The sequence below is a fragment of the Trichomycterus rosablanca genome, chromosome 21 (genome assembly GCF_030014385.1).
Source record: "Trichomycterus rosablanca isolate fTriRos1 chromosome 21, fTriRos1.hap1, whole genome shotgun sequence".
NCBI classification, from domain to species: Eukaryota; Metazoa; Chordata; class Actinopteri; order Siluriformes; family Trichomycteridae; genus Trichomycterus; species Trichomycterus rosablanca.
In genome coordinates, this window is record NC_086008.1 from 16719788 (window position 1) to 17008145 (window position 288358).

Sequence of the window (288358 nt, forward strand, 5' to 3'; positions counted from 1 at the left end):
ATTGACATGATCACACATAACCTTCAATTTCAGGAAAAAATAGATAATAGAGGAGCTCAGTATACACCAGATGGCAATTAAAAATGAGCATGCACTCTATCACTGATGCTGCCCAGGGGCTCCATTCAAAACATAGGTTGTGGTATGGTCGTTGGAATTAAATGTACTGGTTCACTAATTTTAGAAACTGCCAACTAGAATTGCTTCTAAAAATAAAGTTAAAGTTTCTAAAGAGAAAAAAAAAAATCCAATGAGCAGCATTTCTGATGGCAAAAATGTCTTATACAGTTGTGGTAATCATTATTACATAATCACATTAGCACCACTAAATATTAAGTACACAGTGAAAAATAACTCCTCTTAGGTGAAACTCCTTGAATATATAAACTCATATATTTGATATAGAAAAGCACAAGCCCATTTCTATTCCCTGTTCCTTGTTTCACAAAGAAAATAAGGCTGTCTGAGAAGACCAGAAATCATATATACACCACGCACAAGTAGTCTAAATGGTACAAGACTATCTTTAAAAACCTTGACATACCATGTTCAGTCTAAATGTTATCAAGAAGTTTGCTACATATGGAAAAATCAAGAACCTTTACAAATGTGGTGGAAAAAGGAAAACTCACGAGAGAACCCTACAAAAGGTGGTTTAAAAATAACCACGTAAAACATCCAAAGAACTTCAGGCTAAGCTGGATCTGAGGTGATGGTTTTAGCCTGTACCACTGCTTAAATAAATGCACTAAAAAGAGCAACTTAACTTTGCAAGAAATTAACAAACCACAGTCCTTCTTGGAAAATGTTCTATGTAAAGATGAAATTGGAACATGGTGTAGAATCCATAAATGTTGGGGGCTACTTTGCTGCCTCTGGACTTTGAACATGTTACAGTAACATTGAAATCAAAGAATTATCCAAGCATTTTAGAGCAAAGGTCTAAAGATCCAAAAGTACACTAGATGGTTAAGATGGAAAAAACAACTGTTTTAAACCCTTGGCTGTCCGGCCTATTTTTGTGCATTTTCCACCTGAAGGACATACCTAGTTTTTAAGGCTTTACATTCAGAAAGTTTTTAAGATAAGACAATTTATAGTTTGTTATATAAAACCCCTTAAAGTATCATAAAAAACAGCTGAAATGCCATGAGGATATTTTACCATGCTCAAATCATGATAAAAACCCCAAAACTTCAGGCAGATCTGAAATGCCTTTACCAACACTTTAAACCTGTGGCAGATGTTTACAATTACCGTATCAAATTTTTAGCTTCTAACTCCTTCTGATCTGTAAGGAGCCCCTTAGGGGTCACTAAGGAAAAAAAATATGTGAATACAAAATCCGTACCCTCAGTTTAGTAAACCGTACGCATGGTTTAGTAATCCGTACCCTCAGTTTAGTAAACCGTACGCACGGTTTAGTAATCCGTACCCTCAGTTTAGTAAACCGTACGCACGGATTTGTAAACTGTACTTAGTTTAAAGTCCGAAGCATTGAAGAGGATAAAGCATCTTTTTACAGCTTAATATACTTAATATACTATACAGATATAATATACAGTGTATCACAAAAGTAAGTACACCCCTCACATTTCTGCAGATATTTAAGTATATCTTTTCATGGGACAACACTGACAAAATGATACTTTGACACAATGAAAAGTAGTCTGTGTGTAGCTTATATAACAGTGTAAATTTATTCTTCCCTCAAAATAACTCAATATACAGCCATTAATGTCTAAACCACCGGCAACAAAAGTGAGTACACCCCTTAGTGAAAGTTCCTGAAGCGTCAATATTTTGTGTGGCCACCATTATTTCCCAGAACTGCCTTAACTCTCCTGGGCATGGAGTTTACCAGAGCTTCACAGGTTGCCACTGGAATGCTTTTCCACTCCTCCATGACGACATCACGGAGCTGGCGGATATTCGAGACTTTGCGCTCCTCCACCTTCCGCTTGAGGATGCCCCAAATATGTTCTATTGGGTTTAGGTCTGGAGACATGCTTGGCCAGTCCATCACCTTTACCCTCAGCCTCTTCAATAAAGCAGTGGTCGTCTTAGAGGTGTATTTGGGGTCATTATCATGCTGGAACACTGCCCTGCGACCCAGTTTCCGGAGGGAGGGGATCATGCTCTGCTTCAGTATTTCACAGTACATATTGGAGTTCATGTGTCCCTCAATGAAATGTAACTCCCCAACACCTGCTGCACTCATGCAGCCCCAGACCATGGCATTCCCACCACCATGCTTGACTGTAGGCATGACACACTTATCTTTGTACTCCTCACCTGATTTCCGCCACACATGCTTGAGACCATCTGAACCAAACAAATTAATCTTGGTCTCATCAGACCATAGGACATGGTTCCAGTAATCCATGTCCTTTGTTGACATGTCTTCAGCAAACTGTTTGCAGGCTTTCTTGTGTAGAGACTTCAGAAGAGGCTTCCTTCTGGGGTGACGGCCATGCAGACCAATTTGATGTAGTGTGCGGCGTATGGTCTGAGCACTGACAGGCTGACCCCCCACCTTTTCAATCTCTGCAGCAATGCTGACAGCACTCCTGCACCTATCTTTCAAAGACAGCAGTTGGATGTGACGCTGAGCACGTGCACTCAGCTTCTTTGGACGACCAACGCGAGGTCTGTTCTGAGTGGACCCTGCTCTTTTAAAACGCTGGATGATCTTGGCCACTGTGCTGCAGCTCAGTTTCAGGGTGTTGGCAATCTTCTTGTAGCCTTGGCCATCTTCATGTAGCGCAACAATTCGTCTTTTAAGATCCTCAGAGAGTTCTTTGCCATGAGGTGCCATGTTGGAACTTTCAGTGACCAGTATAAGAGAGTGTGAGAGCTGTACTACTAAATTGAACACACCTGCTCCCTATGCACACCTGAGACCTAGTAACACTAACGAATCACATGACATTTTGGAGGGAAAATGGCAAGCAGTGCTCAATTTGAACATTTAGGGGTGTAGTCTCTTAGGGGTGTACTCACTTTTGTTGCCGGTGGTTTAGACATTAATGGCTGTATATTGAGTTATTTTGAGGGAAGAATAAATTTACACTGTTATATAAGCTGCACACAGACTACTTTTCATTGTGTCAAAGTGTCATTTTGTCAGTGTTGTCCCATGAAAAGATATACTTCAATATCTGCAGAAATGTGAGGGGTGTACTTACTTTTGTGATACACTGTATATATATATATATATATATATATATATATATATATATATATATATATATATATATTGGCAACAAAAGCACATAACATGGTAAAATTATGCAAATGGATAATTTTAAAATTCCATTAAAACAAGTGGAACTGTTATAGACCAATTTGAAAGGTCTAATAAAATAAGCAAATCAAATTATTATCAAATCACTCCACGTTCTTTAAGAGCATTAACTCTTTTATTAATGGAATACATTTCAGACATTTTTACTGTAGTAATCTGGGGTGATGGGATAGCAAACTTATTAAAAAGTCAAATCAAAATCTTATCAAATGCCACCCCACAATCATAAATAACACGAGTACTCATCTTGTGATTTTGAGACTATTTTACCATAGGAATTTAGAATAATAGGATTGCAAACAAACGTAAAGTGAAATGTACAGTATAAATGAGCCTCATGAAGTCAGTAAGTAGAAGCAGAAGTATTCTTCAAGAGTAAGGGGCTCCGTAGTAAAATTATGCAAATGGTTAATTTTAAAATTCCATTAAAACAAGTCGAATTGCTATAGACCAATTTTAAAGGTCTAATTAAATAAGCAAATCAAATTATTATCAAATCACCCCATCAGACTCTTGAAGAATACTTCTACTTCTACTTACTGACTTTATGAGGCTCATTTATACTGTACATTTCACTTTACGTTTGTTTGCAATCCTATTATTCTAAATTCCTATGGTAAAATAGTCTCAAAATCACAAGATGAGTACTCGTGTTATTTATGATAAATTATTTATTTGCATAATTTGCATAATTTGACCATGTCATGTGCTTTTGTTGCCAATATATATATATATATATATATATATATATATATATATATAATCTAATATACAGTATAGTATATTAAGCTGTAAAAAGATGCTTTATCCTCTTCAATGCTTCGCAACTGTATTACCGTAAAACGGGGTTTAGGCGCACAGTAAAACTTGTAGCGCAGATAGCGTGACCGCGGACGGACTTTAAACTAAGAGTACAGTTTACAAATCCGTGCGTACGGTTTACTAAACTGATGGTACGGATTACTAAACCGTGCGTACGGTTTACTAAACCGAGGGTACGGATTACTTAACCGTGCGTACGGTTGACTAAACCGAGGGTACGGATTACTAAACCGAGGGTACGGTTTACTAAACTGAGGGTACGGATTACTAAACCGTGCGTACGGTTTACTAAACCGAGGGTACGGATTACTAAACCGAGGGTACGGTTTACTAAACTGAGGGTACGGATTACTAAACCGTGCGTACGGTTTACTAAACCGAGGGTACGGATTTTGTCTTCACATATTTATTTTCCTTAGTGACCCCTAAGGGGCTCCGTAGATCTGAAGTTATTGAACCTGGAGTAAAAAGAGTCCATGTTGGTCTCCAAAGGTCTCCAAAACTGTCCGAAAAAAAAAAAAAATTTATACTGCAGACAAAATATGTAGAATTAATTATTTGTACTTTATAGTGTTATTATTTAATACATTTGTGCCTTTTTGGCTCTAAAGCTCTGTCATGTCTATACACATGAAATTTACCCCTCCCCATTTCTTCACATCAGTCTGTGAAAAAGCAAACTGCATCACTGCGTAAAAACAAGTCAGAATCAATTCAGGGAGCTGTGCTCTTATCTGTGGCAAAGCTTCATTTGTTTTGCTTACTCTGTTTCATTGTGGTGTCATGTGTAAACAACTCCATGAATCAGTGCGCATGTGTTTCAGTAATTCAGTCGTGGTTCAGGCCTTGATAAACAGCTTTATAAACCAATCAGAGCTTCCGAATTTAGATATTGGGCAACTATTTCAGTTGTTTCTCTAATCCAAAGCCATATATGCTCATTTTTTGCATTTCTCCAATGTGCATCATTTAGGTGAGCTGGCAATGAAAAACTCTCTCTTTATTGGTTGTAGAGGTATAAGTGACAGATGTTAATAAATAATTAGTTTTAGCCAGAGCCGTAGATAGAGAGAGTTGCGACACTCCTTGATCTCGCCGCTACGCGGTCACGTGGTTCATGTAACCCTCCAATAGTTCCAAACAAACCCGGCGCTGTCATGTTCTCAAATGGGACAGGCAGCAGTAAATGAAATATTAAACGGCAAATAATAAACATTTGTACAATTTCTGGGTATTTTCAACTGCGTTTACATTTACTGCATCTGCTTTAATGTCAATTTGGTATATAAAGTGGAAGATTGATGTTTATAATGACTTGTTAATAGGTCGTTCTTGTTAACACACAGTACATTATAATAGCATACATTACATAATGCGATATCATTAAGTAGTAGAGACAATATACAGTATAGACATTAAAGTTTTTTATGTTTTGTTTTTTGCATAAACTAATCTCCCTTCACTTTCCTGAGGATTCATAATAATAATCATTTTGGCTAAACACTAAGTCATGTGCTGGATTCATAAGGTTTACCTGCACTGAATGAACAGATTGATAAACACATTACCGTACCAAAAACATTATAGTGCAGGTACATGAAAAAGCATTCATTCATCTCTTATTTCATGAGTGATTAATAATTGATTCCTACATGTAATACATTAATGAATTCATTATGAATATGCACTAGTTCATTTTGTCTAATGTAAGTGGTGGACAAGGTACACAAACCATTTAGTTGAGTTAAAGTAGAGATATCCAAGGTAACATATTACTCCAGTAAAAGTAGTAGTAAAAGTAAAAATACTCTTTACCTCCACTAAAGTACTAAACTAAATTTACCTTCAAATGTACTTAAGTATGAAAGTAAAAGTATAATGATTTATTGTGGTTCTAATGTTTTATGATCATTTCTGTAACAAGACTCTTGATTAATCAACTCATTTTAGGTGAAAAGACTCGTGTGTCATTAATTAAGCTTAACTGACTAAGCTAAATTGGGTTATACCTATTAATTAAGATAAACATGTAACATTTAGTGCTGAGCAAATGCTAAACAATAACAGTATTAAGTATATTAATGACATTAAATTCATAATTTTTTTAAAACAAAGCAACATACAGCTAAAAATGTTTGATAAGTAGTGGAAATGAATGGGGCTCTATGGGTTGTTTGGAACTATACAGAGCTCCACAACCCGGAAGCTGCGCAGAAAAAATGTCCCGCCCCCTTTCCAACGGTTCCCTATGGGAGTGTCGCCACTCTGTTCTCTCTACCGCTCTGGTTTTAGCTATTTACCGAGAAAGCCAAGATAATAAATTATCCATCAAAGATGGTTTTTCTTTAGTTAGATGAACAGACACAGCTAAATATGGATATTAATATTCTGGAAATATCCAAGATGGCCACCATGAAGGAAAACATTTTTAAAAAAGTGGATTAAATCCCTAATGGAACAACACACAGATATAGATTTGGTCTCAATTTGAAGAAAAAGAGAAGCTCAGGTAAGCAGCGGTTATGATTTTATGCTGCTCTGTGGTTGATCTGGGTCGCAGTGCTGCTGTTTACCATGCCCTTTCATTTTGCAATGATAGCAAAGCATTATCAAATATTAAACTTTGTGATTTCTTTTGGTGCTTATTTATTTGAAATAAAATGGACAATATAAACGTGATTGTGAGATTCTGCTGGTTTGTTTGATATAAATATTGTCAATGCTAATACAAATACATTCTTGTAATAATACAAAATATAAACACTAATTTGTCAGAATTTATCAGAACTACATTGTGTTAAGATAACTTTATTTACATTGCTAAAAGGGTGGCTAAGTGGGTAGCACTGTCGCCTCACAGCAAGAAGGTGCTGGGTTTGATCCCAAGGTGGGGCAGTCCAGGTCCTTTCTGTGTGGAGTTTGCATGTTCTCCCCGTGTCTGCGTGGGTTTACTCCGGGTGCTCCGGTTTCCTCCCACAGTCCAAAGACATGCAATTGAGGTGAATTGGAGATACTAATTTGTCCATGACTATGTTCGATATAACCTTGTGTGAACTGATGAACCTTGTGTAATGAGTAACTACCGTTCCTGTCATGAATGTAACCAAAGTGTAAAACATGATGTTAAATTCCTAATAAACAAACAAACATTGCTAAAAAGTAGACAGCTTTCAAATGGTACCTTATTTACCAGCAAGGGATATGTTGACAATGTAAAAGTACAGATATTAATTCTTGTTCGTTTTTGGGCCCGAATACTAAACAATCAACCATGCCAATAAAACTGACCACAACTGTTTATTAAATAGGTCAGATAAGAATGGTCAGACTGGTTTGAGCTGACAGGAAGACAGCATCTTAAATAACCATTCTTTACAACTGCAAATGTGAAGAAAATCATCTTTTATGTTGAACTGTAAAACAGGAGGGCAACAACAGTATAAGGCCACACAATGTTCCACTCCTGAGAGCCTAAGATAGATCTGAGTCTACAGTGGGCACAGGCTAACAAATCTCAACTTGTGCTGCAAAGTGCAGATGGTCAAGTCAAAATTTTGCATAAACATCAAACCATGGACCCAACCATCTGTCAACGGTTCAGTCTAGTGGTGGGGGTGTAATTATGTGGGGACACACATTGGGCCCCCTAATACCAATCAAGTATACTTAGAATGACTCAGCCTTTCCTGACCATGTGCAACCCCTAATTGCCACTTTTTATCCATTCTATAATAAGCACATCCTACATGAGTGTACCACGTCACAAAGTACGTCATCTCAAATTTACAATATGGAGCCTTAAATATGGAATATTTAAGGCTGTTTTAAGTGCAAAGCATGTCATACCCAGTATTGATATTGTGTTTTTTAAATTTTAGCTGGTGAGTGTACAGGATATGTATACACTGTGGACAAAGTATTTGGTAGCTAAATTTTTTGACACTTTATTAAAAAAATAAACTTTTTATTTTAAATAATTAATTCATATGAAAATTATTCAAACGTGCTCACAAGTTTGAATCTCAGCTTTGCTACCGTCAGGCCAAGCACCTACAGGTACATACAGGTAATATTTGGCTTATCCAAGGGTGGGATTGCCCGAGAAGATTTTATATTATATTATATTACATATATACACTGCCTGGCCAAAAAAAGGTCACCACCTGGATTTAACTAAGTAAATAGGTAAGAGCCTTCTGCATGGGTGATTATGTTTCAGCTGGCAACAAGTTATTTAAGCCTAACTGATGCAGTGATTAGCTTCTCATTTGTTAAACAACCATGTCGTGGAAAAGATGTTAATCTGTTTCAGAAGGGTCAAATTATTGGCATGCATCAAGCAGAGAAAACATCTAAGGAGATTGCTGAAACTAGAAAAATCGGGTTAAGAACTGTCCAACGCATTATTAAAAAGTGGAAGGACAGTGGGGAAACATCATCTTCGAGGAAGGAATGTGGTCAGAAAAAAATCTTGAATGATCGTGATCGGCAAATCATAGAAAAACTACAGTAGAATATGTAGGGATATGTTTAATAGTGAAAGTAAGAGCATTTCCACACGCACAATGCGAAGGGAACTCAAGGGATTGGGACTAAACAGCTGTGTAGCCTTAAGAAAACCACTTGTCAGTGAGGCTAACTGGCAAAAAAGGCTTCAATTTGCTAGGGAGCATAAAGATTGGACTCTGGAACAATGGAAGAAGGTCATGTGGTCTGATGAGTCCAGATTTACCCTGTTCCAGAGTGATGGGCACATCAGGGTAAGAAGAGAGGCGGCTGAAGTGAACCCCATTAAGAATCTTTGGGATGTGCTGGAGAAGACTTTGCGCAGTGGTCCAAATCTCCCATCATCAATACAAGATCTTGGGGAAAAATTAATGCAACTCTGGACAGAAATAAATGTTGTGACATTGCAGAAGCTTGTGGAAACGATGCCACAGCGAATGCGTGCCGTAATCAAAGCTAAAGGCGGTCCAACGAAATATTAGAGTGTGTGACCTTTTTTTTGGCCAGGCAGTGTATATTATATTATATATGAACTGTTACAATATTTACAAGTGCACTCATTAAGGTCAATAAAGGCAATAGGGGTCTGAATAAGATTTCTACAGTTTGGTTCACTTTTTCGAACAATTTCAAATCTCAGGCTTGACTGTGGACTGCAGGTTTTCCACATAATTTAAGAGGATTTGTTGGGGGTTAGGACTCATAACATGATACTTTAAAATTATGAAACATCCTGCTTAGTCAGCATTGGAAATAGCCGGTTAATAATACACGCATTTGCCTCAGTGCAAATTGTCTCTGGATAAACAGGCGGTGCTGAATTTATCATGCAGAGAGCTGAAGAAAGGCAACAGTAGACCTGTGTTTCAGAAGAGACGAGAAAGTAAATAAAATATATAATTCTTGAAAATACATCAACTATAAATGCTGGAAATGTGGATTAATAATGAATATTTCCAGAGATACCCAGCCTACCAAGGAAACTTTGATGACTCATCAAGAAAGTTAAAATGTCCATATGGACATTGTTTGATGATGCTGACACAGTCTACTGATTTGCCTCCATAACCACCCTTCACAAACTTGATACTCTATCATTCAGCTATTCGATTTGCCACCAGTACCACCTATTAAACACACCATTGCTTTTTGTACTCTGGTTAAATGGTCTTATTTGCATATGTATTATAATGTCCACTGGTTTGTGTTTATTTATACAACAGTTAGTTCCGACCTTACAATCTGATTGATTGAGAAGGGTTCTAACCGTGCTGATATTCGTGATAACAGCACGGCCTTTTCACACCACAACTGTATTACTCCGCTGACGCATTGCTAGTAACGACAAGCTTCATGCACACAAATGCACACGCAGGCAACAGGCTTTTTTCCCGATCGCGTTTTAAATCCGTTATCTAATATACAATCTAGCGCACTGTGTAGGGAACATAAATCAATTGTCTAATATACTGTCTAGTGCACTGTGTAGGGAACATAACCAATTGTCTAATTCACTATCTAGTGCACTGTGTAGGGAACATAACCAATTGTCTAATTCACTATCTAGTGCACTATGTAGGGAACATAAATCCGTGATCTGATACACAATCTAGTGCACTATGTAGGAAACATTAATGTGTTTGTAACGCAAACAGTTAGCTTAATAGCCCAGTTAGCAGCTCATAAAAGTTCTGTTATCACCCATATCCTTTGGTGTGTACGAGAGGGTTTTTTTATTTCTTTTTTTTCCCTTTCCCCATTCTTCTTGTTGTTCTTACCTTCCTGAAATGAGTTTTTGCAACTTGGGATGTCTGCTTTGTAGTGTTAAACTTTATATTCGTTGTGGAACTACTTTTTGGCAGAAGGTATTGTTAATATTAAAGCATATTTATTATGAAATTCAGGGCTTCTTTGATTTATTTTCTTTCTTTCTTTTGTAAAAACTGTTGTATAAAAGCAATAGAACACTTGAGGTCGTGTGTTATCGCGAATAACATCACATCTGTGATGATCTACGGCGACCGAATCACAGCTGTGATGTTATTCACGATAACACACTCCCTCTCGTGTTCTATTGCTTAATTACAAAACTCTTCTTGGTTACTTTCCCCCTTATCTAACTCATTTACTGCAGCTGGTGTCTGTGGCAAAGTATACATTTGGTCAGATATTTTTTTAATTTGCTGCTCTAAATTATTGGAATCCGTTACAAAGAATTTATCTTAAACTAGATAAATTCACTTTAAGCATTTTATCAAAGGCATATTTATAAATGCTTGTGATGTGTTGTATGAGGTTTCTTTTTTCTCCTTCTTTTCTTTTCCCTTTGTCCCAGAAATGCTTAAGGAATAGACAGCTTTAGTAATCTCACTGTTACAAAGACTTGGCAAAAAAAAATAAAAAATCACTGCTAACCAAAAGTGTCACACTTTGAGCCTCTGCCACCCACCTCTCCGGGAGCACACTCACTCAGCCCTGAGCCAGCACCCCCTTTTCCATTGGTTCTCCTAGCCAATTAGCTCCAGCTGCCTCTCATTTTAGTGAGCATAAGAGGGGAGCTGGGGAAAGGCTCAACGAGGGTTATTGTACTTTGATTTTGGTGACGCATTTAGGATTTGCTCCATGTTCCTTGCTCCATGTTCCTTGCTCCATGTTCCTTGCTCCATGTTCCTTGCTCCATGTTCCTTGCTCCATGTTCCTTGCTCCATGTTCCTTGCTCCATGTCCCTGGCCATTGTTTTTCGGTATGTTGTGTTTTTGTCTGTTTAGTCTGTTTAGCCTGTGTTTAGCCTACTTAGCCTTGTATGCCTAGTTTGTTTTGTTAACCTAGTTAGCCCTGTTCACTTTGTTAGCCTAGTTAGCCTTGTTTGCCCTGTTTAGCTTAGTTATTCTAGTTTAGCTGTGTTTAGTTATGTTTAATCTTGTTTAGCCTCGTTTAGTCTTGTTTAGCTGTGTTTCGCCTTGTTTTAGTCTGGTTTGCTCTGTTTGTCCTGTCTTTTCTAGTTTGTCCTGTTGTTATTAATAAACTTTAGTTTTGTTAACATCTCTGCGTGTGTGTCCGCCCCTCTGTCTTGGTTCTAGCCCGGCGTTACAAAAGTAACATAAATGTTCATCTCTTATTTGCTAGAAAACACCTTGATGCCTTCAAACCCTTTGGGATAGAAATTATGTGGCCTGATAAGTCTGGGCTAAAAAATAAATAAATAAAATCACTCCAGTAGTCGAACATGCTGGTAGTAGTGCAACAGTGTGCTTTAGGGCTTGGGTGACTTGCCAGAATTGATATGACCATTAATTCCTCGCTCTAACAGAAAATGTTGAAGGAGCAGTTCTGCTTATCAGTTGGGAATTCTGGGTTATACAACAAAAACAAAATCACTACTAAGCACAAAATCAAGTCTGCTTTTGAATAGCTGAAGTGGTCCAGTCAAAGTCCTGACATTGAAATGATGTGGCAGGACCTCGAACAGGCTTTAAATTTCCCAGTATGGCTGAATTGAAGCAATTCTGCAAAAACATTTAATTTTTTCACAGCAGTGTAAAAGACTGATCTTCAGTAAATGGAAGTGTTTGGCTTACGTTCAAGCGAGCCAGTGATTTTAACATGGATGGTATAAAATTAGCATAAAATTCCAAATAAAAATGCTGTCATTTAGAGCATTTATTTGCAGAAAATGAACCGATTAAATAAGAAAAGGGATGCTGTGATGCTCTGATAATCCCAAGAAAACTAATTCATTTTCATTTTTGGAAAACACAAAACTTTGTAATAATTCAGAAATTAATATTTTGTGATGAGCTTAATTTTCAGTCACAGGTTTCATGTGTTTTGGCATGCTCTCCACCAGTCTTTCACATTGCGGTTGGGTATCTTTATGCCACAACTAGCACAAAAGAATTGGCATTGTTTTATGGCTTGTAACCATCCATCATCTTCTTCAATTCAATTTAATTTATTTATAAAGCACATTTAAAGGCTGAAGCTAACCAAAGTGCTGTACAGCAGAAAACAATAAAAGAAAATACATATAAAACATACATTGTTAGATTAGTAAATATAGAATATACAAAAAATAAAACAGCGGAATATAAGAAACACCTGGTTAACCATCTTCATATGCCAGAGAGAAATGGTAGGTTTTAAGACAAGTTTTAAAAGAATCAGTTGAAGTCTGGGATTTAATACAATGAGGTGATGAATCCGGAAGAGTCTGGGAGCAGTGACTGAGAAAGCACGGTCACCCTTGTGTTTTAAGCAAGACTGAGGTACATTTAGTAAAGATTTGTTTGAAGATCGGAGTTCTTGATCACATTTCACAGATTTTCAATTGGGGTTTAGGTCTGGAGATTTATCTTGTCATGACAGGGTCTTGATATGGTAGTCCTGCATCCACACAACCACCACACCTTGATTGACAGTTGTGTGGCATGGAGCATTGTCCTGCTGGAAAAGCCAATCCTCAGAATTAGGGAATATTGTCACAGCTAAAGAAAGTATGTTTTCTTACCGGATGACCTCATACGTGACTCGATTCAGGCATCCTTCACAAAGATATACAACTCATAGATCTTTACCTATTCTTCACCAGATTTTACAGTGGATGCAAGACATTGTGTCTTGTAGGCCTCTCCAGGTCTCCCTCTAACCATAGACAGTGTTAGAAATTTGTCATACAGAAGTCAGGAAACTGTCTTCAGCAATGAAGTTTTATTAACACATACAGAGGTATGGGCACAGCTTAGTTGACCAACACAATCTCAATAGGCATATTTTTGGGGAGGCTTTTCTACCCTTGGAATGAGGGGAGGATGGAAGAGGAAGAGGAAGAGAAAAATTACAAAGAAGGTCCGGTGAACAAAGATTGGGGAAGTGTTATAGAGACAAAAGGGTGTTGGTTGTTATAGAGGGTCATTTCCCTACCCAAAGTATGGGGAGACAGGATGAGGGGTGATACAGGATTAGGAGATCAAAACAGAAACAGGTGGGGGTGATTGTCATGATAAGACACAGACAAGCGGGAATGAGACAGAAATCACACAAACACAGCAAGAATGACTACAGTTATGAGTCACTATCATATGTTGTACATATTTTCTTTCAACGACCAGATGTTGGGCCATGCTGAAAAATAAACTAATCAAGAAGATGACCTTACTCCAGTCCTCTGTGGTTCAATAGTTATGGTCCCATAGAAACCTCTATGACCTTTATGCAAACCTTAATGAAGAGCTTTTTTTAGCATTGCATGACTTCAACCCTGCCCCTAGAATGTTTCGAACCATTCATTCTATGCACTTTATCCCAGCTGCCATTTACCACCATTATTGTAGGCCACTTGCAGTTGAAGCTGTTTTGCCCTTTGCCAGTCATTAGTTATGTTGTCCCAAGTTTTGCTGCTTTCTTATGACCTGCCATCTTTTGAAATTTTAAAGATGGAAGCAGCTTTCCCTTTGCTGAGAAAGACAAAATTAAATCTTTTCTTTTCCACTCTTTAGTTATTTTCTGTTACGGGATGGTGGACCCAAGAGCAGAGTTCCTGGTATGAGGTGTGGAGATGAACAGACAACGTGTGTGCGCTTTCACAGTTGCGAGTGCTTGAGAACGGTTTGAACCGCCAACCCACTGAACCAAGGAGCAGTGCTTTACTACTGCTCTGCAGGTGGAAAAAGCACTCCAAAAGGTGGTAGTAAAAAAGGTGGGAACAGCAAACAAAGGAGACGCTGAAAATGGCGTACTCAAACAAAGGGAGACAATAGTAAGCAGATAAAGTCGAAAACAAAACTAGCATCAGCCTTGGGGCTGAAAACACTCCTTTAACTAAAACATTTGTGTTCTCAGAACTAAACTTAACAGACAAAGACAGTGAGCCGAGCCCTTTAAGTTCAGCTCACACTTTTCACCCAGGTTTTATTTCTCAGGTAATCTGTCTGCTGGAGTTTGTAACCCTTGATATTATTATTCTTTTTTTATTATTATTTATTTATTTATTTATTTTTGTTTCAGCTTTTCTTTTCTCTCTTTTCTTTTACTTGTTGTTGTAGATTTCTTTTCTTTTCTCTTTTCTCTTTTCTCTTTTCTTTCCTCCTTTTTGCCAGCTACCATACCGTCTGCCCCTCTACAAAGCTGCAGCACTGAGCCATGGTTTGAGTGAGCTTTTTATGCAGAGCCCAGCCAGTGTGTCTAATCAGCCGTGATTATCAGTAATCAGTGCTGGGGCTTTTGGGAAATGAAGTTCTGAGAGCTGCTCCCAGCTGCTCTCTTACTGCGCTGCCCAGGCACCCTGCTGGTGACCGGTGGCGTGGACAGCCCCCTTACAATTTTCTGTTTACATTTACTTTTAAGGTACTGCTAGCACTGCCACCAGAATAGTTATTAGGATTGAAGGATTAGGATTAGGATTGAATTTTATCACTTTACTTAGGACAATAGGAAAAAGACGGTTTGTCTGTGTTGTAATTTAATAGAGATTGGAATGGGAGCTGACTGCCTTACAAATGGAGATGTGGATTTTAGAAAAAACCTGAGAGGTCTATTTTTTCCTAAAATGTGTATTCTGTATGTTATTGTATTGCATAATCTGTGGTAGTAAAACACACAAAAAGCCAGATCTAACCTTCAAGGCATAATTGCATCTCTAAGTACAACATGCTTGATATGATAACATTTTGTGTGGTTTTGAATTAAGAAACTTAATGATCTGGAACAGTGGCATTTGACATCTGAAAAGCAAGGACTAGCGTTTCAAATCTAATCATGGCTCTAACAAGACATAGACAAATAAAAAAAGTGCATTGCGGTCTGTAAAGATGGGTGATTCAACTTCCCTGACCAGTTTGTGAAATATTGCACTCAGACATTTATAGATTTTGAGAATCAAAAGGTTGTCGACTTCAAAGTGATAAGCAAGTTTCAAGTTCAAGTGCTAGAGCCAAAGACATTAAAGTTTGACAGGATACTATCAAAGCACTAGAAGATAATGGAGTAAAAGTTTTTACCATCTCTGCTAATGAACATCCACAAATTGCTAAAAGAAACAAGAATCATTACAACTGTGAAACCTTCACACCCTTTTAATGTAGTAAAAAATTACAACACGGATAGAAAAAGCACTGTTTCTTGAGGCATTGTTAGCCCAAGTAGCCCAGGTTGCCGTCTTGGGCAAGGCCCTCAAGACGCTTTGGATAAAAACATCTGCTAAATGCCATAAATGTAAAATTATGTGCAAGTTACCAAGCACATAGTTATAAATAGACATTGAATAATACATAAGCAAGAAAATTTTTTTTTTAAATGATCTGATTTCTTTATTAATTACATAATAATGTGGTCTGATATTTACATGATATAAGTCAAACAATAAACATACATTTTCGCCTAAACCAGTTTATCACAACCAATTACATTTATTAACGGTTGATAATATAATATCTTATGAAACCTCTTTTAGCATGAATAAAGTTTTCTGTTTCTGCTGATAAGACACACACAAGGTTAATTATTTTTTTAGACCATGCTCGGAATTTTGCAGTGATGTTCAGTGATGTTTTTATTTCATTAAACTAGAAAATGATTTGCCTCTTGTTGACAGAGTTCTTTACAGACTTAGTTTGAATAACTTTCAACACTATTTCATTGACACCTACTAGCAGAAGGGGGAGATTACAGTTTCCTTCACAATTACTGACAGTATTAGTAAAATGGCTTACTAAGAAATTTACCTTTTGGTGAATGAACTTAATTACACATTGAAAAAAAAAAACATAAAATAAAAATTAGAGTAAGATGAGGCTACTTTTACCACCTCTACCACCAACAATCAATCATTGTCGAGTGAACTGTATATAATGCCCTTTAACTTTGCTTTTGAATATGTTTAAGGCATTGGATAATTTCTGGAGTTGCTTTTTTCCTTTCTTTATTATTTAGGAATAAATATTTTAAATATTTTATTTTTGTGTTCACCTTGTGAAAAAGTAACTGCCTACTTTAATTAACAAACTATGAAATAACACTATGAACTAACACTACTTATTCAGTAGTAGATCAAAAAGGTGTCCCTAAACTGTTAATTTACAGCCCCAAATCAGAAAAAATGGGACAGACAGAAAAATGCATTTGTTGCTCTAAAATCTTAAATTACTTTTCTGTATTAATGCTGCCATCACAGAAGTGTAAATTACCTTTGCCAGGGGACTTGTTGCAGATAACAGTTGATCCTTTTCATTTCTGGTCTGGAGCAGACAGCATCCACTTCTTACAAAATAAAATGATGAAATGCAGACACTTTTATCCTAGGCTTAGCTAAACATGACTTTTGTCACTTATTTGGTGACAAAAAAAGCTTTTTGGACATTGTGTAATTATGACTCAAAAGCAATAATCTAAGTCATTGCACTTACGTTTTATAAAATATATAAAAGGTACTAATAGACTTTAAACCATACCATTTGCACCAGAGTTTATGTCAGATTTATTTTGAGTGTTCTGGGTATGTGGCTTGTGCTCATTCTAATTGAAAGTAATGTTGAACAAGGCTGAGTTTACCTAGGTACTGTTTTGCGTTTGGATTTTATGGCTAAAACAAATGTGTTAAGCTTAAATTTTTCTGATTGGGTTCCTTAAAATTATATATTACAGGCATGAATGTAACATCTGTCTCACACTTGCTGATGTAGTGAATCAGATCATTTACATTCATTTTAGTCAGTATGGCATTTGGACCTATTTCAATCAGTGTGAATAAAGTAATGCTGAAACTGCACCTTCTAGTCACGTCTTGATTACTTTTGTGACTGAGTATTTTTCGCAAGTGCTTGATAGGCTGTGATGCATTAACAGCACAGAGATATGGCCAGAGCCATGAAGAGAGAGGCATAAGAAGGTCTGTGTGAGATTTATACAGTGGTATAAGCATTTTTGGTGGCTTGGGAACTTAAACTACTAATAAAACCTCAGGATTTGTAATATACATAGATATTCAAATTTAGAAACATCCCTGCTCTCCTGCCATCCTCCAATGATGGGCTGCATTTCAACTTGCATGTGTTTTAGGTTTTAAGGTGTTGTCCAATTAGCCATATATAAACACAGGAACTGTCCAAAGACATGCAGTCAGGTTGATTGGAGACATAAAATTGTGTGTGTGTGTGTGTGTGTGTGTGTTTGCACCGTGATGAAATGGCGACCTGTCCAAGGTGTTTCCTACTTTTTGACCTGTGAATTGGACCCACCGTGACCCTGAATAGAATAAGGCAGTGGTAAAACTGACAATGAATGACTTAATATTACTTTTGTTTGCATTGGAACAACTCAAAACAAAAAAAGCAGAAGAAAATGGGCAAGCGTAAGGATTTGAGCAAGTTTGACAAGGGCTAAATTGTGATGGCTTGATGACTGGCTCAAAGCCTCTCCAAAAATGCAGCTCTTGTGGGGTGTTTTCGGTCTGCAGTGGTCAGTATCTATCAAAAGTGGTCCAAGGAAGGAACAGTGGTAAACCGTCGACAGGGTCAGGGGTGGCCAAGGCTCATTGATGCACGTGGGGATTGAAGGTTGGGTCGTGTGGTCTGATCCAACAGACAAGCTACTGTAGCTCAAATTGCTGAAGAAGTTAATGCTGGTTCTGATAGAAAGGTGTCAAAATACACAGTGCATCACAGTTTGTTGCGTATGGGGCTGCATAGCCACAGACCTGTCAGGGTGCCCATGCTGACCCCTGTCCACCACTGAAAGCACCAACAATGGGCACGTGAGCATCGGAACTGGACCACGGAGCAATGGAAGAAGGTGGCCTGGTCTGATGAATCATGTTTTCTTTTACATCACGTGGATGGCTGGGTGCGTGTGCGTCGCTTACCTGGGAAACACATGGCACCAGGATGCACTGTGGGAAGAAGGCAAGCCGGCAGAGGCAGTCTGATGCTTTGGGCAATGTTCTGCTGGAAAACCTTGGATCCTGCCATCCATGTGGATGTTACTTTGACATGTACCACCTACCTAAGCATTGTTGCAGACCATGTACACTTTTTCATGGAAACGGTATTCCCTGATGGCTGTGGCCTCTTTCAGCAGGATAATGAGCCCTGCCACAAAGCAAAAATGGTTCAGGAATGGTTTGAGGAGCTCAACAATGAGTTTGAGGTGTTGACTTGGCCTCCAAATTCTCCAGATCTCAATCCAATCAAGCATTTGTGGGATGTGCTGGACAAACAAGATTCATGGAAGGAATAGCAACTTACATGATGTGCCGGATACCACAGCACACCTCCAGGGGTCTAGTGGAGTCCATGCCTCGACAGGTCAGGGCTGTTTTGGCAGCAAAAGGGGGACCAACACAATATTAGGAAGGTGGTCATAATGTTATGCCTCACCGATGTATTTAAAAATTGATCAACATTTGCCAAAGTTATGGGTACAAAGGTGCCTTTTTGACTCATGGTGTATTATTATCATTCTGCCCTAGAAAATATTGTGAACATAGGCTTTAGATACACTGTGACCCTTATCACGGACAAAGTCTTAACAATCTGAGGACCTTTATATGATTACCAACCATGAATATTATCCATTTATTTTTTTGTTAAGCATCAAACTTACCTGTACTATCTTTGACTTGCCACATGACTCATACCACAAAAAGACTGGGTATGGAAGGTATTCATTTTAGATTATCCAAAAATGATTGCTTTGACAGTTCACCCTCAACTGCTATAATAATAATACCTGTGTGGAAGGATTCTAACTGGTGAGCTGCTAATAAAACCATCCTTTAGGCAGGTGCCAAGAGCCTAGCATCGTGTCTTTTATAATACTGTTGGATTTTTCTTTTTCGCAGTACCTGCAGTACATCAAATAGTTTATTATATAACAAATATTAGATGTGTTTATGATTAAATAAAACCCCATTATGTTATAGAAACATTAAAATCTTAATTAGTTCAGACAATAAATTATGGAATTTTTAGCTAATAGCAACCACTTAAACTGTGAATTATTATTATAATTATTATTATTACTACTATCATCATTATTATTGATAGTATTAGCAATTTGTAAAATTAAATGTAAATTAAAGTATTACTACAGGTATAAAGCTTTAATACTATAACTTAATTTTTGGCAACCACTGTAAAATGTAATTATTTTTTAATAATAAGAGTGAATTATTATTATGCAGAAAGTTCGTATCCCACTATAGTGAAAATTCTCTTTTTGGCAGTTTGTGTACAGTTAACAGTACAGCTCACTTTACTGTGGACAATCATTGAAAGCGTCAACCAAGTTCCACAAGCTTTTTATTTGTCATGGTTGAGTAGAGTTTGTTGCTACTGCCCAAAAGCTGCTGCTCCAAATAAGCTAGAAATTTGTCTGAGCATCTATTTAATTTCATGGAAAAATAAGTAAATATATAAATAAATAAACATAGTTAAATAAGAGCTGGTGCAAGTTTTTTTTTTCTTTAGCATGACAGTTAAGTAGGCTTTACATCATTATAGCCTCAGTGACTATGAATAATGTCACATGTTACAGTAGCTTCACAGCAAATCTGCATAGCAAAACAAATGTGTATTTAAAAATGATTTATTTAATGGAACACAATAGTTGCATAAACAGTTAATCCCTAGACTGCCATAAAAACACATACTTCATAGATGTTTCATACATTTACCTTTATTTCACTGTAGACAGTATAAAAACATTTTCTGGCCAGCTTCACTTTATTTGTTAATGTACCTCCATTCCTGCATTTTAAGCCTGCAACACATTCCAAAAAAAGTTGGAATGGTAAACCATTTGTGGCAACCACTTTGTATTGTTGCCATTTCTTGACCACACTTAAATAACATTTTGGTACAGAGAAAACCAAGTGATGAAGTGTTTCAGGTGTTATTTTCTTTCCACAAACAGTATGGGGTTGTTGGATTTTTCCCCAAATTCTTCATTGGTGACAGGTCAGGGCTGCAGACAGGGCAGTCCAGTGCCCGTACCCTCTTCTTCCGCAGCCATGCCTTTGTGATTCATGCAGCATGTGGTTCTGAATGGTCTTGTTGAAAAATGCATGGACGTCCCTGGAAAAGATGACGTCTTGAAGGCAGCATGTTGCTCTGAAATCTCATTGTATTTTCTGCTTTAATGCTGCATCACAGAGGTGTGAATTACCTTTGCCAAGAGCACTGACAATCCCATACCATAACCTTCCCTGTTTTTTTGAAGCTGTTTTATAACAGCCTAAATCTTTAGTCCATTTCTTTAAAAATAGATCTGAAATGCTGAATTTGTCTGACCACAATACACGTTTCCTCTGTGTGATGGTCCATGCCAGATGCCTTTGAGTGCTGAGAACTTGATTACAAGCTATAGAACTTGATTCTGATTATTATAAGGCTTCTTTTTTTGCACAGTAAAGTTCTAAGTGGCATTTGTGAAGAAAATTCTGTATTGTAGTGCTTCACAAAGGTTTGCCAAAGTAATCCCTTGTCCATGTTGTTACAGTATGTGAGCTATTGATGAATGACGGTTCTGGATGCAGTGCTGTCTGTGAAATTGATTAAAATGGGTGTTCAGACTAGGCTTGTGGTTTTGCCCATTATGCCACCAAAATTCCTCCAGATTTCTTGAATTATTTAATGATATTATTTATTATAGAGGGCAAAATATGCAAAGCTTTTTCAATCTTTCTTTGAAGAAATGTAAATATTTCAATTATTTTCTTATGCGTTTGTTAACAAGCTGGAGATCCTTTGCCCCTCTGCCTTTCATAAATATTGCTTTTGTACCAAATCATAATTACAATCACCTGTTTGAAATCTCATCATCATTATTTTTTTTTACCTTATTACTATCCCTAAACTGCCCTGTCACAACATTTTGGAATGTGTTGCAGGAATACAGGGATGGATGTATATTAACAAATTAAATGAATAAAAGATGAAATATCTTGAGTTGATACAGTCTGCAATTAAATAAGTCAATGAAAGAAACACTGTTGTAAAATTTTTTTATTTGCATTTTTCATACTGACCCAGCTTTTTTTATTTTTGTTTATGCATTTTCTCCCCTTTTTCTCCATTTTTAGCGCGTCCAATTGCCCGATTGTGTCATGCTACCAATGCCAATCCCCGCTCTGATTGAGGAGAACAAAGCTAACCCACGCCCCCTCTAACATGTGGGCAGCAGCCGTATGCATTTTGTCACCTACACTTTGACGAGTGAAATGCGGATCAGCACTGTGTATGGAGAGACACACCCTAACAGCACTCTTTTCCCGTTTCTGTGCAGGTGCCATCAATCAGCCAGCAGAGGTCATAATTGCATTAGTTATCTGTTAGTGCCTATCCGGCTTTTAATATCCCACCCCTATCTGAACAACAGGCCAATTGTTGTTCATGTGGCTGCTCAGCCTAGCCGGCAGGCAGAGCTGGGACTCGATGCAATGTATTTGAGATCCCAGCTCTGGTTCCAGCGTGTGTTTTTACCGCTGCGCCACCTGAGCGGCTCTGACCCAGCTTTTTCTGATGGGATTGTATATGAGGCTTATTTTAGACCCAGAGGCTTCAACAGAACATTCACCACCTTCTCTAAAACATGCATCACAGCCTTGTGCTGATTCCTATAGAATAACCACACTGCATCTTCATCACTGACAAGTGGCAAACGTACTGGCAAATTCTAAGAGCCTATGCATCTGGCATCCTAATGGAGCATTCAAGATTTAATTAAGCATCATTGAAACTAAAGCTTAAAATCTCAAAGTTTTTTTGTGTGTATTTGTATTTCAGTGATGCTATGCACTGTAGCAACATTATTTTAGTGTGTTTGCATATTTGTGTTATACAACTTAGTGACAGTCAGATGAGCAGTGTCATTTAGGTAAAAAAAAAGAATAATCACAATATTTAAGAAGTTAAGGAATTTTTATTTTCACCTTAAGTTCAGTAATAGATTTATTATTAACATGTTAGTACCAACAATAGTCTTTAGATTCTTGAATACTGTTATCAGCCTTAGAGGTGAAATGCATGCATCTGCACAGACAAAGAACATGCCAATAAGTCAAAAAAGTATAGTAAGTACAGTAAAAGGCATCCCTCAAAGAAGCATCTAAGAAGATGCCGCTAGCTCTTTCTTTTAGTTATGCTGTAATAATTAGGGATGCCGGAGTCTCATGCTACTCTCTGCAAAACTGAAAAAGTTTTACTCTTAACGATTTCACAATTTAACTACATTTTCTGTTGTTTTACCCCAAGGTGGTTTTGCTGGAAACTTGTTTACCCACCCGAGGTTGAAGACTGCAAGTCGAGACTGCTGTGCCAATAATGCAGCTACTGCTAGATATGACGTAAACTTGGCATGTTTGCATCGAAAATGACAATAACTCACTACGGACTTTATCACAGACTGGACTGAATAATGAAGAATTTTAATTGTTCTTGAACTTTAATTAACTTAAATATTATTTTTTATTTATAACTTTTAGTTCAATTTAATTTTGTGTTTGTATGCTTTGTGTAAACCCTATTTATTTAAAGTATCCTCCAGGCCACCCAAGAAGGATGGGTTCCTGCTGAGTCTGGTTCCTCTTAAGGTTTCTTCATGTATTTTAAGGGAGTTTTGCTTTGCCACTGTCACCCTCGGCTTGCTCAATAGGGGTTTCTGGTCTGTTGGCCCTGGATTCTGTAACGCTGCTTAATAAATTTGACTTGAATTCTCATAAAAGTAAAGATTGTTATAGCTGAAAAATCATGGATGTCCAACAACCTCATGGTCAAATGCTGAGATACTTTTGACCATGTAGTATTTGTAAAATAAAATTACTAATCACTAAGTTACTAATTGAACTGGACCTCAGCTCTGCAGAACAATGAATCTACAGTATCCGCAGGAGAACGTTTGGTTATTTGTTGTACTGATTTAGTGGGTGGTATTTAGGATGGCATCCGAATGAAAAAGATTTAAATTGGCCCCCCTGGTACATGCTGGGTTTCTTCTCTGTGTTTGATCTGCCACACCTGTAATGCATTTTTAAAAGCCTTTGAGCAGTTTAAGTTTAATGCATTCTCAGTGGAATTTAAGTCTAGTGGCAGATTTTGACTGTCCCTGAATTTGTCCCTGAAAATCTTAACAGCTGCTTTGAAAACAGGTTCCTTTCGGCATTGTTGTCTCCTGGCCAAATTAATGTCTTATTTTTTAAAGCTAAAATTAAAACACAACCTCTATAAAAGCTATTTGAAAAATAATATAATGTTAATTGACAGACACTATTTCTATACAGTACTTAGTAGGAAGTCCAGTCTTCTGCACAGTGACACAGTCTTTCAGTTCTTGTCTGAGAATCTTAAGCATTAAAAAATGCTTTCAATTTTGCAGCTTTTGCTTTGCCTTTCTGACCAGATAGTGAGCAGTTGTTCCAGGGAGTTTTGCCGTTTACAGCGTTCAGCAGCCAATTTTATCCAAAGTGACTTACAACCATGATCAGTGTTGTCCAAGCAATTGAAGGTAAGGCTCGAGAGCCAGACAGTGGCAAACTGTCAGGCCATTATTGCAGTACCTTAAGTTACAACAGCTGAGCCACTACCTCTGTTTTATAAATCACATTTTTGATAATGAAAACTAGCTGGAAAATTTTTTATAGTGTTTCCTTGTTTTGTAGATGCCTTCTTATTCAGCTGCTAGGGACGTCAATGGATTTATTGTTATCACTAGGTTTGAAGAGTTAAAATTGAAGATCTGAGTAATGCAGATTTTTTTAACCTGCCTGAGGAATCCTAACTGGGTCAAGAAGTTACTAAATTGAAGTGTTACACGAATACTAAGATTGACCTAAACTTTATAGTTATTCTTTAGGCCACCCAAAGAGGAACGGTCCTGTTGAGTCTGTAGTAATTTTAAGGGTTTTTTTCTTGCCACTGTTGCCCTTTGCTTGCTCATCAGGGCTTTTTGGTCTGTAATTCAAAACGTGCTTTACAATAAATTTGACTTGACTAAAATAGTACAGAGAAAAAATGTTGATAAAAGTTGATGCTGATATTTAAAAAAATTAACGTCTTTTGGCCAGGGAAACTTAAATGATTGCAAATAGCTGTGCGTGTATGAACAATGATATTATGTTATGCTGATATTTTTCATCCATGTGGCTGTGACCTGAATAGTGTTTTTGGGCTTTGTTCAGCAGGCTGCTCACATCTAATTTGCAGTTTTTAGATCTTAAATTTAAATCATATTGAAGACATTGGATTAGATTCTAGTCTGACAGATTAGATTAGATGTCACGTTGCTTTTAAATTTTTTGGTAGACAGCACTTTTTGACTTGATTTAGATCATTTAAGGGGCTAAAATGCAATAATTAGGCAAAATCTGACTGCTTCTAATTGGATGCATTTCTGAATATACATAAATTCTGTTATGACACCTGTAGGATCATGATCAGCTTAAACAATAAATGTGTAAACTACAGAGATGCCACCAGCTTTGCCTAACACACATTAGAAACTATAAACTATCTTTGGGTGTTATAAACTAGAGCACAGTAACGTTACACAGATTCTTTTGGTAAATGCCAAATTTAAAAATTATTACATCCTACATGTTAACATAATACCTTATATTTTACATTTTTACATTTTCAGCATTTAGCAGACGCCTTTATCCAAAGCGACTTACATTGCAGTTACAGTATACAGTTTGAGCAAGTGAGGGTTAAGGGCCTTGCTCAAAGGCCCAACACTGGACCAGTGATCAGAGGGTCGCTGGTTCAAGCCCCACCACTGCCAGGTTGCTGCTGTTGGGCCCTTGAGCAAGGCCCTTAACCCTCAATTGCTCAGACTATATACTGTAACAGTAGTGTAAGTCGCTTTGGATAAAGGCGTCTGCTAAATGCTGAAAATGTAAATGTAAACCAAAGTGGAAACTGTACTTCCAAGCCTCGTCTCTTTTACAGTGTCTCAGGAGGTTTAATACATTTGATTTGTCAAGTAAGATGTTATTGATAGGCTGTTGTTTTTTTATCTCTTAAAATTTAAAAGTTAATTTAGAATGAACTTAATCACTTTCAATTAAGCCTTCTGGATCTGAGACATATACAGATGCCATTTTTAAATCTTCATGAGGCATTCTTTATGTTTTTATGCATTACTACATCACTTTATAACAAATGCTTGTACTTTATTGCAGAATGGCTGCTGAGTGATTGTTTACAGTGACACTGTCCTGAATGTTATAAAAATGAAGATATAGAGGAATTTCAAAACAACTACTGCTGCAAAAGAACAAACAAACAAAATAGTAATTTGTAACAGTATACATTATATGGCATAAGGTATTACCTTAATCTTGTCGGACATGGTTTTCCAAAACTATTTGAACTATTTGAGTACCTGTATGTATCCTCTTCGCAGCCATGCCCTTGTAATGTGTGCAGCATGTGGTCTTGCACTGTTTTGTTGATGTCCCTGAAAAAAACTTCCTGTTTTGAAGGAAGGTATACAACAATTCAGAATTATGTTTATGAGTTTAACTTAATTTAAATAATCCCTTGCCTATGTGGTTACAGTGGGGTCAAAAAGTATTTAGTCAGCCACTGATTGTGCAGGTTCTCCTACTTAGAAAGATGAGAGAGGTCTGTAATTTTCATCATAGGTACACTTCAACTATGAGAGACAAAATGAGAAAAAAAAAATCCAGGAAATCACATTGTAGGATTTTTAAAGAATTTATTTGTAAGTTATGGTGGAAAATAAGTATTTGGTCACCCACAAACAAGCAAGATTTCTGGCTCTCACAGACCTGAAGCTCTTCTGTCCTCCACTCATTACCTGTATTAATGGCACCTGTTTGACCTCGTTATCTGTATAAAAGACACCTGTCCACAGCCTCAAACAGTCAGACTCCAAACTCAACCATGGCCAAGACCAAAGAGCTGTCGAAGGACACCAGGAAGAAAATTGTAGACCTGCACCAGGCTGGGAAGAGTGAATCTACAATAGGCAAGCAGGTTGGTGTGAATAAATCAACTGTGGGAGCAATTGTAAGAAAATGGAAGACATACAAGACCATTGATAATCTCCCTTGGGGTCAAGATCTCATCCCGTGGGGTCAAAATGATCATGAGAACGGTGAGCAAAAATCCCAGAACTACACGGAGGGACCTAATGAATGACCTGCAGAGAGCTGGGACCAAAGTAACAAAGGCTACCATCAGTAACACACTACGCCGAGAGGGACTCAAATCCTGCAGTGCCAGGCGTGTCCCCCTGCTTAAGCCAGTACATGTCCAGGCCCGTCTGAAGTTTGCCAGAGAGCATATGGATGATCCAGAAGAGGATTGGGAGAATATCATGTGGTCAGATGAAACCAAAATGGAACTTTTTGGTAAAAACTCAACTCGTCATGTTTGGAGGAAGAAGAAGAACCCAAGAACACCATACCTACTGTGAAGCATGGGGGTGGAAACATCATGCTTTGGGGCTGTTTTTCTGCAAAGGGGACAGGACGACTGATCCGTGTTAAGGGAAGAATGAACGGGGCCATGTATCGTGAGATTTTAAGCCAAAACCTCCTTCCATCAGTGAGAGCATTGAAGATGGAACGTGGCTGGGTCTTCCAGCATGACAATGATCCCAAACACACCGCTCGGGCAATGAAGGAGTAACTCCGTAAAAAGCATTTCAAGGTCCTAGAGTGGCCTAGCCAGTCTCCAGACCTCAACCCCATAGAAAATTTGTGGAGTCCGTGTTGCCCAGCGACAGCCCCAAAACATCACTGCTCTAGAGGAGATCTGCATGGAGAAATGGGCCAAAATACCAGCTACAGTGTGTGCAAACCTGGTGAAGACTTACAGGAAACGTTTGACTTCTGTCATTGCCAACAAAGGTTATGTTACAAAGTATTGAGTTGAACTTTTGTTATTGACCAAATACTTATTTTCCACCATAATTTACAAATAAATTCTTTAAAAATCCTACAATGTGATTTCCTGGATTATTTTTTCTCATTTTGTCTCTCATAGTTGAAGTGTACCTATGATGAAAATTACAGACCTCTCTCATCTTTCTAAGTAGGAGAACCTGCACAATCAGTGGCTGACTAAATACTTTTTGACCCCACTGTATATCAGCTATTGATGAATGGCGGTTCTTGATACAGTGCCGTCTGAGGTAACAGAGAACACAGATGTTTGAAGGCTTTCACTCTTGCTCTACACACACTAAAATTACTCTTCATTCCTTAAATTATTATTTAATGATATTATGCACTGTAGAGGGAGAAATATGTAAATCCCTTCCAAAGGGTCTTTGAGAAACATTGTTTTTAAACATTTCAATACTTTTTTTTTTACCTCATTACTAGCCCTAAATTGCCCTCATCCCAACTTTTTTTGAAATTAGTTGCAGGGCTGAAATGCAGGAATAGATGTATGTTAACAAATGAAATGAAGGTGACCAGACAAAATGTTTTCTTTTATTTACATTTTCATTACCATCGCAACATTTTCTGATTTGGGGTTGTACTTTTTTCACAGCAATATGTTACTGTTGGACTGTACGTGAAACTGTAGGTAGCCCAAGACATGAGATTACTGTTAGCCATTACAGACCTCATATTTCATGGCAGACTCCAAAGACAAACTGATCAGAAAAAACTGTAGAACTGAAGAGCAGATGATGGATGAATATTCATAATATTCTTTATTATTTGTGCTCCCCAATACAACAAACAGCATCAGTAGTGTACACTTCTGTTACAACTAAAAAAGTACAAATAACTGCATAACAGCATAGAACACTGCATAGAAACTGACATGCTAATCTGAGCATAAATAACATTTAAATGCCCAGGTAGCATTTCTATACAGTAGATCTGTCTGAAGTTCAGGGATTGTCATGGGAAACAAAGACTAATGCGAATACTAAAGTCCTATCATCTGGGGGAATTGACAGCAAGTCGATGTTACAATGAAAATGCTTTAAATGGGTTTAAAAAAAAATCAATTTTAAAACGTTCTATCAATTGATCTACAACATTTCAATGTCTGTCTGGATCTGTGAGGATGACAACATTTTCATGACTCAAAACCACGTAAGCATGGATTTGTTCAGGATTTTGAGGACCATTTTGATGCAGCTATCAGCTGTCGTTTTTCCTACAGTAAACAGCTGGAATACAGCTTTCTCAATAAACTAAAAAGTACTTTTTATTCCTTGGTTTAAATGTTAGTTGCTACTAATGAAGTGTGTTAGTTGATCTAACTTGGGGGAAAAAATTACTGAAAATCCAAGCATTCATCTGCACGTGGTTCTCATGCCCTCGTAAATATGGATTACTAGCTGTAAAAGACTAGGAACTCAATAAATACTCTAAAGTTTTTATTCCTATATACAATAGCTATACAGTAGCACACAAGCAAGCATGTGTGAAGACAGTTTGTACTCCACTGACACCTACATTGAGTTTCCTTGCTATTGCAGTCAGATGCATTGTGGTTGAGACTTAACCTTTGTTTAAATAAATATATTTTTCTTAATCGTTAAGGCTTAAGCAAGAGGCCTCATAAAATATAATTCACCAGAAATCCAGGTTAATTCCAGCTTGGTGTCTTCACAATGCAGTCCATTACACCCTAAGCAATGCACTGTGCATGTGATGGACTCCCACATTGTTTTGACATTTAGCTCTCATGCTGGTATGATATACTTTTATCTTAAGAACAGAATACAGTACAGTACAGGATAACAGGAAAGCAAATCGAGAAGTAGCGCTGACAATATTCTTGGATGAAGTTCCACATAAGAAAATATAAATATATAATTCTGTAAAAGACACAATTTGTATGACAAAACTTGGGTTCTATACTGGCACATTTTTAAATAGTTCTGCTTTCAGTGAGCGTGCTTACATTAATACTTAACCCATATAACTGCAGAAAATCAGACACTGGCAACAATCTGGTTTATATGAACCTCATAATCTGATAATGGGAAACTAGTCTAAAGTTAGTCAGAAGTGTATATTCACTTCTCAGGTACATGTTACTAATTTTACTACTGGCATTTAAACTAGTTTTAGCTGTTCAGTGACTAATTGTACAAACTTTGTCACTTTATTGCAAGTTTTCTGAATTTATGCTGAAAAGCCATTGAAAGGAATTCAAAGGCCATGGCACATTTAGTTCTTGTTAGTGACTACAGTTATCTATAGATGGCTTTTCTTTGCTTAAACATATAGGACTACTTTAACAGCACTTTAAAAAGCAGATGAAACAGCAGATAAAAAGTCACTTTATAATAAGTAAATATGTCCATACAGACAGATGGAATCAATGAATTAAAAGCAACTGAAACCAGCTATATTCACATCAACAATGTGAAATTAGGAGGCCATGCCACATGGTTAAATAACATTACAGCGCTTAACTACTGTAACTACATATTAGCAGGAATGGTATGTTGCTATTAGCAAGACTACATTTTTATTTTTTAAATACAGTTATTGCCCATTGATAAATACTACTTCATTTTTGTACTGTCTTATACATGGTTTTGATAAGAATGTACAAGAATGTTGAAGCATTCTTCAAAAAGACAACCTTCCAGTTCCATTAAAGAATAAAGGAAGTAGGGATTTACTGCAGTCTGCTCTCCAGAACCACCCACAAAGCTTTAATGATTACATTTAGTGACAAACTCTCAGTTTGTATAGCTGAGTAGAGGTTACCTGTGCAGTTGTGTTAACAGTCAATCCTCTTTATGTGCAGTTTTTATTCTTTTGTCATTTTTAGCATCAGTGCATAATTTTACAGATTATTTTTTAGCTAACTCTTGTAAACCATATTTCCAGAAAGTTGGGACACTTTCAACAAATGCACTGAAAATGGAAATCTGTAATTTGTTAAGTCTCTAAAAATTCATGCCTGCTACACATTAAAAACGCTGGGACGAGGGCATGTTCACCACTGGTTCACATCACTATTTCGTTTAATTAGACTTTTTTAATTGTTTGGGAATTAAAGATTTCTCAGACTTAAGGCTCAGAGAACTTGCCAGTATTTTTGCCAAAAATGAATATATGGTTCCCTTTTTGCATACCATCATGGTAGCAGGATGGTTTCTCAAACTATACCACCTGAGTGCTAAATGGTCATGGATATTGAGCAATGGTTTTCGCCCTTTGGCCTTCATGATTTCCCTTGACTCTCTGAATATTTTAATGATGTTATGAACTGTAAATTGTGAAATAGCTACATTCTTTGAAATCTCTTTGAACAGAATTCTCTTACAAAATTTGACACAAAGTGGTGAACCATGACCCATCCTTGCTGTGTTATCCTTGCTGGTTATTAAGCTTGACATATAACAACACTTGCTGTTTGTGCTTTAATAATATTCCCAACCCTGTATATGGCTTATTATGCAGTCTGAAATGAGCACTGCAGTGTTTCTGCACATGTTGAGTTACAGACAATTAAAGGTTAAATGATCTTAGTTCAGTAATAGTTATTTAGCACTTCTACTGTATGCATTTTGCATAACCACTTGAATAATTACAGAACTGCCAAAATCTGTCACTGATCGAAATGAGTATTTATGTAAACACACTCAGTGTAGCCATATTAAAACATACGTTAAACTTATATTATTTTGCACCATTTTAGAAAAAAATAATACTGATGTTCACACAAAGTATTTACATGAACATTCACAAATATTCCTTTTTTTAATACAACATCTGGACCCAGAAAAGTTGGTTTCTAAAGTTCTCTATAACTAGAAGCATTTCCTAATAAGTTCCACTGGCATTTTTATCATAAGCTAATGTGCAAAACCCTTGTAGGTCTAGCTGTTCGACGGGAAATCTTTGGTGTACTTTCCCCAAAAAGCAGCAATATGTAGATGACTAAGGTAATTCTACAATGACCATGACCTACAAAAAGTGAACCAGCACTTTACTTTCTCACTATTTTCTAAACTTCTTACAGGGATGACCTGAATAAAGATAAAGAATAAAGCTACATGTACATCTAAAAAAGGTCCATAAAGAAAAACTAATAAACTTGTTCATCTTTCCACTTTGGAAATGTCTCGGAGACTGTCTGAGTGCTGTGATGCACTGGCAGAATCACGTTGCATGCGAACTCCCAAAGCTGGCAGGTTTCTGTTGCTGGGATTGGTGGCCTGTGCCACACGTTTTGGAGTTTTGCCCTCACCGTTTAAGTTAGGAGGTGCACTGGTGGAGTTTGGCTTGCTTGAGCGACCCGGCTTGTTGGATGTTTGAATATGGTGTTTGAGGGTGCCATTGATGGAAGCTGTGAGGGTCTCAAGAAGCTGTGAGGCTGAGCCAAAGCGCAACTCCTCCCCAACCTCAGCAGCTTCAGTCATGAGAGTAGAGAGAGTGCGCTTACTGCATGATTCACAACACAGCTTACTGTAGCCAGGGATAGAGCAGTACCGAGCGAGGACTTCCATCTGGCAGAATATGGACTTGTCTCCCCTACACGGCTCATCTGTAAAAAAATACAAATGGTACAAATTCTTTATCTCAGTTATTATTGCAAATTAGATCCATCTAGATTTAAATATAATGAACTATATTTTACACAGATTAAAAGGGCACCATTACATTATTAAATCTGACTGGTCAAAGGATTTTTAGAGTAGCACGTCTCTGACGTCAACTGCTCTACAGAGGTACTGGTTGCAAGGTAATTTTCACTTCCATGGCAAATCACAGCAACTTGTTTGCCAAATTCTATTATGAATACTGGTTAGACAACATTAAGCATTGGAGAAAAAATTTGGACTTAAAAAGCAACTGCATCTTATCTGAACAAAACACAGCTCGAAGCTTGAGCAGTGAATTCTTTAGACATGTACAAGAGTTGGTCCCAAAGGCATAGTGTGCACTCCACTGTCTAACAGTGCTCAACAGTACAACTGTCATGTAGCATGCACAAGGCTTTAGGTAACAAGGTTTAGTCTCTCTTAATCAAAGGTTTAACTGGACTGTAAATTTACTGTGTATTCACAACAGTATCTAACTGGATTTTTTGTAATAATTATAAAATTGTGTTAAATAATCATTCCTCACATGTAAATTAACAGTAACATGGCCGATGAACCAATAGCAGTAGATAACTAATTGATTAGCATAATACAGTGGAAGCTGTGGAAATATGCACCATCACACCTGATGATAAAAGGCTTTTTCTCTTTATTTTTCTTCATGATAACACAACTGTTTAAACTGCTCATACTTATTTTGAGTGACAAAACATGTTTTTTTCTCGGTGTGGTTGGGTGAGCCAGATCATTTGGCTCAGCTAAAAGAAAAGACTCTTTTGGGGCACTGTTCACACTCCCATTCTTTCTTATTTTTCACCCTTTTACTGTCACATGGTTCAAACCAACGCTACACTGTTCTTGATGCTATTGTTAGACAGCACTACGACTACACTGTTCTTGATGCTATTGTTAGACAGCACTACGCTGTTCTTGATGCTATTGTTAGACAGCACTACACTGTTCTTGATGCTATTACTACACTGTTCATGATGCTATTGTTAGACAGCACTACACTGTTCTTAATGCTATTGTTAGACAGCACTACGCTGTTCTTGATGCTATTGTTAGACAGCACTACACTGTTCTTGATGCTATTGTTAGTCAGCACTACACTGTTCTTGATGCTATTGTTAGACAGCACTACACTGTTCTTGATGCTATTACTACACTGTTCTTGATGCTATTGTTAGACACCGCTACACTGTTCTTGATGCTATTGTTAGACAGCGCTACACTGTTCTTGATGCTATTGTTAGACAGCGCTACACTGTTCTTGATGCTATTGTTAGACAGCACTACACTGTTCTTGATGCTATTGTTAGACATCACTACACTGTTCTTGATGCTATTGTTAGACAGCACTACACTGTTCTTGATGCTATTACTACACTGTTCTTGATGCTATTGTTAGACAGCACTACACTGTTCTTGATGCTATTGTTAGACAGCACTACACTGTTCTTGATGCTATTGTTAGACAGCACTACACTGTTCTTGATGCTATTGTTAGACAGCACTACACAGTTCTTGATGCTATTGTTAGACAGCACTACACAGTTCTTGATGCTATTTAAACTCTACATCGTATGTTTATTCCTGTGTTCCTTGTGTTCAGTATATAGTAAGTCTCGGAGTAGACTCCTGCTTTACACAGTTTATCAAAAGGGCTTGTAAAACCATTTCCTCTGGTCTCATACTTGACTGAGCAGAAACCACAATAAGAATTGAATGCAAAGGTAGTATTTGTAAATAAACAGTAACATACAGTGTAAATTCTCTGTTATTATACTGTCATACTGTAATTCAAAATGTACTCCTAAATAACACTACATGCATGTAAAATAACAGCAACATGCTGACGTGTACTGTAAAACTACTATGAATACACAGTTATTTCACTGTCACATACAGTAATTCAATATACAGAATAGTAGATGTGTTGTAAAATAACAGTGAATGCTGGAGTTTGTTCAATTTCCCTGACAAACACAAGTGTAAAAATATATGTAGCTTTAGTTTTTTTTTTAGAAGGAAAAAATGGATATATCCTAGGAGCCATTGATGGATGTCCTTTTGTTTGCAACTAGGAGTAATGTTACATCACACAGCTTTAATACTGACTGGGAAATTTGTTTCCACAAGGATAAAGCAAATAAAATAAAAGGTCTTATGCTGGTAGACACCTAAAGACACCTCAAGATTCAATTAGCTACAGACCCCATTTCCAGAAAGTTAAAACAAATAAAATATTTAAGACCGTCAGAAGTTTAGCAATTATCAAAGATCAATTTAGTATTAAGGATTTGCAGAGAATGTGCTATTTTAAATATTATACAACCTTACCCAACCTGACCTCCAATTACAGAAAGTGTGAGCAGAATGTGAAAATATTCAGGGGAGCCTTTTGGCATGACTTACCATGACAGGGTCCTGGCCGGCATGACTTTTGCGATTCTGGTTTTTCACCAGCACACTGATCTCCAGTACGGCATGTAACCAGGCGTCGTGCCACTCCCTCACCACAGGTCACTGAGCACTAGCAAAGAGAATCACAATCAGATTTAAAATCCTCATTCTTCATATAATTAAATGAAGTCTTTATCAGTTAAATGATACAGCAAAAGAACTAAGAAAATAAATGACAAAAATTAGAGTAGCAGGATATTGTTAATACAGTTCAATCCCTACATGGATATAATATTGCTGATCATACAAGCTACTGCTAGTCTGTATGATCTAAGGTTGGGTTACAACATGATTAAAGCATTGGGATCTCAACAACAACCCTTAACGACCACCAGCAAGTGTTCAAGGTGTGTTGCTACCATGTTGAAAACCATGATGATTAGATTAGATTATTTCATTGCACCAACAGCACAATGGGTAAGAGATTTCCAAGACCTTGAACATTCCTAGAGACACAATTTACAAAATTGTCTGGAAGTGTTAAATTCTACAGAAAATGTTTGGTGTCTGAATCGATCTCCTATAGAAAATGGTGCATCATGCAGACAAGAATCAAACATCAGCCAACAAGGACTGTTGGGCAGTTTGTATCAAGCGTTGTATTAAACAACAATGATCAAAAATCTCAAAAAAGACAAACATGGATTCACGTCCAAATTAAACCTAACCTCTCAATCAAAGCCCAGATAACCAAACTCTCTTATTTTGCTTTCCTATTGTGGACACATTAGAAGAGCAAACATATTGAAAAATACAATTATTCTTGAAAGGATTGAAGATAAAAGAGGAAGAGAACGGCCAGCAACATCACAGATGGATACAAAAAGAGGAACAATAATCGAGCATTAGGAAGCCTAATGATCCAAACAGAAAAGTGGATGTTCTAGAGAAACACTGTGCATGTGAGCACAGTTATAATAAATTATACTACAGCCAATCATGTCTATATGTTAACACTTGAGCATGCCAGCAAACAATCTGGATCTTAATTTAAAAATATGGTCTGTACACTACACATATGGGTGCTGGAAGTCATAATAAACTTGACAGCACTTTCACACAAATGAGAAAAGGATCTTAATTCACTGATATTTGTATTTCTTTGCTGCTATTAAACTATTAAGCAGCGTGCAATCAGGCAGTACCAGACTCAATATGCATGATGAGCTGTCTTAGTAAAGTCAAAGTGAATTTTAAATACGTTTTAGATATAATACAAAAGTCACAAAGGTTTGCATTACTCTTTTCATACATCTAGACCAGAATGTTTTTCCCACTTCATTGTGTAAAACACGTTTTAGTACTTGAGTCTGTTCTTTACAGCAGTTTTAACTTACTAACTCACTCAGTAAAGTAATTCTGTTAAAAGTAACTGTACATGTGTTACTTTTTTGTTTATCTGCCTACAAAGTGTAACTATTCTAGGAAGAAATGTTGGAAACAAAGTCTGGAAAGTGGGAGCAAATGATTTCTTTAGTCAATGTTCTGTCTAGAATCAATTGTCTAAACAGAAGATAACCAAGCGTATAGTAATTCTTAGTATTGATTTAAAAACAAACAACTGACTGTTTCTTCAGGGTGCTTATTGGTGTGCAAAGTCGATATAAGAACAATTACTGAGCCTAATCAAACACCTATTCATAGAATGTAATTTTACCAAATTGTTAAATTTGTCTTTGTTAAAGGCCAATTTTAAACATTTTGCTCATAGTGCAATTCAGCCGAGAGACATATGACTTATTCAAGATAAATCCAAATTTTACCAATTAATTCATCTAAAAGAAAAACTAATTAGTTCAGTTTGAAAGTCTGTTTTTTATTAGGCAGCAGTGTATACATATCAGTGCTTTAAAGAAAATACTGAAATTTACTTGTAAAAGCTTTGAGTTTTTATTGATTATAAAAATGTGAGGTGGGTTTGGATGTCCAGCAAACAAGGAGGTGGTTGGTAAACAAGCAACAGTGATCAGTAAAATCGCACCTTTTGTATGACCTCTTCTGTCACTGTTTGTAAAAAAAAAAAAAGATTGGGTATAAAAAATAGATTAAGTTGTTTACAAGCAAGGATGAGTTAATATTTGCCCCTTTGTGTGGACAAAAATGTTTGTACACACACAATTGCGAAGACTTCATTTTACTATCTACAGTCCATAACATTATTAAGAGTCAGATTATCCATGTAGTAGTAGTAGTAGTAGAACTTTATTGTCACTATAAATTGCAACAAGTACAATTACAGCGAAATTAGCCATCCACCCATCCAAACATTCAATATGACAGGAAGGGGGGGAGACACAGGATAAGAAACAAGAAATAATAAACACATTGGGAGGATAGGAGATAAAAAAAACCCAGCAACCAGATTGTGCTCCCTGAGGAGCACATTATGGTAACACGAGAAAAAAAAGCTCCTTAAGCACACAAGCACATGTAAACAAAACATAACATAGTCACACAACCAGCCACGGGTAGGGATGAGGGGATCAAGAGTAACCAACTGCGACAAGCAGCCATCTGGTGATTCGCAGCCAAACCAGCGCGCACTACAGACCTGTCCTGCCGTGTTGGTGGCACATTTTTCTTCCAATTAACAAATTATGGAATAAATCACACAGTGTTTAAGAAAAAAATAGAAATCACCTTGTGCCAATATTTGTTTTAGAAATGCAAATTACAAGTCTGAAAATGCTAATTAGGCTGTAGTTGAAAGGGAATTCTTTTAGACGAACAAGCTGTTGGCCTTGTCTAATTAAAATGAAACATCATTGTCAAATGAAAAAATGGAAAGCATTATCAAACCCCTTCAAGAAGGAAATACGATGCAATTGACCAATATGATGTGATGTTAATTGTTTACAGTCAGCTGTTTCGCACATTTGGTTATAAGGTTATTAATGGAAAACATCCAGGTAGACAAAGAAAGGTGTCAAACTTGATGCTATGTCAAGATAAAAAAGCAATATGGCTTAAACAGAAAATGCACAACAAAACAAATGAAAAACAAATGGCCTGGAACAGATGTCAGTGTTTGACAGAACTGTAAGAAATCAGCTAAATGAAATGGGATTCACAAATAAAAAATCTAGCACCATTACTTTAAATTTTAGACACTTTTCATTCCATCAGTAGAATATCGGTTTGGTGAGTCATTTTTTTAGAATGATAATGCATCTCTTCACAATAAAAAAGATGTTAAAGCTCTTCTTCAGGAAGGCCATAACAACTCAATGACATGCCAAGCAAACAAATCATTTATTACTTTAAATTTTTACCACCACTTTATCTTGGTCAGGATCGTGGGTTTGGCCTTGTGTTGGCCAGATAGCAACACAATAACACACCCCAGACAGGATGCTGATCCATTGCAGTGCCTCGGCCAATTCATCCCTGATCCAGCCACCCCCCAGCCACGCTCTAAAATGTCTTAGCAACAGCTTTAATGGTGTCTGATGAGGCCTTCATAGATGTGCAACAATAAAATAGTTTTAAACAGTTTCTTTTTAAAATGTTTCATGTAGTCTGGTAAAACGTGTAAATTTAGTAGTAGTTTTACTAATTATGCAAATTATTTACATGCAGTGCAAACCCCAATTCTTACTGGCTGCAGTTAGACATACCTCAGACCAGGCTCCAATCCTCCACTGGGCGGGACAGGGCAGTCTGTTGCAGGGACGCCTGGTCTCAGGTTTCTCTCCGCTGCAGTACTTGCTGTGAACGGAGCGGTTTGTGCCCTCGTGCAGAAACTGAACGCAGAGTACAGTACGAATCTGGTATCCTAAACTTCCACATGTCTTAGTACAGTGCTCCCACTCCTCAGTTATCCATCTGTAGGAAATGAGAATAGCAGAGGTTTGTGTTAATAGCAAAAGTTGAGCTTTTGTTTTCCTACGTGCTTTCAGAATGCTTTCTCGTGATTTGATTGTGCTGCTTCAGCATCTGTTTGGATGCTAGTAGATACACATACATCGAGGAAACACCTCACCATTAGTACAATACATTGTTATGTGCTGCACAGCCATGCAGAAAACAAAATAATTCACACTATTAAACAAATTGTATTGTCAGTGTTATTTGGCCCAAAAAGGCACATAGTACAGCTAAGATTTGCCTTCATAATCAACCATATTGTTATAGAATATCCAAAAAGTTATGGGTCACACAGCTAGTTACTTTTTTTCAAATGTTATCAGGCATTTCAGCCTTTTTTTACATAATTGTTTTAGTATAAACGGATCATAGAATCTAATAGTGACATTGTGGACATTGTGGAAGGATAAAAAAAATCCACCTCCTTGTTTCTACACTCACTGTCCATGTTATCAGCTCCACTTATCATATAAAAGAACTTTGTAGTTCTACAGTTACTGACTGTAGTCCATCTGTTTCTCTGCATGCTTTATTAGCCCCATTTCATGCTGTTCTTCAATGGTCAGGACTCTCCCAGGACCACTACAGAGCAGGTATTATTTAGGTGGTGGATCATTCTCAGCACTGCAGTGACACTGACATGGTGGTGGTGTGTTAGTGTGTGTTGTGCTGGTATGAGTGGATAAGACACAGCAGCGCTGCTGGAGTTTTTTAAACACCTCACTGTCACTGCTGGACTGAGAATAGTCCACCAACCAAAAATATATCTAGCCAACAGTGCCCCGTAGGCAGCATCCTGTGACCACTGATGAAGGTCTAGAAGATGACCAACTCAAACAGCAGCAATAGATGAGCGATCGTCTCTGACTTTACATCTACAAGGTGGACCAACTAGGTAGGAGTGTCTAATAGAGTGGACAGTGAGTGGACACAGTATTTAAAACTCCAGCAGCGCTGCTGTGTCTGATCCACTCATACCACCACAACACACACTAACACACCAGCACCATGTCAGTGTCACTGCAGTGCTGAGAATGATCCACCACCCAAATAATACCTATTCTTTGGTGGTCCTGTGGGGGTCCTGACCATTGAAGAACAGGATGAAAGCAGGCTAAAAAAGTATGTAGAGAAACAGATGGACAGCAGTCAGTAATTGTAAAACTTCAAAGTGCTTCTATATAGTAAGTAGAGCTGATAAATGGACAGTGAGTGTAGAAACAAGGAGGTAGTTTTAATGTTATGGCTGATCAGTGTATATTCAGGGCATGATCGCCAGTAGTCATAATCCAATATTTCAAAAATACTGCTACAATAGAATGTTACTGGATGTGTATGTGGTGTACGTGACAAGAAGTGTGTCAATTGCATTGTATGACCTCCAAAACCCTAGCTGGTTTAGACCAGGTTCCTATGTTCTAGCTAAGAAATCTCTGTCCTACAAGGTCATTGATGGGAGTATAAAGGGTGATTATTTTCTTTCCTCCTTATCACATTCACAGTCTCCATGTGATCAGTAAAAAAAACACAGGGAAGAGACATAGAGACATAGTGTCCACAGGTTTTTCCGGTGGTATGCACGCTGAGACTGTAGCCTAGTTGTTTGTTTGTTTGTAGCCATTAGCTAAATAACTTTTTATATACGTATGTTTTAAACGTTAATCTTTCGCGTGTAGTTGATATAGTGTTATTTTGTCTATCGTAAAAAAGCGCCTGTGTTTACGCTTGTTTACTAACGTAAATCCGTGCTTGTGAAAAGTTCTGCTACCGGCATCCGAACGAAGCCGTTTTTAGTTTGTTTTGTAATTCAGCGCATAAACATATTATTCATCCAGAATTAAAACCGCTTTCTGTCCGCACGAAGCACGTTTGTGTTTGGATGTTTTTGTATTTTAGCGCTTAAACATATTTGCTTTGTGGAGAGTTAAAGCCGTTTTGTCCCTGAGCAAGGCCCTTAACCCTCAATTGCATTGCTCATTGTGTAAGTCGCTTTGGATAAAAGTGTCTGCTAAATGCTGAAAATGCTAAATGTAAATATCTATTTCCCTGACTAATGTATTTATAGAACACTTGCTGGCTGACCCTGAGGAGAGTCTTTTAAATGAGTCTTCTTAATTAATTGAGACATGCATTTATAAATTATTATATAACATTTTTATTTAGCAATGTTCCCAGTTTCAGTCAAAGTATTAATTGGCATGCAGAAAACTTCAAGTGCTTAAGTTTCCTGGTTAAATACATAAAAGGGTTTTTTTTATATTTCCTTTTAACTAGCTGTTGGCATGTAGACTTTTCTAGCTATACTTGTCATGTCACTGTGTGTGAGGGAAACTTATAGCTGCACTCTCTCGCAGGAGGGATCATTAGAGCTCTGAATGTTTTCTGAGTTTCTCAGCTGTTGTCTTAACAGTGAATATGGGAATTTACTGCTTTTTTTTATAACCAGAAAATAGTACTGCCCCCTAATTGATGTAAAAGTAATTAAGGAACTGGAATTAGTGTTCTTGGACAGTTACTGGCTATTTATAGCAATGCTTGTCAGGGATACATTTAATGTTCGGCTAATTGTAGTTACTTAAAGTTACAAGTTAAATGCAGCACATATGGGCAGCATAAAAATCTGAATGACTTGGATTAGGGACAAATTGCTCTGGCCAGACAACTGGGTTGACAGCAAAGGGGGCTTACAGGCAGTCGTAGAGTACAGCAAGTACAGTGGGCCGAGGAGGGACAAGCTGCAAACAGGTTGTTGGGCTGGCTGGACCTAGTGATGCCAGAGGACTTAAATCCTCTGCTTTAATTATCCTTGAGATGTGTCTAAAACTTAACTGAAATTAACCTGTTGCAAACTGAACTGATTTGGTCATAGCTCGGCAAGGCACACACCTGGGTCTATAAGGGGTCACCATTTAAACTGTACTGTTAGGACAAAAAAGTCTTGAAGTCTATAAAACTGTCTGTGAATATCCACATTCAAATTGAAGTAAGGTGTAGATCGGGGCTTGGACATAACACTTATCAGCACTTTGAGTGTGCCCAGAACCTCAGAGGCATTCATTTTAAAAAAGATGTGCAGAGATTGGAGTACCAGTACTTTATAAATCAGGCTTTTATAGCAGTGTGAAGACAAAAGTCACTGTTAAGTGAAAGTCATACCTGCATGGAGTTTACTAAATGACACATAAAGCATTCTGATAACAAAAGAGAAATTCTCTAGTCTGATGAGATTTTAACAACACAATGGCAAGACACGTCTCTGAAAGCTCTGAGTGGCCCATCTTAAGGCAAGACTTAAAACTGCATTAAACATCTGTGAAGATGGATGTTCACAGCAGTGGTTATTCAAATGAGTGGAGCTTTATTATTGTTATTTTGAGCTTAATATTTAAAAACCAGGCCATTTTAACAGTACTTGTAGACAACTCTTTGTTTCTGGTGTCCGAAAATGTTTGTATTTATACTCTGTATAGTACTTATACAACCCCAAATCAGAAAAAGTTGGGACAGTATGGAAAATGCAAATAAAATAAAAATGCAGAGTGCCTTACATTTACTTTGACTTTAATTTGATTGTGGACAGTTTGAACCTGAGATATTTCATGTTTTGTCTGCTCAACTTCATTTCATTTATTAATATACTTTCATTCCATGTCTGGCCTGCAACACATTCCAAAAAAAGTTGAGACAGAGGTAATTTAGGGCCAGTAATGAGGTAAAAAATGATGTGAAAATATGGTAAAAAAAAGGTAAATAATGATGTGATTCCAAGCAGATGATGTCAACAGGTGATTGTAATCATGGTTTGGTACAAAAGCAGCATCCAGGAAAGTCTTTGACGAGCAAAGATGATCAGAGGATCTCCAGTTTGTCAACAAATGTGTGCGAAAATGATTGAAATGTTTAAAAACAATGTTTAAAAACAATGTACCTCAAAGAAAGATTAGAAGGGATTTGCATATTTCTCCCTCTACAGTGCATAATATCATTAATCGACTTAGAGAATCAGGAGGAATGTCAGTGCGTAAAGGCCAAGGGCACAAGCTTAAGCTGAATGCCCATGATCTTCAATCCCTCAGACAACACTGCATCAAGAACCGCCACTCAACAATAGCTGATATAACCACATGGGTGAGGGATTACTTTGGCAAACCTTTGTCAAGCACTACAATATGCAGTTACATGCACAAATACCACTTAAAACTTTACTGTGCAAAAAAGAAGCCTTATGTTAATCATGTCCAGAAGCGGCGTCGACTTCTCTGAGCTCGGAGGCATCAAGAATGGACCATCACACAGTGGAAACGTGCATTGTGGTCAGATGAATCAGCATTCCAGGTCATTTCTGAAAAAAATGGACGCCGTGTGTTCAGGACCATCCAGACTGTTATCAGCAACAAGTCCAAAAGCCAGGGTCTGTCATGGTATTGGGCTGTGTCAATGCCCTTGGCAAAGGTCATTTACACCTCTGTGATGGCAGCATTAATGCAGAAAAGTACATTGCGATCTTAGAGCAACATATGCTGCCTTCAAGACGTCATCTTTTCCAGGGACGTCCATGCATTTTTCAACAAGACAATGCAAAACCACATGTTGCACACATTACAAAGGCATGGGTGCGGAAGAAGAGGGTACGGGTACTGGACTGGCCTGCCTGCAGTCCTGACCTGTCCCCAACAGAGAATGTGTGGACAATTTTAAAACCATGCCACAACGAACACCCCGTACTGTTGCACATCTTAAGACGTGTTTGCAGGAAGAATGGAACAAAATAAAACATGAAACACTAAATCACTTGGTATCATCGGTTCCAAAATGTCTTTTAAGTGTGGTGAAAGGGAATGGCAACATTACAAAGTCGTAAATGCTTTACTGTCCCAAAGAAACAAAGTAATAAAGTGTAATAAAGTGTTTTGTATTATTTGCATTTTCCATGCTGTCCCAACTTTTTCTGATTTGGGGTTGGAGATTTTTTTTTATTTTATCCTATTTTCTTCTTTATTTCATTACTTCTTTCTTCTGTATATAGGAGGTACCATAGAGTGTCTCTAAACATAAGGGCAAAAACTATTTTAGATTTTTAAGGATATTTTATAGTGCATGTTTTTTTTTATCCTAGGCCGACCCTATGGATATGCGACAGACAGATTGTTCCAACATTTGTATCCATTCATCTGATTTGTTGCTGTCCACCCTCTTCCTTTTTTCATTTAACATATTCTACACATGATTGTATTTTTGATTAATTGGTTCTTGTCATAATGTGTCCAAAATTAGAGAGCTTTAGTTTGATTATATGGGCTTTAAGTGAGAGGTTAGGATTGTTTTGATTTATTTGCTGTGTCCTGTTTACCAATGTCTTCTCAAAAGTCTTTGCCAGGACCAAAGTTCAAAGATATTAATATTCCTCCTGTCCCATTTTTTACTGTCTAGCTTTCACATGCATAAAGACCAGAGTCTGGACAGTTCTGGTTTATGTTTAATACATCTAAAGATATTTTTTCCAGTTCCTTCATCCTTATTCTGCCAATGCCAGTCTGTTATATATCTGTTTACTCCTGGAACCATTGCTGTTAATAATTAATCCAAGTAGTCAAAAGCTGTCCACCACTTCAACATTTTCTCCAATAATGATTAGAATAAAAGCTGTTGGTCTTTCCTGTTTCCTGTTGTTCATCTTTTTACATGCAAATGAGTTTAAAAAAAAGTTAAGGAACAGTCTGTCCATTTTCTGTCGTGACTGATCAGTGTGGATATTAGAACAAAAATATGTTATCATCTTCCTGAGGACATTTCATATTTTTTGTTAACACAGTCAAAAGCTTTCCTGTAGTCATAAAAGGCAGATAAACAAGAGATCCTTGGCTTTTTCAATAAGTCTGCACACAGCTGTGATATCTCTTGTTTCTGTGCCTTTTATGAATCCTGCTTGCACACCTGGCAGGTATTTTACTGCAAGCTTTTAGCGTTCAGTAATGTTCAGCATAATTTTACATGCATGTGATATGAGGACAATTGTATGTAAATTCTCACACCTTCTTGTCTCCTTTTTTTAATATTGGGATATAAACTAACCCATTCCTCTTAAGTATTCCAGATTTGTTGGCATTATCTGATCAGCTCTTTAACCAAATATTTGACATATTTCCATGGCTTTCTTTTTTTAGCAGTGATCTTAGGGCCTGTTTGACTTCTTCAAGTAGCAAAAGCTCTTCTGTGTAGTTCTGATAAACAGAAGTGTCTTGGCAACTTATGTTTTGTTTGTAGAAAATATTATTTTCATCATTTGATTATTGGTCAGTTATCATCTGTCCAGGAGCATTCCTTAGCATACCACCTTGACATTAAACTTTATTCCTAATCTTGAGTATTTTCTGGAAAGCATTTATTTGGTTTTCCACATCTGTTTCCATCTTCTATGTTGTAGTATTGTCCTTGTCCTTCATTGCAGCTCACTGAAATTTACAATTGACTTATTTTAAAGGTTTTTTTAATCCTTCTTGATTTTGTATGGTCTTTTCTCTCGTTTTTTTTTTTTTTTTTTTGCTATTTCCACAGTATTATTTGCCCTACACTTTCTGTCTCCTCACAGAGTGCATCACTGACTACATTAACTTCTGTGTAGACTCCACTGTACCAACCAGGACTGTTAAATGTTACCCAAATAACAAGCCGTGGGTAACAAAGGACATTAAAGCTCTCCTTAACAATAAGAAGAGGGCCTTTAGAGCTGGAGACAGGGAGGAGGTGAGAACGATCCAGAAGGAACTGAAGACAACTATCAGGGAGGCTAAGAACACATATAGGAGGAAGCTGGAGGGGAAACTACAGCAGAACAACATGAGGGAGGTCTGGAGTGGAATGAGGACCATCACCGGCTTCAGGTCCAGCAATAACAGAGGAGCAGAGGGCAGCGTGGACAGGCCCAAAGAGCTATTTCTGTTCTTTAACAGATTTGACACTACAAGCTCTGTCCTCCCCCGTCCTGATTCTTCTGTTGCTGGTCTTCAGCAGCCCACTACACTCACCCTCCCTCCTCCTCCTAATAGTCTGCCCCCCTCCTGTGATCGTCCCCCCCCACCCGTCACCTCTACAGTGAGCCTCACTGCTGACCAGGTGAGAAAAAAACTAAAAAGACTCCACACAAACAAGGCTGCAGGACCTGATGGGGTCCCCCCTAGGGTGCTTAAAGCCTGTGCCACCCAGCTTTGTGGAGTACTACAATATATTTTTAATATGAGCCTGAGTCTCCAGAGGATCCCTGTGTTGTGGAAGACGTCCTGCATTGTTCCTGTTCCGAAGATGCCACGACCTAGTGACATCAAGGATTACAGGCCAGTAGCACTGACGTCCCACATCATGAAGACCATGGAGAGGCTCATCCTGGGTCAGCTCCGGCCCATAGTCCAGTCACTTCTGGACCCCCTCCAGTTCGCCTATCAGCCCCGCCTGGGAGTAGAGGATGCCATCATCTACCTGCTCAACCGAGTCTACGCTCACCTGGACAAGCCAGCCAGCACTGTGAGGGTCATGTTTTTTGACTTCTCCAGTGCATTCAACACCATTCGGCCTGCTCTTCTGGGTGACAAACTGACAGTGATGCAAGTAGACGCCCCCCTCGTGTCCTGGATTGTTGACTACCTAACTGGCAGACCACAGTATGTACGCCTGCAGCACTGTGTGTCGGATAGAGTGATCAGCAACACTGGAGCTCCGCAGGGAACGGTCCTCTCTCCCTTTCTCTTTACCCTCTACACCACGGACTTCAGCTACCGCACAGAGAACTGTCATCTACAGAAGTTTTCTGATGACTCTGCAATAGTTGGATGTATCAGAAGGGATGATGAGGATGAGTACTGGGCAACAGTGAAGGACTTTGTCACATGGTGCAAGCTGAACCACCTGCAGCTCAATGTGACAAAGACAAAGGAACTGGTGGTGGACCTGTGTCCATCAGGGGGGTCAGTGTGGACATTGTGGAGGACTACAAATATCTGGGAGTGCACATTGACAATAAACTGGACTGGACTAAGAACACTGATGCCCTCTACAGGAAGGGTCAAAGTCGTCTCTATTTTTTGAGGCTCCTGAGGTCCTTCAACATCTGCCGGACTATGCTCAAGATCTTCTATGAGTCTGTGGTAGCGAGTCTATACTGTTGCATGCTGGGGAAGCAGGCTGAGGGTGGCAGATGCCAACAGACTCAACAAATTGATCCGCAAGGCCGGTGATGTTGTTGGTGTGGAGCTGGACTCTCTGAAGGCAGTGCCGGAGAGGAGGATGCTGTCTAAGCTGCAGGTCATTATGAACAATGGCTCCCACCCACTTTATGACACAGTGATGAGACACAGGAGCACATTTAGTGCAAGACTCATCCTACCAAAATGCACCACAGAGCGCCACAGGAAGTCTTTTCTACCTGTGGCCATCAAACTCTATAATTCCTCCCTTAATGTGTGACACTATAGTTTATCTGTGCAATATTCAGTATTCATATGTGCAATAATAATAATGTAAGCATTTTAATCATTTAATTGTGTGTAAATAACTTTTTAACTTTAACTTAAAATTGTTCTTTTTTTCTTAGTTTTAAGCTAGTAGAGTGTTAATTCTTTTTACATAAATGGGTGCTACTGTAAAAAACTGCAATTTCCCTCTGGGATCAATAAAGTATTCTGATTCTGATTCTGTAAGCAGTGTGCAGGATGGATGCTTTATCAGTAAACAAACCTGGGCACGGCCATTAAAACAAGGTACTGACAAAAATCCCAATTTAAAAAATAAAAAAAGACTTGAAAGCATACTGCTGTGGTGTGAGGATGTGAGTTACTCGCTTCAAATTTAATAAATTTCATTTATGTTTTTATAATTTTTTTCCTAAATAAAACTGTGGGATATATTAAACATGTAGTTATGCCCATTGGCACTTATTCCTGGGTAGCAGGTCCTCAAGAGTTAAAAAGGCTTAATAATGCACTTGCTTTAATTTTATTGAATTAGGGTTAAATTACTTTCACACTGTAACTGAGCAGTGCAAACAATTACGGGTAAGGGCCTTGTTCAGGGGCACAATAGATACTTGATGATGGTAAACGATCTTCCGCTTACTAGTCCAGTACCTTAACTGCTAAGCCACCAATTCCCTTAAGTTTAATTTGTACCAATCCCTTATGTGAAGTTCAATTTATTAAACACACCAAAGTTTCATTAAAATTGCTAAATTGGATCTTTCTTAAACACTGGGTCCTGCAGAGTCAGTCGATCTTAAATCATATTCACATATTCATATATTTTTTAACCAAACATTCACTAATATGAATAAATGGCATGTTCATTTTAAATTGAAATTAAAATTTTAATTTAAATTTTAAATACATTTTAAATTGTTATAACACACATTCATAGAATGTAATACATTAAACATAACTTGTAAGACATATTTATAAGGCCTGTGTTGTCAGACCCAAATTAGATCACACATCTACTGCAGTGAGTCCCAATGTACTAATGAGGTTTAATTAGTGTTTAATGTCATTTAAAGAGTGTTTAATGTCATTGAAAGTTTGGCAATTAGAACTCTCCTGAGAAATAAATGTGACCAAATAAGCTTTGCAAGCATGAAGACTGATAGGCTCTGTGGTTTTAACTTGATATATGACCTCTTTGCTACTACAATTAGAACAGCTAGAGAGTAAGAACAAATTTGTGTTAATTATGGATAACACTGACAGGAATGGTAAAATTAATAGTATTGACTGCAAGTTCTGAGGAGAACAGGGAAACTAAATGGATCCCAGGTGGTGGGATACGTTCCTGCAGGTAAAACCTTCCACCTCATCTGTCAGACTCTCCTTAAAGTGTTGGCAATCTTGACCAGATTTTCGCATTGCTAAATCACAGTGGCTTTTTGGGTTTCAAACCAGATAAATGTGAACCAATAGTGGCACAGTGACTTAGGCATTAGCACTGTGGCCTCACAGCAAGAAGGTCCTGGATTAAACTTCCAGGTGAAGTGGTCCAGGTTTTTTCTGTGTAGAGTTTGCATGTTCTCCTTGTGTCTGTGTGGGTTTCCTCTGGGAGCTCAGGTTTCCTCCCACAGTCCAAAAACACGTAAGTTAGGTGAATTAGAAACTGTAACTACCTGTCCTGTCAAAAGTGTTACTGAAATTGTACATGACATTTAAATCTTAAAATAAAAAACCAAATGTGATCCATGCAGGATGTGTTGCCGTTTTCTGACATTTCCATTGTAATTTTTTAGTAAACGCCCAATAGAATTCAAAACTCAGACTATCATTGAAAATGCTTTTATCTTGAATTTTCTTCTTCAGTTTATTTCAGTTGTTTTATAACAAAATAAACAAAACAATTTGACAGAAAAGATAAATCTTTGAAAAATACACACATTTCAGAATTTCTGGGACTGCTAAAAAACAGTTAAGCACATTTGAAGTTGTTAAAAGTTGCATGTTAATTCCTTTGTACACAAGGTCAGATTTCTTTGAGTCCAATTCTTTTTATTGAAGCAGATGGTGGTGATGAGCATGTGGATCTGGAGTCTGTCTGAAAACCTAGTGAGCTCTCTACACAGTCAGCATTTTTTGTCATCCTACGGAAGTCCCGAGAAGAATGCTGTCTACATTCTTAGATTTTTTAAAAGGCTGCCTACTGGGATGTCTTAACGCAATAATCCGACTGAATAACAAGGGGGCATCCAATGCTTCCTACATTATGTAAATGTAAAAATGTATATAATGTATATAAATGTAAAAAAAAATTTATGGAATAATTGGTATAAAGGTGTACAAGTGTAATTTATTTAAAATTCTTGTTAAAGCTTGTTAGTGAAAAATAACCGTTTTCACTACATGGAGGGCATGCGCCACCTAAGCCCATTGGTTTAAATGACCTGAGGCTAACTGTATTAGCTTAATAAGCAAATACTGTGGTGATGTAATCGCCATAATTGCTGCCTAAGTAGTGCATCTAAATAATTTGCCTTGTGATCAATGTCTACTTAGGCAGCTGCCTAGGTACACAGTAGGCAGCAAGGCAGCTCACTAGGTTTTCAGACCCCTGATCTCGTCAAAAGCTTGTTTAAATAAATACATTTGAATATAAATATTACAAAAAATATATGCAATTATACATACACTAGGTGTGTAACATGCATATTGAACTTTTTTTTAAAGAGTGGCATAAGCACTATTAATCAAACACATTTAGTAGAGAAATATGTTTTGTTTCATGCAAAGAACACAAATGGCATTGTGTGTTTGTGATAGCGTTCTGGGCTTGCACAGATTTTGATCGAGATTTAAGCTTTCAGAGGATACAAGTCTCTGAGCACTTGTTTTACTTTTTTATGCCCTCATTAGTGCTGCATCTAAGCTCATCAAGGTGTATGGAAACATCTGGGACAAGGCCTGTTTGGGTATACATAAACTTATGGCCCTTTTTGAACTGCATGGCATCCTCACATTTAGTGGTTGCTTTCATTGCTAAGTGACTTAAACTGTACCTAAGTATCTGTGCTAAGTTGGGTTTCCCTTTCTGACCAGAGACTGAGCATACTGGAGCTGCTCTAAGAGTGGAACTAGAAACATGCAGACCATTGTTTGGTCCATCACAAAACTGCCACTCGTGAGAAAATACATGCTCTATAATTAAACCCAGCTGCAATAAGCTTTAGAGTGTCTTGGTGAACTATGTTTATGGAACTAATTAGAGTAATGTAGAAGTGGTTAGCACCATGTCATTTCTAAAGACTTCACTGGAAGAGCGCTGCTTGTGCTAATGTCATAAAATAAAGCTAATCCCACAGTGCTGTCACTGTGTCCAGTTGTTTTGCAATCAGACAGAAAATACGGCTTAGCTATCTGAGGTTAAAATGCTTAATTAAGTCACTCTCTTTCTGAATGAAGAATAAATAAATGACTAAAAATGTATTATACATTTCATCTGTCTGGAAACATCTGCAGTCAACCAATAAACATCCTAACAAGCTCTGTGACATAAACTAATATGTACAACTGGCCCGGATGCCCTCGATTCTGGACCAAAAAAAAAAAAATAATAATAATAAATAAATGCTGAGATTGAGGAAGATTTGAGTGGGAGGACTGTAGTCCATCTTCACCACACTCTCAACTATTAAGCAAGTGCACTTATGAACTCCACAAGAATGGCTAAAGCTAAATCATTGACCCCTATTTCAGAAGGAGACTGGTGTCTTGGTTATCCTCTGGGCTGGGTACTGTGCTTATATGATTTGAATTCATAAAAAACGAACCAGAATAAACCAGAGTGGTCTCTTTCAGGATGGCAACAATACTATGCACAACGTGTGATGAGTCATTGTTGTTTATTTATTAGGATTTTAACATCATGTTTTACACTTTGGTTACATTCATGACAGGAATGGTAGTTACTCATTACACAAGATTCATCAGTTCACAAGATTATATCAAACACAGTCGTGGACAATTTAGCGTCTCTAATTCACCTCACTTGCATGTCTTTGGACTGTGGGGGGAAATCGGAGCTCCCAGAGGAAACCCACGCAGACACGGGGAGAACATGCAAACTTACACAGAAAGGACCCAGACTGCCCCACCTGGGGCTCGAACCCAGGACCGTCTTGCTGTGGGGCGACAGTGCTACCCACTAAGTGATGAGTCATTGAATAGTTTAAGTAATATGTTATATAATATGTTATGTATATCCAAAAATTATGATTGCCCACAGTAAGAAACACTATTCATGTGGAAAGGATTTGTATAAGATTTTAAGCAGTTAGTCTGTAGGAACACATGCCCCTTTAGTTAAAAGAGCATTTGTGAAGTCAGGCACTGATGGTTGATAAAAAGGACTGGCTCGCAGCTGACATCTGGCTCTGGTTCCAGCTCATCTGAATGCTGCACAGTAGGGCTGAAGTCCTTAATGTCAAACCATGTAGTTATAAAACTTGCTTTGTGTGCATAAAAAGAAAGTTGGAAGCATGTAATGTGATTTATGATCGGTTACACCTGTCAACAATGTGTGTGGCTAGAACACTGAAACTTAATAATTAGGTGGGGTTTCCACATAGTTTTGGACATATGAATGGCAGATTTTGGATTTCAATAAAAGTTGGGACATTTTGTAAAATATGCAATACAAAAATAATCTATGGTTTGTTAATCCTCTCAAATCTTTATCTAACTGACAAAAATAGAAAGAAACGTTTAACTGATCAATTGAATTGTACTTCTTTGTATCAACTTTATTGTACCTGTCAGCAACGTGTGTGGCTAGAACACAGTTTTCCACATAGTTTTGTATGTTTCTATGGTTTGTTATTTCTCTTGAATCTTTATCTTTATCTGAATCTTTATCTAACTGACAAAAGTAGAAAGAAGGTTTTTACTGATCAATTGAATTGTATTTCTTTGTATCAACTTCATTGTATATAAACGATTCACAATTTGATGCCTGCAACACAAAAAAGTTGGGTCGTCTTTTTGTTGAGGCATGTTTAGCACTACATCACCTTTCCTATAAATTTAACTTTTTAATGGTTTGCGAACTGAGGACACGAATTGTTACAGTTTTATACATGGAATTTTTGTCAATTCTTGCTTGACACAAGACTTTAGTTTCTGCTTAATACTAGAGTTTGTGGTTGTTTGATTCTCCACTTGATGATGCACCATACATTTTCAATAGGAGACAGGAGACAATCTGGACTGCAGACAGGCCAGTCAAGCACATTGTTTATGAAGCCACGCTGTTTTAGCATATACAGAATGAGGCCTGGCATATAGCTTGGCATTTTGCTTAAATCACCACAGATTTACCTGCCTTACTTGTGAAATGTTTTAAAACACTGTATCTTGAATATTCTATAATATTCTATAAACGTTTATTTCATGCGTTACATGCATCAAATTCTAAATGGTTATATTTTCAAAATACAATGAAATTGATTAAAGCAGTATTTAGTGTAACCTCCCTGGCACTAAGCACATTTTGAACTTTTCTGGAAAGACTGTCACTGAAGTCTGCAAGTACTCATTCTTCCATCGCTCTCCAACTCTTCTTCTCACATATTCTCGTAAAATTGGACCCAAAAATTTGTTTCTATGATTCGTCACTCCATTTGATTCGTCAATCCATAATCCTCTTTTCCACTGATCTTCATTTTAATCTTTGTAAGCTTTAGTATATTTTAGCCTTTTCATCCTGTTTCACTTTAGTGAAAGTCATTTTTTGACTCCCTCTGTGACTCACCTTCTTAGGACTGTAGATGGGTCAACTTGTTCCAAGTGAAGTGTTGATGTGAAGTCCTGATGAAGCTGCTCATCAGATTTTTAAAGCTTTCTCAGCATTACAGTCCATTTTTGTTTTTGACCTCTCTTGATTCTTTAAATTTCTTTATAACAGCTTTAATACCACATCTTGAGTATGCAGTTTGTTTGCTGATTCTTTCAAATGTATGATTTTTTGTCTGTCAAATTCTGTGATCTGTGGCATTTTAAATGGAATTGAAAGTTGGCCTTATACATACCAGCAAGCTTCTAATGAATTAACCTCATACAATACGTGTATGTAATGCTTACGTGTATGTAATGACATCACATTGCACAAACCTGGTGTCCCAGACCTTTTTCACAGCAGTCATTTTGACATGAAATAGTAGGACTATTACAGACGTTTCCATTTACTGATATTGCCTGAAGTGTAAAGTGTAAACGTTGCCACTTTTGCACTGTAGTGTATACAATATAAACACTTTCAAAAGTAAGCAGCATGCTCTTTTTCAGATTCTCATTAAGGAAGCAGCTGTCTGAATCCTCAAAGTCAAACTAAAAGCCACTGCTGGTATTTAACACCCAGCCAGAAAGATAGCGGCTACCACAGCGTCTAATGCCAGATTCTCGTTTAGTGAGGGTTTTTTCTCATTTAATGAGGTGTTACTATCTCATTAAACACTCTCATTCTATGCACCATAATAACCTCTCACTCATTGTGTTCCTCACTGCAACTACAAAAAGTCCAGTAGGCATGCATGAGCCTGATTATCCTTACCTATTCTCCTAAATTTCTCTTTCGAAAAGTAAAGTAATTTAAAAACAGATCACACATCACACATTTAATCAGTAGAGGAGCAACTGCAGTAATATATGGAGTAAGGAAACTTTAAGGATCTGGACTGAAAAACTGGGGCAGTTAAATGATGTAAGCTTAAGGGGGTGGCTGGGATTCATTAATTGTCTGTTTTACCACTGTTGCTCTTTTAGCAATGGACTGATTCTATTTTCAGATACCCATCTGTGATCCAGAGGTGAGCACTACTCACACATTTTGCAAAACTATTTAGAGAAGTGACAGTGATTTTCTTTAAATTTTGTATTTTAAGTACACGACATATATATTTGGCACACATCAACATCACACATGAAAGGATAAAATCATTCGTGGATTAATTCTGAAACATTTTAAATTTGTTCCAGCTGCCAAACATGCAATTAATGAAATAAACCTAAAATATGGAAGGAATAAGTATCTCATAAACCAGTCATGCCACACATCATTTGCTTGATTTAAGTGGTCATAATTTATGGCAGATATTATAACAGTGTTATCTTATCAGTGTTGCTAATTGTTATGATGTTTTGAAATATGTGATGACATGACAGCTCTTTCTGCATGAAAAATAGACCAGTGAAGACAATTACTTTGGTTATGCAACACTGTGACAATACCTGCCTTTTAGGGTAATGCCACCGTATGACATCTGCCATTTAGGGGACAATGCTAGCCTAGTGTGTGGCGCTTTGGGCTATTAATCCGAAAATTGTCTCGGCTCTTCCATGCAGCCACTGTTGGGCCCTTAAGCAAGGCCCATAACCAATAGCTGATAACAATAGCTGACACTTCACTCTTACCCCAGCTTTAAAAAAAAAGCTGGGATAAGCGGTAAAAGCATTTTATTATACTGTACATGTGTACATAAGAGAAATAAACACATTCATTCATTCACACGACAGGGTTATAATACAGGCTCATAGTGGTTTCAAGAGTTTCAAGTGTTATCAGCTTGTACTGCTGCAAGATCTTAACATCACAATGGGTTAAACTTACTGTATGGAAAAATATCTGCAAGCAGTACTAATACCCGTTATGCTTTAATAAAAATGTTATGATTATTTTATTACTAGGCCTATGCTCCTGCTTCCTAATCCAGCACTACTGCTGCATGCACCATAGCATTTAACACCCCTCCACCTTATTTTAGGGAAATCTTAAACATTAGTCAAACTAATTAGACTTTTGGGGAATACTGTTATCCTACAATAATCTGCATGTTTGATACATTGGGCTTAAAACTGTGGAGTTAAGAAAATGATAGAGACATCACATTGAATTAAATTTAGTTTACACGCTTGTATTTAAACGTGTGTAAATTTGTAATTAGTCTTTTGCTAAAAGTAGTCGGAGTTAAGAGTAATAATATTTGTAGGTAAAGATCTACTCACTGTGGTTGTGTGCAGTCTTGGAGATTGCACATTCTGCGTATGGGTTTGGGCTTCTTGCTGATATCACAGTAGCTCCTGTGAACCATCTTGTTATCACCTTTTTTACGACATCCGTATTTAGTGTACTGAAAGCCTGATGACAAGAAAGAAAAGAAGTGAGCAAAGCTACATAGCCTGAAATATAGCCTGAAAAAAGTAGTAAAACAATCTACAGGGTGAGTCAAAAGTCGCAGGACACTCTTTTATTTCAGAAACGAAAGGCAAAATGACGTTCGTTACAGGTAACTGAAGATGGAATTGATGAAAGAAGAGAGGATTGAGGTGATTCTGATGTCTGGGGAACACAGCTGCCATATCATGGCCAAAGACTTCAACAACCGACACCCAGAAAGACCACCAATTTCACAAAGCACTGTTGCATCCCTCATAGCCAAATTCCGAGTAACCGGGACTGTGGACAAGCCATGTAGTGGTCATCCGAAGACCGCTACCGTCGAAGAAACCTCAACAATGGTTTTGGCAGCCTTTGCGAAAAGTCCACAAAGCAGCAATGTCATCCCTTGTACGGATTCTTCATACCAATAAGTGGCACCCCTTCAAGAATTAGCTGCAGCAGAAACTATCAGATCAGTTCTGCACCTGGGCGTTAGACCAACATCAACGGGATCCCGCATTCGCACAGGGCATTCTGTTCAGTGACGAGGCCAATTTTTATGTCAGTGGTGAGGTCAACCGCCAGAACGTGAGTACCTCACTGGTGACGAAAACCCTCACTGGATGGCAGACACGAAAGTCGTAGGTGATGTGAAGGTTACGGTGTGGTGTGGAAATCTGATTGCAGCAATCGATTTCTGAGACATAGCCTAAAAGATAGACCCTCTCACCCATTACTTGCTGGGGTATTCAGATATGTCATTTTCCCTTTCGTTTCTGAAATAAAATAGTGTCCTGCGACTTTTGACTCACCCTGTACATAAAAAAACAAGTACAAATATCCAAAAGCAAAAACTGAGTGGGGAAAGTTTGTTACCTCCAGCACAAGGTCGAGAGCACTGAGACCAGCTCTTTAAAGCCCATTCGAAGGTGTCTTCCTGAATAACATTGTTATTGTTTATGGGGACTGAGTCTTCATGAATGATGTATTTATACATCAGTGTTGATCTTGTCTCATTGTCTTTTGGTATAATCTATTACAAAAACACAAACAAAATTCAGATGTAATAGAGCATTTGCCATTACTTTATGCTATGTTATTAATATACAATAAGATGTATTTAGATTTAATTAGAACATAAATGCCAAAAACACACTGCTGTCACTAATTTCATTGATTGAACAACTGTCGGATTATACACACCAAAGCTCGCTGATCAGTAAAATCATCCAATGTGTTTGTTTAACTTTTGACACAATGTAATAAACTTTAATGTGATTATAAATGAGCAAAATAAAAATTCCAGGTCCAGTGGCAAAATTGCCAATTGTAATGGCAGGAGAAATGGCTGACACAAATCCATTACCTACTGGCTGTCAGAGAAATATTGTTTTAGTGTACAGGGAAATCCTGCTGAAATGGCAAATACAGGATTGTTTACAACAACTTACCCTGACCCAGGAGGGCTATACCTAGCACAAGCCCCCACTAACAAGTGTGTAGTAGCCACACTGCTTTCCACTATTGCCCATCTCTGTGCATTTGCAGTAGGAGTGATGCCCCTCTTCGGCCTGCCCGCCCTGACGCATAGCCTATCATGTCTGTGTAGCCTGTCGATAGCAGAGCTAAGATTCGACCTTGAGATCTCAGCAGTGGGAGGCTAACGTGTGGGTGCTCGGGTGGTGCTGCGAGCTGTCAGGTTGTTTTTACACTTCCCATGTGACTAAAACTGAGATATGCACATTGCATTTACTGCTTAATGCAATACTTAAATCCTAGAGTCCACAGTGACAAAGTACTCACATAGTACTCACTATGTACTATGTCAACATTTGCTGGATAAATGTGGGTGCAGCACCAGTCCTGATCAATTTGCTATTAATTAATAAATACTGACTGGCATGAGTGTTTTGATGTTTATTTTTGCCTGTGCAATTAACTGTCAGAACTGCAAAACGGTCACCTGTCTTCCACAGACTGTTGGAGGTGTGGACAGAGTATGTCATTTTCAATTAATATAAAACATTGCATTGTGCTTTTGTCATCTAAAACTGACAAAACAGCAGCACCTTACACTTTTTCCCCATGCAATGAATCAAAGTGAAATTTAATAAGAAGGGCAGGAAATGTACTGTTGTGCTTTATTTCTTGAAAAAACAAAACATATACTGTGTATGTACAGTATATTTGTGTGAATGCATATTTTTGTTTATTTCCTGCTGTTAAAGTCAATGGAGAAAGATGTTTTTAATCTAGATTTTTTGCATGTTTTCCCCATGTATAATCTGTCTAGATTTTACACTGCTTGGCCACTAGAGCTAACCAAGTAGACATGACGAGCCTAAACTGCACCTTGGTTTAACCTAGTTCTTGATAGTTGGTTAAAGATGTAAATCAGGTGTCTTAGCAGCAAAGAAGGTAGGAGGGTAGGAGTATATTGCAAAATATTTTGAACCTCATTATTATGCATTATATCAGCGTTTATATATCAGAGTTCAGTTTTCATCTCATCAGACCAGAAAATGACTTTTCTCATTTTGTGTCCTGTACACAGTGTGTTATAGCAAAGATACACAGGCAAAACCTTGACCTTCATGGATCAGTTGTTGTCCTGTAAGTAAAGTGTAAAGTGTGGCTTGTGCCTTTCCAATCTATGTCCAGTCATCTCCAGGATAATTAAAGCACATCTGGAGCACAGTGTGAAGTGCACAGCATCATTTCAAACACATATCCACTTCACTGTTATAGGTCATTAAGAGTAGATTAATGGGTAAAAATGGAAGTTCTATAATTTTTAAATAAAATACACAATGCTATCTGTACAGAAAAGTCAAGGAGTCTGAATCAAGAATTCACTGTATATGCAGCAAGTAAACCAAACTGGCTCATGTGTAAATAAAATTCTAATTTAGTACCATGTAAGCCACGGCAATGTTTACCAAAATATAATTACATATTGTTTATATTGTTTATGGTATTATTACTACAGCTCTTGCTATAGCAGGTAAAAGGTTCAGCAATCTGGGCAGCGATGTGTGCAGCTTGTGATTTATGAATTGTATTAAATCCACTGTATTTCAGGTTTGTCACTAAAGGTCTTTTATTTGTTAAAGGGCAAACACTGTAATATATTGTGAAAGATTCTGGTGGGGATCATAAAATTAGAATTAGTTTAACCATTAGTTTAACCGTAATATCTAATAAATTCAACGTTGACCAGTGAAACCTAAGGTGTAATATGCAAATTGCTAAATTTTTAGAAAATGGTGTTGCCAACATTTTCATATTATTGCAGGGAGTGAATAATAACAAACAAAAAAGAAATAACCCATAACAATATATCGTTTTTAGATATATTAGAAGTAGATCAGAAGATTAGAAGTAGAAACAACTTTTACCTCCTAAATTTTTAATCATTTTACAAATGCTGACATACAAGTTCTAAAAGGTTTGTGGTTGGATGTTGGACTATTCAAATAAAAAGTTTCATGGTTAGATGTCTCCAGAGCCTCTCAAAGTTCAACTTGGTGTATATCTGATAATTAAGGTGTCATGGAAGATGCTCAATTTCATTCTGCTGTTTATTTAACCTCTCTTGAAATATGCATAGGATGCATTTTTATTTTCAAATTTTGGAACATCATAAAGGAGTGTTTAAGTGTTTTATTTCCGTGGCCTGTATTTGACTATTCAAACCAAATTAAAACCTTAATGATTTCTACCAGTATGGTTTACCTACTATATTGCTGTAATTGTGAGATGAAAATGTTCTTGTCCTCATCTCTGAATCTTCAGCCAAACTGAAACTACTGGCCAGGAGTAAGTGCTTGCTCTTCAAAGCCTCAATTTCTAACTCGAATGAACACATCTGGACGAATATGAGCCATGACCTCTTGCTTTTCTTTTCCATTTTTGCCTTTCAAGTATGAGCTTGATCCTGAGGGATCATTGACGTCAAGTGCCTGTAACCACAGCTTAATGCATTTCCTGGAATGAGGAGACACAATGTTGCCAGTGCTTGCTCTTCTCTCCCTGAATCCTCTCTCTTCATATGCACTCTTGATCTTGACAAGTGAGCAGCTGGCCGTTGGCCCAGTAGCACAGATTTCAGGAACAGATATTAGAAACCTAGGTCTAAAACTGACATGATCAAAGCTAGCACAACAAGATTTGGCTCAGACTCTAAGTGCTGTGAAAACATGACACACATGCTGAGTAGAGAAGTCCACATAGTAAGGTCTGTGCCAGCAAAACACTATTTGATGAAAGACTACAAGCAATAGACTATTACAGGTAATATTTGACCACGTTTCTGAAATCACAGACCTATAAATCCTCAGGTTCAAAAATCATATGACAGATTTTCCAGACTTTGTTCATAATTCACTGTTGCTTTCTACTCATTCTTTTCGTGTTCCTGTGTTTTGGCATTTTCCAGACGCTTTTACCCAAAGCACTTTACAGTGTGACTAAAAACAATGCAAGCAATTACTGATTACGTCAGTGCTAACTTGGTGATGTTCAGGTTTTAAACCAGTGACTATTTTACAAGCCAGTTCCCTATCCACTGACCTAACACTGCCCCCTAAAATCTGGTCTGATAGACTTCGTGGCCTAATATCAACCCATTTAAATACCTTTTGGATAATTTTATTAACTGATGTCTATTGTTGACTAAATTCAAGTGTACTTTTGGCCTTAGAGTATAAGTGTATGGTTACTCAGTTTATAAATGTGTTTTGTTATTACAACTGTGTTGTTAAACCCCGTGTAGACAACATTGAATGTAAAAACCAACTTTTAATGCCACCAAATTAACAAGTGTTCTGCACCGTACATTAAAACGGGTGTAATTGCCTTTCCTCCAGCTGTGCTGGCAAGCTTGCATAAGATATTTTCAGTAATTCATTAGTATTGATGCCAGTCTTAACTAGTACAAGTGAACACAGCAGCTGCCTGGTTTTAGATCCGGAAGAGTAACAATATCCGCAGAAAAATATTCTGACAGAAAAATCCGGAATAAAAAAAGACAAAAGCGAAAATCTTTTCAGACAAGGAAAGCTAAGCAGCCATCTCCACTTATTAGGAAGGAAGAGATGAAATTAGCTTATACCATCTACTCCACAGATGTGTAACCTGATGAGAAAAAACTGAGCCAAGACTTGTTGCCTAGCAACTCTTCTTAGATTAGTTCAAACTTTCTTAGAACAAGATATAATGAAGACAGAAGACCACCTGAGCTTCTGCCTTTCACTCCTTCGGAACAACACCTTTCTATTTGGCAAAATCTTTCAGAGAAGTGTGCACGTTATGTATTCTCCCACGCTATTATTTTCTATACAAATATTTGTATCTTTTTAAACCATGTGGGCATGCTGCATAATAATAAAAGTAGTAGGATAGTAATAAAAAATACTAGATAAGAGTTTGAGGTAAATAAAACTATGTACTCAGAATAATATAATCTTGAATTTAAATTCAGTACATAAAAAATAAAAAACTTTAATTACCAGAACAATGACTGCATTGTGTAACGGGCCTTCTGTATGCAGAGTCTCCACATCATCCTCAATGACATAATCCCACTCCACTCCTAGGTCAATGAAGCTGCGTGACCTCACGTCCTCTCCTTTACCGTTTAGAATATAATGTCCTGTGGCCTGGTTCTTAACCGCTGCAACCAACATTCAGTTACAAAGATTACAATTTAATTATAGCACAAGACCATTTGTGTTTGCTGACAGAATATCAGTGTTATAACTGTCTACTGTAAAAGTCCACCCATATGGGCTGAGACTTTAGAATCCTTTAATACTTTATAAATTCTTTATTTAACTGATTTAAATGGTCTCAAACTAAATGATTACAATGTACGTACTTGTTTCATGTGAAATTTTGTAACACTACTTAAGACTCCTGAAATACTGTCTACAAAAAGAGCAGCCCCTCGAGAACAAGCTCTGGGGAGTTTAGATGGAAAAATAAAAACAACCAGGAAAAAAGGGAAAAGCCTAAATGTGTTGAATTTGGAGAAATTTTGTGTAAAACTTGCTATTCGTTTAAAAATTATTAAAGCATCATACAGTATATTAACATGATGAAAACAAGTCAATTTACCAATAATTGGAAATACTAATAAAGTCTAAAGGCACTAGTAAGTTATTCATCAACAAAGCGTTTATAAGCGTTTACATTTATGTTTGTCTTAATTCTCAAACATTTTTGCCTTTTTTTAGATAAAAAAAAAGAGAAAGGAAATGAAAGTGAAGAAAATGTATTGTTTACTCTGATTACAGTACACACTTTCTTACACATAATTTCTTTGGCTTATTCATTCCCAGAACCTGAGAGAGGATCATATAAAGCACTTAGACTTTGAATGAGGCACCGCCTTTTAGCAATAGTTAAAATGTAAAAGATTTACTAAGTTAAAATAATCATTAAAAGAGAAGTTAACATGACTGTTGATGTAGGCATGTAATATGAAGTACTTTTACTTGCTCTCTGGTAAACTCACAGTTTAATTTTCTACCCACTGTGAACTATATTTAACATCTTAAGTTTGCAGCTTCTAATAAAAAGTTATTTGGCATTCAGATTGTATTTTCTGACCTTTTGCCTGTTCTTATTTATGCTTATGAGTCACTGCTTCTGATTTCAGCATCAATTTTCAGTTTCAGCTTTTTTTATCGGCTTGAAATTGAAATTCAGTTTTCATTGGAAAACGTCAGTTAACTAAACTACCAGGAAAAATTAATTAGTTGAGCTGATTTAATTGGATGTAACGTGTAAACCACACACACACAAATCACATCTCTTAATGTGTTTATTCTAACCATGTCATACCCACAAATTAATGTTGTACACTGATGAGCCAAAACATTAGAACCACCCTCAAAAATGCATTCTGTAATATTTTGCTGTGATACTTGTGCATCTTACAGCTAGTAATTTATTAAACGTTGGGCAGATGGTTGTCCCTCATAGTACACGTGTTAAATGCAGCATTTGTGGGGAGTATAAAAACCTGACTAAATGTGATAAAGGCCAAATCATTATATCCAGATAATTGGGTCAAAGTATCTCTAAAACAGCAGGGAGTGCTCACAGGCAGCCATAATAAAAAAATCACCAACAGTGGTCATGTGATTGGTGGCTATGAAACTATGTGGTCGAGGCTAGTCTGCCATTGAAAGCACCCACAATGTGCACGCAGGCATCATATTTTTCTGTGATACTGTGGACAGTGGGCATGCGTGAAGTGGAAGAGGTGGCAGCAAGATACACTAGAGGACTATCCATCTCACAATGCACAGAAGTTAAAGGACCTGCTGGTGATGTCCTGGTACCAGACAACACATGAGTCTTTAACATCTCTTTTGGAGTCTAGTCTCAGTGAGTTAGAACTGCTTGAACAGATTAATAGGCAAGTGGTCTGTTTGGCTCATCAGTGCATTTAACCATTACACTATGGTATGTGGGTTAAATGATCAACATGAGTGTAGTCTCTTTATCAAATATATAATATTGTAGTGATCAGCATTTTATTGACATCCAATTTATATCTGTCACAATGCCCTGTTTTCATTTCCTAATTATTTTTTAATCATTTTGAGAAGTATTTTAAGTAGATTTTTAAAACAATAGTAGGTTTTATAATAATAGGTAATGTATCTGTGATAAACATGTCTCTGTCACAACGCTTTGAAATGTTTTGCAGGCATCAAAATTTGTTCAGATTTACAAAATACAATTAAGTTAATGTGCAAAACAATGTGAAACATTAAATAAAGTGTTAGAAGTCAGCAAATCACAGAAAAGACAGTAAATGTAATGATGAGAAGGTGTAAAAAGGCAGAAGTGTCATGAAGGCGGCGGAACTTACCAAGAATGTGAGGAGAGGCCTCATTTTCTTGGATAATCACATGTCTAGCCCCCGGGGGGATGAGAAACATCTTTAGGTAACCTTTGCACCAGAGTGAAATGGCAGCAGAGGCAAGATATTTGGAGAGAAAAAAAGCAGAAGAAACTAGTAAGAAAGTGTAACATTTTGCTTTTTTTTCTTTGCAGAGGTGGACATCCCCTTGTCAGTAGGTGTACAGTTTATTTAGGATCTAGGAAGGCTCGACACTACAGTAGCAGGTATGATCTAAATAAAACAAAGCCTATGAAAGCATGTTACTCGAAAACATAACTATAGGGTTCTTCATCCAAACTTCATATATCCATTTGTCCTTCTTGGTTTATAAACTGGTTGTTAGAGAATGTTATTAATTCCATTAGGTTGGATGGTTCCATTGGATGTTAAATATACAAAGTCTTACTGAGAAATGCATAATAGAATCTGGGACTCAGAACCTTAAGTCACTTTTCAATAGCAAAGCACTAAGCGTCCTTCCTGAGTTTTAATGTGGATGTCCATGCCTCTGCAAAGCCTTATTCAACTCACCAAAAACATTTCTAAAGCCATCGGATTCATTCAGATACACATGCCGTGCTCCTTTGGGCAGCATGAAGGCTCCTCTCGTCTTCCCTTTAGGACAGAAGCACCGGTTATATACTGCTTTTGTACTTCACTTTTTTGCCATTGACCTGAGGGGTGGACTAGAACTTGCTAGAAGCATTGGTCCTTTGTTAAGACAGTTTAATAACACAAAAGGTGGATTGTATGGCATTGGAAATTCTGGTCATTTCCAGCAGTGCCTGCAGTACTTATTTTCAGTTAATATGAAAGAGCAGACACCTGCTGAGAGATATGAAGCAGCCTACACTTAGAGAGTTGGAGAGCTGGGAGGAATAGACTATGGGGGAGGACAGGAAAACAATATGCATTTCCAATAGCACAAATTACATTTCATTAAAGATAACAGATGGGAAAAGATTAATTTTGTACATGGGTGGTATTGTGTTACACAAGGCTTAATGTTTTTACACCATTTAGATTGTTTTATAATGTTTTAAAATACTTGGCAGATCACTTTTTATTAGGAGAGATCAAAGTGAGGTGTTCAGGTATAAAGGAACATGTCAGTTTGTAAGCTTTACAAATAGGATAGAATCACATACATTATATTCCTAAAAGTATTCGCTCGTCCGCCTTCGGCTGCTCAGCCATGAAAACCCATTCCATGAAGCTCTCTTCGCACTGTTCTTGAGCTAATCTAAAGGCCACATGAAGTTTGGAGGCATTTAGCGACTGACTCTGCAGAAAGTTGGCGACCTCTGCGCACTATGCGCCTCAGCATCCGCTGACCCCGCTCTGTCATTTTACATGGCCTACCACTTTGTGGCTGAGTTGCTGTCGTTCCCAATCGCTTACACTTTGTTCTCATACCACTGACAGTTGACTGTTGAATATTTAGTAGCGAGGAAATTTGGAATAACTGCCCTGGACACCCAAGAGCTTTCTAAATTAAAGGCTAGTCTATTTATCTAAAATCACAATTATAAAATATGTTCTTGTTTGGAAAGTAACAAAAATATCACAAAAATGTTTTAGAATAATTTTGAAAAAGGTGACAACAGAAAATGCAAAAGCTTTATGTCCATCATCATGACAATGTTGTGACATCATTTGGAAAGAACACGATATCCAAAAAGCTCTGCTGTACATTATCAGCATTAGTTCTTTATCTGTTCTGTAACACTACAAATACATCAGTTATAAATACAAGACCTTACAATCTGATTGGTTGAGACCGTGCTGTTATTCATGATTGTACTGACACACAAACCTTAGCTTTGTATTTGTGCTTAAACAAAAGCAAAACTGATTCAATGAATCATTTTTAAAATAAAATTTGACCTGCAGCAACTTTGGCCAGAAGAGTGTGACCGCAGACACAGTGCAGACAGTGTAATGATGAAGACATACAAACAATGCAACAACACTTATTCATTGTGTAATAAAATCTGAAGTGAATGACTGCTGTTAAAGTAAAATATGGGGATTTTTAGTTATTCAGCTGCACAATCCTATAAAATATAAAGGTTTAGGGAGCACAAAATACTTCAGAGTGATTTCTATCTCTAGCTTAATTGTTTTCCTGTTAAAGTTAAGTAAACATTGCTATTAAAATATGTTCTATTTTATTAGTCCTTAAAGTTCATCAGCTACATCCTGCAATTTCATTATGACCCGTTGTTGACTATGACATAGCACATTATCTATTAGTGACAAGTCATGCAGGTGCATCTAACTAAACATGCAGTACTGTGATCAATGCATGGACTTTAATGTGCATTTTGTATTTAGTATTCACAGCAGTGGCATAAAATCAAGTAACGTCAAACTATTATTAGCAGCCATCAATGTCTGTAAAATACAATTAGTCTGAACAGTACAAGAAACAAACTACACACACACACACACCACTGGCTGAACAGTCCTGCCATCTGTTTAGGACCACACAGTAACCAACTTATTTTGCTGTCATTCCGGCTTCCAGTAAATTTGCCCAGAATTATGAAAAATAATCAGCTACATTTAGAACAAAGTTTGTGTGCTGATGTTTCCCCTCACACTGTATCTTGCATTCTCATTGGCTGTTCGACATAACAGTCATTGCCAGTCGGGCAACTCAGATCCAGATATTTGACATGCTAGATTTACACTATATTGCCAAAAGTATTCGCTCGTCTGCCTTCACACGCATATGAACTTGAGTGACGTCCCATTCTTAATCTGTAGGGTTTAATATGATGTTGGCCCACCCTTTGCAGCTATAACAGCTTCAACTCTTCTGGGAAGGCTTTCCTCAAGGTTTAGGAGTGTGTTTATGGGAATTTTTGACCATTCTTCCAGAAGCACATTTGTGAGGTCAGACACTGATGTTGGACGAGAAGGCCTGGCTCGCAGTCTCCGCTCTAATTCATCCCAAAGGTGTTCTGTCAGGTTCAGGCCAGTCAAGTTCTTCCACACCAAACTCGCTCATCCATGTCTTTATGGACCTTGCTTTGTGCACTGGTGCGCAGTCATGTTGGAACAGGAAGGGGCCACAAAGTTGGGAGCATGAAATTGTCCAAAATCTCTTGGTATGCTGAAGCATTAAGAGTTCCTTTCACTGGAACTCTTAATGCTTCAGCATACCAAGAGATTTTGGACAAAAGGGGCCGAGCCCAACTCCTAAAAACCAACCCCACACCATAATCCTTTCAAAGAACACCAGAGTTCCAGAGAACACATCTCCACTGCTCTAGAGTCCAGTGGCTTGACACCACTGCATCCGACGCTTTGCATTGCGCTTGGTGATGTAAGGCTTGGATGCAACTGCTCGGCCATGGAAACCCATTCCATGAAGCTCTCTACACACTGTTCTTGAGCTAATCTGAAGGCCACATGAAGTTTGGAGGTCTGTAGTGATTAACTCTGTAGAAAGTCGGCGACCTCTGCGCACTATGCGCCTCATCATCCGCTGACCCCGCTCTGTCATTTTACGTGGCCTACCACTTGGTGGCTGAGTTGCTGTCATTCCCAATCACTTCCACTTGGTTATAATACCACTGACAGTTGACTGTGGAATATTTAGTACCGAGGAGATTTCACGACTGGACTTGTTGCACAGGTGGCATCCTATCACGGCACCATGCTGGAATTCACTGAGCTCCTGAGAGCGACCCATTCTTTCACTAATGTTTGTAGAAGCAGTCTGCATGCCTAGGTGCTTGGTTTAATACACCTGTGGCCATGGAAGTGATTGGAGCACCTGAATTCAATTTTTTGGATGGGTGAGTGAACACTTTTGGCAATATAGTGTATTTCTTCGGAATTGAGAGCAGAGTTTCGAGCGAAAAACAGGGCAAAAATCGTGTAGTGTGAACTAGGCATTAGCGAGTAACCAGTTTGAAATATAGCTTGTCAGCTCACAAGCCACAGCAGAACACAAACAAACACAAAGCCTCTGGAAAAATGTGACAAGGCTGGAGGAAACTAGTATAGGCTACCTTTCAAAACAATACATGATTAATACACCATGTAGAACAAAAACTTAAAACATATTAAAACTGTTTCAAAGTTGCTTAAGCAAAACTGCCTGCTAACTGCTTAAACACAAATATATGACATAAACAGCAGTTACACTGTGTTTGAATATTCTATAACAACTTAATTATTGAAGCAAGAAAACAATGCAAATAGTCCATAGATTAAAGTACTTAAATAATGCTGCATGATGTCAGTAAGTTACTAAAATAAAACATGTGGGCCTGAATCAAAATATAAATTTTATTAACATAAAATAATTAACTACAATACCCTAAAATACTTTAAAAGTAATTGGGTGATTACACTGCCTGACCAAAAAAAAAGGTCACCACAAATAGGTAAGAGCCTCCCATTGGATAATTACTGCATGGGTGATTATGTTTCAGCTGGCAACAAGTTATTTAACCCTAACTGATGCAGTGAGTAGCTTCTTATTTATTAAACAATTATGTCGAAAGACACATCCTGTGGTCGTGGAAAAGATGTTAATCTGTTTCAGAAGGGTCAAATTATTGGCATGCATCAAGCAGAGAAAACATCTAAGGAGAAGCTGAAACTACTAAAATCGGGTTAAAAACTGTCCAACGCATTATTAAAAAGTGGAAGGACAGTGGGGGGGAAACATCATCTTCGAGGAAGGAATGTGGTCGGAAAAAAATCTTGAATGATCGTGATCGGCGATCACTTAAACGTTTAGTGAAATCAAATCAGAGAAAAACTACAGTAGAAGTAGGGATATGTTTAATAGTGAAAGTAAGAGCATTTCCACACGCACAATGCGAAGGGAACTCAAAGGATTGGGACTAAACAGCTGTGTAGCCTTAAGAAAATCTTGTCAGTGAGGCTAACCGGCAAAAACGGCTTCAATTTGCTAGGGAGCATAAAGATTGGACTCTGGAGCAATGGAAGAAGGTCATGTGGTCTGATGAGTCCAGATTTACCCTGTTCCAGAGTGATGGGCGCATCAGGGTAAGAAGAGAGGCGGCTGAGATGATGCACCCATCATGCCTAGTGTCTACCGTACAAGCCTGTGGGGGCAGTGCTATGATCTGGGGTTGCTGCAGTTGGTCAGGTCTAGGTTCAGCAATGTTATGTGCCCAAAGAATGAGGTCAGCTGAATACCTGAATATACTGAACCACCAGGTTATTCCATCAATGGATTTTTTCTTCCCTGATGGCACGGGCATATTCCAAGATGAAAATGCCAGGATTCATCGGGTTCAAATTGTCAAAGTGGTTCAGGGAGCATGAGACATCATTTTCACACATGGATTGGCCACCACAGAGTCCAGACCTGAACCTCATTGAGAATCTTTGGGATGTGCTGGAGAAGACTTTGCACAGTGGTCCAAATCTCCCATCATCAATACAAGATCTTGGGGAAAAATTAATGCAACTCTGGACATAAATAAATGTTGTGCCATTGCAGAAGCTTGTGGAAACGATGCCACAGTGAATGCGTGCCGTAATCAAAGCTAAAGGCGGTCCAACCAAATATTAGAGTGTGTGACCTTTTTTTTGGCCAGGCAGTATATGTAGTAATTGCCACATGCCCAATCCTAAAGAAAGTAGAGACAGTATGTAAAAGTTGTCGCATTTGGAGTCCTCAGTTTCCAGTAGTTTACAGAACATTGTTAAAATGTTATGTAATGTAACACTTGTGATGCAGCCATTAATTTTTTAATCCTTCAAGAACTAATTATTTTTCACTAAAACCATATGCACCCCTGCATTTAATACTTTGTATACCGTCCCTTTGCCAGTAACACAATACCTAGTTTTCTCCTGTAACATCTTATGAGGATACAGAGCACTTAATCTGAGACCATTCCTCTTTACATAATCTCTCCAGATTGCCCAGGGTTCTAGGTTCTCTTGTGTGCACTCTCCTCTTAAGATTACCACCCAAGTTTTTTAAGGGATTAAGATTAGTGGACTAAGATAGCCATGGCAGGAGCCTGATTTTGTGTTCAGTAATTGAGGTGTCCACTGTTGATCTGGTTTTTGATTACTGTTATGCTGGAAGATCAAATGACAACCCATTTTTAGGCAGACAGATTGTTGGAAAATGTCCTGGTATTATATGGATCCATGCTGCCATGGAGACTAATAAGGTTCCCAGCACACCTGAAAAAAAAACAGCCCCATAACAGAATGGACCCACCAATGTTCTTTACACCTGGTGGCTACTGTTGTCATGCTTCTTTTACTTCAAGCCCACATTGGGGTGTTTGCTGCCAATAAACTTATTTTCTGTCCCTGTAGCATTTAACATTTTGCTTACGTTTGTGGTTAGATGACAGGAAAGGTATTTTCCAGGCAAGCTTTCCTAATCTTTTGGCATGGATGTGACATCTGGTGGCGTTTTTGGAGACTTGGTGACCCCAAGATTCTATATTTTTTCTGTAACTACATCAATAGTTACATGGTCTCACCCTGGCCACCACCTGTTTCGACGCCTTCCATCAGGCCAACGCTTCAGCCACATGAAGACCCGAACGACCAGGCTACAGAGAAGCTTTTTTCCAAACTCCATTATGCTCATGAACAATTGAACGCTACTGAACTGTAAATGCTCAGGACACTTGCACATCAAAAACTACCTATTAATTTATGTAATGGCATACACAGGATTTGCACATTCACTTCCATTTCTTATATTTCTATTTTTTCTATTTTCTATAGTTCTTATATTGCACAAAACTGCACCTTTTTAAACCCACAATGTGAATTGCACATGCTGATGTTTACAATGTTTTCTATGTTTACGGGTATGAATGTGTGTGTTAAGGAGAGAGTGAGCTGAATAAGATTGTCTGTATAGTATTTTTCGTGCACTACAGGCATCTGTGTAACCAAAAACAAATTCCTTGTGTGTGTGAGCATACTTGGCCAATAAAGCCTAATTCTGATTCTGAAAAACTATTTGCCAATTTTTGACCTCTCCTACCATCCCCCTTATTGTGTGGAGGAGCAAAATAAACTTATATATATTCAACAAAAAATGTTTCAGATAGTTCAAAATGCACATTTGACTGACACCAACCAATCAGTAATGAGATGAACTGTACCTAGTTCCCTTGACAACAAAGCCCACTTGCCCACTTACCCATTACATTACTACTACTAGCTAACTAACTAACTGTAGCCGTTCTCGACTTGTGAATATCAACACACTTTTCTCTTATTTAAATTGAGTTCTCTAACCCATATACACTGATCAACATTAAAACCACCTCCTTGTTTCTACACTCACTGTCCATTTTATCAGCTCTACTTATATAGAAACACTTTGTAGTTCTTCAATTACTGACTGTAGTCCATGCTTTGTTAGCCCCCTTTCACCCTATTCTTCAATGGTCAGGACCCCCACACAAACACTACAGAGCAGGTATTATTTGGGTGGTGGATCATTCTCAGCACTGCAATGACACAGACATGGTGGTGGTGTGTTAGTGTGTGTTGTGCTGGTATGAGTGGATAAGACACAGCAGCACTGATGGAGTTTTTAAACACCTCACTGTCACTGTTGGACTGAGAAGAGTCCACCAACCAAAAACATCCAGCCAACAGCGCCCCGTGGGCAGAGTCCTGTGACCACTGATGAAGGTCTAGAAGATGACCAACTCAACCAGCACCAATAGATGAGAGATCGTCTCTGACTTTACATCTACAAGGTGGACCAACTAAGTAGGGGTGTCTAATAGAGTGGACAGTGAGTGGACACGGTATTTAAAAACTCCAGCAGTGCTGCTGTGTCTGATCCACTCATACCAGCACAACACACACTAACACACCGCCACAATGTCAGTGTCACTGCAGTGCTGAGAATGATCCACCACCTAAATAATACCTGCTCTGTGGTGGTCCTGTGGGGGCCCTGACCATTGAAGAACAGGGTAAAAGCAGGTTAAAAAGTATATAGAGAATCAGATGGACTACAGTAAGTAATTGTAGAACTACAAAGTGCTTCTATATGGTGAGTGGAGCTGATAAAATGGACAGTGTGTGTAGAATCAAGGAGGTGGTTTTAATGTTATGGCTGATCAGTGTATGTGTGTGTGTGTGTGTGTGTGTGTGTGTTCCTATATTTCATCATGTTTTTTAGAGTAACTCAAAATAATTGACATGATTCATGTTTTAAACATGGGATTTTTATGTGATTTTTACTGTTAGTCATGATTATAATGTAGTGTACTCACTTATTTGCGGTTGCATTCACAGCATTCAGCTGATGCTTTTACAGTGGGGCCAAAAAGTATTTAGTCAGCCACTGATTGTGCAGGTGCTCCTACTTAGAAAGATGAGAGAGGTCTGTAATTTTCATCATAGGTACACTTCAACTATGAGAGACAAATGAGAAAAAAAAAATCAAGGAAATCACATTGTAGGATTTTTAAAGAATTTATTTGTAAATTATGGTGGAAAATAAGTATTTGGTCAATAACAAAAGTTCAACTCAATACTTTGTAACATAACCTTTGTTGGCAATGACAGAGGTCAAACGTTTCCTGTAAGTCTTCACCAGGTTTGCACACACTGTAGCTGGTATTTTGGCCCATTCCTCCATGCAGATCTCCTCTAGAGCAGTGATGTTTTGGGGCTGTCGCTGGGCAACACGGACTCCACAAATTTTCTGGAGACTGGCTAGGCCACTCCAGGACCTTGAAATGCTTTTTACGGAGCCACTCCTTCGTTGCCCGAGCGGTGTGTTTGGGATTATTGTCATGCTGGAAGACCCAGCCACGTTCCATCTTCAATGCTCTCACTGATGGAAGGAGGTTTTGGCTTAAAATCTCACGATACATGGCCCCGTTCATTCTTCCCTTAACACGGATCAGTCGTCTTGTCCCCTTTGCAGAAAAACAGCCCCAAAGCATGATGTTTCCACCCCCATGCTTCACAGTAGGTATGGTGTTCTTGGGATGCAACTCAGCATTCTTCTTTCTCCAAACATGACGAGTTGAGTTTTTACCAAAAAGTTCAATTTTGGTTTCATCTGACCACATGGTATTCTCCCAATCCTCTTCTGGATCATCCATATGCTCTCTGGCAAACTTCAGACAGGCCTGGACATGTACTGGCTTATGCAGGGGGACACGCCTGGCACTGCAGGATTTGAGTCCCTCTCTGCGTAGTGTGTTACTGATGGTAGCCTTTGTTACTTTGGTCCCAGCTCTCTGCAGGTCATTCATTAGGTCCCTCCGTGTAGTTCTGGGATTTTTGCTCACCGTTCTCATGATCATTTTGACCCCATGGGATGAGATCTTGCGTGGGGCCCCAGATCGAGGGAGATTATCAATGGTCTTGTATGTCTTCCATTTTCTTACAATTGCTTCCACAGTTGATTTATTCACACCAACCTGCTTGCCTATTGTAGATTCACTCTTCCCAGCATGGTGCAGGTCTACAATTTTCTTCCTGGTGTCCTTCGACAGCTCTTTGGTCTTGGCCATGGTTGAGTTTGGAGTCTGACTGTTTGAGGCTGTGGACAGGTGTCTTTTATACAGATAATGAGGTCAAACAGGTGCCATTAATACAGGTAACGAGTGGAGGACAGAAGAGCTTCTTAAAGAAGAAGTTACAGGTCAGTGAGAGCCAGAAATCTTGCTTGTTTTTGGGTGACCAAATACTTATTTTCCACCATAATTTACAAATAAATTCTTTAAAAATCCTACAATGTGATTTCCTGGATTTATTTTTTCTTATTTTGTCTCTCATAGTGTAAGTGTACCTATGATGAAAATTACAGACCTCTCTCATCTTTCTAAGTAGGAGAATTTGCACAATCACTGGCTGACTAAATACTTTTTGGCCCCACTGTATTCAAACTGACTTCCAGTTGTGACTAAAGTTCTAGCAATTTAAAGTTATATGTACATAACTGTATTCATTTACAACTGGAAGTCAGTTCGGATAAAAGCATCAGCTAAATGTTGTAAATGCAACTGCAAATGAGTGAGTACACTACATTATAATCATGACTAACAATAATTATAGGAAATATTAGGTGCCCTGCTTACTGTTGCTAACTGGTCAGAACAGGTTCTTGAATTACTCTACAAAGATGTTAGTAACAGTCACACTCCAAGTTTTTTTTCTCTGATACAGAAAAGCCTTGTGCATCTAGGCGATATTTACTGGCAACTGAAAATGTGTGCTTGCAGTAGAGACTACTGGTTCATCTTTATTGGGCATGGTCACAACAATGTTAATGGTGGTTTAGTATGTTTGGAATGACTTTCATTAATCAACCTCAAAATAGACACTATTGTTCTTTCAATCCAGTCACATTGTTTTTTAAAGAGTTGAATGTGTAGAATAATTGCTCTCTCCGGCATACAAAGGGGCTAATGGATTTGCAGGGTTTCCAGTTGTTGAAATGCCACATTGGTTCATTTTTGTATCTTATAAGCAACAGCGCAACGTAGCATAAATTTAAACCCATAGGATTAATGATTTTTCACCAAGATTTTTCTTGTTTCAAGACATTAAAAAATGCAGCATATTCTTTGCAATCAGTGATTTGTAGAAGTCAAGTCAAAAATCTGATAGGAATTTGTGGTTTAATGAGAGATTGTGATGGGAATAGAGAAAAAAATAGATTCTACTTTCTGTGTGTATATATACAGGTATCAGGAATAGCGGTGATTAACTGATTAACTCATAACATCTAAGAAGTCAGTACTGGATACATGCGGTCAGTTAAAAGGTAATTTTAATTTATTATGAATAGCTGACACTTTAAATGAAGTTAGGAGTTACAGATCTCTACACACACAAGAGCCTAGAGCACTCAGTTGAGACTCACCCACACTGTGTATGAGCCAGTTTCTAGTTTCAGAGAAAGTGCACTGCCATACTAATTTGAGCAAAAAATCTGTTTTATGCTCTTATGCTATTTAAAGAAATGGTACAACTGTTAAACATTAAAATCAGAAGCCGTGTCCGTCTGGAATCTGACTGCATGGTAAACTCTACACATGTGGATCTCTGTGTAATGTTATTGTATCTGTGTAATGATTTCGTTTTACAAAAACAATTAAAATTTTGCATCATGTCCCAGTATAAATTGAAAAGATGTGCAGAAAAAGATTTAATATACTGACTGTCTTTTTATTAAACAGATTTACATGTTTACAATGCTAAATTGGTTCTGCTCATGGTGTTTATGATCATCTTACTGTTCTACGTTATTGTCATGTTTATTGTTATGTTGTTTTTTTATTTATTGAATACACCTTAATGAGACGCTAGTGAGCTTGTACACAAACACAGAACGTGCAAGGCGTTGGGAAAAACAGTGAACTCCTAATGCCAGTCTAAAGTTTGGATAAATAGACGGGTTGCATCAAAAATGGCACCTGGAGTGAAACTATTTAATAATTAAATAAAAGTAAATACATTTAATAAAATCATCATAAAAATAAACTTTAGCGGTTGGATGAATTTTAATAAAATCATCATAAAAATAAACTTTAGCGGTTGGATGAATTTTAATAAAATCATCATAAAAATAAACTTTAGCGGTTATATAAATTTAATAAAATCATCATAAAAATAAACTTTAGCGGTTGGATGGATTTTAATAAAATCATAATCAAGCACATGATCATTTTTATCTGCTTCAGTGGATATTTGCAAATGAGCACAAAAGCAAGACCCAAAATTAGTTATGTTCTGTGTTTCTATGTGACTGAGAAGCAATAACCAAAGTTTATTTTTCAAGCAGTTTATCACCGTGTTTGAAATTGTATTTGACAGTGCATCCGGAAAATGTTCACAGCGCTTCAAAAAGTTTGTTTAAAATTTTTGAAAATTTATGAAAAATAAAACATAGGCATAATAAGTATTCACAGCCTTTGCTCAATACTTTGTTGAAGCACCTTTGGCAGCAATTACAGCCTCAAGTCTTTTTGAGTTTGATGCTACAAGCTTGGCACACCTATTTTTGGGCAGTTTCTTCCATTCTTCTTTGCAGAACCTCTCAAGCTCCGTCAAGTTGGATGAGGAGCGCCGATGCACAGCCATTTTTTAGATCTCTCCAGATGTTCAATCAGGTTCAGGTCTGGGCTCTGGCTGGACCACTTAAGGACATTCACAGAGTTGTCCTGTAGCCACTCCTTTGTTCTCTTGGCTGTGTGCTTTGGGTCGTTGTCATGTTGGAAGGTAAACCTTCGCCCCAGTCTGAGGTCCAGAGGTTTTCTTCAAGGATCTTGGTGTACTTAGCTGCATTCATCTTTCCTTCTATGAGGACTAGTCGCCCCGGTCCAGCTGCTGAAAAACATCCCCAAATCATGATGCTGCCACCGCCATGCTTCACTGTAGGGATGGCATTAGCCAGGTGATGAGCGGTGCCTGGTTTCCTCCAAACGTGACGCTTGGTATTCAGGCCAAAAAGTTTGATTTTGGTTTCATCAGACCAGAGAATCTTGTTTCTCATGGTTTGAGAGTCCTCTAGGTGCCTTTTGGCAAACTCCAAGCAGGTTGTGACTTTTACTAAAGAGTGGCTTCCGTCTGGCCACTCTACCATAAAGGCGTGATTTGTAGAGTACTGCCTGAATGGTTGATTCCATTTCTACAAGGATACGCTGAAGCTGTGTCAGAGGGACCCTCGGGTTCCTGCTCACCTCCCTAGCCAAGGCCATCTTTCCCAATCGCTCAGTTTGCCCGGGCGGTCAGGTCTAGGAAGATTTTTGGTCTTCCATTTACGAATGATGGTGGCCACTGTGCTCTTTGTAACCTGTAAAGCTGCAGCAATTTTTCTGTACCCTTCTCCAGATCCATGCCTTGATACAATCCTGTTTCTGAGGTCTGCAGATAATTCCTTTGACCCCATGGCTTGGCAATGCCCAATCATGTCCAATCAATTGAATTTAGCACAGATGGACTCCAATTAAATTGTAGAAACATCTCAAGCAGTATCAGTGAAAACAAAATGCACCTCAGCTCACTTTTGGGTGTCATATCAAAGGGTGTGAACACTTATGTGCATATGACTTTTTTGTACATTATGTACATTTAGTTTTTTAATAAATTGGCCCAAATGTCTAAAAACCTGTTTTCACTTTGTCATTGTGGGCTATTTTGTGTAGAATTTTGTGACAAAAAATGAACTCTATCTACCTAAATGAAATCTAATATAGGTCGAGTCTGTAATGTAATAAAACGTGGAGAGGGTGAAAGGGGTGTTCAGACTTTTCTGGCTTGACTGTATATAAAGCGCTGCAGAGATGGTTGTCCAACCAACTGTTTCTCCCATTATTGCACAGGACACTCAGAGCTTTGGCGTAATCTATACTTGTCCCAATTTAATTTTTGAAATCCAAAGACAGTTTCTTTCTTTAATATGTGCACTTTAGTGGACCCAGGTCGGTTTTCTTTTGTAACTGTGTAAAATCAATTTAAATGGCAACAAGTAGATTGCGCTTCAGTGCTATACTTGACACATTTCAAACATAATTAAAGCAAACAGGATGTTCCCGACCACAAATTGGAGCCACAGCAATAAGTCTGAATATTTTTGTGTTTTTGCTTTTTAACTGTTAAAAAAAGCTCAAACATTTTTCATTGCCATGGGTGGTTAGGTGTAGACTTATAAATAAAAATACCAATTATATGTAATCACAATCCAATTACAACACACAATTCTCAAAAAGTAAAGGCATCTAAATATTTTCTGAATTCACTGTAGATGAAAAGTCAGAGGAAAATAATGCTTAATCTGTATTCAGATCAATTTTATAAATAATACATTGAATTAACATGTTCCCTGTAGCTAATGCCATGTGGAGGGTGGATTTTTCTTACAGCGTAAGACATTTTCCCTCTATTTGGCCCTTTTTAGCTTGTCAAGGCAAAGACACATTTGCTTTTTTTAATGAATAAGCAAATTATTTTTCCCTGGGCGACAGTCAAATACTAATTGACCTGCCATAGGTCTGCAGCAGTGTATTAACATCAAAATCACACACACACACACACACACACACACACACATATATATATATATATACACTGACACTGAATAACACTGATTATCTCTTCATCACAGCACCTGTTAGTGGCTGGGATATATTGAACATTTTATTCTCAATGCTGATGTGTTAGAGGCAGAAAAATGGGTCAGTATCAATTAAAAATGGTCCAAGAAAGGAACAGTGGTAAACCGGCGACAGGGTCATGGGCGACCAAGGCAGACGAGCTACTGTAGCTCAAATTGCTGAAGAAGTTAATGCTGGTTCTGATAGAAAGATGTCAGAATACACAGTGCATCACAGACCAGTCAGGGTGGCCATGCTGACCCCTGTCCACTGCTGAAACCGCCAACAATGGGCACATGAGCATCGGAATTAGACCACGGAGCAATGGAAGAAGGAGGCCTGGTCTGATGAATCACGTTTTCTTTTACATCACGTTGATGGCCGGTTGCGTGTGTGTCGCTTACCTGGGGAACACATGGCACCAGGATGCACTATGGGAAGAAGGCAACCCGGCGGAGATAGTGTGATGCTTTGGGCAATGTTCTGCTGGGAAACCTTGGGTCCTGACATCCATGTGGATGTTACTTTGACACATACCACCTACCTAAGCATTGTTGCAGACCATGTACACCCTTTCATGGAACAACGAGTCTGAGGTGTTGACTTGGCCTCGAAATTCCCCAGATCTCAATCCAATTGGAGTTAAACTTACAGGAGTTAAAGGTTCTGCTGCTAACATCTTGGTGCAAGATACCACAGCACACCTTCAGGGGTCTAGTGGAGTCTATGCCTCGACGGGTCAGGGCTGTTTTGGCAGCAAAAGGGGGATCAACACAATATTAGGGAGGTGGTCATAATGTTATGCGTAATCGGTGTATATACTGTATATATTTAGGTATACTGTAGGTATAGTGTAGAAGTGACTGGGCACAGTACAAGGTCATTGGAGCGTGTGGCCTTCCTTTAGTATCTATAACAGCCTTTACTTCACTTTGGAAAGCTTTCCACAATATTTCAAGGTGTGTCTGGGATTGACTTAGACACTCATGTTGGATAAGAAGGCCTGCGTTGTTAACATCCTAATGTATCCCAGGTGTTCAGGTGGGATAAGGACAGAGTTCTGTCCACGCCACTAGACTTCCTCCACACCAAACTTGTCACGCCATGTCTTTATGTACCTGCTTTTTTTTTTCTAAATCAAAAAAGAGCCTTTCCCAAACTGTTTTAACAAGGTTCATAATTACACCTAGTAGCAATGGGTGTGACAAACAGAGGTGTCCACATACTTTTAAACAAACAGTATAAATACTTTGAATAATTTATTATATTACTAGTCATCCTTGCTTATCCACCAAAGGCAGCCTGTTTCATTCATGTAGGCAATCTGTTTCTAGAACCTTGTCACACAACATGCTAGAATTTAAGAGTGACAGGACTGTTATGTCAGTGAAAACATATAAAAAAAAGGATTGTGTCCATAAAGAATTGTGAATAAGAAAAGTCAAAGGGTCATACCAGCTTTCTTCGGGGTACGGGTGAAGGTTCCTTTCACAGTTCTGCAGTGGGAATTGTCGCCCCCGCACACACCACATTTATCCTCCTCCTTGTTGGAGCCAATCTCTCTATTGCAGCCCACTTTCTAAAAGCCAGAGAACATAATGCATGACACTTCTTTCAAAACCTTTCATCAGTCTGATCTCAGATTCTTATAACTGAAGTGGATTCAGATGACATTAAAGGACTAGTTTGGATTACAAAATGTATGCAATTTGGAAAATACAAATGCACTATCCTGCATAAAAGCACTTCAGTGAGGCCTCCTATTATAATGGCTGAGATCTTGAGAAAGCTTTTTATTTCTTCTTTAAGACTTTCTTTCTTTATAACTTTTTTAACTTTCTATGTGCACACTGTCATGACTAAACATTTTGACAGCTGAAAAGTATTACTGCAAATCAGATATTTGCTGTCATTTTAAAAAAGCTATTTACTATTTTCTGTACTTTTCTGCAAGAAAGACACTTGAATAAACCTCCAGAGATGCAGTCCATATCTCAGAATAAAAATATATTTTCTTGTTTTTGCACGACTACAAGTTGTTACAAAAAGTACTATCAATAGTGCATCTTCTTTTCTATGTTTCCTAAGTTCTTTTTCGTCTGACAGGATGTTAATTTTGCTGTCAGCTTTTTGAACGGGTGCAGTCAGAAGATGCGTTTGCTGTTGTGCTGAATTTGCACAGCTGTAGGCTGTAAGATTTTAAGAATGCTGTCAGGGGCTTACCACACACTCTCCCCGCACGCAGATGCTGTATGGATCTTTGTAGGAGCACCGTGTGCCATCGTGCACCAGCTGCTTCATGTATGCCACGTCGGCTGTCTCTTTCGACTGGCAGTACAGGTGGCATCTCTTGCTGGCTGAAAAACAGTAGGAGGAGCTGATTAAACCCAGAGTGTGATTAGAATGTCTTGCATAGGTAAAAAAACGTTTAGCTCCATCTTCAAGCACAGTGGATATTTGATCTTTGATCAATAAATTTGTTGGTTTTCTGCCACAGAATTAGCTAAACGTTCTCGACATGAAACCATTATAAAATTAAATCTGACTTGTTTTTTGGCTGATTTTCTTTTTGGGGAGGGAAAACATACTGCTTCCAAGATCCAGCGCCCTGGCTGGTTTAAGGTTGTGCTGAATGTTTGTTCTTCATTATTCTATGTTCAGCATTCCTGGCTCACTAATGGAGCTCACTCAGATCCATTAGTTGAACTCTCTCCCACGGATTGTGACTTTATTAGTACCCCCAGAACCACTGGACGTGGAGGAGGTTTGGCAACGATATTTAATAGAAAATTTCAATTCCGATCACTGCCAGTTGACAGTTATTTGTCTTTCGAAGTGCAATTGTGTAAATTAGAGCTTTCAAGTTTATTGCTTTGTGTCCTTGTTTACAGACCACCGAAAACTAATATATTTTTTATTGAGGAATTTTCAGACTCTTATTTTAGCAAGATCAGACAAAGTTCTCATTCTAGGTGATTTTAATATCCATGTTTGTTGTCCTTCAAAGCCTTTAGTTGGAGATTTTTTGCAACTGAATCTTTCTCAGTCAGTCACTGGTCCAACACATGAGGGTGGACATACATTAGACCTTGTCTTATCCTACGGTTTTAATGTTGATAAGGTGGAAATATCTGATTTCATCTTGTCTGACCATCAGCCTATTCATTTTAATATTTCCATCTTGCATCTTCCTTCTAAAAGTAAGTCAGCTTACTGCACTCGTGTTATTAAACCTTCTACTGCCAGTCAGTTTTCAGAAGCTTTTGCTGCAGCACCCTTTGCTTAGCTTAGTGAAAACTCGCTAAAGGCTTTGAACACTAATCAGTTGGTTGATCTGTTTAATTCATCCTGCAGTGACATTCTAGATGTACTTGCTCCATTCAGAACTAAGAGACCCAAAGAAAAATATCAACCATGGTTAAGCGGTGAAACAAAGACACAAAGGCAGGAATGCAGGAAGGCAGAAAGAAAATGGAAAAAGGACAAGTTACAGATCTCATATTGCATGTTAAAGGACTGCTTGATCAAATATCAACACATGGTAAAAACTGCCAGACAAAAATATCTATCTACTATTATCTCTAAACATTCACATACCCCCAAGGTGCTGTTTAATACAATAAACAAGCTCATGGCCCCACCTAAAGAAGTTATTCCTGAGGCACCAGCTTTGTGGTGTCAAGAGTTGTCAACATTCTTTATCTATAAAATTGACAATATAAGATCATATATTCCATCTGTGTCCAGTGTTTCTGTTGACTCACCAATATGTTCTGCCTTTCTGGATCATTTTGAGCCAGTGTTCTTGTCTGATCTGCTTAAGTTAATTACTGGTACTAGGGCTACTACTTGCTCTCTGGATGTGATACCCACACTATTGCTCAAAAATGTGTTGCAGACTGTTGGCCCCAGCATCTTATCTATAATAAACAGCTCCCTTGAAAATGGCACTGTCCCAGACAGTTTTAAACATGCAGTGGTTCAGCCTTTATTAAAGAAGCCAAATTTGGATCCTGCATCTTTTTGCAATTACAGACCGTAAACATAAGATCTCATATCACTGTTACGCAGATGACACACAGCTGTACCTCCCAATTGAACAAGGTGAAAATTGCTCCATGCATGCCTTACGTGACTGTCTCCAGGATACTAAAGTTTGGCTATCTAACAATTTTTTTAAACTGAATGATGATAAAACAGAAGCCATTATCTTTGGTCATCCGGACTGCACTAAAATAATAGAGGACCGCCTTGGCCCATTATCTGTTAATGTACACAGCCATGCCAGGAATCTTGGAGTTATCTTCGATTCTGCGCTTAAGTTTGACAAACAGATAAATTCTGTTGTTAGTGCTAGTTTCTATCAGCTCAGAAAAAATGCTAAGTTAAAATCCATTTTAACTGTTAAGGATCTGGAAACAGTTATCCATGTTTTTATTACATCACGCCTAGACTATTGCAACTCTCTTTACTTGGGTATCAACCAATCAGCTCTGTCACGCTTGGTTCAAAATTCAGCGGCTAGGCTTTTAACTGGTACCAAAAAAAGGGAATCCATCTCGCCTGTGCTGGCCTCCCGACATTGGCTGCCCGTTAAATACAGGATTGAGTTCAAGGTCTTATTGATAGTTTTTAAAGTCCTACAAGGCAATTCTCCAAAATACATAACTGAGCTCCTGCGCCCATACTCAACCTCACGAGTTTTAAAATCCTCCAATCAGTTGCTGCTATACATTCCCAAATCTAGGCTTAAGTCAAAAGGTGACAGAGCTTTTTCCGCTGTTGCTCCAAAACTGTGGAATAGTCTGCCTGTTTTTATTAGGATGTCATCCACAATTGATGTTTTTAAGTCTAATTTAAAAACACACTTATACTCTCAGGCATTTCATTGCCCTTAATAAGTTTTAAAGAATTTCTTCTTATGTCCAGGGTATGTCTCAAACTTTGTCCTATTGTTTCTGTATTTTTATTCATTATTTTAAATTTTACTGTCCTTTGTTATTCTTTACTGTTACTTTTATGGTTTTTATGGTCTAAAAGAATTGATGTTGGCAAAGGGTGGTCACACCAAATATTGATTTCACCTAGATTTCTCTTTTGCTTATTATTGTTGTTTGCGTTTTGTTAATTTACAAAAATAAACTTAACACAAATAACACAAATTTTAATTTACTTAAAATAAACTTAATTTTTTTCACACATGTCTAATTCCTTTGCACAGTACTATACAGTATAATAACTACCACACACTGTCACTAATTGCACTAGACTTGACACTGCTAGCAGATATTGCACAAAAAAAATTATGACTCACAAAAACCAGAGGTGCATATTTTTGGAAAGTGTATTTACAACCCCAAATCAGAAAAAGTTGGGACAGTATGGAAAATGCAAATAAAATAAAAACACAGTGTTCCTTACATTTACTTTACAGAAAAAACCCAAGATATTTCATGTTTTGTCTGCTCAACTTTATTTCATTTGTTAATAAACCTTCATTCCTGCATTTCAGGCCTGCAACACATTCCAAAAAAAGTTGGGATGGAGGCAATTTAGGGCTAGTAATAAGGTAAAAAAACTAAATAATGATGCGATTTTAAACGGGTCATGTCAACAGGTGATTGTAATCATGGTTTGGTACAAAAGCAGCATCCAGGAAGCATCCAGGATGAGCAAAGATGATCTCCAGTTTGTCAACAAATGCGTGAGAAAATTATTGAAATGTTTACAAACAATGAACCTCAAAGAAAGATTGTAGGGGATTTGCATATTTCTCCCTTTACAGTACATAATATCATTACATCATTCAAGGAATCTGGAGGAATTTCAGTGCGTAAAGGCCAAAGGTGCAAGCTTAAGCTGAACGCCCGTGATCTTTCATTCCTCAGACGCCACTGCATCAAAAACCGCCACTCAACAATAGCTGATATAACCACATGGGTGAGGGATTACTTTGGCAAAACTTTGTCAAGCACTACAATACAAAGTTACATGCACAAATGCCACATAAACCTTTATTGTGCAAAAAAGAAGCCTTATGTTAACCATGTCCAGAAGTAGCATCAACTTCTTAGCTTGGAGGCATCTCGGGTGGACCGTCACACAGTGGAAACGTGTATTGTGGTCAGATGAATCAGCATTCCAGGTCTTTTTTGGAAAAAAATGGATGCTGTGTGCTTCGGACCAAAGACGAAATGAAAAGGACCATTCAGACTGGGCGGTATGGGGTGGTGTCAGTGCCCTTGGCAAAGGTCATTTACACTTCTGTGATGGCAGCATTAATGCAGAAAAGTACATTGAGATCTTAGAGCAACATATGCTGCCTTCAAGACGTCATCTTTTCCAGGGACGTCCATGCATTTTCCAACAAGACAATGCAAAACCACATGCTGCACACATTACAAAGACATGGCTGTGGAAGAAGAGGGTACGGGTACTGGACTGGCCTGGCCTGCCTGCAGTCCTGACCTGTCCCCAATAGAGAATTTTTAAAGGAAAAATGCGACAACAACGACCCCATACTGTTGCACATCTTAAGACATGTAAATGTAAGATACTCCATGCCGTCCCAACTTTTTCTGATTTGGGGTTGTACTCAAATGAAGTCTGGATATTGTCTGCACATTTATAGCTGTGTGTTTGGAATTCTGGCTACTGCTTTGTGTTACCTGATGCAGACATAAATTGGACTTACCTGAAATAAAAAAAAATAATCATGTGGGCTTTTAAAATCAGTTCGATCACAAGTTCCCATACTCACCATCTGGATGCTCATAGGGGAGCCAGTGGTGTTTGGTGTTTTGGTACTCAAAGTGGGAGTTGCGGAGCTGACACTGCTGGGCTCTGAAGTCCTCAAAGTGTTTGGGGCAATCATCTGTGTTGCATAGCTGGAACTCATAGTTTACTCCTGGGCAGTCCTGACCACCATTTGATGGACTGTTAGTGACAAAAGGTCAAAAAATTCATTCCTGTTATTATAAAGGGCACGTTTGTGTGCAATGTGCTCAAATTCTAACAAATTAAGTATTTGATTAAAGAACAAGCAGTTGCAACAGTAATGCTGTTGCTCATCAAGCACTTTCTTATGTACACCAGCAGGTATGTATATCCATAGATTGTTTTATAAGCTTCACCCACAATATAGATAACCTTTGTGGGTATACAATTACTGACTGTAGCCCATCTGTTATTCTGTCCACTTTGTCACCCAACCCCCACCTCTCGATTAATGGCAATAACATGACAGTGTGGGTTGTACTGGTATGAGTGTTGTTGGGAGCTCAATGTCAATGCTAGAAAAAGAACAGTGCTTTAACCAAAAACCAACTGCCAAAAGCCAACTGCATCCTGTGATCAAAAAGTATCTGCTGATGCCGCTCAGGTGGCGCAGCGGTAAAAAGACACGCTGCAACCAGGGCTGGATTCTGAGTACGTGGTATCGAATCCAGCTCTGCTTCACCGGTTCGAAGCTGAGTGGCTGTATGGGCAACGATTGGCCGGTTGCTCAGTTGGGGGGGTGGGACAAAAAAACGGATGTGGGTCTCTCTCTGTCTGAATGCAATTACGACCTCTGCCGGCTGATTAGAGGCGCCTGCACAAGAGATGAGGAAGAGTGCCCTTATAGTGTGCTACTCCGCATGCAACGCTAGGTGGCGCCACACTCATCGATGTGTGGGTGGCAAAAATGCATCTGGCTGCTGCTCATGTTTCGGAGGGGATATGGGTTAGCTTCGATCTACTCTGTCAGAGCAGGGTTCGGCATAGACAGAGAGGAGGCATGATGCAAATTGAACAATTGGATGAGCTAAAGGGGGAGAAAAAGGGGGAAAAAAGTATCTGCTGATGACATGGGCTACAGTCAGTAATTGTATACCCACAACGTTTGTTTATATGGCAGGTGTAGCTTATTGTACCAGATGAATGTTCCAAATAAAGCACTCAGTAAATGTTATTTATTTTACATTTTACTTCATCTTATGTTAAAACAAATGAAATTGTTCATAGGATCCTTTAAGTTTGCGAATAAAGATAAACGAGAGAGGATTTGCAAACACTAATGGAAATTTTGGCACACTGTAGTATCTAGTGAGCCAAACACTAGCACTTAATTCTTTACATTCGCTGGGTTGTTGCATTGACGTGTCCTGAAGGAGTGAATGTTATTTTTTACTTTACATTTTAGTTAATCTTAGAATAAAACTAATAAAATTGTTCACAGGATGCTTTATTCTTGCGAATCATAATCGAGGGAAGGTTTGCAAACACTAATAGCAAATTTGGCACACTGTAGTAACTAGTGGACCAAACACTAGCACTTATTTCTGTACATACGCTGGGTTGTTGCACTGACGTGTCCTGAAGCGCACCCCTGTCCCGCAGGAGCGTGAGCATGACCCGTACTTGGTCCATGCACCCCAGGCTCCATCCTGCTTCACCAGGTTGTCATTTTTCCACATGCAGTGACCTTTGTAGCACCACTAGAGTAAAAAGGAAGAATGACTGATTCAGTATCTAATAAAAAAAAACAAAAAAAAAAACAGCACAGTCATACTAACGCTTTTGATTTACCTTGCCGGGCGCACACTCGGTACCATCCAGCGGGGGTCCCTTTTTGGTCTTGCAGAAATAAGGGTTGTCTGGATGGCTGCACCACAGCTGCTTGCATGGATCAAATGTGCGGAACTAAGAGAAAAAAATAATGACAAGTCAGTTAGCATGGAAGAAAAATACAAGCTGAAGTTTTTGGTTCTATAAAAAACCACCAGAGCTTAACAGCCGGTTAAACTCATTGTCAAGTTTGACTTTGAATTTTTAAAAAATTGTTTCATTTCTTCTGATTTTGAGTAGCATGTCAGTGCTGTAGGTAATTCGTGTCCCAAACAGCTCTGGGGACCTGGGATTATTCCTCTCCTTTAGTTACTAGTTGTGTGACATGTTCCTCTCATGTGCACAGGGTTCCCTCTAGTTTCTTCTGTTTCTTCTTACCTCTCAAAACATGGCAGTAGGAACCTGACCAAAGTTATGTACACAAACCTCATTTTTTAATTCAGATGTTTTAGGTGGCTCAGTGGGTAGTGCTGTCGCCTCACAGCAAGAAGGTCCTGGGTTCGATCCCCAGGTGGGGCGGTCCGGGTTCTTTCTGTGTGGAGTTTGCATGTTCTCCCTGTGTCTGTGTGTGTTTCCTCCGGGAGCTCCGGTTTCCTCCCACAGTCCAAAAACATGCGAGTGAAGTGAATTGAAGATACAAAATTGTCCATGACTGTGTTTGACATTAAAACTTGTGAACTAATGAATCTTGTGTAACGAGTAACTACCACTTCTGTCATGAATGTAACCAAAGTGTAAAACATGTTAAAGTCCAAACAAACAGATGTTTTAGCCACACCCATTGCTAACAGATGTATGAGAGATGTATGAGAACAATTAAATAAAACATATATCTATATGTATATAGAAATAACATATTATAAAATATTTGATGAGTGGTGGCAATGGAAATTATAGAGTAAAATAGGTTAAACACTAATGCTGCAATGTTTCAATATGTTTTCAGGTAGTATATTTAGTCTCAGTTGAACTTCAGAGTTGATTTTAACCCTGGACCTGGTGTTGACCCGCCTGCTCAGAATTTCAATGTCAAAGCTCTGTTCTTTTCAGCCGACATACTGTGAACACAGTAAGACAATGGCATTGACGAGCACGCTCATTAAGCCTTATTTCATGGCTCATTATGCACACTAGGGGCATCACGGTTGCATTGTGAGAGGTGAGAAGAAATAGTCCATTAATTGTCAGTGTTGGGATTTTTTAAAGAAAAATCCACACGAGTAAATTTAGCACAAGTGGCAGTTCTGCTTCTCTAAGCACTGTGGGCAAGGAGAGAAGCTTTTAGTGTATATTACTCAGTAGCTTTTAGCAGAAAGAACTGCCATTTCTATTCAGCTTTAATTTCCCAAACAAGAACAGAAGTTGGATTTCTAATAAAGTTATCTTCTGACTTTGAAAAAAAATGCAGCAGTTAGTGGTGATTGGTAATGGGGAGAAATGTTTCTGTTCCTGTACTTGGGTATTATTTTATTTAAAATGTAAAAAGGCCATGCCAGCAAAAGACTCTTTTATGTGAAACCTTCTTACACAAAAAATAACCAATGGCAGCTTGCTTTGACAAAACAATGTTTCAGGATTAAGTATAAAGAAACTCAAAAACATTGGAATGCAACAGGAAGCACTTTGTAGTTCTACAATTACTGACTGTAGTCCATCTGTTTCTCTACATGCTTTGTTAGCCGCCTTTCATGCTGTTCTTTAATGGTCAGGACTCTTCCAGGACCACTACAGAGCAGGTATTATTTGGGTGGTGGATCATTCTCAGCACTGCAGTGACAATTACATGGTGGTGGTATGTTAGTGTGTGGTGTGCTGGTATGAGTGGCTCAGACACAGCAGCGCTGAAGGAGTTTTTAAACACCTCACTGTCACTGCTGGACTTAGAATAGTCCACCAACCAAAAATATCCAGCCAACAGCGCCCCGTGGGCAGTGTCCTGTGACCACTGATGAAGGTCTAGAAGATGACCAACTCAAACAGCAGCAGTAGATACGCGATTGTCTCTGACTTTACATCTACAAGGTGGACCAACTAGGTAGGAGTGTCTAATAGAGTGGACAGTGAAAGGACATGGTATTTAAAATCTCCAGCAGCGCTGCTGTGTCTGATTTACTCATACCAGCACAACACACCACCACCATGTCATTGGTTTTAATGTTATGGCTGATCAGTGCATATAGTATTCTGCAATTTCCTTCGGGATCAATAAAGTGTTATCTTATCTTATCTTATAGTACCTCACCTCACATAATTTGGGATTGGCTTTGGCATTAGGTGATTCAGCTTGACCGGTCAATGTGAATTAAGTCTTATGACTCTGGTACACAAAAACATGACTCAGAAGTTGATCAGTGGTTCTGGATGGACTGCCCTATGCTCGACTCACATATTTTTGTGAGTTTTCCTAATTTATTCTCCTTAGTAATGAGAAGTTAGTTTATCTGTGCTAGAGAAAGCAGATAATGTTAATCGATCAACTAGTGTCCAGGGGTGTTCTGGGTAAAAATTCCACCACCCCTTTTCACACTTTTTAAACAGATGGAGATGGAGGCAATATTAGGAACTGCATCTATATAATAAATTATTAATTAATAAAATTATTAAACATACACTAGTATAATTAACTAACGCAAGCTTTTACAGGTTTTTGGTTTTTTGTATTACCATGAATGTATTTAAATATTAGCAATTGGCTCTTTTTTTGCACTGTCCAAATTGGGATATACTTAATTTCCCTGTGCACTATGGCAACCTCTGCTGCTACAAGACACCCTCAGAATGGCCACAATTGTAACATGTCTTTTCTAACACATGTGAAGCTGTTGACCACACTTTAACATTAATTACTGGCAGATTTTCACATAGTGCTCTTTAAACCCTCACAAAATGCCACATTTTTCTGTTTGTATTTCCTGCCGCTTGTGCCAGCACCCTCATCAAGAATCACTGTTGCTGCGACCAGGAAGTGGTTCACCTGCCTTTTAGCATATTAAACTGCTTCTTTTGGTAAAAAAAAAAAAATAATTGTAATATGCAACACATTCCCAAAAAAGTTGGGACAGGGCAATTTAGGGCTAATAATTAGATAAAAAAACTAAATAATGATGTGATTCCAAACAGGTGATGTCAACATTTGATTGTAATCATGGTTTGGTACAAAAGCAGCATCCAGGATAGGCTGAGTCTTTGATGAGCAAAGATGATCAGAGGATCTCCAGTTTATCAACAAATGTGTGAGAAAATTATTGAAATGTTTAAAAACAATGTACCTCAAAGAAAGATTGGAAGGGATTTGCATATTTCTCCCTCATATCATTAAATCATTCAAGGAATCAGGAGGCATTTCAGTGCGTAAAGGCTCAGGGTGCAAGCTTGAGCTAAACGCCCGTGATCTTCGATCCCTCAGACGCCATTGCATCAAGAACCACCACTCAACAATAGCTGATATAATCACATGGGTGAGGGATTACTTTGGCAAACCTTTGTCAAGCTCTACAATACAGAGTTACATTCACAAATGCCACTTAAAACTTTACTGTGCAAAAAAGAAGCTTTATGTTAACCATGTTCAAAAGCGATGTCGACTTCTCTGGGCTCTGAGGCATCTAGGATGGACCATCACACAGAGGAAATGTGTATTGTGGTCAAATGAATCAGCATTCCAGGTGGTGTCATGTGCCATGTGCTCCGGACCAACGACGAAAAGGACCATCCAGACTGTTATCAGCAACAAGTCTATCTGACATGGTATTGGGCTGTGTCAGTGCCCTTGGCAAAGGTCATTTACACTTCTGTGATGGCAGCATTAATGCAGAAAAGTACATTGAGATCTTAGAGCAACATATGCTGCCTTCAAGACGTCATCTTTTCCAGGGACGTTCATGCATTTTTCAACAAGACAATGCAAAACCACATGCTGCACACATTACAAAGGCATGGCTGAGGAAGAAGAGAGTACGGGTACTGGACTGGCCTGTCTGCAGTCCTGACCTGTCCCCAAAAAAGAATGTGTGAAGAATTTTGAAATGAAATGTGACAACAATGACCCCGTACTGTTGCACATCTTAAGACGTGTTTGCAGGAAGAATGGGAAAAAATTAAAGCTGAAATACTAAATCACTTGGTCTCCTCTGTGCCAAAATGTCTTTTAAGTGTGGTGAAAAGGAATGACAATATTATAAAGTGGTAAATGCTTTTCTGTTCCAACTTTTTTGGAATGTGTTTATTAATAAATAAAATGAAGTTGAGCAGATAAAACATGAAATAACTCAGGTTCATCTTGTCTGTAATGAAGTAAAAGTCAAAGTAAATTTTTTATTATTTGGATTTTCCATGCTGTCCCAACTTTTTCTGATTTGGGGTTTAATTTGCAATACAAGATAAAACAAAAATCTACAGGTCTGCTTGTGCTGTGTGGCATTAAAGTTTTGTTTAATTTTAATACTAGTAATTTCACTGGAAATGTGATTTTTTTAATCATTTGATCACTCATGCAGAGTTTACTGACACCGCAAGTGAAATAAAATAGACTCAGCTTGTTAACAAGCGCAGACAAAGGCACGGGGTCACATCTTTTACGTCAAATGTATCCAGTGTAATTTGAAAAGCTTGTTAAAACAGAAACTAAAAGAACACCTCAGAAGTGTGTCCAGGGTAAACTGACCTTTAAAACAAGACTGAGACACAAGCTGTGATGTGTATCCCACATAAGAGACTTAAAAAGATAAATTAATTGTACGATTTCTTTGTGACACCTGAAGATCACTTAAACACGGCTTAAAGTGTGATCATTACACTGGAAGCACTAAGGCACTTAGTTACGGAAAAAAACTACAATTTGGAGGAGCTATTGCTGGAGAAATCTCTCTACAGACTATACTTACTGATGTGCAGATCTTGTATCCAACTCCAAAATCAAAACGACACTGCTCATCCATGGAGTAATTGATGCCAGGGAGTTCAGGAAGCTGGGGCCAGTCATGCTTGAAGGGATCATCCAGTAAGCAGTCATAGGAACTGTAAGAAACAAATAATAGGATTGTTAGTTCATAATGGGTTGCCACATTTTTCACTGCTGCACTCGGGTCTCAGACAAAGCCGACCCAAACCCCCACATTCCTCGATTTAAACCCTGGAAAATCATAATGGGTTGCCACATTTTTCACTGCTGCACTCGGGTCTCAGACAAAGCCGACCCAAACCCCCACATTCCTCGATTTAAACCCTGGATCTCGGCTGTAGTGAACTAGTGTAACTTATAACTGCACCACCTAAATGCCCCAACATTGATTTATTTGAAAAACAATAATAAAATTCTTACATTTATACTACAAAATACACTGTCTAAAAAGTGGAAGGACAGTGGGGAAACATCATCTTCGAGGTGAAAAAAATCTTGAATGATCGAGATCGGCGATCACTTAAACGTTTGGTGAAATCAAATGGTAGAAAAACTACAGTAGAACTCAGGGATGTTTAATAGTGAAAGTAAGAGCATTTCCACACGCACAATGCGAAGGGAACTCAAGGGATTGGGACTAAACAGCTGTGTAGCCTTAAGAAAACCACTTGTCAGTGAGGCTAACCGGCAAAAACGGCTTCAATTTGCTAGGGAGCATAAAGATTGGACTCTGGAGCAATGGAAGAAGGTCATGTGGTCTGATAAGTCCAGATTTACCCTGTTCCAGAGTGATGGGTGCATCAGGGTAAGAAGAGAGGCGGCTGAAGTGATGCACCCATCATGCCTAGTGCCTACCGTACAAGCCTGTGGGGGTAGTGATATGATCTGGGGTTGCTGCAGTCGGTCAGGTCTAGGTTCAGCAACGTTATGTGCCCAAAGAATGAGGTCAGCTGACTACCTGAATATACTGAACAACCAGGTTATTCCATCAATGGATTTTTTCTTCCCTGATGGCACGGGCATATTCCAAGATGACGATGCCAGGATTCATCGGGCTCAAATTGTGAAAGAGTGGTTCAGGGAGCACGAGACATCATTTTCACACATGGATTGGTCACCACAGAGTCCAGACCTGAACCCCATTGAGAATCTTTGGGATGTGCTGGAGAAGACTTTGCACAGTGGTCCAAATCTCCCATCATCAATACAAGATCTTGGGGAAAAATTAATGCAATTCTGGACAGAAATAAATGTTGTGACATTGCAGAAGCTTGTGGAAACCATGCCACAGTGAATGCATGCCACAATCAAAGCTAAAGGCGGTCCAACAAAATACACAGTGTGTGACCTTTTTATTTGGCCAGGCAGTGTATAACTTCACATACTACAGTAATTTTCAGTGTCTTTGTAACTGTGATATTCTGCAGAGTGTATAAAACCTGTAGTAACTTTACTAGCTAGTAAATGTTTTTCTTACTATTAGCTTATCACAGTTCCTGTTAGGTAAGGTGCACTGTGCTGCATATCTATCAATAAACTACAGTAGTTCAGCCTCTGCCTACCAGTACTGGCAATTTGCCACTGTTGGGTCCCTGAGCAAGGTCCTAATTTTCAGTTGCTGTCACAATATTCAGTCACAATTGTAAGTCATTGTTTAATGCCATAAACGTGAATGTTCTTCAGAAGATGTTTGAATGTTAACTCAGGTTAAATTGTGGTCAGTTTGGCAGATTTACCTAGTTTATTAGCCACTCATCAATCTACAAAAAGCAGTAAAAGACATTACGACCCACAAGATGCTTAGCAGTTTGTTTCTGTCACTATGAAGATGTAACAGGTCTGTACACTATTAGTATTCTGTATATTAATTTTGTACCCAACAAGTCCACACACCTCAAAATCTAAAACATAATTAACATTATACTCACTATTTAGTGCCCTACAGCAAGGGTTTGGTATTTTGGGTTTTACATATTTCTAGTGCACTGTACCAAATATTATTGACAAATGTTGCCACAATCTAACCGTCTGCACGTTAGATTGTCTGTTCAACAGAATGTAACACCTTACAAACTAAAATAAGGGAAGAGATCCAGATCCCAAACACCTGTTGCTGTGAAGCACCCATAAATATACTTATATTATTTTAAACTAGGGCTGTCAAACGATTAAAATTTTTAATCGCGATTAATCTCAGAATTTCATATAGTTAATCGCGATTAATCGCATTTAAAAAAATCTGTGTAAATGTTATAGAAAACAAGGATTTTTAAGTGAAATGTTACAATTAAAATGGTGAACACATTTTATGCTAAATGTACTTATGTTAAAAACTGCTGGGACAAGAGAAAACTGTAAGGGAGTTTTATTCACTCACATACTAGGCAGTAAATGTCAGATTGTAGGTTAGAATTTCTCCATCAGCAAACATTGTAGATCAGCGGTGCTTTAGGTGGGATAAGGCGTAGTTATTGTATCAGACTTGTCTGTGGTTGTATCGTGACGATGGTTTGATGGACGTTTCTACACGAAGTGAGTGTGTTTTGACCCTTTGGGGCTTCCATAGTTCATGAACTAACGTGCTCGACTCAGCTTTCCGGTATTCGGTACAGAAGAAGAAGTTAATTAAGTGTAATAAAGTGTTCTGCTCCCGACAACTTGTGAATATAGCGTGTATTTATTTCTTTATTATGCAAGTGCATCACTACCACGATCGGTTACATTATGTTAACAAACCGCAAATGAAAAACGGTGGCAAGTCCGACATTAAAACGTTTGTTCTACCAGTCAAGTGTCAACATGAACTAGAATTTGCGTTAATGGCACTAATTTTTTTAATCGCGTTAAATTGAGGTCGCGTTAATGCGTTATTATCGCGTTAACTTCGACAGCCCTATTTTAAACATATACTACCTACTACATATATACTCATCAAGCACTTAGTTTAGTAGGTACACTAATCATGTGGTATGTGGCTCTATTAATTATTTCATAAACCATTCCTACCATACGGCTGGGTGTACAATTAGTGACTGTATAACTACAATCTTTGACTATCATTCAAAACCGGTCCAATGTAATTTAGACAGTGAACCATTTTCAGCACTGCAGTGACACGAATGTGGTAATAACATAGAACTGTATCAGCTGCAGAAGTGATGTTAGGATATTAAAACAACAAACAACATTGCTGCACCAGCTACCCGCTACACACATACAAAACAACAAACTACCACAACATTACCATGTTAGTGTCAATGCACTGCTGAGATCTGGCAAATGGGGGTCCCTTTCAAATGATCAGTGGGGTGACGTTGTTCAGACCAAAAACTGTGCTACAGGTCATTGTATAACCAAATACCACATAAATGAATCCAATATTAAATGTACCCATTTTTCCCACTATAGATTTAAAAGACACAAAATGGCAGAAAGCCATAATCACATAGGTAACTAATTCACCGCCACGTTGCAACTGTTGGTCCCCTGAGCTAGGCCCTTAAGCCTCAATCTCTTAAGCTGCATTTACTCACAAGTGTAGGTTGCTTCGGATAAAAAGTGTCTGCTAAATACCAGACATGTTAATGTAAAGTAATGATTATGTAACGATATGGGATAGGACAAGACAAGAGGGGCAGACACACACACACACACACACAAGATGTTTTAACAAAAATGTTTAATTATAACAAAACAAGACAAACTAACACAAAACCTAAGCTAAGCTAAATGATAATGATAATTGCTAAACACATTAAACAAGAACCTAAACAAACCTAAACCCTAATACTAAACATGAACCCTAAGCTAATGCTAAACATGAATCGGACTGAGACAAGACATGAACTAAACAAGACTTAAACAAGAAGCAAACAAGAGCAAACAAAACTATAGGCAAAGGCTAAGGCAAACCAAAGGAACATGAGCATAGGAAGCAATCAAACCAAATTCAAAACAAAATAGTCTCCAAAGTATGATCCCCAGCTGCCTTCTTAAATCCCATGAATAATTAATTGGAGACAAATCACAGAAAGAGGCGTTGGCCTGAGTTTGAGAGTGAAACATGAGCTCCTGGAGAGAGGGGCATGGCAGGGGCACCTGATTTTAAGCTTCCAGGAGCACATAAAAACTGGAATCATGACAGATTCTAATAATTATTATTGTAAAAATAATAATCCTCACTTATGTTTCTTTTGAAAAAATCACAAACTGCTCACAGTCATGAAGAGAGAATGACAATTAAAGTTATTTTTTAATCATTAATCACTACATGACAGTGTTTCATTTCCATCTGCAATGTGTCTTCGTCCTGCACAATGCAGCATTTCAGGTTTTGATCAGCAGCCCAGCATGCATCACTCGGCTACCTGAACACTTCAGACAGAATACAAACAGGCTTAGGATCGATACTAATTAACCAACTTGTTCCTTTGTTTGGCAGAGTTTTAAAGGCTTTCATTTAAAAAACTTTTTATAAGTAATTGGAAACAAATATGAGGATTGTATTAATAGTTTGCTTTTAATAATCAGTTATTATTCCAGTGTGGAATGACCTCATTGTAAATTAATAAAATAAATTGTCTCAAGTTTTATGAGGAGAAGCTCATCAGTTCTTTTAATTAATTAAGACAGTAATAGATGACATGGGATACAACCCCAAATTTCAGAAAAGTGGGGCTGTTTTGTTAAATGCAAAAAAATTAGAATGTGATGTTACTTCTCTTGAATCTTTATTTAACTATTGAAATGAGTAAATAAAATAATAATAATTTTTTTACAGACTTTTTTGTAGTTTGTAAATATAAACACATTTACAATTTGATAACTGCAACACACTCCAAAAAAAGTTTGGCCAGAGGCATGTATGGAATAATCAAACTTCCCAGAATAAACATATGCACGTCACCCCATGCCATCAGCACTGATGCACCTTCATACCATGACAGATGTTGGCTTTTGCAACTTCTGATAAGTCAGGATGGTCATTTATCATTTTCAAAAAAAAATAAATCTACGTCAATTGTTCCTCCCAAAAAAAGATGAACCATAGACCACATAAATGACCACATTTGTGTAATAGAGTTTCAGGTTGCATTTCTTGATGCAGTGGTTGACTGTTAAATGTTAAGTGGTTTCTGAAGTACTCCCAAACCTATAGTCACAGTAGCATGACATCACTTTCTCAGGCAGTGGTTTTCGTCTTTGCCCTACACAGACTAAGATCTCTCCAGACTCCCTAAATCTTTTCTTAACATTATGAACAGTAGATGGTGAAAAACGTAATAATTTGCAATTTGCATTGACAAATGTTTTTTAAACTGATTAGCAATTCTCTCCAGAGGGGGTGAACCAGGACACATCATTGCTTGTAAAGACTGGTCCTTTGATGGATCCTCTTTTTATACCCAATCCTGATTCCTTCACCTGTTACCAATTCACCTGCTTATTGTGGAATGATGTAACTTAAATATCATATAAACTATATACAGTGTATCACAAAAGTGAGTACACCCCTCACATTTCTGCAGATATTTAAGTATATCTTTTCATGGGACAACACTGACAAAATGACACTTTGACACAATGAAAAGTAGTCTGTGTGCAGCTTATATAACAGTGTACATTTATTCTTCCCTCAAAATAACTCAATATACAGCCATTAATGTCTAAACCACCGGCAACAAAAGTGAGTACACCCCTAAGAGACTACACCCCTAAATGTCCAAATTGAGCACTGCTTGTCATTTTCCCTCCAAAATGTCATGTGATTTGTTAGTGTTACTAGGTCTCAGGTGTTCATAGGGAGCAGGTGTGTTCAATTTAGTAGTACAGCTCTCACACTCTCTCATACTGGTCACTGAAAGTTCCAACATGGCACCTCATGGCAAAGAACTCTCTGAGGATCTTAAAAGACGAATTGTTGCGCTACATGAAGATGGCCAAGTCTACAAGAAGATTGCCAACACCCTGAAACTGAGCTGCAGCACAGTGGCCAAGATCATCCAGCGTTTTAAAAGAGCAGGGTCCACTCAGAACAGACCTCGCGTTGGTCGTCCAAAGAAGCTGAGTGCACGTGCTCAGCGTCACATCCAACTGCTGTCTTTGAAAGATAGGCGCAGGAGTGCTGTCAGCATTGCTGCAGAGATTGAAAAGGCGGGGGGTCAGCCTGTCAGTGCTCAGACCATACGCCGCACACTACATCAAATTGGTCTGCATGGCTGTCACCCCAGAAGGAAGCCTCTTCTGAAGTCTCTACACAAGAAAGCCCGCAAACAGTTTGCTGAAGACATGTCAACAAAGGACATGGATTACTGGAACCATGTCCTATGGTCTGATGAGACCAAGATTAATTTGTTTGGTTCAGATGGTCTCAAGCATGTGTGGCGGCAATCAGGTGAGGAGTACAAAGATAAGTGTGTCATGCCTACAGTCAAGCATGGTGGTGGGAATGCCATGGTCTGGGGCTTCATGAGTGCAGCAGGTGTTGGGGAGTTACATTTCATTGAGGGACACATGAACTCCAATATGTTCTGTGAAATACTGAAGCAGAGCATGATCCCCTCCCTCCGGAAACTGGGTCGCAGGGCAGTGTTCCAGCATGATAATGACCCCAAACACACCTCTAAGACGACCACTGCTTTATTGAAGAGGCTGAGGGTAAAGGTGATGGACTGGCCAAGCATGTCTCCAGACCTAAACCCAATAGAACATCTTTGGGGCATCCTCAAGCGGAAGGTGGAGGAGTGCAAAGTCTCGAATATCCGCCAGCTCCGTGATGTCGTCATGGAGGAGTGGAAAAGCATTCCAGTGGCAACCTGTGAAGCTCTGGTAAACTCCATGCCCAGGAGAGTTAAGGCAGTTCTGGGAAATAATGGTGGCCACACAAAATATTGACACTTCAGGAACTTTCACTAAGGGGTGTACTCACTTTTGTTGCCGGTGGTTTAGACATTAATGGCTGTATATTGAGTTATTTTGAGGGAAGAATAAATTTACACTGTTATTTAAGCTGCACACAGACTACTTTTCATTGTGTCAAAGTGTCATTTTGTCAGTGTTGTCCCATGAAAAGATATACTTAAATATCTGCAGAAATGTGAGGGGTGTACTCACTTCTGTGATACACTGTATATACACACACACACGCACACACATACTGTACATACATATACATACATATATTCACATATTATCAATATACACCAAGTAGGCAAAACATTATGACCACTGACGGGTGAAGTGAATAACACTTATTATCTCTTCATCACGGCACCTGTTAGTGGGTGCGATATATTCGGCAGCAAGTGGACATTCTATCCTCAAAGTTGATGTGTTAGAGGCAGGAAAAATGGACGAGCGTGACGATTTGAGCGAGTTTGACAAGGGCTAAATTGTGATGGCTAGACGACTGGGTCAGAGCATCTCCAAAACTGCATCTCTTGTGGGGTGTTCCCGGCCTGCAGTGGTCAGTATCTATCAAAAGTGGTCCAAAGAAGGAGCAGTGGTAAACCGGCGACAGGGTCATGGGTGGCCAAGGCTCATTGATGCACGTGGGGAGCGAAGGCTGGCCCGTGTGGTCTGATCCAACAGACGAGGTACTGTAGCTCAAACTGCTGAAGAAGTTAATGCTGGTTCTGATAGAAAGGTGTCAGAATACACAGTGCATCACAGTTTGTTGCGTATGGGGTAGCAAAAGGGGGACCAACACAAAAATAGGAAGGTGGTCATAAATGTTATGCTTCATCGGTGTATATGCCATGTACATGCATTTGCCCTTAAGTTTGTCTGTCTTGTATGAGAATTCGATTGAATGATTAATAAATACAAAATACACCATCCTGGTCTAGAAACATAAAACGAACCTGTAGCAGGTTCTTAATAAATTGCAGTGCATTTTAACCCAATATAGATTTAAAAGACACAAAATGACAGGAAGCCATTAGCTGACATAATTGATGTGCAACCTATTGACTAGTGCAGTTAATGAGAAGCCAGGGGCTAAAATACAGAAATCTATCAGTACAACCAACCTACACATGCAAAAAAAAGCTCTTTGGAATTATTACATTTACATAGATTTTTCCATTTATAACTCATGAAATGTGGTCTGTTTTTTATTCAAGTCAAGGTAATAATATGCAAGCACGTTCTGCCTAAAATAATAACACAACCAACTGATTCCAGATATTGATTAAACACAATCTGGATGCTGGCTAAGTTAATAGGTTCTTTATTCCTCTGTAGTTTCAATGAATGATCTTTGATTAGAGGTGTGGGATGCAAAGGTGTCCCTCCCTAAAAAAAATCTGCTTGTGTATACCATGCATAAACACAACACAGTGTTACAGGATGGGGAGCAGAGCTCCTGGTTTATTTACTTTAGGTTTAGACAGTAGATATGAACTAATCTGACAAAGGAAACAATGTATGAGGTGTGGAGATGAACAGACAATGTTTGCGTGCTTTCACAGTCGCAAGTGCTTTAGGCCGGATTCGAACCGGCAACTCACTGAACTAGGGAGCAGTGCTTTACCACAAAAGGTGGGAGTAAAAAAAGGGGAACGTTCTAGAAAGTTCTAGGCCTTGCGATTACCAATATGAACTGAGCACTGAGCAGAATGGAATGAACATTATTTTCCTATCGTGAAACAGTATGCTCCTTTTTGGATTCCTAGACAATAGAGGAGAAAAATCGCTGCTGGTTTGAACGAAGGGTTCATTTAACAACTGGGCCTACGTGCAATATATGCCTCAGATTTTTGTCAGAAATGCATCATGATATGTTTGCAAAAAAGATAATGCACATCAACTCATTAAGCGTCTTTGAGTATCTTGAAAAGCGCTATATAAATAAAATGTATTAACTCAATTAAATATTGTTAACTTTGAAGCATGATGAAGGGTGTGTCAGGGTTTGAAGCTTCTTTTCTTGCACCAGGGTTTGCACAGCATGTAATTATGCAGGGGACAACACACTGAAAAATGCATAACAAAAGGAGAATGTTTGGGCAGCAGCACAACCCCAAGGTTTATATAAAGACTAATAGTGCAACAAGATGACTAAATAAATCACTAACAAAAATGTAGAAAATTAGAAAATGTTTGTTATGAAATGGCCTAAACCCAACTAATGCTGTAATATTATATTAATATTCAGTGCTTGTAACTTCCATTGTGTTCATTTGTATTCCTGGGTAAGGTAGGCTTCTGGTTGAAGTATATTCTTTGCTGTAGCTTGTTTTAGAATCTATCTTTGTAACTTTGACTATTAACTTGCTTAACTGTGCTAGAATTTAACTTTTTGTAAGAAACTAAAGCTAGTCTGTTGCTGCATTAATCTGTGTTTTGCTGATTGGTTGGTGGTATCAGGTGTCTATTGTTAGAGGCCTAGGTGTGTCTGTCTGGATTGTTTAATCTGTCTAACTTTTACTACTAATCTAAACTAAACTAACTTTGGGTAAGTACTATCAGTCTCTGACATTGTTTCATTTACCAAACTTATCTCAGCATGTGCTACTCAATCATTCCTGTGCTCATATCTCACAGACCCTGCAGACATCACAAGTCACATTACAGGAACAGCAATGCCAGCAACCTCATCTACCCCCAACTGTTGCAACAGTCTCAAACAGTGGTGGTAGGTGGGGTCTGGAACTGTCAATCAGCCGTTCAAAAAGCTGACTTTATCTCAGCTTTTGCACTTTCTCACAGCCTTGACTTCCTGGCACTGACTGAGACGTGGATCACCACCAAGAACTCAGCTACACCAGCAGCCTTATCCTCTGTCTACACCTTCTCTCATACACCGAGAGGATCTGATAGGGGTGGTGGTACAGGTTTGCTCTTGACCATGAAATGGCACTTCACTCCTGTGAATCTTTCTCACCTTAACATTTCATCCTTTGAATTTCATGCTATTACTGTTACTTTTCCAATTACTCTTCATATAATTGTCATCTATAGACCACCTGGCTCATTGGGAGACTTCATAGAAGAGCTGGATATTCTTCTGAATTTCTTCCCTTCAGATGGAACTCCTCTGACTCTTGGTGACTTTAATCTCCCTACAGGCAAACTTCAGTCCTCCTGTCTTCTTCCTCTTCTTTCATCTTTCGACCTCCTCTTTAACCACAGCCCTCCGACACACAAAGGAGGCAATCTTTTGGACCTGGTCTTCAGCCGTCCAGCTTCTGCTCTGGACCTCACCGTCACCCCACTTCACCTCTCCGACCATCACTTTGTGTCCTTCTCTCTCTATCTCCCAACTCTTTGTACTTCCAACCACACTTTCACCCTTAAAACACGTCCTAATCTTCACTCTCTATCTTCCTCCTTGCTGATCTCCAACATCCTAACTTCACTACCTAACCCTGACATGCTTGCTACCCTTCCACTCAACTCCGCAACTAATACTCTACTCTCTTCTCTTTCAACATCCCTCGATCAGCTCTGTCCTCTTACCCTCAAACGAGGAAAACCTTCTCACCCTGCTCCTTGGCTTTCAGATGCATTGCGCAGCAGCAGAAGAGAATTAAGGGCAGCTGAGAGAAAGTGGAGGAAATCTAAGCTCGGTGTTGAGCTCCACTCCTACCACGATCTGCTGTCCAGTTTCTCATCCGACGTGACTGCTGCAAAAACATCTTTTTACAAAGCCAAGCTTGAACAATCTGCTGCTGACCCACATAAGCTTCATGCTATCTTTTCGTCACTTCTGAACCCCCCTCCTCCTCCCCCATCTGCCTCTCTCACTGCTACTGACTTTGCAACTTTCTTTCAGGACAAGATTAACAAAATCAACCCACTTTCAACTGACCCTCAACCCAACAACACACTCACCAGCTTCACCCCACTCACCATGGATGAGGTTACACAGCTCCTCTCATCCAGCAATCCCACTACATGCACACTCGACCCTATACCATCTACTATCCTCAAAAACATCTCACAGGACATAATCCCCTTCATCACACCCATCATCAACAACTCTCTGACATCAGGTGTTGTCCCTACTGCTTTTAAGAAGGCTCAGGTCATTCCCCTTCTTAAGAAACCTACACTAGACACTACAGACATTAACAACTACAAAACTACACTCCTCTCTTTTCTATCCAAAATCCTTGAACGTGCTGTCTATAACCAACTATCTGCCTTTCTTACTCAGAATGACCTCCACGATCCGTACCAGTCTGGCTTCAAGGCAGCGCATTCTACGAAAACAGCACTTGTAGCTGTTACTGAGAAGCTTCATGCAGCCAAAGCAGCCAAACTGTCATCGGTCCTCATTCTTCTTGACCTCTCTGCAGCCTTCGACACAGTGAATCACAGCATTCTCCTGTCCACTCTCTCCAACCTTGGAGTAACAGGTTCAGCATGGCAATGGATGGCCTCCTACCTCGAAGGGCGCTCTTAACAAGTGTCATGGAGAGGATCCATATCTCCTCCATGCACTCTCTCAACCGGTGTTCCTCAGGGCTTTGTACTTGGCCCACTTCTTTTCTCTATCTACACCCGCTCTCTGGGTAAGGTCATAGCCTCCCATGGCTTCTCCTACCACTCCTATGCAGATGACACTCAGCTCATTCTGTCATTTCCTCCTTCTGACACACAAGTCTCAGCTCGCATCTCAGCCCACTGCTGTGTTCTCTTCACTGGCTTCCTGTAGCTGCACGCATTCAGTTTAAAACACTGATGCTCGCCTACAAAGCCAAAAATGGACCAGCCCCAAGCTACCTTTGCGGTCTAATCAAACCCCGCTCTGTACAACGCAACCTCCGAGCCACTAGTCTCGCTCGACTTGAGCCTCCACCCAGGACTAAAGGAAGACAAGCATCAAGGCTCTTCTCTGTTCTAGCACCCAAGTGGTGAAATGAACTTCCTCTGTCTGTCCAAACATCTGAGTCTCTTGCTGTCTTTAAAAAACGATTAAAAACCCACCTTTTTACTAAGCACTTAAGCTGACTTGTACTTATTTACTAAAATTTTTCTTCCATTTCCAAAAAAAACCAAAAAAAAAACACTTTGGTTCTAACAGGTTTCAGCAGATTTGTGTTCTTCGACTGTTGTTTACTAAAACTTGAGAAATGAAATGTTTACTATGGAAGCACTGAATAAGAGCGTCTGCTAAATGCAGAAAATGTAAATGTAAATTACCTAAAGTGGGCTGGTTATGCAAAAGAAAGTCTAAAATACCTCATCACTGCCCTGCAGATCTAATTAGCTGCTCAGCCTGAACTAAAACTAAACTGTGTTTGTGTTATGTTCCAGCTGATTTTGAGTCACTTTGGATAAAATTAAGACTGTTGACTTACTGAATGTGTCTCTTCAGTTCTTGGCCACTGCACATGGACCAGTGATAGCGGTGGAAAGCAGCTTGCACCAGAGGGGCCATGACACTCCCCATGGCAGTCTCATCACCACAGCGATTGCCCTGTCCATCATGCTCCATGCCAAGTCTGAAGAGAGGACAGCAAGAGAAGACTCACATCAGCTCCAAGTAAATTAATTCAAGCTCTTGAATTTGTCCCAGCTAGCAAGTCAACGTTCCAAAAATATCCCTCAAATGTTCTTTCAAGCTTATGGGAAAATTCATGTGTCGAACATTCTTGATGTTAATTGGACATGTTTCCAACTGGTTGTAGGAACACAATGTGAGTGTAAGACTTTTTATCCTGTAGTCTATAATACACATGAACCATCTTGTTAGTTCTGAACTCATTTCTTTATTCCAACCACAAAGTAATGGGGGATGGATAGAACACAACTCTGGTCCAACTGAACCTTTAGGACACCCAACCGACTTAGTTTTTTGCAAATATCTATTATAGGGACGTTCAAATATTATACACTGTACAGAACACAATGTGGTTTTGGAAAAATGCAGTAAAGTAAGTATGTATAATCATTTGTGAAATATCTGATTAGAAGCATCTTATATAAGATAAAAGTAAATAATGATGCAGTGGATCTAAACAGTGTTTATTGGAGCTAAAGACTTGAAAGAAAACTGTATACAATGATATACAAAAGCATTGACTTGTTCACAAGTTTAAGATGTTTTGGATGTGTTTTGATATTGGGGTCTAGTTTTGCAATTATTCCATTTTTTTTTTTAGTTCACTTTTTCCATTAATTCTTTCTAGATAACAAATTTTGTTAAGAAAAGAGTGAATGGTCTTGTAAGAGTACAAAAAAGCAGAAAATTACTAGATGTCTTCATCTTGTAATGTCTATGCACACTGCATAAGAACATTTGTGCAAATTTAGTGCTTTTTAATCATAATGCATTAAATAGCTGTAAGCTCCAGTATTTCCTGGTCAGAATTATGGACATGTGAATACCTGTTATAGGAAATGAGCATAAGAACCATTTCTTACCCCTTTAATGTACTCTGGCAAGCAGTAAAAACAAAAGAGGGGAAGAAAAAGATACATTATAAATCTGAATAATTGGCACAATATGGAGATAAGTTAGCCCCAGTAATTGATCAGTAAAGGTTTGAAGTGAGTAAATTGCACTGATGTGAACAAAAGCTTTTATGCCTAATACAAAGATGTGATCTGACAGATGTGTTTTTTTCTTCGTGCTGTAGTATGGTGTGTAATTAGGAACTACATCTTACTGTAATTTAGGGTTAGAGATACAATGCCATGTTGGAGACTTTATTTAAATGTATAAGAATGGAAGTACAGAAATGTTAGTGGCTGATCAATTCTGTACTTTGAACTAGCACATACACCGATCAGCCATAACATTAAAACCACCTCTTTGTTTCTACACTCACTGTTCATTTTATCAGCTCCATTTACCATATAGAAGCACTTTGTAGTTCTACAATTACTGACTGTAGTCCATCTGTTTCTCTGCATGCTTTGTTGGCTCCCTCTTATGTTCTTCAATGGTCAGGACTCTCCCAGGACCATCACAGAGCAGGTATTATTTGGGTGGTGGGTCATTCTCAGCACCGCAGTGACACTGACATGGTGCTGGTGTGTTAGTAGGTGTTGTGCTGGTATAAGTGGATAAGACACAGCAGCACTGATGGAGTTTTTAAACACCTCACTGTCACTGCTGGACTGAGAATAGTCCACCAACTAAAAACGTCCAGCAAACAGTGCCACATGGGTAGCGTCCCGTGACCACTGATGAAGGTCTAGAAGATGACCAACTCAAACAGCAGAAGTAGATGAGCGATCGTCTCTGACTTTACATCTACAAGGTGAAACAACTAGGTAGGAGTGTCTAATAGAGTGGACAGTGAGTGGACACAGTATTTAAAAACTCCAGCAGTGCTGCTGTGTCTGATCCACTCATACCAGCACAACACACACTAACACAACACCACCATGTCATTGTCACTGCAGTGCTGAGAATGATCCACCACCCAAATAATACCTGCTCTGTGGTGGTCCTGTGGGGGCCCTGACCATTGAAAAACAGGGTGAAAGCAGGCTAAAAAAGTATAAAACAGATGGACTACAGTCAGTAATTGTAGAACTACAAAGTGCTTCTATATGGTAAGTGGAGCCAATAAAATGGACAGTGGGTGTAGAAAAAGCAGGTGGTTTTAATGTTATGCCTAATCAGTGTATGTGATAAAGTTAATTATCTGTCTGTTTATTTACGTACACATGTCCAGTTTCATGGGCCACAACAAAGGCAGAGGAGAAGCCGTCTTCATGGTTGAGTGTACAGCTGCGAACTGGATGGCACATCCCAGTGACAGGAGCATAGCCTGGGATCAAAAAGAGAAGGAATACAGTAAAGTGTAAAAGTGCAGTAAGGGTTCCAGTGTCATGACAGCTAAAAAAAACTATTAGTATTAATTTACTTTAAATACTTAAACAAATAAAATTTTAACAATAATAAGACACCCTAGTACAAATGCAGCATTAATCAAAATAAAAGCAATCACCGGGTGAGCCATGCCTACACTACATTTCTTTAAACTCCCCTTAAACCTCTGCCAGAGAGAAAATAAAGACACATTAAGTCAATAGGAGTAAAATAAGTAAATTGTAATCTATTTAACATGAACGTACAACATCAGGGTTTTTTGAATTGTGCTACTAAGTTAATAGAAGTGCCAGGATGAGCCAGCAATATCTGCTATTCCCCAGCCACTGCTCATATATTTTCTGGATGTAGATTTTCATGCATGGAAAACAATATAAACGACATCAGATTAAACGTTTAAAACCTTAATGCAAGTTTATGTAACTTTAAATTTAAAACAAAACAATACATAAAAATACAATACAGTAGACCCTTGACCTACAAACCATTTACCATACGAACATTTTGGGTTACGAGCGATTTTCTTCAAGTTAACGTACGAACAAATTTCAGATTACGAACAAGTTGACTCCGACCGTCTCTCTCTCTGTGTATATACGTATATAGTGAGTGAACATTCGGACAGAGGACGGTGTTTTTCCGGTGTTTTCTTTATATTTTGTAAAATTCAATATCAAACGGGCCCAAAGGAGGTGCAAAGAAAGTGTAGTGGTGAGAAAATAAAAAAAATCTATTACTATAGAAAAAAAGAAGGAAATGTATTATGGTGTATGATACAGCACACGTACTGTACTGAACTGTGGTGTGTGTTTTTATGTACAGTACAGTACTACTGTGTATTGTTGTTTATTTTTGTTTATTACAGGAATGTCTATTCTATTATTTAAGATTAAGTGAAAATATACTTGTATTTATAACAAAAAAGACCATTTAAGACTTAAGAAATGTTAGGTAAGGGGGGGGGGGGGTTTGGGAGGTCTGGCACGGATTAATTCTATTTACATTATTTCTTATGGGAAAAACAGGTTTAACTTACGAACGTTTTGACTTAAGAACAGCCCTTCAGAACCAATTAAATTCGTAGGTAAAGGATTTACTGTATTAGAAGTATTATGGCTTTTATTGAACCCACAGATAGTGTGAATATAATTAATCATCAAGCCCATTATAAACAATTATGTGTGTTCTTTTTGATATAATTAATAATAAAAAGCTAAAAGTCGTTTAACTGCTTTTTTATCAAATCTCAGTGAGAGTAGAAATTTTAAGCTTGACAAAAGATTGGAAAAACATGTTAAACAGAAGATTAAACCTTAAATCAAGACACACCGTTAAATTCATGAAGCAAATAAATTGGTGTGACACGAGGTAGAGCAGAACAGGTGTTTTACTAATACTTTTATATTGTACACGGAGAAACTTTTTTATCTAAGTATTACTAATGTTTAATGTTAATTAAACTTCTATTCAGTCTAATCTTCACATAATGTCACTGATGTTTCTTTTCTTTTCTTGGATGAGTCCCAGAATTGCTTTTGCATGTGAGCAGGGAAATTACAGCCAAAATGTATAGCTTACAGAAAAAGATAGACCTACTGCTACTCTTTATATTAATTTATTTTCACTAAAGGCTTCAACCTGTTTAGGGTTGTGGTAGATCAAGCACCACCTGGAACCATATGGAACAGCGCAGAAATCCACCCTAGACAACAATCATTTACTCATTTACTTACTTATTCACAAAAGGCAAATCAGAGTAGCCAGAGGAAACCTATGCAGACACTGGGAAAACATATAAACCTGCGACCGGAAACCAGGATCCAACCTGGGTTCCAGAAACCGTGTGATGCACCCAACTCTCTGGCTGTACCACTCCACTACACATTGTATTCGTTTTGTTTTAAAGTGCATTTATCATGAAGTGCATCCTCGTAAAAAGCAGGAAATTAAGTCCGGAAGTCTTATACTAGTGTTGGTCTACTGGCTCTAACACTGAAAACTGTTTTGCTTGCTAATGTCAAGGAATTTGCAGCATAAAACTGTACAGATACACTATATTGCCAAGAGTATTCACTCACCCATCCAAATCATTGAATTCAGGTGTTCCAATCACTTCCATAGCCACAGGTATATTAAACCAAGCACCTACAACACTTTACAAACATTTGTGAAAGAATGGGTCGCTCTCAGGGGTTCAGTGAATTCCAACATGGTATCGTGATAGGATGCCACCTGTGCAACAAGTCCAGTCGTGAAATTTCCTCACTACTAAATATTCCACAGTCAACTGTCAAAAGTATTATAACAGAGTGGAAGCTATTGGAAATTACAGCAACTCAGCCACAAAGTGATCAGCCACATAAATGACAGAGCGGGGGGCAGTGGATGCTGAGGCGCATAGTGTGCAGAGGTCACCAACTTTCTGCAGAGTCAATCGCTACAGACCTCCAAACTTCATGTGGCCTTCAGATTATCTCAAGAACAGTGCGTAGAGAGTTTCATGGAATGGGTTTTCATGGCCGAGCAGCTGCATCCAAGCCTTACATCACCGAGTGCAATGCAAAGCGTCGGATGCAATGGTGTAAAGCACGCCGCCACTGGACGTGACGTTATGGTGTGGGGTTGGTTTTTCAGGAGTTGGGCTCGGCCAGTGAAAGGAACTCTTAATGCTTCAGCATACCAAGAGATTTTGGACAATTTCATGCTCCCAACTTTGAGGGAACAGTTTGGGGATGGCCCCTGCCTGTTCCAACATGACTGCGCACCAGTGCACAAAGCAAGACCATAATGACGTAGATGAGCGAGTTTGGTGTGGAAGAACTTGACGGGCCTGCATAGAGTCCTGACCTCAACACGATAGAACACCTTTGGGATGAATTAGAGCGGAGACTGCGAGCCAGGCCTTCTCGTCCAACATCAGTGTCTGACCTCACAAATGTGCTTCTGGAAGAATGGTCAAAAATTCCCATAAACCCACTCCTAAACCTTGTGGAAAGCCTTCCCAGAAGAGTTGAAGCTGTTATAGCTGCAAAGGGTGGGCCGACATCATATTAAACCCCATGGATTAAGAATGGGACGTCACTCAAGTTCATATGCGTGTGAAGGCAGACGAGCGAATACTTTTGGCAATACAGTGTATAATAAAAACACTTACATCCATTTTCTATGCATTATTTATTTTACACAACCATACAGAGCTTGCACCAGTTTGAGCTTCCTGACTGGCTGAAGGTTTAACAAGGTCATACCAAAAATTGTGGACTTAAATGGGACCCTTCTCATAACAAGACAAACAAAACAGAATATATATTTCTGTAAGGATGAAGTATGGAAAGTCAAAACTGTGTGTGAGTTTTCACACCACTTTAAGTAAACCAAACCTAAAAGAAAAACAACTAAAATGTACTCACTGTTTCTTATTATTTTTTGAAGTATTCCCACAGTGAGAACTCTAAGCCAAATGCTCTATGCTCAGTGACTGTATCAATCCCGACAGATGGGAGAAAGTAAGTTATCTTATGGTAAGCAGTCAATAAATCCTCACATTTGAAATAACACAAAAGCCCAGGACAGGCCCTGTTAAATCTCAAATAAACTAAAAGATATATTTTCTTGACAGAGCTGAGCCATAGGTTTGGGATATTTAATTCCCAGACCATTGACCCTGCAAAGATAATACACACAGAAAAAAATCTATATAAAAGCACTGAGGACAATTTGACATTTATGAAATCTTTCTCCACTGTAGAGGAAAGAACATTGTTCAAATTGTCTTATAAATACATAAAAGACGCTTAGCCCTTTGCTGACTTGGTAATGAGTTTATTTTGAGTCATGTCACACAGTAAGCATTTCAGCTTTACTGGTTTAATGTAACAGAAACATTTGTACTTGGATGAAATGATGATTTGTTTCAGTATCGTGTCTCTGTAATACTGATCACTGTTATATTCTCACTCACTTTCTTAAACGCTTATCCAATTATGGTCGCATGTGGGGGGGGGGGGTTGCTCACTGGAGCCTATCCCAGCTTTTTAATGGGCGCAAGGCACACAGTAACACCCTGGACGGGGCGCCAGTCCATCGCAGTTCGGACACACATACACACACACCAGTGGCGGCTGCTGGTCTTTCAAAGAGGGGAAGCTCATTGTCGGCTTACATCATAAAATTTGTCAATTTATTTATACATAAATTCTGCCCTCCGTTACTTTTCAAGAAAATGGCCTGTGATCCTATCGTACCAAGTAGGCGTCTTTTCCAGGGACTTGACCAGTGTCCTGAAACAAATACTATGAGTGTGTTTTATTTACACAATGAACAATGGAAATGGTCAAGTAATTTCACCAAGCAAATACCAAGAAATGGGTTGCAGTTTTCGACTTCACTCGCAAAATCCGCGATGGGACTGAAGCTCCCAGTGATTAAGTGATGTGTAGATCTCAAAATAGCTGTCAATCAAAATGGGATTCAGCCTTTTGACTAATCCTCCAATCATCTTGCAGAAGCTCCGCGTCCAGACTCACCCACAGCTCCATTCACCCCCAGAGACGCTCAGCGTCCGGGGCGGGAAAAACTCGTGGCATTTATCCAATGGCCGGCGAGTTTCGAAGCAATGAAAAAACTTTTCCATGCAGTCCCATTGAAGTGAATAGACGCTCAGCTTCTACGGGCAAATGCATTGACCCTACGGGAGTTAACAAAATCGAGTCAATCGATTTGTGACAAGTAGCTGATTCTGAACGAACTCGTCTTCGAGATGAACGTGTTCTAATGTATTTGTAGTCAAAGAAATGTTAACACAACTGTACATATTTGACCATTTAATTTTTGACATTTTAGGGGAAGCTGAGCTTCCCTTGCAGTCTTAGAGAAATCGCCACTGACACACACACACACCCATTTACCTATAGGGCAAATCAGTGTCTCAAATTAACCTGGACTGCATGTTTTTGGACTGGTGGGAAAACATGCAAACCCAGATTCATTAAAGTCTAATTCCAAATGAATAGTAGAACATTTAGGAACTGTTTGCAGTTTTTGCATGTTTCACTTGAACGTTTATTTAACAGATAAAAAGAGAAATAAATGATTTACAGTGTTTTCAATGACAGACTTGATTCTGATTCTGAAATATTAACAAATATAAAATTAATGCCTGCAACACATTCATAAAAGCTAGGACAGAGACATGTTTACTACTGGGTCACATCACCTTTTCCTTTCATTCCTTTGTAATCGTTCGGGAATCAAAGATAGTATTTGTTGCAGTTTTGCAAGTAAACTGTTTTGCTGTGCATTTTTGCTGTGTACTGTCCGTGGTCGCTTTTGTCTAATTCCCCTCTTAATGATGCATTTTGACAGATGGGGGAGGGATGGGTGATCAGCAGCTGGTTGCTGCTGCACCAGGAGACCAGCTGCCTGACTTGCTTTCTGTATACAGACTCATCACCGCTGGCTATGAGACCCACCACAGTGGTATCATCAGCAAACATGCAAACAGCAAACTTGAAGACACAACCATTGGTGTAGCGACCAGTACTGAAGGTCCGGGGGTCTGACAGGTTTTCCAGGCTGCATCTGTTATCTCTTGTTTGTCAGGAAGTCCATGATCCACCTGCTGATGGCATCTGGCACAGGCAGCTGATGCAGTTTGACCTGCGGCAGCTCTGGCACTATGATAATGAAAGCCAAGCTAAAGTCCACAAACAATAATCTAGCATGGGTTCCAGGACTGTCGAGATGCTGTAGCATGAACTGCAGGGCCAAGTTGACCACATCGTCAACAGACCTGTTTGCTCTGTACACGAACAAATGGGGATCCATCAGATAATTTGTAATGGCCTTCAGGTGGGCTGAGACCTTTATGACTACAGAGGTCAGGGCTACTGGCCTGTAGTCAGTAATGTTTATTTTTGGGGGGGACAGGAATGATGGTGGCATTGTAAAGCATTTGTTGAAAATATAGGTAAAAGTCAGCGCTAGTTTGTCACTGCAGTGTTGTAGGGTAGATGGAGAGACTCCGTCTGGCCCAGGATCTTTCCTTACCTTCTGTTAGCTGAAAAGCCGTCTTGTTAACTTCTTGCTCATTATTGGTGAGATAAGCAAGAGGTAGAGGTGAGAGAGCCAAGATGGGAAAGGAGGGTGGAAAGAGGCTGACGATTGTCCTCAGTGCATTCAATTCTGCAGTAGAACTTATTCAGGTGGTGGGTGAGTTCTCACCTTGTAGTCTGTGATCACTTCAAGGCTTCTCCAGACTGAAGTTGGGTTTTTAGCAGCAATGTGGCTTTTCAGCTTTTCTCAATATTTCTTTGTGCTGCTTTAAACCATTTCTCCAGCTTCTGTTTGGCATCTTTGAAGAGAACTATAGAGAAACGCATGCGTGATGATATGAGGCATTTTTATTAATGGTGTAACAATGATCCAAACAAAATGCCTATCTCGTGGCACAAGATGATAAGCAGTGAGTCCGGATTCCCTCTTTGTACTGTCATTATCTGATCGGCCAGCAGTTTCTTTGCGTCTCTCCTGCAGGTCCGGTAGAATGTAAACAGCTTTGGGATAGCAAAACGGTTTATAGTTGATGAAAAGTGATTTTAACAGTACTGTGACATCTTTACTCCAGTGTCTGTTGAAATAAAAATTTGTCCTCCTCCTCTGGTTTTGCTGCTGAGCTCCACGTCTCTGTTTGCTCTGTGCTGCTGGAATCTGGGGAGGTACAGCGTGCTGTCCGCAGTCAGCTCAGAAAGCCAGGTCTCTTTTGAAAAGTCTGCAAGTTTGCAAAAATAGTTTTTTTCCAGTTTGCTGTGCAGAGATCACAAATTAGAGAGAAACAAAGATGGTGTTTATTCTGCCACTGTGCTTCTCTAAGCTTCTCACCTTACTGAACCCAGTTTGCCGCTGACCTTTATAAAGTGCCTCCAATGAGACGAACTGTTTGATATGACGTAGTAAAAGCGACTCCTGCCGTATGAACAACGCTTAACATGAACAAAACTTAACGTGACTTATAGCGCTTTTCCACCAAAAGAACCATGGTTCTTGAACCGGTTCTGTTCAGGTTTCTTCGAACCTTGGCATTCTGTAGAGAACCGACACGCGTTTCCACCAGTTTTTGAGAACCAAGCTTGCGTCATCAACGGTGGGCGTTGCTTAGCGAAAGTTAAGAGTAGTAATATCATGGCGGAGTGTGTAGATTATGTGCGAGCATTTGTGCTGTTGTTACAGATTTTCATTTTTATGCAAAAAGCATCGATCAGCTGTTGGTGATGAGAAGATGTAGACGTGTTTGTCGCAGTTCCTTAGTTCATTGACGTGAGAAGCGTTTTGCGCTTCGCTTTCACCGCGACTCTCGGCGCAAATAGCCCGGCTCGGCTTGAGCGGTGAAACATCACTAAGATTCCACAACATGAATATCCATTTGTGTGAAATAACCATCAAATCCAATCTAAAATACAACATGTATCTGTGTTTAGCTGGATTTACTTCACGTGTGGTGTTTATGCAGCTCGGGGTTCTGAATCTTCCCGGGAGAGTCGAAAAAGCTTCACGTAAAAAAGCGTAACGTGACTGAATGTACTAAAAGTACGTCACAGAAACACTACATTTCTCACCGTTATTACTGGTTAAAAGTGCTCTGTACTGGTTATAAGTGCTCTGTACTGCCCAAATTCATCGGTTGTTGTTTTAGTACAACAAGCCACGTTACGCCTTATTTTTTTTATGTTAAGCGTTGTTCGTTCTGTCCGGGTCACTTTTACCGCCTCATATCACACAATTCATCTTTTTTAAAATATCTTTGAAAATATCAGCGGCAAACTGGCTCAAAATTTAATCAGGTGAACTTAAACAGGTGGTTTAGCAAAGCACCCAAACCTCCACACTTTGAAACGCCCACCGATTACGTCACGGTTCGCGCTGAAAAACCAAATATTCCCTGGTGCCAGATTGGCCCGCTAGTTCGCTCTCTGGAACCTCTTTTTTTTCGGTGGAAAAACACGCGGAACCGGTTCAAAATCAAGTTCGCGAACCAGAACCGAAACCATTCCGCGTCGGTGGAAAAGGGGTATTATTGTACTAAAACTACAACCGAGGAATTTAATTAGTGGGGAGAGCATATGAGCAGTAATTATTAAGAGATTTTCAGTGTTCCTATGTGGTTCTTTTAGTACATTAAATAATTTAGCTTTTTTAACGATAAGCGTTTTAGACTCTCTTAGAAAAGCTGATTCTCACAATTTCTCAGCACACCGATTTATAACACAAGTTTAAAAGTGAAACAGTGAGGAAAATCCAGCTAAACATAGATGTATGTGGATGCTTTTAGAGGGGATTTGATGATTATTTTACACAAATGAGTATTCGTGTCGTGGTGCACTTTGATGACGTTTTACCTCATTGTTCAAGTCAAGCCCTGAGCAAAGGTTTGGGCAAGGGCTCGCGTCTCATGTGAATGCACACTAACGCTTTTATCTCTGTTTATCTTAGCGCAGTTAATGTACAGTTTAAAAGTAGTAGCATTATTGAAGTCAGTAAGAAAAAAACAAATTATTAAAGTTTATTGTAAGCTTGTGTGTTTCTGCACATTGTCCTAAAAAGCTTAAAATAGCAATTTTTCACAACCCTCTTTAAATAACTTTTTAAATTACAGCTTTCAAAATCTCAGTAAGGCTATCTTGTTCACATTACTTGTTCGTTGACAGTGAAATAATGCAGTCCAGTAAAGAATGACAAATTACATTCTGAGAAATCTGAGTTAAGAAATAGCTGAGCCAAAAAGACAGAAATAAACCTTTTGAGGGCTTCACATAACCAGAGCCTAATAAAAAAAGCTTTCTTAAACTGTGTTTTCATTTCTGCATGTAAACAGAACAGGGTTAACGGAGAACAAATCTCAGTTGTTATTATAAGCTGCAGGCAGAGTTTATTCTTTGTCCTCTAAAAATAACAAATAAATAATAGAATTAAAGCTACAGCAAATATTTAATAAAGTAAATAAGATAATAAGGACATTTGACGAAGAACACTTCAGGATGAATGACTATTGTTCAGTGCATGGGTTAATTTTCTCTATATTGTCTTATTTACACTATAATCATACTGTCAAAGCACAGTTTTCTGCCTTGCCTTTTGTGCACAGGGCTTAAGGATTTTATATTTTATATATTTTTGTTTATTTTATGGACTGTGGATTTTAAAATCCCTGCTGGACTATTCTTTGACACGTTTTTTTCATATAGCGACAAACCTCACGCTATCCTTGCTTGTAAATTCCCCCTCAAACAAACACACACACACACACACACACACACACACACACACACACACTGAAATGGAGTTTGCCAAGTTGGTCAGATGTTCTCAAAGTAACATTAAAACAGGTCTGCCATAAATTAGAAGCTGTTGGAACAAACACCGATCAGCCATAACATTATGACCACCTCCTTGTTTCTACACTCACTGTCCATTTTATCAGCTCCACTTACCATATAGCACTTTGTAGTTCTACAATTACTGACTGACATGGTGGTGGTGTGTTAGTGTTGTGTTGTGCTGGTATGAGTGGATCAGACAGCAATGCTGCTGGAGTTTTTAAACACCTCACTGTCACTGCTGGACTGAGAATTGTCCACCAACTAAAAATATATCCAGCCAACAGCACCCCGTGGGCAGCGTCTTGTGACCGCTGATGAATGTCTAGAAGATGACCAACTCAAACAGCAGCAGTAGATGAGTGATTGTCTCTGACTTCACATCTACAAGGTGAAACAACTAGGTAGGAGTGTCTAATAGAGTGGACAGTGAGTGGACACGGTATTTAAAAACTCCAGCAGTGCTGCTGTGTCTGATCCACTCATACCAGCACAACACACACTAACACACCACCACCATGTCAGTGTCACTGCAGTGCTAAGAATCATCCACCACCTAAATAATACCTGCTCTGTGGGGGTCCTGTGGGGGTCCCGACCATTGAGGAACAGGGTGAAAGGGGGCTAACAAAACATGCAGAGAAACAGATGGACTACAGTCAGTAATTGTAGAACTACAAAGTGCTTCTATATGGTAAGTGGAGCTGATAAAATGAACAGTGTGTTTAGAAACAAGGAGGTGGTTTTAATGTTATGGCTGATCAGTGTATATGCTTAGAAGCTACTGTGAAAAAAGATGCACCTGCTCCAAAGACACCTTACAGCTTGATTTGCTGGAAAAAACAGACAGAGCTGTTTTTTTTTCCCTTTTGCACAGAAATTTTTTACTAATAATGTCAACAAGACTCAAACATGTCTCACGCGTGTTTCACTAGCTTCTATTCATTATTTTCATGTGCAGCCCGCATCTTCTAATAAAAAAAGAACCCAAGCTGAAGCAGAAGTGAAGCGTTTAACAATTTCACTTAACCGAACAAAGACAATGGCATACTGTAAAAAGCATGCATGACAGCAAGCAGCAATCAAAATAATTTATTCACATGTGGATTTACTTCTGAAAATGTATGAGCAAACTTCTTATAAAGGTCTTGACTAGCAAAAAATTGAGAAAGCAGACAAGGTATTACATTACATGTCCAGCATTTAGCACACATTTTTACAAAAAGTGACTTACAGTGGTGATCAGACACAATCCAAGCAATTAGGGGTCGCTCAAGGGCCCAACAGTGGCAACTTGTTTTTTGGTGGAGCACTGAGCTACTGAAAACCAACCAATTACAAAGTGCCTGAATACTTTAACTCATAGTCACTTATTTCTTCTCTTTTTATTTTTAAATTAATTAAATTGTCAAGAAGCATTGGTAGAACCCCAAATCAGATAAAGTTAGGACAGCATGGAAAATGCAAATAATACATTTACTTTGACTTTTATTTAATTGCAGACAGTTTGAACCCAATATATTTCATGTTTTATCTGCTCAACTTCATTTCATTTAATAATAAACATCCATTCCTGCATTTCATGCCTGCAACACATCCCAAAAAAAGTAAAGCATTTACCACTTTGTATTGTTGCCATTCTTTTTCACCACACTTAAAACGTTTTGGCACAGAGGAGACCAAGTGATTTAGTGTTTCAGCTTTTATTTTGTCTCATTCTTCCTGCAAACATGTCTTAAGATGTGCAACAGTACGGGGTCGTCGTTGTCGCATTTTTCGTTTCAAAATTCTCCACATTCTCTATTAGAAACAGGTCAGGACTGCAGGCAGGCCAGGCCAGTACCTGTTCCCTCTTCTTCCGCACCCATGCCTTGTAATGTGTGCAGCATGTGGTTTTGCATCGTCTTGTTGAAAAATGCATGGACGTCCCTGGAAAAGATGACGTCTTGAAGGCAGCATATGTTGCTCTAAGATCTCAATGTACTTTTCTGCATTAATGCTGACATCACAGAAGTGTAAATGACATTTGCCAAAGGCACTGACACAGCCCCATACCATGACAGACCCTGGTTTTTGGACTTGTTGCTGATAACAGTCTTGATGGTCCTTTCTGTCTCTGGTCCGGAGCACGCGACGTCCATTTTTTCCAAAAAAGACCTGGAATGCTGATTCATCTGACCACAATACACGTTTCCACTGTGTGATGGTCCATCCTAGAGGCCTCAGAGCCCAGAGAAGTCAACGCCGCTTCTGGAAATGGTTAACATAAGTCTTCTTTTTTGCACGGTAAAGTGGTATTTGTGCATGTAACTCTGTATTGTAGTGCTTGACAAAGGTTTGCCAAAGTAATCCCTCACCCATGTGGTTATATCAGCTATTGTTGAGTGGCGGTTCTTGATGCAGTGGCGTCTGAGGGATCGAAGATCACGGGCGTTCAGCTTAAGCTTGCATCCTTGGCCTTTATGCACTAAAATTCCTCCCAATTCCTTGAATAGTTTAATGATATTATGCACTGTAGAGGGAAAATATGCAAATCCCTTCCAATCTTTCTTTGAGGTACATTGTTTTTAAACATTTCAATCATTTTCTCACACATTTGTTAACAAACTGGAGATCCTCTGATCATCTTTGCTTATTAAAGACTCAGCCTTTCCTGGATGCTGCTTTTGTACCAAACCATGATTACAATCGCCTGTTGACATCACCTGTTTGGAATCACATCATTATTTAGTTTTTTCACCTCATTACACCCAACTTCACCCAACTTTTTTTGGAATGTGTTGCAGGCCTAAAATGCAGGAATGGAGGTATATTAACAAATGAAATGAAGTTGAGCAGACAAAACATTAAATATCTTGAGTTCAAACTGTCAATCAAATAAATCAAATGCAAAAAAAAATGCAATCAAATAAAAGTCAAAATAAATGTAAGGAACACTGCAATTTTATTTTATTTGCATTTTCCATCTGTCCCAACTTTTTCTGATTTGAGGTTGTACATTTTTGTGGACCAGCTTGTGGACAATCAGATATAAACAGTTGATGTATAAGGGAAAGCTGGCAGCTCAGAAATTGATTATATGTTGTGTTAGGATTACAGGTACTGAGATTAATGGTAAAAAGCTAAAAGACTTAGAAAATTAGACTTAGAAACTTAGTGTTAATCAGAACTTTTTATTAATGATTTAATTTCTAGAAGTGGATTTAATTGGAATTTAGGCAGTTATTTTCCAAAAACACTCATCAGCACAAACATTTCACTTCTGTAATTAGATTTAATAAAACTCAGCCCACGTACGAACATTTGATATATTTTGCAATTAAATGCTAATTTACTTTTAATGAAATGAATCATGTTTTCTACTAACAGACTTTTTACATCTTTAAAAAAGTACTGAACATAATGTTTTAAACAAATAATAAGAAAATAAATTGCAATCTGAAATATTCAACCCTCCAAAGAAACTAAGGACTTATAACTGCAGACTTCCTGTCTTTATTCGTTAAATAATGAAGCAAATAAAGAAAGAAAATAAATGATGTAGCATGTTACCATCATATTTTGTTAATACTACCACGTCACAATTATTTAACCCCTACACAATATTGCTGATATTAAAACCTACTGCTAGTCAGACAGGGGTTTTTGTAGCTGTTGGTCCTGGATTCTGTAAAGTTGCTTTGAGACAATGTCTATTGTAAAAAGCGCTATATAAATAAAGTTGACTTGACTAGTCGTTATGACCTAAAGCTGGGTTACAACATGATTAAACAACCCTTTATTTCTTTCAGCTATGATGTTCTTATATCCATTGCCTTTTGGTGCAATAAAATATAACACATTTCCATGACCATGAACATTTCCACAGACACCACTGGGCATAGTGTTCCAAAGTTTCAATCTTATGGCACAGCAGCAAACCTGCCAGGCTGTTGGAGAAAGCTCAAGATTTTATCCCAGTGTTACTACAAAAGACTAAGGATAAGCCGATAAAGGCTGGGACAACTGTTAGTTACAACCATAAGATCACCTTAGAGCCAGTGACTTCATGGTCACACTCCACGGTGTATGCCCTACTTGACCAAAAAGCACATGAAGGGTCAGCTGGAATACAACAGAAAGAATTTGGACATGCCTCCAATGTTCTGGGACACAGTTTGTATGGATAGACGAAGCTGTTTGGCCATATGGATCAGTGGTTTGTCTAGTGCTTATAACCAGAAAACTATTATCCACACAGTTAAGCATGAAAGGGGGTTAGTGATGATGTGGGGATGTTTTGTGCTGTAAAAACTGGCAGTCTTGACTTTGTGACTGACATCATAAATTAACAGAAATACCAATGGATTTTAAGGTGGAATGTTATGCGTTTTGTGGTGAAATTTTGCCTTTTTAGTAAAGCAGAGATATTTAAATAAAGTAGTTGCTGCACAAAAGCCCCCAAACCTTAATGAGCTGGAAGATTTTGTACGAGAATAAAGGGTGAAGATTCCTCAAGCAGAAGAGAGGTGACAGGAGCTTGTTAGCACTTACTGAAACCACTTATTAGAGGTTACCAAGGCAAAAGGATGTTCTACTTTGTACAAAGGCTGGGGTTTAATAACAGTGCCCATGGACAACTATCAAAAGAACTTAAATGATAATTGCTTGTATACATCAATAAATAATATTACTCTGTTTACAGAGACTTCTTGTATATTTTCATTTAATTTTATACACATCACCTTAATATTTCAGAATGCAACTCAGCTCCAACTATATTTTTTTTGCAAATAAAAAAAACTAGAAAGGTTTAAATAGAGGAGCCATGGGCTGGTACTTGTACCTTGCATGCCAGTAGGGCCAAAGCCTTGGCGTGTAAGAAAGATGGCATGGTCATGATGCTCAGAGTGTTCAGGGTCCTCCTTCTGCTGCACGAATGCCCAGCGGCACACATTCTCCAGACTTCTGGATGGGTTACCACGTTCAATAAGGCTAATAGACTGAGGACAGAAGTAACAAAACAACACATGATGGCAAATGTAAGGGTCATCAACCCTTCAAGCCTGTCACAATTGCTACAGTTATGTCTATTCATGTAAGTTAATATGACTGTAATAATTTGAAATGAATGCACTAAGTCTGGTTCCACTGTAGCTTTTTCCATTTCCCTACTGTAATTCCTCTGCTTACTGTTGAACAAGAACAGCCCAGACTAGCACCCACCCCCTTGTTTACAAACCCGGCGGTAGGTTGCATTTCTTAATGCATCGGTGGGATGTGTTAAGTAACAAAAGTTTCCAAAGTGCTACAAAGCCCATGTGGCAGCATTTATAACAGTAGCGTGTTTCTCAATCAGTGCTGTCACGTACATTAAACAGTGGTTTTCAGGCTGAGATTTAAACTACATTTAAACTGGTTGTAAGTTTGACTTTTATATTGCTAGAACTAGGTCTCTGCCACAGGTAGAGGACAGACAAATTAAAAAAATGCCATATCATTGGAATCCAATTATTTCTTATAATAAGATAATAAAAAGGTGTCAATCATTTTGTCTAGTCTATTTCCGAAGAGCTGTGTGGAATATCAGATTTTACATTTATTCTCAGCTTTTATTGTGTTGTTCTAATGCACACATGTAAATGTGAATATCAAAGAATTTGTAAATAAAACCATTTTCTGAGAGAAGGGTGTCAATGATATTGGTCCTGACTGAATATATAATTGTTAATCATTGTTACAAATTTGTGCACAAAATGAAACAAGCTAGCATAATTTTAACTTTTTATCATGTATTATCTTGCACAACCCTTAATGCTCTATATTAAGTGTTATGCTGAGGAGTGATGGCTGGTTTAAAAGATCTCAACCTGCAGAATTTTTAAGTTTACATCAGGTTTAACTTGGAAAGTAGTTGGAAAAGCCCCAGTGTTTCATGTAAAATGTTACAAATGTTGCAGAATGTAAATGAGTGCCGTGTTTTCACAGACTAGGTTTAAAAGTATATTATTAGTAATATACACCGATAAGCCATAACATTATGACCACCTCCTTGTTTCTACACTCACTGTCCATTTTATCAGCTCCACTTACCATATAGAAGCACTTTGTAGTTCTACAATTACTGACTGTAGTCCATCTATTTCTCTACATACTTTTACTCTGTTCTTCAATGGCCAGGACCCCTACAGGACCACTACAGAGCAGGTATTATTTAGATGGTGGATCATTCTCAGCACAGCAGTGACACTGACATGGTGGTGGTGTGTTAGTGTGTGTTGTGCTGGTATGAGTGGATCAGACACAGCAGTGCTGATGGAGTTTTTAAACACCTCACTGTCACTGCTGGACTGAGAATTGTCCACCAAACAAAAATATATCCAGCCAACAGCACCCCGTGGGCAGCGTCCTGTGACCACTGATGAAGGTCTAGAAGATGACCAACTCAAACAGCAGCAATAGATGAGTGATCATCTCTGACTTTACATCTACAAGGTGGACCAACTAGGTAGGAGTGTTTAATAGAGTGGACAGTGAGTGGACACGATATTTAAAAACTCCAGCAGCGCTTCTTTGTCTGATCCACTCATACCAGCACAACACACACTAACACACCAGCACCATTTCAGTGTACCTGCTCTGTGGTGGTCCTGTGGGGGTCCTGACCATTGAAGAGCAGGTTAAAAGCAGACTAAAAAAAGTATGTAGAGAAACAGATGGACTACAGTCAGTAATTGTAGAACTACAAAGTGCTTCTATATGGTAAGTGGAGCTGATAAAATGGACAGTGAGTGTAGAAACAAGGAGGTGGTTTTAATGTTATGGCTTATTGATTTTCAAAACAGAGCAACACTCCTGTCAACAATGCCACTGTTTATCATCCTGCTCTTAGTTCATCAGAAGTTTTAGCAGTCAGTGTAAAAAAGTGAACTTACCTTTGCATAGCCAAGCATGATCATTCTCACCAGAACTACGTTGATGTGCACATCAAGTGACTCATCATGGTATATCTCATTCACCTGCAATTACAAAAAAAAAGAGACATACACAAGTTATACACAACAACAAACATGTCCAGTCTAGAGTAAGGGTGTTAATTTTACTTTCTCTTTAACATAATAATTAACATTCTGCAAACCTGTGAGGAACCCAGACCTGTTCAGACACTAAATAAGCTGAATATTTATACTCATGGTAAAGCCTTATAGCTTTGTAAACACAGACTCAGTAAATCACCATCTTACTAAACACAGTTAAAATTTATATTAATGTACAACAAGGATTTAGCCATGAATTACACATTGGGGAGGACCAAATATACAGGGTGTGTGTGTGTGTGTGTGTGTGTGTATCACTAATCCTAACATTACCCAAAGCTAGTGAGAATATGTTAATTTATAATTGTTATATCATTATATGGGGGGGGGGGGGGGGGGGGGGGGGGGGGCTCATAACATGTACAATATTTCTATTCTTATTTAATCTTTAAAAGACTAATGTTAGCAGACTAGACATTTTAGTATTCTCTTTAAAACAGACTCATTTGTTTATAAGAAAAAATTATATATGTTATATATAAGCCAGAGTGAGTGCTCCTTTCGGCTTTTGCCGTCAGATGATATAGGTATTTTCCAGCAAATCATTTACAGTTTTAGTTTTTAGAGCTAGCATGTAAATACTGTTTGAATTAAGCTTACCGACCTTTAAACACAATGTAAAGTATTTAACCAATTAAGTTAGTATTTTTTTTGTGCTAGCTTACACAGTTTCCACTCCTGTCTAGTTTGGGTGATTTTTTCTTGTTAGTGTCTATAACTGAAACCCTCTATATAACTGTGTTTGTCCTTTGCCAAGCCTTGTATAAAAAAACAAGTTCTGAGCCATGATTGTAGCAGGATTGTTTTAGTTTATAAAAACTGAAGTGCACATTTTAATGAATAAGACAAATTGAATAAAATAAATAATAATAATAGCAATAACATACTGAAAAAAGAGGAGTTTTAAGCTGAGCTTTGAAAAGGAAAAGTAAGTGACACTCATGTAGAGACAGTTATGTAATCTTGGGACAGAGAAAACCCCTGTATCAGAGGACCTAATTGTTGTGGCAGAGGAATAGGCATTAAGCTAATAGGCTGGTCCTGTATCTTAGCAGATGCTATTTGGGGATGGCATGTACAAAAACACATAATGATACATTATTCTTACAGAGTACTAACTCTACCCCCTAATAATATGACGGTAATAAATATTTAATAAGTGGATAGATATAAATATATGTAAAAGACAAATTAGCATTAAGAAAGCCATACAAATTCAATATCTCATAAATCATGCATTAGATGGAGAAGCACTGAGTAAACAGGTGTGTCTTAGGTTTTGACAAAAGACTTGTGCAGGCTCTGAGATGTTGAGGTAGCGAGAGAGTGTTTGGGCACACACAAGATTATTTAGTAGGAGGATAATAATCATAATAAAGAATTCCTACATCAAAAGATCTCAGTGCACATGCTGGTGTTGATGAGCCTAAATATTCATCGAGGTAACAGAGGCAAATCCATGTACTGCTTTTTTTATTATTATAATTTCCTGAGTTCTTTTCCACAGTAAGCTGTTGAAGAACAGGAGAGATATGGGCTAATTTCCTAGTGTGAGTGACAAGCCGGGAAGCAGAGTTTTGAATGTTTTGCCATTTTAAATATTTAGAAGGGAGACCAGAGAAAAGTAAATTACAATAATCCAAACGTGAAATGATGAACACATGTTGAAAGCTGAGAGAAGCACAGAGACGAGTGATGTTATGGATGTAATGAAAGCCGAATTTGGATACTAAAATAATATGATTGGAGAGAAAGTACAGAGCCAGTAATGACTCAGAGGTGTTTGGCAGTAATAGAGAGAGTTAATGTAACACCATCAGGGTTAAAAGAAAGATCTTTAGCCTTGGCACGAGCAGCCCAAGACCCTATCAGTGTCATTCAGTTTTATTACAGTTTAGGTTTTAATTAATGATATCTAGTATTTAATGAGTTGTGAACAGTTAATCAGATCAATAGTAAAGTAAATTTGGAAGTCATCGGTGTAATAATAAATATTTAAACCATTCTTGCAAAATACAGAGCCAAGCAATAGCAATACACTGATCAGCCATAACATTAAAACCACCTCCTTGTTTCTACACTCACTGTCCATTTTATCAGCTCCACTTACCATATAGAAGCACTTTGTAGTTCTACAATTACAGACTGTAGTCCATCTGTTTCTCTACATAACTTTTTAACCTGCTTTTACTCTGTTCTTTAATGGTCAGGACCCCCACAGGACCACCACAGATCAGGTATTATTTAGATGGTGGATCATTCTCAGCACTGCAGTGACAATGACATGGTGGTGGTGTGTTAGTGATATGAGTGAATCAGACACAGCAGCGCTGCTGGAGTTTTTAGATACCGTGTCCACTCACTGTCCACTCCTACCTTAGACACTCCTACCTAGTTGGTCCACCTTGTAGATGTAAAGTCAGAGACGATCGCTCATCTTATTGCTGCTGTTTGAGTTGGTCATCTTCTACACCTTCATCAGTGGTCACAGGACGCTGCCCACGGGGTGCTGTTGGCTGGATATATTTTTGGTTGGTGGACTATTTTCAGTCCAGCAGTGACAGTGAGGTGTTTAAAAAATTCCATCAGTGCTGCTGTGTCTGATCCACTCATACCAGCACAACACACACTAACACACCACCACCTATCAGTGTTACTGCAGTGCTGAGAATGATCCACGACCCAAATAATACCTACTCTGTGGTGGTCCTGTGGGTCCTGACCATTAAAGAACAGCAGGAAAGGGGGCTAACAAAGCATGCAGAGAAACAGATGGACTACAGTCAGTAATTGTAGAACTACAAAGTGCTTCTATATGGTAAGTGGAGCTGATAAAATGGACAGTGTGTGTAGAAACAAGGAGGTGGTTTTAATGTTATGGCTGATCAATGTAAATAATAAACAAAAAAGGAACTAAAATTGATCCCTGTGGTATACCCTGATAGACTGGAGGTGAGTTGGATTTGAATTTTACAATAGAAATAAACTGCTGCCTTCCAGTAAGGTAAGATTTTAACCAGGCTAAGGCAGTGTGTGACAGGATAATACAATATTGTGGTTAACTGTGTCAAATGCAGCACTTAGAGCTTAGAGATGTTAAATATTAATAAGACCCGCAGCTGCAGAGCAGAGATCACTGACCAGCCTTAAAAGCCTGTCTCTGTACAGTGACGGTAGCGGAAACCTAATTAAATAGACTCAAGGCACTGGCATACATCTGACCTTTAGGTAAGCAGCCAGTCGTATGTTCACATTAGAGCTGGATGATATTTTCAGGAGGGTAATGTCAATATTTATATTGGTTAATCTTAATCACATCATAGAATGTACAGTGCTGGGGAAAAAAAGGATTTCCCTCTTCCTATTTTTTCTTCTATTTTTAAGCTAATTTGTAACATTTATGTTTCAGATGTTTTAACTAATTTTAATAAAAGATAAAGACAACATGATAAAACAATAATGCAGCTTTTGAATGATCATTCAATTTATAGAAGATAAAAACATGCTGTGATTTTTTTTACATCACGTTGGAGAAACTTTGGCCCACTCTTCTTTGCAGGTTTGTTTCTCAAGGGGATTTAAGTCAAACCTTAAATCAGCCACTCCAAAACCTTTCATTTTGCCACTTCGGGTCATTCAGAGGTAGAATTGTTCGTGTGCTTATGATATAACCCAACTATAATCCAACTTCACTGCACCCAACTAGCACTCCTGTTTTCTTCAGTTTTCTTCATTTGTGGATAATGGCTCTCACTGTGGTTCGCTGAAATCCCAAAGCCTTAGCAATGCCTTTGTAAATCAGATTTTAATGATTTTGTTTTCCATCTGTAACTGAATCTCTTTAAGACCTTCTAGCCTGTTTCAAACTGTCACACACATTCTATTTAAATGATGCCGAGATTTAACAGTTCTAACTGACACAACTGGCGATGAACGTAGGAGAAAGGGTTGAACAAAGGATTCTCCTGCTTGCTGCTGTGTACAGCCATCACTGTGACTGGCTGAGGTGCCGCATGAGTGGTGGAAGGATTTGGGAAGGCAGGGTTGTATGCAACAGACGATTAAGAAAGCAACACGGTATTGGATACTGAAAACATCTGGATTGGAATATAAAGGGGAAAGAATTTGAGAAGCGTGATGTATTGGGCTCAGGTCCACAACAAATTTCATTTGACATTTTGGTTATAAGGGAATGAAAATATCCTAGAAAACGTAAACATGTAAGGTAATATCTTTATTTATTTTTTTGATTTGTTGTTGTTAGATGCTCTGACTCTGTATACTGACCCTCACACTAGAGTAAGAATGAGAGTAAGTGCAATGCCACACTGTTCCACGTGATACATTTCTGGCAAGGGTCTCTTACTTTTAAACCTCTCACAAGCAAGAAAAAAAAAAACACATGAGGAGAGTAAATCAATGGTGTTTATAGGTGTGGCTGCCCAATGACTAAAAGCCCTGCATGATGAAAAGACCACAGTGTTGAGCTGGTAATACAGGGATCCTTTAAACACTAGCTGTTTTTTTTTTCTTACTTACTAAAGCTACAACACTGCCGTGTGGTTCAGTGGAGAAATACAACTTTTACTCCCTACATTCCCAGATGTTGCTACATTTAGACTTGGCATTATTTTAAAGTGTCTGAGGACTAGTCATTTAAAATAAAACCAACATTATGAAATATACTATAGAGACCTTAAAGAAGTTATGAAAGCATTTTATGGCCACTGTAAAAAAAAAATCCAAATAGCAGACTTATTTATATATAAATTAATGTCATATTTTTTTGTATTGTTTACAGTATAAGGTTGTAAAATGATTAGAATAAAGTGGGATTATTACCAGTAAAAGTCACAATATTATTAGCATGGGTGTGGAAAAGGAAGATAGCAACCTCCTTGTGTTAAGTCTGGGTGCTGAGGAGTTGGTAAAGTTGTACTTTTAAACCGGTTTCACGGCTAACATTAGCCTACTTTTTCCACAAATATTGTGACTTTACTCTTGTAACTTTATGGCGTTAATCTCAAAATATTATGACTTTCTAAAAAAGTCTATTCTAAAAAATACAATACAATACAAAGTTCTACAATTTTTATTTATTTATTTATTATTTTTTGTGGCCCTGAAAATAGATTCCTGAATAGTATAAGTTAGCAAACAAATATGAGACCTATACAAAGTCATAATGCCATCCCATAATAATAGAATAGCGTGCTACTTTAATTCCAAACAAGTTTAGACAGTATGTAAAATACAAATTAAAACAAAAAGCAGTAAACTGTACGTTTACTTTGACCTGTAAAGCAAACAGTACCAAAAACCAAGCTACTTAATGTTTTACCACATTAACTTTTTTTGTAAATTTATGCTTGATTAAAAAAGTATGCCCTTTTACACATTCCAGAAATGTGATACAGGCGGCAGCTTGAGACTATACAAACAATTTAGACAGATGACGCCATCATGCTTGGATAAAGAAAGCATTTAGGAAAAGTCTAGTCCTTAATGAGCACTGATGACGCAAGACTCTTAATGCATTTACATTCATGGCATTTAAAAGATGCTTTTATTCAAAGTGGCTTTCAATTCAAGCAATGAAGGGTTAAGTACCTTGCTCAAGGGCCCAGCAGTGGCAATGGTGGGTCCTGAACCAGTGACCTTTCGATTACTAGTCCAGATTACCCTAACTGCTGAGTTTGCATTTGCCAATAATTTAACTTTTTGAACTAAAGTAACTAATGTTGATATATTTCACCCTCTACAATGCATTATATCATAAGTAGGGCCCTACTAAATTCACTGGGAAATATGCTTAATTTCATATAACAGCAGTGATTAAATAACATTCATAAATTAAACAATATAATAAATGGAAGCTACAATACACAGCACAGTCTACCTTAACGGTTGAATGTAAACCTAAAACATGCAGCGAAAGTGAAAGGCTTCGTCTCAAATACGAAAATCATTGTCCCTGTTTTGACACACCCCCTCTGCATCCACAGAATTGGTTGGGAGTTTTCCCAACTTCTGAGTTACCTGACTAGTGTTTTTAGCTGCTTTAGACTTAGACATCTTGGGTATTGCTAACTGAATTGCCATAGGATTACTAGGACTGCATCAGTGCAAATTAACCAGTAAACGTGAGACACTTTAATGCTATGCGAATGAAAAACGTTAAACATTTTACGGTCCATGACACGATTTTCAGTCTTAAATTCGGTAGGACCTTAATCATAAGGTTTTATTTCTTCTATGGCAACGCATTATAAGTTGCATTGCACTGTAATACTTTGCACTGTGACACTGTCACTGCATCCACAGATGCAAGTTCCGACTAAACTCTGGACATTGGAAGCCACGTGTCTATGACCTCCAGAAACATGGCTGACTTATATGGGCTCAAGATTACCCGAAATGCCATAAACTAACCTTTCTGATTGTTCAAGGCAGTAATAAATGGTGTATTCACCAGACCTAGGAATAAAAAGACTTGTATGACAAATTGTAATAAAGTTCAAAAGCCAGGGTCCGTAATGCTCTTGTGGTGTTATGTTATTGTGTTCAGTACTTACAGTGCTGTGAAAGTATTTGCCCCTCTCACAATATCCTCTAGTTCTGCTAATTTGTCACATTTGAGTGTTTCAGATCTTGTAACTTATTCATTCATTGCCTGCTTTACCACCACTTTATCTTATTCAGAGTCACAGTGGGTACAAATCACTGGGTGAAAGGTAGGAAATAGCCTGGACAGGTCATCAACAAGGCAAACACACACACACACACACACTCACATTCACATCTAGAGCAATTTAAATAGCTCAGAGATGGAGAGAACATTCAAACACCACTCTTAAAGGACCCAAACCGCTCCACTTGGGAAACAAACTCATGACCTTTTTGTTGTGAGGCAACAGTGCTACCCACTAAGCCACCATGCCACCCAGATCTTTTAACTCATTTTATTATCAGATAAAGACTTATACTCATGTAAACACAAAATGCAGCTTATACATAATTTCATTTATTGAAGATAAAAGGTTTATTCAGAGCCTATATCACTTATGTGAAACAGTATTTCCACCCCAACCTTTTTTACATTGATCTGGAGGAATTTTGGCCTCTTTTTTGCAAAGCTGATCTAATTCAGCTACATTGGAGGAATTTCAAGTGCGAACTTTCTGTTTAAGGTCTTGCCACAGCATTTACCGGTGACTGCTTATGCTAGCCTGCTTTGCTCATTATATTTTGAGAGTGTAAAAAGTAGTCATTTTAAATGGAAATGATATATTGCAACATATTGCTCACATATTTGTCATATTGCAATTACTCGACAGTGCATCCTGACAGATAGAGATGGAGGCAGAAAAGCACTTAGTGTGAAAGCAGTGACAGGTTGAGGTGCTTGAAACCAAGCTGACAAATGCTCAGCTTTAAGACAACACACGCTGAGACGCTAGCCTAGTTGTTTGTTTGTAGCCTTTAGCTAAATAACTTTTTATATACGTATGTTTTAAACATATAATTTATACGTTAATCTTCCGTGTGTTGTTGATTTAGTTTTATTTTGTTTATCGTAAAAAAGCGCTTGTGTTTACTAACGTAAATTCGTGCTGTGTTGGAAACTAGGAAACTTCTGCTACCGGCATCCGAACGAAGCCGGTTTTGTTTGTTTTTGTACTTCAGCGCATAAACATCTTAATTATCCAGAATTAAAACCGTTTTCGGTCCGCACGAAGCGCGTTTGTGTTTGGTTGTGTTCTGTATTTCAGCTCTTAAAACACCTTTGTTTTGTGGGGAGTTATAACCGTTTCTGTTCGTAGGAAGCGCGTTTATTTGTTTTGTACACCAGCGCATAACACCGTTCTCCTTTAGAATTACAGCCGCTTTTGTCAGAACGAAGCGCGTTTGTGTTGGTTTGGTTGGTGGTTTTTGTATTCCAGCTCATCATCGCCTGTTTTATCCGGAATTAAAGCCGTTCTTCTGTGACTACCAGCAGAAGCGCCGGTGAATCCAACATAAACATCATCTCCAACTCATCTTGTAAAGCTAAGTATATTTCTTTGTTATTATGGCCCCAGTAGGAGCGCTGTATCCATGTTCCGAGTGTAATATGTTCAGTTATTCCTTCTCCGTGTTTAGTGATAACTTTACATGTGATAAGTGTAGATTAGTTGTTAGTCTGATGGAGAAGATCTCAGTGTTAGAAGGGCGCATTCGGGCATTAGAACAGACTACTACTAGTGAGTGTTTAGATTCAGCTGTAGCAGTCCCGAATGCCAGCAGTTCAGGTGTAGAACCCCAGACTCCGGCATTAGAGCCCTCACAGCGGCGCGTATTGCAACCCCCATAGAGACACCAGCAACCATAGTCACTTGTATTCCGGGGGCCAGGGCGCCTGACATCAGAGCAAACCTGAAAGTGCTGGCTAATGCTAATCGTAGATTTTCGAAGATTGTTATCCACGTCGGCACTAATGATGTTCGTTTACGGCAGTCTGAGGTTACTAAGAGTAATGTTAAAGAGGTGTGTGAGTTAGCTAGGTCGATGTCTGAGGCAGTAGTGTGCTCTGGCCCCTTACCGATTCGACCCAGTGGTGAAACCTACAGCAGGTTGTTGTCACTGAACCGCTGGATGTCTAAATGGTGCTCAGAAAACTGCATTGATTTTGTAGATAATTGGTCCACCTTTGAGGGAAGGCCTGGTCTTTTGAAGCGGGATGGTGTCCACCCCACGTGGGAGGGTGCTGCTCGCATTTCTTGCAGCATAGGTGACAGGCTTTACCACCGCGTTAGTGTAGCGGCAGATAGTGTTAAATGACTATCCAGAGCCAAGACCAGGCAGCAGACTAACAGGCCTAACCAGCTGTCTGCGAGTCGCCATCGGACGTCACCCGGAATCCTTAGGTCACAAACCATTGAGACTGTGTCTGTTTACCGTGGCAGGTGTAAGCCAAAACAAAATCAAAAAGTATGTCATAATAACTTAATTAAAATTAATCTAAATGAGCATCATGAAAACCATAGTAAAGCTAAACTAAAGTTAGGACTTCTAAACATCAGGTCACTTGCATGCAAAACAGTAATTGTAAATTAAATAATTACAGATAATTGTCTTAGTGCACTTTGTTTAACTGAGACCTGGGCTAGACCTGATGAGTATCTAGGTTTAAATGAAGCATCTCCTCCGGGTTACAGTTATGAACATAAGCCACGTCTTAGTGGTCGTGGTGGAGGAATAGCCGCAATTTATGATAAAGACATAGGTCTCACTGTAAAATCAACTCCCATAACAAACTCGTTTGAAGTTCTTATCTCTGACATAACCAATAAATGTTCATCTGATAAAACGAGTATGTTTAAACTGGTTACTGTTTATCGACCCCCTGGTCCTTACTCAGAATTTCTTAACGAATTTGCCGATTTTCTTTCTAAATTAGTTTTATCAACTAAGAAAGCTTTAATTGTTGGTGACTTTAATATCCATTATGAGGATAAATGTAATCCACTCAAAACTGCGTTTGATTCTATTTTAGAATCTTTAGGCATCACCCAAAATGTAACAGGACCCACTCACCGCTGTAAACATACCTTAGATTTAATACTTACTTATGGTATAAACATAGACAACCTGGAAATTGTTCCACAGAATGACTTAATCTCTGATCACTCTCTACTAATTTATGAAGTGTCCCTGTCCAATAAGGTACAGCAACATAATCGTTTTAAATATAAGCGCACTATTACATCTGCAACTGCAGCAGCGTTCATAAACTGCCTACCAGAATTACCAAATATATCAGCATCGGAACCTAAAGAACTAGATCAGGCAACTCAAAACCTAGAGACTGTATTGTGCGCAACCTTAGATAACGTAGCCCCACTTAAAACTAAACTGATTAGGGAGAAAAAACTTGCTCCTTGGTACAATGACCACACATGCGCACTTAAACAAGCAGCACGGAAATTAGAACGCAAGTGGCGTCACACTACACTAGAAGTGTATAAGATTGCTTGGAAAGATGCTCTAACTGAGTATAAACATGCACTTATAAAAGCTAAATCTTTATATTATTCGTCCCTAATAGAGAAAAATAAAAACAATCCCAGATTCCTTTTTGAGACAGTGTCCAAATTAACTAAAAACGCCAATGAAACTGAATCTAATATACCGCCTGACTGTACCAGCGATGATTTTTTAAAATTCTTTAATGACAAGATAGAAAAAATACGACTTCAGAGTCAGAGTGTGTCACCTGCCAATGTTAAGTATGGACTCACTCTGAGCAGCATTGGTGAGAACAGTGATGATAACAGTAACGAGTTAATCCAACTAAATTCCTTTAATCCAATCTCCCAAAATAAACTAACTGTGTTGATTAAATCATCGAAGTCATCATCGTGTATACTCGATCCTGTTCCAACTCGTCTACTTAAAGATTTACTCCCAGCTATTGTAGAGCCCCTGCTTACATTAATCAATGCATCCCTTAGCCTTGGGTACGTACCTAAATTGTTTAAAAGTGCCGTTATTAAACCCCTGATTAAAAAACCTAATCTTGATCCACATGTTTTAACTAATTATAGGCCAATTTCAAACCTTCCTTTTGTCTCAAAGATATTAGAAAAAGTAGTTTCCAAACAATTATGTTCTTATTTGAATGAAAATTGTATTCATGAAAAATTTCAATCAGGATTTAGACCCAATCATAGTACCGAAACCGCATTAATTAGAGTAGTTAACGAGTTGTTAATGTCTTCTGATAATGGATGTGTCTCTTTTCTTGTTCTATTAGATCTTAGTGCAGCGTTTGATACGGTCGATCATAACATTTTACTGGATAGGCTAGAAAACACAGTAGGTGTTAAAGGACTCGCACTCTCTTGGTTCAAATCATATTTGACTGACCGCTCTCAATTCGTTTATGTAAATAATAAATGCTCGGAAACTACAAACGTAAAGTATGGTGTTCCACAGGGGTCGGTACTGGGACCGCTATTATTTACACTCTATATGCTTCCACTAGGTGAAATTATTCATAAACATGGCATAAACTTTCACTGCTATGCAGATGACACACAGCTGTATATATCAGCCAAACCAAATGATACTGACACAATCAGTAAGATAGAAGATTGTGTAAACGACATAAAAAACTGGATGTCGTGTAATTTTCTTTTACTTAATTCAGATAAAACTGAGGTTTTACTTGTTGGCTCTAAAGCTGCAAGAGACAAGTTGTCTAACCTGGTGCTAAACTTAAACACGTTCTCTGTTACTCCCAGCCCAGATGTAAAAAACTTAGGTGTCACAATAGATTCAGATCTCTCATTTGATACACACGTTAATAATATTACTAGAGTTGCTTTCTATCATTTGCGTAATATCTCTAAAATAAGGAATATACTATCTGTTAATGACGCCGAAAAACTGATCCATGCGTTTATAACTTCTCGGTTAGATTATTGTAATGCTCTTCTAACTGGATGCTCTGGTAGATCCTTAAACAAACTCCAGTTAGTTCAAAATGCAGCAGCTCGAGTGCTAACTAGAACTAAAAAATTTGACCATATTAGTCCTGTTCTATCGTCTCTACACTGGCTGCCAGTTAAATTTCGCATTGATTACAAAATACTTTTACTAACTTATAAAGCGCTACATGGTCTGGCTCCACAGTATCTGAGTGAGTTTATTAATAACTACAACCCAGCACGTCCACTTCGTTCACAAGATGCAGGGTTACTTATAGTTCCTAGAATTAAAAAGATCACGGCTGGTGGAAGAGCGTTTTCTTACAAAGCTCCACAACTCTGGAATAATCTTCCTGCCTCTGTTCGGTATTCGGACACAGTCTCAATGTTTAAGTCTAGACTGAAAACATGGCAAGTTTCTTGGTCATAGAAATTTGTGGTGATCAGGGATGTTGGGTTGCTGTCGTCCTGCCTCTCTTGTCCGATCACTCAGGTTTGATGACGGTGGGGAGATGGGCGCTGATGTCCTGTGAAAGCCTTCATGACCTTGTTACCTGCTTGCTCTCCCTTTTAGTTATGCTGTAATAATTAGGGCTGCCGGAGTCTAAAACTCTCTGTAAAACTGTTTTACTCAACTAGCATTGTACATTATTAACTACATTCTCTGTTGTTTTACCCCGAGGGCATTCTGATGGAAACCTGTTTACCCGCTGAGGTTAAGGATTAAAGTCGAGACTGCCGGGACAACGATGCTGCTCCTGTCAGATGTGACGGGTCTGGAGTAATTGCAACGACAAGAAATCATTACAGACTTTATTGAAGACTAGAGCGGATAACAACTCTATTATTATTTAATTGTTTATTTATCTATTTATTACCAGTTATGACTTTTAGATCATTTAATTCTGTGTTTGTATGATTTGTGTAAATCGTGTATTTATTTAAAGTATCCTCCAGGCCACCCAAGAAGGATGGGCCCTGCTGAGTCTGGTTCCTCTCAAGGTTTCTTCCTGTAATTTTCAGGGAGTTTTTCCTTGCCACAGTCGCCCTCGGCTTGCTCAACAGGGGTTTTTGTATCTGTTGGTCCTGGATTTTGTAAAGTTGCTTTGAGACAATGTATATTGTAAAAAGCGCTATATAAATAAAGTTGACTTGACTTGACTTGACACTTGAAATGCACTGTGGGATAAATGTAAACTGTTCAATTCACACAGATATACGACTTCATCTCAGATATACGACTTCAACTCAGTCATACAAACTTCAGCTCAGATTGATTTTGTGTTTACTCGAAGGAGTTTAAAGTGTAGCTGAGCAGTGGTGTAAGAGGATCTATTTTAATTAATGATGGATATTTATTTCCGACTGACTCACCTCCAATATTACGTGTGGGACTAGCATTGGAGCAGTATGATGGTATGATGTTTACTGGTGGATTTGGCTCTGCTGTTTATTCAGCACTGTAGATCCACTGTTATAAGTGGGCCTTTAAAGCAAATGATAAATGAATGTAAAGATTTCGTAATCATTACAAGTTAACTTACACTGATCAACCATAACATTAAAACCACTTTTTTTCCTACACTCACTGTCCATTTTATCAGCTCCACTTACTATATAGAAGCACTTTGTAGTTCTACAATTACTGACTGTAGTCTATCTGTTTCTCTGCATACATTTTTAACCTGCTTTTACCCAGTTCTTTAATGGTCAGGACCCCCACAGGACCACCACAGAGCAGGTATTATTTAGGTGGTGGATCATTCTCAGCACTGCAGTGACACTGACATGGTGCTGGTGTGTTAGTGTGTGTTGTGCTGGTATGAGTGGATCAGACACAGCAGCGCTGCTGGAGTTTTTAAATACCGTGTCCACTCACTGTCCAGTTGGTCCACCTTGTAGATGTAAAGTCAGAGACGACCGCTCATCTATTGCTGCTGTTTGAGTTGGTCATCTTCTAGACCTTCATCAGTGGTCACAGGACGCTGCCCACGGGGTGCTGTTGGCTGGATGTTTTTGGTTGGTGGACTATTCTCAATCCAGCAGTGACAGTGAGGTGTTTAAAAACTCCAGCAGCGCTGCTGTGTCTTATCCACTCATACCAGCACAACACACACTAACACACCACCACCATGTAATTGTCACTGCAGTGCTGAGAATGATCCACCACCTAAATAATACCTGCTCTGTGGTGGTCCTGTGGGGGTCCTGACCATTGAAGAACAGCAGGAAAGAGGGCTAACAAAGCATGCAGAGAAACAGATGGACTACAGTCAGTAATTGTAGAACTACAAAATGGACAGTGAGTGTAGAAACAAGGAGGTGGTTTTAATGTTATGGCTGATTGGTGTATATTACTATTATGATTGATTTTCTTATTTCATTACTCTCTCATTCATTCTTTTTTCATTGACGCTGTATATGATACATCTAGAACTTTGGCAGATCAAAGCAATTTCCCTAAACAGCTTTGAGGATATGTACATAGCTCATGCTGAGCAATCTTTTACATCTTTCTGGTTGATGGCTGGTCAGGGATTGTCTGAAGGTAGTTGTCAAAATCCTTCTTTATTGTTCCTAATGCTCTCATTATTACTGGCACTAATGTAGTCTTAAAAGCTTATTTTACTTCTGATCATGATTTCTAAGTCTTTGTTCTCATCGTGCCTGTCAGGGTCTTTTAGCGGGATGTTTGCTCTCAGTTGATCACTTTCTTGTAGTGCAGTACAATGTCAGGGCACAAGTGTTGCTCGGTCGGTGGTGTATGATGGTGTTGATGTTGACTTTAAGTACTAAGACATGCTCACTGGGCCTGTTAGGCACACCTGTTCCTCCAGAAGAAACTTGCACATGGACCAGTGCATGTAGATGATTTTGGTTTGAGTGCATAACTGAAGATTATGTGACTAATGGCCTTCTAGCTTGTTAAACATTCAGCACATAACATTTTCCAGTGTTATGAAACATCCCGGTGGTTTTATATAAACATGTTAGGAGCTACAAGTGAAGATCAGCATAATTGTATTTTGTAAACAGAAACACATTTTTACAGGTGTATTGGTAACAGGTGAGGAAATCATGACTGGGTATAAAAGGAGGATCCAGTTTTTACAAGCAATCACCACTTTGTGCCAAACTTTAGGACAGAATTGTCAATCAGTTCATTAGGTACATTTCTTAATGTAAGATTGCAAATAATTTAGTCTTTCACCATCTACTGTTCATAATATTGTGAAAAAACTCTGCTGAATGTGCGTGACCCTTAAGCTCTAAGCCGCCAAAGCACGAGAAAACCGTTGTCACATAACACAGTCCGTCACTGCCTCAAGAGATGCAACCTGAAACCCTAATATACAAAGAAAAAGCTAAACACTAATTCTATACAGAAACACCTCCAAGTTCTCTGGGCCTGAACTCATCTCAGAGGGTCCAAAAGACAGTGGAAATGTGTGCTGTGGTCAGATGAGTTCCTAGTTCAGCTTGTTTTGGGGAAAACCAGATGTCGAGTTCTCTATGTCAAAGATAAAAAGAACCCATCCAGACTGTTATCAATGAAAGATGCAAAAGTCATCTGTCATGGTATGGAGGAGCATCAGTGCCCACAGATTGGGTGACTTGCATATCTGTGATTGACGTATTGACGCAGAGACTTATGTTGGGATTTTAGAGAGACACATGCTGCCATCAAAGCAACTTCTTTTCCAGGAAAGCCCATGATTATTTCAGCAAGATGTCAGGCCTTATTCTCGTGCTCAACCATAGTAAAGTTTTAAGTTTTAACTTTTGAGTGTAACTGTTTTGTAGCGCTTTACAAAAATTTGCAAAAGTAACCCCTTTGTCCATGTGTTTAAATATTGATGAATGATGGTTTTAAATGCTGTGCCGTCTAAGAGATGGAAGATCTCGGGTGTTCAGCTTAGGCTTTCCCCCTTTACACACTAAATTCCTGTTTAATGATACTATGCAATGTATTAAGTTCTGTTTTGAAGTGGGGAAAATGTCCATCAAGTAAATTAATTATTTATGAGTATACGTTCAGCCATAATTCAGTGTGTTTGGTACAAATTAAAATACAGCTGTGATATTAGTTACAGTAATATAAATGTAATGAAGTGACTCAAACAAATCAGACTAATTTTTTGACAGATAATCCAACGACATTACCAGCATAGTGCACACATAACTGTGTGATAGTTGGGGAGATCCATCGCTTCTCAAAACAAAAGCCATGATATAACAAAAGCAGCCGGGATGGGCTTAGATAACAGATACGAGGCTTTGAATCTGTCAGTAAACAACTGTACAGGACATCAGGACGCAGACAGAACAAGCAAAGAAAACATCCTTGGACAAAACACTGCTACAGCACACACACACACACTCCCACAGTTCTGTCTGAAGTTTGCTTCCCACATTTATTGTCTGTCTCAAAAGATTCATACTTGCCATTAATGCCACACATGTTTAAAATCTTTGCTTGCTTTAAAGAGCAAAATAAAAACATTATCATCAAGAACCCTGAGGGTAAAAAAATAAGTAAATAAAAAGTACTAGAGACTAAAAGTAACGAAATACAGAAGACTATAAAAGAATAGAGTGTGAAATGAAAGGTGTGAGAACATTTGTCACAAAGAGCTTTTTATACTTTTCTCATTTTTAATTACACTGCCTGGCCAAAAAAAAAGGTCACACACTCTAATATTTGGTTGGACCGCCTTTAGCTTTAATTACGGCACGCATTCGCTGTGGCATCGTTTCCACAAGCTTCTGCAATGGCACAACATTTATTTCTGTCCAGAGTTGCATTAATTTTTCCCCAAGATCTTGTATTGATGATGGGAGATTTGGACCACTGCGCAAAGTCTTCTCCAGCACATCCCAAAGATTCTCAATGGGGTTCAGGTCTGGTCTGTGGTGGCCAATCCATGTGTGAAAATGATGTGTCATGCTCCCTGAACCCCTCTTTCACAATTTGAGCCCGATGAATCCTGGCATTGTCATCTTGGAATATGCCCGTGCCATCAGGGAAGAAAAAATCGTCGTTCAGTATATTCAGGTAGTCAGCTGACCTCATTCTTTGGGCACATAACGTTGCTGAACCTAGACCTGACCAACTGCAGCGACCCCAGATCATAGCACTGCCCCCACAGGCTTGTACGGTAGGCACTAGGCATGATGGGTGCAGCATCTCAGCCGCCTCTCTTCTTACCCTGATGCGCCCATCACTCTGGAACAGGGTAAGTCTGGACTCATCAGACCACATGACCTTCTTCCATTGCTCCAGAGTCCAATCTTTATGCTCCCTAGCAAATTGAAGCCGATTTTGCCGGTTAGCCTCACTGACAAGTGGTTTTCTTAAGGCTACACAGCTGTTTAGTCCCAATCCCTTGAGTTCCCTTCACATCGTGCGTGTGGAAATGCTCTTACTGTCACTATTAAACATCCCTGAGTTCTACTGTAGTTTTTCTCTGATTTGATTTCACCAAACATTTAAGTGATCGCCGATCACGATCATTCAAGATTTTTTTCTGACCAAATTCCTTCCTCGAAGATGATGTTTCCCCCCCACTGTCCTTCCACTTTTTAATAATGCGTTGGACAGTTCTTAATACGATTTTAGTAGTTTCAGCTTCTCCTTAGTTTTCTCTGCTTGATGCATGCCAATAATTTGATCCTTCTGAAACAGATTAACATCTTTTCCACGACCACAGGATCTTTCAACATGGTTGTTTAACAAATGAGAAGCTACTCACCGCATCAGTTAGGGTTAAATAACTTGTTGCCAGCTGAAACATAATCACCCATGCAGTAATTATCCAATGGGAGGCTCTTACCTATTTGCTTAGTTAAATCCAGATGGTGATCTTTTTTTTTTCGGCCAGGCAGTGTATTTTTTTATTTAATTATTATTTTTTTATACTTTTAAAATAAATAAAAATAATTTATGAAACAAACTTTGTGAATGCAGTATTATAAAACTAAATAATAAAACAATACAAATGGTAGACAGTCAACTGGCAATACATTTGAAATGTCAGTTGAAATGTCAGTATGACAATCTGCAACTTCACATGTCATGATTTTGACAGACCTACTTGGCAGTCCTATATTTTGGTGCAATCTACATTGGAGTGTGACTGGCATAAAACTGATGTATGTTTGGGTTCTCTTACCAGTTACCATTATTCAAGCTAATAATAATTACATTATTTTATTTGGATAATTAAATCATTATGACCTGACTAAAATAAAAAAAAGCTTTGTCATTAAAACACACATAGTTAAATAAACACAGATGATTAGTGAGGGCTTCACCTCTGATTCAGTGATAAAGCAATATTTCAGAGTGTAGCCACATCATTGTCCCAACAACACTTCTACTAATTAAAGGTGTAATATGTTCTAACACACAAGTCAAAGTATCCTGACAAAAACCAACACTGTCTGGTAAGGCAACATAATTGAATGCCACAAAAAAAAACGAAGTCTCTATAAGGACTCTGTTCCAGGCTTCTAGACTGATTACTATAGCAACACAATACTGTGAAGGGGACCAGTAGTACCCTGGTCATGCCCAGTATTTAATTGTCGGTTTCTCTCCGCAGGAAATGTCAGGACTGTCAGGTCTTGCTTTAAAATGTGTATTTACTGTTCAAACTCACTGTATCTGTGTACACTTAAAACACACTGTGATTTTCTATACAGTGAAGGGAAGCTGTAATGCTAACTTCAGTGCAACAATCAATCCAATCCTTTATCAATTTGTTAATATGTAAGTGACTCAAATTATAATCTATTCAGCCTTTTTGCATTTAGCCGATTGTTTTTTATTTTTACCATTCAATTTAATAGCTGGTAACATGTTTAATGTTCTTTTATGTTTTATTTACTTTCTGAATAAAAAAAGAAATGTTTTCTTGAAACACTCGGGCAGCACATCACCACTGAGATCCTGGTTGAAATCTCAGTTCTGTTATCATGATTGGCTGTGTCTGACGGGGGAGAGTAGCCGAAGCGCCCTGTCCAGGGTATTCCTTCCAGCAAAACCAAATCCGCCATGACACTGACCAGGATAAAGCAGTTAAGAAAAATATTTTCTTCACACTGCAAACCCAAATGAACAACAAGTATGAAAAAGCAAATAAAAAATAATACTTCTGACTTTTATTTTGTTGGATCAACTCCCTTTCATTTGTTAATACACATCCATACCTGCATTTCAGGCCTAGAACACATTTAAAAAAAACCTGAATAATGATTTGAATTCAAACAGGTGATGAATAGAGAATGTGTTTATTCTAAAAATGAAAGTAGTGACAATGACATCCCCGTACTGCTGCTTTCTTTAAGCTGTGTTTGCAGAAGGAATGGGACAGAGTAAAACCTGAAACACTATCACTTTTTATCCTCGAAGCCAAAACATCTTTTAAGTCTTTTGAGCGGGAATTTTTTACTTTATTTTGCTTTCCCTACTGCCACAACTTTTTGAGGTTGTATAATAAAACATGCTAACGCACAATGACAGCTTACATGAATTAGTCAAAAGGGTTTGTTTTTTTAAGTGTCAATTATTGCATTCTTTCGAGGTAAAAGGCATTTAAATTGTGTAATTTCTTGCACAGCATGAATTTTATACTTTGATTCCTCTCATTAGCAACTGCACACACCTGCTGTGCTTTGGTAGATTACTGAGAGTGGAAATGAAAGACCAGATCATTTTCATGTATATTTCATTTGAAACTGCTTTAGTCTCTTAATACAATATTTAATACAAAAGTTTTTAGATCATCCTATCTGATTATTCTGTCTTAAAGGAAGAGGTGTCATCCATGATACATTTACATTTTTGACATTTAGCAGACGCCTTTATCCAAAGCGACTTACATTACTGTTACATTATACAGTCTAAGCAACTGAGGGTTAAGGGCCTTGCTCAAGGGCCCAACAGCAGCAACCTGGCAGTGGTGGGGCTTGAACCAGCGGCCTTCTGATTACTAATCCAGTACCTTAACCATTGGCTATAGCAATATCCACATTTGCAAGGCAAGATGGAGTCACTGGATGGTTTGGTGACTGAAAATGATAAAACAATCATATCGTCATAACAATCATATCATTTTTACAGTAGCCATAGCAATAGTTCTGTCTCTTCAGTACATATTCCAAGGCTTTTACAATCTATTCTTAGACATAATGAGACTGTTTGACCTTTCAAATCATTATAAAATATTGTAGCGTCGGCACAGGCTTTACCCAGAAAGCCTTGCGGCAGTGGTGTCTAAGCTCACCGTGGCCGTGTATCCCGTTGTTGGGATTGGGGTGGCTGCGGTGAGGGATGGGTAAGTAGCTTATATGTTTGTCTGTTGTATGAATGTATGTGTGTATGAATGGGTGTCTGTCCCTAAACCACTGAATGAACTGCCAAAGGCAGCTCACTCGTGGCCCTGACGCTATCTTTCCTGCTCGCCGGCGCCACAATATATATTTTTTGTCAAGGTAATTGTTTGAAATCCGAAGGTTAAATGTCATTTAAAAAGAGAAGAACACAATACAGTTTTTAAATGATGAAAATAGTTATGCAATACATATATCACTCATGAAAAAGTAATTACCTCTCTTATGTTAATAATTGGTTATGCCACTCCTAGCAGCAAAAAATGCAACCAAAATGCTTCCAGTAACTGGGGAAACTCTGGTCAATTCGTCTTTGCAGAATAAACTTAGTTTAGTTTAGTCTTATCAAAAGGCTTATTAAGAAAATGCCTGACTAAGGTCCTGCCACAGCATCTCTATGGAGTTCTAGTTCTAGTAGGTTAAAGACTCTTGATGGGATTTTCTGGTAAAAAGCAGAAATCCACAGCCGCTCAGGTGGCGCAGCGGTAAAGTACGCTAGCTCACCAGAGTTGGGGTTCCGGATACATCGTATCGAATCTCAGCTCTACCTTTCCGACTGGGTTGGGCGGCAGTATGAACAACGTTGTTCAGTTGTTATGAACAACTTAACCAGTGATAGCTCAGTGGTTAAGGTACTGGACTAGTAAACAGAAGGTTGCCGGTTCAAGCCCCGCCACCACCAAGTTGCCACTGTTGGGTCCCTGAGCAAGGCCCTTAACCCTCAATTGCTCATTGTGTTCCACTCACTGTGTAAGTCGCTTTGGATAAAAGCGTCTGCTGAAAATGTAAATGTAAATGTTTGGCTGTTGTTCAGGGTTGGGGTAGAAGTCGGAGCATAGGTCCTCAGAACTGGTGCAACTGCGGCCCCTGCTGGCTGATTGATGGCGCCTGCACAGGGCTAACATTGAGGGGGGGGTGACCCTCCGTGCGCAGTGCCCGTCAGTGTATGAACTCTGAATTCTGAAAACTGACCTTAACTGATACGAGTGAGAATTTAGCCCCTCCATGCAAAGCACACAGATGCAAAAAAAAGCCAAGTAAAGCACAAGGCTGATTGCTTATTGTCTCAAGCTCATTTAAATAAAAGTTGTACTGTTTCACTATTATGAAATAGATCTTCAGAGCTTTATTGTGTTACTACACAATACAACCAGTAATGACAAATTAATTCTGCCTCATTAACGAGCCAATTCATTTACATACTATTTTTCTCTAAAGCATGTGATGATGGGTGATAATGTACTTCCATTATGTATGAAGAGTGAGGGCTGCACGAGCCTCCTGCTGTCACTACCAGAATCATGGAAACACAAAGTTGACAAGTGCTGAAATTATAGACCTGACATGGTGGGCATGCTGGCACACCAGTGGACAGAACCATGGAAATACAGAGTAGGGTTGATTAAGTGCTAGAAAATATGGCTCTGGCATGGTGGGCATGTTGGCACACCAGCAGCCAGTCATTAGTAGGTGGCCCATTAAACACTGGGGTATGCTTCGGTATTGAGGTGGCTGTGCACAAAGTGCAGCAGGGACATCTACTGGAGGAAGCCTTCTCAAACGAGCATAATGAAGACAATCATGTAACATCTTTAGTTTACTTTAAAAGCATAGTATTGTCAAGGCTTAGAGAGTAACTTAATCTGGCTTTATTTTTTTTCACTCTGCTGCCATTATTTATGAATTTTGGATGGTTTTTATGTATGTTAAATTAGTTACCTGAACTTATAGCATTAACGTTTGGGCTAATATTTCACCCAGCACAACTAGACATATGTTTATTTTGATCAGCTCTAGTCAGATTGCACTACATGTTTGTGATTCTGTGAATGATTTGAATCTGGGTTATCTGGAATTTGCTTTACATTTAACATTTTGTTGTTGTGCCTAGTTAGCTTTGTAAATATTCATTAGTTTAATACCAAAGCACAGTAGAAATAATTCTATTTACCACATTGTATGGTCATAGGGAGCCTGTTGGAAATCTCATTTTATAAACAATGGCATTAATAGTTTACCTTTGTTGGTGCATGTTTGAGTGCATGGTGCCTGGTCACATTGATAGTTTAGAAGTGAAGGATTTATTATTCCATTCATCAATTCTCTTTCCATTGATAAAATTCCATCTTTCATCACGTTAGATGGGAGTAGAACCTGGTCTGGGTGTCAGGGCATCACCTAAGCATTCATTTACTTTTACTTACACCAAGGCTGAGTTTAGACTGTTAAAGTTCGGCACTTAACTCTATCTTTGTACTGAAATTGTGAACGTTTTTCATATATTTTACAGGAATATATTGTGTTCCTCAATTGACCCCCATGTGCAATTTCACTAAACATTTATTTTTACTACTCAGACTATATAGACTGAAATATGATACTTTTATTTATATTTATAAATACGGTCCAAAGGCCGCTCAGGTGGCACAGCGGTAAAGTACGCTAGCAAACCAGAGTTGGGGTTTTGAATACATCGTATCGAATCTCGGCTCTGCCTTTCCGACTGGGCTGGGCGGCAGCGTGATAGCCAGTGATAGCTCAGTGGTTAAGGTACTGGACTAGTAAACAGAAGGTTGCCGTTTCAAGCCCCGCCACCACCAAGTTGCCACTGTTGGGTCCCTGAGCAAGGCCCTTAACCCTCAATTGCTCATTGTGTTCCACTCACTGTGTAAGTCGCTTTGGATAAAAGCGTCTGCTAAATGCTGAAAATGTAAATGTAAATGTTTGGCTGTTGTTCAGGGTTGGGGTAGAAGTCGGAGCATAGGTCCTCAGAACTGGTGCAACTGCGGCCCCTGCTGGCTGATTGATGGCACCTGCACAGGGCTAACATTGAGGGGGGGGTGACCCTCCGTGCGCAGTGCCCGTCAGTGTATGAACTCGGCTCGTGCAGGTGAAAAATGCAGGCTGTACTGACTGCGTGCCGGAGGGGGCACAAGTCAGTTGAGTGGCGTCCTCAGTCAGCGGCAAAAAGGGTCGAATCAGTATAGAGGATGCATTCAGGGTAATTGGACACGACTAGATTAGGGGACAAAAATTGGGGGGGAAAATAGATAATAACAAATAAAAAAAGCAGAAATCCTGGTTAAATCACCAAGCCATCACATTACAAACACCATGATTTACTAGTAGCAGCACATTCGTATTGTCTGGCAAAAAGTTACTTTTCTGACTTTAGACAATCCACGAAACACTATCACAAAAGGCTTGGGGTCATCAAGATGAATTCTGAAAACTGACCTTAACTGATACGAGTGAGAATTTAGCCCCTCCATGCAAAGCACACAGATGCAAAAAAAAGCCAAGTAAAGCACAAGGCTGATTGCTTATTGTCTCAAGCTCATTTAAATAAAAGTTGTACTGTTTCACTATTATGAAATAGATCTTCAGAGCTTTATTGTGTTACTACACAATACAACCAGTAATGACAAATTAATTCTGCCTCATTAACGAGCCAATTCATTTACATACTATTTTTCTCTAAAGCATGTGATGATGGGTGATAATGTACTTCCATTATGTATGAAGAGTGAGGGCTGCACGAGCCTCCTGCTGTCACTACCAGAATCATGGAAACACAAAGTTGACAAGTGCTGAAATTATAGACCTGACATGGTGGGCATGCTGGCACACCAGTGGACAGAACCATGGAAATACAGAGTAGGGTTGATTAAGTGCTAGAAAATATGGCTCTGGCATGGTGGGCATGTTGGCACACCAGCAGCCAGTCATTAGTAGGTGGCCCATTAAACACTGGGGTATGCTTCGGTATTGAGGTGGCTGTGCACAAAGTGCAGCAGGGACATCTACTGGAGGAAGCCTTCTCAAACGAGCATAATGAAGACAATCATGTAACATCTTTAGTTTACTTTAAAAGCATAGTATTGTCAAGGCTTAGAGAGTAACTTAAATCTGGCTTTATTTTTTTTCACTCTGCTGCCATTATTTATGAATTTTGGATGGTTTTTATGTATGTTAAATTAGTTACCTGAACTTATAGCATTAACGTTTGGGCTAATATTTCACCCAGCACAACTAGACATATGTTTATTTTGATCAGCTCTAGTCAGATTGCACTACATGTTTGTGATTCTGTGAATGATTTGAATCTGGGTTATCTGGAATTTGCTTTACATTTAACATTTTGTTGTTGTGCCTAGTTAGCTTTGTAAATATTCATTAGTTTAATACCAAAGCACAGTAGAAATAATTATATTTATCACATTGTATGGTCATAGGGAGCCTGTTGGAAATCTCATTTTATAAACAATGGCATTAATAGTTTACCTCCACTTGCCAGGTACACAAGCAATTATTATTTTATTTCCTTATTTGAGTGCATGGTGCCTGGTGACATTGATAGTTTAGAAGTGAAGGATTTATTATTCCATTCATCAATTCTCTTTCCATTGATAAAATTCCATCTTTCATCACGTTAGATGGGAGTAGAACCTGGTCTGGGTGTCAGGGCATCACCTAAGCATTCATTTACTTTTACTTACACCAAGGCTGAGTTTAGACTGCTAAAGTTCGGCACTTAACTCTATCTTTGTACTGAAATTGTGAACGTTTTTCATATATTTTACAGGAATATATTGTGTTCCTCAATTGACCCCCATGTGCAATTTCACTAAACATTTATTTTTACTACTCAGACTATATAGACTTAAATATGATACTTTTATTTATATTTATAAATATGGTCCAAAGGCCGCTCAGGTGGCACAGCGGTAAAGTACGCTAGCAAACCAGAGTTGGGGTTTTGAATACATCGTATCGAATCTCGGCTCTGCCTTTCCGACTGGGCTGGGCGGCAGCAAGAACAAGGATTGGATGTTGTTCATGGGGTAAAAAGAAAAGTCGGATCATAGGTCCTCATAACTGGTGCGACTGTGGCCCCTGCTGGCTGACTGATGGCACCTGCACAGGGCTGAGGAATAATGCTAATGGGGGTGTGGCCCTCCTTACACAGTGCCCGTCAGTGTATGAACTCAACTCATGCAGGTGAAAAATGCAGTCTGTACTGACTGTACGTGCCGGAGGCACGTGGCGTATGTCAGTTGAGAGGCGTCCTCAGTCAGCGGTGAAGGGTCGAATGAGTATAGAGGACGCAATCAGGGTAATTGGACAATTTCTGAAAATGAGCGGGCTAAAGGTATTCCTCATTGCTGAGAGATGAGAAATAATGGAGATCAGTGTGTGACTCTCTGTACACAATACTGATTCCTGTTGAACCCATATCACACAGGTAAAAAGAATCGGTTGGCTACTGCACATGTGTTGGAGGGGACGTGTGTTAGGCAAGACCCTCCTTGGTCAGGATTATTGGATACAACTAGTTTGGGGGGAAATGGGGAAAATGCATAGGTAGAATTCATTTTTTTTATATAGTTTTGGTCACTTGTGCACTTGTGTAATCTTTAAACTCACCCTATTCCCTCAATCTGTAAACAGAAGCACTTTAAAGGGGGGGGGGGGGGGGGGGTAAAGAGTTGTAAAGAGGTAGTAGCAACAGTGGTGTTCAAACAAATAGCAGTGATTTTAAAAAAGCGAATAAAGCACAAATTCATTATAATAACTTTTATTTCCATAAATGCAAACGCACTGAAAATACTACACTTTCAAATCTAAATCAAAACTTTAACAAAATTTAGCCAGTTTGTGTTAATCCTTCACAGTGAACTTTGGCTTGAATTCAGTGCTAAAGGGTCGTCTGACATACTGTCTACGGCCACTAGACCCAAAAAGAAAAATTTTGCTTTCACCAGTCCACAAAATGTTGAGCCATTTCTCTTTGGAGCAGTCAATGTGTTCCTTGGCAAATGTTAACCCATTCAGGACACGTCTTTTTCTTAACAACGGGACTTTGCAAGGAGTTCTTGCTGGTAAATTGGCTTCACTTAATCATCTTCTGTACTCACTGGTAACTTCAGATGTTCCTTGATCTTTCTGGAGGTGATCATTGGCTGAGTATTTGCTATTTTGGCTATTCTCTGATCCATTCGAACAGTAGTTCCACGCTTCCCTCCGCATCTTTCAGGTTTTGGTTGTCACTTCAAGGCATTTCAGATCATTTTAGCTGAGCAGCCTATAATTTGCTGCACTTCTCTGTATGTTTTTTTCCCTCTACTATCAACTTTTTAATCAAAGTACGCTGTTCATCAGAACAATGTCTGGAACAACCCATTTTACCCAGTATTCAAAAGAAAATGCGCTATGACCAACCTGTGTGCAACATTTGCCACCCTCCTACCTTAAATAAGGGCCAAAATTGACACCCGTTCTTCTGCAGAATGAATGACTTCACCAATTGAACTCCTCACTGCTATTATTTTGAACAACCCCCTTTCAATTTTGCTATGTAGAAATAGCATTTCTACTAAAAACAGTGATTTATCAGGTTAATGGTGTTGGACTGCTATTTTTTTGAACACCACTGTATGTGTGTGTGTGTGTGTGTGTGTGTGTGTGTGTCTTGCAGTGTACTCACAATGTTCATGAGGGTCAGCAGATAATTCTGCACATGCTCCTTCCCATGAAATCGCACCACAGAGTCATCAACCCCCAGCAGCACCTCAATATTGTAGTCATCATCTCTGGCATGTCTGCGTCTCCTGGACGTATGATTTACTTGTTTGGCGATGTTGTTCAGTGCATGTGGCACACTGAGATCAGGCTCTGTGAAATAAATAGATCGATTAGTATTCAGTGTTTGACCTGGTGGAAGAAAACAGAAGACAACTGTCTTTCCATTTTTACTACATTATTCTGTGGGATACGTCAAAATATCCGTGCCATCTGAGCTCTGAGTGTTTTGTTTTATGATATTAATATTTTCCACCTATTCAGTTACATTTTTAAGTATAGGGATGCACATTAATCATTTTTTAACCCATTACCGACCATCATTAGAAGAAGGTTACTACAGTATAAAAACATCACTGAGTTTCTTATAAACAAGTCACACACTCTATTGTTTAATAAACAGTATACTGTTTATTATAAAACGGATAGTTCCGGTCCTAAAATCTGATTGGCTGAGCCGCGTTCGAAGCCGTTGTAAAATCCCCGATATACGCACACCTGTGACCACCTCACATCATTCCATATTAATACGCCACTGAAAAGAAAAAGTACAAACTTGGTTGAACACTATTTTAAGTCATGTACTATACATGGAAATGTCCAGATTAATATAAACAGTAATCCTAATCATTAAGGGGGTGTTTCGTGCAAGAAATAGTGTGATAGTGTTTGTGGAGGAATGTTTATTGTGAATGTTATGTTCGCCCTCATGTTGCCTAGCAAAACTGTTAACGGACTACCTGATTTCGCGGAAGAATGCTTTTTGTAAGTGTTTTTGTAAATAAAAACATTTATAAATTGAACATTGTTGTATTTTATTATATTTTATGTTGACCGCCGTTTTATAAAAGCAATAAGCCACTCGAGACTGCTATGATTTTATCAAGTGGAAAGACGTTTTAAAAACATCCTTCCCCATGATAAAATCGCAGTAACGCACAGTCTCTTGTGGCTTATTGCTTTATTAAAGCATCATAAATGTAAATTTGATAGAGACAATAGCAGTTCATCACAAGCACAAACTAAACAATCGCAGTTTATGCTCCGAGACTATGAAACACTCTACCTCCCACCATTCACCAAGCACCTTCGATTTCTGTTTTTAAAGTGCGTTTAAAAACATATTTATATAAACTTGTATTTGAATAGTGAGAGGTTGTTTGAGCACTGTGGGTACGAAATGCCGTTGTCCTACATCATTTTAGTCAGCATTGCATCTGTCTTATTCATCTTTTCTTTTTTTTTGTCATGTACCTCATCCTTTTATTTTTTGTTTTTATTTTTTGTGAAATTTTATGTGTATATTTGAATAAATGTACAGCACTCTGGTCAACGTAAGTTGTTTTAAGAGTGCTTTATAAATAAACTAAACTAAACTAAACATGCTAATCATAATTACTTGATGATGAAGTCTGTATCTTAAGGTTTATTCTCACATCATTAGTGTCACTATCATAAAATGATAAGCAGACTGTTACCCTTATACTGGAACATGGTGCAAAATAAACACATCATTTTTCTCATTCACCACTGACAAAAACAGCTTCACAGTTTGTGATTTTAATGCACCACATTTTTCATTTAATTTATATAAATGTATAAAGTCATAGACATAGCTGCCATATGTGAACTAGGAGTGGCCTGAGTTGTGTTTCAAATCTGTGTTACTCACTCTGTACAGACTGTAGCTGCGATAGGTATCAAGCATCAACTGTTATGAATAATTAATACAACATTGACACAAAATGACATTAATCAAACAACAACCGTGTTTACATGCAGCCTGATAATCCATTCATAATCGGACTAATAGCTCAGTAGAAAGAGTAAATGTCAATGTGTACAGCTCAATCAGAATAGACTGGTCAGATTGACAAAATTCTGACTACTAACTTCTATCCAATTGAAGGAGGTGGCTAATCCTTTAAATAATCTGTTAAATAAAAGAATATCAGCCAAGCAAACACCTGTATCTGATCAGAAAGTGTAAGCACATTTTGCACACTATGTCATAGTGAAAGTTTACAAAATTCAATGACTCCCACGAGTCTTTACTGCACACTTCTGTTCAGAGGTTTCATGTCATCGGCAGTATGACTGGCATCCAGCTGTGCCTCAGAAAGCTGCAGGACGTGACATCTTCCTCGTGCACCTTGTTTTTAGTACACAGATCAGCCATAACATTAAAACCACCTCCTTGTTTCTACACACACTGTCCATTTTATCAGCTCCACTTACCATATAGAAGCACTTTGTAGTTCTACAATTACTGACTGTAGTCCATCTGTTTCTCTGCATACTTTTTAACCGGCTTTTACTCTGTTCTTTAATGGTCAGGACCCCCATAGGACCACCACAGAGCAGGTATTATTTAGGTGGTGGATCAGTCTCAGCACTGCAGTGACAATTACATGGTGGTGGTGTGTTAGTGTGTGTTGTGCTGGTATGAGTGGATCAGACACAGCAGCGCTGCTGGAGTTTTTAAATACCGTGTCCACTCACTGTCCACTCTATTAGACACTCCTACCTAGTTGGTCCACCTTGTAGATGTAAAGTCAGAGACGATCGCTCATCTATTGCTGCTGTTTGAGTCGGTCATCTTCTAGACCTTCATCAGAGGTCACAGGACGCTGCCCATGGGGCGCTGTTGGCTGGGTGTTTTTGGTTGGTGGACTATTCTCAGTCCAGCAGTGACAGTGAGGTGTTTAAAAACTCCAGCAGCGCTGCAGCGCTGCACTGAGAATGATCCACCACCCAAATAATACCTGCTCTGTGGTGGTCCTGTGGGGGTCCTGACCATTGAAGAACAACATAAAAGGGGGCTAACAAAGCATGCAGAGTAACAGATGGACAACAGTCAGTAATTGTAGAACTACAAAGTGCTTCTATATGGTAAGTGGAGCTGATAAATTGGACAGTGAGTGTAGAAACAAGGAGGTGGTCATAATGTTATGTCTGATCGGTGTAAGTAAATGTAAAGTACTTTTTCCTGAATCTGCAATCATTTTACAGCAATTAAAATACAACCCATTAAAATTTTGGGTAACATACTGCTCCTCTTACTCTGACTGGACTGGCATGATGCTCGTTGTCATGGTAACGTGTGGACTAAGTGGTACTCCACACATGCTTCGTTTTGGATCGGATTACTAGTAGCATGCATGTCAACTGAGATTTCCATCAGATTGTTTAGTAGCGTGTTCATATAAACACCTCAGTCTTAATCTATATTCAAAATGAAATCAATCGGATTGGAAAAAATCTTTGAATGTAAACACATTCGGGTAACCGGTTTATCATTGTTATATCTAGTTGTTATATGCAAGATATGAGTGAAAAAAATGATAGAATATTCAAGTTACACTGTTTAAAAACATTCCACCGTGAGCAGGTAAATTGGTAACAGGTGATGGTATCGGTCTTTGCAAGCAGTGATGGGTCATGGCTCACTGCTTTGAGTCAAACTTAATAAAAGAACTGTCAGTATAAAAAGAACATTTTTAAAAGCCTTTTGTCCCCCTGCATGTTTTACTTCCCAATTTAGGCATTGCAAGTTCCCATGGGCAAGCCTAATCAGCTCCCAGCTACATTCGCAGACAGCTTTAAGCACCATCAATACAAAAAACAATGTCCTTCACTATCAATTCCATCATGTAAAGTAGAATGTGTGGAGTCTGCATAAATTCATGCCTGGATACTGAAAGAGCAGTTTCTATTAGTTTTAGGTCATTCCTGTGGATGGTATCCAAAAATGGCAGAAGAAAAAATTCCATCCTAGTGCTCTCATAGTTCACCAACGTACAGAGTACTGTCCTCTAACTGTAGCACTAAGGTAAACATTTGGGTGGATCGTGCTTTGGGTTTTTAGCCTACAGTGTGGGGATTGTGAGACACATTCCTCCGTTCGTGCATCTTATCATTACACACGCATTCTTGCTTTGCCCAGTTCCCAACAGGGTAAACATCGTTTTTTGAGGTTCCACTTCAAAACAGCACAGGGCTTCCCCTCACACTCGATTTAAAGCCTGTGTGTGTGTGCTCTGTGTGTGTGTTCCTGCCTCAGCAACCAGGTCAGTACTAGTTTAAAAACTTGATTCCCTCTGCTGGTGCAACAGAGGAATAAAGATAGAACAGCTATGGTACAGATAATTGTCCAATCAGCTTTGGTTTTTCAAACCACCTACTGAATAGCAGCTGGTATGACTCAAGTACTTGGCAGTGAATTAAGTTTTATCAAGCTGATACACTACCACACAAGAGCTAATTGTGTTCCGCAAGGCTGCACAATATTATAAGAGGCACCAAGCAAATCTAACAGGCTAAGGCTAGCATGTACTTGCTTTGTGAAGTGTAAAGCAAGCCATGAATTCTTTATCAGCAAACCAATGCAGCTTAAAAAGTGCAAATTATCATTGTCTGTTCATCAGAGCTTACAGAAAGCCAGGACTGACTAGTGTTGCATGACTTATCCTATCCCTCCCACCCAGAGAGCAGAAGTTTTGTTCACAGCTTTTTGTAACATCGGTGCTTGTACTTAAGCACAATATAAACCAGATCATCTAATCTTTCAATTTCAATGAGTTCTAGCTCGCTGCATAATTTTTTTAACACCCTGAATGCAGTCCTGTGTGTTCTTACTTCATGACCCATCTGTGCTTCAGTAATATTATTTCTATTTTAATTGGGACAGGTCTGATAAAGCAAGGTCCTGATGAAGCACACATTTTTAACACCATTACTGTGCTTGACTGTTGCTATAAGGTTTTTAAAAGAAAATGCATGTGTCTGAATTTCTTCAAACATAAAATAGCCAAAAAGTTTCATTTTTAATTGATCTGTCCTTTAAACATTGTCTCAGAAGACTATACTATTATTGATTCTTACTTTTTCCTTATGCCTTGTCATTTCTTTTCTTTCTTATAGATTGTATAAAAATGCATGAGTGATCCTAATTCATCAAACCCTTATCCAATCTTTAGTTGTGTAAATTTAGCTGTCATCCAAAATTGAATGTGTCAGTTTTCCTGCCATACTTTCGATTTACTACTACGATATGACCAAAAAGTGTGGACAAATTCAGCCCAGAGCCAAACAATCACTTACTGCACTGTGTATCATCCAGAATGTAAAAAGGATACAAAGATAAACTGTTGCATTGCTTAAACTGGTACTGGAACAGCATGACTGAATTGCATTTTGTTCCCTAATGTTTTATCCACCTTTATAAAAAAGAAAGCTGGTTAACTAGGTGCTAATAAAACCCCAGTTTAACAAGCCACTATTTTGGCTACTGGGTTTTTTACCTCTTAATCAACAATTAAGGCTGAGAGATGAAGCTGAAAGCTGCTGTGCAAAGCAGTTGACGTGGCACTGTGTTAAACATGGCACTGAGGGGGTAAATGCACGAGTAGTGGTCTAAAGTTTTGTTAGCTGCTGGAAACCTCCAAGCATGTGAGAGAACTCTTGTAAATGTTACAAGCTGAGCTAGCAAACTGCAACATGTACATGTTGGACAGCAACAATGGGGGGTCTGGATACATGCAGATTAAGCTTTTAAAGTTTTTATTGTGAAATAAATGCTGAATCGCTAGCCCTACAGTCAGCTCCAGATTTAAGGGCACCCTTGGATAAGATTGCTTAAAAAATCATAAAATGGGTAAATCTGTGGATAATTAAGTCACTAATAATGGTGTAAAAAGTAAATACAATTCTTTCAACAAAATTTCACAGTTGGAGATTTACAGGTGGTAGCAATTTGGGGTTTTGCAAGACCTTTGAGACCAAACAAAGCAATAATAAAACTTCATGGTGCAAAAAAACATTTCAGGCTTTACATTGAACAGTGTAATTTTTGAGGCTGAAAAAATTATCTATAGATTAAGATCTTCTTTTTAGCCCTGCTAATCAATATAAGGTGTGCTTTTAGGTTTCACCAGAAGCTATTTAAAAAATATTGTTCCCCTCTTTGTTGGTTTTCTTTCTTTTAAAGACAAAGTACATGAATTTATTTAAGAATAATGCCACTTAGTATGTACAGCACTTTGTTTAAAATCATTGAAAGTTTTTGTTTGCTTGCTGCCATTTTTCAAGTCACAAAGGTTGCAAGGAATTTCTAAAATGGCAATAAATGCCAGACGTTTCCCATTTATTTCTTTTAGAAGGCTGTTTTTACTGAATTATTTTAGCTCTGATGTGTATATGCATTGATAGAGGTGAAAAGTTAAATAAATTAGGGAAAACTACACAAGAACTACACAAGATTTGGTCTGCCAATACAATACTAGACTGCACACCCTGCTGGAGAGTCTTGCTCCTTTAAAAACTAGAACTTTTAACTCATTCTAACTCATTTTAACTCTTTCACTCATTCTGCTCCCTGGCTAAAACCCGTCGTTTGGAACGTCTTGCTAAGAAAAGTGGACTTATAACTCACAGGGACATGTACAGTAATCTACTTCTCAAGTACATGGAGGCTATCTCTGCTGCCAAGACTACTTACTACGCATCTCTATTTAGGTCTTTTGAGGGTGACACTCGTGCCCTCTTTTCTACAGCCAATAACATAAAGCCTCCAGATATTTATCCAATGCATATGTACTCAAACAAACTGTGTAACAAGTTCATGTCCTTTTTCCAGTCTAAGATCCAAAATATTCACCAAGAACTGTCTTCTTCGTCTATGAATACTATTAGTTTAAATTGTGCACCATCTCAGTTACTCCACTCTTCCTTCCTATGTAAATTTGAACTTCCTTCTGTTGCTGAAATAACCTGTCTTACCCAAAAATCTAAAACATCTACCTGTCAGTTAGATCCTCTTCCTACACACCTTGTTAAACTATGCTCTTCTTCTCTATGTTCTCCTATTGCTGCCATTATTCAATCTTCCCTCCTGTCTGGCTCAGTACCGTCTTCTCTCAAGACGGCAGTTATTACCCCTACACTTAAGAAACCTGATTCTGATCCAAATTAAATGAACAATTTCCGGCCAATCTCTAACTTACCTTATATATCAAAAATTCTGGAAAAGGTTGTTGTCGCCCAGGTCCACAAACATCTTTTGAATAACAATTTATATGAGGTATTCCAATCTGGGTTTCGCCCTCTCCACAGCACTGAGACGGCCCTTGTTAAAATGACAAATGATCTATTGTTGGTTGCTGACTAGTAAAACTAATTCTTCTGGATCTGAAAGCAGCCTTTGACACTATTTTGCATACAATCCTCTTAGATTGATTAACATCCACTGGCCTCAAAGACACAGTACTAAAATGGTTTTCTTCTTACATTACTGGCCGTAGTCAGTTCGTCCGTCTAAAGAATTTCCAATGTACTGTTGTATCTGGCGTTCCCCAGGGCTCTGTTTTGGGGGCGCTTCTATTTATAATTTACCTACTACCCATTGGCCAAATTTTTTGAAAGTAAAATATGAAATTTCATTGTTATGCGGATGACACACAACTATACCTATCTACCAAAACTACTGCTTCACTTTCTCCTTCCTCTCTGTCTGACTGCTTGTCTGAAACCAAAGCTTGGTTTTCAAACAACTTCCTAAAATAAAATACGGATAAAACTGAAATTCTACTTGTGGGTACAAAGGGCAATCTCACAAAAACTGATGCGTTCACTTTAAAAATGTATAATTCTGTTGTCTCTCCTTCCCCTCAAGTTAAAAGTCTGGGTGTTACTCTAGATAACAATCTTTCCTTTACATTTACATTTACATTTTCGTCATTTGGCAGATGCTCTTATCCAGAAGTGTTTCCATAGTAAACATTTCATTACTCTATTTTAAGTAGACAACAGTCCAAGAACACAAGTCTGCTAAAACCTGTTAGAACCAAAGTGTTTTTTTTAAAAGCACATATCAACAATATCACACGGTCTGCTTACTTTCATCTACGTAACATCAATCGTCTCCGCCCATTCCTCTCCCTAAGAAGTGCTGCTATTCTCGTTCACGCCCTGGTCACATCCGGTATTGATTACTGCAATTCTCTTCTCTTTGGTGTACTTTAAAAAACCCTCCAAAAACTACAATTGGTCCAGAACTCTGCTGCTACAACTATCACTAGTGATAGCTCAGTGGTTAAGGTGCTGGACTAGTAAACAGAAGGTTGCCGGTTCAAGCCCCGCCACCACCAAGTTGCCACTGTTGGGTCCCTGAGCAAGGCCCTTAACCCTCAATTGCTCATCGTGTTCAGCTCATAGTGTAAGTCGCTTTGGATAAAGTAAAATCACTAGAACACCTTACATCACACATCACTCTGGTTCTCAAGCAGCTTCAGTGGCTTCCTGTCCAGTACCGCATACATTTTAAGATATTGTTATTTACATTTAAGGTTCTCCGTGGCCTAGCACCACCATATTTCACTGATCTTATCCAAATCTACATGCCCTCCCATATGCTCAGATCTTCTTCTGCTTTTCAGCTTTCTATTCCCTCCATACGTCTGTCCACTATGGGGGCCAGAGCTTTTAGTCACTCAGGCCCGTATCTTTGGAACTCTCTCCTGCTTGAAATTCTAGCTATTGATTCCCTCTCCACCTTCAAATCCCACCTAAAGACTCACTTATTCAAACGAGCCTACCATTAATTCACTTGATTGTTCAGTGTTAATTGTATTGTCTGATTTAAGGTGCCCTTGAGTGCTTTGAAAGGCGCCTATAAATGAAATGCATTATTATTATTATTATTATTAACTGCAATTAATTAACATCCCAGGATACGGATGGCAAAATCTTGTATTACAAAGACCTGTGGTGGTCGATAACACTGTGCTTAGACACTATTATGGTTACTCATCTGAACGTGCATAAACTGTGAAAGTGTATAAAATTATAGACAAAAACTTTAACACAATTAGCATGTACATCATCAGGGCTCTAGAGTGCGACCAATTTGGTCGCACATGCGACCTAATTTCTCAATGGTGCGACTGAAAAAAATCTGAGGTCGCACCAACCGTTCGAGGGGGTAAAAAAAAGTCTCTGTGACTCTAAAAGTCTCCGGTGCAACAACAGACACACATTAGGCCCATATCTAATCATATCTATATGTCTAAACCAATCAGAGATAGTGAAGGGCGGGACCAGCGTGATCAACGGTGGGCGTTACACAGCGGAAGTTGAGAGCAATAATATCATGGCGGAGCGTGTAAAATATGTGAGCATTTGTGCTGCTGTTACAGATGTTGGTTTTTATGTAAAAACATCAAACAAATATCGGTGATTAGAAGACGTGACGTGTTTGTCTCAGTTGTTGTTTTCTTTAGTTCATTGACGTGAGAAGAATTTTGCGCTTCGCTTTCACCGCGACTCTCTATGTAAATAACCGATTTGCTCAGCGCTCCACTCGATAGATAAAACATCATTAAAGTTCCACGATACAAACAAACATCTGTGTGAATTGTGAAATAACCATCAAATCCAGTCTAACAGCTCCACATGTATCTGTGTTTAGCTGGATTTACTTTACGTTAAGCGTTGTTCGTTCTGTCCGGGTCACTTTTACCACGTCATATCACACAGTTCATCTTTTTTTAAGGCACTTTAAAAATATCAGCAGCAAACTGACTCAAAATGTAATAATGTCATGTCATGTAGCCTATGTCAATAATATGCGCCTCGTTACTGCATTAACCATATGTAATATTCTTATCATTAAATGAGATGTGCAGTCTGAAGCCCTCAAAACACTTGCACTTTTAATTTAGATTTTTTTTTTTATTTCATTTTATCTTAAATTTCAGCTCAGTGAAGCACTTTAAGCACCAACACTTTTTCAGTAAGTTACCTTTTTTTGTAGAATTGTGCTTCAAATAAAGAACTTTATGTTGACCAGATTGTTAGGTAATCATTTACAAGTCAATAAGGACAGCGATAAAAAAAAAAAAAAAAAAAAAAAAGTGAACCTGTAAAACTGAGGTGTTGAATGCGATGCGGTCGAAAATTTGGGTGCACCTAACTTTTGTGCTGGTGCACCTAAGAAAAAAAGTTAGGCGCACCAGTGCAACTAGTGCAAGCAGTTAGTCTAGAGCCCTGATCATGTATGTTAGCTTAAGATTAAGACGTAACCATAATACTGAGATAAATACAAGTCATGCCTCAGGAGGACACGAGGACAGTTCATGTTAAAAAAAAATTATAATAATAAAATACAACATGAAGTAAACTGGCTGTCAATGACCTCTGTCAGACATTTGGCTCAATTTTTTTCATGTCATCTATTCTGTCAACAATGTGACAACTACATCTAAGCAAAACCACAGAGACCACCACTTTGTGTAATCGAGGACAGGAAAAGTAAACCCACCCTTCTGGCATTTTGTTTATGCTTTGTAGATAAGCTTAGACTATCAGGTTTAGCTCCCTGAGGCTTTAAGGCGACCTTGTGGCTTACACTGAATCATGCTTAGCTTTTTCTGCCTCTTACAGAAAGCAAAGCAAATTGATTTCCACGTTACCCAAAAGCGAGAGTGAGGTCTGTGGAATCTTGAGGATGACAGACGATTTTGTGTCCTGACAGCAACTTTGATGAAAACATGGCAGTTTATTTTGCCCTCAAGCTACTAAATATCTCACAAAAAAACATAACTAGCCGGATATACCCAGTCCCTCTGACACATACATGCACGAAAAGCGTAGCATTTTTGAGGTGCTTGGTTTCTCAAAACAAAAACAGATGTGGCTAGACTAATGGAAAAGCTACGAGGTCTTAATGCTAAGCGTTGTCTAAAAGAATCCAGGTGTTCTGATGACAGCAAAACCCTTGCTGAAAAGCTTCACCACAAACGCTTTAGGATATGTGGAATTAGTGGAAATCTGGTTCCAATATCTTGAAAATATGTTGTATTTCGTGCTTCTCATACAACACGCAGGTACGCATTAAAAGAAAATGCCGAGGAAATCCTGGTGCCTGGGAATGCCAGAGCACAGATGCTGGCAACGTTTACATCAACATGAAGACCTACTCATCTAAACAACCTAAAATGATCTTCAGTTTCAGACAGAAGTGAAACCAATCAAATGTAATTATTTTTACTACTAATCAACAATACATAGTTAAGGCTTAACTATTACGCTTACACAAGCTTATAGCTGCCTATTAAAGGATCCACCACACCACTGTTAATATCAAAAGCCTTTAGGCTTTATTAAATAAAAACACAGGGGCCTCAGGTAGTGCAGTCCACCACTGCTGGGATCTTTGGCTCCTGAGTTCAAATCCCAGCTTTGCTTTCGACTATCCAGGTGCCTACACAGACACATGACTGGCTGAGTGTCTGTAGGGGGAGGGACGTTGACAGAAGCAGAGTTTTTAATCTCTGATCGAGACGTCTTTATAGTTGGTTGCAGGTCGTGGATGGCAGTGCATGGCTCTCGGCACACAATACTGCGCTCTGTGAGAACCCTCCCCTGGCAAATGAAAGAAGGGGGTGGCCAAAGCCTTGCAATGGATATGCGCCCTGTCCAGAATATTTCTGTCTTCCGTGTTTCCTATTAGATTTGACCAAATTCTAAACCATGGTACCATGGTATGCTATCACATTTTAATGTTATACGAATGCTTTCTGGCAATTTGTTAGGATTAATAGGAAAATTATTTCCTTAAAGCTTAGTCTGAAAAGGAAGTTGAAGCAGATTGGTCCAGAGCACACTGCCAAAGCAACACTGGAGTGTTTTAATATAGAGATTTATATTCAGGATTCACAGCAAGACCTTTGGCTTTACCCCACAACTCACAAACCAACTTTAGAAATATACTAAGGCTTACCCATAAAGAGTGCTACAATGGTTGCCAGCATAGCTCAGCTGAGTAATAAACGTTTGCATTTGTGGCATTAAGAAGAAGATATACTTTATTTGTCATATATACATATACAGATGTACAGTACAATGAAATTCTTTCTTCGCATATCCCAGCTTGTTCGGAAGCTGGGATCAGAGCGCAGGGTCAGCCACCTTATGGCGCCCCTGGAGCAGACAGGGTTAAGGGTCTTGCTCAAGGACCCAACAGTGGATGCTTAGCAGAGCCTGGATTTGAACCACCAATCTTCCGGTTGATAGTCCAAAGCTCTACCCACTAGGCTACCACTGTCCCATACTAAATATATTTATATAAAAAAAAATGCAAGCAATTTAGATTTAGATGCCTTGTTCGGGGACCCATCAGTGGCAATGGTGGGACTTGAACTAGCAACTTTTGGATTATTAGGCCAGTAAACACTATGATAGAGTTTCAGACAGAATGTGTGTCTAAGAAAAATAAATTCTCAGTAAATTTGCACTCATCCCAGGTTGTGTCCATCATTTACGTGAAGGTTTTGGGGCTGAATACATAAAAGGAAGAGTAATTATTATTAGGGTTCCTGTGGTGGCTGGTGAACCTACCTCCGGTTCCCGCTGTCGCAGGAATTACAGAACGCCTCAAACAAAGGCCTTATATAGGAGACCTGTTAATTAGGGCTGACAACCTGCAGCTGCGCCTCGCCTATTTAAGCAGACATCGCGCAGACACGGGTTGTCGCACCTTTTGTTTGGTTTACCGTGCATTGCGCAAGCTTGCACCTTTTTATAGGGAAAGCAGGGTACCCCGGGTGTCATCAGGACGGTCGAGCTTGTAAGCTGAACGGCTGAGGTAGCAAGGGACCTTTTTGTTTTTTCTTGACATGTAGGGAAAGTTTGGTGCGACTTCGCGCAGCCCTCGCGCTGTAGTTGTGTTGGGCGTTATCGCTGGCCACTTCCGCACTGTTAGCAGGTGGCTAGCTTAGCAGCGCCGCCCTATAGTACGGCGTTCTTAAACCCCTGATTCACCTGGGTTGCACACGACCGGCATAGCCGAGTGGGTTAAGCCAGTGTTTCTTATCCCGGCATCGCTGGTTCGAATCACCCAGTGACTAACGTGTCTTTTCTCTTTTCTTGTTTCCCACAGATCGGCTCCTCCAAGAGAAAGCGACCCGCTTCTGGTGGCATTTGCCGATCCATTACCCGAACCGCTCAGTTGCGAGTTCCGGTTTCGCTTTTTCCGGACTCGTTAGTCCGCCGCACTGTCAATACCGCGCTTGAATAGCGCGAGGACCACGTATTTCTCTAGTGCTGGAATAGCACAGTGGCGAGCGCAACCGCCTTGCTCACCGGCGAACGGGGTTTGCGGCTCCACTCAGTTTCAGTTTTGTCTTTTGTTTTTTGCTCTCTTTCGTTTCAGTAGCCTGCGGCGCCAGCGGCTTCAATCGGGATTCGCCTGATTGGTTTTCTGTTTTACCTTATCCCTACTTTTTGTTATTATTCTTATTCAAATAAAACTTCACGTTTGTTCTCTGCATTCTGGGTCCTGCTCCTTTCTCCACATAACAATTATAAGCTAATAAAGAACACTTTGTTGGAAAGATGTGATGGAAACAAGGACCATATCCCCTCCGAAACACGAGCAGCAGCCGGATGCATCTTTGCCACCCACACATTGATGAGTTTGGCGCCACCTAGCGTTGCATGCGGAGAGACACACCCTAAGGGCACTCTCCCTCATCTCTTGTGCAGGCGCCTCTAATCATACAGCCACTCAGCTTCGAAGCGGTAAAGCAAAGCTGGATTCGATACTACGTACTCAGAATTCAGCTCTGGTTGCAGCGCGTCTTTTTACCGCTGCGCCACCTGAGCGGCTTGGATTTTTTTTTAACATGGCAGCACATTAGTAGCTTCTAGGGCTTGAATCAACTGAATGAACATACTGATATAAAACATATAAATATTTTATGCTACTTAAATACCAAGCAGCCAGCAACTAACGCAGGGAAATGTTTTTGACGTGAAATATTAAGATGTAAAAATATTGCAAGCCCACATGGATTATGAGTTGGATGAATGATCACCAGTTGGAAAGCAGGGCTCAAAAGCCCTATCCACTACACCTCATACATCTTCCCGCCAATTCTGACTAATGAACAGTCTGTGCAATATAATCCACACAGTGGCAATGCCATCATCTTCTGGACCAGGAATTTCAGGAATCCCTCTTTTCTGCAAAAGTGTCTTATGCTGGCAGTATTTCCTCAGACAGTGAAGAAGGGCATTGTGGGATGAAAATAAAGCACTTCCTGTTGCACTGCCAGATGGCATGGCTACAGGATGATTCAATGGAACAAACGCTCAAAGCTCAACTGCCCAGCTCTGATACACATGAGTGATGTCAAATGCTTTTAATGTTGTCTCCATTTCTCAAGCCAAGACCGTAGAGTATAATTAGAATATTTCATGGAAAGAATACATCAGGCAGATCCTCAGCTATTACACCTTATTTTCGAGGAACAATATGAAAGAAAAAATGATCATTCTTGCACAATTTATTACACAAATGACATAAAAACCACCACAATGCAAACTGTACTATCTTCTTTTCTTAATGGATTTAGTGTAAAAGTTGTAAAAGTACACAAAGTCTTTATGCGAATAAAAAGCACAATTATTTATCAAAAAAAGAGCTGACTTTAAGTAAAGTGTAAAAGTACTCATATTACTGAATTTAATAATGTATATAAAAATAAATAAATAACCTTACATTCCTTAAGCAGTAATGAAAAGTGAAGAATACACTGTTCTCGATGCACAGCACTAATATCAGAATGCACACAAACTACTCAAATTTAAAATTGAGAGAAAAAGCCAAAATGCAGCCTACAAAACTTAACAGTGTTCCCACCAACAATTCACCCTTACTTGTTATAAAGCTTATACATATAAACCAGCCGTGAAGATTCCAGGCTCTGATTATTCTAACTAAGCGTCTAATTTTTGCTTTTAAACTGATCATGTATCTACATTTAGTATAAATATTTGTAATGACACCAAATTTAACTATAAATGTATTTTTAGGGTTGCAGCTAGTCTGGAAAAACTGTACACAAAGCAGGAATATCCTGGACAGAGCTCCAATCCAGTCACATAACAAATATTCGAAGCTGCCTGTCCCAAATAGACCCTACATATCAGTCTTTTTCTTTTGCTTGTGATAACAGTGGCTGCACTGATTGATTAAAGAACATTGCTAACAATTTGTGATGACTCAAATCTGTCACACTCAATAGATAAGAGCAATACAGTATGAAAAATTATCTAAAATTACACGAGTGGGGAGAAAGCTTTTCACTTCTGTCATTATTACAATTTTCCTTTAATAAGGGCAGATCTAAATGGTTCCTATCTGCCACAGACATTTACTTCACTATGCAGCAATTTGTCCTTTTGTTTGGACAATCTTTGGATTGTTTGGAAGGATCTCTGAAAGAAGATGAATAAATACCAAACAGATCCTGATGAAGGCTTTATGGTGCTCATTAAACTCGTCTTTGTCTTTTTTGTAGAGTAAGACAGAAGTATACCAGCCTCTCAAATTAAACATTTTATTTTAGTACATTAATCATACTTAGAACAAATGTCAGCTTTTAATAATAACAACTCTTTAAGCTCATATAGTTGTGATAAGGAATGAAACTACTTTGATAAAGCTACCAAGTGGTAGATTGTCGGGTCATAACTAACCAGCCCTAGTTGGCTACTATAAACCTAGTTGATACTAAAAAACAAATTTGTGCCCATTTTAGAGTTACGTGGAACCATTTAGCTTTTACTCATAAATGTAGTAAGCAAAAGTTGATGTACAAAGTTAAGAACTGAAGAAGTTTTTTAATATTTTTAAATATTTATTTATTTTATATTATATATTTTTAAATCATTTTTTTCTCACTAGGATTTCCAGTTTAAACCTAACACTGTGTTTTACCCTTTTCTCTTAGACAGTAAACAAGTCTTTTGCACAGATTGTTATCCTTAAATTGGCTGTTTATCTCAACCTACTTTGTGGTGTGTGCCTCGATGAACTGTAAAGTATGCCCCACAGACACACTCACATCTGTCTGCGGATGGATTATTAACATTAACATTTCATCACTAAATGAGGTCTTGATAGAATACCAAAAGGAATGCTTTTATTCTTCCATCTAGAGGATCATCAGCATTAGATCATGGTGCACAGTGTTAAATAGGCCAATATGAAGACAAAACCCAAGGGAACTTTTTAATTCTCACAGTTCAAGTTGTGGAGGCTCAAAAGCAAAAACTCTTGTTTTCATTTTTAAATGTTCAACACAGCAGCTTTTGGATGTTTCTGAGACATAGTTAGTAGTTATAGGCATAACGTCCGGGTGGATATTAGAATTCCTTTACTCTTCTACTTCTACTGTTCCTTTATTGAGTGCTGTATTCAGTGTTAAGTTAATGTGAAATGCATCAAGAGAAAGATGGCAAGTAGTTTAACTGAAGTTTCAAAAGGTTTTTATGTATTAGAAATAGAAACTAGTCAGCGGTTACCGATAAGCTTACCTAACTGGCACATGCACACTGAGGGTGTGCAAGAGTGAGTCTCAACAGTCTGAATTATTGCTAGCTTTGCTTTAGATCGAATTAAGCTGTTAAAAATGAACTTTATCCTGGCCAAGGCTGAGGCTGATCCTCTCCATCCAGGAAAAAAAAAATGGGCACAAGGCAGGAATATCCTGGACAGAGCTCCAATCCAGTTACATAATGAATATTCGAAGCTGCCTGTCCCAAATAGACCCTACATATCAGTCTTTTTCTTTTGCTTGTGATAATGGTGTCTGCACTGACTGATTAAAGAACATTGCTAACAATTTGTGATGGGTCTAGTTCTTTCATGAGGACTCAAATCTGTTGTCACACTCAATAGATAAGAGCAATACAGTATGATTACACGTGTGGAGAAAGCTTTTCACTTCTGTCATTATTACAATTTTCCTTTAATAAGGGCAGCTCTAAATGGTTTCTATCTGCCACAGACATTTACTTCAATAGATAGTAATTTCCATCTTTGTTTGGAAGGATCTCTAAAGGAAGATGGATAAATACCAAAACAGATCCTGATTATAGTGCTCATAAAACTTGTTTTCGTAAGTTTGTGTCTTTTTTTCTCTTTTAGCTAAGCCATAACAGAAGTATACCTGCCTCTCAGAATTTTGTTCCCCTTTCTGGTCACACGCATTACTGCTGTCCATTCCTCTTCATGCTTCCGTGGCTGATTCTAATATTGTAATGAGGAATGCTAAAGTAGTCTGCCTGTTTTATTTAGTGAAGTAAAAAGAGCTTAGAGCTCTTTATATATTGCAGTGTTGAAGAATGTTTTATCAGAGAAGCAAGGGACGGAGACAACGATTTGAGCTCTATTATTACTCACATTAATCACGTCCCTCGTCATCACAATAGTTCACTTCCCATATGTGTACCATTACTTCGCTGTTCCTCAGGCTGATTGTCCTCAGTTTTCACTAATAAGTAGATTCCAAGGCTGCAGGATTCCATGAAATAACAAATGATTTCAACCTATGACCTGTTTTAATTCAACTAGGCTGGAGAGTAAAGAAACGCTTGTTAGTTTAGACAGATTAAAGATTAACAAGATTTAGACAACATTGTCTCTGGTAAATTGTTAGCCACATTAGCTATTATTAACACTGTGAGCTTTTCTTGTAGTATCGTCATGATTCATTTGTAGAAGTAGTAGCCTTTCTTTGTCGACTGGCTTTGTGTATTATTTATTTAGCTGGAAAATGCTACTATACAGCTAAATACCAGCCACTGTTACAGTTTTCTTTATATTCTGTTTACTAACTGATTAAACCCTCTTTTAAGTCTGAAATTTCCTTTTTGATTTGTGCCTTTTAAAAGAAATATCTTTTTAAGCAATGGTTCTGATTTTCTTTGCTTGTCAGACTTAAATATTTCTCATTCTTGCCAGCTCACCAAATTCCTCCAAGGTCGACAGTCCTAGTGCAGTCTAACCCAGCTGTGTGACAACAATAAATCAAGTTTTTTTTCCAGCAGACAAATCCAGATCTTTTCCTCTGAGAGTCTTTTGTGGCTCAGAAAAAAACTGCTGGACCACTTCAGCTTTGTGCTTCCCTGGCTGCACGAGATAACAAATTCTGAAGCTTCCTTGAACTTTAAAATCTCTGCTGATCTAACATAACCAGCTAAAATTCTTAAATAATTTATGTTTTGTATTTAATCCAAATGAACAATAAATATATGAAATCTATCGCTGAAATACAATAATTTACATAATAAACATTGCTCATTATGCACTTTTCTCATCAAATGTGTACTATGTGTACTAACATGTACTATTGTTTAAGCCCCTGCCTTGGTACTTGGTGAAACATCTCTTTGCATTGATAACCTCTAATAACCTCTGAAAGTCAAATACAGTACGTGCTAACAAGCTTCTGACACCTCTCTTGTGGAATCATCATCAATTCCTCTCATGCAAAAGCTTCCAGCTCATTGAGGTTTAATTGCTGCAGCTGCTTCCTTTAAATCCCACCAACATTTAAATCTGGAGACTGAAGACCACTTCAGGATATTCCAGGACTGATTCCTTAACCAGACTTTGGATGACTTGAAATTGCTCTTGGAATCACTGTCTTGCTGGAAAGTCAGATTACCACCAAGGGTATTTCTGTGAATCCATGATGCCAGTCACATGGTCAGGATTCTTGCAGCATAAAAAATACCCTACATCACTGACCCACCTCCATGTTTGACATTGGGTATAATATTCTTCCAGTCGTAAGCCACTGGAAGAATACCAAACCACTGATCCATATGGCCAAACAGTTCTAGTTTTAGTTTGTCACTCCACACAACCATGTCCCAAATTTCTGCAAGCCTATCCAAGTTCATTCTGGTGTATTCCATTTGACGCTTCCTGTGCTTCTTGGTCAAGAGTGGCTTGCATCGTGAACTCTGTCCATAAAGTTCTTGGTTGTTAAGTGATCTTACAGTTGCTACTGACACATTTGTCCCAGCTTTTATCAGATTATGCTGTAAGTCATTTTTAGTAACAGAGGCCTTTTTTCTTCAATGTCCTGATGAGATTGGTAAGGCCTCCGGATAAAATGTTTGGCTTCCTCCTACACCCGGCAGGTTGTCATACGTTTGAAACTTCTTAAAAATACTTCCAATGGTATCTCTAAAAATGTCCAAAGGTCTTGGAAATCATTTATACCCATGATTTATTTTGCTGCAATGAACTGATCTTTCAGCTTTAGTGAGAGCTCCTTAGTTTTCATTGCACTTTGGTTGCAACACACCTTGAACACCACATTCTCTGTGTGGTGTTTAAATAATGCATCACAGCTGAAGCAAATAGAGCATTGTTATTGAGTACCCAATGGTTTAATTATTTTTAGAGTATGCAGACTAATAGTAGGTAATTGTGATATGGTAGTATTAAAAGAATATTCTGCTCCTCCAAAATACTAAATCATTCATTTTCTTTGTTTATTTGCTGCATCATACAACTGATAAAGACTACATTTAAAGCTAAACTGAGCTCTTCAGAAAATGTGAGTTATTAATCCTTATTTTATTTTATTTTTGGCAGGGAGGACTGTAAAGCAAACTAAAAATAGACCAATCAGTGGCCATGCCTGTCCTTTCACTTATCAGTGATAATGTATCCACTACGTTTTGTTAATCCAAAACATGTCAACTATGTACAGACCTGAATTTACATTTACATTTACATTACCTTACTCTAGTTTAAGTAGACAACAGTCCTAGAATACCAATCTGTTGAAACCCTGTTAGAACCAAAATGTTTTTTTTTTTGCTCAAGAAATTAATAAGAGCATTAGTAAGTACTGTAAGTACATGTCAGCTTAAGTGCTTAACAAAGAGGTGGGTTTTTAATCAGCGAGAGACTCAGATGTTCAGACAGACAATGGAAGTTCATTCCACCACTTGGATGCAAGTACGGAGAAGAGCCTTGATGCTTGTCTTCCTCAAATTCAAGTTGAGCAGGACTAGTGACTCGGAGGTTGTGTGGTACAGAGCAGGGTTTTATAAGACCTCGAAGGTAGCTGAATAACTTCCTCTTTGAACAATTCATGTGTATATTCCAGTCTTCAACCTTTTTTCCTGTGTAGTTACTAAAAACTATTGTACCTTGATAAAGAGATTAAGCACAAACAGTTCCAGAAATTATTCTAGAATTGCAAGTCAACTATTAGTAAAATCAATGATGGCCACAATGATTGTTTTTGTTTAAATTTCCTTGTACCTGGCTGACTAAACCCAATGTGCAAATTAATCCAATATATGATTTATACCACCTGATGATATAGAGCAGGGGTCCTCAAACTTTTTAACCAAAGGGCCAGATTACTGTTCTTCAGTGTTTCAGGGGGCCGGACCGCAGGTGAAATAGTAAACACACCCAAAAAAGTTATTTACTATGTATACTGGATGTATTGTCTGTGCTTTGTATAATTGTAGTTCATAATGATAAGGCAGAAATGTTATTTATTTTAATAATTTCCATTATCCTTCCTCATACAGTGTTTCCTGTAAATCAGTGTGAACTGCGAGCCTACTTTTGCCTGACGAGAGTAAGCATCAGGTTCCATATTTGTTACTGCCAGTCATAAAAGCTAATAAATGTTGATCAGTGAGTCTGGATCTGACTCAGACTCAAACTCAGCTTTATTGTCATTCAAAACCATGTACATGATTAGAACGAAATGCACTTACTCAGGTCTCGGTGTGTGTAAACATAATAATATATAAAATATAAATAGCAAGAAAGCCAAGTTAAGTAAAAATAAAACTTAGGACTTAAAAAGACTAGAAGAAATAACTAAGATAGGAATTTTAAATATTTACATTTACATTCAAGTATTGCACAGGAACTACAGCAGCTTTATGTGAATCTAAAGTGCATGATTCGAACTATATCAGCAGAAAAAGGCAGCACCAGGTCACAGGTGTTTAAGGTAACTGGTGAATAGACAGTACATGAGGGGTGGAGCAATTTAGCAGTCTGACTGCATCCGGTTGGAGATTTAAGGTGTTTCAACTTCGAAAAAGTCTGCTCACAGATGCAGATGCTCCCGAAAACGGTAGTTACTTTGAGTGCATGTTTTATTGAGATCGGGGAGCTCACAATGGAAAGAGAAGCATAAAAATTAAACAATGTGTTTGAGTTTTGATTTTGGATGCATAAATGCGTTGATCTCCGGGAGCAGGTCGTTAAAACATTTTAAAACTCGCCCCGACTCAGCCAGCGGATCTCAGTAAAGCACATCTTCAGCTCAGACAAGAATTCCTGAAACTGCCTGTAGTTAAGAGCATTAGCTTTAATGAAATTAACACAGGACACGAGGATTTTCAAAACGAAATCCCACTTAACTGCTTCGCAACACAGTTCAGTGGCTGCGGTCACTCATCTCTCTATTGATGCGCCAATCACTCCCCTCATGCTTGGAGCGCCAAACGTTGGATCGCTGCCGTATAATCTACTGAGACTCCATGTGGCCATTTTTTGTTTCCTCTGTTATTTTTTTCCCCGTTATAATACTGTGAGTTCGAAGATGAACAGCGGCAAGACAACATGTATTGCTGCTGTGGTTAAAGGGGCCGGTCAAATTAAAGCATCGTAGCGGGCCGTAGTTTGATGACCCCTGATATAGAGATTTAGCTCTACTTTTAATGACATAGTATAGAAAAATAGAGTTCAAAGGGTGGTGTAAAACAACTGACATACATTGGAAATATATATATATATATCACCATATAGTGCATTACTCCTGGTCATAATTACTGTATTATTTTTCCTGGCTATAAATGGCTTAAGCACGTTCACCAAACTTTCAAATCCAGATTTAAACATCTTTGCTCTGGTTACTGACATGTTTGACATATTAGCACTGACATTCTGGGGTGAAGCAATGTTAGGTTGGCACACTGTTTCAGTATGAGCAATGCTTTACTGCATCTCACTGTTACAGCTCACTAGTACATGTAGTGCAAAAATCAGCCTGTGCTGTTGAGCAACAAGCAGGAAATGGTTGTTTTAAAAAGTACAAGTTCTTTTTTCTAGAAACAAAACATGATTACTGGACCCACATCAGCCAATCACTGGGATTTGCTGCTAAACAGTCATGCTTAATGAGAAAATATCAGTTCAATGCAGTCACCCTGTGTAAATTCAAAAATAACAGACAATGTTAGGTAAAGAACATAACACTTATAGAAACCTGCTTATAAATATTGCTTTTTACTCACAACTTGTGGTAAAGACAGAAAGTGGCATTTTGAGGTGATTGCACTGGGAATTAGACTGACAAACCACAGACTGACAAACAATAAGACTTTCGGTAAGTAGATCAATTCAGATGTAAGCCCCTAAAAAGAGATTCATATCTTAACTTTTTGTGCATTTCATAAAAATATTTTCCATTTAACCATGACTCATTTTGAAGGCCATGTTAAAAATAATGTTCACTTTGATCACGAAAGTATGATGTTTAACAGTTTAATCTATAGACAAACAGCAGATAACAAATGATTCATTTAAGATATAAGGAGTGTTGAACAATCTCTGCCACTAAATATTTTAAAGGCTGAGGCAGCTGGAAACATCTCTAAAAAAAAAGTCAGAGGCATAAGCTTCTAAAATCAACTAAATGGATTGTCTAATTGGCTGCGCTTTGAAAAGTCAGGGACAAACTGGGTCAAAGTTTAATTAGTTTAAGCTTTATGGGCAACCACAGTAAGTCAAACGAGCAGCCATGCAGAACACCTGAAGTAGCTTTGTGTCAACTGAAGTGGCGACGAGGAAAACAACTTGATGTCTGACTATTGTATGCGCTACATCAAAACATTTACATTACTTTTCTGTTTAATAATTAAGACAATAATTTCTGAGAAAATCAACTGTTCTGCATTTTACTTAATAAAAACACCAAATTAATTTGCTTATTCCACTTCTTCAAGAAAATCTTTAAAGAGTAAAAGCTTGGGGGGTGGTGGTGTATGAACAACATACTAGAAAACAATTACACAGTCATTTTAGATTTGCCCTTTAAAATGTCATTGCTGCTGTTCTACTGCTTTCTTGGTCCTAACAAATTTGTGCTCTTCACATTAAACTGAAGTCAGATTAAATTGTTTATTGACAGGATAAGACTTACATATGAATCTAATATTACCAATCAGTATTCTTGCTGTAATGATTACACTCCATCTTGACCTCCATTTACTTCAGAGTGATCTTATTATAAGTGATTAATACACCTGCCAGCCAATCAGAAACAAACCATGTGGTCATTGTATAGATTATTTTAATTATTTTAATTAGAGAAGGGATAGTTATTGAGCTCTGTTCAATATTATGTTGCAGTACTGTGTGAAAAACCATTAATTGTTTTTCAATTCTGCTCACAAACTGTTTTCAGATCTAGTTTTGTGTAAACAAGGACACAGTGAACTTATTCCTCTGTACTTCTGTGCCAATTCATTTGAATTATTACAGGAAAATAAATATTTCAACACTCACTCATCTTACCACCATCACAAATGACCTGATTTAAATGATTAAACTGTCTGCTTTCCAAAAGTTCATATTATTCAAATAAAATACTTCTAACAAATGAATAAAGGATAATAGAGGGTCCAATTAGAGTCGCGGAGGGGGTGCTGGAGCCTATCCCAGCTTTTCAATGGGCGCAAGGCACACAGTAACACCCTGGACGGGGCGCCAGTCCATCGCAGGGCAGACACACATACACACACCCATTCACCTATAGGGTAATTCAGTGTCTCCAATTAACCAGACTGCATGTTTTTGGACTGTGGGAGGAAACCGGAGCTCCTGGGGGGAACCCACGCAGACACGAGGAGAACATGCAAACTCCGCACAGATCAAACCCAGGACCTTCTTGCTGTGAGACGACAGTGCTACCCACCTAGCCTCCATGCTGCCCCAAGGCCAAAGTGCTTTAAAGAAGTAATACAAAGATTTCAATAATGGTCACGATTTTTAATTTTGAAATCAAATAACTATGAATGATTTTATTCATGTAATCTGATATAATTGTTAAACAGAGTCTATGGTAAAAAAAAATCCACCAGTTGAGCCAAGAATAACCCAAGTGATTAACAGAAATTCTGCCTGATCTGAACAGAGTAAATAAAATGGGCTTTATTGCTACAGGAGATCAGTAAGATATCGAGAAGTGAAGTCACTTTTAGATGCTTTAGATGTCATTAAAATAAGAGTTGGTAAATGCAAAAGCTGGACAAGAAGAATATCAATGTATTTGACTTTGTTGCTGTCAAAGACTATTGCACCTTGGACAGCAAAGGATTACAATTAGCTACAATCAGAGGATTAATGATGGAGCCATTAGGTAGCCTGTGGACCCAAACAGAAGACAGGATGTTTGTAATCGACTAGACAGCACAGCAAGTCTTCAAAATAAATTGCATTGCTACACGACAACCGATACAACAGTTTAATCTAGAGATGAAGAAAGCTTGAACTGTCTTCTTAGCATTCTGGAGGTATAAAATGTCTCAATAGTACTCATAGTTGTCACATGCTAGAATGCACCTTAAGACATGTTATTTTCATGGTAATAACGGAATAGTCCAAAATCTACCATCTAAACAACAAAAACATCTAAACAAAGGCTAATCCAGGTTAAGAGATAAATAATATTAGATTAGTGGGCCATAAACACAAGTTTAGCAACATGTTGTTGTATTCTGTGCTTGCAATGTGGGCATGTTTAGGTTAAGGTAATGGGTTCCTTTAAACAACTTGAGAAACAGGAAAGGTGTTGTAAGGCATTTAATCAATAAACCTGAAAAGAGCATTAAAGAGCATCGCTAGCCTCTTATCAATCTGCTATGCAACTGTATTCCGCTATCTTACAACCACAAGTGTTACAACATGCTCAGTGGACACATTTCTTATTGTTGTTTTTATTAATAAGGCCAGATTAAAATTTCAATTCAACATACAGAAGAAATTTGATTTGATCCATTTACTGCTAATTCAGCCTATCATTAGCTACGCTGCCACATACTGACCTGCCTACATAGACAGAAACATATACAGCCAAATTTATGTGGACACCTCGCCTTATTATTCAAGTCTGTCAGCCACATTCTAGTGAAGACGTTATATGTTTCCAACATTATATGCTTGGCAAAAGTATGGTGAAGGCTTTTTTTCAGCAGGTCTGTGCCCCTGTGCACACAGAAAGGTCCATAAAGACACGACGAGTTAATGATTTATGCTAGTCTTCACAAAGAAACGCTGTTAGTACACCATGCCTTGTAGGCCAACTGATCTAAAATGCTCTTTTGATTAAAAAGGCAGAAATTCCAAATTCGCAAGTTTCAAAATAAGGTTTGGACAGAATACTTCTGAAAAAAGGATTTATGGATAAACACTGAATACACTGTCCTGGATATATTCAGTAACCATGCATTTAGCAGTCAGCTGACAGCACTGCAACACATAACATCATTTAAACACAGATGAAGAGCTTCACACCTACCATGTGAATAGGGAAGAAGTGGGATTAATGTCAGTGACTGTAGCATGTAATGAGGTAACGAGAAAACATTGCTAGGCAGGTTCTAGCTGACAGCACGCTACAGTAACTGGTAACCTCTCTTTACATACAACTGGTGAACAGAAAGGCACTTCCTAAATCCTACAAAATTGAGTCTAGCAGATGGGCTTAGATCAGACCTGGGCATTGTACGGCCCGCTGTGTCTTTAAATATCAGCAAGTTTCGTTTTACGTGTGTGCGAGTGTATCAGCTTCACCGTAAGGCGAACAGAACTGAGTGTGACTGACGGTCAAGTTTTTAACAAGACATGGACTTCTGAAGTATTTATTTACTAAAGTCAGGTGTAAAGCTGTTTTACGATCACAATTTAGGCTTTAAATCGCTGTTATGGTTCTAAACTGAGAGATACTGTACATGAACATGAACGATGCAGAGCGTCACACCTGAAGCTTCACTAACTAAACTGCAAAAGCAACAAGGACTTTTTATAAAGTTTAACACATCCAGAACCGAAGCAGTCAGGACCAGCTTTGTGATTTTAATAAGAATATCCAACAATAACAAAGGACTGAAAAACAAATGAGGTCATTAGACTCAAAACAAAATAGTGTAAAGTTTAAAAAGCTGCACATTTTGTTCACATTTGTTTTTTTTTTGCATTTGTTTGTTTAAATAGTAAAATAATGTTGATGTTTTACTCTGCCTACTTCTAATTGTCTGATTGTAACATCTAAACATTAACAGCTTATTTGAACTGCACAATTTACTGCTTTTAATAAAGAGTGAGCAGTTGTAGCCTAGTGCTTAAGGTACTGGACTATTAATTAGAAGGTCGCTGGTTCAAGCCCCACCACAGCCAGGTTGCTGCTGGCCCTTAACCCTCAATTGCTCGGACTGTATACTGTAACTTTATTGTAAGTCACTTTGGATAAAGGCGTCTGCTAAATGCTGAAAATGTAAATAAAGAGATAAAACTAATATTGTAATATCTACACCAGTCCCAGTTGCTTATGTGGCCCCTTGGCTTAAATCCTACTTTGTCAGCCAAGACAAATGAGGTTCCAGTGGGAGAAGGCTTATTAAAACTTGACAGTTAAAAGAGGAAAAGAAAACATTGCCTGGTTTGATAAATTTAAATTTTAAATTAAACATCATGTTTGTTCATTTTCTACTTTTGACTAACATTTTTAAAATACTGTTGAAATTTATTTCTGTCCATTATTAATTTGTTCATTTTACTGTGTAAAAGCTATCTATCGCTTCTGGTCATAATTAAATAATTATCTTTCAATTGCTTATTTATTTCTGTTCCACCTCAAGAGTGGTCAAGGATCAGGCTGTTAATAAATGTATTAAGTGCACATGAGAAATACCATGCGTCGTAATCCTCCCTCAAAATGAGAGGATTTCAAATCAGTTGTGCTGAAGTAGTAAAATATATTCATTTCAAGTTTGATTGATTTCCCACTTGCACCATTTAAGTGGGAAGTCTCATTTAGAAAACACTACAGACTGCACCATCTCTGCATCATCAGTCCTGATTAAGTTTACAAATATGAACATTGCAAGAACAAAAAAGGTTTGTGATGTACAGCAGACTCTACGCATAGAAGAGAGGGGATACAAAATGTATAAAAATCCTGTTTATTTTCCCCAAATTCTCCTGCTCATCGTCTGTCTGCTCTAACTCCCATTAGTGGTCGTACCCTGTATGGTAATGTAATGCCAGCCATATGGCTAGTTTAATACTCTTTATTGCTTTTCGGGTTTTTGAATTAGATTGTCAGCTGATAAATGCTAACGTCATCTAGTTTTCGAGTTTTGCCTGTAGTAACAATTTAGCTAATGACTCCCAGTTGTTGTTTTGTTTTTACCTTTTTCTTTTTTTTGTGTGGGGTCCGAGTATTATATAGGAGGGTCAGACCCCCCAGTCCTCCCTGTAATTTAAAGCATGTTGACAACGTCTATAATACCATGAAATATCAAACCTGAACACCCCTAGTCTGTTTTCTGGTGAATCCAAAACCCAATCCAATCTTTATTTGAGCTGGCTTTACCTTAAGTAAAATACATAAACAAACTAGGTTCAAATCTGGCAAAAGTGGGTCCTTTCCCCAGCCTGTCGAGGTGTGTTAGAATTTCCAAGCAACCAGAACAAAGCAGAAAATGATTTTACACTCCAGCATGATTAAAGCCTAGAACAAAAGCACACCATCGATGTGCTGTGGCAACCAGACAGGCCTCCTTAAATGGAAGTTGAAACCAAAAAGTAACATCCGATAACTTACCACTCTAATTTCATTTTCATGTTTTATCACTAACACTACCACTTTATGCTGCCAGTGTTGTTTGCCAAACACCCCAAAATTATTTATAGATATTTAAAGAGATTCTAAAGCTAACTCAAAAGTTTGAAGGTAGGAGGTTGGCAACCCCAGGAGATTGATGTTGTGCAGAAACTTTGTTTGTTTTATTGGATAATTGGTAATAGCACAAAGTCCCAATAAAACTGACTGTCTGGCAGCACAAAAGCCTTCAGATTGATAGGACCCTGGAAGGCAGCATGCTGGGAGCATTACACTTCTTGAATGCCCCTGTATGACAAAACATGATGAAATCCAATGAGAATTTAAAGACTCAGGGGAACCAATGAGGGAGGATTTTAATCACTGTTAGAGAAACAACAACCAATTTAAAGCCAAGATTAAAAATCAATAAGGATAAGGAAAAAACAAGGCCATTAAATGCCAAAACAAGACCAGATAAACTGGTTTACCGTGCTTAATGAAAATCAGAAATGTGAAAGCATTAATTTTTTTGGGTGGGGGCACATACCGGGTGGCTGGTAGTCCACTGACACGTCTGATGTGGATTGTACAACAGCAGATCTTCGGTACACCACATGCGTTCGTCCGTTTTCTTCATTTTCCTGTGTGCCATGCTCCAATGGCTCAATGAAGTATTCATCAGAGTCTGTACGGATCATGCCGGCCTTTAGAGAGCAAAACAAGAATGTTATTTAGCTTAACTATAAGGTCAGACATGCGCTCAGGTGTGGCCAGGCAATTTACAGTGCAGTCTAACCAGTTTTATTAAGGGAAATTTAATTTAGAAATGAGTGGGATCCCAAACAGCAAAATGTCATCGATTAAGCATTTTATTTCAATGTGTACAGTGACATAAGCATGTAAAAAGGCTCTATTTATATTTAGATTATATTAGATTTTTTAATAAAGGTTCTAATTTTTCTTATTTTATCCCAGCTTCCCCCAGACTATGTAGACACCAGACCATTCGATAGCTGCACCACCCAAACACCCCTTTTAAAAATATAATTTAATATATTTAATATAATTGGTTAATGTAGAGACTACTGGTACTTTATAATGTTGCTCTGAAAATGGGTTACACTGTCCTTATTACTTTATTTAACCCAATTAAGTCCCTGTTTTAAATTCAAAATGGTGCAGTAATGCTACAATGTGTTTTAAATCAGATTTTTAAGTGTTGACCCACACCGTGCTAATACTTTCTTTTATTCTTCACCTTTCAACTCTTCATCACACCTGCAAATGCCATATGGTCAAACCTTTAGCAGCTATCAAACAAATGCTTCCAGACCCTTAGTCAGCAAATACTTTTTAACGTTGTCAGCAGATTTAGATTTAGGCAAGACTGTTCTGCAAGATTTTAATTTGATAGTCTGTTAAAACAAAGCAAAAAAGAAAGTGCTGGCGTGAGCACATTTATAACTCAATCAGTTCCAGAATCAGACAGTATTAACCAGTTTCTTGTCGCTTTAATGATTGCATCACACTTATTGGATTTGTATTCTTTTATCTTATATTATGAAGTAAGATAAAATACTTCATGGAGCAGCAGAAATTTTGTATAAGACTTTTATAATACAAATTCACGTTCTGTTACATTTTGTCAATTGTAAAAAATTGCCTTATATTGGCTGAAACGTGCTAAATGAATACAGCCTGTTTGAATAATAATTAGTTTTACATGATTTTATAGTGTATATTAAAATATATCAGCACTGGGGCCGCTCAGGTGGCGCAGCGGTAAAGTACGCTAGCTCACCAGAGTTGGGTTTCTGGATGCATCGTATCGAAACTCAGCTCTACCTTTCCGACTGGGTTGGGCGGCAGTATGAACAACGTTTGGCTGTTGTTCAGGGGCTTAGGGGTACAGTCGGAGCATAGGTCCTCATAACTGGTACGACTGCGGCCCCTGCTGGTTGACTGACGGTGCCTGCACGGGGCTGAGGAAAAACATTGAGGGGGGTGTGACCCTCCGTGCACAGTGTCTCTCGGTGTATGAACTCGGCTCGTGCAGGTGAAAAATGCAGGCTGTACTGATTGCGTGCCGGAGGGGGTGCAAGTCAGTTGAGTGGCGTCCTCAGTCAGCGGCAAAAGGGTCAAATCAGTATAGAGGACACGATCAGGGTAATTGGACACGATTAGAATGGGGAAAAAAGTTGGGGGGAAAAAGTATGGAAAAAAAAAAAAAAAAAAAAAAAAAATATATATATATATATATATATATATATATATATATATATATGTATATATTAGGGCTGTCACACGATAAAAAATTTTAATCGAGATTAATCGCGATTAAAGAACAAAATTAATTTCGATTAATCTTGATTAAAATTTTTAATCGTGTGACAGCCCTAATATATATGTATTCATCTCAATTAATCGCAAACTAATAATTAAGCAAAATTTGAACAGTTATGCACATTGTTATTGCAAGAACGTGTTTACCAATAAAACATTCATAAAATATGATAAAATTATTAAATCTAAATTCATTGTAGAAAGCACATTATCTGACAAAAGTGAGGATCTTTTCCTGTTCATGACCCTGACACTGAAAACAGGTGCACCAACCATAATGTTTTGATCTAATATAAGGCATCAATAAAGCATCAAAACACAGATATGATTATTTCATAGATCTATTAAGAAAACCCTTAAATACTGTTTGTGCAGAAAGAATACTGGGAAATACTGTTCTAAATTACCATTTAAACATCTATAAATACCTGAAACAGTCAAGTTAGCAAACATTATCTATAAGTAATTGACTGTAGCTATATAAAAAAAGTGTTCATTAAAACAGTCCATGTAAACGCTTAGTCCATATAAATATCAGATACAAATGTGTTTTTAGAAAACTACAAACATCACAAATATAAATCATGTTTACAACCATGTGATAGAATAACCTGAATAAACTGTAGAGATGAAACATCACACAGAGTTTCACTTCTTACCAGAGGGGGAGGAGGCGGAGCTACGCGGTTTTGATAGACAGCTCTAGCAGCCAATGGAAATACTCGTTACAAAGCTTGCGTGATTTCATTCATCTTTTCATCAACACGTAAAAATAGTGAAAACCGCTAAAAGTAGTTTATCATCGGACAGTTCATGCGCTTTACATCCTAATTCATCTGAAATACAGTTAATTACCACAGAGACACACATGTATGTGGCACAAACAGCCAAATAAAAATAGTTAGATAAAAAATTTTAGTCTTGATTAATTTTTTTAATCGCGATTAAAATTTTAACGCATTAATCGACAGCCCTAATATACTGTATATATATATATCAGCACTCGAGTGGTGCTGAGGTTTATTACACTAGCCCACCGCAGCTCATTTGCCAAATGTATTGGCGCCCTGTCCAGGGAATACCTGCCTAGTGCCCAGTGTTTCCCAGGGAAACGAGATCCTCTGCAATCCTGACTAGGATTAATGGGATGATTAAAATAAAACAAAATGCTTAAACTATACAGTGTTAACAGTGCAAAATTATACATGTTAGTATAAGATTTTTTTAGATTGCAACACTGCATTACAGGCTGCAGACAGAATACAACTGGATTTCTATTAAAAATACATATGAATGTGGGGAAAATAGGTTCATCTGTCTCTCATACATTTTCTCTCATACTTTTAACTTTTAATTTTAACTTTTAACTTTTACTGCATTACCAAAGTGCTTTATTCTGCTATGTGGGTCAAACTTTTTGCACAATACATTTGTGTGTGTGTGTCATGGATGCTTGATGACGTGTGTATCTGTATAGGTTCAGCTGTTCACAAGCCTAATCAAATCTAGTGAAAATAAGATATGACTGATTAACTCCAGGTAATTTTAGTAGCTCCTTTTACTAAATTGATTTAGTAAATTAGTGTCACAGACTTTACTGTACATTTGCAGTCGGTGCTCATTTCCTAGCATACTTTGAATAAAACGGTGCTGTTGCAGCATTTAGCCACTTTAATCCAGTCATGCAAGAGCACACATGGAAACTGGCACAGCTGACCTTGAATTTGGATTAAGCCGGGAGAAGGAAAATATCTAAGTGACTTTGAAAAAGTGACTATAAAAGATTAAGGTCCATACCTTGTTTAGGCAATGGTCATCATTGCATGAACAAATTCGCACAGACACATTCAGTCGGACCCCTGGCTCACTTGTGTAATTATTTGCAAATATTTGCATAACTGAACAAAATGACAGTATTAAACCTCAGAAAGAAGTGTGACATTATATGGTTGGACCAGAGCCTGGTGGGAAGGTTTCAACACAGGTTTGATAACCGCTGCCACACATGCCCAAACGAATCTGCATTTAAATGTGCTCAGGTCCGCAAGTTTGATAAGTAGAAAAAAAATCATACATCCTTTATAGCCACCATATCAAAATTCATACACTCAAAATATATTCTAAAAAAGGTATGAGACACTGCCATCGTCAAAACAACAACTGATGGATTTTCTTTTGGAAAATGATGTTCCATTTCTTTAGTTTAGACCCAGAGACCTGTAGACTATTTGCCAAGCTACCAGTCTGACGATAATATTTGTGTAGCATTACAACCATAGCATGTTCATGTACAGCAGCTACTCTTAAACAAATCTATATTGCAGTCATGAGTAAGAATAAACCTTTCTTTACTATAAAGCACCATGAATGACAATCATCATAAACTGAAAGCAAGAGGAACTATAGGTGAGTTTGGTATGTAATGCACTAGTCCTTTTGAGGATAAGTACCCTTTATAACTAGCAGAACACATGTTTATGCAGTGTACGCAACCATTCATTTGGTCATTTATTTTAATAATGTACAAATAGAGGTTTGCATGTGCCACATCAGCTAATGCTGATTGAATGAACAGGTTGGTTATGTAATCAACTCTGTTTCAAAATGTGCTTTTAGCCGAGCGTGTGTTACTGGGTGTGTTTTGAGGAAACAGGAGTGTGTATGTATGTATGTATGTATGTATGTATCAGTGTGTGCATATGTGACTGACTGTGTGCATGTGCACGCTATGACCTCCCTGCTCCTTTAAAGCAGCTCTTTTAGTTAGTGCCTCCCTCCCCATAGCCGGCCTCATGTACACAGACCAGCCACTCAGAGCTGTACGCTGGAATGTGTTAGAAGACTAGCTCTCTCTCTCTTTTACTCCTTCCCAGATTCCAGCTCTTTCCTCATCAGAGCCAGGCTCCTCTCAATACCGTCATATGTGAACCTCAAATGTGTTCATTTCATCTGAGCCATTTGTTTAACTGTTTAAGGGGATTTATTTATTATTTGCATCTTGACACTTATTCCATACCAAACTGAAGTGTACAACAGTTTTCCATACAATTATTTATAATAAATAGTAATTTAGTGAAATAGTAATAGCAATGACTTATTAGTGAATAGCGATGAGTAGTGAGTAATATACAGAGATGAGTAATAAGTAATGAGTAATAAGTAGCGATGAGTAATAGTAGGTCTCACACCGTTCTTTCTAGGGATGTTCCGATCACGTTTTTTTGTTCCCGATCCTTAATTTTGATCCCGATCCGATACTGAGTCTCAAACCGATACTTGTATTTTCTAGATATTGTCTAGATAAGAACTAGATAATACTGTTCACACAGTGCACAATTCAAGTACATTACAGTTATTCAAATTAATCCAATGTATATGTTTAACAACTGAATAGCTCTGCAGTGCTGTAGGAAAAAAATTGCCTTCATCCAAGCTATTGCTTAATGTTCTTTTATTTTTACAAAATAAAAGTAAACAAACTTAGTGCAGCATTGTAGTAGTAACACTAGAACACTCAAAATGAAGTGAAGATTCTTTTTGACGAAAATCAGCATCTCTGCCGTGTCAGCGGACAGCCGGTTCCTCTTCTCATCATATAATAATAAACTCGCTGTATTCGACTGAGTGTTTATTTTTTAGGTGCCGTATCAAATTGGTAGTAATTGTAGATCGTTTGGTTAAATGATATATGGTTTGTTTCTTATGAGCCACCGTACTTGTATGCGTGTTGTAACTAAAAAACTTTTCTGTGGTTGTATTGTGACGATGGTTTGATGGACGTTTCTACGTGAAGTGAGTGTGTTTTGAGCCTTTGGGGCTTCCATAGTGCATGTAATAGCGTGCTTGGCTAACTTGATGACTCTAGCTGTCCGCTATTCGGTACTGTAACAGAAGAAGTTAATAAAGTGTTTTGCTCCCGACAATCTGTGAATATACCGTGTATTTATTTCTTTATTAAGCAAGTGCATCGCTACGACGCTCGGTTACATAACTAAGCCAATCAGAGTGCTTGATACTGAGATGCCATTCGGTCTTGTAACACGTAAACTCGTAAAAGCTGTATGTTACGGTCCTGAAGTTTTCATACTCGGATTAAAAGTTATTGTTTTGTAAACCGGCGTGATCCTTGACTCACACACCATATAAATAGTAAAATTCGACAGTAATGAACGCAGCTCTGCTCCTACCGCCTCGTGAAACGCTCGCATTGCAGACATTACACTTCGCTGTTGGACTTGTTCCACTTTCCAATTTAAAGTATTTCCACACAGCGGACATGCTGACGTAAAACAAAGGATCGGGTTTAGGATCGGCCTCAGTAAAGCCGATACCGATCAGTTAAAAAATGCCTTGATCGGCCCTGATTCCGATCTTTGAGATCAGATCGGGACATCCCTAGTTCTTTCATTTTATTTTTATGTTTTACCACCGCTTTATTCTGGTCAGGGTTGCGATGAGTCTAGTTTTCCCAGAATCCCTAAGTGAAGTGCCAACTCCCCCCACCTTTTTCCCAGGCAAAGCCAATCAACAGAACTACTGTGGATTCGAATCCGGAATCCCAACAGTAGTGGGTTAGTGCAATTAGCCACCTAAGCGCTTGCAGCATTCTTCGACCAGAAAATCCTTCCACTTTTTGAAGGAATGAGGTGGAGATCGACTTGATAGTCTGTGCTCTAGAAAAGCTTTAATAATGCCTAAATGAGTTAATTAGAAATGCTATGGAAGCAGCTTTAAATGTCCATCATACCACTATTAAACAATGTAAATGGGAGCATTATCTGGAATATGATTAGAAAAGAGGGTTTGCGGCCGCTCAGGTGGCGCAGCGGTAAAATACGCTAGCTGGAATTTTAAATACATCGTATCAAATCTCAGCTCTGCCATCTGGCTGGGCTGGGCGGCTATATGAACAACGTTTGGCTGTTGTTCATACAGGGTTAGGGAGCCAGATAGGGACCTCATAACTGATGCAATTACGACCTCTGCTGGCTGCTTGATGGCATCTGCACAGAGTAGAGGAATAATGCTGATCAGGGTGTGTCTTTCCGTGCGCGGGGCTGATTCGCGTATAAACTCGGCTGGTGCAGGTGAAAAAAATGCAGTCGGCTACTGCTCACGTATCGAAAGGGATGTGTGTCAGTTCGCTCTCATCAATCGGGGCGGGGGTCAGCACCAGTAGAGTGGAAGCCTAAAGCAATTGGGTAAATATTGGACGTGCTAAAAATCGAGTGAAAAAGTGGAAAAAATGCATTAAAAAAAAAGAAAATAAAAGAGGGTTTGTACCATAGGATGCACCTGGTCCTAGCTAATTTGACTTATATTTGTTTATTTCACTGCATTTACTGGATGTATTCTTTTATTATAATGTATTAATTAACATTAATGCTAATACTATTCTGTAAAGTGTCTCTGTGTGATTGGTTAATGCTGTTTGTATAACTTTAAGTGTATTTTATCATCAAATTATTATCTATTGTGTGTGATCTTCATCTCTTGATGCAGGCTCAATAATCACAGTACACAAACCCACAAAGTAAAATCAGATCATCTGGACACAAAATACACAAACATTCCAGATGAATCTTCCTGTTCCAGATGAACTGATTCAACTTTGTGGATTTGAGATCTGCAGTTCGAGCAGTCAGTATTTAAACGGCCTCTAATTCATGATGCCTCATGTTGCTCTAAAATATTGCACTTCAGTGTGTGTCAGGTAATTGAAGCTGTTATTATTGCTGTTAATTGTATCAACAATTGTGCAATTAACAATCAGCCTGAATTAATCCAGCTGTGGATCTGATTGTAATCATAAATTAGCCACTTTGTTGTGCTGTATTTTTCTTACCTCGTCCACCTCGTCTGCTTAGACGTGTGAAACTAGAAGCCTACAAAACTAGCAATAATATATACACTTAATAACAGATTTACTAAACATGTTGTTGTTGTGGGTCTGTGTGGAGAGATAAACGAGTCAAAAGAGATAGATCATGTAAAACTGCACATGCTTTAACCTACAAAGTCTAAAGCAAATATGCTACATGCTGTGACTGAAAGCCTGAGATGCAGACTTGACTCTAAAAAACATGTGCTAAAACTAGAGATGGAAGGATCAATCGGCTATGTATCGAAATCGGCCGATTTTTTATCAAAATATGCGATCGGCGATCGGTCGATATTTCCTAAATTCAGCAGATCCGATCGCGTGATATATAAAGATCACCTCCACGTTAAGCTTAACAGCTCAGTGGATTGATCCAGACTTTGAGCTACAAAGCGCCAACCATCGCATTACCATTCGTCAACCATCGCATTTCACAGTCTAAAATAACATAATTAACGTTGTGCATCATACATGCGATGCAATTTTGCTGATTGAAATATTTACTTTAAAAAGATAATTCAACCCGATCCCATCTGAGTCGATTCTATGAGCACATTATATAAATTTGTGGTTCACTTTGGTAAATCGTAAGTGGTTCTAGCTTTTGATGTAGATGAGAACAGAAAACGTTACAGAGCCAATCAGAGGCAAAAGTTTATTAATTACTAAATTCATTAGTTCAGGATCATCTGCTCTGACTGACAGAAAACTTTTAGCTCCACAGGCAGAACGAGTCTGACTCAGTTACCGCTCTGTGGTAATAGCAGTTTATTTAAGCTTTTTAATTAAGCTTTTTAATGTAAGAGAGTCACACAAAATGTTCTGTAGTAGCTGGAGTTTATTTAAAACCACGACATTAATTAATAACAGTAAACACGGAGAGATAACTGAGAAGAGAAACTTACGCTTCGCATAAAATGAACCGACTCCTGAATCACTTATATCGATACTGTGAACAGAGCGTCTCTCTTAAAGACACACACATGCCGTTGCTTTTGTCACTGGTTTATCTTCACTGTTAGACCTATTTTTAAGGTTTTTTCAGACTGAACTGGATAACATAAACCTGCGTGTGTGTGTGTGTGGTCAGTTAGACTAATGAAATATGTCTCCTGTGGGTGAAAAAATCCCCCCCGATCGGAATCGGCTATCGGCCGATCGCCCTGAAAGGAGATCGAAGATCAAAATCGGTGCTAAAAACCCCGATCTCTAGCTAAAACATGACCTTTAGATCAGAAACTGTGCTTTGTAGCATGTTTACATATCTAAAAAGAGGATTTTTGATACGTTCAAAAGCTTCTGCAAAATTTGAATTTCCTCTGTTCTCAGCTTTACCACTCGCTGTAGATTTACACTCCTGACAATAGGAGCCCAAATGTTTAAAAACTGGTAACCTTAAAATCCATGAGTTCAAGGTAAACCTGACAAAAAAGGCTGCATGTATGTTTTATATTAAAGCTTATCTGCTTACAGGAGACCCATGATTTTTCCCACGACGGTTACAAAGTTAAGCTTCAGTTTTTATATAGCAATCTGGTAAATACAAATAAAAACGTGTGAAAGGCCGCTCAGGTGGCGCAGCGGTAAAAAGAAACGCGCTGCAACCAGGGCTGGATTCTGAGAAGCGTCGTATCGAATCCAGCCTTGCTTTACCGGTTCGAAGCTGAGTGGCTATATGAGCAACGATTGGCCGGTTGCTCATGTGGGGGGTGGGACAAAGAACCGGATGTGGGTCTCTCTCTGTCAGAATGCGATTGCGTTCTCTGCCGGCTGATTGGAGGCGCTTACACAGAGATGGGAGAGGGTGCCCTTAGGGTGTGTCTCTCCGCATGCAACGCTAGGTGGCGCCAAACTCGTCAATGTGTGGGTGGCAAAGATGCATCTGGCTGCTGCTCGTGTTTCGGAGGGGATACGGGTTAGCTTCAATCACCTCCGTCAGGGCAGGGTTCGGCATAGACAGAGAGGAAGCACGATGCTAATTGAACAGTTGGATGCGCTAAAAGGGGAGAAAAAGGGGTAAAAATTAAAAAAATAAAAAAAAAAACGTGTGAAAGGCTCTGGCTCTGGCACAACAGAAAACTGTTGGTCTGTTGGTCCTGTTTGGTCAGTTATTCCTGGATTCTGTAAAGTTGCTTTGAGACAATGTGTATTGTAAAGCGCTATACAAATAAATTTGACTTGACAAGTAAACCAATATGGGACTGTTTGGTTATCTACTAATGATATGAGGTATATGGGTCATTCGTACAATTCGATGCCTTTAGTGTCCCCAGTACTGATCATTGTATTTATTAAGTAAATTTTAAACAATACAATTTCTAAACATCTTACTAAAATAATTAACACTTTCAAATACTAAACACAATGTTTTAACCCCCCCCCCCCCCCCCCAATAAAAATTACTTAAACAGTCTTTCAATACTGTTTAAAAGATTTGCTTAAGTCCCTCTAAACCTTGGATTTTTTTTTTTTTCATTTTATTGCTGATTATAAGATTTTTTTCACACGTTCCTCAAGTTGCTGTCCACCCTGTTATCTCTTACTACTGTCTCTTAAAATGAGGAGCTGTTTTACATACTGACATCATTTCCTGGAGCTCACATGATCTTTTTGGAGGGAAAACAACTGTGGAATATGGGTGGCTAACTCCTCATTTTAATCTTGTTTTTTCCCCATTTTATCCTAAAAGTCTTATATGGTCAACCATAACATGTCCACCCTGTTAAAAGCAATACGATTTGATCATTTTAAAAATAATCATACTAAAAACCAGAGAATTCTTTTGAATTCTCTGAATTCACTTTTACGCTAGCATGGTTTTGTTCACTCGCTAGCTAATGGCTAATTTTATGTCAGAATGTCCACCCTGTTATGGTCCACCCTGTTACAACCTAATACGTAACAGGCTGGACGTCACAGTGTATATGAGGTTCATGTGTAATTTATATAGCTTTATTATTAGTTTGGTTATAATAATAACAGAAATATTGATATTATGTGTGCATCCTTTAAAGAATGGCCTTAAGTGCAGCTGAAAGACAGTTCTGCATTTGTCCGTAACAGGGTGGACATCCTGGGTCAGAGACTGCATAAAAATGTTTTAATAAAACCTACATTTTGTGTGCTTGAGCTTGACCAATATTAGTTTGGAAAAGTATAACACGTCCTTTTCATAATAAAACATGAAAAACAAATAAAAACAGTGTTTCATTTTCAAAAAGTTTTAAGGTCACAGTCAGACCATGTTTTTATATAAGAAATTACAATAATATTAGTGGCAAAATGCCAGAAAGTGCTTACTATTACAGTTATCCCATCCACATCACAACTTTCCCCAGTGCGGTTTTGATATATTGTTGGTCAGCGTTTTGGGGAGTTTTGAGGAATCATTAGGTGACACACAAAGGCCAGCAGAAAACACAGATAAAGCTTAGAAACTCAGAAATGCATAAAATATATGTATAGTACTGTATATTATCAACATATTTTATCTTTAAATACAATAAATATGCACAATTTCTTTTGTGAAAGAGCACAAAAGCCAGCAGACAGCACACAATAGCTAGAAACGTAGCTTAAAATTCCAATACAATATTTTCATATATTTTGAGATGTACTTCTAAGTTTGTTTCTTATTTTTTAATAAAGAATTATAACTTAACATTAATCTACATATACAGTACCCTATGACCAAATGCATAACCCAAATTTGACAATTAATTCCCAAATTGCTTAGTTATTATTTATGGCTAAGGTGTTAGGTCACTCAGGTTGTGGAGCGGTCTATTGCCAGCCAGTCAGGCACCCACACAGACTTGATTAGCTACATTTGAGGGAAAATTGGGGGTGGCATCCTTTCCAGGAAGTATTAATGCCTGGGTGGTAAAAATAAAAATAACCTGAAATGTTAGGTGACTATAAAATTGCTTACTAAACATCAATAGAGGAATATTTCCATTTTAAAGCTTTCAGAAAGTAACACAAGTGCCAAGTGGTGCGACAATAACTCACAGCTATCTCCTCTTCCAATTTTTAAATTTTTTAAATGAACTACTTTTCCTCCCAATTTAGCTCACTCAATTTAAGAGATACCTGATTGCATTCGAGGAGAGCACGTCGCTGTACACACCTCTTCCGACACGTGCACAGCCCTCTTCTTCTTGCCCCTGCATTCTGCACGTCTCTTCCGCCAATCAGGGTCCTTACACAGCGTATGAAGCCCCACCCACCCACACATAGTCTGGCCCCCACCCTGCAGATACGGTGGCCAGTTAGTATCTGCTGCAGGCACTGCCAATTACGCCCGCCAGATGGCGCCCAGCCGACCGGTGGCAACACTGAGTTTCGAACAGAGGAGTTCAGAATCTCGGTGCTGGTGTGCTAGCGGAATATCCCGCTGCACCACCTGGGTGCCCGAATGAACTTAATTCTAAGCATCAGAATTCAAAAGCAGGTGAGTGCAGAAGTGATCAGAGGAGTGTGTTTATTTTAAACAGTTTTAAATCAATGTGTCTGGGGAGGTAATAAGTCTTACAATGACCACAACTGTTCATACAGAAGTTATGATTAAATCATGCTTTACTGCTGTTTAATAAAGATAAGTTAATAAAATTGGTTTGAACACATTGTATTTTGTTTGTGAAACAGATTTTAGTCAATAAGGTAGCAGATCTACATGGGAGAAGCAGTAAAATAACACTTATAAAGAGGGAAAATATATGTTTATAAAATAAATATGATGAAAAATATATATTCAAACATAAGGATTAGAGCTGGAGATAAATTGCTTTAAGCCATAATGTTACCTTAACACAGTGGTTATTACATTTAATTTTTTTACTGGATTTTTCACTCATTTTAATCTATGGTTTGAATCTCAGTGGTGTTATCGACCAGTCAGGTGTCTACACAGACATGATTGTCTAGGTCTGGTAGGGATGGCCAAGCCATTGGGAGGTGCATCTGTCAGTGCGCTCTCAGTGCCTGTCCCAAGCCCAGATAAAAATAAGGATCAGAAAGCCTTAAAACAGTGCAAAATCAGGAATGTGGAACAGAATGATTGCCTTAAATGAGGAGCAGCGGCAGGGGAAAATTTTACTAATAAATGTATTACTTTAATTAAGCAGCTCATAATTTCAGTTATAAGCAGCGGTGCTTGTAAATTAGAAGCAACTTGAACGCTGTGCAAGTCCCTTTTAATTAAAGCAAACAGACCTGTCACAATTATTACACAATCATCTGATCACATATTTTAAGCTAATCATGATTAGAACTTAACCTCCAGAATCCAAAATCTTCTTCTTCTTCCTCGGCCTTCGTCCCGTTCGGCTGCAGGGGTCGGCTCTTGGCGGATCATGATCCGCATTGATTTGGCACAATTTTTACGCCGGATGCCCTTCCTGACACAACCCTCCCTATTTTATCCTGGTTTGTGCATCTAGCGGCTAGGTATCTATAGGACAATTCAGTGTTTCCAATTAGCCTGGTGGCATGTTTTAGGACTGTGGGAGGAAACCGGAGCACCCGGAGGAAACCCACGCGGACACGGGGAGAACATGCAAACTCTGCACAGAAAGGACCCGGACCGCCCCACCTGGGGATTGAACCCAGGAACTTCTTGCTGTGAGACGACAGTGCTACCCACTAAGCCACCGTGCCGCCCCTCCAGAATCCAAAATCCTACATTTTTATTTGCATGACAAATTCAAGGTTAATGATGAGCTTAATTATTATAACAGAAAACATTCTGGTGCTTTAAATTTCTAAGAAAAGTATTATTAAACCAGCTACAATCCCAAATTATCAAAAATTGGGACATCTTAGAAAATGCAAATAAAAAATTACAGAGTTTCTTACATTTCCATTCACTTCATTTTATTTTATTGCAGACAGTATAAACCTGAGATATTTCATGTTTTGTCTGGTCAACTTTATTTCATTTGTTATTATACATCCATTCCTGCATTTCAGGCCTGCAACACATTCCAAAAAAGTTGAGGCGAGGGCAATTTAGGGCTAGTAATAGGTTAAAAAAAAAAAAATAATAATAATAATAATAATAATAATAGTGATGTGATTTCAAACATACAGTGTCAACATGTGATAGTAATCAAGATTTGGAACAAAAGCAGTATCCACAAAAGTCTTTGACAAGCAAAGATGAGCGAAGAATCTTCAGTTTGTGAAGATCCAGCATCCAGCACTCCAGAGACACCAACGTATTCATTTTTCTCCTTAACGTGCCCCTATATTAAGGCAGCCCACCTTTGTCAGAGATTGTTTATTTGTTCTAGAATAGACTAAAATAGTATGTAACGTAGTATAAAACATGTAGTTTATTTAGTTTGTACAATCACACAAGCCCTTCTCATATTAAACTAATTATACTTTTATCATGTCAATTTTTAATGCCAAATTAGCTTTAGGCATTTAATGTACGTTTGTTGTTGGTACTGTATCATATAGAGGAAAGGACTTAAAACTGGTGCAAATATACTAGACAATATGGTGAACAGTTGAGTCTGTAACAGCATCATGATGTAACTGTGTCTCACAGATGAGGAAGTGTTCGATGAGAACATGTGCAGTAAAAATAACTAAAACATACTTACAGCAGTGAAGCTAATATGATATTTATTTCATTTCAACCATTTACCAGAATGTTATCCTGGTCAGGGTTGCAATGGGTCCTGCATTAACACCCAGACAGGACACCAATCTATCACGGTCCTCAGCCAACACCCCCCAACAGCCCCCCCCCCATGTAAACAAAAGTGTCTGTATGTATGGATTCCTGTAGTAGTGGGTAATCTACTGCTCCGCCACCCAAGCACCTCAAAAAATTATTATAACAAAGAACTTTATCATACCACAACCAACTGAAATATACACAGATCAGCCATAACATTAAAACCACATCCTTGTTTCTACACTCATCGTCCATTTTATCAGCTCCGCTTACCATGTAGAAGCACTTTGTAGTTCTACAATCACTGACTGTAGTCCATCTGTTTCTCTGCATGCTTTGTTAGCCCCCTTTCATGCTGTTCTTCAATGGTCAGGACCCCTACAGAGCAGGTATTATTTGGGTGGTGGATCATTCTCAGCACTGCAATGACACTGACATGGATGGTGGTGTGTTAGTGTGTGTTGTGCTGGTATGAGTGGATCAGACACAGCAGTGCTGATGGAGTTTTTAAACGCCTCACTGTCACTGCTGGACTGAGAATAGTCCACCAACCAAAAAAATATCCAGCCAACAGCACCCCGTAGGCAGCGTCCTGTGACCACTGATGAAGGTCTAGAAGATGACCAACTCAAACAGCGGCAATAGATGAGCGATCGCCTCTGACTTTACATCTACAAGGTGGACCAACTAGGTAGGAGTGTCTAATAAAGTGGACAGTAAGTGGACACAGTATTTAAAAACTCCAGCAGCGCTGCTGTGTCTGATCCACTCATACCAGCACAACACACACTAACACACCACCACCATGTCATTGTCACTGCAGTGCTGAGAATCATCCACCACCTAAATAATACCTGCTCTGTGGTGGTCCTGTGGTGGTCCTGACCATTGAAGAACAAGATGAAAGCAGACTAAAAATACATGTAGAGAAATAGATGGACTACAGTCAGTAATTGTAGAACTACCAAGTGCTTCTATATGGTAAGTGGAGCTGATAAAAATGGACAGTGAGTGTAGAAACAAGGAGGTGGTTTTAATGTTATGCTGATCAGTGTATATATATACAGCAATGGCATGTGTTTGTCATAGCATATTCTAATAAAAATAAGGTGCTTGCATACAAAGGCATTAGAGCCCTGTGACTACCTCTATAGCAGCTTTAAAAAAAGGGATCAAGAGTTCTGTGTTTAATATCCCCAGCATCAGGGCTAGCCAAGCAGACAGCCAGCACTAGCCAAGCCAAACATATGGGATTCAGCTGAAGGGGTCCAGTTTACTAAGACAGCCCTCTAGTCTAAACTTTTAAGAAGCTGGTATAAACGTGCTTTAAAAAAAGATTCAGCCACCATCGAAAAAAAAGCATGGATTCAGTCAAAGACACTGCCACCTTTCACCCTCTGAGTTTAAAGGCATGTTTGGTTTGAAAATGTGTGCAAACCTTCGTCATCGTTACCTGCCATATTCATCCCTCCCTAAAAAGGAACTTGAAGCAAAATTACATTGACTGATTTCTTTCACCAAGAATCACAGTCTGGGTAGGAAAAAGATCATTTTCTGTATTTTGAGGCGTAGTAAACGAGGCAGGTTCTAAGAAATTTATCATTTCTGCACCAACAATTACACCACATTATGTACCGTGAAGTGCTGTCTTGAGTTACGAACGGTTTACCATACAAACATTTCAGGTTAGAACAGAAATTCGCGAAACACGTGACGTCACGAACAAGTTCACTCCAACCGTCTCTCTCTCTCTCTCTCTCTCTCTCTCTCTCTCTCTCTCTCTCTCTCTCTATATATATATATATATATATATATATATATATATATATATATATATATATATATATAGAGAGAGAGAGAGAGAGAGAGAGAGAGAGAGAGAGAGAGAGAGACGGTTGGAGTGAACTTGTTCTATATATATATACAGTGAGCGAACATTCGGACAGCGGACGGTGTTTCTCCGGTGTTTTTTTTTTAGATTTTGTAAAATTCAATATTAAAATGGCGCCAAAGAATGTGCAGAGGAAGAAATTTAAAAATCTATTACTGTACATTTGTTGTGTTGTATAATTACTCCTGCCAGTAGCTGTCACTGTGTATCAGACAGAGGGGACAGTGAGTGAGAGAGAAGAAGGAAATCACTGAGTAAAGTATTCTTTCTTTCGTGCAATTACAAAATACAACACTACTAAAATAAAGAAGGAAATAATAGAGAAATATGAGAGTTCTTGTTGTTTCTGGTAGATACATTTTATAAAAAAAGACAGAAATTTATTAAGGTCTATGGTACCGCACACGTACTGTACTGAAATGTGATGTGAGTTTTTTGTGTACAGTACTACTGTGTATTGTTGTTTATTATTGCTTATTACAGGAATGTCTGTTCTATAATTTAAGATTTAAGGGAAAATATACTTGTATTTATAACAAAAAAGACCTTTTAAGACATTAGAAGGGTTAGGTAAGGGGGTGGTTTGGGAGGTCTGGCACGGATTAATTCTGTTTACATTATTTCTTATGGGAAAAATAGGTTTAACTAACAAACATTTTGACTTAAGAACAGCCCTTTGGAACCAATTAAATTCGTAGGTCAAGGGTCCACTGTACTTCATACATGGCACCAAATTAGTTCAGATTTTGATTTTAAGTCACCCACACTTCAGGTGCTAATAACTAAAGCAAATCTTAAAATCTACAAAAGAAATCAAAAGTTTTAAAGAGAAAGCACCACAGCACATTGTCTTATTAGATTTTCATTTGAAAAGATATCAGTAGAAATTCTGGCACATTCACTGTTATGGAAAAAAGAGCAAACATTTGACCAGGACTCTTGAGTGGTGTGGAGCCTTTAGTTGAAAATTAAGCCTGTTTGATAAATTGGCCGAATGTCCTGGGCAACCGCAACAGAAAACTAAACTTTTTCTTATAGACTTATGATTTTGTACTGTGCAAACATGTAATTATGTCAATAAAAGCAGAAAGAGAGCACAGTTAATGCTCCTTAGGTTCCTTAGGAAGAACACTTTCTGTTGAAGTTAACTTGAAGATGAAACTCGCTTGCCTTTGCATATCCTCAGGCATCTGCTGTTCTGAACCGCAAACCATATACCAAAACAACTCAAGGGTCAGTCCACTGCAACAGGCAAAATTCTCAGCTAAATCAACAAGCTACATCAATAACTATTACTGAATACGACTTTTGTGCAAAGTTGTGCGTGGTTGAGGGGAAGGAACCGGCCCTACTTCATTCCTAATCAAAGGAAACCCTTTTCTCCTGAATCCTTAAAATGCCCTCTTCTGTATATAAGTAGCATAAAGGGGCTCAACAGATTCTATCATGGAAACACTGTTTTTCTCTCAAAAAAGCTGAAGGTGTACAGTACATACATACCATGTACAGTGTATCACAAAAGTGAGTACACCCCTCACATTTCTGCAAATATTTTATTATATCTTTTCATGGGACGACACTATAGACATGAAACTTGGATATAACTTAGAGTAGTCAGTGTACAACTTGTATAGCAGTGTAGATTTACTGTCTTCTGAAAATAACTCAACACACAGCCATTAATGTCTAAATGGCTGGCAACATAAGTGAGTACACCCCACAGTGAACATGTCCAAATTGTGCCCAAAGTGTCAATATTTTGTGTGACCACCATTATTATCACTGCCTTAACCCTCATGGGCATGGAATTCACCAGAGCTGCACAGGTTGCTACTGGAATCCTCTTCCACTCCTCCATGATGACATCACGGAGCTGGTGGATGTTAGACACCTTGAACTCCTCCACCTTCCACTTGAGGATGCGCCCCACAGGTGCTCAATTGGGTTTAGTCCATCACCTTTACCTTCAGCATTCTCAGCAAGGCAGTTGTCATCTTGGAGGTTGTGTTTGGGGTCGTTATCCTGTTGGAAAACTGCCATGAGGCCCAGTTTTCGAAGGGAGGGGATCATGCTCTGTTTCAGAATGTCACAGTACATGTTGGAATTCATGTTTCCCTCAATGAACTGCAGCTCCCCAGTGCCAGCAACACTCATGCAGCCCAAGACCATGATGCTACCACCACCATGCTTGACTGTAGACAAGGTACAGTTGTCTTGGTACTTCTCACCAGGGCGCCACCACACATGCTGGACACCATCTGAGCCAAACAAGTTTATCTTGGTCTCGTCAGACCACAGGGCATTCCAGTAATCCATGTTCTTGGACTGCTTGTCTTCAGCAAACTGTTTGCGGGCTTTCTTGTGCGTCAGCTTCCTTCTGGGATGACGACCATGCAGACCGAGTTGATGCAGTGTGCGGTGTATGGTCTGAGCACTGACAGGCCGACCTCCCACGTCTTCAACCTCTGTAGCAATGCTGGCAGCACTCATGTGTCTATTTTTTAAAGCCAACCTCTGGATATGACGCCGAACACGTGGACTCAACTTCTTTGGTCAACCCTGGCGAAGCCTGTTCCGAGTGGAACCTGTCCTGGAAAACCGCTGTATGACCTTGGGCACCATGCTGTAGCTCAGTTTCAGGGTGTTAGCAATCTTCTTATAGCCCAGGCCATCTTTGTGGAGAGCAACAATTCTATTTCTCACATCCTCAGAGAGTTCTTTGCCATGAGGTGCCATGTTGAATATCCAGTGGCCAGTATGAGAGAATTGTACCCAAAACACCAAATATAACAGCCCTGCTCCCCATGTACACCTGGGACCTTGACACATGACACCAGGGAGGGACAACGACACATTTGGGCACAATTTGGACATGTTCACTGTGGGGTGTACTCACTTATGTTGCCAGCTATTTAGACATTAATGGCTGTGTGTTGAGTTATTTTCAGAAGACAGTAAATCTACACTGCTATACAAGCTGTACACTGACTACTCTAAGTTATATCCAAGTTTCATGTCTATAGTGTTGTCCCATGAAAAGATATAATGAAATATTTGCAGAAATGTGAGGGGTGTACTCACTTTCGTGATACACTGTATGTACAAACCACATTTTCAGAAAAGTTGTAAAATGCAATAAAAACAAAGATCTGTGGTTTGTTGATGCTCTTAGTGAACCTTCATTTAACTGACAAAAGAATTAAGAAAAAAAGGCACTGAAGCACCACCATACCTTTTCTGGAGAGACTCTGGATTGTCCTGTTTTTTTCTGAAACTTGGACTCACCTGACCACAGAACATGTTTCTACTTTCTTACGGTCCATAAGAAATGAGCTCAGACTGAAAGAACACTGACATTTCTGCATACAACAGAAGTATTGCTTTCACTTTGCATAACAGTTTTAGGTACCATTTCTTGACGCAGACCGAATTAAGTGACTCCAAAGTACTCACAAGCCCATGTGGCAACATTTCTCATGCAGTGCCATCCTAGGGCTTAAAGGTCACACACATTCAACAAATGTTCTTTTCAATCTGATTGATATTGAAAGCATTGAAGATCTTTGTACTTTCGTCAGTTGAATAAATCAAAAATACAGATTATTGTTTTTACTGCGTTTTAGAAATGGTCCCAACTTTTCTGAAAATAAGGGTTTGTACACCAACTGTTGCTTAAACTACTGAAAGTAAATCAATTAAACATACAATTTACCCAGGCTTGTTGAATCTTTTGCATAAGGTGGTATTTACAGTGGATGTTTGAGATAGCTGATGCACATTAACCCGGAACAACTGCCCCTACCAGTAACAATCAGAATCGTGACTTGGTGCTACTTAAGAAAAGCATTCAGAATTTTACTCATATGCATTTCAAAAGAGCACTTTACTGATTATGTTTAGAAAAGACTTTTGCACCATTTAGCCATGAATACTTTTCCAAAGCATTTTGGCCAGCTAATGGAACAAGAAGTGTCTGGGTTTTAAATTGTTTTAAAAAACACATATGTAGAGCAAACCTCTTCATATTATAAATTCACACTGAGGACAAAGACTATTAGCACCTAAAATAACAGGATGAACTACAATTTTCTCCTTGATCTAGGTCGATTTATTTTTTGCTACAAGTACTAGGTCAGTCTTCTCTGATCCACACTTTAGCTGCTTTCAGACTCTGATGCTGAAAAGAGTCATTCAGCTGAGCCAATATTTGGTGAAAAATGTGTTCGCTCCACACGGCTGGTTTTAGAATTCACACATGAAAAGTTCAGAAAGTTCATAAACTGGTTAGGTTTGTAGACCAAGGCCAGGTAAAATTCTAATTTAAAATACAATAAATACATTCAGCAGTGGTGGTAAAGTCACTTTACTCTAAAGGCCACTTTGTAATGCCACTGAGCAGTTATTTCCAGCTTAACAAGACCAGGTTTTTAACAGTGGAAATGATTCCATTTTAATCGTCTTTACTTTTAAGGCAATACTTTAGCAGCCTGACATGCACTGATTAACATATACCACTAATGCAGTCATGTCATGTTTAATACCAATGCACATCCTATAGCACAGTTGGGACACAGTTTGGATGGTCAAAACACTGCGAGTAGCTGATTTTTCTTTTTTTTTCTTTCAGCTGCTCCCATATTTAAGAGACTTTAGAGAGGATCATTCTGGTATGCTTACATTATTATTATTATTATTATTATTATTATTATTATTATTACTAATTCATTATGTTTGTTTTACCACCGCTGTGTCCTATGAATTGTTTGAGGTGGGTCCGATTCATGGGCGAATGGAAGGAAACACCCTGAACAGGTCGACAAACTTGACAAAATGCTCTGTATTTATGTAAATAGCCCTATGGCCATGCATCAATAGTGATCTAATTTAAATCTCCACTAGTCTGCTGAGCACTGCCCAACATCATTAAATACACCAATCAGAACAATGGCTACAGAGACACTTTTCTGAGGAGGTCATTAAAGACCCAAAAAAGCAATATTATTTATTTTTACCTGCCATTTAATGTACATCGTCAGCCTTAAGAGGAATGCTAGCTAAGAATTAGGCTAAAGAAACAGTACCCTTCAAAGGCCTCTGGCAGAGGAACTGAGGAACTGATTGGAGGAACATCAGTCGCTGCAGTCATGTAAAATGGCTTTGATGAGAGTAGCACCACTCATTAGTAGCACTAACCTCTAGACAAAAGATGTGGTGTGGTGCACACAGCCCTGGCACTAAGCCAACTCCCAATGTGCCTATGTGAATCTCTGCCAAGAGTCCAGCAAAGCAGCACAAACAGTTTGTGACAGTAAACATGACATGATCACCATGTGTTTTTTGCAGTAAAACTACAAGTGAAAAAGTAGATATATGAGTAAGGAATGCATTATTAGAATCGGAATGAGTACAAATATTCATGCTGTTCACCTGTCTAAGGTTGGCAGGTAGTGCCTGTAAAACTTTTTTAATAAGCTTTAACAATTTCTTTATAAAGGACAAAGACAGCCACAGATGTGAAACAGTGGTATGAGCAAAGTAAAAACTACTAAAGCGCTCCCTTAGTGGAAATACTTTCTCCTGCTAAATGCAAGTTTCAAGCCAGCCTTGCCCTCAATCTTAATTAGAATAAGAAGCATGTGGCAGCACCAGACAACAACAGCACCACAAAGCATAAAGCAAAAGTGTGGACTGTTTTATCATTTTTATGCATTTGTCCTTTTTCTCCATATCTAGTCATTTCTAGCTTAGTGGTTAAGGTACTAGACTGGTAATCAAAAGGTTGCTGGTTCAAGCCCTCAGTTGCTTAGACTGTATACTGTCACAACTGTAATGGCAAGTTCACACTACACGACTTTCTGATTTGCCGGGTCACTGTACAGTTCACACTACACGACTGAATCTCTTGCACTCGGGAGTCTTTCAGTCGGTGTATATTTCACACTACACGACTGATCGGTGATAGGGGGTTTCACACTACACCATCTATCACCAACTGGAATCGCAGTCGAGATTCTCTGCTCTCACAAATATCGTTTTGTCACGAAAACAAACGCGAGAAGTGACGAAAGGTTTAATGATACCATGTCCAAACATGCACATCAACAAGTAGTGAGCGATCAAAGTTTGTGCGTTGATGTGCAGCGTAAAATCAAGGAGGAAAAATAAATGAATCTGAGTGAATTTGGTTTGGATTGTTCTATAGTGAGTTGGAGGTTAATCAATATTTTTGCAATGTTGGTGTTATGTTTTGTAGAGAACGATAAGGTCAGAAATACTGTAAAACTTGTGTGTGTGTGTGCCGGTGTATTCTGATATAAACTATATTAAGCCCCTGTCCCACCTTTTACGCGCTGTATCCTGCGTCCTCATTGGCTGTTCGACATAACACACATTGCCAGTTGTGCAACTCAGATTGAGATATCTGACATGCTAGAAATCTCGTTTCACTCGGGTCGAGTTGTTGGGTAGTTCACACATAGCGATTGAGAGCCGAGTTTCGATCGCCGAGCAAACGCCGAGTTGCTCCCGAGCCGGCAAATCTAGCGCCGACCAGTCGCCGAGCGAAAATCTGGGCAAAAGTCTTGTAGTGTGAACTAGGCATAAGTCGCTTTGGATAAAAGCGTCTCCTAAATGCCGAAAATGTAAATGTAGTCATACTCAGTTATCTAATAGTATCTCCTCTACTGCTGTAGACCCCTACCCTGGCCGGACATAACACACGTGTGAGGTTGCCTACCACTTCTTTTTACCTGCACGAGGCAGGTTCACGAAGGGATCTGTATTGCATCCAGCGAGTAAAACACTGAGAGCAGGCGCCATCAACCAGCCAGCAGAGGTTGCAATAGCAGCAGCAAAGAGGAATTCCTTCGGCCCGTTTTCGCTAAGACATAGCCAATCATATCTGTGTAGGTGGCAAACCGGCCAACAGCAGAGCCGTTTTTTTTTTTTTTATGTTTTATTATTTATGTCATAACTTCACACACACAGCAGCACAATGGTGCAGCTAATAGAGTGGGTGGCGCACAGCAACATGGATCCTGGGAGCTTGCTTTAGTCCTCAGCTCCAGTCACTGTATGTGGGGTTTTGCCTGTTTACTCATAGGTTTTGTCCCACCTCCTAAGAACATAAAAAAAAATTGGCCTTGGGTTTAGGTGAGCAAGTAAATGTTTTACAGTGTGTTGTTCTGCAATGGATGGAACCCTGTGCAGAATGTATTCCTGCCCTGTAGCCTGAGTGGGATAACCGGTTAGTGAAAATTAATGAAATAAAAGTAATATTATTTTTTACCTGTCATTAAATTTATATTGTCAACCTTGAGAGGAATGCTGGCTAAGAATTAGGCTAAAGAAACAGTACCCTTCAAAGGCCTCTGAACATTAAATATGAAAATTAATGAATTTCATATTTATTTTGTGATTTAATAAAGATTTCTGGCTATGGAGCTAATTGTGTGCATAATATATTGCCTTATATTGTGAATATTTTATATTGACAAATATTGTGTATAATGAGAAAATTGCACTAGGCAATTGCACTAGACTTAAAAATGCTAGTGGATATCGCACAAGACAAATAAACTATGTTAAAAGTCTGAATACTGAAAAGTTGTTGTAAATAAACTTTGCCCACATAACCATCCCACACATGTTTAGTCTGAACGGTAATGCACACAAATAACTTGGCAGTTCCTCAGACGCGGCTCCACTCTAAACACCACCTGTAGACATAAGCAGAACCAGATCTATTCAAATTTTAATCTGAACCATGTCAGGACGTATTAGAGTAACGTGAATATCACTTCATATCCTTCACCAGCGTTTCAGCTGATTCGCTTCAGAAACTTGTATGTCAGCAGTTAGACCTTCATATAAACCCCCCATATTCAAAAGAACTGTTCACAGGGCTGAAACATGCTCTTATGTCAGCAAGTCTACTCTTTCAGCATCTCCTCCAGATGGGGCTCAAATCCCCCCAGACTTCACAGCCCCAAAAAACAAGATTATGCATAAAGACTTCCAGACCTGCAGTAGCTTTAATTAAGACCAGTGAAACATACACCTAGCAAAGTCAGAGTGCCACTTAACATCAAAGGACATCCAGGAGTGCACGCTGTTTTATTCACTCTGCTGGGAAGTGCTTCAGGCCTCAGCAAAAAACTGTTACTTTTTCTAATAATGACATTCACGGGCCATAGAAAGATATCAAAATATATGAATGGCATACCTGGCCTTAATAATATGCCCATGACAAGTTAAAGAAATCATCCAAGAATACTTACTTGCAAATGAAAAATGTCTTGCATAAAACATTAGCAAATGTATTTCATTTTCAGTATGTGGTTTTAAAAGAATAAAATGAATAGAATAGAACACCCTTATTGATAAATAAATATATACATATACAGAAGTACAGTACAGCAAAATTCTTTTTCACATATCCCAGCTTGTTTGGAAGCTGGGGTCAGAGCACAGGGTCAGCTATTGTACGGCACCCCTGAAGCAGACAGGGTTAAGGGCCTTGCTCGAGGGCCCAACTGTGGCTGCATGGCAGAGCTGGAATTCAAACTCTCAACCTTTCTGTTGATAGCCTAATGCCCTACCCACTAGGCTACCACTGTCCCAATTTTATATTCTAAAATTGAAGCTATTTGTAGTTGCTTTCCAGTCAAGCAATAATATCAGGTCAACTAGAGAAAGATACATAAATCAGAAATCTTTTTCAATTCTGAATTAAAAATATGTTTTAAAATAGTTTAAAAAATGGTTTTAAAGGTTTAAAAAAATAGTTTAAAATGTTAACAAATAAAATTAAATATTTTAGCATATTTGTTTAATAATATGATAAAAGAAAAAAATTAACTAGTAGCATACAGTTGCATTTAAATTTTTAGTATTCATTAAATATCTACATAATCAGCTACAATTAATAGCCATCTCATTAATATTTTCATAGTAAACTGAAGTAAAATTAAGCAACAAGAAAACATATTTATTACAAAATTCACTGAAATACTTATTGCAATATTTTGCCTTACATATATTTTTTGTGCTCAGGTGTTGCATCAGTACATTATGTTATCCCACTACCACTGAGATCCAGAGTTTGAATCTCAGTGGTGCTATTGGCCAGTCTGGCATCTATACTGACATGATTGACCAATGTCCAAAGAAATAGGCGGTGGGAAGTGGGGTTGGACAGTCTAGCTATTGAGAGGTGCCCTTGTCAGTGTGCTCTCAGCACCAGTTCGAAGCCCAGATAAAATAAGAAGGGTCAGGAAAGGCTTAAAAACTGTGCCACGTCTGGTATGAGGACCAGATCCGCTAAATGCAAGAGCAGCCGAAAGGTAAAAAAATAAATTGTATATTTTATTTTATTTAAATTTCACTAAATATTTTTTAATAAATCTAAAAAATTTAAATGTTAATGAGACTAACATTTTAAAAACTTAAATGTTGGAAGTTAATCTAATACATTTTTAGAAACACATCAGCAATTACTACAGCAAATGTATCTAAAGCTGAACTGCATTAAGTGCATAAATATAAATTGAAATTGAAAGAATGTTTTGCTTAGAAATTAACAATAACTGCTAAAAAGAACATTAAGCAACAGGGTGATGCTACTGTTAGCCAACCTGCAGCACTGCTCTGTATCTAAAGGAAAGAAGCCAACTAAACGAGATACTCATTTTAATCGAATGCATCCTGGCTCTGTGTGACTTCTCTGACAAGCTGCAGTTTATTGTTCCTGTAAAAAAATGCTTTTCTGCCTCTGGCTAGTTTTAAGCAGAGGGAAATGAGCTCTTGCTCAAGTGTTGGCTGCACCCCTGAGGATTGAGGGCTACAGCTCATTTGTCAGCATTCTGGAACACCCCTCAGTTTACACAACTCTAATATTAATTGGAACACATGCGCACAGCATCTATGGACTGTTGTAGCATTTTTCTCCTCATTTCTCCCAATCAAGTTGTTTTAAAATCCTGACCGTGATTCCTCCCACCTCTTGCATCACCTGCCCTGACTGACGAAAGCCGTAGACTATCACACGCCACAGTGCCTCGTCAGACGTTTTAACCTACCAAAAGCAGTGTCTCACAAATAGCCATATCACGTATGAAGAGACTTGTCACCCCATCATGTAGGCACCTTGACCAGCCAGCAGACTGCAATTGCAGCTGCAATGAGGAACCCAGTTAACCTTCCCCCCACTTGCATGGCCAGCTGTGCCTGTTGCATGCTCAGCCAGGTCAATAGTACAGCTGAGGTAAAAGCTGGAGATCTCAGTGGTGGTGGGCTAGCGCATTTGACTGCTGTGACACCCAAGTGACTTAAAGACATTTTTTTTATTATGTCATAGATAAAAACATATAATTCTGTGTCTTTCACTCCAGCTTCTAATAACAGACCACATGCCCTGAATATGTCACACAAAAATGTCACAGCTGTCTAGATGGCAAAAGTTTAGTTATTATTGCTATCACTCAGACTCCAACTAATTATGGGGTCAAATGAAGGTATTGATATTTTATGCATGAACAAACGTCACTCACTTGTGCAGTAAAATGTCCAGGCTCTGGAGACCAGCTGCATGATTTAGGGTACTAAGCACCATGTTGTCTCCATGTGCAAAAACTAAAAGGTTTATAAGGACGGTATATGTTGCGTAAAGAGGAAGTCTGCAGGCTGCATACTTTGTTGGGGTGAGTGGGGTTTGTCTGAGGGGCAGGAGGGTCCTTGCAGCCCTGTGTCAAACTGTACAACTGTGCAATGTCACTGCAATCCCTAACCAAAGTACAACCAAACATACTCAGCTAGCACTGTCTAGATTTAGACAGGTTATCACTGTAACAAGCAATGATATGATCGGTTATCGTAATACAATTTAGATCATCTCACTTTATTAGGAACACATGCCATTATCCAGTCAGTGCAATGCAAAACATATTTAAAGCTTTCTTTAACAAACCACCAGACATTATGTTTTACATCAGACACCAGAATGGGAGGACAGTGATCATGGCATGGTTGTTAGCAGCTGGTTTGTCTGTGCACAACAATCTCTAAAATCAACACAAGAAAGTGCAAAAAGATCCAGTGAGATCTTTAGTGAGCAGCAGTTTAGTGAGCAAAAATTAAGTCAGAGTAGGATGGCCACGTCAGAGTAGGATGGCCAGACTTGTTGCTGTTGACGGAAATGCTACTATCAATCAAATAACTCTTTACAAGCAGCTTAGGCAAAAAGCATTTTAAAGCACATGACACATTGAAACTTTAGGTGGATGAGTGGTGGTGGGCTAATGTTTTTGTGCATAAGGGAACTCCCTACATATTTATCCATATGGCATTGCTGCTGGCCCATACAAATGACAAAAATGAGTGTTTTTTCTAAACATGTGCATCCTTTAATCTACTTCCAGCATCACAATGTGCTATGTCACAAAGCACATGCCATCTCAAACTGCACATGAACATGAAAAAAGTTGGTCTTGTCCTGCTTTGAGATTTGGTCTTAATTATTTTTATTTGTCTTATTATTATCTTGGTCAAGTCTGGACTTTCGTGTGCATTGGTCTTGGTCTTGAGCACCGAATTCCTTATATTGGCTTTTTCTCAGCTCCCAGGACTAAAAACAAAGTATCCAAACTCTAGACTGATCACTTTCCAACCCACCCCCTATTTAAAGGGAAAAAAGAAAACTTACCAGTCCGTCACAGTTGTTAATGGCAACAGAAGCTCCAGGTACATCTGTTATGTCTCCTATAAAATTGCAGTCTGACTTTAATTGTTCTTTTTTAAGAATGCTCACTGAGTGAGTACCATTTTCTGTGCTGTTGCCAGGCTCTGGTGTCTCGTCATGCCATTCCACCGTGGCTCCAGGTGCCACCAGTCTGCTATTAGGCCACAGGCGCAGGTGAAAATCTTTGCCAAAAGCAGTGACATTGAAGAAGAGTCTCTCATCTGTTGGCATTGAGCTAGATGGCACATTACGCTTAACACGCTGTTTGTGATTGGCTGAGAGGAGGTGGGACAAAAAGTGTCCCCCTGAGTCTGTGCTGATAGGTGTGACCAGGCCATACTCCTTCAGATGGCTCTTTAGGAAGTCTGATGAGATGGTAAAAAGAGAAAAATAACACAGGTTAGTTCCTCCTAAGGGGATAAAAGCTTTCATGATAATTTTCTGCTGTAATTTTTCAAACTGAACAAAGTCTCAGTTTTAGAAAAAAGAATATAATTGTCCAATCTAGGTTAAACGTGGGCCAATGGGATTTCCTAATGGCCCTATTTCATTCAGACCTACTTTTATTGGTGCTTGATTTTATACAGAGAAATTTCATCTGATACCAGTTAACAGGAAAAAATAAGTTAAAGGCCCTCAAAAAGTTTAATTTCACACAATTTTCTGCCTCGTGAACACAAATGATGGCTTGCATTAAGGTAAGCTTTTTAAAAAGGAAAGGAATAGTGTAGCTGCTGTAGCCAAAAGGCTGTGTACCTTATAATTTGCCAGTGGGAACTTTGGCAATGGGAGAAATAAAGTGCTTGTAAGAGGTAAGCACAAGCCCTGCTAGAAAGAGAGTGAGGTGAATCACAATACACATAGTAGAGAAGAAATTACTTGTGCTGGCCCTTAACAGGTGGACACCCCAACCATGCTACTCATGCTTCCTCTGTGCACCAAGTGGATTCTTAGGTGTGTCAGAAAACTGGCACTGTGCGTCAGTGGTAACATTATGGCATTATGGCTTCAAGAGAAAATAGGTAGGCCAGCCAATGCACTGCCAATGAAAACTAAGAGGTTGCAATATTTATAGAAAACGTTTTCACCTGGAGCGCACTGGCGCGAATGATAGGTCACACCGTGCCTCCACGCTGCCTCTGCCAGCCACACGACACACAACAGGGCACGACTCTTAACATGGCTAAACCTTTATTCTGCATCCACCCTATTAAAGTGATACTGGGTCTGTTCAAAAACCTAGTAAGCTACCTAGCTGTCTACTGCCTACATAGGCCGATGCGTAAGTAGAGAAGATTCTAAGTCATCTACTTATAAGTGAGGCTATTTGGACGCGATTACAGTTTTTACATCAGTTTTCGCTTACTAAGCTATCACAGTTAGCCTATGGGATGCGGTAGCACAAAGCACTAGCATGTCAACTAACATCTCCCTCGTGTACCAAAAACGGTAAAATTGTCGCTGACATGCCCGAATTTGCAAATAAATGACATTTGTACACGTCTATACAAATTAAAAATCAATGAGAATTTTTTTTTACGTTTGAAAAAAACTCGTTGCTCTGCATTTGTCCACCATATTTTTTGTGAGAAAAGTTGTGCCGCACTGAATGCTGGGATTGCCTTTACCTCTCTCAGGAGCGTACGTCGGATCACGTAAAATGCTGTCTATGTGGAGAGCTCACTAGGTTTTCAAACACGCCCATTGTTTAACGTGTTGTAGGTCTGTAGTCTAGTTATTTAGATATTTATTTAGATATTTAGGCCTATTTGCTATATAGACATTACATTATTGGGTTGTTGTTGAGTTTTTAAATACCGTTTAAACTTACCAGCCTTATTTATTAGAAAGGTGTACAGGTGTTGTAGGTGTACTGTTAGAGACTAGTGTTAATCTTTCTCTAATTCAGTGGACATTTTTCTAATCACAGGGTGCTGTTGGGTTTATAATTTCGGTTGGATCACTGTTCTCCCCCCAGCATTGACATTTGATTAGTGGGGACCCTATGGGATCCCTTTCAATTGATAAATTCAGCTCTGGTTTTACTAGGAAACACTGGTGGCAGGGCAGGAATACCCTGGACAGAATGCTAATTAATTGCAGGGGTTTGGCGATCCCCTCATTTAATCAATTATGTCTGTGTAGACACCCAGCCGGTCACACAGCCGACATTTGGCTTTGAATCTCTGTGCCACCCACGCTCCTAATGTTACCAGCAAATATGAGAAAAATTATGACTTACCTTCTTTATTTATTTCACCAGCCTGAAAGAAATGAGAGAGAATTTAAAGTAAAAAATCTGCTGAAGTATTTTACCGTTTTACAAAATTGCATACATTTTTAGAGAAATAATGTTTAATCCACTGGTCTGGTTTTTGTTTTAGTGTTCTTTAAAAAAGATTTAAACTAAAAGTAATTACAGAAGAAGCACCCAAAGCGTTAAAACAGAAGCAGGGAAAAAATTATAGAATAAAACATTCAGGATAAAGATCAACTTGTGCTCTGAGTATTCCTGTTAAGTCTATCAGTGTTCTATCCAGAAAGACGGTGAATGTGACAGTGACATGTAATTGAACGTGTGTGGAATCACTTATCACCTAAATGAACTTCTGTTTAATACACTCCAATTTCTTTAAATCAGTAGCAATATAATAGACAAAAAAAATTATTCAGACGTAAAGTCAGTTACTCTACTGGCTGCTCCATTTTTTATTTATATTTACTTATTTTTACATTTTACAGACACTACAAACTAAATGTCTACTAAACTAAAGAGTCACTAAAATGAGCACTTTTTCTTCTTTTTTTTTTACATGTAAGAACATCCAACTAAACAGCTTATTACTATGTGTAAATGCCATGGACATATCAAGGCAAACCACCTTTAAAAAAAAAAAAAGTATAAAATACATCCCAGAGTTTCTTAATACTTCATTATATTTTATTTAATTTTCAATAATTGTTTTATCCTGGTCAGGGTCACAGGGGGTCTGGTTCAACTGGAAAACACTAGGTGCAAGGCAGGAACATGCTGGACAGGGCACAAATCTGTCACAGGGCTTTGGCAATCAATGACAGAGCCATATATCATGTATAAACAACCTGAGCAGAACCAGTTCAGCATTCAGAATGTAACATTTACAGTCAGTAGCAAACAGTTTATTATTATAATGAACTACACAAGTCAATCAAATAATTGATATTTAGTTAGTACTGTAAAGCTTTTCCTAACATTATTAGTGTATTTATTATAAAATGACTCAAAATATCCACATCATTTTGTAAAGTTACTCCCACATGAGCAAAACAGCTTCCATTTATAAATTGAATGTGAAACAGTTCAGTCGTTCATGTTCTAAATAATATAAAAACATTAAAAGTTTCCTGTTTGTAGTTAAAACTGTTGTGCTTTTCATGATTGTACCCAGATTCTCGATTAGGTGAGAAACAGGGCCTCTAGCAATTCAATTAAGTGTTCTTGGTCTATATAGACTGTCGCTCCGCTCCTATTAGAAATCAGCTGTTGGAAATGAATTTAAATGAAATTTTTATTGACAGCGTTAACCGAACAATGACTTCTTTGTCGTTTATCCATGTTATGCCATTAACATCCGTAGTAGAAGGTCTTCGTAAGGTAAAAAGAACTGGCAATATAAGGCAGTTAACACTAGCAGTGTTAAGGAGAGTCAGTAAATACTGTATTTAATTTAGAATTTAAGACAACATGCTGGTGCAGCTGATGGAGTTAGTGCTGCATGGTACCAGTGGGCCAGAGGGCCTGGCTTGCCTTCACTGATAATCTTACAGAGTTTCTGCATTTGTCATGTGTGTTTATTTTGAATACACTGGTTTGCAGAAGATAGAATGGACATAATTATTAACAGCCCAAGAAATGCGTGAGTGTGTGCTGCCCCGTGATGGACTGGTGCACTGTCCATGGTGTATTCCTGCCTTCTGCCCAATGTTTTTGAGTCATGTCAAAAAGTAAATAAATGAATGAATGTGGGTTTAAAATAAATGTACAATACTGACAAAGCACAAAACTTAAATTAAAGCACAGAACTAAGTGATTCCATGACCTTCTATTACCAACCCTAATCTTAAGCTCTGGTTTAAAGTGTCTGGACTGCTGTTAACACGACATATGTTCTATACAAAGAGATAGATTGGGGTATAAAATGACCTTTAGTCATGCTGATGCTTTAGCACACTGACTGAAAAAAACTGAAATTAAAAAAATATAGAATCAAACAGAATACCATGATTGTAACCCTGTCTGTCTGTCTGTCTATTTGTTTGTTTGTTTACATTCAATACAATCTTAGAACTTATGACCTTTTTGTTGGGGGGGGGGGGGGCTGAAATGGAGGATGGACATGTAACGTATACATCACATAAAATGTTTATGTGCAGTTACTGTATAGATTTCTGTCACATGTTCCACAGTAAGAAACACTAGGTACATTTTATTTTTTTATTTTTATATGAGTGGTTATATGAGTTAAAGTTAAGTAAATTAGTTCCTGCAGCTAGAAATAAGACTTTGCACTTTCCAACCAACGCATTCTTGACTGGGAAAGTGGTAGCCTAGTGGGTAGAGCTGTGAATTACCAACTATAAGGTTGCCATGCAGCCACTGTTGGGCCCTTAAGCAAGGCCCTTAATCCTCTCTGCTCCAGGGACACTGTACAATGGTTTCCCTTATGCTCTGATATGTGTTTATGTAAATATGATAAATGGCATTTCATCTGCCCAAGATTATCCTTATCCTTGAGCCTGTTAGTTTCATCGTCATACTGACATGTCATTGTGTGTCATATGAGTAATAAAACTGTCTGGATTTCTGTAAATACTACCAGTGTTTCATTCAATCTAAGATACTGTTAGTGAATATCAGATTTGGTACTTTAACAAAGTTACACAAATGAAGGTTGGAACTTGTTGTAAAGCACTGACCTGTAATTGAGAGAAGTTTGTACAATCAGTAAAAACTTATGTAATAATGTAACCTAAATATAGCTGAGCTTTATACTGCAAATAGAAGTGCACTGATGCTGTTATCACTGCCAGTGTTCCATACAGACAGGCAGTCAGAGGATAGTTTATTTATTTATTTATTTATTTATTTATTTATTTATTTATTTATTTATTATTTGACTGGGTAAAGTTGAATACACAGTATAAGAGCTTGCAGTGGAGGTAAAACTTACCTCACCGTTCATCTTAAGCTCCTACTAGATGTGTGCGGATTACTGTTAGCATGTTCAAATGAGAAAGACAAGTAAATGTCCGGGTTTGTTTTTAATTTGACAGGTAAAAAATAAACAAATTTAAATTTAAATGCATGTAAGACGTTAAACATTGTAGAAATTGTTCAAAAATGGTTGTACAAAAAGTGTTTGAAAATAGTTCGTTAAAATGTACGGAACACCGTGACACCAGCACTTTAATAAACTAGAGCTTATGTCTGAAGTAACTTAACAGATACAATTATTAAGCATATATATTTTTTACTTTTTTTTTTCACTTTTTTAAACGCGTTGTCCAGATAATGACTATAATAACAATAAACAGTTTCATTCAGACGTGCGGTGCTGCTGGTGTGAAGTCCATTACTCTACACATAGCTGCCAAATGCTTAGCTGTCAACTCTGCACGCTGTTCTTGACCTTCTCACAAACTTCCAAACTTTTCGGAAACTTTCTTCTCTTATCACACGAACTGAAAACTGAAAGTTAAGACTTACCAAAACGGTTGAGGTCAGAAGCACTAATGTGAGAAAGCTGAGTGACAGTGCGCCCATCATGAGTCCGCTTTTCTTTCAACTTTTTTCCCCTCAGCTTGAAGAAAAACTAAAGTTCAAGTCTTTCAGAAAAACTACCACTGAGGGGCTAAATAAACTATTAAACTGACTAACCCACTTAAAAAGTAAGCCTAGTTGCATTAGTTGGAGGTTACGGCACCCGAGTCTGTGTTTAATTCGCTTTCTTTTTATTTTTAAACAAAACAAAATACTCAGAAGTGAGTCGTAAAGGCTAAAGCTGAAGCCGTGTGCTGGACACAGCCGCGTGGATATGTGTGCGCGCGCGCGAGTGTGTATGTGTGGGTGGGTGTGTGTGTGTGTGTGTGTGTGTAAGAGAGAGAAAAGGGGAGAGCGCGAGAGATCGGGGGGGGGGGGGGGGGGGGGCGGTTTGGGGCTCTCGCGACCTGGCTAATAAAATCCAGAGCAGTTCGGGCTGTGACGTCACTGGCTGTCCGCTGTACTTGGTCACTTGGTGAGAGGAGGAGGTGGAGGAATGTGCACAGAACACATTTTTCCATGCTGCAATTAACACTGTTGGCACAGCAGGTAAAGTGAGTTGGTGCCACACAGCTCCAGGGTCCCGAGGACCTGAGTTGCATCCTTGAGTCTGGTTAATGTATGCTCTCCTTATGTCTGTGTGGGACGGTAGGTTGGTTTCCTCCCGTTACTCAGATACATGGAGGAGGTCATACATTTCCAATGTAGAGCCTGAGGGCCAAGCGCAGCCATTGGATGGATTTCTTCTAATGATGTAAAAATGTGAAAATAAATTAAAAACTAAAACTCTTATTCTTAGAAGTATTCAGCTTTTATTCAAAACTTTGTTAAAAGCTCCTTTGAGAGCAGTTACAGCTTCAAGTCGTCTTGGATACTTCTTTATAAGCTTTGCACACTCAGATTTGGGCAGTTTATCCCATACTTCATTGCAGATTCTCTCAAGCCTCATTAGACTGCATGGTGAGCATCTGTGAACCCCTATCTTCAGGTCTGCCTCTGAGCAGCACCCCCAAAGCCACCACATGGTTTTACCGAAATGATGGCATTAGCTATGTAATGTACAGTGGCGGCTGCTGGTCTTTCAAAGAGGGGAAGCTCATTGTCGGCTTACATCATAAAATTTGTCAATTTATTTATACATGAATTCTGCCCTCCGTTCCTTTTCAAGAAAATGGCCTAAACACGAACAAGGAAATGTTGAAATTATGTTAAACTGAAACAAATACCATGAGTGTGTTTTATTTACACAATGAACAATGGAAATGGTCAAGTAATTTCACCAAGCAAATACCAAGAAATGGGTTGCAGTTTGTCTTTCGACTTCACTCGCAAAATCCGCGATGGGACTGAAGCTCCCAGTGATTAAGTGACGTGTAGATCTCAAAATAGCTGTCAATCAAAACGGGATTCAGCCTTTCGACTGATCCTCCGATCATCTTGCAGAAGCTCCGCGTCCAGACCCGCCCACAGCTCCATTCACCCCCAGAGATGCTCAGCATCCGGGGGCGGGACAAAATCGTGGCATTTATCCAATGACCGGCGAGTTTCGAAGCAATGAAAAAAACCGTTCCATGCAGTCCCGTTGAAGTGAAGAGACACTCAGCTTCTACGGGCAAATGCATTGACGCTACGGGAATGTATGAGAAATTAACAAAAATTTAGTCAGTCCATTTGTAATAAGTAGCTGATTCTGAACAAACTTGTCTTCGAGATGAACGTGTTCTAACGCATTTGTAGTCAATGAAATGTTAACACAACTGTACATATTTGACCATTTAATTTTTGACATTTTAGGGGAAGCTGAGCTTCCCTTGCAGTCTTAGAGAAATCGCCACTGGTAATGTACCATGCCTGTTTTTCCCCAAAAACAGTGCTTGAAGTATTTTTTTGTATCATGAGGGAATTTTTATTAATTTACAAGCTGACACATGCATTTTACTCAACAGTGGCTTCCATCTTGCTACTGATGCACAGAGGGCTGCAGAGATGGTTGTCTGTCCAACAGGTTCTGCTATCTTTACACAGGACTTTAGGAGCTCATTTGAAGTAATCGTTGACTTCTTTTCTATCTCCCTGACCAAGGACCGTCTCTCCAGGATGCCCAATTTGGCCAGACAGCCAACTAGAAAGGTGGTCCTGGAAACACTCCAAACCTTGAAATTGTTTTATATCTTTGTTCTAATCTACACCTTAATGCAATTTCATGGTGGGGATCTACAGACATATCCTAGGACGTCGTGAGTTGTTTCAAAAAAGCCTTAATGGTGCCTTTCCAAACTAAGTCCAAACTAATTCTAATTGAAACAAGTGGACTCCAGGTAAATTTTGAATGCACCTCAAGTATAAATAAAGAAAACTGAATGTACCTTACCACAGTTTAGAGTGCCACAACAAAGGGTGTGAATACTTTTGTAAATAAGATTTTTATTTTTTTAAGTGTAGATTGACAATTAAAATGGCAATTACATCCATTCAAAACCAAATCCACAACACAGTGTCCAAAAAGTCAAGGGGTGTGAATATTTTCTAAATCCACTGTCCACAAACTTAGTCTTATAATAATTCTGTGGCAAAGATATTTGAATTACTATGGGACATTTTCCTGAATTCTATCTTTGTCAGCCTATTCTGAATCATTCATGACTGTGTGAATGGCAAAATACTTTCATACTTAAATATGGTGTGTAACTGATCTACAGCAATGTGACTCATGCCACTTTTACAGTTCAATAAGAGTTGATACAAACTACCAGAAGCTATACTAGGTGCGTTTTGACAGTATAAAAAAAACCTGACAGTTGACAATTCATAGATATTCTTATTAGGAACCTTCTGATGGGCCTCGAGTCCAACTCTGCAGGTGCTTAGATGACGTATGGTTCTGGCAGGGGATGTAAACAGCAATATTGTTTGTAGTTGCAGTAGATTCAATAAAGCACATCAACTCTGTGCTGATTAACAGAAATCTGAGTTGAAACCTTCTGGCACTGTATCATCATTTTTTATATAGAAAATGTATAAAACGTATTATAGAAAACATTGTACATTCTAAAGGGAGTGAGAAACTTGTAGAACAAATTATAGTAAGTCCAGTATCTTTGTAAAAACGCAGTGAACAAATAATAATGTTATATTCTTTTTACACTAAGTGTTTGGGAATAACTAATAAACAGCATGATGAGGGTATTAAACTATTGTAGTTTAGGTTTAGAAAGATGTTTATTATAGAATGTGTACAAGGCTGTAATCACAATATATACTGGGGGGGGGGGCTGTAATCACAATATATACCCCCCCACACACTGATGTAAAAATGATATTATATTCCACTCACTAGCTTTGCGTAATGTTAGGATCTGTCAGTGTTCCCATCATTTGTTAATATGGCAAAAATGTTTTAAAATGGCAGGAAACCCCTAGAAGATTTAGTCCCCCCAGTGTTCACTTTATGGCTATAAGCCGAATGTGTAATAATAGACTTTAAAGATCAGACCACATTGTATGCGTAATTGCTAATGTTTGCTTTCGCGCTATCAAGCTATCTTTGATTCTGACCACTCTACCAAGCAGAATTAATAACGCTTAGCCAAATATGTTGGTTTTCTGGTCAGAACATTGCAAGGCCACTCTCATGTCTAATTTTAACCTGATTTAGCCATTCTAAAAACAGTTTGACATTTTTGTTTAGTTGTCCTGCTGCAGCACTAACTTGCATTTATCATGTCCATTTCTTTATCATTTAATCTACTGTATTGTACCAGCTCTAGCATAATTACACTACCATTACCCACCATTTACAGCAGTAGGGACAGTGTTGCTGGATATGATTGTCTCACCCTTTTATCTCTCTATACCTCTGGTAATTATAGCCATATCACTCTTTTATAAAGAAATCCTTCAAGCTCCAGTTAAGCATTAGTGTTCTGACCTTGCATGGCAGCTTCTAAACCCTTAACGTGAAGCTTGCTTGAGTGTGGACAGTGACACCTGAGTTCCAACAGCTACTAATTTATGCCAGACCTTTCTTTTTGCAGAAGATGACAGTTTTATGGGTTTTCTTTTCCACCCTTTGCAGATGCTGCTGCTGCTGCACGCACTTCGTACTTATATAATTGTTTGTACAGATGATTTGGGAAATTAGTTCAGAAAATTCAGAAAGTAGCTTTTGGCTTCAAGTGACAGTGAAAGTGAAATAAAAGTGAATGATTGCTTCTTAAAAGTTTAGTTACATTCTGATCAGCTTAAAAAAATTATTTTAATAAGAGATTTTTGTCTGAATTAATTTACTTCAATTAAGACTTGGATTTCTCTATTTTTTCAATATAAGATTAAGCTTATTCACCAAAAGGTGAATTTCTTATAACCTTTTTATTCACATGCACCAGCAACACAAGTCTAGAATAAAGGTTGATAATTTGCTCCTTTTACTTTTTACTCTTGGTTCTGGCTGCTCACCATGCTGTGGCTGTTCTTTTTATTGAGACGCAGGACTCAAATTCCAACAGCATTGTTATCGTTGATTAAATAGGGGCACTCAGGGGTCCTGAGAATCTGCCTTCTTTCAGGTCACTGTGACCCCCTTTGGATTTTATTGAGGGTGAAACTAAACGTCAGCATAGCTATTGTTTCCTGTCTGTAATTCCTTTAAACTAAACCCCTCTTTCTGTTAGACATTTAATAAGGCTGTAAAGTGCCTGACAAAAGGATGAAGTATCTGTGAATGTGTTGACATTAAGAACCACATTTGTAATATCCAGTGAACTTTTAGATTTGTTCTGTGGGTTGTTGTTTTCTGACATGTACAGTATCTACACTCACCAAGCACTTTTTAAGTACCTATCTGATCTGTACATTCATTGATAATTTTAGAAGCTACACCTACCATACAGATAATCACTGCAGGTGTACAATTTCTGACTGTAGCCTTTTTGTTGCTCTGTACACTTTGTCAAACCCCCCTCTCCACCCTAACCCATTTATTATTCGAAAGGGACCTCCACAGACCAGATGACATTTGGGTGGTGAACCATTCTCAGTGCTGCACTGATAATAACATGGTAATGACATGTTAGTGTGCATTGTTCTGTACAGAGCAATAGATGGGCTTCAGTCACTAATTATATACCCAAAAAGTGTATTTACATGGTAGGTGTAGCTAATACAATAAGCAATGTATGTACCAGATACTATAGGGGCACCTTATAAAATGCTCAGTATGGGCAAACACTAATGAAAACAAAATAAATAAGTTAAACAATGACAATGACTGCAGATGCTTGCAGGCAGGTGTACTGCATTATACATTAACATATCATATTTAGGGTGCTGTGTAAAATGCAGAGAAGACAATGCCAACACCAATAGTCAATCAAGATGTCAAGTTAAAAAATCAAACTTTAAAAGATTATTGGGGATGGCATGAGCTTCACAATCACAAAGCCTGTTGAAGTATTGAGTACCTCCATGGAACAAGTGTGTGTGTAGGTTTTTTCTAAACAATGGTATAGGACTAGAATCTTAGACTGAACATCATCATTACAGTGATTTGGGCTGGGGGTTATACTGTGAGGGCCATTCCTGGCATGATTTTTATCCACTTGTCTTCTCAAAGGAAAGAAGGTCACTTCTTTTTCAGTACATTGTTATTTTGACTCCTCAATTTGATAGGCTTTTCTAGCTTGTTTAAAGTGGCTTTCCAAAATAAAAGTGCCTCTGTTCACAGGGCGTGGGCATCTCTGAATTGTTTGATTAGTAAATCAGTAATTTAAAGTATATGCTATGACCCCTAAGGTTACCAGATCTTAATCTCTAATGTTAAAATTTATAGTGGATTTGTGGCCAGTGTACATGTATTAGACTCTCCACCACCATCTTTAAAATAAACATTTAAAGGAATATGTTTTTGACACTAACACTAAAATGATACGTGATAATGATACCATGATAGTAATAGTACATGATAAACATGTAAACATTTTGGTAAAAAGCACATCTGCTGCACTTTTTACTTAAAATTTTTAAGTATTTGGCAAATTGGCAACTAACAGGGATCTATTCGCCATATTATTAAATAAAGTCACTTATTAAAAACATTAAAAGCATTGATTTTGGAACAAGTCAATCATATAAAGCTCATTTCTGGATAGTTTTAAAACTCGCAGCCACTAAGGAACTTAGAACCACTGATATAGTGGGGTCTTAGTTCAAAATCATGTTCAATTATTCAAGGCATATTTATGCAGTCCATGGTCATCCAGTGTGCCTGCCTCATAGTCACCTTGCCTTTTTGTGGTACTTTGTATGCATGTCCTAGCTGGTGTGTTATCCTGGTAAACCAGTTTTGTTTGGCACGGCCTGTGGAACATGAATGCTCACGGTCCAATCCAATCATGCGTTATGGCATTAGCATGCATCAAAGACAGCTAATTCTTACTGTATTCAGCCATGCAGAACTGCATTGCAGAAGTGGTAGCAGTATGTTTTGTGTGGTGCATGCATCTTATTTTATTTTGTCCCAAATACTGTATGCATCAGAATGTATGCATCTGCATTTGTACAATGTACTGTTGACATTAATATTTAAAAATGTGACTACAATGTCAACTAAATACACACAGAATTAAATGTTAATGAAATATTGAAACTTTATACATGTCTGTATACACAGTGTAGTACCTCCAACATTATCAAATAAACTGAAATAAAATAAAATCCAAGACTCTATTTTGACACACTGAGATGTTGATCAGTAAACTGTTGTCATCAATGCAGCACAGCACTAAAATCACCAGTGTCTGTAGTTTCAGAAGTGACTGGCTGAAAAGTACTGCTGACTGATTTCAGTTCAAAAGCTCAACCAAAATCAAGTATGGAAACATTTTAACCCTTTTATTGTACTAGTTAGCACTTTATTCAGCTGCATTGATTGATTGATTGCTGCAAATTGATTGTTAAGCACTGTGTTTCAGAGATGGCAGTTGACACATTGATTACAGTTATGAAAAGCTGCAGAACATTTATTTTACTTAACATTCAAACACATTCTGCTAGCTTGTTAGCATGTGTACCTAACTACTTATGGTGTAAGTAGTTTGTGACGACCTGTGACGACCTGTGACGACCTGTGACGACCTGTTTGTGACGACTTGTGACGACCAGGTGCTTCGTCTCACCACAGCGGACGTGAGGAGAACTCTGCACAGAGTCAACCCACGGAAGGCTTCTGGACCAGACAACATTCCTGGCCGAGTGCTCAAGGGATGTGCAGACCAGCTGGCAGATGTATTCACTGACATCTTCAACATCTCCCTGAGCAGCGCCATCGTTCCAACGTGCCTCAAGACGACCACCATCGTACCCGTGCCAAAGAAGTCACCTGTGTCATGCTTCAACGACTATCGTCCCGTAGCACTCACGCCTATCATCACGAAGTGCTTCGAGAAACTAGTCATGAGGCATATTAAGACACTACTGCCTCCCACCATGGACCCACTGCAGTTTGCGTACCGTCCTAACCGCTCAACGGACGACGCCATATCCACCACACTTCACCTGGCTTCTACACACCTGGACAGAAAGAACACTTACGTCAGGATGCTGTTCATAGACTTTAGCTCAGCATTCAACACCATCATTCCTCAGCATCTAATTGGAAAGCTGAGCACGCTGGGCCTGAACACCTCTCTCTGCAACTGGATCCTGGACTTCTTGACTGAGAGACCTCAGTCCGTCCGGATCGGTAAGAACACCTCCAGCACCACCACACTGAGCACCGGCGCTCCCCAAGGCTGTGTGCTCAGTCCACTGCTGTTTACTCTGCTTACGCACGACTGTACAGCAATGCACAGCTCGAATTCCATCGTTAAGTTTGCAGACGACACAACTGTGGTGGGACTCATCAGCAACAACGATGAGTCAGCGTACAGAGAGGAGGTACAACATCTAACGGACTGGTGCCAAGTCAACAACCTGTCTCTGAATGTGGATAAAACCAAAGAGATGGTCATTGACTTTAGAAAGACACTAAGGGACCACTCCCCACTGCACATCGACGGCTCATCTGTTGAGATCGTCAAGAGCACCAAATTTCTCGGTGTTCATCTGGAGGAGAATCTCACCTGGACCCTTAACACCAGTTCCATCACCAAGAAAGCCCAGCAGCGTCTCTACTTTTTGAGAAGACTGAGGAAAGCTCATCTGCCACCCCCCATTCTCACCACGTTCTACAGAGGAACAATCGAGAGCATCCTGAGCGGCTGCATCACTGTCTGGTTCGGAAATTGTACTGCGTCGGACCGCAAGACTCTCCAGCGAGTAGTGAGGACAGCTGAAAAGATCATCGGGGTCGCTCTTCCATCTCTCACGGACATTTTTAACACCCGCTGCATCCGCAAAGCTCTCAGCATCGTGGACGATCCAACCCATCCATCACATGGACTTTTTACTCTGCTCCCGTCTGGGAGACGATACCGCAGCACCCGGACTAACACAACCAGACTGTGTAACAGTTTTATCCCTCAAGCAATCAGACTTCTAAACTCAGGACTGTAACAATTTCCTCCGGAAATTTTCTGCTGCCACACACTGATCTGTATTGACTGTTACTTGCATTTTTGACTATGTTACTTGCATTTTTGACTGTTACTTGCATTTTTGCACACCTCCTGGAAATGCACAATAATTTCTGCACCTTACTTGTATTTTGCACCATATTTACTTTTTAGGCACCTTATCTGCATTGCCAATTTTACGCTGCTAATGTACAACATGTCACTACCTCAGGAACCATTGTACCATCTATTCACCATCATGTACTAACACTTGTCTTTAGTCCTGTCTTCTAAGTACTTGTTTAGATTAGGGATAATTAGGAATATCTTTTGTAGTTATTTATTATAGGATTTTTTGTATTTATTGTTGTATTTACACTGTTTTTGTATTGTCTTGCACTTTTTGTACCGTGTTACACCGTGATCCTAGAGGAACGCTGTTTCGTTTCAATATGTACTTGTATGTAGCTGAAATGACAATAAAACCTCTCTGACTCTGACTGACTCTGACTGTAAACTAGACTGTCATAATGTTAAACTGGTTTGGCAATCTTTGTATTTATCTAATTAAAACAATCTACCACTAAAAAAAGCCTCTACTCCACACAATGTGTGGCAAATTTGTGGAAAAAAACATCTTAGTTACAATGCAATTACAAAGTCAGTGTGATTCAATCCTTAGTGCAGACCACACTTAATGGCAGTGTGTAAGGTGTCTGACCTTTCTGACATGGAAAAGGGCAAGTCAGTGGAAGTAAAAGAGGCCAATGAATGTCATGCTTCTCATTTGCTACGCTGCCACCTTTGTGTTAGAACAAAAACCAAAGACTACAATGGTAACCAAAGGCATGCCAAAGTCACAATGCTACATCTTGTTGGTGGCATGACCCATCAACCCTGAAGCCTATAGTGTTTGTCTACAGATGTCACTAAGAGAAAGAGGTACAGCTATAAAAAAAATCATCAGGGAGCAAGAGGAACCAGCATGAAAGAGAGGGGTGGGACACGGTTTGACATTATTTAGTACGTCATTGTCTTATTGAGACCTCACAGAATTTATTCTTTGATTTTGTTCTGGATCACTGCACGAGCTTGAGAACACAGTGTCACTTCAGGAGAAAGAGACGAGCAAAAGTGAGATACTGTGGGAGTTTGCTAATTGTGAAGTATACTTTGATTGCTTCTGGCAATTGACTTTTAAAGACTTTCACTGAGCAGTCCTGAGAGAGTCATCAGGAACGCTGTTCATGCTGGGATGAGCAAAAGACTTTGAAATACATAAAAAGAGTAACATATTCAGAATACATTCTAAAAGGAAATGCTTAAAAAGATACAGTCCATTTTAACTATTTTCTGTCATCACTGTAAAACTGCATTTTTTTTTTACGCATAAAGCAGGGTAGAAAGTACATGGTCAAAAGTATTGAGTTCACATGTCTAAGTCAAACCTGTTGCTGACAAATTTATATATTCAATCAAATAAAATAAATAATACACTTTTGACTCTGCTGTAACAGTTTAGGGAATGCATGATGTTGCCCCTGAGCACAAAGCGAGATACAAGACTCTGCTATATAGGAACTCTAGTGGCCTCCACAAACCCCTGATCTCAAACCTATTGAACATCTTTGAAGCAAATGAAAACATTAATTGTGTACCAGGCATCCTCATCCAGAGCCTGAAATGTCTTTTTAATAGTATGGTAACATCCAAAATACTGTAAAAACCCAACTGAGAGATTAAAGGTTGATATAAATTAAAATGTAGGGGCTGCATATGGGTTTGAAATGGAATGTCCAACAAGCTTATTAACAAATGTTAAAAGATTCATGGAATCCAAAAAAATCTCAGTCCTTGTAGGCCAAAGCTAAAACCCACTGTTAAACATGTGGGACCTTCGAGCTTTTAAATAGCATTGCATGTGAAACGGTCAAGCTACTGTGATAAATTATATCCACGTGGACTCAGCAGTACTGCTGAAATCATCTGTCTGTAAACAAAACTCACCAATGCATAAAGAAATGCATCTTGAAAGTCAGTAGATATGTAGTCTATGCAGAAATGCTGCTGAGTTCCTTGGACTAAAAGAAAGTTGGAAAGAAAGAAAATTTCCTCACTTTTTTAAACTCTATTTATTTAGAATTAAAAAAAAAACAAATTACATCACTTTTCTACATAGTCACCTTCCGCTGCATTTCTCCCAGAGTCGTACCAACTTTTTAATGCCATCAGCAAAATATGTTTTTGTTGCGGTGCATAGCCATAGTAATCACATGAAAATCTTCTTCCCCTTAAAGCTTCTTTGGAAGGTGGAAATCGGATGTTGCTAAATACAGACTATAAGCTCTCTCTCAGTTTCTTAGACTAAACCAATTACTGCTGCTCCCTCCCTCACCGTTTCCAACAAAAATATAAAAGTGCAGAAACTTTTTGAAGATCCCTCGTACATGCTATGGTCAAGTCAAGCCAACTTTATTTATATAGCGCTTATTACAATAGACATTGTCTCAAAGGAACTTTACAAAATCCAGGACCAACAGATACAAAAACCCCTGTTGAGCAAGCCGAGGGCGACTGTGGCAAGGAAAAACTCCCTGAAAATTACAGGAAGAAACCTTGAGAGGAACCAGACTCAGCAGGGCCCATCCTTCTTGGGTGGTCTGGAGGATACTTTAAATAAATAGGATTTACACAGATCATACAAACACTGGATTAAATAAACTAAAAGTTATAACTGGCAGTAAGTAAGTAAATATATAAATAAATAAATAATAATAGAGTTGTTATTCGGTCTAGTCTTTAATAAAGTCTGTAGTGAGTTCTTGTCATTCTTGGTGCAATTACTCCAGAACTGTCACATCCGGCAGGAGCAGCATCGTTGTTATGGCAGTCTCGACTTCAATCCTTAACCTCAGCGGGTAAATAGGTTTCCATCAGAATGTCCTCGGGGTAAAACAATAGAGGATGTAGTTAATAATGTACAATGCTAGTTGAGTAAAACAGTTTTACAGAGAGTTTTAGACTCCGGTAGCCCTAATTATTACAGCATAACTAAAAGGTAGAGCGAGCAGGTAACAAGGTCATGAAGGCTTTCATAGGACATCAGCGTCCACCTCCCCTACCCAAACCTGAGTGATCGGACAAGAGAGGCAGAACGACAGCAACCCAACATCCCTGATCATCACAAGTTTCTATGACCAAGAACCCCCAAGCTCTGCACCTTTGTCTATACTAATCAAAAGCCTGAGAAAATAAATACAGTGGGGGAAATAAGTATTTGATCCCCTTACAAAGACTTGAACAGTCTATAATTTTTATGGAAGGTTTATTTTAACAGAGAGAGACAGAATATCAACAAAAAAATCCAGAAAAAAAACATTAAATAAAAGTTATAAATTAATTTTTATTTAATTAACCAACCAGCAAAAATTCTGACCCCCACAGACCGGTTATGTGCCCATGAGGCACACAAATTAGTCCTGTCCCTGTATAAAAGACTCCTGTCACAGAATCAGTTTCTTCCGTTCAAATCTCTCGACCACCATGGGCAAGACCAAAGAGCTATCAAAGGACCTCAGGGACAAGATTGTAGACCTGCACAAGGCTGGAATGGGCTACAAGACCATCAGCAAGAAGCTTGGTGAGAAAGAGACCACTGTTGGTGCGATCATTCGAAAATGGAAGAAATACAAGATCACAGTCAATCACCCTCACTCAGGAGCTCCATGCAAGATCTCACCTGGTGGGGTAAGAATGATTCTGAGAAAGGTGAGGTCAGTCCAGAATTACACGGGAGGAGCTTGTCAATGATCTCAAGGGAGCTGGGAGCACAGTCACCAAGAAAACCATTAGTAACACACTTCGCCGTAATGGATTGAGATCCTGCAGTGCCCGCAAAGTCTCTTTGCTCAAGAAGGCTCATGTACAGGCCCATCTGAAGTTTGCCAATGAACACCTGAATGATTAAGAGAAAGCTTGGGAGAATGTGATATGGTCAGATGAGACCAAAATTGAGCTCTTTGGCATCAACTCCACTCGCCGTGTTTGGAGGCAAAGAAATGCCCGGTGGGGATGGTGTTCTTGGGGTCATATCCAGCATTTCTCTGCTCCCAGCTCCCTTGAGATCATTGACAAGCTCCTCCCGTGTAATTCTGGGCTGACCTCACCTTTCTCAGAATCATTCTTACCCCACCAGGTGAGATCTTGCATGGAGCTCCAGAGTGAGGGTGATTGACAGTGATCTTGTATTTCCTCCATTTTTGAATTATCGCACCAACAGTGGTCTCTTTCTCACCAAGCTTCTTGCTGATGGTCTTGTAGCCCATTCCAGCCTTGTGCAGGTCTACAATCTTGTCCCTGAGGTCCTTTGATAGCTCTTTGGTCTTGCCCATGGTGGTCGAGAGATTTGAACGGAAGAAACTGATTCTGTGACAGGAGTCTTTTATACAGGGACAGGACTAATTTGTGTGCCTCATGGGCACATAACCGGTCTGTGGGGGTCAGAATTCTTGCTGGTTGGTAGGGGATCAAATACTTATTTCCCTTAATTAAATACAAATTAATTTATAACTTTTATTTAATGTTTTTTTTCTGGATTTTTTGTTGATATTCTGTCTCTCTCTGTTAAAATAAACCTTCCATAAAAATTATAGACTGTTCAAGTCTTTGTAAGGGGGTAAACTTACAAAATCAGCAGGGGATCAAATACTTATTTCCCCCACTGTATGGTTTCAGCCTAGACTTAAACATTGAGACTGTGTCCGAATCCCGAACAGAGGCAGGGAGATTATTCCAGAGCTGTGGAGCTTTGTAAGAAAATGCTTTTCCACCAGCCATGATCTTTTTAATTCTAGGAACTAATTCTAGGAACTAGGAACTAGGAACTATGGTCTATGGTCAGATGAGTCCACGTTTCAGCTTGTGCCAATGTCCAAAAGAACCATTCAGACTGTTTTCACCAAAAGATGCAAATGCCAACATCTGTCATAGTTTGGAGGTGCATCAATGTGTGAAGGTAAGATACAAAGGTTTATATCAGACATTTGCTGCCATTAAGTCAACGTCTTTGCCTGGAGAGTCCATGGTTATTTAAGCAAGACAATGCCAGGTGTCTCTCTGCATGCGCTACAACAGCATGATTTTATAGACACAGAGTCTTTGTGCTTGTTTGGCCTTCCAGCACTACAGATCTGTCTCCTATTGAAAATGTATGGCACTGAATGAAGAAAAGAATTAGATAACAGAAATGATGGCTTGTTAAGAAGCAATTTACAGAAATTCCAATTGCAAAACTGCAAAAATGTGTATCCTTAGTTCCCAAATGATTTAAATATGTAATTAATAGTAAAGGTGATGCAAAACAGTGGGTCAATAAGCCTCGGTCACAACTTGTTTCGTGTTTCAGTCATCAGATTCAAAGTTTGTTAATAGATACAAATACATCAAGTCTCTGATGTGCAAAGATGATCAGAGGATCTCCAGTTTGACAACAAATGCGTGAGAAAATGATTGAAATGTTTAAAAACAATGTACCTCAAAGAAAGATTGGAAGGGATTTACATATTTTTTCCTCTACAGTGCATAATATCATTAAACAATTCAAGGAATCGGGAAGAATTTCAGTGTGTAAAGGTGCAAGCTTAAGCTGAATGCCCATGATCTTTGATCCCACAGACGGCACTGCATTAAGAACTGTCACTCAACAATAGCTGATATAACCACATGGGCAAGGGATTACTTGTAGAGAATTTTGAAATGAAAAATGTGACAATGATGACCCCGTACTGTTGCACATCTTAAGACGTGTTTGCAGGAAGAATGAGAAAAAATAATACTAAATCACTTGGTATCCTCGGTGCCAAAACGTCTTTTAAGTGTGGTGAAAAGGAATGACAACATTACAAAGTGCTAAATGCTTTACTGTCCCAACTTTATTTTAATGTGTTGCAGCCCTGAAATGCAGGAATGGATGTTTATTAATAAATGAAATAAAGTTGAGCAGACAAAACATGAAATATCTCAAGTTCATTCTGTCTGCAATCAAATAAAAGTCAAAGTAAATGTAAGAAACTGTGTTTTTATTATTATTTGCATTTCCATGCTGTCCAAACTTTTTCTTATTTGGGGTTGTATGATTTTTTTCTTCCAATGTAGTCCATTTCCCAAATTGTAACTTCCTCCTCCGCTGTAGACCCCAACTCTCAGATTATCACACTAGATACAAAAAAATAATTAAATCTGAAATAGGTTTTAAGTTTTACCCAGTAATCATACATCCAGGATTTTTGAAACATCATTCAAAAAGCTTTATTGTGGTCTCATTTAGCCATTCCAAAACTACTTTGTATATGTTTAAGGTAACTGTCCTTTGGGAACACACAATTCCACTCAAGATTCAAAGACATTAAGATAATCGTCCTTTTTCATTACTCTGTCCACTTTCGGAAATTCACCATTTTCACAGACGGCAAAATTACCTTCAACCACTTTCATGCTTGATGGTTGAAACAATGAATGAATTTCTTACATTTTCAAACATACATCAGATTTGCCTTATCTCAAAACTCTCCTTCAGAAAGCTGTTTTTATTGATTGATTGATTGATTGATTACTTTATTGATCCCCAAAGGGAAATTGCAGTGTTACAGCAGCACTTCACTAACATCACAAGCATCACACAAAAACATGTCAGTGCAGTGAAGGAAATATGATAAAAATTACAACCCAAATCAGAAAAAGTTGGGACAGAATGAAAAAATGCAAATAAAAAAAAAATGCAGTGTTCCTTACACTTACTTTGACTTTTAATTGATTGCAGACAGTTTGAACCCAGGATATTTCATGTTTTATCTGCTTAACTTCATTTAATTTATTAATAAACATCCATTCCTGCATTGCAGACCTGCAACACATTCCAAAAAAAGTTGTATTGGGGGCAATTTAGGGCTAGTAATGAGGTGAAAAAACTAAATAATGATGTAATTCCAAACGGGTGATGTCAACAGGTGATTGTAATCATGGTTTGGTACAAAAGCAGCATCCAGGAAAGGCTGAGTCTTTGATGAGCAAAAATGATCAGAGGATCTCCAGTTTGTCAACAAATGCGTGAGAAAATGATTGAAATGTTTAAAAACAATGAACCTCAAAGAAAGATTGAAAGGGATTTGCATATTTCTCCCTCTACAGTGCATAATATCATAAAACGATACATCATAAAACAAAAGCAGATATAACCACATGGGCAAGCGATTATTTTGGCAAACCTTTGTTAAGAACTACAATACAGAGTTACATGCACAAATGCCACTAAACTTTACTTTAAAAAGAAGCCTTATGTTAACCATGTCCAGAAGCGGCGTCGACTTCTCTGGGCTCGGAGGCATCTAGGATGGACCATCACACAGTGGAAACGTGTATTGTGGTCAGATGAATCAGCATTCCAGGTCTTTTATGGAAAAAATGGACGCTGTGTGCTCCGGACCAAAGACGAAAAGGACCATCCAGACTGTCATCAGGAACAAGTCCAAAAGCCAGGGTCTGTCATGGTATTGAGCTGTGTCAGTGCCCTTGGCAAAGGTCATTTACACCTCTGTGTTGGCAGTATTAATGCAGAAAAGTACACTGAGATCTTAGAGCAACATGTGCTGCCTTCAAGACGTCATCTTTTCCAGGGACGTCCATGCATTTTTCAACAAGATGATACAAAACCACCTGCTGCACACATTACAAAGGCATGGCTGCAGAAGAAGAGGGTACGGGTAATGGACTGGCCTGCCTGCAGCCCTGACCTGTCCCCAATAGAGAATGTGTGGAGAATTTTGAAACGAAAAATGCAAGTACAGTGAAGTCTCCAGGGGGTCATGGTTTAAAGTTTATTGACTTTATAGAACTTTCTACAAATAAAAAATTAACCAACAGTAGCATGTCCATTTATTTAACTTTAAATAAAAGCCTTGAGAATGTGTAGACCAGTTTAGACATGGCATTACATATTTATAACATTCATAAACAACATTAAGATGATATAATGGATATAATTACAATATTATAAATAAGAACTTTATTTTATATGCATATAAAAATAACACACAAAAGCAGCAGTTTGATGAAACTGAGCAAATAAAACATGAAAAATCTGTCTGACATCAAATAAAAGTCAAAGTAAGGAACACTGCATTTTTATTTTATTTGCATTTTCCATACTGTCCCAACTTTTTCTGATTTGGGGTTGTATTACAGTATGCTTTGTTTTGCTAGTACAGGCCCATTTTTAAAAAATTGGGACAGTAGGAAAAATGTACATATTAACAGACATCAGTGATTTGCAAATATCTTTTAACCATGTATGTAATTAAAACTGTATAAGAATATTTATCTGTTTAACTGCTAAATTGTTACGTTTGTGGTCTGTTACCCTTTCTTATGATAATGTTTTGTAAGTGTTTGTGAAATAAGGACACCTATTGTAGTTGTATATACTGTAGTAGTATGTATATATTTTATAATGTTCCACACAGATTCATTGGGAAACAGGTCTTTACTGCACTCTCTTATCATGAAGCCATGTTACTTTAATAGGTACAGACTGTGATCTGGTACTGTCTGGTTAAAACAAGTAGGAACATCTAGTAAAAGCATATAATGCTCTGAAATACTGTGGCAAGCGGCCATCTTGGGCCATCACCTGTTGACATCACCTGTTTGGAATCACATCATTATTTAATTTTTTCACCTCATTTTTAGCCCTTAATTGCCCTTGTCCCAACTTTTTTTAGACTGTGTTGCAGGCCTGAAATGCAGGAATTTTTAAGGTTTAATAACAATTGAAATGAAGCTGAGCAGATAAAACATGAAAAATCTGTCTGACATCAAATAAAAGTCAAAGTAAGGACCATTGCATTTTTATTTTATTTGCATTTCCCATACTGTCCCAACTTTTTCTGATTTGGGGTTGTATTACAGTATGCTTTGTTTTGCTAGTACAGGCCCATTTAAAAAAAATTGGGACAGTAGGAAAAATGTACACATTAACAGACATCAGTGATTTGCAAATATCTTTTAACCATGTATGTAATTAAAACTGTATAAGAATATTTATCTGTTTAACTGCTGAATTGTTACGTTTGTGGTCTGTTACCCTTTCTTATGATAATGTTTTGTAAGTGTTTGTGAAATAAGGACACCTATTGTAGTTGTATATAGTAGTATGTATATATTTTACAATGTTCCACACAGATTCATTGGGAAACAGGTCTTTACTGCACTCTCTTATCATGAAGCCATGTTACTTTAATAGGTACAGACTGTGATCTGGTACTGTCGGTTTAAAACAAGCAGGAACATCTAGTAAAAGCATATAATGCTCTGAAATACTGTGGCAAGCGGCCATCTTGGGCTGCTCACATTCTGTATTCCCTTGATGCAGCGTGCCCATGGCCGAAACAGTAATAAGGGTTAAAATGGGAGTAACGGTTGAATTGCTTTAGGAGCGTTTGTGTAGAGTGAGATGTGTTCGAGTTGTAATGAGTTTGTAAAGTTACCATTTTCCATTTCCACAGACAACAAAATGACTTTCAACCACTTCCATGCTTGATAATTCAAACAATGAAAAAATATCTTACAATGTTAAACACACTTCAGATTTGCCCCCCTTTAGAAAGCTGTGACCTATGAGTTCATTTTTACTTATTCGTTAGGTGAAAGGGATTTGCCGTATATCAGATCTGGCCTCTTTTTTCCGTGCCCTTTTAATTCACACAAGAGCTGTTTTTCCAAATAAAAGTCTCCCGAAAGTTAAAGAGCGATATTTTTCCTTATGTTTCGCTGACTTGTGTACCCCTCAGTATTACTGGTGTCTTTACAGGTGTGCAAAATATTTACATTTACGGCATTTAGCAGAGGCTTTTATCCAAAGCGCCTTACAGTATACAGTCTAAGCAATAGAGGGTTAAAGGCCTTGCTCAAGGGCCCAACAGTGGCAACCCTGGCAGTAGTGGGGCTTGAACCAGCCACCTTTTGATTACTAGTCCAGTACCTTAACCACTAGGCCACAACTGTCACCATGTCATAGTCACTAATGAACCATTATATCATAACAGACACTGACTTTTAATCTTTGCGTTTGTAACAAATGTCCCTTTTCTCTTTATTTCAAAGAATCCACTTTGCATCTGTCCATCTACGAAGGGCTTTCTGGACATCGTTACTGTTTGATTTACTTGGGTATAGAGTCTTAATTTGCATTTGTAAATGCAGCAACCAACTGTGTTTACTGAAGTCCATGTGGTTCTTTTCATCATAGAATCATGTCAGTTTTTGATGAAGGCTCTCTAAGGTGTTAAAGGTCACAGATGTTTAATACTGGTTTTTGGCCTTGTCTTATATGCACAGGTATTTTTATAGAATATTTATTTTTTTGAATCTTTAAATAATGTCATGGACTGTAGATGGTTAAAATTCAATTTTGAAGAAATGTTGTTGTTCTTAAATTGATTGACTAATCACTTACGCATTTTTAGACCCAACCATGCTTATAAAAATAATGTCATTTGTTAATGCTACTTTTATAATCAATCATGACAGCATCAAGTTAATGAGGTAAAACATTACAATCTTTTTGTGCAGTTTTCAATCAAACAAAATCCTGTAAAGATTGCTACCTGCTTTTGGTATTGTCACAAACCTTTGTAGAATTGGGTCTGCACATCACTGAAATACAACAAGCAGAAACTTGGAAGGAATGAAAGGAAGTGGAATAGGCTCAGAGGGAGTTACAGAACCACATCACTAATAATTTACCAGGACAGAAAAACAGTGTAATGGAGGAGGAAAACCTCTGAACCTCAAGAAAAAAAAACACAAACATGAAAGATTTTTCCAGGAATCCTAAATGGTACAACTAAACATATAAAGTAGGTGTATTGTTGTTCTATGAAATACAAAATTTGAAAAGTGTTAGAAAAGATAACTGTATTCTATTAAATTGTAAATACTAAGTACTCAGTTACTGTCCAAACCATGCAACAAAAAAAAAAACCTGAGCCAGTTATTCTCTAACGGGTTAACAGGTCATGAAACTCAGTTCAGCCACCAAGGAACTCGTGGGTGCACTGACAAAGTAGTCTTTCTTTTTGTTGGCTAAATAAAACAGTAAAGGAAAACAGAAAATATGGCAAAAAGTGGTCAATATAAATAAAATATTACTGAAAACGAGCCATGATTCTGCACGCTGTCTCTTTAAAATAGTCCAGCACTTCAAGACTTTTTTATTTGCCATGAAATGCCATGAACAAACACACGCAGTGTGATTGATGAGAGAAATTTTCTTTAATTCCAAATTTCCCAGCAGTGTTCCAGCTCTTGTGGCATGTGTAGGAAGAACTGTTTATGTTTTTCAAAAAGTGCTGCAATATTACTTGAAATTAAATTTAAACAGCAAGAAGGTTTTTTTTGCCTTCAGGCTTTTAAAGTTTCGTAAATTTTATAACTTTATAAAGTTAAATTTGCACCACAAAGGAATTTATTACAAATAAAGGTTTTTAACTGCGGGCAATTTTGTTTGTAAGTATCTTCAGTTAAATATTTAATACACTTGAATACAGTACCTTAAACACCCTGCACACACACACACACCCACACACACACTCAGTGCTTATTTCTAAATGTGAATTGTGACAGTGATATTTTGTGGAGTGTATTTTTTGCTAGTTATAACTTTCAGTTCAATTTAATTGTGTTTGTATGATTTGTTTAAATCCTATTTATTTAAAATATCCTCCAGGCCACCCAAGAAGGATGGGGGTCCCTGCTAAGTCTGGTTCCCCTCAAGGTTTCTTCCTGTAATTTTAAGGCAGTTTTTCCTTACCACTGTCGCCCTCGGCTTGCTCAGTAGGGGTTTTTAGGTCTGTTGGTCCTGGATTCTGTAAAGTTGCTTTGAGACAACGCTCATTGTAAAAAGCTCTATATAAATAAATCTGACTTGACTTGACTTGTGTGACAAAATCTGAGAAGGAGCCCATTTTTATTTCACTGCATAGACTGAGGGGTAAATATACAAAAGTCCCAAGGAAAGAAATCTGCCATCACAATCTGCTTTCAATATACTAAATCTGTAACGTATTACTCTAATTGTGCATGTATCTCCTACTACTGCTCTGCTTTAGGTGTAGAGTTTAAAGCTGCTGTAAATGGTGGAACTTTGATTAATATCAGAAATATTTTAATTGTACATTTTTGTACATTGTACATTTAATTTTATTCAAGTTTTTATTACAACTGCTACTGTTTTTGAAAATGTGTATTCTTAATGTTGCGGTGCTGTCATAAGTGTTGCAACATGAGACTTCTTCAATTGTTCTTAAATTGTTTTACTATTCACATACGCAGTTTTACAAAGTGGTAAAGTTCGACCTTTCCTTTCTTATGAACAATGTCCTTTGTGTAACAATGAGCTCCTGTGTGCCACGCCCCCCTCTCCGTGAGCACACTCAGTCTCCTGCCATGCCCCTTTTCTGATTGGTTCCCTGAGCCAATCAGCTCCAGCTGTCCCTCATTTGAGTAAGGATAAGAGGGAAGCTAGGGGAAATCTCAGTAGAGGTTATTTTGCTTTGTACTCTGTCATGGTGTTTGGCATTTGCCTTTTGTAGACACTGTCTGATGGTTGGTGTTTGTACTTTATTAGATCTAATCCTGTCTTGTTAATCCATGTCCTCCTGTCCTGTGTAGTTCTGTTTGTACCGTTTATCCCGTTTGTTTAACTTGTGTAGATTGTTTAGTTTAGCCTTGTTTGTCTTGTTCAGCCTGTTTAGCTTGTTTAGTTTAGTTTAGTTTAGTTTAGTTAGCCTGTTATCCTGTTTAGTTTGTTTAGTCTGTTTTGTCTGTTTCCCCTGTTTAGTTCTGTTTAGTTCTTGTTAGCCTTTGTTTGTTTAGCCCTGTTAGCCCTGTGCAGCTCTGTCTAGTTTTGTCTTGTTCCCTGTTTAGCCTTGTTCACCCTGTTTAGCCTTTTTAGCCATGATTAGTCTTGTTAGTTTTGTTTAGCTGTGTTTCACCTTGTTTAGTCCTGTTTGTTCTGTTTGCCCTGTCTTTTGTTATTAATAAACCTTTAGTTTTGAGTTATCTCTGCGTGTGTGTCTGCCCTCTTTGTCTCGTCCTAGCCCCCGCGTGACACTTTGTTGATGCTCTGTACTTTGACAGCTGCAAAAAAACTGTTAGCCAGCCGATGGAAGCCTCCTCATGTTATCTCAAGACGGCAATGGATTTTGTCTGCACTGGACATTATTTCTTTGGAACTTTCAGTTGCTTGAATACATGGAGCTCAGTCAAGAACTATTGATGCTTGGAAGAAGGCGCTCCAATCGGTGCGCCTAGTAAAAGTCTTTACTAGGCTCTCGCTAGAGTAGTTATTTATTTGCCATTTTTATTTGTATTTTGTGTCTCTCTCTTGTATTTTTATAAAGCTAGTGTTCTTATGTACAGTGGTGTTCAAAAAAATAGCAGTGATTTTTTTTTAAAAAGCGAATAAAGCACAAAATCATTATAATAACTTTTATTTCCATAAATGCAAATGCACTGAAAATACTACACTTTCAATTCTAAATCAAAACATTAACTAAATTTAGTCACTTTGTGTTAATCCTTTACAGAAAATTAAGAAAAATGAATATTAGGCTGTTCAAAATAATAGCAGTGCCAGCATTTTTCTTTAAAAACTCAAAAAATTTATCTATAACATGAAAAAATGTTTGAGGTTTCACTTTACTTTAAATTATTGAACTAAGTGGCAGAACAATTGTTTCCGAGATCTGTGTTGCATGGAGTCGACCAACTTCTGGCACCTCTGAACAGGTATTCCAGTCCAGGATGATTAGACTACATTCCACAGTTCTTCTGCAATTTTGGGTTTTGCCTAAAAAAAACACGTTTCAGATTTCAGCCCACAAGTTCTCTATGAGATTGAAGTTTGAAGTGAGATTGGGCTGGCCACTCTATTACCTCAATCTTGTTTGTCTGTAACCAAGATGTTTTGGGTCATTGTCATGTTGAAACACCCATTTTAAGGACATTTCTTCTTCAACATAAGGCAACATGATCTGCTCAAGTATTCTGATATATTTAAACTGATCCATGATCCCTCGTCTGTGATAAATAGGCGTAACACCATGGTATGATAAACATCCCCATATCATCATTTTGTACCACCGTGCTTTACTGTCTTCACAGTGAACTTTGGCTTGAATTCAGTGCTTGGGGGTCGTCTGACATACTGTCTACGGCCACTAGACCCAAATAGAACAATTTTGCTTTCACCAGTCCACAAAATGTTGAGCCATTTCTCTTTGGACCAGTCAATGTGTTCCTTAGCAAATGTTAACCCATTCAGGAAACGTCTTTTTCTTAACAACGGGACTTTGCAAGAAGTTCTTGCTGGTAAATTGGCTTCATTTAATCATCTTCTGTACTCACTGGTAACTTCAGATGTTCCTTGATCTTTCTGGAGGTGATCATTGACTGAGTATTTGCTATTTTGGCTAATCTTCGATCCAATTGAACAGTAGTTCCACGCTTCCTTCCGTATCTTTCAGGTTTTGGTTGTCACTTCAAGGCATTTGAGATCATTTTAGCTGAGCAGGCTATAATTTGCTGCACTTCTCTGTATGTTTTTTCTCTCTACAATCAACTTTTTATTCAAAGTATGCTGTTCATCAGAACAATGTCTGGAACAACTCATTTTCCCCAGTATTTCAAAAGGAAATGTGCTATGACCAACCTGTGCAACATTTGCCACCCTCCTGCATTAAATAAGGGCCAAAACTGACACCCGTTCTTCTGCAGAATGAATGACTTCACCAATTGAACTCCTCACTGCTATTATTTTGAACAACCCCCTTTCAATCAATGCTTCGATTACTCAGAATGAGTGGGATGCATGTCCTAATTGTTGGGTTTGTTTTGTTTTCCTTACTCTACTACACTTTCAAGTCAATTTTTTGCTATGTAGAAATAGCATTTCTACTAAAAACAGTGATTTATCAGGTTAATGGTGTTGGACTGCTATTATTTTGAACACTACTGTATACGCTCTGCTATGTACTGTCTATCTTATTTATTTTTGTTTTTTCGGCCAATACACCCGGGGGTGAGGGGGTGAGGGGGTGGGGTTTTTTTATGTTCGTATGTGTTCATGTATGACAACATATAAGTTTAAAAACAATAAAACAATTGTTCACAAAAAACAATGTCCTTTGTTAATGCTCTCTTATACCCAATCATGACAGCATCAATTTAGTAGGGTAAAACATTACATCTTTTTTTGTGCGGTTTTCAATCAAACAAAATTCTGTAGAGACTGCTTCCTGTTTTTATTTGCATTTTCCGTACTGTCGCAATGCTTTTTAGAACTGGGTTTGTACATCATTGAACAACAACAAAGGAGAAACTTGGAAGGAATGAAAGGAAGTGGAATAAACTCAGAGGGAGTAACAGCACAGCATCACTAATAATTTATCAGAACTGAACATTTTTACTTTTGTATTGTCTGTTAGAGCTCCCCCCCACACTCATTTTTTCTCCCCAATCTATTGACACCCATTTACTCAATTACATTTCACCTCTACTTCTGCAGACCTTTCACTCCTGACCGAGAAACCGTCACATATTTTGTATTTTTAATTCTCATAATACTATTGTGTTGAATTTGACAGTGTTTGTATGCACTGGGACTGCAAAGGCTTTTTTTTAATACTGACATTTAATGCATCCCAACTGTCATTAACACAACATATGAATTGTGTTTTTAGACATGAGCTGTAATTTGTACTTGACATGCCACGTTTACTGCACATTGTTCCAGATAATATGGAGGTGCTTTCACAGCTGTCATATAATAAATAGCAGCTAGAGAATTTTTGCCAAAATTTGCTACATAAGCTGTCATGATAATTACAGGTACTGGTAACACACAACGATAAAATTCCTCACCAACTGTTATGACCAATAATAAAAGCATACAGTGTGACATCTGTCATGACATATATCATGACAATTATTGGTAAACACTGTTTATGATGCGATTATGTCATGACAGAGGTACTGTATCTGAGGTAATTTCAGCCAAGGCATTTGGCTATACATTTGGCTATAAAATCTGGCAAAAGGTATGTGGACACCTAACCATAAGCTTGTTGGGTATTCTATTCCAAAACCATGATCTCTAAAAGGAGTTGTCTCTCCTGTGGATATAACATTATCCATTCAGATTTTGTGCCTTTTCAGTCAAAAAAGCATTTGGGCCACCCAGGTGGAGCACCAGAATATTAAACTAGGACACCAGCGCTGGGATTCTGAACTCTCTGAGTTAAAATCTCAGCTTTGCTACGGTCAGCTGGGCGCCCCCTAGCAGGCACAATTGGTAGTGCCTAAAGCAAACAAAAATTGGCCACTAGTTTGCTGGATGGGAAAAGACAAAAGGGGTTTTTGACACAGTGTAAGGACCCTGGTTAGTAGCGCCTGTACAGAAGTTGAGGAACATGTAACTCTCTGTGCATGAGATTGGCTTCACACCAAAATATGGGTGAAAAAGAAGACATGGACTGAGTATGCGTCCGAAGAACCGTGTGTCAGGCAAATATGCCCTCCTCAGACACGATCGGGGTCCACAGCAGCAGAAGACTAATCGGCTAAGCTAAATTGGGAGGAAAAGGGAGAAAATGCATAAACAAATTTGTTAAAAACTAGTATGTGGGATCAGGCACTAATGTCGTAAGAAATTCACAATTGATGTTCCAATTCCTCCCATATGCATTCAGTTAGTTTGAGGTCAGGGAACTCGGTGAAGACCACTTTCTTCACACCAAACTCATTAAATCATTAGGCTTAATGGACCTTCAAAGTTTGAAAAATGTTTATATAATTCACTGTATACAACTATTATAAATGGGTGTGGCTAAAACACCTAAACCCAATAATTAGAAAGTGTGTTCACAGACATTTGGCCATTGTATGTACACTATTGTGTGCCAAAAATATATTCTATTTGAGTTTTTTAATTGTGGACCATATGTTACAATTTCAGGGTAGCAGAAATGTTTCTACCAACATTTGGTATTTTTATGAGGCTGAACAAGGCAGTGGTTTTGTTTGGCCCCTAGGTGTTACGTGATTCAGCCAGCGATCACAAGCTGCATATGTTGGAGCCAGACTCTTAGGGTACTTAGATTTTCTCCAGAAAATGGCAATAAAGTAAAATATTATGTAACAAGTAATAGCAGACACAAAACAAAACTCCCTGAAGACTCACCTCATCTGATCAGTAACTGAGAGCTGTTCTCGTTCATGTGTTCTGTGTTGAGAACTGAAATAATAATACAAATAAAATAAAATGCTCTGTCAACAAGCAACAGACTGTTATGATAGGGTTGGCAGATTACACATGATAATTCCTGACATTACTGAGGTGCCCTGGAAGCGTGTTTTCTAATTACAAACAGAACACCCATTAAATTAGAAATATGCAGCTTGTTGTGGTGCTGAGTGTCATTGTGGGTCATTACTGTAAGCTTTAGTTTTAGACTTAATAATTATTACTTAAAGAAATGATCTTAAACAGACATTCAATTACATTTCAGATTGGACATTGGTGGGTCTTTTGTCTCTTTTGCAGTGAGAATTCTGTATGCTTCTAAAACAGATTAGTTGTATTTTACATCAGGCTTAGTTGTGTGTTTGAGTTTAAGAGAGCGAGAGAGAAAGATAAAAATTGTACTCAATAAACTTCCAGGGCATATATTACAGTGGTACCTTAAAACTCAACGTCAATTGGTTCTGGGACTGGTGTTGAGTTTAAAAGGCGTTGAGTTTCAAGGTCTTTTTCCCATAAGGATGTATGGGAAACCTGTTCCATGGTCCCATGAACTTAGGCTAATGTAAAATAATGGGGTTGTTTTTGACACTTATACACTGAAAATAACACAAATATAATATAAAACACACTGAAATAAAAAGCTGATTCTTACAATTTCTCAGAACCTCGAGCTGTAACACAAGTTAAAAAGTGAAACAGTGAGGAAAATCCAGATAAACACAGATACACGTGGAGTAAATCCAATGGTTATTCCAAACAAATGCAGATTTGTCTCATATGCACACTTTGATGACGTATTACTGCACCGCTCAAGCTGAGTGCTGAACAAAGCAACAGTTTATTGTTAATTTGAAATTAAATAAATATATTTAAAAAAAAAAAACTGAACACATTGAGTTTAAGGGAAACGTTGAGTTTAAGGGTACAAATTTCTTGACAAAGGGTGTTGGGTTTCATAGATTTTGAGTTTAGGGGACATTGAGTTACAAGGTACCACTGTATTTATTTTTATTCTTTCGGCGGGCACGAGTCGCCACAGCACTTCTGGTCCATGTACAGACTTTTTTTTTTTATGACAGATGTTCTTCCTAATGCAACTCTTCAATATTTATCTGAGAGCGCAGTGACAAGTGCACTTCTCAATGCTTAGGCTGTTTAGGCCACCCTCCTCTCTTTCCCCCAGACATTAGGCAATAATTTTTGAGCAGACTCTGACCGGCCAATATCCTTGTTAAATGTACGCACATAATGATCTTTAAACTTCTAAATTTGACCAAAAAAATATGTATTTAAGTTTTGAATGTGTTTGTATTCAGACAATATATTTAAATTTACACTACCCAGCAAAAGTTCTAGAGCTGCATTTTCTCAAAAACTGTTGTTCTAATGTACTCTGAAATGAAAGTATACGAAAAATAAACAGTTGAGAATAAACAGGTAGGGCAAATATAAAAAAGTTCTGGAAAAAAAACCTGAACTGTGACAAACACACCTGCAAGCAGAGCTAAGCTTGTTTTGCCCCAAACACACATTGCAGAGGATAGTAAGAGAGGCAAAAAATTCCTAAGGTTTACTGTTGGAACATAACAGAAAAAATTGCATAATGGGGGTCAAAAAGTATCCAGAACTACCATCCAGATGCCACATCTATGCCAACAGATTATTTAGACTTTATTTGATTGCAGACAGGATGAACCTGAGATATTTCATGTTTTGTCTGCTCAACATCATTTCATTTATTAATAAACAACCAAATCCTTGCATTTCAGGCCTGCAACACATTAAAAAAAAGTTGGGACAGTAAAGCATTTACCACTTTGTAATGTTGTCATTCCTTTTCACCACACTTAAAAGACGTTTTGGCACCGAGGATACCAAGTGATTTAGTGTTTCAGCTTTTATTTTGTCCCATTCTTCCTGCAAACACGTCTTAAGATGTGCAACAGTACGGGGTCATCATTGTCGCATTTTTCGTTTCAAAATTCTCCACACATTCTCTATTGAGGACAGGTCAGGGCTGTTGGCAGGCCAGGCCAGTACCCGTACCCTCTTCTTCCACAGCCATGCCTTTGTAATGTGTGCAGCATGTGGTTTTGCATTGTCTTGTTGAAAAATGCATGGACGTCCCTGGAAAAGATGACATCTTGAGAGCAGCATATGTTGCTCTAAGATCTCAATGTACTTTTCTGCATTAATGCTGCCATCACAGAAGTGTAAATAACCTTTGTTAAGGGCACTGACACAGCCCCATACCATGACAGATCCTGCCTTTTGGACTTCTTACTGATAACAGTCTGGATGGTCCTTTCCGTCTTTGGTCCGGTGCACACAGCGTCCATTTTTTCCAAAAAAGACCTGGAATGCTGATTCATCTGACCACAATACACGTTTCCACTGTGTGATGGTCCATCCTAGCTGCCTCAGAGCCCAGAGAAGTCGATGCCGGACCTTCTGGACATGGTTAACATAAGGCTTCTTTTTGCACAGTAAAGTTTTAAGTGGCATTTGTGCATGTAACTCCGTATTGTAGTGCTTGACAGAGGCTTGCCAAAGTAATCCCTCACCCATGTGGTTATATCAGGTATTGATGAGTGGCGGTTGTTGATGCAGTGCTGTCTGAGGGATCGAGGATCATTGGCGTTCAGCTTAAGCTTGAAAACAGAAAATAGAAACAGAAAATTCAGTTTTTTGGCAACAAACACTCAAAGGTGGGTTTGTCATTAAAAGGATGAGCACACAAAAAAGCCTGATGGAAAATGATTTAATACAGATTAAAACAAAAATGGTGTAATGAACACAAAATTTGCTATGGCCATTTCAGTCCCCTGATCTGAATTCATGAATTGTTGATGAATGAAGTCAAAGGAGAATATTCAGGCTTGTTCAAGCTTGCAGAACACACGCAAAACAAAACAAAAAGAGCACAAAGGCTGCATGCTCACAATAACACTACAACAATTTAAAATTGAAAATATGTTGCATGTTGTGATGGATCTGACATTTGCAGTGATATGCAGATAGTAGAGTCAGAATTTGTTGTGAACAGCATGCATTTATGCAGATCTAGTGACTGGGGAGTCCAGTAGAACACACTTAACTCATTGTCATGCTATACTGCAATCAGTCTGGGATGAATTGGGCTTTATGACATGGTGCATCTTCATGCTGTAAGTCTGCTTAAAAAGGTGGTAAACTGTGGACGGATAGGGTTAGCATATGGTTAGCAACAATAATAATGATTCTTGATTGGTATTAGAGGCCCCAATATGTGTCAAAATACCCCACACACTATTAGACCTCAGCCTGAACTGTTGACACAAGTCAGGTTGAGTCTATGGATGCATGCATTGGTTTACACCAAATTTTGTCTTGGACTGTCAACGTTTCCAGTGTTCATTTTATCCTTGAATTCACTGTTTCCAAACCTCTTGCAACTTCGACACCACAGCTTTATTCTCTTTTTATATAGAAGCATAGATTTAGGGCTAGTAATGAGGAGAAAAAACTAAATAATGATGTGATTCCAAACAGGTGATGTCAACAGGTGATTGTAATCATGGTTTGGTACAAAAGCAGCATCCAGGAAAGGCTTTAATAAGCAAAAATGATCAGAGGATCTCCAGTTTGTCAAATGCATAAGAAAATGATTGAAATGTACAGTGCATAATATCATTAAACGATTCAAGGATTCGGGAGGAATTTCAGTGCATAAAGTCCAAAAGCCAGGGTCTGTAATGGTGTGGGGCTGTGTCAGTGCAAAGGTCATTTACACTTCTGTAATGGCAGCATTAATGCAGAAAAGGACATTGAGATCTTAGAGCAACATATGCTGCCTTCAAGATGTCATCTTTTCCAGCAACATCCATGCATTTTTTAACAAGACAGTGCAAAACCACATGCTGCACACATTACAAAGGCATGGCTGTGGAAGAAGAGGGTACGGGTACTGGACTGGCCTGCCTGCAGTCCTGACCTGTCCCCAATAGAGAATGTGTGGAGAATTTTAAAAAGGAAAAATGCAACAATGACGACCCCGTACTGTTGCACATCTTAAGACGTGTTTGCAGGAAGAATGGGACAAAACAAAAGCTGAAACACTAAATCACTTGGTATCCTCGGTGCCAAAACGTCTTTTAAGTGTGGTGAATGTGGCAGCATTACAAAGTGCTAAATGCTTTACTGTCCCAACTTTTTTTGGAATGTGTTGCAGGTTTGAAATGCAGGAATGGATGTTTATTAATAAATGAAATTAAGCTGAGCAGATAAAACATGAAATATCTCAGGTTCATCCTGTCTGCAATCAAATAAAAGTCAAAGTAAATGTAAGAAACTCTTATTAACTATTATTTGCATTTTCCATACTGTCCCAACTTTTTCTGATTTGGGGTTGTACTGTATATTAAAAACACAAATAGCACTACAACTAAACGGTTCGTAGTCTATAACTGATTACGTTACTATGTAAGACAAAATATTACCCTTAACTGATAAAATAAAATTATGGTCATGTTGTTGTCCTAGTTGCTAACACATTTTTTTGCCTGGTCATATAATGGGCAGAACACACGTTTCTCACAACATCATTTGCTTTCAAACATAACGCCGTCCTAGCAACTCACCACAGACGAGACAGAGGTGCGCTTTGCCACTGGCCTGCCCTGTTGAATTTGGCGTAGGCGAGCTGTCACTTGGCTTCAGCCCCACAAGTCCAATATTTGAACTTTTCACTCTTCTTGTGGTTGTGACCCTGAAAAGTCCTGCTTTGTTGAAGACATGACAACCACACTGAAAAAATAAGTCCAGTATGGTTCGCAACAGCCTGCCGCTCTCTTACCATTTACTCTGAACTGGAGAGAAAATTTTCACCAAATAAATACTGGATTGTTTACTAGAGTTAACAATCAAAACATGAAAACTTCTAATGTGTTAGAGTTAAGTACCACTTCATTTAATATTTGATGCAACAAAGAGGAAGAGCTGTAGAATTTATGTAGAAGTACTCTTCTAATCCACTGTTAAATAGCCAGAGATTAATTATGGCTAAATACTAGATTTGAAGTTATGTTTTTTATAAGTATTGTGTTGTAAATTAAGTCACATTACAGTGCAGAGGTCTGAAGTATATTAAAAGTTGTTGAAATTACAAGAGAGGTTTTCAATGTAGAAGCGAGGCGGGCCAGTGTAACTGCAAAGGCCATTAACAAATATATACAACCCTCCACTGCTGACTTATGAGCTTCGCAACTGACACACGCCCCCTCTGACATGTGAGCAGTACCGACTGCATTTTTTCACCTGCATGAGTTCATATGCAGATCAACACTATTCCTTAACTCCGTGCAGGCGCCATCAATCAGCAAGCAAAGGTCGTAATTGTGTCAGTTATGAGGAACCCGGTCCGGCTTTTCCCACCCTATGAACAACAGCCAATTGTTGTTCATGTAGCCACTCAGCCCAGCCGGATGGCGGAGCTGAGATCCGATACAATGTATTCGAAGTCCCAGCTCTGGTGTGCTAGCGTATTTTACCGCTGTGCCACCTGAGCGGCCATTAAGTCAAGTCTAGTCAACTTCAAGTCAAGCGCTTTTTACAACAGACATTGTCTCAAAGAAACTTTAGAGAATCCAGGACCAACAGACCAAAACCCCTGTTGACCAAGCCGAGGGCGACAGTGGCAAGGAAAAACTCCCTTAAAATTACGGGAAGAAACCTTGAGAGGAACCAGACTCAGAAGGCACCTATCCTTCTTTGGTGAAACATTAAGACATAGTTTGAACAAGAGTGCAACTGTGTGCAATTGTGCAAAATGTTTACATCTTACATTTTTAATAGCATACATCTTGTCTGTTGTTGATTTGTACTTTACTAGTCTGTGATGGTCAGTAGCATTACAATAGGTGAATCTCTTAAATAATCGGAATCAGTTCCAAATAAAAAAAAAAAAAGATTCCCTGATTACAGGGCTTGTGAAATTTTATGTAAACCATTACCACTGGCTTTTGTTTTAATTTTTCCTACTGTATCAACTTTTGTGAATTGAGGCTGTACATCAACTTAACATTGGTTAAAGGCATCAGATAGACACTTATTCAAACTGACTTATAGCTGTGAAAGTATACAATCTGAGGTAACTGAGGGGGGACCCACGGGGGCAATTTGGTGGGGTTGGGGTTTGAGTCCTGCAGCAAGATTCCTTCAGCAATGCAAAAATCCTAGCATTGAGACTTTCAAATATACATAAGCTGTCTCAGACACTGCCAAGCAGGCATGGTGGATAGTGAAGTGGGCAGCAGCTGTGGCTTCAGAGCCCTCCAAAAAGAATGAAGTAGGGACCTGATTAGAGGAAATCAGCAACAAGTCCAAAAGCCAATGTCTCTCATGGTATGGGGTTGTGTCAGTGTCCTTAACAAAGGTCATTTACACTTCTGTGATGGCAGCATTAATTCTGAAAAGTACATTGAGATCCTAGAGCAACATGTGCTGCCTTTGAGATGACATCTTTTCCAAGGTTGTTCATGCATTTTTCAACAACACAATGCAAAACCTCATGTTGCACACATTACATGCATGACTGTGGAAGAAAAGTTTTTAAACAAAGAATGCGAACATGACAACCTGTACTGTTGCACACATTAAGATGTGTTTGCAGGAAAATGAGCAGGAAAATATTGTTGTAAAAAGAAATGGCAAGATTACACAGTGGTAAATGCTTTACTGTCCCAAATTTATGCAGGGATGCATGTACAGTATATTAACAAATAAAATGAAGAGAACCAGACAAAACATAAAATATACACCGATCAGCCATAACATTAAAGCCACCTCCTTGTTTCTACACTCACTGTCCATTTTATCAGCTCCACTTACCATATAGAAGTACTTTGTAGTTCTACAATTACTGACTGTAGTCCATCTGTTTCTCTGCATGCTTTGTTAGCCCCCTTTCACACTGTTCTTCAATGGTCAGGACCCCCACAGGACCACCACAGAGCAGGTATTATTTGGGTGGTGGATCATTCTCAGCACAGCAGTGACACTGACATGGTGGTGGTGTGTTAGTGTGTGTTGTGCTGGTATGGGTGGATACGACACAGCAGCACTGCTGGAGTTTTTAAACACCTCACTGTCACTGCTGGACTGAGAATAGTCCACCAACCAAAAATATCCAGCAAACAGCGCCTCGTGGGCAGTGTCCTGTGACCACTGATGAAGGTCTAAAAGATGACCAACTCAAACAGCAGCAATAGATGAGCGATCGTCTCTGACTTTACATCTACAAGGTGGACAAACTAGGTAGGAGTGTATAATAGAGTGGACAGTGAGTGGACAGAGCTGCTGTGTCTGATCGACTCATACCAGCACAACACACACTAACACACCACCACCATGTCATTGTCACTGCAGTGCCGAGAATGATTTACCATCTAAATAATACCTGCTCTGTGGTGGGTAGAGAAACAGATGGACTACAGTCAGTAATTGTAGAACTACAAAGTGCTTCTATATGGTAAGGGGAGCTGATAAAATGGACAGTGTGTGTAGAAACAAGGAGGTGGTCATAATGTTATGCCTGATCGGTGTATTATATAGGGTTCATACTGTTTGCAGTCAAATAAAAGTTAATGTAAATGTAAGACACTTTTTTTTTATTTTTATTTTTTTTATTTGTACACTTATTGGTCACTGTAAAACCATTTAGCGGCATCAGTGCAATGTGTAAAACCACACAGACACAGGTCAAAGATCAGAATATGAATAAATGTGACATTTTGTTGTGATATTGTTGTTTGCTGGTGCCATTTAGTAAGTTGCAGTTCTCCGAGCAAACACATCGTGTGGATTAGAGCGACCAAACTAGTAAAGCTGACTGAATCATCAACTCGAAAAAGCTCTCATTACAACAGTGAAGAGCAGAAAAATATCTGAGAGTTGTCAAGGTAGGTGTGTGACAAGTTCATTAGGTTTCACTTCTGTCAGCCAAGAACAGGAATCTGAGGCTAACGAGAAAACAGGCTTACTTCAATTGGACAGGTGAAGATAGGATCAGAATTGATCATAAAGTACATCCATGGACCCAACTTATCTCATTGTCAAAGGTTAAGGCTGCTGATTACAGAGTTAAAGTGAGTGAAATGTTTTTCTCTGCAAATATTGGGCCACCTAATGCCATTATTGTTGCTGACCATGTGCATCCCTTTATGTGCACAATTTACTTCTCTTATAATGGCAATTTCCAGCATAACAACACACCATGTTACCAAACTCAGGTTATCTTGAACCAGTTCCATAAACATGATAATGAGTTTTGTATGGTATATGTATAGTATTTTAATAGCTTCTACAGTCAACAGATCTAAATTCAAAAGAGCATCTTCAGGATGAAGTATAACCGAAGCATCATAGCATGTGTAGCTTACAAAACAAAGTCAACAAGACCCAAAATTTTAAAGCAATGTTTCCAGTACCTTGTGGTGTTTATGCATCCGCAATAAATGTATTTTTCCTTCCATGTAGTGGTTGCTTTTGGTGTGCTTAGGGTTACATTTACATTTACATTTTCAGCATTTAGCAGGGTTAGTCTTGCTGCAGCATTTAGCTTTTATTAGGTAACGTACGTCACCAAGTGTTCATTATATCAGCACTTGAATTTTAATAGTGACATTTTCGGGATCATTCTAAACTTTAAAGCTTTGAGCTTCTTAGCGCTGCATGAAAAGCTTAGTGGACAGTCATTGCTTTCTGATCAATCATGCACAGTCCAAAAGTGTGGCTTTTAAATGAATTAGAAACCTTATTAAATCTAGTTTAGAGCTTCTGATGTATGGATTGCTCCAGCAGGAAGATGCTACAGAACAATTTTAACTCATGCATTCCTCTGATCTTTTGATTATACATGACAGACTCTGTATGAATTGAATGTATTTTGGCAATTAAATACAATTATATGAGGTAATTTTACCTTGCTGTTAGTAAAAACTCAAACATAATTATTACAGAAATACAAATGACATTCCATTCAATATATACAAAGCTGTTTGTCTTGTTGTGGCTACTGGGTACGTCTGACATTGTCGACAAAGCCCTACTTTGCTGGATGAAAAGGACATACAGTGTATCACAAAAGTGAGTACACCCCTCACATTTCTGCAAATATTTTATTATATCTTTTCATGGGACAACACTATAGAAATAAAACTTGGATATAACTTAGAGTAGTCAGTGTACAACTTGTATAGCAGTGTAGATTTACTGTCTTCTGAAAATAACTCAACACACAGCCATTAATGTCTAAATGGCTGGCAACATAAGTGAGTACACCCCACAGTGAACATGTCCAAATTGTGCCCAAAGTGTCAATATTTTGTGTGACCACCATTATTATCCAGCACTGCCTTAACCCTCCTGGGCATGGAATTCACCAGAGCTGCACAGGTTGCTACTGGAATCCTCTTCCACTCCTCCATGATGACATCACGGAGCTGGTGGATGTTAGACACCTTGAACTCCTCCACCTTCCACTTGCGGATGCGCCACAGGTGCTCAATTGGGTTTAGTCCATCACCTTTACCTTCAGCTTCCTCAGCAAGGCAGTTGTCATCTTGGAGGTTGTGTTTGGGGTCGTTATCCTGTTGGAAAACTGCCATGAGGCCCAGTTTTCGAAGGGAGGGGATCATGCTCTGTTTCGGAATGTCACAGTACATGTTGGAATTCATGTTTCCCTCAATGAACTGCAGCTCCCCAGTGCCAGCAACACTCATGCAGCCCAAGACCATGATGCTACCACCACCATGCTTGACTGTAGGCAAGATACAGTTGTCTTGGTACTTCTCACCAGGGCGCCGCCACACATGCTGGACACCATCTGAGCCAAACAAGTTTATCTTGGTCTCGTCAGACCACAGGGCATTCCAGTAATCCATGTTCTTGGACTGCTTGTCTTCAGCAAACTGTTTGCGGGCTTTCTTGTGCGTCAGCTTCCTTCTGGGATGACGACCATGCAGACCGAGTTGATGCAGTGTGCGGCGTATGGTCTGAGCACTGACAGGCTGACCTCCCACGTCTTCAACCTCTGCAGCAATGCTGGCAGCACTCATGTGTCTATTTTTTAAAGCCAACCTCTGGATATGACGCCGAACACGTGGACTCAACTTCTTTGGTCGACCCTGGCGAAGCCTGTTCCGAGTGGAACCTGTCCTGGAAAACCGCTGTATGACCTTGGCCACCATGCTGTAGCTCAGTTTCAGGGTGTTAGCAATCTTCTTATAGCCCAGGCCATCTTTGTGGAGAGCAACAATTCTATTTCTCACATCCTCAGAGAGTTCTTTGCCATGAGGTGCCATGTTGAATATCCAGTGGCCAGTATGAGAGAATTGTACCCAAAACACCAAATTTAACAGCCCTGCTCCCCATTTACACCTGGGACCTTGACACATGACACCAGGGAGGGACAACGACACATTTGGGCACAATTTGGACATGTTCACTGTGGGGTGTACTCACTTATGTTGCCAGCTATTTAGACATTAATGGCTGTGTGTTGAGTTATTTTCAGAAGACAGTAAATCTACACTGCTATACAAGCTGTACACTGACTACTCTAAGTTATATCCAAGTTTCATGTCTATAGTGTTGTCCCATGAAAAGATATAATGAAATATTTGCAGAAATGTGAGGGGTGTACTCACTTTTGTGATACACTGTATATATACTGTTGCTGGTCATAAAATTAGAATATCATGAAAAAGTTGATTAATTTCAGTAATTCCATTCAAAAAGTGAAACTTGTATATTATATTCATTCATTACACACAGACTGATATATTTCAAATGTTTATTTATTTTAATGTTGATGATTATAACTGACAACTAATGAAAACCCCAAATTCAGTATCTCAGAAAATTAGTACAATAGGTACAATATTGAAGACACCTGGTGCCACACTCTAATCAGCTAATTAACTCAAAAAACCTGCAAAGGCCTTTAAATGGTCTCTCAGTCTAGTTCTGTAGGCTACACAATCATGGGGAAGACTGCTGACCTGACAGTTGTCCAAAAGACGACCATTGACACCTTGCACAAGGAGAGCAAGACACAAAAGGTCATTGCTAAAGAGGCTGCCTGTTCACAGAGCTCTGTGTCCAAGCACATTAATAGAGAGGCGAAGGGAAGGAAAAGATGTGGTAGAAAAAAGTGTACAAGCAATAGGGATAACTGCACCCTGGAGAGGATTGTGAAACAAAACCCATTCAAAAATGTGGGGAAGATTCACAAATAGTGGACTGCAGCTGGAGTCAGTGCTTCAAGAACCACCACGCACAGACGTATGCAAGACATGGGTTTCAGCTGTCGCATTCCTTGTGTCAAGCCACTCTTGAACAAGAGACAGCGTCTCGCCTGGGCTAAAGACAAAAAGGACTGCTGAGTGGTCCAAAGTTATGTTCTCTGATTAAAGTAAATTTTGCATTACCTTTGGAAATCAAGGTCCCAGAGTCTGGAGGAAGAGAGGAGAGGCACAGAATCCACATTGCTTGAGGTCCAGTGTAAAGTTTCCACAGTCAGTGATGGTTTGGAGTGCCATGTCATCTGCTGGTGTTGGTCCATTGTGTTTTCTGAGGTCCAAGGTCAACGCAGCCGTCAACCAGGAAGTTTTAGAGCACTTCATGCTTCCTGCTGCTGACCAACTTTATGGAGATGCAGATTTCATTTTCCAACAGGACTTGGTGCCAAAGCTACCAGTACCTGGTTTAAGGACCATGGTATCCCTGTTCTTAATTGGCCAGCAAACTCGCCTGACCTTAACCCCATAGAAAATCTATGGGGTATTGTGAAGAGGAAGATGCGATACGCCAGACCCAACAATTCAGAAGAGCTGAAGGCCACTATCAGAGCAACCTGGGCTCTCATAACACCTGAGCAGTGCCACAGACTGATCGACTCTATGCCACGCCGCATTGCTGCAGTAATCCAGGCAAAAGGAGCCCCAACTAAGTATTGAGTGCTGTACATGCTCATACTTTTCAGTTGGCCAACATTTCTAAAAATCCTTTTTTTGTATTGGTCTTAAGTAATATTCTAATTTTCTAAGATACTGAATTTGGGGTTTTCATTAGTTCTCAGTTATAATCATCAACATTAAAAGAAATAAACATTTGAAATATATCAGTCTGTGTGTAATGAATGAATATAAAATACAAGTTTCACTTTTTGAATGGAATTACTGAAATAAATCAACTTTTTCCATGATATTCTAATTTTATGACCAGCACCAGTATATATATATACAAAATTCTATATTGTATTCTCTATATTGTAGACAAATAACAACAGCTGAAAACAAATTTCTTGTGTGTAAACATACTTGGTGAATAAAGCTGATTCTGATCAGCATGTAAAATGAGAGTTTAATAATGTTAAATGAATGTTCAATGTATTGCACATAGCATATTTAGGTTTTTTATACAAATGTTATATATACATTGAGAAAACTTATCTGTTTCTGCTTTAAAGTGCTGGTTACATGCCCCCATCCACCCTATACAGCTAAATAAAAAAATGAAGACATTAAAGCAAAGTAATATTTTTTTTCATGTTGTGCACTGAAATTCATTCAGATACTCCAGAATTCTTGAATTGTTTAATGCTATTATGCTCTGTAAAGAAATAAATCCTTTCAGTTTTTGTTTGAAAAACATTTTTTCAAAACATTTCAAGAATTTGTTGATTCTCTGCCCATCTTTGCTTCTCAAAGACTCAAAAGCCTTTCGTGGATGCTGCGTCTGTACAATTTCAACCATCCTTTTGAAAAAAAGTAGGTGAGCAGTTTAATCCTGTGCACCATCTAGACGTGTAATAAATTGTTTTACTTTAAACAACATTTTAACTTTTAATTACTTTCTAATAGCTTAGTTGTTATAATTTCAGTAATGTAAAGGCACTCTGTACCTGACAGTTTGTAACAAGGAACTGTACTATTACCAATCATAAAGTTTTTTTTTCAGTAGAAAAAAAAATCCATTTCCTGTTATTTTAAAGGTTGTCGAGTATAATTTCATTCGCTGCAGTGTGGAGATTTCAGTGACCTGAAGCTATGTGTGTCAGTGCCAATGAAATATAGCAAATGCATTTTTTTCAAACACATTAAAGATAAAAAATGATTTTAGTTTTTGTAGCTATTTGCAGCCAAAGCGCCTCAGTCATTTTCTCTCAGAGGAAATAAAGGCTGCAAATAAGCCTCTGCCACAACCATGTTCCTGTTGTACATACATGACTGTTGTCACAGAGTTTATTATTTATTTTATATTGAAATAATGGAAATAAAAATACAGTGCTGTACATGCTTTTTTTCGTGATGTCTAGGTTTAAAATGTAAGAAATAGTAGTAAATGTTTTATAATAGAAGAACTTTGATGCCAGTATTTACCCCAACAACATTTTTAATATAAAAGCTAAAGAAACATAACCCCATAATTACTATTTAATACACAGTTAGGACTCATCTTTTAAGGTCCAGTGCACAGCAGCAAAAACAACCAACTAGACCATCAGGTAGTCTGTTTCTAAGCCTGCCCCCTAATGGCTACAATATTAATAATATCAGCCTTTATAGGTTGACAACCAGCTAAGTTTACAAATAAACACAGGCTTTAACCAGCTAAGCAACATTGTAGCCAGCAGTGGTGGACAGTAATGAAGTATATATGCAAAATCGGTCGTTTTTTGGCTTAGGTGTGGATAAAAACGTAACATGTCAAAATGAAAAAAGCACAAATCAGGGTACAGTGTGTGCTTTGTTTTGAACTTGTTTAGACCTGTTGTACACACAGATGGACACTTAAGTTAGTGATTCAAGTTGCACTTAAGTCACATACAAATAAACTTTAAACTTGAGTCGTCCCTAATGACTCCAAAATAGATTAATTAGAGTCCTTCCATTATGTTCCTGGCAGTAGTTCCTGACGCAACATGTGGGACTCACTTATTTTGTATACTCACTTTATATTAGTATATCACATACATTTAGACGTAGTGCGGTTGCCCTTTTAAAAGTACAATAACCTTAAAAAATATATATATATATTTTACAAACATTTTAAACTTGTGGTCGGTCTCACGTTTTGGTACGCATTTGTCAATATGAATAGTTATTTGCAGAAAAGTATGTAATCTTTGAAGGTGACCTGTTTTAACATAATTGATTTTGTGGAGGATTGGTGGTGGAGCTGGAGACTGCAGCAGTTTAATGTAAGTTGATGCGTGATTGTTCATTAAGCATTTTAGCAACTTGCTATTTTATCCATTGTTTGGTGTTGCCTAAGAGCCATTATGCTTTTAGTGCATTGTGAGTTACTGTTTTCTTCTCCTCTACTGTTTTTGTTGTTTTGGGGGCTTTATTTTGTTATTGTTTGTAATGGGATTTAAGTAAATGTAGCCAACCTGTAAAAATCAATGTGTATGATTGTTTAGTAGTTTATGAGCAGCAATTGATGAACATTAGGACTGAGCCAGAGCGGTGAGGTCTGTATTAACATTTGGGCTATATTTGGGCACTATTTTGCTTAGATTGATGTGTGGGGAATTGCTTTATGTTATTTTTTGTAGTAATTTGCTTCAAGTGTGATTTGTGTTAGCTGTTAGTTTGATAGCTGCCCTGTTCAGGTTACCAAACCAGCATAGTTATAATAGTCTCTTCATTTCTTTACTCTCCCTAGTGCTCTGTCCTTTAGCACTATTGATCACTGGCTGCCTTTTTTTAAAATTACTGTTTCAATTTGTTTTAGAGCAATTCTGTATTGTGTGTTCTGCATATTACCACATTTGTAATCAAATTTGGTAATCTACCATCTTGCAGTCCTCTACAATTACTGGCAAAGTGCTTGTGTGAACAGTGAACCTCTTTTTTGGCCATTTACTACATTCACATTTCTTAGAATTCCTTTATCCATTAACTTGAAGTGTTGTACTATGCAATCTGAAGCCTGGTTTTGCCTGGAGCATTAAGATACACACACACACTTAAAATTTTTTTAATGGGGTTCCCACTGATGTCAGTAACGCGTTACTTAGTAACACGTTACTCTAATCTGACCAAATTTTTCAGTAACAAGTAATCTAACGAGTTACTATTTCCAATCCAGTAATCAGATAAAATTTACTCATCTAAGTTACTGTGCGTTACTATTTTTGTCATTTTCCTTAGTAAAAAGATATATTTTTGCTTTCTTCTTGCGTCTCGGGGAGTGACGTCTGGCCTATGCGAGAATTAAGTCATGAGCTGTGTCCGGAATCGCATACTTACACAGTACGTACTAGATTGGAGGAAGTATGCACTACTGGGCCGGTAAAAAGTACATACTTTCAGTACAGAAGTATGCAGTATGCACACAACACCGCTACGTACTACATCCGCCATCTTACCAACGTCAAGTGATGACGTAGGGACGTGACGACATAATATCACCATAGTTACAGACTCATTGTTTTTTTTTTTATTAAACTTAAACTTGTAACTAAGTTACAAATACATCTCAAACCCAAACTTTGCTTGTTTGCAGAAAGTTATTTAATAGCCACTTGCTTGCCTTGAGTATTTTTGCTTATTATAATTTTAATAGACATCATTGTCAGACTAATTAATGACATTCTATTAAAAGATTAATAGTGTCACTAGAGTTTTTTCACCCAAAATGAGTTGATTAAGCAAGAGTCTTGTTACAAAACTGATTATAGGATTTTAAAGCCATAATAAATCATGTTACTTGATACCTTGATAGTTAAGTACATGTGAAGGCAAATACTTTTGTACTTTTACTGAAGTGGAGGTCTAAATGGAGAACTTCTACCTTTACAGGAGTAATATTTTACCTTGGGTATCTCTACTTTAACTCAAGTACATGGTTTATGTACTTCATCCACCACTGCTAGCCAGCGTTCTGAACTTTCTAAAGAACTGTTGAGGAATTGTTGTAGTTGTGAAAGTGGGATTTTGTTCACCATTCTTGCTTGAAATAACATTCCAGCTGCTTAACAGTCTGGGGTCAATCTGCAGCAGGTTAGTCTAACACGTGCACTTTCTTACTACAAAGCCACACTACTGTAATATGTGCTGAATGTGTTGTCATTGCTGTGACAAGCAAGAACATCCATTAAAAGATTTTGTCTAGACGGTGGCATATGTTGCTTCAAAATGCATATGTACTCCTCAGTATTAAAGATGCCTTAACAGATGTGCAAGCTGCACATGCCACCGGCACTAAAATACCTTCAATTCATGGCAGATGCTTGCTTTTGAAGTTTGCATTGGTAGCAATCAAGACCTTTTCCTCTTTGGCCCTCACATTTTCACTGTGTGCTGTACAAATACTGGAGCAGTGCTGAAAATGTGGCTGAGTGTGTATACAGCAAAGTCCTTTCAGTAAGAGAAGATAGGAACATTTCCTTTCAGTATCTAAACACACAAAAAGAGATCAAAAAAGTTCAAATGCACATAGCACTGAAATATTCCCAGAGCGCATCAGTACCCTCGGCAAGCAATGGAGCGTTACCATTAAGGGCTTTTTCTGTTTGTTTTTTTGTTTTTTTTCTTTTTTACCGCAACCCAAACAGTACTGAAACTGTAATATTAAAGACAAGTACAAATGTTTTGATTTAAAGAAAATCATGAATGAATGAGCCACAATAACTGATTGCTTGCCTAGCAATGGCAAGAAAGAATTTATTTTGCCACCTGAAGAATATTGCTTTTGTAAATTTAAATTTGAGGGTGCTCGAACATTTACAGTTGTAAAGAAAACATTTCACCTGAGATTTTATTATTTGTCCTTGCACTTTGCACTTACTTGCAGTTTTGAAATGAAAAATTCTCAGAAGTATATCTAAGCATTCAGGAACAATCGTTGTCAGGGATTCTAAAAGTAATCACGGTCTTGCATTTGAACTTTGCTGCTTTTTTTCTGCTTTAATGACTAAAAGGTTCTACACAATAGTAAAGCATCCTTGACACTAACATATATTTATAATTCATGAACTAAACTTGAACGCTAATGGTCTAAAGAACACTAATGGTCTTTATAGTACCTTTTGACTGATACAAATAGCCTTTCATAGATCAATTTTCTGTTACTATTTATCATGTGCTGTTGAATGCTCTCCAATGGATGTACTAAGAATACATAATTATTAAGTATTATGAAAGAAAATGTTGGGCTCCAGTTAAACTGAGTCATAAATGTCGCACAGATGGCAAAAACATCACAGCAGCTTAAATCATTTGGAGGTTATTATGGAGAACATACTGATCTGTTGTAAATCGTCTTTAGTTGTAGTTCTGTTTTACATATATGATATTTTAGATAATTCTGTAAGTATACTGTATATTGATTCATTATACCTACTATTGTAAAATTCTTTTCATTATAGCCAAACCATAAAATATGAAATATTCAACTGTATGAAGTTTAAAGAAGTCTATTCTTATTTGTTTTCTGACAACTGCTTCAGTGCAGGCACTTGGAATGGGAATTGGAGGAGGGCAGGAGGGCATGATACTGAAATCCGTGTCCTCCTGTTGAGCAATACAGCAGATGGGCCTGTTACAACTCCAAAAAAGCATGTACATCAGTGTGTAACTAAACATCAAAACTTGGCAGAAAAAAACTATGGAAGTTAAAGACAATTGCGGGAAAAAATTATATATATATATATATATATATATACGTATATATATATATATATATATATATATATATATATATATATATATATATATATATATATATATATATATATACAGTATATAAATCTATACAGTAGCAATACCAATCAGTGGAAAAAAGAAGAACAGCAGAGGCTTAATGATGATGTTAACAGTATTTGTTCTCAGAAACACACTGTAAAAAATAAAAAAATACTGTCTTAAGATTTAGAAGAGAAGCCAAACAGTAGAAACAGAGCTGTGACCATAAGAGGTCCAACAATTTTATTTATTGATTTATTAACCTTTATTTAACCAGGAAGATCTCATTGAGATTAAGAATCTCTTTTTCAAGAGAGTCCTGGCCAAGAATGGCAGCAGCACACAAAAGTTTCAAGACATAAAACATTTTCACAGCACAGATCCCCTGTGGATTTCTTAACAATATAGGACAGAAGATAAGAGGGAAGCAAACCCAAAATTGCCTTATACACAAAGTTATACCAGTGGCAAAGTCTGCGTGAGGATAAGGCAGTCCATCCAACATGGGCGTACAGCACACAATGGTGGGTAAGAGCTCCAAGATTTGTAATAAAACATAAGGCCCCATGATAGACAGAATCCAACAAATGCAACACCTGGGAATGCATTAAATTACATCACCAAAATCTAGGATGGACAAGAATGTAGCAGCAACAAGGCGTTTTCTAGCCTCAAAAGAAAGAAATTATTTAATTCTAAAATAAAAATGCAACTTTAGTTTCAATTTCTTCACCAGCTGATGGATATGGGGAGTAAAGGACAGCGCATCGTCTATAATAAAACCTAGATTTTTATACTGTGACACTACCTCAATCCGAGTGCCTTGAAATGCAACGATGGGAGAAAGAACCTGTGATTCAGACTTAGCATTATAAAATAACATTAGTTTTAATTTCTCAGCATTCAACACCAGTTTTAAATCACACAGGTTGGACTGAACCACATGAAAAGCTGCCTGAAGCTTGAATACCAAATTCAAGCAGCCATTGAGCAAAATAAACAGTTATTACACACTCCAGTGCTAACAACACAATACATATACACATACTATATTAGAAACTGTTCAAATCAGAATATGAAAAATATTAATGTGATTATGTATCTGCCACAGATTTTGTACATTTTAAACAAGCACAATGAGGATTCTTGAAGGACATCCAGTATGGTAATGCTTTACTGTATTTATATAACAAATATAAAAAGGACTTTAAACTTGATCTGTTTAAAGACCTAAGTAACCAATGTCCACTGTCTAAATCTAGTATTTGAATACTGATAGGTAGAAACACACAGACACTGCAAGTTTTAGGCTATTACACTAGTGAGGTTAAACTTTTAAATACTTTTTAGACTATTGAAAAAAGTATGTCAAATAAATAATAAGTTCAACCAACCACCCACCTTTCAACCAGTGAACCAATTTCGTCTCATAATATATTAGCTTAGTCTGAGAATGGTATGTCCAAGTAAATTTGTCCTGGGGACACATCTTAAATTTCGGTATTCCTTACTATACAAAATAGGATTTTTATGCTGTACTTGGTCATTGGCAAATCAGTATTCATTTGCTGCTTTTCCTCAAACCATAATTAACACATTATTTGGGCATGATTGGCTGTATATGGCACGGTGTCTGCACTGAAAGTTCATTTTAAAAAGTGCAGCATGTAATTATAACAACGTGCACTAACAAGCCATATGATCGTGAAAAGAACAGGATTTTACAAACCAGCTGACTTTCCTCTAGTGATCAAATGGCAGCTCTGTACACAGATGGGTTTGATAGACTGCTTGTTGTGACATTTACCTCATAACAAGTATTATAATTGTTTGCAATTTTAGCCACAGTAGAATTTCTGTTGGTCAGTACCAGACACCATAGCTGTCATGTCATCTGGCATCAATCAGCCTTGGCTACCCAACAACCTGTCGACAGCTTGTGGCTTTACCCTCCAACAGCTGTCAGAGAAGGGACCTCACTATGGCTGCCTGTGCATACCCCTTGTTGTTTCAGAGATCTCAGTTGTCTGGTCATAATGATTTGGCCCTTGTTAAAGTCTGTTCCCATATCTGCTGCATTTAACCTGTTTACTATGACTAACTACCATTATTATTTGTGACAATGACACTTGTTATGAAATAAGCATTTTTTTGCATATTTTTTGGGTAGGCGGTCAGTCTTAATGTTTTGGCTCATCAGTGTATGTGCGTACTGGGTTATTATATTAAAACCTATTCGAGAAAATCATCCATCAGTTTCAAACCTAACCAAGCTTCCAGAACACCTAGGTGATATGATGAATCCCTTCCTGATATGTGCTGGTATTGCAGCTTGTCAAACTGAATTAAGTAATCAATCAATATTCCCATGGAACTGAGATAATAGCACTTGCAATCACACCTCAAACACTGTGTTTTCCATAAGGCATGCCAAATGTAATAAAGCTTCTCAGTTCAAGGGCATTAATGTTAATAGAAGTTGAAGAAATGTGTAACTGACTTACACACTTCATGAGAATTGTCACAGGCAGAGCCAAGGAAAAAGTATACACAGATAAACAATGTGTGGATCTGTCCAGGCAAGTGTGGACTGTTGTGCATTTATTTCTTCAAGTTTGAATTTTATTTCTGTGGAAATCAGCTGAATTGTCACAAATAACATTTACCAGAAATTGTGTTTACCAATCATTTGAGTTGTTTTGCATTCTGAATAACCAGGTGATGAAAAAGCACTGGACTTTTTTATGAAAAGTTGAACTTTTGTGCCACTGGCCCAGTTGGACACACTACAGACACAATTAACCATGCCCGACATCATTGTTAATACAACAGCAACCCTGCTGTCTGGGCCAGGCAATGGCATGAGTGGTAAAGAACTACAAAGGGCCTGATGAGCATGAAGGGCTCTGTGGGAATTCATCATACTTGTCTAGTAAAATTAAATGGGCACTGGTGGCACATGTGTTGGTAAAAGTGTGTGCCAGTTTGCGACTCACTTCTGCAAGTGGGAGCATCATGAGTGCAGAGATAAAATGGTGAATGATATATACAGATTAGAGGAAAACCTGGATTCTACTTGGCTTGCTAAAATCAAGCCGAGCTGTGTTTAGAGTAAACTGGGTAACTGTATCATCAAGGAGGCACTTACCAGGGTAAATAACTTTGTTTCTTGAATAAATGTAAAATTACATTACTAAATTTGTTTTACAAAAAACTAAAAACCAGGCAATTACATTTGCAAAGCACTTATTATAATGTTATTGTAATGATTTTAATTAACAATATAATTCAACTCAAGCTGTTAAACAACATGGTAATTGTGTGCTCAGGGTTGTTCACTAACACATGCAAGTGTATATTCTTCCCTGATAAATGCAGGTTCAGCTTGATGAGCTCTTTGATCAAGTCTGCTGGCTAATGGCAGGAAAAGCACTAACATTGCTTGTTAGCACATCAAGTGCTCTGATGACTCAGTGCCTGGACAGCATATGTAGAAAATGGGCAGTATTAGACATGATGACCCCCAATTTAGTAGCATCCTGCACTCAAATGGCTTAGCATCACTGTTCCAGCAAAACACCCTTAAAGTGCCTGACAATTTAGCAGCTTCAGAGTTCACAAATTGCTGAAAGGCATGTCCCATGACCTATAATACCAGCTTACAAAAATATACTATTGTCAATAAAAACAAAAAGTCCAGATTCCTATTACATAGCAGACTGGTGATAAAAAAGACTCTGGTCTATAATTTGAGATTGTGCCATTCATGTGGAAAATCTTCTCTGAGTGAAAAGAAAAATGACAGAAGGCAGCAGGGGTTCTTTTTTGCCTGCAGCAAATTCTGGAAACAATGGTCTACTGGAGGACAGAATATGATTAGAGAAAATAATTCCCAGTTGTGCCGCTAACTAGGCCTACTGCGGAATCCTAAAAAGGGAAGACATTTTCTTCCACACCTTTTCAAGTGGTGCAGACAGGGTGTGCAATCAGTAAGAAAGTGCAATTTGGGCCTACACTTCTGATAATTGAGAGCACCTGGCCCTTTTATATCAGCCATACATTACTTATTCTTTTGACCAATTTGAAGGACTGACTGACTACTGAGGGATAGCAGGGATTGCTCTGGCTCCTGACTTTCCAGTTATCTCTGGCACTGAGGCAAGGATTACCATCCAATTCACCTCTTTTTCAGAAGGTGTATTGATATCTAAGCTGCTTGCCACTTCAAAGAGCATAACAAAATATGTGAGCGGCAATGGATGGCTGCTGAGTCTCAGGCAGAATTGGCTTTGCCAGCTCTGCTTAAATTGCTTCATTACAGGAAAAAGCCATCTTTTATGCTGAAGAGAAAAGTGATGTGCTTCCCTACTACTGCCCCCAAGTGATCAGCTGTAGCAGGAAATTGAAGAATACTAGTGGACTCACTGTATGCTTTCTGGTTAAGTGTATAAACAACTTTTCTAACTTTCCTCGTTGCTAACAGGTGTATAAAATTAATTCTATAAAATAAATTATATGCTTCCAACTTTTCTGCAATGGTTCAGTATCTTGTTCTAGCAGGATTATGTCCCTGTGAACAAAACAAGGTCTAAAAAGATGGTTTGGTGTAGTTATTAAAACAATTTAAAAACAATTGATGGTGTGCTACAAATTGCACAAGATTTTACGATTTTTTACATTTTATACACCGATCAGGCATAACATTATGACCACCTCCTTGTTTCTGCACTCAATGTCTATTTTATCAGCTCCACTTACCATATAGAAGCACTTTGTAGTTCTACAATTACTGACTGTAGTCAATCTGTTTCTCAGTATACTTTTTTTAGCCTGCTTTAACCCTGTTCTTCATTGGTCAGGACCACCACAGAGCAGGTATTATTTGGGTGGTGGATCATTCTCAGCACTGCAGTGACACTGACATGGTGGTGGTATGTTAGAGTGTTGTGCTGGTATGAGTGGAGTTTTTAAATACCGTGTCCACTTACTGTCCACTCTACTAGACACTCCTACCTAGTTGGTCCACCTTGTATATACAAAGTCAGAGACGATCGCTCATCTATTGCTGCTGTTTGAGTTGGTCATCTTTAACACCTTCATCGGTGGTTACAAGACGCTTCCCACGGGGCGCTGTTGGCTGGATGTTTTTGGTTGGTGGACTATTCTCGGCAGTGACAGTAAGGTGTTTAAAAACTCCATCAGCGCAACACAACACACAATAACACACCACCACTGTGCTGAGAATAATCCACCACCCAAATAATACCTGCTCTGTGTTGGTCCTGTGGGGGTCCTGACCATTAAGGAACAGGGTAAAAGTAGGTTAACAAAATATGCAGAGAAACAGATGGACTACAATCAGTAATTGTAGAACTTCAAAGTGCTCCTGTATAGTAAATGGAGCTGAAAAATGGACAGTGAGTGTGGAAACAAGGTGGTTTTAATGTTATGGTTGATCGGTGTATTTTCACTCACATGTAATATCAACCGACTCATTTTAATATACGATAAAGACAACACAAGTAAACAAAACATAGTTTTTAAAAAGTAATTACCCCCCTTAGCTACTAAATCAATTAGTTAACCAAATTCAATTGACAAATGGATTCAATCTGAATAGCCACACCCAGGCATGATTACTGTCAGACCTGTTAAATCTAAATATCACTTGAATAGAACCTGTCTGGCAATATAAAGCAGGCTAGAAGTGTACAGATGTCTGAGAGGGCCACTCCAGAACCTTGATTTTGGTGTCTTTCAAATAGTTTTTGACTAACTTTGATGTATGCTTCGGGTCATTGTCTTGTTGGAAGACCCAGCGACAACCTAACCCTAGACTGGCAGCAGATGTCTTGATGTGAAATATGAAAATATCCACATAATCCTCTTTTTTCATGGTCCCATGCACCCAAACAAGGTTTCCTGTCCCTGAAGTAGCCCCACAGCATTATGCTTTCACCAGCATGCTTCACTGTGGGGACAGTATTTTTTAAGGTTGAAGGCCTTGCCCTTCCTACGTCAAACAAAAGCAGCATCCATATGCCCAAACAGCTCAAGTTTGGTTTAATCAGACCAAAGGACAGACTTCCAAAACTCCCCCTTATGTTTCAGATTGTCTCTGGCAAAGTTCAGTCGGGCTTTGGTGTGCCGCTGTGAGAGCAACAGGGTTTTTCTTGGACGATGACCACGAAGTCCACCACGATGAAGAGCCCTAACAACAGTCTTGCGTGAAACATCAAGTCCAGAAGAAGACGGCTCAACAACAATCATCTTTGCAGAGGTCCGAGGATTCTTGTTGACATCTCTGATTATTTTTCGCTGCAAAGTTTTGGAAATTTTGCGTTTTCGACCACGGCCAGGTTTATTTTTAACAGACTTTGTTTCTTTGTGCTTTGCAATGATGCAATGCACAGCTGTTCTAGAAACCATGAAATGCTTGGAAATGGCAGTATATCCTTCCCCCTGAACATGAAGGTCCACTATCTTCTGTCTGAGGTCCAGACTGATTTCTTTGCTTTTTGGCATGATGATATTGCTTCTTACAAAGATTATTGAGCAACCCTTGAATATCCCTTTCATTCAAGCAGTCAAATGATACTAACTCTGCTTCTTGGAGTCACTTAAATAAGGTTCAGTGCTAATTGATTGCTCAGGTGTGTTTTCAAACCTAATTGACTGCTCAGGTGTGGTTTCAAACCCAGTTCATTTGTTTTGAAAGCACAAAATCACATGGGGGCTAATAATTTTGACCATCTCAGTTTTCACCAGATTTTTCATAAAGAAATCTTGAATATTTATTTTACATTCTAAAGTGTACCAAAATGGGGCCATATCATTGATGAATGATTTACTATATAAAATGTTATGAATATTGCAAACATTGGGCAGTATTTTAGGGAAATATTCAAAAGTTCCTAGGGGGCTAATAATTTTGACCCTAACTGTATATATATATATATATATATATATATATACTGTATGTATATACTGTATATATTAGGGCTGTCGTTTAACGCGTTAATCGTGTTAAAATTGTAATCGCAATTAAAAAAATTAATCAAGATTACAATTTTTAATCTAACTATTTTTATTTGGCTGTTTGTGCCACGTAAATATGTGTCTTTGAGGTAATGAACTGTATTTTAGATTAATTTGGATGTAAAGCGCATGAACTGTACACAGAACTTTACAAACACTGCTGTTAAATGGATCACACTGGACTGTTTATAGCAGTATGTCCAAAGTCCGGGGTGTTCTGTCGACACCGGATCGGATTTTATACGGCCCGCATCTTCTGTTTTAAACTGCATTACTTGTGACCCGCCAGCGCAGTCAAACAGAAAAAAGTAATAAATTATCGTCGCTGTCCGAGGAAAAACTACTTTTAGCGGTTTTCACTATTTTTACGTGTTGATGAAAAGATGAATGAAATCATGCAATCTCTGTAACGAGTATCTCCATTGGCTGCTAGACCTGTCCATCAAAACCGCGTAGCTCCGTTTCCCTTCCCTCAGGTACTGTTTGAGACAGAAGTGAAACTGCGTAATGCTTCATCTCTACAGTTTATTCAGGTTATTCTATCACATGGCTGTAAACATGATTTATATTTGTGATGTTTGTAGTTTTTTAAAAACACATTTGTATCTGATATTTATATGGACTAAGCGTTTACATGGACTGTATTAATTAACACTTTTTATAGCTACAGTCAATAACTTATATATAATGTCTGGTAACTTGATTGTTTTATTGTATTGTTGTATTGTTGTATTGTTTTTTGTATTGTAATTTATAACAATATTTCCCAGTCATGTTTCTGCACAACACAGTATTAACAGTATTAAAAGCTTTTCTTAATAGATCTATGAAATTTCGGGGGGGGGGCGGTGTCCTCCACGTCATGAACTCAACCACTCACCTTACTGCCCCCCCAAACCCCCGCCTCCCCCCGGCTGCACTCGCCAAGTCATTTTTATTATATTACAATTTTTTCGTTAAGTAAAACAATAAAAAATAAAACTGTGCATTAAAAATGCCAGAGGCAGGAATTTGAACTTAAATTGTAACGTCCGAGTGACTTTTAGTTCATTCAGTTCAGCCATCACCATGTGCAATTTGTTGAGGGGGCCCAACTTATTTTTTTTTAACTGGGCCCATGAGCTCCTAGTTACACTACTGGTGTTGCATCTAGAAATGGTTCTTGCAATAAAAATGGGCATAAGTGTTCAAATTTTGCTTAATTATTAGTCTGCAATTAATTGCGATTAATCGCGATTAAAAAATTTAATCGCATGACAGCCCTAATATATATATATATACAGTGGGGGAAATAAGTATTTGATCCCCTGCTGATTTTGTAAGTTTACCCCCTTACAAAGACTTGAACAGTCTATAATTTTTATGGAAGGTTTATTTTAACAGAGAGAGACAGATTATCAACAAAAAATCCAGAAAAAAAACATTAAATAAAAGTTATAAATTAATTTGTATTTAATTAAGGGAAATAAGTATTTGATCCCCTACCAACCAGCAAGAATTCTGACCCCCACAGACCGGTTATGTGCCCATGAGGCACACAAATTAGTCCTGTCCCTGTATAAAAGACTCCTGTCACAGAATCAGTTTCTTCTGTTCAAATCTCTAGACCACCATGGGCAAGACCAAAGAGCTATCAAAGGACGTCAGGGATTGTAGACCTGCACAAGGCTGGAATGGGTTACAAGACCATCAGCAAGAAGCTTGGTGAGAAACAGACCACTGTTGGTGCGATAATTCGAAAATGGAAGAAATACAAGATCACAGTCAATCACCCTCACTCTGGAGCTCCATGCAAGATCTCACCTGGTGGGGTAAGAATTATTCTGAGAAAGGTGAGGTCAGTCCAGAATTACACGGGAGGAGCTTGTCAATGATCTCAAGGGAGCTGGGAGCAGAGAAATGCTGGATATGACCCCAAGAACACCATCCCCACCGGGCATTTCTTTGCCTCCAAACACGGCGAGTGGAGTTGATGCCAAAGAGCTCAATTTTGGTCTCATCTGACCATATCACATTCTCCCAAGCTTTCTCTGAATCATTCAGGTGTTCATTGGCAAACTTCAGACGGGCCTGTACATAAGCCTTCTTGAGCAGAGGGACTTTGCGGGCACTGCAGGATCTCAATCCATTACGGCGAAGTGTGTTACTAATGGTTTTCTTGGTGACTGTGCTCCCAGCTCCCTTGAGATCATTGACAAGCTCCTCCCGTAATCCTCATGGGCACATAACCGGTCTGTGGGGGTCAGAATTCTTGCTGGTTGGTAGGGGATCAAATACTTATTTCCCTTAATTAAATACAAATTAATTTATAACTTTTATTTAATGTTTTTTTTCTGGATTTTTTGTTGATATTCTGTCTCTCTCTGTTAAAATAAACCTTCCATAAAAATTATAGACTGTTCAAGTCTTTGTAAGGGGGTAAACTTACAAAATCAGCAGGGGATCAAATACTTATTTCCCCCACTGTATACTGTATATATATATATATATATATATAGCATGACAAAGAGGGTCCACAGAATAATTACTTCATGTGTATACCTCATAGACCTGACTCTTATCTAACAGTCATTTTTTTGCAGGCCAATGTTTCTCCACTTGTCACTGAATTTTTAAGCATTCTTGTATATTTTGTATTAACTATCCATGGTTGCCGTTGTTTAATTCTCCTGATAATACATTTTCAACAGTCTGACTGCAGGCAAGTCAATCACTCACAGACCAACCATGACTGCATGCATTTTGTCTGCCACCAGACCAACCTTGACCCTGACCAGGATAAAGTGGGTTGTGAAAATGAAAAAAAAAAATGCTATTGTGTTGTATTAAATTGTGGTACACTCACACTTTGCAAGATATACAATGGATTTAGAAAGTACTCTGACATTTATTTAGCTAATTATGAAGTTGTGTATTTCATTTTAAATGAATAAATTTGCCATTTTATCCATCAATCTACACGTAAATACCCTAATAATACAATGATTTAACAGATTTCAAAATTATTATTATTATTTCAATTATATTATTATTCCAAAAATGTATTAGAATAAAGTCTAAAATCTTTCATTCATAAAAAAAAAATCACAGCATGTGGCACTTTAAATGTTGGTCATGTGTATCTTGCACAAACCAGTAGCTTCCAAGTGTTGGCCGTCCAACCAAATTAGATATCTGGACAAGAAGGACCTTGGTCGGGGGGATTAAACAAGGACCCAATGATCACTCTAGAAAAGCTCCAAAAGCCCTGTGCAGAAAAAGGAAATTCTGCTGGACAGACAACCATCTGTGCAGCGCTCCGTAAATCAAGCATTTATTCTGTGGCAGGACAGAAGCCACTGCTGAGTAAATGCTATATGACAGCCTGCATATAAACAGCATCCGAGGGACAACATGAGGAATAAGCTTCTGTGGTCTGATGAGGTGAAAATTGAACTCTTACACACACACACACACACACACACACACACACATTGGCCATTGGCCTGACTGCCAGTTGAGACAGAGTTATGTTTACCACCATTGCACCATTTGTCCTATTAATTACAGGAGTCCCCTGTTCATACACTTTCAACAGGAGACTGAGTCGGACTGCAGGCAAGTCAAGCACACACACTCAGTGTCTAAGAAGCAATGCTGTTGAAGTGCTCACAGAATAAGTCCTGGTATTGTCTTGCTGAAATAACCAAGTAGGTCACCTTGATGGCAGCATGTTTTTTTAAATATATGCCTCCGCATGAGTGGTACCTTCACACAGATGCAAGTCAATCCTGCTCTGAGCTTTGATGCACAACTATACCATGACAGATACTGGCTTTTGCTTCTTTTACTGATAAATGTGGATGTTTTTTTGTTTTTTTTTTGAAAAACTTGATGTCTATTTTTCTAAAAAATAAAAAATAAAAAAGCAAGCTAAAAATGTGGTCTGACCACAGCGTGTTTCCACTGTATCCGAGATGTTAGAGTTAATGTACGATTTTCTCTTTGTGTAATAGTTTCAGGTTGCATTTATTGATGCTACAATGAAGTGCATAAAGTCACATCAGTTTTCCCAAAGCCTTTCTTGCCCATTTGGCTTTTTATCACGAGAGTGACACACAACAGGTTTCTCATACAATTCTTTCTAAGGGCTAAACTGTCATGCACATTTAACAGTGGTTTCCGGCCTTGGTAGTAAAAGACTAAACTATTTAATAATTCACTCACATCACATGACCCATTTTTGCATTCAAACACTGAGCCTTTGGAGTATTCTTTTATATCCAATCCTTTTATATTCCTCACCTGTTACCAGTTCACCTGCTTATTGTGGAATGTTTCAAAACAGCTACTAATATTATTTAACCTATTCACTTTGTTGCAGGCATTAAATTCAATATTTATTAAATAAAATAAATGATCTCAGCCAAAACATTAAAAGTAATTTCTTTCGGTTTAAGAATATTAGCAAATCATGAATTCATGGGGTTTTTTTTGCGTCCAGACATTTTTCAAGAATGTGGTTTGTAGTTATTACATTTAATAAGAGGTTATACTGAGGGTTTTTCTTTCATCATCTGCAGTTTAACAAAACTGCAAGCTATCAATTAGGAAATAATAAATTCTTAATAGAGGTAAAGGTTTTTATTAAGGGGAAGATGCACCAGAGGGCCAAATGGAGAGATCAAACAAAGCATTTAGTGTCACGCCTAATAAAATCACTTTCTTGCCCTTAAAACTAGAACAGTGAGAAATATTTTAATCAAATTACACTGATCAACCATAAGATTAAAACCACCTCCTTGTTTCTACACTCACTGTCCATTTTATCAGCTCCACTTACCATATAGAGGCTCTTTGTAGTTCTACAATTACTGACTGAAGTCCATCTGTTTCTTTGCATACCTTTTTAACCTCCTTTCACCCTGTTCTTCAATGGTCAGGACCACCACCATGACAGAGCAGGTGTTATTTGGGTGGTGGGTCATTCTCAGCACTGCAGTGACACTGACATGGTGGTGGTGTGTTAGTGTGTGTTGTGCTGTTATGAGTGGATAAGACACAGCAGCGCTGCTGGAGTTTTTAAATATCGTGTCCACTCACTGTCCACTCTATTAGACACTCCTACCTAGTTGGTCCACCTTGTAGATGTAAAGTCAGAGACGATCGCTCATCTATTGCTGTTTTTTGCTGCTGAGCTGGTCATCTTCAAGACCTTCCTCAGTGGTCACAGGTTGCTGCCCATGGGGCGCTGTTGACTGGATATTTTTGGCTGGTGAACTATTCTCAGTCCAGCAGTGACAGTTAAATTAAAGCCTGCATTTGTGAATGAACGCAACACAGAGGAGGCCGTATCAAGAGTAGTGCTGGCAATGACACAGGCAGCAACTCCAGCACTAGCTACAGAGGAGGACATACCTGCCAGAAGTCACAGTGAGCCAGCACCTCAGGTGTGGACTGATTTTGAGGAGAGGGTCTACAAACAGGGATCCAAAACCCTCACACTGAGGATATGCTGGAAATGAAAGGGTTTTTGGCAGAGCTGTTTGTATGTATGGCTGACCCTATAGACTGGTGGAGGAATAGAGCACCAGTCTACACAAACTTGTCCACAGTGTTGTCCTCTGTGCCTTCTTTTTTTCTAAAACTGGGCAAATCATAACTAACAGGAGGAGCAGTCTCAGCACATCCAAAGTGCGCGAGTTGGTATTAAATGCCAACATGCAGGTGGAAGCACTTGCATAATTTATGCAAACATGATGTGTAGTTTTTGTAGCATTTTTGTATGCATTTTTGCATGTTTTTTTTTTTGTATATTTATGTATATAATTTTATACTTTTTTGTACATTTTGCCTTTTTGAGCTTGGACGTTTTTGTTTATATATATATATATATATATATATATATATATATATATATATATATATATATATATATATATATATATATATATATATATATATATATATATATATATATATATATTCTGTACTTTAAATATTTAATTCTTAGTCTATTTTCTAATTGGCACACTGCATTGTTTTTGCTATTTATATGTTGTCCGATCACTCAGGTTTGATGATGATGGGGAGGTGGGCGCTGATGTCCTGTGAAAGCCTTCATGACCTTGTTACCTGCTCGCTCTCCCTTTTAGTTATGCTGTAATAATTAGGGCTAAAACTCTCGGTAAAACTGATATTTTTCTCAATTCACATTTTACATTTTTAACTACAGTTTCTGTTGTTTTACCCTGTGGTCCTTCTGATGGAAACCTGTTTACCTGCCCGAGGTTAAGGAATGAAGTCGAGTCTGCTGTGCCAACAATGCTGCTCCTGCCGGATGTGACGGGAACCTGGCGTGTTTGCACCAAGAATGTCAAGAACTCACTACAGACTATATTACAGACTGGACTGAATAATAACTCTATTAGTTTTTATTTATTTATTATTGCTAGTTATAACTTTTATTTCATTTTAATTCTGTGTTTGTATGATAAATACTATTTATTTAAAGTATCCTCCAGACCACCCAAAAAGGACGGGCCCTGCTGAGTCTGGTTCCTCTCAAGGTTTCTTCCTGTGATTTTAAGGGAGTTTTTCCTTGCCACTGTCGCCCTCGGCTTGCTCAACAGGGGTTTTTGTATCTGTTGGTTCTGGATTTTGTAAAGTTGCTTTGAGACAATGTCTATTGTAAAAAGCTCTATATAAATAAAGTTGACTTGACTTGACTTGACATAGGGGTTGAATAATTGTAACATGATGATATTAGTAAAATATTCTGCCACCCTACAATACTAAACCATTTATGTTCTTTATTCATTTGCTGCACCATTCAACTGAAAAATACTTCTTTAAAGCAAAATTGAACTTTGATAAATCCTTATTTTTGGGAAGGGGATGGATATTTTAGATTATGCTTTAATGCAGTGAGAATTTAACATTGCTCTTCCTAATGTTGCTCTGTCTTTCTATTTGCTTCCAGTGACTAATATTTTCATGGCCTTGTTTCATATTTTGAAAAGCCATCATAACTCAGACTCTGCATTGCTTTAATAGGCCGAAGCCAAGCATGAAAGCCCTTCATTCTGATGAGCAAAACATTTAACTGAGCCTAAATAAGATTTAATAAGGCTGCCTAAATTATTTAAATATAAATGTTTGTGTTTTTGGTTGCTGTAACCATATGAAACAACTGAGGCACTGTTTGTACTCTGGTAGGTAGTAGTAAATAGTGTAGAAGTCAGTCATAGATGAATGAGGCCAGAGAGAACAAGGATACTCCTGTGGTTCTTTGGCTAGATTTGGCAAATGTATATGATTTGATCCCCCACATGGTGGTCAAAGTGGAGTATTATGGACTATTACAACATGTTCCATCTAAGAGTCTTAACAGGGCCAATAATATCAGATTGGTGCATGCTGGAGGTTGGTATTATAACAGACTGCACCATCTCAGTCACCATCTTCACTCTTGCAATGAAAATCTGTAAAGCCAAAGTACTGAGGCCCTGAATCAAGATCCGGAATCTTCCAGCCACAGATAAGACCATCACCACAGAGTTTTTTTAAAGGGTTGAAAAGAGTGAAGAACTGGGCCAGGATGCCGACAAAATCTGTTGGGCTAAAGAGGGGAGAAGTCTTGAAGAACTGTTTCTCAATTGAAGGCAAGGTAATACCAACTATTGAAGAGAAACCTGTTAGAAGCCTCAGGAAGTTGTTTGATGTAACTCTTCGACAGAGACAAGATGGCAAGAAGGGTAGTACCACCTGTAAAAAACTTGTGATTGCAGAAAGTCGAAATCACCAGACTCTCAAGGCAAATCCATTGGCCTTTGCTTCTGTATGGGTTCCTGAGAAGTTGGCTGGGTTTATCCAGAAACACCAGCAACATCACACTCTATGGGTGCACCTGTAAACTGAGGCTCCTTATGAAATCTATATAGAAGGAGTTTTAAGGTTATGTGAGCAAAAGAAGTGCTGCAATACCAGGAAACCTCAGACATAAAGGTTGCAGGACAGGGAGGAAGTGTAAGGCTGAAGCTGCAGTCAAGAATGCTGAGGCATGACTGTGCCATAAGGTATGGGTGGGGGCAGTGGCCAAGGGAAAAGTGGGTTTTGGGGCCTTGAAGTTTTCCAGTTTGGCAAAGCATTTGAAAAGAAGCGATGGAGGCTCATCCAGGAAAAGATTAGAGCAGCTCTGGAGGAGGAAAGAACCAGCAGAGCAGTGACATCAAGGTGCTTGGACCAAATCAGGACATGTGTTGAAGAATAAGATCACAAGAAATATACTGTAGATCCACATCACAATAAGTGTCACATTCAGGCAGTGTATGACATCCTCCCAAGGGGAAGTTTCCGTTGACCAAGACGCTACTACATCTGAGTGGGTGGCGCCGGTTGTTGGTGAGGAGGAGTCCGGTAGACCGGTGGTGACTGCAGCTGCTGATGAGCAGGAGGTAAGAGCTACTCTACCTCATTATGAACCATTTTCCCCCGGGACTTCTCGGTCTTCCTATACCTCGACCGAGGGTCGTGTAAAAGTACGTTTAGCTCGTCTCCAACTGGAGGCAAAATCAAACTCTGACTTTCGAGATTCAGCCCTTTCTTTTGCCTCCAGTTGGAGACGAGCTAAACGTACTTTTACACGACCCTCGGTCGAGGTATAGGAAGACCGAGAAGACCCGGGGGAAAATGGTTCATAATGAGGTAGAGTAGCTCTTACCTCCTCCTCACCAACAACCGGCGCCACCCACTCAGATGTAGTAGCGTCTTGGTCAACGGAAACTTCCCCTTCAGGAAACAGAGCTGGGCCAGGCAATGGGCTTGCAGTTGTTGTATCCACCACAGGACTTTCAGTTAATACACCTACCTCTTCTAATCTGTCCACAACAAGCTTGCGGATCTCTGATTTTAACGAGGCCCTCGAAATGTGGAGATTGAAGTGTCCAGCTATACTTACCAAATCATCCTTCTTACACATATTTAGTGCTTCATAACTAGGATTAGAAATAAAATCCTGTAAATTAAACTTGGCTGTGGCCATCCTGTTTACTAAAGAGTACTATATACCATACAACTACCACCTTACGATATGACAAGACAACTAAACAAAACGAGCGCAACAAATCTGACCAAACCATTCACCATCACATGTCCAGCGTCCATTAAAAGATCCCGGACGAGCCCCCATTTGTTACGATATGTAACATGGGCATGTGGGGGTGAATAGAAAGGACAGACACAAACACCAGTAGCTGATTTTCCAAGCAGTACTTTGTTTACTTTACAAATAAAATGATACAAACAAACCAACAAAATAAATGTTCACAGACAACAAGATCTCTGTAACCAAATAATTGTGTTTAGTAATGATTATTACAAAAATATCTACTAACAAAAACACGTTAGCATTAGTATATCTATATAACTATATTAACTGGAGAGCATGCTGAAACTTAAGATTTATTTAACTATTTATTTAAACGCACGGTGGACATAGACGGAGCCAAAGAAAAGAAAATAACAAAAGAGACTAACTACCTAACCCGTAAGCTACCTTCAAAAATACAAGTAATGGCACCCTACTCTTACCTAGTGGTTTTAACAAACAATCGCTACGGTGTGTGTGTATGTACGCGCGCCAAGCTTGCCTGTCCAGCCGTCGCGGTAAACGAGAGAAAAAGAAACCAAGGAGAGCATAAATGAGACTCCGGCAGATACTGGTTAGATACAATTTTCTACAAGCCAACATCACCAGGTAAAACTGAAACTGCCGGTAAACAAAAGCCTCGCTACACGCCAACATGCTCCTCGAACTCTGCCCAGATAGGTCCTTTTTAAGCGCCAGGACCCGCCTCCAAGTCGTCAGCAGCCACTTCTGATTAGCTCAGCGTCACCTGTAATCAAGGTTGATAGACCAAGAGGGGGAAAAACTAAACAAAAACATACGTGCTTCTTTTGCACGTAACACACATCAACAACCAGCATGTCTTCTTCGTGGCAGGACAGGTACACTCGATCATATCTTGAGTTCCTGCCCTCTGCAGCTCTCTCAACATCTGCTGGAAGTTAGGAATGATCGATAATACCTACACTTTGTCAAAGATGGTCAAAGTACATCAAAGATCCATCCAGAAAGCGCACAACTAGAAACTGGCAGTCGACTTGGGAAAGCAGCTTCAGGGCTAAAAACGCAGGGATGACGCTTTGACCAGATACTCTTTTGTGGTCTGACTCATCAAAGCAAGTCTTCATTCTTAAGTTCACCATGTCATGAGCAAAAAAGAGACAAGTATGATAAATTTAAGGATCTGTGGATTGCTACTGGGGCTAGAACTGGGGTTAGATCAGTCCTAGTCGGGTCATCTGGGTGAGGGTATATGATGTTTGAAAGACCTGAAACACACTGATGTTGTGCCCCAGTATTGCATCAAAAGATGTTTCATTAAGAAAGGAAGGAAGGAAGGAAGAAGCATGCTCTCTCTTCTTCACCTCTATACTACACTCTCCATTACCATGTACATTCAACCACAAGTGTTTAAACGTGTCCACTTTCATCACATTAAATCCTTGCTACATTACCTTTATCATATTCCATGGAGACTCCTGCCTAACCTTGTCTGTCAGCCTATCCATAACCTTGTCTGTCAGCCTATCCATGACCATTGCGAACAAGAAAGGACTCAGAGCTGACCCTTGTTGCAGACCCACTTCCACTTTAAACCTGTCTGTCTTTCTTACTGCACATCTCATTGGTCACACTGTCCACATACATATCTAGCACCACCATTACATGCTTTCCTGCCACTCCCAATTTCCTCACACAATACCACTGTACCCTGTCATAAGCTTTCTCTAGATCTGTGTTTACAGATTTCCTAGATTGTGGGTTTACAACAACAGAGAAGTACATCAGCCATAACATTAAAACCACCTCCTTGTTTCTACACTCACTGTCCATTTTATCAGCTCCACTTACCATATAGAAGCACTTTGTAGTTCTACAATTACTGACTGTAGTCCATCTGTTTCTCTGCATGCTTTGTTAGCCCCCTTTCATACTGTTCTTCAATGGTCAGGACTCTCACAGGACCATCACAGAGCAGATATTATTTGGGTGGTGGATCATTCTCAGCACAGCAGTAACACTGACATGGTGGTCGTGTGTTAGTGTGTGTTGTGCTAGTATGAGTGGATCAGACACAGCAGTGCTGATGGAGTTTTTAAACACCTCACTGTCACTGCTAGACTGAGAATAGTCCACCAACCAAAAATGTCCAGCCAACAGCGCCCTGTAGGCAGCGTCCTGTGACCACCGATGAAGGTCTAGAAGATGACCAACTCAAACAGCAGCAATAGATGAGCGATCGTCTTTGACTTTACATCTACAAGGTGAACCAACTAGGTAACAACTCCAGCAGCGCTGCTGTGTCTGATATACCCATACCAGCACAACACAGTCAGTGTCACTGCAGCGCTGAGTATGATCCACCACCTAAATAATACCTGCTCATTGGTGTTTATGTGGGGGTCCTGACCATTGAAGAACAGGGTGAAAGCAGGCTAAAACAGTATGTAGAGAAACAGATGGACTACAGTCAGTAATTGTAGAACTACAAAGTGATTCTATATGGTAAGTGGAGCTAATAAAATGGACAGTGAGTGTAGAAACAAGGAGGTGGTTTTAATGTTATGTCTGATCAGTGTATGTAAAGGTGGTGCAAAATTTTCATATAAAGTTTGTCATATAAAAAAATCACTTTAGATTTAACTGCTATATGGAATTTTCTATTAAGTATTATCGTCTATAATCTTCAGAAGATAGATAGAGCTAGATAGATACTTCATTTATCCCAAGGAAAATTATTGGCCTCTAGTAATTGAACAAGGAAAAGAAGAACTAATACAAATAAAAAAAAAAGAATGCGTGTGTGTAGATGATACAAAATCAAATTTTGCAAAAATATAAAGATGTTTTGAAGGATGACTCTACTCTACAGATGTGAGCATTTGAAAGCAGACAAAAGGATGGAATCAATTACTGAGTGAAGGATTTTGGCTCATAATCTTCTTGGCAAACTACTCAGGGACACTGCAAAATAAAGATTTGTGGAAAGAGATGCTGAAATCCCAGCTGCCCAATATTTACAAACCGAAATCCATCTGTGTTTTCAATCAGAATTTCAGGGCAGGTGATTTTTCACAAACATCTCTTGAAAAGATAAGAACTTGTGGAGCAAAATCCATAGCAAATGTCAACAGCATCTATTCTAAAGCAATCTATACTAAAATGCTCAACTTTTGTTGACACTCCTACTTATTACTGAGGGTTCAGTTATTTGTCACACACACACACACAGCAATTTTAGTAGCTCCAGTTATAGCCTGACTGCATGTCTTCAAACTATGAGCGAAAAATGGAGCACCCGAAGGAAACCTATGTGCAAATGAGAAATAACATGCAAACTCCACACAAAAAGGACCCTGGTAATCAAACCCAGGCCTATTTTACTGTGATGTGAGAGCACTACCCACTCTGCCACCATGCCACTCCACTTGTCTTTCTGTAGTACTAAATACGAAAGTTTCTGAAATTCATGTAATTATTTAAAAATCCAACTTTTTAATAACATTTTTTAATTAAACAATTATTTAAACTTTAATATTTTGTGCTTTAATATTGTCTTTTCTTGTCTGATCTAAAGATCTCCCTTTGTGTGTCCACTGATCTCAAACAATATGTGAACAGATGAAGTTACAAATTTACATGTACACTTGTACAACCCCATATCAGAAAAAAGTTGGGACAGTAAGGAAAATGCAAATAATAAAAAACACAGTGTTTCTTACATTTACTTTTACTTTGATTTGATTGCAGACAGGATGAACCTGATATATTTCATGTTTTGTTTGATCAACTTTATTTTATTTATTAATAAACATCCATTCCTTTATTTCAGGCCTGCAACATATTCCAAAATAAGTTGGGACAGTAAAGCATTTACCACTTTGTAATGTTGCCATTTCTTTTCACCACACTTAAGACATTTTGGCACCAAAGATACCAAGTGATTTAGTGTTTCAGCTTTTATTTTGTCCCATTCTTCCTGCAAACACGTCATAAGATGTGCCACAGTACGGGTCATTTTTTTGTTTTAAAATTCTTCACACATTCTCTATTGGGGACATGTGAGGACTGCAGGCAGACCAGTCCAGTACCCGTACCCTTTTCTTCTGCAGCAATGCCTTTGTAATGTGTGCAGCATGTGGTTTTGCATTGTCTTGTTGAAAAATGCATGGACGTCCCTGGAAAAGATGACGTCTTGAAGGCAGCATACAGTGCCTAGCAAAAGTATTCGGCCCCCTTGAACTTTTCAACCTTTTGCCACATTTCAGGCTTCAAACATAACGATATGAAATTGTAATTTTTTTGTGAAGAATCAACAACAAGTGGGACACAATCGTGAAGTGGAACGAAATTTATTGGATATTTTAAACTTTTTTTAGAAATAAAAAACTGAAAAGTGGGGCGTGCAATATTATTCGGCCCCCTTGCGTTAATACTTTGTAGCGCCACCTTTTGCTGCGATTACAGCTGCAAGTCGCTTGGGGTATGTCTTTATCAGTTTTGCACATCGAGAGACTAAAATTTTTGCCCATTCTTCCTTGCAAAACAGCTCGAGCTCAGTGAGGTTGGATGGAGAGCGTTTGTGAACAGCAGTTTTCAGCTCTTTCCACAGATTCTCGATGGGATTCAGGTCTGGACTTTGACTTGGCCATTCTAACACCTGGATACGTTTATTTGTGAACCATTCCATTGTAGATTTTGCTTTATGTTTTGGATCATTGTCTTGTTGGAAGATAAATCTCCGTCCCAGTCTCAGGTCTTTTGCAGACTCCAACAGGTTTTCTTCCAGAATGGTCCTGTATTTGGCTCCATCCATCTTCCCATCAATTTTAACCATCTTCCCTGTCCCTGCTGAAGAAAAGCAGGCCCAAACCATGATGCTGCCACCACCATGTTTGACAGTGGGGATGGTGTGTTCAGGGTGATGAGCTGTGTTGCTTTTACGCCAAACATAACGTTTTGCATTGTGGCCAAAAAGTTCGATTTTGGTTTCATCTGACCAGAGCACCTTCTTCCACATGTTTGGTGTGTCTCCCAGGTGGCTTGTGGCAAACTTTAAACGAGACTTTTTATGGATATCTTTGAGAAATGGCTTTCTTCTTGCCACTCTTCCATAAAGGCCAGATTTGTGCAGTGTACGACTGATTGTTGTCCTATGGACAGATTCTCCCACCTCAGCTGTAGATCTCTGCAGTTCATTCAGAGTGATCATGGGCCTCTTGGCTGCATCTCTGATCAGTCTTCTCCTTGTTTGAGCTGAAAGTTTAGAGGGACGGCCGGGTCTTGGTAGATTTGCAGTGGTCTGATACTCCTTCCATTTCAATATGATCGCTTGCACAGTGCTCCTTGAGATGTTTAAAGCTTGGGAAATCTTTTTGTATCCAAATCCGGCTTTAAACTTCTCCACAACAGTATCTCGGACCTGCCTGGTGTGTTCCTTGGTCTTCATGATGCTCTCTGCGCTTTAAACAGAACTCTGAGACTATCACAGAGCAGGTGCATTTATACGGAGACTTGATTACACACAGGTGGATTCTATTTATCACCATCAGTCATTTAGGTCAACATTGGATCATTCAGAGATCCTCACTGAACTTCTGGAGTGAGTTTGCTGCACTGAAAGTAAAGGGGCCGAATAATATTGCACGCCCCACTTTTCAGTTTTTTATTTCTAAAAAAAGTTTAAAATATCCAATAAATTTCGTTCCACTTCACGATTGTGTCGCACTTGTTGTTGATTCTTCACAAAAAATTACAATTTCATATCTTTATGTTTGAAGCCTGAAATGTGGCAAAAGGTTGAAAAGTTCAAGGGGGCCAAATACTTTTGCTAGGCACTGTATGTTGCTCTAAGATCTCAATGTACTTTTCTGCATTAATGCTGCCATCACAGAAGTGTAAATTACCTTTGCCAAGGGCACTGACACAGCCCCTTACCATGACAGACCCTGGCTTTTGGACTTGTTGCTGATAACAGTCTGGATGGTCCTTTTCGTCTTTGGTCCGGAGCATACTGCGTCCATTTTTTCCAAAAAAAAAGACCTGGAATGCTGATTTATCTGACCACAGTACACATTTCCACTGTGTGATGGTCCATCCTAGATGCCTCTGAGCCCAGAGAAGTCAATGCTGCTTCTGGAAATGGTTAACATAAGGCTTCTTTTTTGCACAGTAAAGTTTTAAGTGGCATTTGTGCATGTTACTCTGTATTGTAGAGCTTAAAAAAGGTTTGCCAAAGTAATCCCTTTCCCATGTGATTAAATTAGCTGTTGTCGTTCAGCTTAAGCTTGCACCCTTGGCCTGTACGCACTGAAATTCCTCCCAATTCCTTGATATTATGCACTGTAGAGGGAGAAATATGCAAATCCCTTCCAATCATTAAAGTACATTGTAAACATTTCAATACTTTTCTCACACATTTGTTGACAAACCGGAGATCCTTTGATCATCTTTGCTCATCAAAGACTCAGCCTTTCCTGGATGCTGCTTTTATACCAAACCATGATTACAATCACCTGTTTGGAATCACATCATTATTTAGTTTTTTCACCTCATTACTAGCCCAAAATTGCCCCCACTTTTTTGGAATGTGTTGCAGGTCTGAAATGCAGGAATCGAGGTTTATTAACAAAAGAAATGAAGTTAAACAGATAAAACATGAAATATCTCAGGTTCAAACTGTCTGCAATCAAATAAAAGTCAAAGTAAATGTAAGGAACACTGCATTTTTATTTTATTTGCATTTTTCATATTGTCCCAACTTTCTGATTTGGGGTTGTAAGATACTTGCATGGTTCATTGGAATTTTTACGATTTATTAAAACAGTTCTTTTTTTGAGTTTCCAACATATTAGCAACAGCAGTAAAGCCACAGTTAGTCACTCAGATCACATTTATTTATTTATTTAAACCTCAACTGAAGCTTCTAGGGTCTGTATAACTGCGTTTATTGTGGAGCAGACATGACTGGCAGATTGCATAACTACAAATGATCAAAAGTATAAAAGTGTTCCTCATAAAGTGGCTCAGAGATAAAAAAGGAACCAAATAAATAAAAACAAAAGTTGTGCTATGCAGTGCACACACACACACACACACACACACACACACACACACACACACACACAAACCATGGGTAGCATGGTTTGATGGACAGCCTCTTTATGTTCTGGTAAATAGTAAAAGCTCTGGGCTTTTTCGACATTTGTTCTAGGCTGCTCTCAGATGTACATTAAAGGAAGCAGTACACAGACTGTTCACAAGCTCAGGGCCAAGCTGATTGGACTTTTCCTCTCTCTCTTTACACTTAGTGGATTTCATGTTAACCAGGGCACATCTCTGGACCTGCACTCAAATAACAATGATACATCTAGGGATCCAAGATGGCGGCGCGTTAACACGCAGTGGCCGCTCTGGGGTCAAAAAACGGTGTTTTTTTGTTGTTTTCAGGAAAAGTTTGTAGGTTTGTTTAGGACAGTTTTGTTTATAAACATATGGAAACCACTTTTGACTTAGTTTACAACCGCCAGACACTGCTACAATTGAGAAAACAGTCAGAAACCAACCTGCAAGATGACCTGCAGCGAACTCTGCATGAACTCTGCCTACTTCGCGAACCAGGCCTGCAGTCCTCGGTGTTACCTGAAGCAGGTGACCGGGGGAGGGGACGCCGCAAGCGGTGCTCGAGGAAGCAGAAGCGTGGAAAGCGAGCCGGGGTCCGTGCTAGGCTAAAAGCTAACCCAAGCCGGCCAGCTCTACCATCGTTATTCCTCGCAAATGCATGCTCTCTGGAGAATAAACTGGACTGTATCAGACTTCAGCGAACTACCCAATGTGAGTACAGGGACTGTTGTGTTTTAATTTTCACTGAAACATGGCTTAGCGACAACATTCCAGATAGTGCCATTCAGCTAGACGGGCTAGCATCGTATCGCGCCGATAGAAATGCAGCTCAGTCCGGTAAAACACGAGGAGGAGGCGTTTGTGTTTATATTAACACCGAATGGTGCAAGGACTCTGTGCTTGTTGTGGCGTACTGTTCTCCGATGGTGGAATTTGCTATTGTTAGATGCAGACCTTTTTATTTACCACAGGAATTCACCAGCGTGCTTATTGTCGCGGTGTATCTTCCGCCCAGCGCGAACGCGAAGGAAGCATTGAGCGAACTTTACAGAGCCATCAGCGAACTGCAGAACACTCATCCAGACGGGCTGTTTATTATTGCTGGGGATTTTAATCATGCAAATCTCAAGTCTGTTCTCCCTAAATTCCATCAGCATGTGGACTTTGCTACGAGAGGAGCGAACACGCTGGATAATGTTTACACGAACATTGCCGGTGCGTACCGGGCGGAGCCCCGCCCCCACCTCGGATACTCAGACCACATCTCTGTAATGCTAATTCCAGCATACAGAGCACTCGTCAGGCGCTCCAGACCTGTACAGAAACAGGTGAAAACCTGGCCAGAAGGATCCATCTCTGCTCTTCAGGACTGTTTTGAGTGCACTGACTGGGACATGTTTAGGGAGGCTGCAACATACGGCGATTACACTGATCTAGAGGAGTACACGACTTCAGTGACCTGCTACATCAGCAAATGCATTGAGGACGTCACTACCACTAGAACCATCACTTCCAGACCCAACCAGAAGCCGTGGATGACTCCAGAGGTGCGTGCACTGCTAAGGGCCCGAGTCTCCGCTTTTAAAGCAGGTGACCAGCCGGCTCTGAGAACAGCGAGAGCCAGACTGTGCCGGGCAATCCGAGAAGCAAAGCGCGCACACGGCCAGAACATCCACAGTCACTTCCAGAACAGCGGTGACACACGGCGCTTGTGGCAGGGCATCCAGGCCATCACCAACTACAGGACGACTCCACCCGTCTGTGACAGTGATGCCTCCCTTCCAGATGCGCTGAATGACTTCTACGCTCGGTTCGAGGCACAGAACAACATGTTGGCGAGGAAGATGATCCCACCTTGTGACGACCAGGTGCTTCGTCTCACCACAGCGGACGTGAGGAGAACTCTGCACAGAGTCAACCCACGGAAAGCTTCTGGACCAGACAACATTCCTGGCCGAGTGCTCAAAGGATGTGCAGACCAGCTGGCAGATGTATTCACTGACATCTTCAACATCTCCCTGAGCAGCGCCATCGTTCCAACGTGCCTCAAGACGACCACCATCGTACCCGTGCCAAAGAAGTCATCTGTGTCATGCTTCAACGACTATCGTCCCGTAGCACTCACGCCTATCATCACGAAGTGCTTCGAGAAACTAGTCATGAGGCATATTAAGACACTACTGCCTCCCACCATGGACCCACTGCAGTTTGCGTACCGTCCTAACCGCTCAACGGACGCCGCCATATCCACCACACTTCACCTGGCTTCTACACACCTGGACAGAAAGAACACTTACGTCAGGATGCTGTTCATAGACTTTAGCTCAGCATTCAACACCATCATTCCTCAGCATCTAATTGGAAAGCTGAGCACGCTGGGCCTGAACACCTCTCTCTGCAACTGGATCCTGGACTTCTTGACTGAGAGACCTCAGTCCGCCCGGATCGGTAAGAACACCTCCAGCACCACCACACTGAGCACCGGCGCTCCCCAAGGCTGTGTGCTCAGTCCACTGCTGTTTACTCTGCTTACGCACGACTGTACAGCTATGCACAGCTCGAATTCCATCGTTAAGTTTGCAGACGACACAACTGTGGTGGGACTCATCAGCAACAACGATGAGTCAGCATACAGAGAGGAGGTACAACATCTAACGGACTGGTGCCAAGTCAACAACCTGTCTCTGAACGTGGATAAAACCAAAGAGATGGTCATTGACTTTAGAAAGACACTAAGGGACCACTCCCCACTGCACATCGACGGCTCATCTGTTGAGATCGTCAAGAGCACCAAATTTCTCGGTGTTCATCTGGAGGAGAATCTCACCTGGACCCTTAACACCAGTTCCATCACCAAGAAAGCCCAGCAGCGTCTCTACTTTTTGAGAAGACTGAGGAAAGCTCATCTGCCACCCCCCATTCTCACCACGTTCTACAGAGGAACAATCGAGAGCATCCTGAGCGGCTGCATCACTGTCTGGTTCGGAAATTGTACTGCGTCGGACCGCAAGACTCTCCAGCGAGTAGTGAGGACAGCTGAAAAGATCATCGGGGTCGCTCTTCCATCTCTCACGGACATTTTTAACACCCGCTGCATCCGCAAAGCTCTCAGCATTGTGGACGATCCAACCCATCCATCACATGGACTTTTTACTCTGCTCCCGTCTGGGAGACGATACCGCAGCATCCGGACTAACACAACCAGACTGTGTAACAGTTTTATCCCTCAAGCAATCAGACTTCTAAACTCAGGACTGTAACAATTTCCTCCGGAAATTTTCTGCTGCCACACACTGATCTGTATTGACTGTTACTTGCATTTTTGACTATGTTACTTGCATTTTTGACTGTTACTTGCATTTTTGCACACCTCCTGGAAATGCACAATAATTTCTGCACCTTACTTGTATTTTGCACCATATTTTACTTTTTAGGCACCTTATCTGCATTGCCAATTTTACGCTGCTAATGTACAACATGTCACTACCTCATGAACCATTGTACCATCTATTCACCATCATGTACTAACACTTGTCTTTAGTCCTGTCTTCTAAGTACTTGTTTAGATTAGGGATAATTAGGAATATCTTTTGTAGTTATTTATTATAGGATTTTTTGTATTATTGTTGTATTTGCACTGTTTTGTATTGTCTTGCACTTTTTGTACCGTGTTACACCGTGATCCTAGAGGAACGCTGTTTCGTTTCAATATGTACTTGTATGTAGCTGAAATGACAATAAAACCTCTCTGACTCTGACTCTGACTCTGACTCTGAAAAGGAGCTTATTCATATCTACACAGATATTTCAGAAAACCATTTACTCTACATAATTCCCAATCATCTCTGTCTCTTTCTAAACATCACCAGTCATTTTTACCGTGCACCCTAACAAGGTTTCCAGGGTCTTTGAAACAAAAATAGCTCCACAACATCAAAGACCCCCATACTTAACAGTGGGCATCAGGTTTTTTCATTGTTGTCATACTTCTTTTTATGCCAAATCCACCTTGAACATTGATAAAAAGCTCAATTTTTGTTTCCTCTGACAATAGAACATGGTTTAAGTCAAGTATAATAAACTCCAGGTTCTTATGACTGTGCTCAGATGACAGGAAAGGTTTTTTTCTTGGCAAATATTTTGAATAATCCGTTGGGATGGAGGTGGTGTCTGTATTTTTGAAAACTTGGTTAACTCCTGTTACTTTTTATAAATCATTCTTGGGGATTTTGCTTCTCTTACCATCCTGCGTGGTGGCAAAACAATATTGGGCCATTGCCCAGGCATGTCTGTCAAAGTTCCAGTTGATTGAAACTTTTTAATTATTGCTGTAGCAACAGTGGCGTAACTACAGGGGGGCACTGGGGCCCATGGCAGGGGGGGCCCTCCACAACATGAACTCAACCACCCACCTAACTGCCCTTCCATTGGCTGCATGTATTATGCATGTATTATGGCAAGCCAAACAGGAAATATATAGCAAACACTGATAGATATGGAATAAAACTGATAAATATGTATGTGTGTGTATATATATAGTGGGGGAAATAAGTATTTGATCCCCTGCTGATTTTGTAAGTTTATTCCCTTACAAAGACTTGAACAGTCTATAATTTTTATGGAATGTTTATTTTAACAGAGAGAGACAGAATGTCAACAAAAAATCCAGAAAAAAAACATTAAATAAAAGTTATAAATTAATTTGTATTTAATTAAGGGAAATAAGCATTTGATCCCCTACCAACCAGCAAGAATTCTGACCCCCACAGACCGGTTATGTGCCCATGAGGCACACAAATTAGTCCTGTCCCTGTATAAAAGACTCCTGTCACAGAATCAGTTTCTTCCGTTCAAATCTCTCGACCACCATGGGCAAGACCAAAGAGCTATCAAAGGACGTCAGGGACAAGATTGTAGACCTGCACAAGGCTGGAATGGGCTACAAGACCATCAGCAAGAAGCTTGGTGAGCAAGAGACCACTGTTGGTGCGATAATTCAAAAATAGAAGAAATACAAGATCACAGTCAATCACCCTCACTCTGGAGCTCCATGCAAGATCTCACCTGGTGGGGTAAGAATGATTCTGAGAAAGGTGAGGTCAGCCCAGAATTACACGGGAGGAGCTTGTCAATGATCTCAAGGGAGCTGGGAGCAGAGAAATGCTGGATATGACCCCAAGAAGACCATCCCCACCGGGCATTTCTTTGCCTCCAAACACGGCGAGTGGAGTTGATGCCAAAGAGCTCAATTTTGGTCTCATCTGACCATATCACATTCTCCCAAGCTTTCTCGGAATCATTCAGGTGTTCATTGGCAAACTTCAGACGGGCCTGTACATGAGCCTTCTTGAGCAGAGGGACTTTGCGGGCACTGCAGGATCTCAATCCATTACAGCGAAGTGTGTTACTAATGGTTTTCTTGGTGACTGTGCTCCCAGCTCCCTTGAGATCATTGACAAGCTCCTCCCGTGTAATTCTGGGCTGACACCTCACCTTTCTCAGAATCATTCTTACCCCACCAGGTGAGATCTTGCATGGAGCTCCAGAGCGAGGGTGATTGACTGTGATCTTGTATTTCTTCCATTTTCGAATTATCGCACCAACAGTGGTCTCTTTCTCCCCAAGCTTCTTGCTGATGGTCTTGTAGCCCATTCCAGCCTTGTGCAGGTCTACAATCTTGTCCCTGACGTCCTTTGATAGCTCTTTGGTCTTGTCCATGGTGGTCGAGAGATTTGAACGGAAGAAACTGATTCTGTGACAGGTGTCTTTTATACAGGGACAGGACTAATTTGTGTGCCTCATGGGCACATAACCGGTCTGTGGGGGTCAGAATTCTTGCTGGTTGGTAGGGGATCAAATACTTATTTCCCTTAATTAAATACAAATTAATTTTTAACTTTTATTTAATGTTTTTTTTCTGGATTTTTTGTTGATATTCTGTCTCTCTCTGTTAAAATAAACCTTCCATAAAAATTATAGACTGTTCAAGTCTTTGTAAGGGGGTAAACTTACAAAATCAGCAGGGGATCAAATACTTATTTCCCCCACTGTATATATATACTGTATATACGTATCTGACATTTGCTGAGAGGCCCAATATTTTTTTTTGCACTGGGGCCCATGAGCTCCTAGTTACGCCACTGTGTAGCAAAGCCAAATAAACATTTACTTTGGCAAACCACTTGTATTATTTACTGAAAGCATTTCTATCCTGATGGTGACCACACATTTTCTTATGCCAGTGTTAAGCCATCATTTAGTAAAACACCTAATGTGGATCCCATATCAACACACTAAACAAAAAATAGTTGTACTAAAAAGTTGGTTATATACATTGGCATTTAAAATAAAGCTTTTTTTGTCAAATGCACCAAACAGATTTGTAGCACAGAATCTCTCGATTGTTCACTTTAGTATTTCTTTGGTCTGACCAATTCTCTGAGGTTATTGAGCTGAACCTTGTTTACTAAAAGCTGATCACTGATATGTTTACAGTCTGTCCTACTCCAGTCTAAGGCTGTCAGAATAAATCTCTCAAGTTATTAAATTGTCAGCCAAAAGCCACATCCAGCTGGTGACATATCAGCACATTATAATTTATCAGTAGTCACATGCTGCTGTGAAATGAAATGCAGATTTTAATATCTGTGATATAAGTTGTCTTCTCCCTACAGGCTGATTTCATGATTATAAACAACTCACTTGTTCCATGATGGGTAATTTGCATAAGCAAAAGAGAGGAAAAACTGAGTGAAAGCTAGACATGCTGAAATATCAAGATAACAAGATGCTTGTATCACCTGCTATAGTATGAGAAATGTATAATTAGCTAAAAGTTCTTAACTAGTGGGTACCAAATAACCCTTGTAATTTATATATACAGTATATCACAAAAGTGAGTACACCCCTCACATTTCTGCAAATATTTCATTATATCTTTTCATGGGACAACACTATAGACATGAAACTTGGATATAACTTAGAGTAGTCAGTGTACAGCTTGTATAGCAGTGTAGATTTACTGTCTTCTGAAAATAACTCAACACACAGCCATTAATGTCTAAATAGCTGGCAACATAAGTGAGTACACCCCACAGTGAACATGTCCAAATTGTGCCCAAATGTGTTGTTGTCCCTCCCTGGTGTCATGTGTCAAGGTCCCAGGTGTAAATGGGGAGCAGGGCTGTTAAATTTGGTGTTTTGGGTACAATTCTCTCATACTGGCCACTGGATATTCAACATGGCACCTCATGGCAAAGAACTCTCTGAGGATGTGAGAAATAGAATTGTTGCTCTCCACAAAGATGGCCTGGGCTATAAGAAGATTGCTAACACCCTGAAACTGAGCTGCAGCATGGTGGCCAAGGTCATACAGCGGTTTTCCAGGACAGGTTCCACTCGGAACAGGCTTCGCCAGGGTCGACCAAAGAAGTTGAGTCCACGTGTTCGGCGTCATATCCAGAGGTTGGCTTTAAAAAATAGACACATGAGTGCTGCCAGCATTGCTGCAGAGGTTGAAGACGTGGGAGGTCAGCCTGTCAGTGCTCAGACCATACGCCGCACACTGCATCAACTCGGTCTGCATGGTCGTCATCCCAGAAGGAAGCTGACGCACAAGAAAGCCCGCAAACAGTTTGCTGAAGACAAGCAGTCCAAGAACATGGATTACTGGAATGCCCTGTGGTCTGACGAGACCAAGATAAACTTGTTTGGCTCAGATGGTGTCCAGCATGTGTGGCGGCACCCTGGTGAGAAGTACCAAGACAACTGTATCTTGCCTACAGTCAAGCATGGTGGTGGTAGCATCATGGTCTTGGGCTGCATGAGTGTTGCTGGCACTGGGGAGCTGCAGTTCATTGAGGGAAACATGAATTCCAACATGTACTGTGACATTCTGAAACAGAGCATGATCCCCTCCCTTCGAAAACTGGGCCTCATGGCAGTTTTCCAACAGGATAACGACCCCAAACACAACCTCCAAGATGACAACTGCCTTGCTGAGGAAGCTGAAGGTAAAGGTGATGGACTAAACCAAATTGAGCACCTGTGGCGCATCCTCAAGTGGAAGGTGGAGGAGTTCAAGGTGTCTAACATCCACCAGCTCCGTGATGTCATCATGGAGGAGTGGAAGAGGATTCCAGTAGCAACCTGTGCAGCTCTGGTGAATACCATGCCCAGGAGGGTTAAGGCAGTGCTGGATAATAATGGTGGTCACACAAAATATTGACACTTTGGGCACAATTTGGACATGTTCACTGTGGGGTGTACTCACTTATGTTGCCAGCTATTTAGACATTAATGGCTGTGTGTTGAGTTATTTTCAGAAGACAGTAAATCTACACTGCTATACAAGCTGTACACTGACTACTCTAAGTTATATCCAAGTTTTATTTCTATAGTGTTGTCCCATGAAAAGATATAATAAAATATTTGCAGAAATGTGAGAGGTGTACTCACTTTTGTGATACACTGTATATACTGTATATATATATATATATATATTTAAATATTATTACATTATTTTTACCCAGATGCCACTCTCTGTGTTCAAATCTCAGCTCTGCTACCGGTCGGCTGGGCGCCCCCTTGCAGGCACAGTATACAATCTAAGCAATTGAGGGTTAAGGGCCTTGCTCAAGGGCTCAACAGTGGCAACCTGGCAGTGGTGGGGCTTGAACCGGCAACCTTCTGATTACTGGTCCAGTACCTTAACCACTAGGCTACATCTGCCCTGAAATCATTGTGTGACTCTGTGCGTGAGACTGGCCTCACGTGCAAATTCACCAAAGTATGGGTTAATAAGAAGGGAGTCAGGCAAATATACCCTCAGCAATGTAAGACAAATTGATTACGCTAAATTGTGAGAAAAAACGTTAATTAAATAGCAAAAATAAAATTAAAAAATAAATATTACTACATTGTTGTCAAATACAGTGACAACTTGGCAGTGGTGAAGCTTAAACAACCTTACATTTACCACTGAGCTACCCCTGCCCTAATAAAGTTGATGGTCATGATTATAACTCTCTATAAAAAGTTTTAAACAGCAAAACATTTTGCATTAGAGAAAGTCCTAGATGATCCTGAGCCCCCTCTGACATGTGCAGTATGTACATGTTGAATGTATTGTTGCTCTTTGTGTATTTTAAATTTACATTTTTGGCATTTAGCAGACACCTTTATCCAAAGCGACTTACAGTACAGTTACAGTATACAGTCTGAGCAATTGAGGGTTAAGGGCCTTGCTCAACTACCCAACAGCAGCAACCTGGCAGTGGTGGGACTTGAACCAGCAACCTTCTGGTTACTAGTCCAGTTCCTTAACCACTAGGCTACGGCTTGCCCGTGTAAGTGTTGTGCTGCTTTTCGAGTTCTCCTGCATTTATTTTTCCACTGACTGCTGGCTTATGTCTAACTTCTCTGTTTAGAAAAAGTTAGAAAACACCCTTAGACAGGTCACCAGCAATTTTAGTATCTCCAATTCAACGTAAATGTCTTTGGACTGTGGGAGAAAACTCCCACAGACATGAGGAGAACATGCAAACTCCCCTATTATTTACACTGTATATACTACCACTAGGAGAAATTATGCATAAACTTGGCATCAATTTTCACTGCTATGCAGATGACACACAGCTGTATATATCAGCCAAACCAAATGATAATAATACAATCAGTAAGATAGAAGAATGTGTAAACGACATAAAAACTGGATGTCGTGTAACTGTAACTGTCTTTTACTTAATTCAGATAAAACAGAGGTTTTACTTGTTGGATCTAAAGCTGCAACAGACAAGTTGTCTAACCTGGTGCTAAACCTAAACACTTTCTCTGTTACTCCCAGCTCAGATGTAAAAACCTTGGGTGTCACAATAGATTCAGATTTCCTTTGATACACATGTTAATAATATTACTAGAGTTGCTTTCTATAATTTACGTAATATTTCTAAAATAAGAAATATAATATCTGTAAATGACGCTGAAAACTGATCCATGCATTTATAACTTCTGAGATCAGTGAAATGCTCTTCTCACTGGATGCTCTGGTAGATCCATAAACAAACTCCAGTTGGTTCAAAATGCAGCAGCTCGAGCGCTAACTACAACTAGAAAGTTTGATCATATTAGTCCTGTTCTATCATCTCTACACTGGCTGCCAGTTAAATTACAAAATACTTTTACTAACCTATAAAGCGCTACATGGTCTGGCTCCACAGTATCTGAGTGAACTTATTGATCACTACAGCGCAGCACATTTACTTCGTTCACAAGATGCAGGGTTACTTATAGTTCCTAGAATTAAAAAGATCACGGCTGGTGGAAAAACATTTTCTTACAAAGCTCCACAACTCCCTGGAGAATGTTCTCCCTGCTTCTCTCAGCGATTCGGACACAGTCTCAATTCGGACACAGTCTCAATGTTTAAGTCTAGACTAAAAACATATTCATTTACTCAGGCTTTTGATTAGTTTTTTCCAGACTAAGGGTGTGTGGCTCTGGTCCTGGAGATCTGGGGTCTGGGCATTTTGGTGCTTGCATGTTTTGTCAGATTTGCTGGCGCTGCGTGTTGGCTTCTGGCTGCGTCTGGCTTCTGGACTCTGGGACCTCTCGTCCACCCCGAATATAGACAAAGGTGCAGTGCTTGGGGGTTCTTGGTCATAGAAACTTGTGGTGATCAGGGATGTTGGATTGCTGTCGTTCTGCCTCTCTTGTCCGATCACTCAGGTTTGATGACAGTGGGGAGGTGGGTGCTGATGTCCTGTGAAAGCCTTCATGACCTTGTTATCTGCTTGCTCTCCCTTTTAGTTATGCTGTAATAATTAGGGGTGCCGGAGTCTAAAGCTACTCTCTGCAAAACTGACATCTTACTTAATTCACATTTTACATTTTTAACTGCATTTTCTGTTGTTTTACCCCGAGGTGGTTCTGATGGAAACCTGTTTACCCACCCGAGGTGAAGGAAAGAAGTCGAGGCTG

The 288358-nt window shown here is 38.7% G+C and overlaps 1 protein-coding gene across 1 annotated transcript; it reads right to left on the reverse strand.

Moving 5' to 3' along the window:
* Nucleotides 1–31256: 31256 nt before the first annotated feature.
* Nucleotides 31257–210484, reverse strand: adamts3 (ADAM metallopeptidase with thrombospondin type 1 motif, 3). The gene is made up of 23 exons (XM_063017819.1): nucleotides 210425–210484; nucleotides 206921–206942; nucleotides 204643–205043; nucleotides 176686–176842; nucleotides 173600–173631; nucleotides 148316–148501; nucleotides 121802–121885; nucleotides 119713–119869; nucleotides 105349–105454; nucleotides 103031–103174; nucleotides 90706–90838; nucleotides 85784–85897; nucleotides 85547–85692; nucleotides 83976–84151; nucleotides 79439–79572; nucleotides 78671–78794; nucleotides 63075–63155; nucleotides 60700–60863; nucleotides 56066–56222; nucleotides 55036–55168; nucleotides 38269–38476; nucleotides 34604–34721; nucleotides 31257–32127 (listed from the first exon to the last, which is right to left on the reverse strand). Exons 1-23 carry the CDS (start codon nucleotides 210482–210484, stop codon nucleotides 31682–31684), a joined length of 3483 nt encoding a protein of 1160 aa, XP_062873889.1. The 3' UTR covers nucleotides 31257–31681.
* Between the last annotated feature and the right edge of the window lie 77874 nt (nucleotides 210485–288358).

What these genes read in the sequence shown, in the direction of transcription:
- adamts3 (XM_063017819.1), bottom strand. Translation starts at nt 210,484, where the DNA reads ATGATGGGCGCACTGTCACTCAGCTTTCTCACATTAGTGCTTCTGACC. An exon ending in GCCCATGAAACTGGACATGT is followed by an intron (nt 103,175 to 105,348) that starts GTACGTAAATAA and finishes TCCTCTCTTCAG; the next exon opens with ACTTGGCATGGAGCATGATG. An exon ending in GCGTGCGGGGAGAGTGTGTG is followed by an intron (nt 78,795 to 79,438) that starts GTAAGCCCCTGA and finishes TCTGGCTTTTAG; the next exon opens with AAAGTGGGCTGCAATAGAGA.